The following is a 247,677-nucleotide window of genomic DNA, read 5'->3' as shown; positions in this document are numbered from 1 at the left end:
AAGTTTTGGACAGAACCAAGGCCTTGTATGGTCCTCGGACTCAAGCCTATGGGGAAACCAACTACTTAAGAGAAAAATTACAAGTTTTGGACAGAACCAAGGCCATGTATGGTCCTCAAACTCAAGCCTATGGGGAAACCAATTACTTAAAAGAAAAATTACAAGTTTTGGACAGAACCAAGGCCTTGTATGGTCCTCGGACTCAAGCCTATGGGGAAACCAACTACTTAAAAGAAAAACTACAAGTTTTGGACAGAACCAAGGCCTTGTATGGTCCTCGGACTCAAGCCTATGGGGGAAACAAACTACTTAAGAGAAAAATTACAAGTTTTGGACAGAACCAAGGCCTTGTGTGGTCCTCGGAACTCAAGCCTATGGGGGAAACAAGTCAATAAAAAGATCATAAGTTTGGACAGAACCAAGGCCTTGCATGGTCCTCGGACTCAAGCCTATGGGGAAACCAAGTACATAAAAATCATAAGTTTTGGACAGAACCAAGGCCTTGCATGGTCCTCGGACTCAAGCCTATGGGGAAACCAAGTACATAAAAAAGATCATAAGTTTTGGACAGAACCAAGGCCTTGCATGGTCCTCGGACTCAAGCCTATGGGGAAACCAAGTACATAAAGGATCATAAGTTTTGGACAGAACCAGGCTTGCATGGTCCACGGACTCAAGCCTATGGGGAACAAGTACATAAAAAGATCCTCATACTCAAGCCTATGGGGAAACCAAGTACTAAAAGATCATAAGTTTTGGACAGAACCAAGGCCTTGCATGGTCCTCGGACTCAAGCCTATGGGGAAACCAAGTACATAAAAAGATCATAAGTTTTGGACAGAACCAAGGCCTTGCATGGTCCTCGGACTCAAGCCTATGGGGAAACCAAGTACATAAAAGATCATAAGTTTTGGACAGAACCAAGGCCTTGCATGGTCCTCGGACTCAAGCCTATGGGGAAACCAAGTACATAAAAGATCATAAGTTTTGGACAGAACCAAGGCCTTGCATGGTCCTCGGACTCAAGCCTATGGGGAAACCAAGTACATAAAAAGATCATAAGTTTTGGACAGAACCAAGGCCTTGCATGGTCCTCGGACTCAAGCCTATGGGGAAACCAAGTACATAAAAAGATCATAAGTTTTGGACAGAACCAAGGCCTTGCATGGTCCTCGGACTCAAGCCTATGGGGAAACCAAGTACATAAAAGATCATAAGTTTTGGACAGAACCAAGGCCTTGCAGGTCCACGGACTCAAGCCTATGGGGAAACCAAGTACTATGGCACGTAAACCTCAAGATCCATCCGAAGAGAACTTCTCGTTAACGGTTGGGTCAATCCCTTAATTGCACGGGTTCCCCAGTCTACCCTCGGATCCCCCGTACCAAAGGGAATGATGCGCTACGGTACAGCATATTGCCCGAAAGCACAAAGTCCTTCGCTACTCGACTATCATCTCAGACGAATTGTTTAGAGTTTATCATTCTCGGGAATTAGTCTAGCGTGCATCGCGCGGCACTCAACAACTATCTCGGTTAGTTCCATGAATTTAATCTATTGAAGATTACCATTGTTATACTTGATAATATTTGCGAGTTTAAACTAATAAGGGTTTGTGCTAAAGTGTTCTTCTGCCCAGAATACTGTTAAGGGCAGGCTTAGACTTAATATTCTGACCCAAAGTGGTCGTTGCAAAAAAAAAAAAAAAAGTATGTATAAAGAAACAAACGCATCTTTTATTAAGACAAAAGAACAGTACAGTGTACAATAAAAGCTGAAACAAGCTTACGTTAGAGTTAACTGCGTAAGCAAAAGAAAAGTACAAAAGAGTGAGGATGATGCCGAGGAGATATCTCAGAGGAGAGGTTGGCTACTGTTCCAAGATGTCGTCTAAGGAAACTATTCCTCGACGCTTCTACATGCCCATAACTCAGGCAGCCAAAGAACCTGACCTCAGGCTAACACCATCTACAGAAAAGATGCAGGGAGCCGGAAGTTGGGAAGCCCCCGCAGAAATTTGCCTGCTACAAGGCAGACGGTGCTGATGGCGGAAATTCCTTCTTCGGGCATACCAAAAATCTGGCATGACCAGAACCTGCTTCGGATTTTGACTAAAAGAGGGAGAAACATCCTTTCCCCTCTCTCGAACTGAAATATTCTCTTAAGTCTACGCCTCCTTGGCCCGTACCTCACTATCTGGAGTCTCAGGAAGACACGACGCTTTTGTGGCGGAGAGAGCTCCTTTGCCCCAATCCTCGCCTCAAACATGATGTACTAAGAGAGGAGATTGAAGAATTCGTGCGAAGGTAAAGCAACTTTCTCTCCTATTTATTTAAAAGATGAGGTGATGGCATTTAATTCACGCAGCATCCCAAGGAACGCTACAGACAAAATGTCTCCGGCTCGATTTCCAATGCCGTCTGCAACCCTGAGATTAAAGGAGCCTCGTGAAGGCGCACCTCGAATACTGGGACGCCAAAAAGTACCGCGTGACCAAAGACTACGGAAATGCCTCTAAATCTGTGGGCCTAATAAATTCGCGGCTCAGGCCCGTTCTGCATGGAAGCCCACGGACTATGGCCCACACCAAGGAATAACCTTTGCCAAGGACAACTACCTGCTCGGCAGATTATGAGACACCTGAGGAAAGAGCATAAAGTTTTGGACAGAACCAAGGCTTTGCATGGTCCTCGGACTCAAGCCTATGGGGAAACCAAGTACAAAAATTATTATTATTACGAGTTTTGGACAGAACCAAGGCCTTGCATGGTCCTCGGACTCAAGCCTATGGGGAAACCAAGTACAAAAATTATTATTATTGCAAGTTTTGGACAGAACCAAGGCCTTGCATGGTCCTCGGACTCAAGCCTATGGGGAAACCAAGTACAAAAATTATTATTATTACGAAGTTTTGGACAGAACCAAGGCCTTGTATGGTCCTCGGACTCAAGCCTGGGGAAATCAACTGCTTGGATAAGAAAAGGTTTGGATTTCATAGGGTGGGCTACTTGATAAAAATGTCAGATCACTTGACCCACGACTTAAACACCATAAAAGGTTAAGGACAACAAATTGCAAGGAAGGTGGTGGAACGCCCCAGTATTCAATGGCCTAAGAGGGCTGTTCATTTAGTGGGCGGTATGTTTTTCAAATGGTTATCCCTCACACGGCATCAAGCCTTCGTTTCTCTCCTCGGCTAGCAGGGGGTAAGTATTACTTTTTACTGGTCTGCCTTATTGTGCCAAGCACTTCTATTAAAATTATGGCAACATCTTTTTATTATTAAGTATTTTGGTCTTAGTCGTCATTGATTTAGATGCGGTATTATTGAGCCGAGCAGCACTTGCAAATTTATAAAAACAAAGAGACAGAACATGCAAAGTGAAATAGAAACAACTTTTATTAATATGAAAAATTATTACAATGTACAAAAAGAGGCTTCAACAAGCCTATACAAAAGAGGGGCTGCCGAAGCAGTACTAACATCCACAGTACAGATAAGCAAACGGTCAAGCGCCTTTTAAACTTGTCTTCAAAGTCTCTCCAATCCCTGCCTCACTGTTGCTCATACTAAGAGAAGAACTCACTTCAAAAAAAAAAGAGAACGAAGAAGAAGGAAATAGTAAGGAAGAAATCAATGAAGAAGATGGAAGACATGAGTAAGGAAGGAGGAGAAGAAGAGAGAAGAGATAAAAAGAAAGAAAAGGAGCAAAAGAGGGAAAAGCAGAAGCACTTAGCCCCTGCCTCAGCCCTGACTCCTAACACGCTGGTGCCATATTAGGTACGCTCGCGAGGAGCCAGGTGGTGCTGGTCTTGGTTGTTCTCGACTCAGTCACGCCGAGAAGTCGACATGACGAGCCCCTGCTTCGGATTTTGACTAAAAGAGAGGCGAGACAGATCTTAAGTCTGCGCCACCCTTGCCCTGACCGAGCCATTTCAAGTTTTGTCAGAATATGGTGTTTTGAGGAGGAGCGTGTTTCCTTCATCATTCGTTATGGAGGGCGTATGCAGATATGATGTATAACAAACGGGCTAAGTGGACGCTAAAGGGGGATACGGATTTCAGATTTCAGAAGGAAGGAGAGGAGTCTGTACGAAAGTCACTGCCACCTGCTTGCCTTCTTATAGGAAGGGCAAAACGGATGGAATTAAATGCGTTCAGAGTTTCCAAAAGGATCTGAAGAGAAAAGAGGCGCCCGTTCCGTTTCCCCACCTTATCAGATGAGCCGCCAGACATAAATGTGCCTCGTAAAGGGAATTCATTTAAGGGCGCGTCTGGGACATCCAAGCGGCAGGAGTAGATCACGAGCGGATTAAACGGAATCCCTTGAAAACCGGCTGACTTCCTGGGAAACCGCTCACATCAATGCGGGGTCAAACTAAATGGGCCATATTGAGGGCCCGGGTTTGCCAAAACCCTCCTTTCCAACCCGGAAGTCAGACAGAAGGGTTTTTAGGGGCTATTGTGGGGCCCAACAATTCGTGGACTAGGCCCATTTGCCCTTAGAGAGTCCGAAGGCCCAATCCGAGGAGAGCTGTGGCCCAAGCTCTACAACGCAGAGTACAAAAGAATTTTGGGAGGCAGCCGAGGACAGTGTAGTCCTCGGCAGATCCATAGTCCCACCAGAACAAAGGGGTGAAACTGGTATAGGGACGAATTCGTAAGGAGATCCAAGATACCTTGGGGAGGTTATCCTTACTACCCCTCCAGATAAGACCCAGCGCCTGACAGAGCCGCACTCTGCAGCTTTATCAAACCATCCCCAACAATTCCGGGATTGGACTGATGGGACAAATGTCAGTGTTTGTAAAGACTGACCCTACACGTGGACGAAGGATAACGAATGCAGACGAGTATAAAAGAAGAAAGTAAGTAAATCGAAAGAGGAGCCCATTCCACCTCCAAAAAAGAAATATCACGTGGGGGGAGAACATCTCAACAACACCGGACTTCACAGAAGAAAGTCCGTCGTTGGATAACGGGGGTAAGGCCTCAATGGTCCTCGGATCTACTCCGAGGAGTCCCATCCCATAGGGTGCGACGTCTAAGGGCTTAAATGTTCAAGCCCAATCCCTTTTTTCTACCTGAATTCCTCTAAAGCTAGGATCGGACATCGCCCCGTGACCAGCGGCTAGCTTTTCAAGCCCACTCTCTACAAATCATATTGTGAGGGATCTTTTGTACGCGAGCCCAACATCCTTATTGGGCCGCCAGAGAATTGTGTCCTTACAAGCTTCATTACCAAAAAGCCAAAAGTTTAGGGCATTGCACCACCCCAATCAAAGATGCCAAATTGTAATCAGCCCATCAACCTTTTTTTCAGCTAAGAATAGTAATCAAATAGTGCTAATAAAAAAATTGCAACCAAACAAACTATAATAGAAAAATATTGGAGATGGTTTGATGCATTAAAAAAAATAGTATTCCTACTATTTTTTTTGTTCTCTATTCCATTTTAAGATATACCAAAATATTGTTCTATTTCTAAAAATAAAAGTCATTAATTTACTAATGTTCTTATTATACCCCTATTAATTTACTAATTGAATTTTTTGATAAATTTTTTTAAAAGTAATTTTGGAAACTTATACATTTTTAAAAGGTAAACAAAACAAAAAATGATGTTCCCTTAAAAGTCATGGAAATTGGAAGTATGGTTTGAATTTAATAGTAATATCATCAATAGAAAATTAAGCAAAGTACCTCTCAAAAATAAAAAAATGGAGTAAAAAAGAAAAGTACAATGTAGGCTTTGTTTGTTTTGGTAGAAATTAATAGCCATATCGTTTTTTTTTTTTTTTTTTAATCAAAACCTCTTCTCTTTTTTTGCTCTGTATTATATATATATATATATATATATAAATATGTTTGAAAAGTGAGAAAATGTGAGAAAATAGTAGGTAATATGTTTTCTTTAAAAAATTTAAAAAATGCAAACAAACACTTAAAATTTGAAATTTGAAAATATTTTCTTAAGCATTGTCAAGAATGCTACAAATACTTAAAAGTATATTCTTTTCTTAACCAAAAAATATTTTCTGTCGAAAAAAATGGATTTACGCAATATAGTTAGGAATTAAAATATTTAATATTTAAATTCTATAGATCAAATATAAAATTACTTTCAACTTAAAAAGGTGTAATTTATGTTTTATTTTATTTTATTTTTTGGTGGTGCTTTTAAACTATGGATATATAAACGTATCAGAATTTTCCCGCAACTTTGAGCGCACCAAGCTTTATTAATTTATTACTATTTAATAGCGGGAGATGTTATAATATATGATCTTGGCATTTATACACGCTTCCTAGATTCTAGCGAACCTGGTAACAGTCTTTGTCAGTGCCCATTTCCAACAGTCCCAAACCCCAAATCAATCGAAACACGAACACACTCAACTGTAAACAACTTTTTGAGAATAAAAATCCTAAATAGTTAAACCATATCCCTTCCTTCACAGCTTTACTCTCTCTCTCTCTCTCTGGATCCTAACACTTCCAATTCCATAGTACTATAACAAACAAAAACTGTTTACTCTCTCTCTCTCTAATAACTAAAGAAAAAGTGTAGGTTGATACATGGCTGTGTACAAACCTGAGGATGAGTATGACTACCTGTTCAAACTGGTTTTGATTGGTGATTCTGGTGTGGGAAAATCCAATTTGCTCTCGAGGTTCACGAGGAACGAGTTTAATTTGGAGTCCAAATCTACTATTGGGGTAGAGTTTGCTACCAAGAGTATGAAAATTGATGGCAAGGTCATCAAGGCTCAGATTTGGGACACTGCTGGCCAAGAAAGGTGTGCCCTTTTTTTTTCTAATTTAAAATTATAGGATTCTGTCATGTGGGATTTGATTATATTATCAGGGAATTCATGGGTCTGTGAGTATTCCTAGGAAATTTTGATACTTGTGTCTTGGGGTTTGATATTTCTGCCTGAAACTTTATTTTGTTTGGTGGGGCTAAGAAAGCTGATTGTTTCTGTTAGGTTAGTTTTTTCGAGGTTTGTTTGATTGGGTTCTATGTGTCAAATATCATGGGCTTTGAGGTTAAGAAGGCTTTTGATTCTTTCCTGTCAGAATTTTCTGATTATATGACATAGGTTTTGCCTTTTATGTGCAATACAATACCATAGGTTTTGAGGCCCAGAAATTTCTTTTTAATCATATAAATGCTTTGTCCCAAAAGGGATGCCTTAGCCATAACTGGAATAAATGTATGTAAACCCGAAAGTCTCTGGTTTGACTCTTAGTTGAGGCATTTCGCAATTTACCTAACACCCAATCAATGGGGGTGTGTGGGCATCAGGGGTTTGCCCCTCAGGATGGTCCCCACTTGCGCATAACTTGAGGGCGTTCCTTGTATAATAAAATAAAAATAAAATAAAGCTTTTATTTATGTTATGGGTTTGATGTGGTTATGCGGAATCTGAAGGGCTTTTGAAGAAAGGGTAATTCTGTTTCTCAAAAACGAAAAAAGGGAAAAAGAAGAAGAAAATATATATATATATATATATATATCTTACTATCAGGATCGTCTTCGTAGTTTTGACCATTATGGACGTTTTTTCAAAGATTTATTTGGTGTGAACCTTTATGTACTGTTTGTGGAAGCTTAAGTTCTTATGTGGAATAGTAGAACTTGATGTTTGATTAGTTATATGTCGGCATGGCTTTCATCTGGCTAGCATTCATCTCATGCACTTGATCATGAAGGGAACAGTATTGAAGGCATTGCAGATGCAGAGCAGTATAACAAATGGTATTCTGTTCTTATGTTTGTCTGATATAAATTAGTTCTCCTCATCTTACAGTGGGAGCTACTTTTTTCTCCTCTTTGGATTGAACTTATAGTCTCTGAATCATTAAGAAATAAATGAGATAACGTCCATTTCTTTTTTTTCTTTTTTTTGATAAGTAGAGATAGCATCCAAGTTTCTCCTATCATTTTTTAATATAATCTCATTCCCTTTCATAATATTAAGTTTCAATTTACCTCTTCCATAAAGAAAGATTTAATCTCTTCCTGGAATTTATTTTTACAAGTTCTGTTATATGGTTAAGGTTCTTGTGTGAATGCTTGCTATGCCAATGAACTCTAGCTTAAATGGCACCTTCTGGTTTGTATGTAATCACCAATAAAAAAAAAAGTATGGTTCCTTGTGTGCTGGGCCTGCTGGCTCTAAAATTTTGGAATGAGAGGCCAAACAAATTGATTGCATATCATAAAGAAATAGACACTGAGTGATTTTAAATATGCTCGGCAGGGCCGTCCTTAAGTAGTTGTCACTATTGCAAATGAATGGCTGGATTATTAGGTGCAACTGAGTCTGTTTAGCATGTATGAGTCTAATTATCTAATTTTTTAATGTTTACTTGTGAAATTCAAGCTTGAGGAACTTAGTGTGATACCGATGATTATCTGGATTGGTATTGGTTGGAATGTGTGGGTTGCATGACCATATGTTGAATCCCACATCAAGTGTGTACTAGGCTATATAAGTGTTTATGAGGAGCTCTAATTATAACTTGACTAGTGCTTTTGGGGTATTGCGTAGATGGGACCAACACTTGTCTTCGGTCATGACACTTACTTTTAGATTATTCTTAATTTTTGTTGTTTCTTTTTTGGAGGAATTTGGACATGATGCTCTTCTGTCTATTCTGCCTTTATGGAATTTACAGTAAGCTGTTCAAAAAAAAAAGTGTAAAAGGTATTATTTTGTTACTTCTGTGAGTTAGGCATCAGAAATAGAGGTGGGGAAATTTTGTCAAATAATGATTGTTCTCTCTTTCTGGAACACTCTCCCATAAAGTTCAAATGTAGTGTGCTGTTAGGTTTTTAACTTTGCTTGATCCTTGTAGGAGCAGTTGTACAACTTGAGGTTTGGAGGTCAGTGCATGTTTGTTATTAATTGAGCTGAAGCTACAAAATTTTATGAACTGGATTTTTATTAAGTGTTTAAACTGAAATTTAGTCAGATTTGAGTTAAATAGCATCCTGGAGCCTTTTTTTTTTCTTTTTAAATTTTTATAAATGACTAACCTCCTAGAATGTGAGAGAGAGAAGAGAGGAATTTGGGTTTAATTCTTCTTGCCTTCATTGATTCATTCCTTTCCTTAAATAATCATACATGCAGGTAGTACATCAGGTAATTTCAAATACAACCGATAACAAACTAATAACAAACTAATACAAACTAATAACAATGAATTAGATAAATCTAATCCAATCTTATCATTTCTAAGGATTAGGAATCTTTATTGATAACTTCTACTAGACTAAGGAATTGTGTCACTTTCTTCTTCCAGCCTTTAATCTTCATCTTTATCTCTTACTGCTCAACTCTGTCACTTAGTACACCTGCACGCCAAGAGTCCGGTTAGGTAGGTTCTTTATCCTTTGCTGTTTGAATCATAACATTCCCCTCACCTTGAGGACAAAATATTGTCCTTAAGATTCAAGTTAGAAAACAGATGATGCAATTCTTCATAAGACTCTCATGTCACAGGCTCTTTGCTACTGCCCACCCATTGAACCAAGGCCTATTGAACTACTTCCGACCTGATTTCACCATAGAAAATTGACGATCCACTTAGGTTCCAAAATTACAATGGACTCCAAATTAAATAAAACCAAATTGAAATAGATATGTCTTTGTGCCTGCATCATCTTCCCCTGTTTGGAGAAAACATGAACCTGAGTTTTGAAGTGTAGAAGGATACGTGCTTCAATTCTGGAATCACTCTTGGGTACATTATGAACAGAAAAGTCCTGAGTTCAACATCATTAAACTCATCGGAAGTTGCAAAATTAATGTGTGGAATGAATGATGGAATTGAACCAGTCTTTTCTTAAGCCATATGAAGCACCATTTCAATCTTTATTTTCTACTTCAGTAGGCTTTTAATCAGTAGCACATTCATCAAACTCAAAATTTCACATCATATGCACCCTCTCATGTATTACTCTCTTGTAGAACCTTCTTTGATTGCTTAGGCTCAACAGTAGGTTCTTTTTATTAAATGAATTTCAAAGTAAACACTTGGTTGAAATTGGCAATTCTATTTTAGCATGAAATTTTGGTGGCTCAACAGTGTTGGCTCTCATGTGTGGAGTGTTGCCTTCAAGGTTGTTGATCTTTCTTTATATGAGCTTCATCAGTGACTCAAGTCTGGTTTTCACTTGTTTGAGCTCTACAGACAAGTCTTGAATGGCGCACACTAGATTCTTTAAGGCTTGCTCCCTAGTAGAGTGCACTAGAATGGGCTTTCTGGTGGTGGAAATCATGATGACGACAATAGATTTGGATTTTGCATTGGTAGTCGTGAGGTTCTGCACGGTGGCTAGCTGACTCACCACCAATCCCCACATGCCGCCACTGTTCAATCCTTGCTACTGTCATTCTCATCATCCACTGGACACCTCCACCCTGCAGGCCGCTGCTGCTTGGTTAGAGGGCTATTGTGAAAACCTGTTGGACTACACAGACCCATCAGAGTCGAGACACTTTGCTTTGGTGATCACTTATAAAAATAAAAATAAACCAATTTTTAGGAAGTGAAGTCCTGAGTTTATTAATTTTGTGTAATTGCACTATTCATTTGAGCTAATAGGCAAAACACATTCCTATTTTGAGTTTATTAACTTTTTTCTATTCTTGTTATGAATCTTGCTATTACAGGTTATTATTATACATTATATTTGAAAAACGTGCACTTTACTAATGGTAGAGGGATTTGGGCTTGTGGATTCGATTCAATTGTGAGACTAGTATGTGCTGCTGTACTACGGAATCTATGGACCATCTTCTCCTTCATTGTCCTGTAGCTTATTCTTTGTGGGTGCAAATGTTACAAGTTTTTGGGATTCAATGGGTCATGCCAGGTTCAGTGGAGAGTTTGGTGTTTTGTTGGAGTAATCGATTGGGGAAATTTTCTTCGGACATATGGAATATGGTTCCTGGCTATTTGATGTGGGTTGTTTGGATGGAAAGAAATCGGCGCTCTTTTGAGGCTAAAGAGAAATCGCTTGTTCAGTTACAAGCTCTCAGCCAAAGTACTCTTTTTGAATGGGCTAGGTGCTGGGGTTCCTCAAACTGTTCTTCTACTCTGGAGTTTCTTACTTCCCTTAGTATTGCCCCTTAAGTTGCTTTTTTTTTTTGGTTTCTGTTTCTTGTGTCCACCATCATGAACACCTTGTTTTTGCTGTTTTCGTTTTTTTCTACATGATTAATATAATTCTTATTACTTTTCAAAAAAAAATTGTGAGACTAGTTATAAATTTTGATATTGCATAAAACTAATAAAAATGAAGGAAACATGGAAACACCAAAATGGCATTTTAATGTTTAATAAAGTATGAGCAATCCCATAATCGCAATATGCTGTATTATTTGCTCCTTTTAGGGTAGCTTTCTTTGTTTGGAAAGCTGTGAATTACTAGTGCTTGGCAGTTGATGATTTCCTTACTAGGAAGTAGGTACTACATTGCACGGTGAATTCTGTGTTAGCTAGTAATCTTATTCTTCAATGTTTGGCATTTCTTCAGTTTTCCATTGGTAGGGGAAATTGATACCTGGTAATCACTATGTCAAATGCAGCTCTACATGAAAGCTGTGGATAAGCCAAGCACATTATGCTACTGGAAGTATGACTTAAATTATCACTGTATCTGATGCTTCAATTCTTTTATTGTTCTTGTTTTGAATACAAAATGGCTCTTTTAGATGTAAACTTCATATCAACATAGATTTCTTTGTGGGAGTTAGATGCATTGGCTAACAATGATATGTTATACTAAGTCCCATAAGCGAAAGAGTTTTAGCCACTTTCATTTTCAGTATAGCTTTATCATGGTGGGGGTATGCCACAAATGGTCAATGGACAAACCAAAATGGATTTAAATGAGAATCCTTCTATCTGATATCATTGCAATGGTTGGTGTTTATGGCCAAGTGGTCATTATTATACTTCACAAATCCTCATTATTTGAGAGCATATGATGATACAAGTTTTCTCATACCATCAGTCATGTGCTTTACCACTTCACCAATCTTCTTTCACTCCTTTTCCTTTATTATCATGTAGAGAGTCTGCTGGCATTTTCTATATTTGTCAATTTAAGCATTCCATTCGTGAGTACATTAACTGCTTGATGATTTGTTGGTATCTTCTTTTCACTTGATCAATGATCAAAGTGCTGTTCAAATATATTGTCACTATTGCAAATTGATATTCAAACTTCTCAAAAGGCGTAGGTATATTTACAGCTATATTTCATATATTGTTAGTTTGATTCCCCTTTCTATTCTTATAAGTATTATGCCATTAGAGATTTTAGCTCGATTGATTCCCCTTTCTATTTTGTAGGTACCGTGCTATTACTAGTGCTTACTACCGAGGAGCTGTTGGTGCATTGCTGGTGTATGATGTCACTCGGCACACAACATATGAGAATGTCGCAAGATGGTTGAAGGAGTTGAGGGAGCACACAGACCCCAACATTGTGGTCATGCTGATTGGCAACAAGTCAGATCTTCGACACCTTGTGGCCGTTCCAACAGAGTACGGAAAATCATTTGCAGAGAGAGAGTCCCTCTACTTCATGGAAACTTCTGCATTGGAAGCAACCAATGTGGAAAATGCTTTTACTGAAGTTCTCACTCAGATATACCGGATCGTGAGCAAGAGGGCAGTTGATGCAGGTGATAGTGGAAGTTCTTCCTCTCTTCCATCAAAAGGACAAACAATAAATGTCAAAGATGAGTCCTCAGTTCTGAAGAGAATTGGGTGCTGCTCAAGCTAGGGATGATGGTCTTATAGCATCTTTTATTTCTCTGTAAAGTGATTAACACAATCTCGCTGTAAAATAAAAGCTAGTCTGTCATACATTGTTTGGAAAATTGCCAAAAGGGCATGATGCATGAATTGATATCCATACAGCTACAGGACAGGTTTAACTGAATATATTATATGCCATAGATCTTTGTTTGCTGAAGGTTGTAATAACTGGGTTTCTTTGTTTGTAACAATATTGTGGCAAGCAAGCTACGTACAGGACAGGGCAAATGAACATTTTGTGTAATTGATCTTTCTTTGCCGAAGGTTGTAATTACCAAGCTTTCTAATTAGCTTGTAACGATAGTTTGTTAATCTTTTTACTTTTTGAACATTCAAATTCGAAACCTTGAACTGTCCTTGTAGGCAGGATGATACCTCCCAACATGCTGGGTGCGTGTGGGTTTGGGGAAATTCTAGCCTTGGGTAGACATGGCAAAACGGGTCAGAAAATTCTGACCCGACCCAAACCCAATTTTTTTGACCTGAAGCAAAAATGGGTTGATCCGTGATCTAATTCGTGTTTTTTGCGGGTCAACCCGACCCGCGACCCCAACCATTTTTTAAAAACTTTTATTTTTGGTAAAAAAAATAGTGAAATTAAGACAATATTAGTTTAATTGTTTATTGTGAGTTTTAAAGAAACAATTGATAGATTTACATGATTGCATGCAAATTAATTGAAAAATAAATGGTTAAGCATTCTGTAATGAGTAAAGATTTTTAGATATCAAATAGCAAAGTACATACCAAGATAATTTGGTTATAGTAGAGTTAAAAACAGATTTAAAATTGTAGACATGTGTGAGACACATTCACAAATGTGAAAATAGTAAAGTCAAAGTATCAAATTAGCATAAATTATGAATGCTTAGACTTATTTTTTAACAATTTATGTTCAAAATAAACAATTTTTCAAAATAAATTATGATATTTCCTAGAGTGTGTGCTGCTTAACAATAATATGATCTTCATAAAATAGACCATGTATAAATAAGTAAACAATCAAACTTTAATGTATATCTCAAATTGAAATAGAGTGCCAACCACAATTGATAATAGATTATAAAATTAATTTTCAAATTTGTAACTTTCTTATATATTTTTATTCTTTATCAAATGAGTTATCCAATAAGTTATTTGTAATTTTTTATTTATTTATTTTGGAATGTAGATATTGTGTAAAAATAAAACTTGTGTATTTGTTTTACTTATCTTTGTGTTATTTTGTTTTAGATAGCAATGTTAGAATTTGTATAATTTTAAAATTATTGAATAAGTATTAATAAGTTTAACTGAGTTCATTCATGATATAAGTATTGAATTCAAAATAATGCATTTTACATCAAGTAATATGTGGAATAACTTTCCAAATGCAAATACATATTATTTTCTTTATAAAAAGTAAAAAAAAAAAAAGAAAAAAAATTCATGTGAAAAATACGGGTCAACCCGACCTGACCTGACCCGCAACCCGATTGACCCGACCCGAACCCATTTTTAACCCGTGACCCGCTCGTTTTGCCATGTCTAGCTATGGGGTTAGTAGCAAAATTATTTCTGACCATCTCCCAAAAAAAAAAAAAAATCGAAATGCTGAATGGCTCTTTTCTTGGGAAAAAAAAAGGTAAAAGGAGAAATATTTTTGAGATGGTATATTATGATTGGTCTATGTAAAAGTGATGTTATACTAATCATAATTTGCCACCTCAAATATGAAAATAATTGTAAAAATTTTTGTCTATAACATAGTTGAAAAGAAGAAAAAAAAATAAAGATTGATATTAAAATATTTTGTTTCCATATAACAATATTTATAATATAGATTTTCACACCAAGGCTACTATGTAAATGCAACTAGACCCAGGGCCACTGGCGAAATGAGATACGATCGAGTATAGGACTATGACATTACATTATTCTTCTGGGTGAAGTTTTTTATTTTTAAAATTTAAAGGTCTAATTTGCTATACCTCCAAATTATATGGTTTAAAATGTGATTTTTTTTTTTTTTTTTAATAATCTAGCAAGTTGAGTCATGCCTTAAATGTAAGGAGAGTCAAATGGTACCTTCTCATGCCTTAAATGTAAGGAGGAAAATTAGGGCCTCAGTTTGAGCCCGGAGAGAGAACCGGTGGTGTATTTATATAGGATTCAGATCTTTTAGATTTCCTAGGGTACTCTACCAAATAGATTTCTTTAAATCTTAATCATTCTTTAATGAATTAATGGTCTAGATTCTGCCATGTCAGCATTTCACTAACAATAATCTTAATTGTTTTGTTTGCAACATTATTTTATTATTTTAAGAATATTGTAGTGGAATGCTGATATGGCAGAATCTAGACCATTAAATCATTAAAAAGTGGTTATGATTTAAGAAAATCTACTGATAGAGTTCCTTAAGAAATCTAGAGGATCTGAATCCATTTATATAGTATTTCTAATCAATAATGTGACTTTTTTTTTTGTGATGTCCGCAAAAATGTCCAAAATCCTAAGATTTTTTTTATTTTATATAAAAGCGGACTGTTCCTATTGTTCCAAATGGCCCACGGAGTAGGTACAAGAAAATTAGAGAATGAAACAAAACTCTTTTTGATCAACCTGATCATGATTTCGCTCACCCTCCTCTACATAGTAAATGGAACTACTAGTCTTCTTCTTCTTCTTCTTCTTTTGAATAGACTATTTAGTAGTATACTACCATACAAAAGATGACAAACATATATATAACCATACCAACAACAAATATATAAAACCAACTAAATTTCTCTTTTTGTTAATCCTTTTATCTTTCTAATTACTGTACATTGAAAAAAGAAAACAAATGCATGAAAACAAACAGTAAGAAACGTTTTATATTTTAATCAACTTTTTTTGGAGGGTGAGTTTCTTACGGCGCCAGATACGATACGGGATTGATTATTATAATATACAATTTTAGAAGATATCAATTAAAGAGAATAATGCAATGAGCCAGCCAATGATCCACAACTAGTGAGTGAGTCTTATTAATTTATTAATTATTATCCTGTGGTGCCGTAGCAGGGAAGCACGCTTAAACCACAACTCGTCCGGTTCGACTCAACGTTGTTGTTGTTGTTGTTGTCCGGTTCTAGTTCGACAACGCTAGATCTCCTGCTGCGGAAAACCAGGGAGCACTCGGGCAACTCGCCCAGGTCAGCGAACAAAGACTCCTCCTCTTCTCCCATAGAAAACACCATCGCCACGTCAGCCTCCGTACACATGCTTCCCGCGCTAACCGGGCTCTCTAATATTTTGGTAGTCGCCACGTCGGAGTACCACTCGAAGTGGTCGTCTAGTAGCGGCGGCGAAGACGACGACGGCTCTTCGCTAAAGACGCTGACTTCCTCTGGAGGGAAATTGGCGGGAACTTTGGTGGTGGTGTCTGACGTGGCGGCGGCGGCGGCGGCTTTGGTGGAGGAGGAGTGGTTTTTGGAGGTGGGCAAAGGGTGGTTGTGGTCAGAGGCGTAGGTGATTAAGAGCGTAGTGGGGTCCACATGGCTTCTCTCCACTTGCTTTCTCGCCGGGCACCCCTTTGAGCTACTGCATTTATAATATCCCCTGCCACAACACATAATTGATGAATTATGGATCATAAACTCTAAGTTGAACTATAAAGTTCTTAAAGAATAGATTCAATGGTTATGTAAAATGAAAAATATTGCATTTCCTGAAATTGGATAAAATCTGGCTTGTAATGTAATGTACATGCATTGCATGGTAATGAGTATGACTGGAATTTTATGCAAAATGAGTGGGAACATTTTTGTTTATACTTGATACAACCCTTAATCGTTAACCCAATATTCCATTCATATTAGCACCCCGTAATAAGCATGGAAATCTCATTCCTACTAATCAGAATTTGATGCTTGTGAGTTGTGAGTTGTGAGAATGTTGAGTTATTGAATTTTGGTTTAAACCTTGACAACAAAGTATAATATATTTCTGGAAAACTATTCTGTCAGGAATCCATAAACTCCACTCTACAGTCTACACTACACTACCTAAATTAAACGTCGTAGTTTTAGATAAGTTTTATTATTACATTTTTTTTTTTAAGAAAATGATAGAAAATTTTATTAAGATAATCAAATTTGGAGTATATCATATACCAGAACAACAATAAAATCAGAAGGCGATTCCTTCCACTTCACATGGTAGAACCTTTCCAAAGGAAGTACTATCACTAGGGGCGGAACTATGATTTTTTGTTTGGAGGAACCAAATTTTGGTATTAATATATTAGTTTTGAGTCAACATAAATCATCGTACATATGAGTAAATGTATATACACAAATATAAACATTAATATTTTGATAATAGAGTATGTCATAATTTATAAATATATTGTATATGAAATTAACAACTTCCAAATATATATATATATATATATATATTTGCAAGATAATTTTTTAGGAAAACTTATCATTTTTTGAACTCTAATGAGTATACAAAAACTGTCTAATTTGATATTAAACATGTACAAAAAATGAATTAGAGAAAACTAAAACTACATTGTCTCTATAATTACTAGACCAATTGACAAATTCTATTGGTTTTTAAGAGTATTATTAGACTAACTCAAACATTTGGGGGGGGGGGAGGGCAACTTCTATTTTTGTAGCTAAATATGTAAAGTTTTAATACTTATACATAATATAAAATAATTTTTTAAAATTCATGCCATAGCTCCGCCCTTGACTGTCACCAAAACTAATTAAACTTTATAGTTTTTGATAGTTTTATTTAAATCTTAAAATCTTAGGCATGTTTAAATCTTAAAAAATTCTTTAAATTTGAAATAAATTTCATTTCTCATATAATGCAAACAAGGTTTATATCATAATTGTGATAGAAGATTTAAATATAAAGTTTAAATGGTAATTTAGTCTAAATTTTATTATGAAAAAGATAAATTTGATGGATTTATTGCCTTGTCAAACCAATGCTACACAATCATATAGAACCACATTAGTTTGTAATTAAAAATCATCCATCTAAAATATATTATTGAAATGACTATATTTGCATTGACTTTTTTATAATTAAAAAAAAAAAATCTATTACCCAATTGAGAGTTATTTAACAATAAAACAAATCGATGGCACAAAGTTAAATTGAAAATTAAAATTACCTATTAATTTCTACTCCTAATAACTACACAACCCCACACAAAAGTCATATTCTCATTGTAGAAAATATTGAATAAAAAAAGGTTTAAAAATTAAAAGTAAAAATTTCAAATTTCATTTAAAACAGCAAGATACATAATGCAGTCAAGGATTATAACTTTTTTTTTTTTTTTTGAGAAATAAACACACACACACAGAGGAGAGTGAAAGGGATTTTAACACAAAGACACACAACAATTCCACTCAAAAACCATGGTAACTTTTAAGAGAGGGTGGAGCAACTTATACTACACACAACACACTCTTTTAAGTAATGTGGGACAATTACCAATTCTTTTTTTTTTTTTTTTTTTTGGAGAAAAAAACACACATACAAGAGAGAAGAAAAGGGGTTCTAACACAAAAATATGCCACAACTCCACTTAAAAGCTATGGTAACTCTTAAGGGAGGGTAGGGCAAGTTATAATACACACAACAGACTCTCTTAAGCAATGTGGAACAATTACTCATTCTTTTTTTTTTTTTTAGAAACAAACACACACACAGAGGGGAGAGGGAAGGGGTTTTAACACAAAAACACATCACAGCTTCACTCAAAAGTCATGTTAACTTTTAAGGGAGGGTGAAGCAAGTTATATTACATACAACACATTCTCTTAAGCAATGTGGAACAATTACACTTTTTTTTTTTTTGAGAAACAAACACACACACTGGGAAAATGGAAAGATGTTCTAACACAAAGGTACACCACAACTCTACTCAAAAATCATGATAACTTTTAAGGGAGGTGGGGCAAGTTATACAACACACAACATACTCTGTGTACACACAACATACTCTCTTAAGCAATGTGGGACAATTACCCATTCTTTTCTTTTCTTTTTTGATAAACAAACACACACACAGAGGGGAGAGGGAAATGAGTTCTAACACAAAAGTACACCACAACTCTACCAAAAAGCTGTGGTAACTTTTAAAGGAGAGTGTGATAAGTTATACTACACAAAACACACTCTCTTTAGCAATGTAGGACAATTACCCATTCTTTTTTTTCTTTTTTCTTTTTTGAGAAATAAACACACACACACAAGAGAGAATGAATGGGGTTTTAATACAAATGTACTCTACAATAATAATTGTAATAAAAGATTTAAATATAAAAATAATAATTTACACTAAATTTTATTATGAAAAGGATAGATGGGATGGATTTGTTGCCTTGTCACAACACATGATCCTATGCTACACAATCATATAGAATCACATCAGTTTGTAAGTTTGTCCTTTGTAATACATATATATTTTTCCAAACCATAACTAAAAATCCTCCATCTAAAATATATTATAGAAATGACTACTTTTGCATTGATTTTTTTTTAATTTAAAAAAAAAAATTCTATTACCTGATTGAGAGTTATTTAACAATAAAACAAATCAATGGCACAAAGTTAAATTGAAAATTAAAATTACCTATTAATTTCTACTCCAACTAATAACTACACAAAAGTCACATTCTCAATACAAAAAAGATTGAATAAAAAAAGGTTTAAAAAGTAAAATTTTCAAATTTCATTAAATTAGGACACGTTTTTTATTCGTGATTATAATTTAAAAATATGGCATTTTTATTTAAAAAAGTGAAAATGTTTACTTTATTTTATAAGAGTAACACTTTTATATCCTTCTCCCTATAATTAGATATAACCAATTTCAAACATCCTCAATTCATGCAATTATATCATTACATTTCTCCCTATTAGATCAATTGTTGTTACAAACGAATTGCTATGGTGATACAATAACACTGAAATACAAAACTGATGACAATACATATGTTATTTAGAGAATCGAATTTTTAAAAATTAAGTGCATAAAATATGAAATTTTGAATTACAAAAATACATACTGATTCTAGGGAAGAATTTAAAAAGTAAGTGCCAAACTAAGATCACTTTTTTGGGGGGACTAAGCAAAGAAATAGGGCAACTAATTCAAGGTAATTGTGCCCATTTGGTTTTGGATAGTGATTACTCAATATTGAAAAATTCTATGGTATTTTGAAATGAATTATAAACACATATTTTTAATTGTTTTAATCTTTTTCATTTATTCATGACTAAAAATAAAAATAGATAAAAAAGTTAAGAGTAAAACACTGACAAATGATTTTCATTATAGTAATTCAGAGTTCAGAGTCACCCTAGAAAAACCTTTGAAATATTAAATTGATAAATCAAGGTATCTGCCATAATTTTGAATTGGATTAGTCAAACCTATGGTAAAAAAAAGAAAGAAGGTTTATCAAGTAAAATAGTCATGATATCATTGGCTAGGAGATTTTTTTTTTTTTTTTTTTGGAGAAGAAATTGGTTAGGAGGTTAGGTGTTGAAGAAAGTCTATAAATACAATTTTTGTGTCAATTTTTTTTATAACTCCAATTTATTCAAAATAATAGACAATTAATCATATTTTACCATTTAAAAATTATGAAAATAGTTGTGAGACAAAAAATATTGACATTTTCTCATTAAAAAAAAAAATTTTGTTTATTACACATAAACTATTTTACATATTTTTACACCCTCTAAAACCAATTTAAATTGTCACAATTTTTAACTAATTTTAGTTAGTTTTTTTTTAGGTGTGTGAAATGTGTAAAAAAATACGTGCACAACAAGTTTAACACCAAAAAAAAAAATAATAAATATATAGATGTTGGCGCAAATAGAATTGGCACTGGAATCTTATCGGACTGGATCCTGCCTGAAAAGGAGCACACACAAAACAAAAGGCTGCAAATTATTAGAGCGTGTTTACCACGCTAGTCCCTCATTGGATCGTGGATGGCATACATTACAAATTTACAATTCTCAGTCTCTCAACAACTACTATGCCCATGCGCATTTTAGTATAGCCGCCTCCAGGCTAAAATACGCCGGAGTGCAACAACAACTAACAATGACCCAGATCACACAACACATATGCTCCCCCCGACAAAAATACATTCTCGCCGGCAGAGGCAGTCACAACCCAACAAATTTCGCACTAACCATCAATTTTGTGCAATTTCCTCAATTGCAACGACTTCGTTTTATTTGCACTTACCAAAAGAATACAGCTTTAATTTCATTTTTGTTAAATTGGATTTTGTTAATTGCAAAAAATTGAAACCTAAGCAAGCAATTAGCACAAAATTAAGCACTCATTCATCAATTACTCAAATGGCATGCAAGTTAGGAAGTTGTTTGTTATGGAGTATTTTACCTAGGATAAGGAGACCCTTTGATGGGCTTTTGGCCATACTTCCTCCAGGCCCACGAATCCGACGGTGGGTATGCCTCCCCTTTGCTCTTAGATCCCTCCACGTCACCGATCGGCACTGACACCACCCTCTTCTTCAAATCCCTCTTACTGTACAGTACAATACATTAACAAAACCTCACCTTAACGGTCACTTTTCCAAAAAACCCCAACAACAACAAAAAAAACCCTAAAAGAGAAAAAGAGCTAACCTTTTTTTGGGTGATGGTGCACTAGAAATCTTGGTGTCATCACCAGAGGAGGGTGAGTCCGGCCCATTTTCTGCTTCTGGCTCATCTGGGTCGGTGACAAAAGTGTTGGTGTGAAATCTACGGTTCATGATGGTAAGGTAGGGGGTGAATCTGGGACGTTGATTATGTGATCATAGGGTTGTGGGGTGGCGAAGGAACAAGAGTTATGGTTGGCCGGAGATGTGGGAGTGAGTGAGTGAGAAAGAAAGGTGAGAGAAAAGGGGTAAAGGGGTTTAATATGGACCGTCATGGTGACAGATTGGCAGGAGTGTAGTTTATTGGGGACGTGCAGGCAAATAAGCACTAAACTAATGTGAAACAATGGATTATTTATATTATATGGAGGAGAAGGTGATAATAACGTATAGCTGAATTTATTGTATAGAGTTATGAACTCATTTGGAATAATCTAATGGTACTAGAATAAACTAACAAAGCCAAGAAACAGTCCAACCTAGCTAGAACCAACGTAGTGAGGATATATATAAATATATAATTTTTTTTTTTTGAAGATGTGTATCCAATTGTCTTTCTTTGATTGAAGTTGGTAGGGTAGCAAATGAAAAGTTTGATCGGTAAATCAATAATTTATCTTTATAGACCAATGATAATTATGTTCCATATAAGTGCAACCTAAGGTGTTAATTATTACATATAATATATTCGATTAAGGTGACATAGGGAAAGACTTGACCACATATATTAATAGTGGATAAAGGTTTATCAGAAAACAAATGCGGAATATTTGATTGGAAAACTTTTTATCAAAAGATGATAACGGTAACATAACGGAGGTCTCTTTTTTCCAGTTCGAAACCACTCCACTTTTTATATCATATATAGAAAAGATAAGACTTTTATATAGGGAATTGTTTTACATCAATGGTGACTTGATTATCAACAAAATACATCAATGGTGACTTGGTGTACCAAAAACAAATCTAGTACATCTTTTCCAATTAAGCATAAACATTTCCTACATATTGAACATGCATGTGTTCCCACTCTTAATTAGCTAGATATACATGAGATGATAGAATGAGATACCTCCCATGTCCCATCTTCTAAGTTCTATACCCTTCGAGTTTGAGAATTATATGCCCCACTTCGGACTTTCTGCGTTTATTTGTAGGTCCTCGGTGATATAGAAGTCACTTTGGCCTTGAGTGCTTTTGTTGCGTTGCGTGTTTTTTAATTTGTGTTGCGTAGAAACTCATATGATGTCGGCTGAGAGATATGCTTGGTTAAATCAACAAGTATAATCTAAGTAAAAACAGAAGTCTTGAGATGTCACTTAATTTGGGATTCAAAAATGTTGTTCAACACTACTAATTAATCATTCATGGATGTCATTAGCATGACTAAGCCCCACTTTATTCACAGAGGTAGGGTTGTAAATAAATAAAGTGGTTCATAAATAGTTAGCCTCTGCTAGATTAAAAAGAGTTCATTCATGTTGATTTATTTATCAACACACCAAATTTGAGCTTTAGTTTTAAGTTTATTTAATAAATGAGCTGAGCTCAAGAAAATAAAATGTTCTTTAAGAGGCTTGTGAATAATAATAAAAAAAGGCTCAATAAAAAACAAGTCAAACCTAGGCTAATTTATGAGCTTGGTGATAATTTTGATATAAGCTTGAAAAATAAAACCAATATCTTACTAAGTCTTCGTTTAATTAAGATTTATGACCACTCATCCAAATCAAATAGACATAATAATAATCCTGTACATATATTGCTGGTAGGCTTAATTCCAACTCTAGTCAAGTTTAAACATTTTACTTTTATTATCAAGTTAAGCTCAAATATTCAATACTCAACAAAACTCTGCTCGTTTACAAGCCAAGATAAAAAGATTAATAACTCAACTCAAAAGCAAAATACACTTGCAAATTATTTTCTAAATCAAAACACAATCTTTATTCTCCCTTCTCATTTTTTTAATTGATATATAAAAGCAAATAAAATTCATGGGAAACTTTCAACCCAAAACACAACTTACAATATAGTCTTTGTATCTCCCAATATACAGATATCTAGGTTGTAACAATTGCTAAGAAGACTCAAAATCATTTTGAACAAATAATAATGGCAAGTTAAAGACACATAAACAGATAAACTAAATAACGTATTCTGTGTATAACTGTATATGGCTGTCTCATAAATTGACACTAAGCTCCTGCATCATTTTCCCCCATTTTAAAAGGAATTTTGATGTTATCCTCCTAGAGCATTTGATCCATTTATTTAGGTCTTCACTTGAAATCCATGCATATTCAAATTTTGATATTTCTTACCATTACACTAAATATTGAGTATACTTTTCACATCGAGTTGTGATAGAATTTTCATGCAACGCATCAATTAATTCTCGTAGTGAAGTGAAAAGATCACATTGTATGTCTATTTCCTCCAAATTAATCTTTTTTCATCTCCATGATAATGATAGAGATTACTCATATTAAAAGTTGTGCTAATTAAATGAAAATCCTTCTAGCTAGGAGCTTTATGCAATATACATTTTGTTCCAACTTTTTCAGTATTCAATATGGATTAAATTTCTCCAAAAGTTTTGTACTTCAACTAACTTCTCTTAGAGTTTTCAATAGAAATGTTCATAGATCAAATCCTCTATCTTATTGTAACTAAAATAAAAAATAAAAAACCACACACATGGATCAAACTTCCTTTGCCTGAACTTGTTACAAGTATAAACAAGAAATTTTTTTTTTCTTCAACAAATAACCCAAATCCATATATTTACGTTTTTTGAACTTCAAACTTTTTATTTAGCGGCGTTTATAAACCGCCACCAAAGAGTTTATATTTAGCGACGTTTGTTGAAGCACCGCAATAGCTTATTGTGACGGTCTAGTAGCAACGGTTTTTACCGCTGCCACCATAAAAAACATCACAAGAGACCATTTTTGGTCTATAACAAACTCTTATACTTTTTTTTACGGTGTTTTTAAAACGCCAAAGAAAACCTGCTTTTTGTAGTGTTTGAGCATCAACTTAAGACTAATAAATCAAGACACAAACATCTACTACCATTGGATTAATCAAGGTGAAGAGTGAATTGGTTTTTGAAAAGGCAGTGACAAAGGAGAATTAAGGTAATGGAGGATCAAAAAGAACAAAGGATGACTCCATTAGCAGAGTTTTAGGTGGTAGGCGTGTGCAAGTAAGAAATTTTTTAGTAGTTTCACTATTAAATTATGGTTAATTTAAAATTTTGCTAATCTTGTGAATTGATTATTTGTAACATGTTTTAGGATGAATTCATTAATTTTTTTTAAATTAAAGGAATTATATAAATGAATGGTTTGACTTAATTAAGAATAGGGATTTGTAATCACATACAATAATCGTTCTACATTCAATTAAGTTTTTTGTAATCGTTTCTCAGAATTTGATTTTTTTTATTAATCTCTTTTTTATTTTCTTTTTATAAGTTGATAGTATTATTTATTTAAATTTCTTATTTGATATATTCATGCATTTTATAGAAAAGTTATAGATCCATTAAAAATTCAAAAACCTTCACATAAATTAACTTTTTTTCATTTAAGACTCTGGTTTCCAGCTTTAGCTTTCAAGACATTGTATCACCAAAAATTATGGAAATATGGAAAGAAAAATTGGTTCTCATGTATAAACATGTTTCTTACACTATGTAGAATAACATCATGCATACACCGCATATGAAATAATGAAAAGGTCACATGAAACCATGGATTTTATCATGAAAAGTGACAAAATCAACACAGAAGCAAAATGGGTACTATGAAATAATGTACTTAAAATGTTTACGCATGAGAATTTTCCATTAAAGTGACTTACATTCAATATTTCCATTTAACATGTATAATTAACATTTAGTTTTGCATTTCTAGTACTTTCACATAATCAAAAACATTTCGAGTACTAAAAACATTAGTTTTGATGTGTGTATTAAAAACGTAAAGAACATGCAATTCAACGATTAAATTTTCAAGATATATAGTAGTATTTATTTTATTAAATAAATTTATAATATTAAATTACAATCAATTTTATAACTAAATTTTATCCTAATAATAACATTGCGTTCATTTCTTGAAAACTCTTATGGATGTTTGTAAGTGACTGTAGTATATTCCCCGAACAAAAATTAAGGGGCAGGCTCAGGAAGGCAATGATTGGACTTGGACCACCAACAGTTAACAACATTAATCAACACTATTTAAAAATTTTGAATTTAAAGAAAAGTGAAGTCGAGTACTACCAGTATTTTTTTTTATAATTAATACCACTTCCATAATATGAGCAACATATTAGGGTCAATAAGGAAATTGCCATGCAACCCACCAATAAATTTTTTTTTTTTTCCTTCATGTATTCATTGTGTTGCAACTTGCAACCCCTTCTTTATCTACAAAGATATCTAACTTATATTCCTCATCACATATTCACATTGTCAAAAGTACATAATTTTCTTTCCCAAAGAAAATGGATGCTGAAGAAGTTTTAAAGCTCTTCGATTCCCATTGGCTTGAGAGCACAATTTTCTCCCAGAAACCACTATCACTACCCCATAAAACAACAAACCCGACTCATCACCAAATGCAAGAACCAAACTTTTCACGCTTGCCAACTCTCCATGTAAGATCACTAAGCGATCAATTATTGATGAGCTCCAAAGCAAGCAGCTTTTCCTCTGAATCCCTCTCCCCAAACTCAGTCATGACCACACGGTCCACACCAAAGCTACAAACAATTATTTCTGGAAAAGACGTCTCTGAATTCTCCAATGAGGAACAACAACAGTATGAGATGCCTATTAAGAAGAAAGTCCATGGAAGAAAAAGGAGGACAAAGCTGAGTAGTGCTAAGAGCTTGTCAGACCTTGAGTTTGAGGAGCTAAAAGGGTTTATGGATCTGGGCTTTAGGTTCTCTGAGGAAGACAAGGATTCAAATTTGGTTTCTATCATTCCTGGATTGCAAAGGTTGGGAAGAAAAGGTGGGGAAGAAGATGTTGATGAAGAAGAGAGAAAGACTGATGAAACCGTGGTTTCAAGGCCTTATTTGTCTGAGGCTTGGGATGTTTTGGAACAACAAAAGCACCCGTTGATGAATTGGAAAATTTCAGCTTTAGGTGACGAAATGGAAATGAAAGATCAGCTCAAGTTCTGGGCTCATACAGTTGCTTCCACTATGAAATAGATAACACTTCTTTTTTCCCTCTTATTTTTTTATTTTTTTTTTTTGGTGATAAATAGATTTTTTAAGGTGCAATTTTGATGGAAAATTTTGGAACTGTAAATAAAGATATGAAGATACTATTTCTTTTTTCTTTTTTTAGAAAAATCAATTTTCTTTCCCTTCTTATTCTATACACATGTTGGTACTAAAAAGGTCTTTGTTCATTTTGTTTTTTTGTTTTTTTTTTTAATTTTATATGGTTTGATTCGTTTGAATGTCTAAACTTTTAGCTGCAGTTAAGTTATTTCTTTGCAGATTTATGTATTTCTTCAGTCCAAGGAACATACAGTCCTATTTGATCATATATTATACATTATTACATTTTAAGGAAATACTATTAAATAATATTAATCGATATATTGATTGTAACATTTTTAATATTATAATTTTATTAAGGAAAAAAAATAAAAGAATCAAAATTTAAAATTAAATTCGATTTTGGAACTAAATTTAAATAAAAGATGATATGTATTTTGATTTTTGGACACATACACACAATATATGGGAGCTAGCTAGGGAATAATGACCGTAAGTAATACAATGCATTTGGTATTTTTGGTCATTTGCTCAGGTTTTGTTTAATTTACATTTTTTGACTTTAAATTTGCAACTTGGAATGGTCGACAATATTATCTTCTTTTTCTTTATTTCTTGTGCTTGTTGTGATTGTTTTTTAATTTTTGTGACGACCAACTTGAGCTCATTTTATTCATCCAAAAAAAAAAAAAACTTGACCTCATTTTATTAAAATATTCTACATAGATAAAGACGAAAAAAAAAAATGAAAAAAAGGACCCACTAGCAATTATATCCACTCGAAGAATGCTCCATCTTAAAGCAAAGAGATAGCAATAGGCAAGAAAAGTCAAGTACATCCAACGTGATTCGCACTAGATCTACAGTAGAGATGAAAGAGAATGAAGGGATGATGAGATCATACCACTTTCCCACATCTTCTTTCTTCTCACTTCTCGCTCTCAGAAACAGAAAGGAACTGGTAGTGGCATACGCCGTCCTTGTTAGGTTACTTTACACTTGCAATTTCCACTACCATACTATTTATAGAATGTTAAGCACACGTCATATTTCACTTTTTTTTTTCTCACAATTTATTAAAATAATAAATTATAATTGGTGGGAATGTAAACCAATCAACAAATTATGAAAAAAAAAAATTATATATATATAATAAGTTGTATATATAGAATTTTTTTTTATCATATTATAGTTGAATTTCTAAACCCATAACATTCACGCATTTGAGAAAAGTCATGCATCAAAAAAAAAAAAAAAAAAAATTGATCTGTATACAACATTTTTACCATATTTTCACATGAAATTTTAAATGATAAGTGGTTATTGGTTATTATTAATAGGCAAAAAGGTAATTCAAGTGATGAGTTCAAATTAGAATCAATAACAACTTACCACCTATAATTTGTTATATAAATATCATAAACATAGCACTTCTTTAAAGAAAATTCATGAAAAAAATAGTCATTTTCCAATCAAATTTTCAACAATAAAGATTATTTGAAATGATTCAAGTGATAGTTCAATAATAATTGTTAGAGATATATTAGCTCTAACTATAGTTAATAAACTTTTTATCAAGTATAAGACTTGAATTGCACACTAAGGAGGATTGGACCCTTTTCTTTTTTTTTTTTTGAAAAGCATATAGGATTGGACATAGATCTATACTACTTGCTTAATATATCTCTAATAATTATTATTTCCTTTGTAGTATTTGATATAAAATAATAAATAATAAAATTGGTTACTTGCCCTATATATTTATAGAACAACGAATAACTTTTTTTCTCAATTTTTTTTACTAAACAAGGTCAACACTTATCATCTCAAATCAACCATAAGCCAATTATGTTGGCCACTTCCAATACAAAATTTGAGAGTCTTCATAAATTAAAGGTTTGGCTTGAGCCTCAAGCATCTACCATTCCGTTTTTCTTTCTCGCCTACCATTCTCGTCTACCATAAATATATTCTTGAAACTTGGCCAAGAGTGATTGACACAACCCTCGCATCCAAAACTAAAACAGTATCTTTTATGTATCAAACAATAGTGGGCCCTACTCAACTCACTATTATTTGTCACAAACAACTATTTATTGGTATAATAGTTTGTATTCGTGCTATATTGTTATAATAATTGAAGTAACGTAGGTGAAACAATTATCCAAATTGTAATTTGGACCCCATTTAATCCACAAGATTTTATGATTTTTTTTTTTTTTTATTGTAGAGCAACAAATATCTTTCAATGTACTGACAGTAACCATTGGTGTATGAGATGGGACCTATTTGTTTATATATATATATAATTTGTTGCATATAACATCTCTAGGTACCCTACTTAGGATCTACCCTATGTGAGAAAGATGTATGCAATCTTTCACAAGATATCACCTACTAGAGATGACCTTGTGTCCGATTGTTACTGCTTACCCAACTTAATTAAGAAAGAAAACCGATCTTTCTCAAGTTTAAAATAAACATAAAATTTAAAAGGTTACCCATTGTAGTAAACAGTTAAGATAATTATCATGAGTAACATGTTTTGTGTGTGTCACTTTTTTCACTTCATAACAGGATTGGGCCTAATGCACATCTACTTAAAATACAATTAGAAGAAAATAAAAAATCCTGATATGGAACTCATGCATGAGTTTCACGAATTACAAAACACCTTGCCTTAACAAATCAATATATAAACAAGAATATTTGGTCAAAGAAAAAATGGATTTTTTTTTTTTTTTTTTTTTTGGTTATAGGCCTACAGTTGTTGTCACAGATACGAAAATAACTGAAAACTCAAGACTACCCTTTAAGTTTTGACATCTTGCCACAAACCAAAAGTCTCACCTTTTAAACCAACCTTGAATATAGAGCTCAATGTAATGGAACAAATAATAAGCTACCATAAAGTTCTATAAGATCTTTCTTTTTTTTCGTTTATTGATTTCATTGTATTTACAGCCACGTTAATTACACTATTACAAGATCAATATGAATTTGGCATTGATTAAATGCGAAATGGTAAATTAGTTACATTTGACTAAATATAAATGGGGTATTGGAATTTACTGGTTAATTTTCCTCGTCGGAGATTGCCTCTGGGAGTTTATATGTTGGAGGTTTATCGACACCCTTCCTTGAGTACTCCCTCCATCTCCGAGCCGCTGCAGCAGCTCTCTTTGCTCTCTCTTTCGCTCCTTCCTCTGCAAAGATCATATGTCAACTTTGACTTACATTTAGGAGCAGAGATTGAAAAACACTCAAATAAATAGTGGAGGCTACACAACCGATAATGTGTAGTCATGCATTTCATACATATATGCATTATATACAGCCATAAACTACCAAGCAATTAACTTTAATATAACTGTCATAACTATTATAATGGCAGATATAACAACCAAACCCCCTCATTCCCATGTCTCTATTATAGAAGTTTTACTACACAACACAAAGCATTCTGACTTTTTCCTTGTTCAATCCTACATGTTGTACATTGTTAACTTCATTGGGACTATGATCATATATCATCATAATGTAGAATCTGATTAAAATTTTGCAGGTACTTTTTCCAAGGACTTCAAAAAACGAGGGCAGACAACTATAAACACTTCTAGGCTAAACAAAGAACAAATTGCAATGACGATGAAGATTTGTAGTCAACAAACTAATTAACATTCCAAATTCAGTTTAAATCCTTTTTTATTGCCTCTTTATATACTATCAGTTTACAAAAAAATTTACAAGTATTTTAAGATCATTGCCTCGCTTCTTTTTTTGGTGCACACCCTTAGATCATGACTGCCACAACTCTCAAACAAGTGTCATCCAGATTCCAGAGACTGATAGGGCATTACCTATGTCCCAAAGAATGGTTGGGACACCTTTGCGATATGCCAAAATAGAATTTAGTAGATTTCTCTCACATGCAATTCGACCTCTATGTCTATGAAATTTTCAGCAAGTCTTAAACAGCATCAGATTGCATTGCAGGGGAAATATGCTTGCTTTCAACATATTAAACTGCTGGAAACAGGGAGTGACGAGCATGAAAACATTTGAGATATTCATTTTAACAGATAAAGTTGAAGAAAACAAGATTTTGTCTAGTAGCAAATAGTCATCCCGTGAAAAAGAAGGGGCTGCTAGTCTTACTAAACCCAAGGAAATCATCAAGGAAACAGACTGGTTACTACCTATTTAATCTCTATGGAGATACTTTATCATAATATAGGAATTCAAATTGAACTACATTCTCTTTGGACATACTTTATCATAAAATGTATAGAACAGCCTAATCTCTAGAAGTTACTCAGAAAGTGGCAATAAAAACTCAAATGAAAAGAAGTAAATCAATGAACAAAGATATAAAAATGCTATTAAAAAATAAAAACTTAGCGAGAATGGTTTCTAATATGTCAATCAACAAACATAGACATTTCTTTTCACAGAATCTCTCATACCAGAATTTTGGGAGTCTCTGGGCTTGTTCCATAGGTTACTCCAGTATGATTCACTTTTATCAGAATTTTTCTGCTTCCTCATTCTCCGTTTAGCTTGTGCCTGCAATAAATTTGAGATTAATATTTGTTATACTTATTAAATAACTAAAATTTCAAAGTGCCCATTTATATACCTACAAAGTCTAAATGAAAATACAGAAGAGAGTGTTTTAATTAGATGTTCAAACCACCCAAATTTCAAAATTTTACTTCCGAGAAAAAAGAGCAGTGAAGATGCCAATCCATACAGAGTTTTCCAAACAGAAAATATCAGTGGAAACCATTGCTTCTTCTTTTTTTCTTTTTCTTTTTTAAAATTATGGATCTTTATCTCAAAAAACTGTAGGCCAAGTCTTAGTACCTAATGTTTAGGGGACAGTCCCCTGTAATCTTGGCCTACATTTATCCTTCCCCTTTTAGTGTTCATAGTAAGTCCAACTTATTTAAAAGGAACTTTTAATTGTTAAGTATCAAAAGCCTTTGGCTATATCTTTTTTTCTAATTTATTTAAAAGGAACTTTTAATTGTTAAGTATCAAAAGCCTTTGGCTATATCTTTTTTTCTAATAAGTAAAAATAATTTTATTCAAAATAGGAAATGGTTTGCATACACAGAATGTACATCAAAACATCCCTAAAGAATTACAATGTCGTGTTCAAAAACTCTAGAAATCAAGAAAAGATAATGGGGGACTGCTGCCAAGGCAGACATTCAATAAGGACCTCAACAAAGATTGTTTGATAACATGATTATTACTCTCAAATTCATCAAACGTTCTCCTACACCTCTCTTAGCAAATTGACCAAGACACACAAAGGATGGCTTTCCAAATTTTCAAAATTCTATGGCAGTGAAATTTTCCTTGCAAACACTCCAACATATCAAGCATAGTCTTGGGCATCACCCAAGATATCTCAAACAACACAAACACAAAGGGCCATACATCTGTAGCCACTAGACAATGGAATCACAGGTGCTCAACAGATTATCCACTACTCTTGCACAGGCAACACCAATCAATAATCATGATATTGTTTTTGAAAATTATCCAGCATTGATATTTTCCACAATGCAGTTGTCCACAAAAGAAATAGGGAAGAAAGAATTTGGATATAATTTGGGGTGGTATAACTAAACTATTGGAGATTTCTGTTCTTTTTTTTTTTAACCTTGAATTCATGTAGAAAATCCCAAGGCCATAGGAGTTTTCTAATAAAGTACTTTAGGTGCTTAGAGTGATTTGTAGGTCATTTAAAGTAGTACATTGGGTTGGAAGTTTTCTAACTCATTTTTTCAAGGAAGATTTTTTTTTTTTTTTATTAAAAAAAAAAAAAAAAAAAAAAAGGCTTTAATTCAGTTATGTTTGGCAAAACAACAGTAGAAACTATTAGGTTGCTTTAGATCAATTTAACAAATTATATCTTCTCCACATTAGCTTTTCTTCTAATAGATACATGATAAGATACATGATAAAGTAATCATGCATGATACTGTAAATGCATCTGCATAGAATTGTGAGTGCCATATGCAACACAATCATTTTAAAAAGCAAGTTTCTGGCATTTTGACAAATGAAGAGAATGCATTCAAATGGACATAGGGAAATCTATCCCATGTAGCCCAACAAAACATGATTCATGAAAGTTAAATTAGATGACAACTGCACAGAACATACTATAAGAAAAACTAAGCACATACACATAAAAAGATAATGCTTCATAAAACATTAGTTTAAAATAGATGAAGATTTCCTTTCAAGAAGAAAGAAAGAGGAAAATATAAAAAGAAATTTAAGAGTTCATACCAAAACTTTTGCTTGCCGCTTTTCCCACCGACTATTTGCCTGCCACATTAGCAAGTGTAAATAAAGTAAAACAAACAAGGCCCATAACAAAGACAGTTAAATAAGGCAGCAGCTGAACCTTTGTCAACTCAAAGATCTTTTAAGAAGCAGAAGATCAAAATGAGAGTTAACTGGGGAAAAAAGTACAAAAATATAAGATAAAAACTAATTCTAATCCCGCCATAGTTTCATCACCTCTTGAATATAACATTACCGTATCAAAATACCCTTTCTCTTGCATAACTCTTGTATACTCCCCATGTACTAAGGCTAAGTCCTTTCCTTCTTTTAATGTTCTTACTTGAAATTGAAAAACACATGTGCACACACAAAATAAAACAAAATTGTTCCAAGATAACAACAAGTGATGAGTTAGTTTCTTGAATTCAACTGGCTAGATCAAACCAATCATGGTATAACCCACTACGGATTTTTAATATCCCAGGCCATATTATGGGGTATGATCCAGTTTATATTCTTTCCTAATGAGAAGGTTATGTTGGTCCTTTTATGGTTATTGAAGGTAGAGAATCCCTAGTGTCAGAAAAAGAGAGTTCCAGGAGTAATCAGGGCTAGGGTTTTGATAGCGGAAGGCAGCTCTTGTAACATGCTATGAATTGGTTTATTAGTGAAATTTGAGCACTGTCTGCAGCAACAAATGCTATTCACAAAATCAGTTTAAACGAAGCAAATTTAATCATTAGTAAAGCAGTCAATGAGGGTGTTACTATGAAAAAATTTAAACCTCGAGCTCAAGGGTGTATTTGATCTGCGACCTAGCCCTGCAGCTGAACTGGCAAACTACCTAAATCAGAGGGTGTTTCAAGTTTCCCTGTGGTTTCCAATTATATATCTCTTCAATGAAATCTAAGTCTAGGGTTTTTGACAAAAAGGATGAAGAAACAAATCTAACTAACACAGCTAAGCTTTATGTCCAAATAAATTGGGAAAGAATTAGAAGAAAATATTTCTTGTTTGAAAAACTCTTAAAATTTTCTGAATAACATTAGTGGCATTATCACTCCGCTGTAGCACATTGGTTAAAAACTTAAAGGTTAGCTTATCAAAAAATAAGTAGCATTCTCACCATTCTGAAAACATCCATGGATGCTGTTCCCATTCCTGAAAGCATAAATGCGACCTGATAATCAATCAGAGAACCACAAGTTCTTTAACTATTGAAATGACAATATAAAAAAACAGTTACAAATGCAGCTCATTGGCATTCTTAATTCATTCGAGAAATGAACAAAATATTCCTACATATAACAAAAGCAAAGTTGTTCACACAAAACATCCTATCAATTGGATATCCGGGTCAAGATTTTGAATTTTAATGTAAAAAAATGGACGAGGGAAGAATTATATCAAATATAAAAAGATACACTCATGAAATAGATGATTTCAAATCAAGCAACCAAAAGGTTTGACTAATATGGTTAATGTTATCTTATTGTGAAGCAAGGAAGAAATGGGAAATGGATTTCCATTGGCACACCAAGTGACAGGAGAATTACTATCTTTGCAGCACCTCTTAGCAAGTTTTATTCCTTGAAATCCATTTTCTATAACAAGATGAATAACAATAAGAACCAACAGAAAACATTGCTACTTCATAGCAGGCGGCAAAAAATTCCTCAACCATCAATGGCCAAAAAAGTTCACTTCAATGCCAAAATTAAATCTCTACATTGCATTGCTAACTGCTGTACTAACTATTAAGTATGTACCGCAAATCTGAGTGTCTTTATCCAGTATGGTAAGCACCATAAACTCGGGAAAAGAAGAATTCAAACGACTAAAGTTGGATAAAGTGGGACCACATTTCAAATCATAGTTATATAAAGCGAGACTCAAGTGATAGTAAACATAATGAAATTTACCTAAGAGGTATGTAAAATATTCTAGGATAGAAACTATAAATCACAAGATATACTTGTTAATAAACACAAAGATCAATAACCATCAAACTGAAACAAGTAACAAAGGTTATACTCAAGTTAAGCAGTTCAGCATATTCACATTAAACTATGAAGCTAAAGAGAGCTTTAAAACATGGAAAACAGAAACTAGATAATTATTTTGGGTCTTACATTTACTCTTTCAACTCTGCGCATTTCATCTTCAAGCAAGGATAGTTGTGCAGCAGATGTCCAATGGATGCAATCAACTGGGCTGAAATACAGAACGCTTATTATTTGACTTAACATGTTTAGCATAGCAATTCCTCAACATGAAGTAGACACCAAGTTCATGAACTATTTTCATAACTTCAAAATTTTAGAGCTTTAACTTTCTATCACCAGCACCACAAGCATGAGAACTTAACATTGTGGAGGTTTTTCCAAATACTCTTCCAACTTTAACTTGTAGAGTAGTTGGCCACTAGTTATATCTTATATATATATATATATATATATATTTGGCTAAAGTTAGTTATATCTTTATCTAGTCACTCTGTATTCAGTGTCACAAAACAGCCAAGAACACATTGATAGATTAATACTAATGGTTTCAACTTTCATGGACATTGGTTAAAGCATCATCAAAGTTTATGCTTTACATTTGTCCTAGATTCTAATAGAAGATCCATACCTGATTTTAAAATATTGTAACTGTAATTTTAAGATCGTACAATTTCATACTATAGATGAGAATTATTATTTGGCTTAAACCTACAGGCTACAGATATAAAGGCCATCACCAACAAATTTCAGCAATAACAAGAAGCTGGATACAGTGTAACTGCATCTATGGCATAAGATAGAAATAGTTTAGAGCCTTGGACAGACTGGTAATGATGCTAATGATCGCTAACAGGATAAGTTTTGTAGCAGCCTGAAGAGGCAACTGGTAAGAATAAAAGTTTTATTTAATTAATATGCTCATAAATGAACTAAACCAGAGCACAAAAAGAATCATTACATTGTACAGAAATATCCATGAACAGTAGAACATACCAAGTATCAATTGCTTGTTGAACTAATTCAGGGTTCCCACACTGGCTGTAGACTCTGGCTCTCCCAAAGTCCTCCTCAATTCCAAAGACATCCGGGGCCACGTTGGCACAATTTTTGCACCCTGTGGATAAATTAATAATATGGAGATTCCAATGTCATCAAAACTTAATGGTTTCTAGGAAATGCGTCTATAATTGCTACTGGACGATGGTAAGTCACATTTTAGTTCTCCTGTGAAACTTTAAAAGGAAAAAAAGAAACTAAAATAAACTTTGTGGTCCTTTATATAATTGCTGGAAAAGAAAATAGCATTTTCATTATATTCTTGCTAAAGAAATTACGAAAACATGCTAGTTCTCTATGTAGAGCTTAAAATCAAAATAACATTTTGCTAAAATAGAATGTGTTACAGTAGAACTGGAGCTCGCATATTAAAATCTTAAAATGCACATAAATGGTAGAATACTGTATCAGAATTTATGTAAAGTGAATTTCCTTAATATCTATGAAGCATCACCATATTACTCGCTTTAGATATCAGCATCAAAACCTAGACATGGTTTTTCCATTTGTAGTAGATATGAAGACCATTATTGCTATGCTATACAGATAATTGAAAATTTCTCAAAATATTTAAATGAGAGGTCGGGCCTTGGTGCAACAGCAAGTGCCTTCCACCAAAAGTGATAGGTCATCGGTTCGGATTCAAGAATTAGCCTCTCCAACAAAATTTGGGGGTAAGGCTACCTATCAATCACCTCCACAATACCCAGTAAAAGTGGGAGCTTTGTGCATTGGGTAATGGGTAAAACCTTTTTTCTCTCAAAATTTTTAAATGAATGCAATGAGGTAGAAAATGCCAACATCAATAATAAAGGGGAGGTATGGTTACTTAGCACCCCAAGGGGAGGTATCTGATAAGCTATAAAATGTCAATTTTACCAGGCATTCCCAAGAACTAATATTTATTTCACATTAAAAACTAAAATTTCACTGTCCAGACATACCTATACAACTAAACTCATCAACAAATGCATGATCCTTTGGGCTGGAATCATCAACGAAAGGATTGACTGCAGTCAAAGCATACCCATGAATTTCATCATAAACCATTCGCTGCACAGGGTCGCTGAGCACCTGCACTGCAATAGTCCATTTATAGTACAGCCACAGCAATAGATTTAAGTCACATTCTCTTTCAATCTTAAAGCATTTTATGTCAAATGGGAACCCACCGCATAGACCTCATTTATGAACATGCAGAAGTTTGTGGTCTCTGGATTGTCACCACTTAGGTCTGGATGGCAAGCTTTCATGCAATTGTAGTATGCTTTCTTGATTTGCCCCGGTGTGGCATCGGGAAGCTAGTCGTATTGTGCCAAAAATGATAAGAAATTTTAAAGGGAAAAAAAAAAATCCAGCAGTGGTAAATAATTACTAAGGGAAGAACTAGACAAAAGTATCTTTAGGAAGTGAATGTGACCTTGGATAAAGAATTTAATTTGCAATCTAGACATGCACAAATGAGGATTGACCATGACTATCTCAATAAATTACTTCCCCTTGACAAAATCTGATAGAACAAGTCTATTATTCGCACTGCTTTAGTATTAGAAATGTGTTAGCTAATCCTCTTGCATAGTTCAATGATACACAAAACATCCACATATATCAGAATACTAAATACTACTTTACAAATCATTCACCAGATTCTCATTTAATTTTGAATAAGGGCATCTTGAAATCCTTCTGACCTTGTACTTCCCATAGTGTCAAGAATAAGAAGTCAAAAATTATCATTATATATATATATATATATATATATATATATTCAATGGTAATCCAGCCTCCTGCATTAGAATTCTGGTAAAGATTGTACTACAACCTACTCTTTGATACGTGAATCATTCCGCCCAGAATTAGCATAGCTCAGACCCACAATCAAAATTAATTTTAACTACGAACTAGAAAACTAAGATGATTTATTAAAATAAGACTATGGTTATATAATGGTCTACTATAAATGAACACAAACTCTAAAATGAACATATGAGCTTGATAGATTGGAAGTGCAAAGACCCCAACAGTCATGGCATACTTCCTGAGTGCTGTATGAGTGGTCTTGTACTCTTGGAAACAGTGAAGAGCATCTGTTTTTAGATTTATAGGCCCTCTTTCTTTTAGATCCTAATTTTTTTTCTTTTGTAATTTTTTAGGAAAACTAGCATTTACATGAAATCTCCAGAATAAGATTAGGAATAGTTGCTAATCACTTCAGGAGAAACTGTTCGAGCAGGCTAACAATTTTCTCTTTTGTTGTTTTGATTAGGACAACATATTAGCTAGCAATTTTCTTTTGTAGTTTTGATCAGGGTGATTCCTATTCAAATGTGTAACTACTCCTCTCCCTCAACTATTGCACCATATTGTGTCATTGATTTTGCATTCAAAAACAAAGTGAAAGACTGCTAACTCATATTTATTTTTCTACTCTTAATAAATTAAAATGAATATGCTTATAAGGGCATTGATCATTTCCTTCGTAGTTTCTAGTTTCTACTTCCCAGAAACTTCACAAATAATAAATCAAAAGTTATTACTTTCATTACAGATACATGTGCTGTGTATGTGTAAGAATTCAGGAATAGGAAGTCAAGCAACCTATTGATCTACCTTGATTAGTATTCATATAATCCTTTGACCACAAGCAATTAACCATATGTTGTGTGTGCCCAGTGGCTATTGAGAAGTCATAAGGCACCCATATGCACCTACCAACGGCCAAATCCTAGTTACTTTACACGTATGTTGGATCAAAACTGATCAATATAAGATAAAGTTGAGTGGAGACAGCAGAGGCGGTTCAAACTTAGGAACACCTCATCTTGTAAAGTTTAAATTTTTTTTTTTCGAAATGGTGATTTAATTATTTAACCATTATTCTAACAAGAATAAATAAAATACTACTGACCCAATTTTTTTTTTTTTTTTTCATTATTTTAACTGATCTAACTTCAATGAAATATAATTTTCACTCAAGAAACAAAATCTTAAAACATAAAATATCGATTTTCTTTCTGCTTTCCAAATTTTCTCGTCAACCGAACATGATCAAAATTCAGGTTTTGGAAGAATTACCAGGCCCAAAACCTCATAGTAGTCATCAGCAACTGAGTTAGTTGAAGCAGAGTTATCAGTTGCAACCCTGACTCTACCACAGCCTCTTCTTCTCTTGGCAGCACCACCCACCACAGTCCAAGGAGTCCTGATCTTTTCCAAGATACTCCATGAGCTTCTTGAGCAAGTAGTATTCAGTAATAATGGGTTTTGGAATTTGAGAGCTTCTGTGCACACAGGAGAGAGTAACTTAGCCATTAGACCATACAAAACAAATGTGAAAAATGGAAGCAGGAGAGAAAAAATGGGAATTGAAAAGAGAGAGAAAGAGAGAGTGAGATATTTGCTTACTATATAGTAGTAATAAGTGGGTGATGAATATTTGAAAATTTTGAGGAGGAAGAAATTCAGGCGTGAAAGGGTGTTATTTCTGACATGGCAGTTTCAGAGCCAAAGGTTGTCCTTGCAATCTGGACGAACCCTGTTGGGAAAGATCCAAAAGTATGTCTTGCAGATTAGAGGCACGTGTCACCTCGTGGATAATTGTTGCCTCACGTTCCAAGCAACCTTTTTTGTCTTCACCCTTTTTTTATGCCGTCAAGAAAAAAGCAACCATGAGTATGACTCATGAGAGACCCCCGCTAAACATGGTGAAATTTTGATGATTTCTGATTACAATTTTAGAGACAATTTTTTCAATAAATAATTTTGATAATTATAATCTTTGGTTTTTTTTTTTTTACTTGATCTTATTAGATGCACATTCGCCATGTAATTTAAAATATTTTAGTTTAAATAAATATTGATTAAGTTGAACATATTGCTAGTGTTTGAATGAAAGAAAAAAAAAATCAGTATCACTTTCCATCTTTTTCAACTTTTTAGTGGCGAATTTCCTCTTTCATAAAACATCCACGAATACATTTTTACTTAAATAAATAAATACTATTTATAAGGATCTGTTTCATAGTCCAAGTTCAAGTTGTAGGATCTTGGTCCAGTAAGCCCAGTACAATAAATTAGTAAAGAGTGGATCAAAGAACTAAGCCTTAGTGAGTTAGACAACAACTAATACTGAATTAAATGACAATCAAACACCAATAAGAGATCTTGATATCAATAGACTTATAGTTCGAGGAGGTCTCCCTTTTATAAGTTGATCACAATTGGGTACAAATATAATTTAGATTGCTACAGTACTTTCTCTGATGAATTTTCTGATCCCCTTCTCATGGAGGGTCTCTCATATTATATAACTCCCCTTTGTCCATCTTGATCCTACACTTGTTGATCATCTGAGCTCTTACTTGAGTACTTGTCTTATCGGACACCCTCTTTGGCTTTCTGTGAGTTGTGGTGGTCAAGATAGTACTATTCAGAGGTCTTCTCCATATAAATGCGGCCAGAAAAGTAGCTACAGTGCATTTAATGCGATGGTGGTAGCTTTCCCTTAAATATTTTTGGGTTTCTTTCTTTCTTGTATGTTCATGAGACACGTTCCTATCAGTGGAGCTTCTTGGTGGGTCACTCTAATTGTTGGAATACGTATTTGAGCTGCATTCACCATATTTGAGGAGGAGTTCTTCCTTGAACCACCTTCCATTTGTTCCTTACTCATGAGACTTTAAATTGGAATTCCTAGTAACTATTTGTCCTTTCTCAGACCATTCGACATCCTCGAACCAAACTCAAGGCCCAATATATGATTTTGGACCCTTATCCCTACACTATTATAATCAATCAATGAAATAAAATTTTAGTCATAATTTCTTGGATTTATAGCTTATATTCTCTAACTATTTAAATAGTGTGAAATGGGAGGTGGGGTTTGAATTTTGAACAATAAACACAAAACATAAATAAAAAATAAAAAATGTCATCAACATTGGATTATTACTTGAAAAACATCACCAATGCATTTTTTTTTTTTTTTTTTTTAATGATCACCATTTCATTTATGATTAAATTTACTTGCTTGGTTACAACTTTAAATGTCATTTGATTAAATTTAATTAAAAATTTTAAAATAAAAGTGTACTTAAATTTTGTCCTAATGGATAAATAAAAGATGAAAAAAAAAAAAAACAAACAAAATATTTTTCCTCCCATATTTTGTTAACCAAAATGCAAAAACACACCTTGGGATTTGGAACCAATGACAAGAATCAATTAGCAAGTCTTTTTAATGTAGTCATCTCATATTTCCATCCATAAAAGCTAACATCAATTACTTGAAACCACATGAGATGTTTTTGCAACTAACTTAGGGGTGTCCAAACAAAACCGTGAACTAACTCACCCGCTCAACCCGTCTAATCCAACTCGAGAACCGGCTGACCTGACATCAATGACGGTCGGCGATGGGTCTCCGCCCCCAAAACCTAAAAACGGTGGGTTGGTTGGCAAATCTGAGATTAAGAAACCGATTTTCAACCAACCCAACCGTCTACAAATCGAAAAGTTGCCGTCCGTTCACCACTGATAATAGTGGTTCGTCAATGTTTTCTATTTGATATGTTGAGATATTGTCGAGATTCAGCCTGATCTCTTCGAGATATGCCGAAATCCGGCTAGATCTGGTGTCTTTTGGCAAAATCCAACATAATTTCTCACAACCTAAAAACCGATTAAGGGCCGATCGATACTCGATAAAAATCTAACCACTCGAACCAACTCCTTTCATCGGTCGGTGGCAAGTCCAAGTATAGGAAACCCGAAGTGATCAGGTCGGTTTTAGGTTGGGCACAAACCCAATCCAGACCTACTCGTGGACAGTCCTAAACTAACCTAAGGCTAATTTTTCTTCTTAAAAAAAACCTAAGGCTAAATTTTGGGTTTTTAAAATTTTTAAGAAAAACCTGAATTTAATTAAAGATTTAAAAAACGCGTGTACACACCGCGCGTAAACTTGTACTAAAATTCAAAGACTGTTATAAAAATTAAACCCAAACTTCAAACGTTAACCACAAGCTCTGTCCGAAACCCTTAAAAGCTAAAACCCTCGGCGCGAAACGATCGATGTCAAACCCACGCGCCGCCGCTGGCGACGGTGACGGAGAATCCAAGGACAACACGATCACCAAGGCTGCAGGGGTCTTGGTATTCTCAGGCATCGCACTGAGCATTCTCAAAGCAATAATCCCTCTCAAAAAACCCAGAATTACCGAAACTCAATCAGCTAACGAGTCACCACTCAGTGAGTCAACTCAGCTAATTCAATTTCAACCACCACGGCCTCTCCCTCCCCATGAACCCTTTGTCAAGGTATGTATCAGCATGAACTTATTTGCATTTTTCTTTTAAATTTTGGAGAGATTTATCACTTTACTTATTGATTATTTTAGCATTTTAGAGAGGCTCATTGTTTGAACTTCTGATTTTGTTTGATATTTTGGGGGGACCCCAATACTTGTGTTTGTGTTTTGAGAGATTTATTGTTTATACTTTTGTTTTGTTTGGTATTTATTTTATTGAGACACATTGAGATTACTTGTATTGTTGATTTGTTTTGTGAATTTGGAGAGACTTCTAGTTTGAATTATTTTATTGCTTTTGTGTGTTTGAGAGAGACCCATTACCTATTATTTTGAATTTTTATGGGGTACTTTTGAATTTCATCGGTTGCATTAGTTATTCTTTGTTATTTCAGGGGGACCTATTGATTGTATTTTCATTTTTTTTAAAGTTTGTAGAAAACCTTAACTTCTTGTTTAGAATTTGTTTCTAATATTGTAGATCATCATTGCTTTTAAGTTTTATCTGCCTTTTTTGTATTTTTTTCACTTAGTTTGAGACTTGGAAGAGACCCTATAACTTTGTAATTCATTTTTTTTTTTTTATTACTATTATTTTTTGGTATTTTGAAAAGACTAATTACATTCATTTTGTTGAAGAAATCATTGTAACTTTGATTTGTTTTATGATGCTGTTGTAGAAACCCATTACCTACATGGACCACAACTTGCCAGAAGTCCCTGAATTGTCACACAAAACAATAGAGATTGCTAAAGGAGATACTCTTTGGGGTCTCTCTAGAAAGTTTGGGGTATATTTTCTCCTCTCATTTACTTTCATAGTACACTCTTGTTTGTTTATGGTTTTCAGATAAAATTTTCTCAGAAAAATTAGGAACACTATTGACTGTGCATTTACAAAAGCTATGCCTTGAGAAAAATTTATGAAAAACAACTGATATCTGAATCTTCTAATGTTTATGAAAAGTTTTCTCTAACTGACCCAAGTTCCCATTTTTTTGAATTACTAAAACAACATAAACATGAGGTTTTAAATTAGATTTTGCTTACTTTTCTCAGAATTAAAAAGAGAATAGTGTTTTGGTTACAATGGACAATCAATTAGCAATCCTAAGAATCTTGTTTTACACCCATGGTTTATCATTTTTCTCTGGAAACACTGATCAAAAGGGAAACAAAGTTTCCCCAAATAATGTTTATAACTAAATGAGCAGATATATAATTAATTATTATCATTTTTACTGTCTGACTTTGAATTGATTTTTCTTCAACACTGATAGGTTTCTGTCAATGCAATAAAAGAGGCGAATGGGCTTAAAGGGGATACCATCTATGCAGGCAAGAAACTTATCATTCCTTGATGTCATCTCGTGTTCTCTATATCAAGGATGTTTGGTGTCTGCTAAGCAAGATTTGGTGCTGCAATTGTCTGTCTTGCTCATTCCCTATTTCAAATGATGTGGCCGACTGGTTTGAGATTAGTGGTAGATTAACGGCTTCCTAGTGTAAAATATAAGTGAAAACTAAAAAGTAATGACCTCCCATTTGACATGGGATTTTGTGTTGTACTTTATATCTCAGATGATCTTTTTTTCTAAATTATAAATAAACAACATCTACCTTGTAATTTTGATGCCAGATGCTTAAAAAGAGAAATGAAGATGGTTCTTGCCAAGCCTTTGACTCTACAGAGCTGCCTTAGTGACCCTGTAATTTGAATTATCATTTAAATGTTTTCTTTGTTTATGTATCCTTCTATGAGTCATTGAGACTCATACAGGTTTGTAGGATAGGCCTAGTTTCTGAGTATTATTTAGCAGTCTTTTTTGGAACTCTGATGCATTTCAGTATTGAATCTTCTGCTTCCATCTGTTTACCTTTGCCTTGTTATGAGAGCCTTACAGTCATCCTCTGCCTTTTGTGAGTATCTTGGCCTAGGATGCGTAAGTGATCTCAATTATTTAATGCCAAAGAATGAGCAATTTGTGTGGTCTTATTTACATCTTAAGAACAATTGCTGCCGAAATTACTTTACTTATCTTCTGGATAGTAAATCTTATATCTGAGCATGGTGACATGGCTATATGCTTATAATCAAATGCATAAATAAACATTCACTGGCATGCTGAATTGCAAATTAGTATTTTCATTGAGGGAGTAAAACCATCTTAGTTAGACACAAGATTTGAGTGTATCATGGCATAATCGTATGCGGTTGTTTCTTTTTGATGACATAAAAATTAGTTGCACATTCTCCCATGCTGACTGCATGATACTAGGTGTCAAGTCTTCCATGCTGTAGCAAACAAATTAGCTGCATATTCTCCCAAATATGCATCATATATTTATTTTACCATTTCAAGTTGTCTATAATACACTTGAGCATGCACAAACACAAGTATGTACCGATGGACAAACAAACAGGCATACACATACGTTCAGTCATGCACAACTACTGGCGGAATAAGTAAACCAAAAGGGAAACATAGCGAATTAGCAAAACTACTGGCATGATAATTTTTACAATACAGTGGCAATGAAGACTTCGCTTTATAATCTATGGAAGCTGGTGAAGAGGATGCAATTGAAAGACCTTAGAGAAAACCGATTCCTGCCTAAGTTCAATGATCCTCTTGATAATGAATTGATACTACTAAAGTAACTAAACAGTTCATGGACTTTTGAGAAGCACAATGAAAGGATGCAGGATTATGATAAGGAGGCATGATCATCGTCAATTCATATGAGTAAGCATCATTCTGGATACAAGTCCAAGATGAACCTTTGAAAGGGATGACAGCAAATATCACAAATTAATGGATTGGATCATCCATAAGTACACTTGAAGAAGTGAATATTCCCAAAGATGGAACAGGTTGGGGTCATTTCTTCAGATGAGGGTGAAGATTGAGGTCACGAAACCATTGCAACAAGACCAAGAAAATACTGACTAGGCAGGCTAATCTTATCTGGCATGAGTGTAATTCATGAAAGACTACCTACTTTTCCTACTTCTCTAGGGGGATTGGGCTGGAAGTTCTCCAGCAACCCAACTTTAGTCACCATTCAACAAAAACATAAATTATCAGCAGGAGCAAGGCAATAAAGACACTACAAAACTAGAACCAAAGAGACAAAACAGGGCAGACTTCATGCAAAGTGAGGAGCTTTTCTCACTTTGCATGATTGGCAATTTGTAAGAACAGGATGGGGAATCGTAATTTAGGTGGTTGCAACTCAAGTTGCATTAGCAAGGGTACAGAATTATGCTCTATCAGGATAGTTCTGGTCACTTTAATGAGAAAAGGATGCACCAACATGTGATACTAACAAGCAATGACGTAGTTTGTGCCTCTACTTAACCATCTCTGAGTGAATCGGCAAGAATCTGCAGTTTATGGGGATATATAGCAAAATTGGTTGGAAGGGAAGTGCAGATTTCCACTAGTAGAATTTCTCCACTGGTACTAAAGGTTGTTACAGCATTAGCATTGAAGAATGCTATTCTACTCTATTTTACCATCTCAAAAAGTCACTTTATCATTTATACCATACCATTTTACAATGCCTCTAACATCCCAAACTTTTATTTTTCTATTCTACTCATTAAAATAATATATATCAAAACCCAAATCTGCAACCACCTGCTACCACCACCACCACAAACAACATACCCAAACCGAAACCCATGGCCATGCCACCACCCCACGGCAAAAATCCAAACAAATGAAACCCACCTTTGCCACCATAACCAGAGACACCACCATGGCAACAACACACCCACCACCACCATGCAAAGAAACCCACAAAAAATCAAAGAAAAATCCATTCAGAACCCCCATCAAAACCCATCGGAAGCTGATCTCCATGCCTCCACCGGCGTTGTCTCCATAACCACGGCCCCACGCAAGATCAATACCCAGCCACAACCACGGCCCCATGCCGCCATTGCACCACTACGACCTAAAACCCACTCCCACAAATCAAAACCCCACACCCACACCACCAGACCCATTACAAATCACAGAGAGAGGCCACAGATGACCGGAAGGTACCCATCGACATCGGCAGCATTGCCAACCTCCTTGGCAATGGTCTTCACGGCCTCGAAATCGTCGTTGGAGGCGGCGGGGAAGCCAGCCTCGATTATGTCGACGCCGAGCTTGGCGAGCTGTCGGGCTATTAGGGATGTAATTGGGGCAGCGGCAGGGGGAAGGTGTGGGTGTGGGAGTGGAGTTTGATGGGGAGAAACAGGGAGTGGGAGACGGAGATACAGAGTGGGAGTGAGGGAGAGTGGAGTGAAACGAGAGACAGAGATGAGAGAGTGAGAGATAAACTATTAATTTTTTTTTTTTACAATACTGCTATAATGCAATTCTATCTTTAGAATTGCACTGTAACAGTATTGTAAAAAAATTTGCAATACTTGCCTTTACAATTCTTTGATGCAGATGATTTTAAGGCTGCAAATGCCAAATTTCTCTTAGATACGGCATTAGCATTCTTCAATCCTAATGCTCTTATATCCCTAGCAAATGAAGCCTCAAAGTCCTACATGCATCTTTCCCAGCCTCAAGCATGCATGTGCTTTTACTACAGATCTGTCTCCTAGGTTTGTTTTCTGTTTCATGGGTTCTATATGTAAGTGTACTTTTCACTTGCTTTTGTAATGGTTTTAAATAATAATAATAATAATAATAATAATAAAGACCTTTTATTAAAACGTTAATGTTTGTTGCACACATCCGTATACATAGCCTTGGAAACACAATTTCAATTATAATTTTTAAATCGTGTTTCAACACACATTCCATGTACACCGGTGATAATCATCGCTCTTACTAAAAGAAAAAAATAAACAAGGTAGGCAAATCTACATACATAAAAAGCAGAAATCATTTACCCCTATTCATTACTCCAATAAATGTTTGATAATAGCTTGTGGGTAAAACTAGAAGCACCATATAAACGCTTCAATGTTTTGTAAAAATAAAGAGAGATGCTACGTTTATAACATTTTTACAACAAATCATAAGTGGTTAGTTGTTATTGGTTCAAATTTGAAACTAATACTAAAATTACTTTTTTGCCCTAACAATAACAACCAGTAACAACCTGCCACTTAGGATTTGTTGTAAAAATGTTATATACATATCATTTCTAAAAAAAAAATAAATTACCTTATTCAGCTAATCTCCATAGACTCCATTACAGATAAACCAAAGGCTCTCAATTAGACACAAAAAGTGAGTGCCTTATTAGAGTCACCAGAAGGGAAGTAGATTTTAATGCACACTCCTCACCTCTGAGTCCTTAGATCTTTTTTTTTTTTTTTTTTTTTTTTTTTTGAGAAAGCTGACTCCTTAGACTCGTTTCCGTATTTAGTACTAAATGCGATCCGTTTCCGTTTATAAATTTCACAGTATCCTTTTTGTAAACTACAAAAGATTTATAGGCAGATCTTGGATCTTAAATGTTGGCACAAGAGAAAGTTTTGGTTCATAATTATCCACAAGAACCCAAACCTGACGATTCCAAAGCTATCACCTTAGTAGAGACTAAAATAAAAATTGAGATCACTTTCAATTTCGTTCTTGGCTTATTTTTATTTTTATTGGTTGATTCCACGTTCTAGTATTCTATGGTACTTCAATTCTTTTGCGATGCATTTCTTATTGCTTTTGGAAACAAAACCAATTTTAGAGTAACAAAGCAAACATGTGGTTTTATTCATAAAAATAAAAGGATAAAAAAGTAATTTTAAGAATCTCAAATGGTCTTATTTTAACGGAGACTAATAGAAGGCCTGAATTAAAAAAGTTTGAAAATTAAAGAACTCATGTGGTGGCTATACCTCCAAAAACCTTTGGGCCTTTAGAGATTTGGGCTCCTAGTATGTTCTAAATTGGGTATAACCTACAATGGGAGGCCTCTGGATTGGTATTTTTAATGGTAGATCGTGTTTAAGCTTAAACTATAGTTGAAACGTGACTGATTTGACTCGGCCAAGAAAGATCCCAAGCTGCCAACCCCTTTTTAGTTTTTTCAAGACCTGAGAAGGACCCCTGCAAACCCCAAACATTGCTCTCACTTCTACTCTCGTGTCTTTCTCCCCTGAATTATGGTCCAAAAAACCCCCATTTCCCTCCCCTTAGTTTCGTTTTATAAGCTTGCCTTAGTGGGCGTGTCATGATGAGAAAATATTATGCATGTCCAGGGGTCCCTCAATTCTTAGGATTTGAGTGGTTTCATGGGTTTGGGTTACTGTTTGCGTGTGTCTAATCATGCATTAAGTAAGAGGCTCACTTCCTACTGTTGAGGTGACTTCTTGGTAACTTACGCCTGAAGCTAAAATCGTATGTTTGACACACGGATTCTCCTAAGGCACTATCCTGAGCTCTTGGCTCATATAAGTTCTTGTAAGAATCTCATCGAGGTGAAGTTCCACTCCCCGAGATGTTTCCCTGTACTCTTGGTTGAGGTGGGCCTGCCTTGGGCCAAAGCCACGGCCAAAAAGGGGGCCCTAAATTGTCTCAGAGATGGGCTTGTCCCTCTCAGTCTTCAAGGTAATGGGTCCACCCTTCTCGAACCACCCACAACTCAAATGGACAATTTTTTTTTTTTTTTTTTTTTTGGAGAAAGAAATTGACGAAAGTATAAATTTAGAAACTTGAATTGAATTTTAGTCAAAGTTAAAATATGTAATTTACATTTTAGCCATTATTTATCTACCTGTACAGTTACATAAAATTCAATAATACAAATTATAATTAGAAAGAAGAGAAAAAAAAAAAAAAAAACTTTTAAATTAAGAGCAGAGTCCCTGTGCCCTATGCTTGACTTAAGTATTAGAAAAAGTTAAAAAAAAAAAATGGTGAAGTTTCTCTTACGCCGCCATAAATCAATCACTAAATGCTTTGTTAATTTATTTGACAACATCTTGAAGCAAGTAATAAACACTATCAGTTTGCTCAGTGAGAGAAAGTGAGGAAGAATGGAAGCCGAGTATTGCAATGACCCACCACGATTGAGTGAGGAAGAAGATGAGCTAGGACGTAGTGTTAAGAAGTTTAAAAAGAGCAGTGGAGTTAATCAGTCTACACCACAAAAGAACTTTGTAAGCTACAAAGATAGACTTGTAGGAGACATTCCTGGAGCTTATGAACAAGCCTTCAAGCTGGATAATGTCTGGGATGATGGTGAGGAATCAGACACAGAAGTTGAACCTCTCATTGAGGGAATGACAGAAGTGAAGCTGTCTAAGGAAACCAAGGATCGTATCAAAGCCCCATGGTCAAAGGCTTTGATAGTGAAAGTGTTCGGTAGAACTGTTGGTTATAGCTATCTCACTTTCAAGCTCAATGCCTTGTGGAAACCTGCAACTAGGATGGATTGTGTTAACCTTGGGAAAGATTATTTCTTAATTAAGTTTTATTGTGCAGATGATTATGATAAAGTATTACGTGGAGGCCCATGGTTTATTGGTGAGCATTTTTTGGCCATCAAGCCTTGGGAACCTTATTTCAGAGCCTCAGGAGACAATCTAACTTCAATAGCAGTTTGGGTGAGGTTCCCTGAATTGCCAATTGAGTTTTATGATATGGAAGTGCTGAAAGAAATAGGCAACGTTATTGGGCCGGTTCTTCGTATTGATTCCTACACGGCCATAGGATCACGGGGAAGCTACGCAAGGCTATGTATACAAATTGATCTGGTGAAGCCCTTGATAAAATCCATCAGGATAGGTGGGTTGGTGCAACAAGTTAAATATGAAGGTATCTCGTCTCTTTGTTTTTGCTGTGGACAACTTGGGCACAAACAAGAAAATTGTTGCTACCAGATTAAGGAAAAAGATAGGAATGACAGTGAAACAGAGAAAAGTCCGAACCAGGCCAGTGAGGAAGACAAACAATTGGATCCAAATTTTGGTCCGTGGATGTTAGTTACAAGGAAAAAGAGTTCAGTTAGGAATGGACGGTCAAGATTTCCCTTGAGGAGCGATCATAAGGGTGAAGTCAACCAGAAGGGCAATTTTGTCCATGGAAAGGAAAAAGATGAGGGTGATTCAGTCAAGTCTAATAAAGGGAAGGTGTTGTCTAATCTTTCTAACCAAGCACGTGATGAGAGGGACATTTATGCTCAAGGAGTTTCACATAATGAAGATTTGAGAAATCTTGTAGGAGCCTCCAGTGTGGTGAGCCCGATACAAGGAGAAGACGTGATGCGGACTGATGGGAAGTTTCAGTTCGGTTCCTCAGGCACGATTACAGGAGGCAGCAGATCTAGTGGAGTGAAAGGATCAAAATCCTTGAAAAGACAACACGCATCTTCTTCATAGAGAGCTTCCTCTTCCAAGAGTGTGCAGATAAGGGAGAATGGAGGAAAACCAAGTGAATCGGTGCAGTTCAACAAGGAGTGGTTGGGCGATTTGGCACCGAAACAGTTTGATAGAGGTGCCAAAAGCGATAATACGTCAGATCAGTTCAATGCCGACGCAGGAGCTGGAGTGGTGCAAGGCCGAGATGGGTCAGGCAGGGCGGGGCATCTTTCCGTTAACCATAGGGAGTGGCAGATCGAGGACAATATTATCGGATCATCCGGCCTGGGGTCAGACGCCCAATCCCTGGTGGCAGTTCATAACGAACACTCCGTTAATTTCACGGGAAGAAGCCGAAGCCTTGAACAAGCTGAGAAGGCCATTAGTGGTGCCCCACTTCGACAAGTTCGGATGGGTGATACAGGAAAGAAGACTAGTGGACCAGAGGGGAATGGCAACAGCTTTGATGGGGAACCACCCGATGCTCAAGCTTATCCAAATACTTGCTCCGATAGAGAAGAGCGATGTGTTGATATATTGCTGGGAAGACATAGTGGGAATATTGAAGCACATGATGATATGGAAACCGGAGTGGAATCACTCGATGGAGTTGTTAAGGAGGCTGGGATGGAGTATGATTGAAGCTGCAACAATGAATCCTAGTCAATCTGAATTTCCCTTGGATCAGTGTGTGAAGATGAATGTTCTTATGTGGAATTGTAGGGGTGCACTAAACCCGGATTTTAAGAGGAGGGTGTTTAAGATGGCTGTGAATCATCTTCCATCGATAATGGTTATCACAGAGACCAGGGTGGGTGGAAGTAGAGCAGAAAAGATCATTGAAGGACTCCCCTTTGATGGTTTCATTATAACAGAGACTATTGGGTATGCTGGAGGCTTATGGATTTTGTGGAAAAAAGAGGATGTGGATATTAAACTTCTTTCAACTAAGGAGCAGGAGATTCATGCTACTGTGAAGGTATGTGCTTCAAACTTTTCTTGGTTAATTTCTGCAATTTATGCTAGCCCTCGATTAGCTGAACGAAGAATTCTTTGGTCCAACATAGAAGAAGTAGGGCAATTACATAATCTTCCTTGGTTGATGATCGGAGATTTCAATGAAGTGCTTAGTGGGGAGGATAAATTTGGGGGGAATCATAAGGCAGCTTTCGGATTTGATTTTGGAACGTTTAGACAAGTGTTTTGCTAATCCTAGGTGGAGAATTTTATACCCAGAAGCAGTAGTTACCCATCTCCCTATGACATTTTCTGATCATCATCCTGTTTTGATTGAATTATGGAAACCCAATGCGAATAGGCTGGTGAGGCCTTTTTGTTTCCAAACGATGTGGCTTCTTCATCCGGATTTTTATAGAATTGTTAAGGAAGCTTGGCCCAATGAAGCTCAGTTACAAATGGCCATTCCAGATTTTACTAAGAAGGCTAGGAAGTGGAATTTTGAGGTTTTTGGAAATCTTTTTGGGAAGAAAAAGAGAGTTTTAGCCAGATTACAGGGGACTCATAAGGCATTGGCTGAAAACCCGAATGAGTCTCTTATGAGACTTGAAAACCAACTCATTGAGGAGTATTCTTCTATTTTGCTCCAGGAAGAGGAGTTTTGGGCCCTCAAGTCGAGGATTAATGTGGCTGCCTTTGGGGATAGAAACACTTCTTTCTTTCATTTAAATACTGTTGTTCGAAGGCAAAGAAATAAGATAAGGTGTTTGAAGGATAACATGGGGGAATGGATTGTAGAGGAAGGAGCGGTGCAGGAGCATATTTTGAATGGGTTTAAGAAACTCTACTCCACAGATTTTGAGATGTCTTATAGGTTCTCTCATGTGGCTAATTTCTCAGGCAGCTTTCTCACAGAAGTCAATAGAGATTGGATGGGGAGGGAAGTTACTGATGAAGATGTGAGGAATGGGTTGTGGGCTTTGAAACCGTTTAAAGCCCCAGGGCCGGATGGTCTCCATGTGGGGTTTTTTCAGCATTTTTGGCATGAAGTGGGGAATCCAATCTGTAAGGAGGTAAAGAATATTTTCAAGGATGGTGTAGTCCCAGATTATCTCAATGATACTCTTGTGACTCTCATTCTGAAGTGTAAAAGCCCTGAATCCCTAAACAATTATAGGCCGATTAGTCTGTGTAATTCGGTTTATAAAATTGTTTCAAAGATTTTAGTGGAAAGGATTAGACCTCACCTAAACAAGCTTGTGTCTCCTGTCCAAGCTGCCTTTGTACCCGGAAGGAAGGAAATAGATAATATCTTAATTGCTCAAGAGCTCTTCTATGCTTTGGATGGGAAGAAAGGCAAAGAATGGTATATGGCTATTAAGATAGATTTGGAGAAGGCGTATGATAGGTTGGAATGGTGCTTTATTCACAAGGTTCTTCAGGCCTATCATTTTCCCCAAAATATTGTTAAGGTGATAATGAGTTGTGTCTCTTCTACTAAGATATCAATTTTGTTTAATGGAGGGGCCTTGGAGTCGTTTAATCCTTCAAGAGGGATTCGGCAAGGTGATCTTTTATCACCATACCTTTTTATTCTATGCATGGAATATTTAGGACATTTAATAGAAAAGAAATGTATGGAAGGAGCTTGGAAACCTTTAAAAGCCTCCAGGGATAATATAGGAATCTCCCATTTATTTTTTGCGGATGACTTAATTCTCTTTGCCAAAGTAGATGATGATGCATGTGAAGCCATTTTGGAAGTATTAGATGAGTTTTGTGAAGAGTCGGGTCAAAAAGTAAGTGTAGAGAAGTCAAGAATTTATTTTTCCCCCAATATGCAAGCTGAAATAAAAAGAGAAGTCTGTTCAAAACTGGGAATACAAGCTACGACCAATATTGGGAATTACCTGGGGTTTCCGATAAAGCATAAAGGGGTCCCAAGGAATAGGCTAAACTTTATAATTGAGAGGGTAATGAATAAACTGGCTGGTTGGAAGGCAAGGTTCTTATCCTTTGCAGGAAGGTCTGTTTTGTTGAAGTCGGTCATGTCATCCATTCCTAACTATGTAATGCAGGCTGCCACCCTCCCTTCTCATCTTTGTGAAAAATTAGACAAAATTAATCGAGATTTTTTATGGGGTTCAACCAGTGAAAAGCGAAGGCTACATTTGGTGGGTTGAAGCAAGATTATTAGGCCAAAGGATGAGGGAGGTCTTGGGATTCAATCTTCTAGAGCTAAGAATTTGGCTCTATTAGCTAAGCTAAACTGGAGAATGTATCAGAAAAAAGAAAGCTTATGGGCTAAAGTGATCTTAAGGAAGTATTGTTCGGTTGAGAGAAGGAGAGCTAGAGACCCGGATAAGCTACAAGCTTCTCCAAATTGGAGAGCTATTAAGGCTGGTTTTCAAACATTTAATGATGGAATTTGTTGGGGGATTGGAAATGGTGAAAGAATAAAAATCTGGTCTAATAGTTGGATAAGGGGGTGTTCTTTGAGAGAGTTGATTGAAGGCCCTTTAACTCAGAGGGAGTTTGATATGAAGTTTTCTGAATTACTCCTTGATCATATGCAGGAGTGGAAGTGGGAAGCTTTGTCTTTTGAGATACCTCCTTGTATCAAGGATAGGATTAAGGCTATCCCAAGGCGGCAGGTTGACAGTGGGGAAGATGTCATTATGTGGAAGTTTTCTAAGGATGGAGAGTTCACCACCAAGTCTGCCTATGCTTTGCTAAATGGTACTCAACAAAATTCCGTGCCTTTCCAAGGTCAATGGGTTTGGAAAATAGACACTTTGCCAAGAATTGTCAGCTTTCTTTGGCTATGTATGCATAATAGCTTACCTATGAGGGCTGAGTTAACTAGGAGAGGTATAATTACTAACAGTTACTGCCCTTTGTGCAATAATTTCCCAAAAACCATAAGCCATCTGTTGAGAGATTGTGTGGTGGCAAAAAATTTTTGGTTTAATCTTAAGATTCCCCCCGCAATGGTTAGCTCCTTTTTTGATTTAGACTTGAATTGTTGGTTGGAAACTAACTGTCAAAGTAAGGTGCCTCATCCCTCTTTAGTGCAGTGGAGCTATATTTTTACCTTTGCCATTTGGAATTTATGGAAACAAAGGAATGGAATGGTTTTCAATAATACTACCTTTAATGCTAACTTACACAGATTTAGTAAGAACCAAGCTTTGGAGTTTTACTACTGTGTGGGGAAGCTCAATTGTCACAGGAACAAGGTGGTGTGTACTGTTAGCTGGAAAAAACCTCCTTTAGATTGGTGCAAATTAAATACTGATGGGGCCTCTCTTGGTAATCCGGGCAGGGCAGGAGGAGGAGGAATTATTAGAGATAGTGAGGGGAGATGGGTGAAAGGGTTTGCTAGAGCTATTGGGTTCACTACTAGCATTATAGCTGAGTTTTGGGCACTAAGAGATGGGTTGTTGCTGGCGGATCAGATTGGAGTGCAGAACCTGGTGATTGAACTAGATGCTAAGGTTGTGGTGGAGTTAGTCCAGTCCAAAACCACCTCTAATGCTTTCTACTCCTCTCTGCTAGCTGATTGCAGGTCTCTGTTGGGCAGGTTTCAACATTTCAAGGTGCAGCACGTGTTCTGTGAAGTTAATAGAGTTGCAGACGCACTGGCTAAGATAGGATGTAATATGCAGGAAAATTTTGTTGTTATGGATAACTCCCCATCTGATGTTGTTGCTAACTTTGTGTATTCAGATGCCATAGGGGAAAACTTTTGTAGGCTTACTGCCAACAGTTTAGCCATTTTGGCTTAGTTGAATGATACTTTCCTATTAACCAAAAAAAAAAAAAAAAAAAAATTTATTTGACAACGAGTTTCAACAAAAAAAAAAAAAAAATTATTTGACTATGAGATTGATTAAGCTCATCCCAACACTCCTTGATTTCAAAACCCACAAAGGACAGTGAGACTGAATGCCAGATTCTCTTACATCAAGAGTCAAATCATTGAAAATTGAACATGATTATTATTTTTTTTTAAAGTAAATATTCAGCTTCTACGTAATTAGTCACCATTTAGGGCTATGCGGTTATAAATTTTTAGTCCTGGTGTTCATGTGATGTGAAAATATGTGTGGATTAAAAAGTGTTATAGAAATATGTGTTTCAGTATTTAAATATTGAAAATTGTTGTTTAAACAACTATATCAAACACCTCCTTAGTCATTTCGGTATGTATGTGTATAATAGTAAAATATGTAAAATTTACATAATTTTATTTAAAAGTGACTTACATTTGTCCAGTGGCAGCTCTAGGAATTTTTTCCAAGGTGTTCCTTAATAGGGATAATTTTTTTCAATGGTGGCTCTAGGAATTTTTCCCAAATGTATTGTTGTTAGTTGTTTCATTAATTTGTTTGTTTTTTTATAAACTATAATTTGTTATATTATTATTTCATTAATTATAAAATTATTAATTGTTGTTTAACCTAACATAATTTAATTTATTTGTCTTTTATAATGTATTGGTTAATTATACTACTTTAATTATTGTTGTTTAGCCTAACAATAAACTATATTGCTTTAATTTGTTTGTCATTAATTATACTACTTTAATTTATTATATTGTTGTTTCTTAAAATAAATAAAAAATTGTTATATTGTTTAGCCTAGCCATGTGCACATTATACAAAGAGCCAACCACACATCCAATGTGCAGCACAATAATTAAAGCAGTGTAATGTGCTGCACATTACACTGCTTTAATTAATGTGTTGTCTGGCCCTATGTGCCCATCTACCCCCACCCCACTCAACAAACAAGCACAAGCCTTAATGCCTCATGTCTGGTGCCCCCAATCACAAGAGTCAACTGCCAATCAGAAAATTTCACAATCACAAATCACAATACACAAAACTAGGGGTGTTCGCGATGCGGTGCGGTGCGGTATGGTTTTGGGTCATTTTTAGCACCGCACTTTGCAGTGTGGTTTAGCTAAAACTATAACTGCACTGCACCTTGTTTTTGCGGTCACATGTGTGGTGCGGTGCAGTGTGATGCGGTTTAGAGTTTAGCCAAATCCATAATTGCATCGCACCTCATTTTTGCAGTCACATGTGCATACTATGTATAAGATGCGGTTTGAAATCAGTATATTTTTCAAATTTTGGACTTTTCCTACTCAACCCAAAACTAATTTTTCCCCTTTTTTTGGACCAAGTTTTAAATTATTGAGCTAGTTTTTCTTTATTTTGAGTTGGCTTTTCTAGTCAACACTTGCTAGGGTTATTAAACCTTTTTTTAACTAGGGTTATTAAACTATTAATAATATATTTAATATTAAAAATATATAAATATATTAATATATAGAGAGGGTGCGGTGCAGTTTGTGTGGTTTTCTTATTATAAAACTGCAAACCGCACTGCACCATGTGGTGCGGTGCACTATTGCTTGCGGTGCGGTGCGGTTATGCCATTTTGCGAGCGGTTTTGGTGCGATTTTTGTGGTTTGTGCAGTTTGGTGAACACCCCTACACATAACACTAAAAGACAGTTAATATCTCACCAACACAAGTTACATAACACCAACACCAACGGATAAGATAAAGCCAAATTCAAAAAGACGACAAAAGGCAAAAAGCAAAATATTAATAAAGCTAAAGAGTAAAGATTCGGGCAGGCTATAGCCAATCATAGACTCACAATTCAAAAGAGAGAGAGTTAGACTCTTAAAGGATAAAGAGAGAGAAACTCTCATTCATTAATTTCATTTCATAGTTTTCATTTGTGGATTCAGATAAAGAGAGAGAGAGAGAGAGAGACTGAGAGACTGAGAGAGAGTCAGAGAGAAAAAGAGAGAGAAATACCTTGAAGGAAGGAGCACCGAAGCAGCTGAGCAGGGAGGCCTAAAGGCTGAGGCCATTGAGGTAGTGATGAGCGATCTCCGATGAGTGGCGAGCGACGACGAGCGAGGGATCTCCGACAACGACGACGTGCTTTGGACTAGACCAATCTCCGACGACGAGCGAGCTACAAGGAAGCTGAGGCGTAGCTCTAACTCCTCTAAGGTGTTGGCGCATTGCTCTGTCTTTACTCTTTAGATTTGCTTTAGGCCTTTAGTGATTTTTGATTTAGAAGTGATTTCTGATTTAGGATTTGCTCTGCATTGGGGTTTGGTTTTTTTTTTTTTTTTTTGAGAATCTGTGGGTTGGTACGTCTGTAATCTATTGGGCTTGCCATGGGCTTGGTTCTATTTTTTTTTTTTTTTTTGATTGAAAGTAAAACAAATAATTTTTTTTTTAATTTGAGGGTGTTCCTAATTTTGTGATTGAGGGTGTTTCTAATACAGATCAAATATAAAAAATTTTAATTACTATATATATATATATATATATTTTCAGGTCAAGGTGTTCCTGGGAACACCCTAAGCTTCACGTGGCGCCGCCACTACATCTGTCTGTGTATAATTGTATAAATTTACAAGTTTGTTATAGTAACCGTGTAAATTTACACTGACACTATTCATTTTGTATTTAATTTATTATTCTTTCCTTACGTATCTCGAGATAAAAAAATACTGGATAATGGTTATTGTGTGTGAAAAAAGAACAATTTTAAAAAATCATGAAAAATGATATTTTAAGGAAATGTAGCATAAATTAGATAAACTAATGGGGGATGTTTTGAAAGGTAAGTATGTAAAATAGACAAAGTAAGTTCTTATGCTAATAGATATAAATTTTTGTACGAACTGATGCGATTACTCTTAGCTATTTCAATTGATAGATTATCAGACAGCAGCTAAGTTTCAACGTGTAAGATAAAAATAGCAACTAAAAAATTGCATAGGATAAATCTTACAAAAAATACAAGGTACAATCAATGGACAAAAAAATAATTCAAGATAAAAATTAGTGACATTAAATTCAAGGTCCATTTGGATACAATTTATTTTGCTGAAAACTGAAAATATTGTAGCAAAATAATTTTTAAATGTATGAAAAATTACTGTTCACTATGTTTTGTATTGTTCATAAGCCTAAAATCACTGTTCATGGACAATGAACAGTGCCAGACGCGCGTCCAAAAAAAAAAAAAGCTGAAAACGCGCAAAGAAGCAAAACATGGCCGTGGAAGTGAATCCAAACTCACACTCAATTACATGAAATATGAATTTAAAGCAAAAGAAGTATATCCATACGAACATAAGTATGAATAGATAATAGTGACAAATTACTGTTCACTCTATTTTTTATTGTTCATAAGCCTAAAATCACTGTTCATGGACAATGAACAGTGCCAGACGCACGTCCAAAAAAAAAAAACTGAAAACGTGCAAAGAAGCAAAACGTGGCCGTGGACGTGAATCCAACCCCACACTCAATTACATGAAATATGAATGTAAAGCAAAAGAAGTATATCCATACGAACATAAGTATGAATAGATGATAGTGACAAAAGAAGCAAGAAATTGATATTGAATTCATACGAACACAAGCATAAATAGATTGATGATAGTGACAAATGAAGCAAGAAATTAATGATACTGAATTCAATGGACCCATATTACACCCTTTAGTTGAGAAATAAATAAAAGGGTTATGTTAAGAAATGTTCTTAGGATAATTGTTAATAAACCATGCATATTAATTAGGAAAATTTTAACATCACTTTTTTATGAAAAATATAAAAAGGTGTTAGAAAAATTAATTGTTTTATCATTTTCCAATAAAATATTTCTAAAAATAATTACTAAACCAATGCTCTTAAGTCATTTGTTAACATTTCCCCAAATAGAAATATAGGTCGACAAGCCATAAAACCTTCTGCACAAACTATTATCAATGAATCCAACTTGCAAACTGATTATGTCAATTACAGCTTCAGGTTTAAGCAAGTGAGACAGCAACACAGAACAATTTAGCATTCACAAAATAAACTAGAAATCTTTTGCAACAATAGAGCATATGCAGAGGAATAGGTCTTATTTTCTTATATACTTGGAAAACCAACCAATGTACATCATATACTTTGAAAAGCTGTTAACCAAAATGTACGTAATTAGTGTTGTAAAGAGGAACATCGGCCTTAACAGTGGTAGTGGAGGTGTCATTCTAGATGCAGATAGTAGTCGTATCAGTTAATTATGTTTGGTAAGGCATTGGCTGCATGAAGGTTGAGGATGATGTGTCCAATGCCCAATCCCAACCCACTGGGAATGATGTATCTTCTGATGGTTCTGATAGGAGAGCCTCCAATTCTTCCACAGTGAGGACGGCATTAGTGTCAACCTGATCAGTCTCCATCTCAGTCATGCCATCTTGTAGTTGCTCATTTGTTTCGAAAGATTGCTCTATGTTTTGAATGCCCTCATTTTTGAGGCTGTCTTCTTTTTGCTCAAGTCTATCCCAACTTAATGGGAATGATGTACCTTCTTATGGTTCTGATAGGAGAGCCTCCAATTCTTCGACAGTGAGGACGACATTAGGGTCAAGCTCAGTCTCAATCTCAGTCATGCCATCTTGTAGTTGCGCAGTTGTTTCGAAAGATTGCTCTATGTTTTGAATGCCCTCATTTTTGAGGCCGTCTTCTTTTTGTTCAAGTCTATCCCAGCCTAGGAGAGCCTCCAAGTCTTCGACAGTGAGGACAACATTAGGGTCAAGCTCTGTCTCAATCTCAGTCATGCAATCTTGTAGTTGCTCAGTTGTTTCGAAAGATTGCTCATTTATGAAGCTGTCTTCTTTTTGCTCAAGTCTATCCTGTTGATGTCGTCCAAGCTGAGTCTCAGTCTCAATCTCAGTATTAGTCACGCCATCTTTGTGTTGCTCAAATGACTTGACAAACTGCTCGATGTTTTGAGTGTCCTCATTCAAGTTGTTGTCTTCTTGTTGCTTGAGTCTTTCGATCCTACAAATGACATAATCCTCGTACTGCAAGGAAAAATATGTTAGTTTATCGATCAAATCAATAAGGCTACAAAGGAAAATAAAAAACAATAAACTGAACACATTTATATAGCAATAACTAAGAAACAATTTTTTAAGACACTTGATAAAAATACAGATCATACGTGTCAATCAATCAGTAAATACACGAGAGAGATTCGGAACATATCATCTAAGCTCTCATACCATCAAAAACAAATAGGAAAGCAAGCCAACAATGTATTTATGGATTCTATGCATTTACTTAAAAGCAAACAAACGCAACAAAGCACAATCCTTATAATGTAAACACCAAGGCAGTAAGATATTCATATCCGAGATAATGAAAAGAAAAACCCAATAATCTATTCAACCAATAGACCGAAAACTATTATATGTGGCATGATAAAAAGATGGAATCGGGGGAGAAATGACAATTTGAAATTAGAATAATGCAAATAAATGACACAGGTTTGACAATGTTAAAGAAGAATGAATCAAACCAAAATAATTAAAGATTATACATCGATGCAAATTTCATGAAGATATTAATAAACCATATAATAAAAACTACAACCCAATAATTTTAACCAACCAATCAATCTAAAAATCACAACCCAATTGATGTAAGACAGCTCCAAATTAGTTTATGTAATTTACTATTTTTTTGTAATTTATTTGTAATTTTTTTTAATTTCATATTTTTGGATTAAAGTTTTTATTTCGTCTTTAACATTGTTTAGTCAAATTAGATTGCTATTTGTTTTCTTAGCTGCCCTAGAATTAGGGTTTTTTTTGGCATTTTCCTTGTCTCCCTAGGATTCAAAGACCCTCATTTTTCATAAACAAACGTGCTTTGTTTTTTATTTCTATTTTCTATAAATAGTAACTTCTACATTAGTTGGTATCAAAGCCTTGGCCTTACTCTAGACTGATGGCTACAAAATATGATGGGATGCAGAAGTAACAAGAAATTAAAAATGTCTACTTCTAGAAAATAAGAAATTAGAAAATAGGAAATAAAACATGTTTGCTTCTGATAAATAACTTTAAATCCAAGAGATTTCTTTGAATCCATGAAAATTTTCTAAAATCCACCATAATTATAAATAAATAAATAAAAACCTAATGTGACTAGGAAAATTCTTAGAAAACCTCAATTCTAATTAACAAAATAATAACTCTAATCCTAAAAATCTAAAAATTATATGAAATTACCAAAACTAAGAAATTACATAAATTTACCAATAGACCATAACTCCTCTAAAAAAAATCAATAGACCATAAAATATCCTTCAAAGATAGAATCTTGAAATTAAAGATAGCAAGAATGCAACAAAGAAACTTTCTTTTTTTCAAAATGTTCTAAGATAGTTACCTCTTTATTGTATAAGCGCCCTTTGAGTTTAAACTCATGCATAACCCACCGACCAACGGATTTGGACCCTTTCTTGGTCACCAAGGTAAGACTTCTCACAGAACCAATTTGATCCTTCTTAGCTTGATCTCGATATATGGGCTTCTCGTTATTAGACTTCCATGTGCCATAGGTTGTGTTCCTTTGTATTCTTGAACCATTACCAACCCTCTTCAATTTTGTGAAGAAGTAAAGACTAGTCTCATCCGTGTTCTCAAAGTGTTTCTTCCAAAATTCTTCGTAGATATCACACTCAATCAAAACGTCTGCACTCAAGGGCTTGCCATAAACCTTGTTGTAGAGATAATGCTCTACTATCTCAACATAGTTTGGTCGAAACCTAATCCCAGGAAGATCACCATAGTCATCATAAAAATCCATCAGAGCCATTATGTTACTCTCCGTGTGAGAGTAAGAGATCGCCATGGTCTTGACAACGAGTGTTTCGAAAAGCAAAGCAGTAGTAGTAACATAGTAAATTTAAGTTAATATGTTTACTTTTATATGAGTTTATAGTCGGCTTCAGATTAAAAAAAAAAAAAGAGTTTATAGTTGGTTAATATGATTTCCTCGTAAAACTCGGTTAGTATGCTTTCCTAGTAAAACTCGGTTAATATGTTTTCCTAGTAAAACTCGGAAAATTTCACTGCTTACACGGTTCCTTTTTAAAACAAATTTATAGCCTTAAGCCGCATAGTGCTGGGATATATACCGGCGGGAAAACAATTATAAGCCAGCAAAGAATTTGAAAAAAAAAAAAAAAAAAAAGAGAGAGGAGAAATCAAGAAAAAAAAAAAAAAAAAAAAGAGTGAGCCACGTCACCACCTCCCATTTTCTTCTTCTCCTATAGAAAACGCCACTATAGAAAAATTAATTTTTTGTGGTGAATACTCATATTTCCTTAGATCCGTTTCTTGTACCCACCTTCTTCTTCCTCTTCTTTCAGCTCATTTTCTCCTTTTCTTTTTTTCCAGCTTCTTGAAGCTGTTTTTGACTTCTTCTTTATGCCCTTTAGAGCATCCTCAATAAGGCTTAGCAATCAATACCATAAAAATGTATTCTATAGTGTTGATGCCCATTTTTGACAAAGGGCTCAACAGAAGAAGAAGCCCAACGATATAGAGAAGGTGAGAAGGGAAAAACGGTGAGGAATGAGAAAACAAGCCTAGCAAGCTGAAATGGCAAGATTGATGGCTAGCAAGCCCACAAAAATAAAAGAGGTAAAGAAAAAGTAAATGGGCCAAGAAAGCTCAAAGAATGAAGTAGTAAACCCATGAGAATAAAAAGAGGTAAATGGGTCAGGGAAGCCTGGGAAATGAATAAGTAAACTCAATGGGTCGACTTAAAGGCCAATAAGACTGAAAAGTAATAAGAGGTAAAGATGTGGTAATTGGGCCGAAGAAACCCAAAGGATCTAACAAAAAGCCCATGGAAGTAAAAGTGGTAAAGAAAAAAGTAAACGGGTTGAGGAAGCCCAAAGAATGAAGTAATGAAATGGGTAGGTACAGCAGGAATGAAGTAATGAAATGGGTAGGTACAGCAGGAATGTTGGCCAACAAAACCCAAAAAAGGTAAAGATGTGAAAAGTGGGCCTAGGAAACCCTGAACAAAAGATTGATGAAAAAGTGGGCTAGCACGGCGAGAACATCAACCCAAGTCCACAGGGTAACAAGAAGTAAAAGGAGAGGTAAAGTTATAGCAGACACAATGAAGTGATGTGAAAAGATTAATAGCCAAAAGGCTCACGGACACAAAAAAGGGAAAACATGGGCTTGGCAGGAAGATGAGGGCTTTTGCCCAAGCAACGCCCAGTCGAAGAAGGGGTAAAAGGTAGAGAATATGAGCCCAAAATCCCACACACCCTTCATGCCACAAAAGATATACACCAACCAACACATACAGCAGAATCAAACAAACACGGAGGCAACAGAAATGGTGTGAAGGCCAGAAAGAAAACAAAATTCAAACGGAGTGGAGTATGCACAAAGGACATGGGCACCACCTACTTGTACCCAGCCAATATATGGAAGGTGGGCCACAGATTAAGGCTTTCAAAGGGTGTGGTTTGGCGGTGGGGAGAAAATGAGGTCTATTCTGGGGTTCCCACTTAAGCTTCTTTAGGGAGAGATGTCCTGCTGGGATGACATCTCACCCAAAAGAGATAAGTATGGGCTGGGACCATCTAATGCATGTCATAAAGGTAGGTGATGAGAGGGAGCTGGATCCTTATCCAGAGGAGTGAAATAAAAGGGGAGAGAGGTAAAAATGAGATAAGCAATTTTGTCTGGGATTGGAGAGTGATGCAACCAACACACTCTTAGTAGGGGTAGTGGCTGAGCAGCTAGTGGGCAGTCCTTGAAGGACACCCATAAGGAGCCAAAAGCAATTAAGGGGTAAAAATGGCAAATCCCACCACAGCATATGGTATAAAAAGGGGTAGCTATGAATAGTGAAGAGAGGTGGGGGGGGAACGGAAGGGAAGTGAGGTAGGGGAAAAAAAAAAAAACAGAGAAAGAGAAAGAATACACAGAAAAACTAGAGAGATAAGTGGTAGAAATAAAGGCATGCATCAATGGACCATCTTTTCCTCACCCTCTTAACAAACCCACTCTCTGAAGAATTGAAATTTAAAGCTTAAACCATTTAGGCCATTTTTCCAAAGTGTGTAGCTTCTGCAGCAAAAGCCTTTTCCTTGAGGTTACCAACATTAGAGATGGACTCCCTTCTTGAGTCCGCCTATGCTGAAAGGCTAAGCCTACTTCAATGGCAAACATGTTTCCTTTTTACTATTCATGCTTATCGGGTGATTAGTTTACCGTTCAATTAGTAAACTGTTTGCTGTAAAGTTATTTTCATTTGTTGTATTATTCTGCCATAACCTTATTAGCTACCTTCCTTCTCAGTGTTAGTCTCATTTATTTCGTTTAGTGTTACAGTTATCCTACCGTATTGTATTTCTGCTATAACATCTGTAACAATTGTTCCTGCTGTGGCCACATCATACACTTAGCTCGTGATGTCTCTGCCAGAACACGTCTATATTGGGACGGCCCAACTTGTGCACAAATTTGGTCTAAAGTGTAGCCGCATTTAGGCCAGTCTCAACTCTCTTACCTTAGACTCATGAGTCACAGTACAGAAGGAGGGATCGAAGCCCAACAACACAAAAAGGCCCACCACATATAGCAAAGAAGGCAAACTTAAAAAAATTTGAGTTTGAGCTACAATGAGCTGCTATAGCTACTAGAGATAGCAGCTCATTGTTGCTTAAACTCAAAATAAAAACTAATTTTTTAATGTGGGGTGTTAAAAAAATAGTATTTTAATTTGTTAATGGTTGTGGTTGTTGTTTATTGTGTTGGATATATTATTTTATTATGTTGTTTATATTATTTTTAATGTATTGAATGTTAAAATAAAACCTTTGATGTTGTGTGTATTATTAGAAATATAAGCTTGAGATTTGATTTCTCTTACAAAGTCTTGAGCCCACCTTGAGAAATTATTTGGTCCTCCCGAGTAGATGAGTGATGTGGTCCTCCTAAGTGATGTTCACCAATAAATAGCAACTACATATTTTTTTAAAAAAAAAAATACTTAGCCTTTGGGACCACACTTGCTGCTGCAATATGTAAATGAGCTCCAGCCTTTTAAAAACAAATGCACTTCACTTCTAATACTGATTTACTTAGTTGTGTCACTAAAATTTCTATATCCCAAAATTTTCCTAACTACCCAGCTCTCTTCTCTCTCCCTTCCTGCATCATTGAAGGAATTTTTCTTTGCATGAACAAGCTTTGAAATTTTGAATTAACTTTGTTTTTGGGCCTAACTTGTTCAGGCTTGTTTCCTTCTTTTCCCATGGATGAGTAGAAAGAACATGGTTTTAAAAACCAAACTATGGGCAAAACTGGATTTACCTTTGGTTCTCGATTTTTTACAATTTTGGGCATTTTTTACCAGACTGGACTAGTACTTGATTCCCTGTTGAACCGATTAGACGGGCCAATTCGGTTCGGTTTTTAAAACCATGTGAGGACACAATTACAAAAATTGTGGGTGTAAACTATGACTAAAGTGGTTGTCAGAATCCAAATCTCATCACTGCAACTAACCATGTTACAAAAACTCGTTCACTCTTCAAAGTATTATTTTCCTGCCATGTTTTGTCTTTATGTAGTTTATAATATAGTGCCTTCTACATGTTTGGTAAAAAGCCCAAGATAAGAAAGTATTAAAAGAATGAAATTTTTTATGATTAGAAAATATGATGGGTTTTAAAAGGCTAAGTAAATCAGTATTAGAAGTGAAGTGTATTTGTTTTTAAAAGGTTGGAGCTTATTTATGTATTGCAGCAAATGTGGTCCCAAAGGCTAAGTCATATTTTTTTAATATGTGACTGCTTTCTATTGACATTACTTAGGAGGACCACGTCACTCATCCACCCGGGAGAACCAAATAATTTCTCCATCTTCTGAGCTACCTAATCTTGAGACTTTGTGAGCTAGCTAAGCACGTGTGCCTAGTACAATCTCTATTGCTTTTCTTTATTTGTATCATCATATCATCTTCTTTTTTTTCACTTGTGCATATTGATGCATTTAACATATTTTTTCAAATGGTTATTATTATTATTGGGTAGCTTTCTTGGGCTTGAGATTGATATATTATTAGATATTAATTAAATTATGGATTTATAGTTTTATTTGTAAAAAGTGTACAATATTGTACATTTTGTTTAGTTTACAATCTAAATCTTACATTGTTAGTATATTGTAAACTAAGAATTTTCATTTTTCTCAATTTAGTTTACAAAAGAAAATGTAGAGGAAAAGCTAAAGTCCTAGATTTTTCTACTAGACCCACCAAAATTTGATCTCCTTAAAGAGAAATTGAGGAGGAGACGGAGCTTTAAAAAGTCAAATGACTTGTGTACCCTTCTTGACAATTTTTTGTTAACCAACCTAATGACAAAATGTTTCCACTTGAGTATATAAACTAAAACGAAGCATTCATCCGTCTCATCAAATAGAAGCTACCTAACCCTCCAAATACAAAATGAAATCCCATTTCAAGTATGGAAACACAAGCTTAAAATCAATTTAATTTGGGCTTGTGATCACAATTAACTTATATTGTGGGTTTGCAATAATTCATAATGGGAGATTTGAACATGAACCAAACATTTTTCTGAATAAAATAACATCAAAGATTTATTCATAAGGATTTTTTGCCAGTTCATTATAGTGTGTATCTCTCTTTTCTTTTAATTCTTAAAATCCGAATCCCCCCTTTCCTTGCTATTAGTTTCCTCTCTTTTATATTCCCCCTCCTCCTCCTTTTTCATCACTATCCTTTCTTTAATGTGCTTCGTTTTCTTCTCCAGCATGAGCTGTCTTTATTCAATTGAACAGCCTTCTGTCCCATTAGGCTCTTCTTTTCTCAATGTTATGATGAATAGAGACTTTTGGGGCTTCTTGTCTTATTCTAATTAGTTATCTAATATTAAATGCAAGTGTGTCAGGCGGGTTGTTGTAGATCTATCAAGAAGCTTTAGAAAGGCATCCTTGGATAGCCACGTACGTATTGGAATTACTCCTCAAAAGCATGGGAGTTAGGATTTAAGCTAACATTGTTAGTCTGGTAGAAACATTTCACTTCGGATGGAATCCGTGGTAAATTATGATCTGATTCATGATGGCGGGCCCTTTGGTCCGTGGTCCGAGGTATAGACCATTTGGGGAGGCCTTCACTGGATCCTTGGTAATGCATCCTTTGGTCCTTATTCCAAGGTGTGGACCCTTGGGGAGGCTTTTCATCCTAGTGGAATAAGTTTTTGGCCTGTTTTAGCCCATGGCCCAATGTTATTAGGACTTTGAAAATCTATTATTTGGGTTACATAAGTCATCTCCCTACATCAAGCATAAAACAAATAATTAATCAAAAATTAGTTTTTTAAGTTATACTCAGAAAAATAATTAAATTATCTTTATTAATTTAATAGATATTTTTTTTCTTATATAATAATAAAAAATTTATGAGTATAATAGTAAATCTCAAAAAAAAAAAAAATCATTTTTCTTCTTAATTAAACAAATATATATATATATATTTATAATTTTTTTTCTTATGTAATAATTAAAAACTTTATAGGAGTATAATAGTAAGTTCAAATAATCTTTACTATCCTCTCATTTTACTTTTTATATGTGTGTGTGTTCCACTTTTCTATCATTTGTATCAAACACGCATGGTGGACAAATTTTTTCCATCCTCAGCTCCACCCATTGAATGAAGGAAATGTATTAGAGCGTCTAGAGAGGGAGGTGGAGGGAGGTGATCACACTAGAATGGCTTGATCACCACAGAGAAGCAAGGACTAACTCCCAAGTGCCTTGGTTTCAAATCATTGTCATATGTGCTTGGATACACAAGTGTAGAGATAAGTGGATGGGACTAGAGATGGGATTTGTAAATGTGTAAGTAGATGTGGACTAGCCTTAGGAGTACTCTCAAATTCATTGTAGCTTATTTGTTTGTTAGAGAACTCTCAAATTCATTATGGCTTCTCAACCCATCATTAGAAGAACAAAATGATTTTGCAACTATAACATCAATTTTCGTATTCAAATTGATTTAAATCAGTCTTTCTCATTTTAAGAGCATTAGCATGGGGTATATTTAAATACCCAAAATGCTATTTTAGCACCTCAATGAATAAAACATACCTACATCAGTTTTGCTAAAGCTAAAAAAGTAGCATTTGTGATAGAGTGAACTGCTTAATAGTAACTCATTGTAGCACAAATGCTACTCTCTCACTTCTCTCTCTCATCCTTCTCTCTCTGAGACTTTGCCACCAATGGCTTGGAGAGATTAGTGGGTTTAGGTTGCGGTTTGTTCCAATTTGGGTCGTGGTGTTGGATGGTGGGTTTTGGGTCACAATGATTATGGTGGAGATCATGGTGGACTTCAGTGTGTTTTGGATTGTAGTAATTTTCAAGTTTGGTTACAGTGGTTGGTTGGTGGGTTTGGGTCTCAGTGTTGTGGTTGTAGTTGGTGGTGGTCGACTTGCTGTTAGTGGTTGTGTTTGGTATGGGTTTGTTGTGAGTTTATGGTGGGTATATTAGGTTTGTTTTCGTTGTATTTGCAAAGATGGTTGTTGGTTGCTTTCTCACTGATTTTGGGTTGTGGGTATGTGGCTAGGTTTACTGCTGGTTTTTTTTTATGGATTTATATTCTTTTAATGGGTTGACTGTTACATTAGGAGATAAAATGCAAAATAGATTGTGGAATAGGGTGTTCAAATAGATAAAATTGAGGTATAAATGGGTTTTTTTTTTTAGCACCAACTCCCATTTTTAACCCCCCATGTATTATTCGTAGCAGTTATTTGATTTTTAAACATCCAATGTCATATCTTAAGTCTATGCACAAAATTGTTATTCTTAGACAATATTTATCACAAACTTGTCTCTAAGATACAACCAAATTGTTGAGTTCTAGTTTCTCAAAAAAAAAAAAAAAAAAAAAAAATTGTTGAGTTCTACCAATAACAATTCTGAATAATACTCACAGGAATTCTAGTATTTCTTAACAACAGTTTTTAGTATTTTTTGAAAATACGTATTGATAAAAAAGTTATGAAAATACGTGTAATATTGCTTAAAAACTAAGAACATGTGTTTAAATTTATGTACCAAACAGGTCATAACTCTTTGAGAGAAAAAACTCTTAACACATTGAAGGACAACGAGGATTCAACCCGCATTTTTTTTTCAATTTGTCAAACCAGTGCCCAGCAGCCTTTTTTACAAGTTTTTATTCTGGATAAATAAAGCTATAACTCGGACAATGAGAACACAGCCAATTAAAAATTATTTACCAACGTAGGATTTGGCCTAATGCCCCCAAAAACAACATTTTAAAGCAATACCAGGACGAAAACGTCAGAATAGTCCAGGACTAACTGAAAGTTAGAAAGTACATACAAGAACAATAGGCTACAAGAAAAACAATGGGAAGAGGACTATGGCCAATTAAAGGGTTGCAAGTAGAGAATACACACTGGGTGATACAAGCATTTTGAGAGAATTCAGTCATCCTATATAGTCTTGTATATTTTAAGGTGCCATTGAAATTCATGAGTCTGCGATCACCAGACTTTGTGACCTTATCATCCATTGGATAGCTCAAGGTAAATGGAACATGATATAGACAAGGCAGAGGCAAAATGCTAAATGCATTGAAAGCCAAAACACAAAATACTCATTATCATAGAAAAACTAATTGTCTGAAGATAACTATCATGATAGTGATTCAGATGTCAGCTGAAACTGCTGAAAATATATAAAGGAGCAAAAAATTAACAGATTTTGTCCCAGAAAACATTATCCCAAGCTCTCCCAAAACTGGAAAAAGAAAGATAATAATAGTAAAGAACACTGGTCTACATAACAACCTAAGTCAAAATCTTCCATGCCTATTAACCTGTGATATTCTGAGACTTGTTGAGGATCACACCCTCATATTTGACCTGGAACCATTTCATGGCATCATCCTTTGTGACCCTGTGCTGGATCCCAACACGAGACTTGCACCTGCGACGACGGCCAACACGGTAACCAGGGCGCTCCAGCACAACAAAGAAGTCCATCCCGTAAATACCGGTTGAAGGATCATACCTGAATCATGGTGATAACAAATAAATAACAGGGAAGAATAAGAATAACAGACTGTGCATCCAAACCAAATAAGTATATCATTCATTTAGATTTGGGACAAGAAGCACTATTCGCAACAATGAAAGTAACTCAAAATAACCTACCAGTTTTATACACAATGACTAAAGTGGGTCAATTAAACAAGGAAATGACAATGGGAGTGAAAGACAATACATTATAGTGATACCAAACATACATGCATAGGAAACATTATGAGTTTGGGAAAACCTTTCTCAAAAACAGATTAGATCTTTTATTGGTTAGTTACCCAATAACCAATTCATTACATCTAAAAAAAAATTATTAGTTATTTGATCATCCCATCCCAAGCTGATTACATTAGCCCAACAGTGTTGAAAATTAAGTTGGTTTGTCATATACTATACAGAGAATCAGTGCAACAAGCCATTCCCTATCCTTGCCCTGCCATCCTTGTTGCCCTGCCTTTTTTATTTTTGATTCTTAAAAAAAAAAAAATCTTTGTTCTTTTATGAACCTCAACACCCTACAACTTAAACATCACAAACTGAAACAGTTACAGTGGCCAGTTGGTTAAAAAGACTCGCTCAATTTCACCTGGCAATTATTCACCTTGGTGGTTCTGGAACACCCAATAGCTATTTAAAAACAGTAAACATGCATCTCAGGTTGGGCTAGAGACTCATAAGATGACCAACAAATGAAAATAAATATTAAAACTGGAGCACAATGATGCATCAAAAAATAATACAAGGAATCACTACTTTTCTAATGAACATCTATTTTTTAACATGAAAGTTACCACAAAAACAATAATATAAGAAAATGTTTTTGGGTTTTTCCCCCAAGTTTTTAGCAAGAGTAAAATAATTATACTAGAGAGAGAGAGATAATTTACTATTAATCAAGGTTTACGTTAGGCTATTTCAAAATCAAACGGATTTGCACCAAGTTGATGCACCATTAAATGTATGGAAGCCAAATTTAGGCATAAATGAAGTTTCAAGGACAAATTAGCTTACTTGATTCCCAAATCAATGTGCTCCTGAATACCAAACCCAAAACATCCAGTATCACTAAAGTTCCTTCGCAGCAGCTCATATTCCTTCACCTTCAAACCGCTCTCCAAAAGCTGCATTGCCTTGTCACCCCTAACAGTGACATAGCATGCAATCTTTTCATTACGTCTGATACCAAAGGACCGCACAGTGTACCTTGCTGTCAATTGACAAAAAAATATGTAAGAATCAAACAGCAGAACAGCATCAAGAGAAACATGAAATTAACTGACACTGGTTACCACCAGCAAAAAGAAATTGCAAAAAAACAGTCAATTTCCGCAGATGATAACCTAGGTAATCACTTTGGCTACACTGTCAAATCTTTTTCACTAGACATGTTTTGAACCCGAGATGCACCACAATCACCACTTAACCTCCGAAGCAGAGTTCTGAGGTCTCACATGTGCCTTGAGAGTAAAAACTCAGGCTATTCCAAAATTTTAAACTAGCAAGGCTTTATCCTTTGAGGCTTTATCCAAAATTTAAGTTACCTACCTATGGTTTGAAATTTGACACTTTACCCACTTGAGGTTAGCTCAGTTAGATTTCTATAACCCACCTCTATTAAAAACAGAGCTAAATATGTAATTTTTCTCCACTTTTATGTCTCCCCCCTCCAAAAACACAAAAATACAGGATCAATTAAAATCAAAAACTATCCATCAGAACACTTGCATCATGAAATTTCAAGCCAAAAGTAGGCAATTTAAATTTTGGTCAAACCTCAAGTGGGAAAAGTGTCAAATTTTAAACCACAGGTAGGCAAAAATTTGCCCTAATATAAAATCAACAGTAAGGAGTATAGAAACCAACAGCAACCATGTTTCCTAATGAACATCAATTTTTTTATCAATACCCAAAGTAAACTACTGGCTTTTGGAAGACAAAATTGCCCTTCTGAATGCATATATATTTGGTATTCTACACTAGTAGTAGCTACTAGCTAGTTAAAGAAAAATGTAAAAATTGAAGATCTGGAAATTACTTTTTATTGCAAGATATGGTACCAACAATTCAGCATTGTGTGAAATCTTCAATATTGAAAAATGTTAAAACAGTAGTCAATCTTTTCCAACATTTTCACATAGCAAAGCCAAAAAATAAAACTCAACCAACCATTTGACTGCTGAGAAAATCAAGGAAGAGAAAACATGATGAAATAGAAACTTAGAACCCAAATCAGCGAAGGCACATGTAGTTCCATTAGGAACCCTTTCTTGGACACTACAAAAAAGCTTATCCATCTTTGCTCAGCAACCAAATAAACCAAAAAACCCATTATTTAATTACAGACGATAACTAATAAAAGAAAACAAAAAAGGCCCAACTCAATCCAACATTCCAAAACATAAATTTTATCCAACTAAGCCAGAAGACAATGTATCAAAGTAAGTCAATATAAGAATCCTTGTTGTAACTCCCAAACAATCAGAGATCTAACTCATTCTCTCTATTTTCTTAGAGTTCCAAACAAACAAAATTGTTAAAAGCCCAAAAATAAAAAGACGTAAAAAAAAAAATACCTTTTGAGAAAACTGGATTTTGGCCACTGAGCTGCTCCAACACCTAAACATAAACAAATACAAGATCCCAACCAAAAACAATCAAAACCCAGTTGGGGGTAGCACAGGATTTACATGATACCATAGGTGAGGATAGAAATGCGCGCACACACATACACACACGCATATATAATTGATAAGAAGAGGAAAAGGAAAAACCTTAGCGGCCCTGGTGAGACGATCACCACTCTCACCAACGGAGATGTTAAGGACAAGCTTTTGCACTTTGATTTCCCTCATTGGGTTACTCAGTTTCTTCTCGGAAGCCTGCATAGGTTGTTTTTATTTATTGTGTTTTAGAAAACACAGAAAAACAGAGTTAGAAAACAGTTCAAAAATACAGACAAAGAAAGTAGAAACAGTTTAGCAGAGAAAGAGAGAGAGACCATTTGTGAAGTTGAGAAGAGATTGCAGCGGCAGACGAGAGAGGAGGGCAAGGGGAGCACTTGTATAAAATATAAAGAAGAGAAAATGGGTGCTAGGGTTTTGCTTTTATGTGGGTGTGAATGACATTGATGCCCTTTTTGGAATTGAAAGTGTTGGTTTGGGCTGAGCTTACATTACGGCCTAGGGGATTTGGTTTCTGTGGCCTTTTTTGTGCTTTTGATGGGCTGCAAGATAGCCTAGAAGAAATAATGAGACCATGGTCCGGGCCTGCTTCTATCTTTTTTTAATTGAGTATTACTTGGTCTTATCTTAGCCCGCTATTAATATTACTTTTTCACTTGTTAATAATTACTCATCATATAACCTGATTTGTAAGAAAGTTTGTATTTTTAGCATTAGTCCTTTTATATTTAAAGTAACATTGCTCAAATCGCAATAATTATGAAAAATATTGTGTCACTAACATTAGATTTTTTATGAATTTCAGTTAGTTCAACTAAGAAAGGAAAATTTTTTTGAAATAAAATAAGCAACAAACGTAGAGCAAAGTACACAAAAAAAAAAAAAAAGAGTTTAATGTGGAATTTAGTTTTGGGGAGGAGGGGAAGAGGTAGATGAGTAATTTCCATCTAACCTCTTCTCCTCTCCATTTTTTTTATCTAATTTAGGGGCTGAAAAATGGTGGGTCCGAGGAGAAAACAGTCAAGTCCCATCATTTCTTTCCATAACAGCTCTAGGATTATTATTTTTTTTTTATAGGGGGTTAATAAAAATATGAATTTTGAATAGGAGATGAATCTTGTGGTCAATGAGGTTTTCTTATTACAAATTTGTTCATAGTACTAGCAAGAGACTAAAAGATAAATTATTAGTTCATTTGGCATATTGTTTCATAATACAATGAATGTACTAATTATTGTTACTAAAATGAAATCTTGAAAATCATCTATTGTTTCTAAATACAATAAACATATTAATTATTGTTGTTGAGTGAACTTTAATTATTATTGATCAGAATTATTTGATCTATTTGTATGTCTTACTCTTTACAATTTTTTTATTTAACAATTCAACTCAACCTTGATAACTATTGTTCTTTGTAATTGTATTAAGTATGTGTTTGGGTCTTGATTATAAGCCGACTTATTGTTTTTTTTTCCGCCCTACTATTCACAGGTCCCATGTGAGTTCCTACTTATTTTATTTAGTTTTTACCTTTTATCTACAATATTTTTAACAAAAAATTAGATAAGTTGTTTTCAAATGGAGATTAAGGAAAATTTTGTTGTGTTAACATTTTCTTTTGTCTTCACTCAATCACTTTCGGCATGTTCCACGCCCCCAATCCCCAATCCCTACTTAACAAAAACAAATTAAAAGCATATTCTGATTCAACAGTTAATTTTTAAGGTTTTAGATCAAATTAGTTTTTCGTTGAGCTTTTTTCTTTGTTTAAAAATACCAAGATATTGGTAAGAAGATCATACTCAAGGTTTTTTTAACTGTGCTTGAAAAAAATTAAGATCAAAGTGTTCAATTTTTGTTTTAAGGGATCAAAACAAAATAAAAATAAAATATTATATATATATATATATATATATATATATTATTTTGCCAAGTTAGGGGGTTTATTTGAACCCCCTTGGCCTTAGCTAGTGCCGCCCTTGTTTACTCTTCCCTAATATCGCTCCAATGAAATACCCTTCCCACCCAAAAGTTATCCTATTTTCTCCCCCAATTTTTTGTCTTCCCTATTTTCACTCCAACTAAATGTAACCTAAGTTTGAAACAATATCGAGTCAAAAGAAAAAGAAAGAGAGATTGTATCACACGGATAGAATGTGATCCACAAGGACCACCCTGCACACTTGGAAGGCCATTTGACTCTGCATCCTCAAGTGGGAATATGCTTCGATTGTCATTTGTTCCTTATCTAACATTTTATAAAGTAAAATAGATGTCTTGTAGGCTCATCTCCCTAAGTAGACATTTTGTCTGAACCTCCCCCTCCTAAAATCAGTTGAGAATAAACTCCAACAAGAATAAAAATAAAAACGCAAAGCAATACTAGATGCTTCTTTGATCGTTACAGTATCATTACTATTTAATTCAATCTTGATCGGTAAACTTTCTTGAAGGAAGAGTGGATAGCAGCTTTTTTTGGTAGCTCTAATGGCAGTGCCTAATTACCAAGCCAAATGTATTGATAGCCGAAACATTTTGACAATCCTTGCAGCTGAAGGGGTTCAGTTCCTTTTATCTGGCGAGGGAAAGGTAACCTTTTAATTTCTTTTTCTTCAATACTTGAAACATAGGTATTCTCACTTACGAGCATCTTTCTTGTCTATGCTGCTACAATAAATTTGAACCTATACTAAACCTTAATAGCTTCCTGATTACCAGAATTAATAAATTTGTTAGCTTGGTTTTAATATCTTAATACTAACATAGAAATTTGTGAATACTGATCATGAAATTAGGTACCCTTATCATCTTGTTATGGTAAGACAACTTGCCTTCTCTTCTCAGCAAACTGGTGTAGACCCTGTAAAACTTTTATCCCCAAACTGGTACAACTTTATGACACCCTGAGAGCAAGATGTGAAAAGATAGAGATTGTGTTTGTTTCCTTTGATCACAATGAAAATGAATTCAAGGAAGACTTCAAGTCCATGCCGTGGCTTGCAGTTCCATTTGATGTGAATTTCAATAGACGATTGCTCAATATGTGCCATGTTAAACATCTTCCATCATTAATTCCATTGACTTGGGATGAAATAACATCAATTGATCAAGAGGACTTGATTGGGTTAATTGAAGATTATGGGGTTGAAGCATTTCCCTTCACAAGGAGTAGAAGAGAGGAACTGAAGGCTATTGATGCTGCAAAGCTTGAAGGAGGAACATTAGAAGATCTTTTGGCACATGAAGGACGAAATCATGTCGAAAACAAGGATGGTAGAAAGGTGATGTACATATATTTCTGCTAACTAGAATTACTTAACATCAACAGTGTCCACAATGTCAACATTTTCTAACAATGTCCACATTTTATACACTCTGAGTACGAAGTGTAGACAGTGTTGATGTGAAGTCATAATTTTCCTTTTTTTTAAGGTGGGGGATGGCCGGATGGGGGGGCTTATGCTTTGGAATAGAGTTGACATGTTTTGACTCTTTGCAGGTATTAGTGTCTGATCTTGTTGGTAAGACAATAGGCCTCTACTTCGGAGCACATTGGTGCCCACCTTGCCATACCTTCAATTCACAACTTTTAGAAGCTTACAATGAGATCATGACTACTTCCAAAGAACAAAATTGTTTCGAAATTATTTTCATCTCAACAGATCGAGACCTCAATGAATTTGATCTGAGTCTTAAAAGCATGCCATGGTTTGCTATACCATACTTGGACAAAACACGACGTGACCTATGTAGGATTTTTGGCATCAAAGCGATTCCATCTTTAGTCCTAATTGGAGAAGATGGAAAAATCGTTGGCACAAATGGTAGGGCCATCATCTCCTTGTATGGTGCCAAGGCTTTCCCATTTACTCAATCAAAGCTAGGAGAGTTGGAAGCAGCCTTGAAAAAGGAAGGAGATTCGTTGCCTCGACATACAAAGGATACAAAGCATGAACATTTACTTAAGCTAGACATGGCCAAAGCATATGTATGTGACTCTTGCAAGCAGCGAGGACGATTCTGGGTGTTCTCTTGTGATTTATGTGATTATGACCTGCATCCAACATGTATAGAAGAAACATCTTAAAAAATAGTGGGAGATATGGACTATAGAAGTCAAATATAGATTGGCTTAAACATTGAAATATACTGCTTCTAAATTTCTAATGTACCTCACTATATGTTAATTTTGTCTATGGTAAATGGGTGATCACCATTTTATCATGACAAATATGTACTATATATAATAATGGATACGTTGCATTTAATTTGTAAAGCTCCTATAGCGCCACCTAATCAACCACGCCACTCTTTTTTTCCTAACATTTTTTCATTTTTTTTTATAATATCTATACAATATAATATTTTGGTATATACATAATTGTCAAAATCATGATATGGATCATAAGATCACACGATTTTACGATCCCACCTTACCAAAATATTTAAGATTGCACTAGAATCGTAAAAATTGTAGGATCGTGTAGGATCCTACCGATTTTATAGATTCTACCAAAACATAAATGTAAGGACTAGGTTTGATACTTAGGCCCGCCAAGAACTATGGAAGCTAGCCCAAAAAGTCCAAAACAATAAATTTGTTAGAGAGTGAGTCTAGCAAGCAAGCTATCATGCTAATTAAGTTCAGGCCTTTAACAAATTGGATCCAAGACAATAAGATTTAACACACAAAATTGATGAAAATATCGATCCTCGGTCAAGCTCGAGGATGGGATGTTCTTGTATTAATCAAGTTTATTTGTATACAGAGGTTTCTTCTATCCTTTTTTTCTCAAATTTCGTGCCCTATTTTTATTATGGTCATTTCCTTATATAGTCATGTTTCCATATATCCCAGCCTTCCACCTATTCACTTTCTAGGAAATCCCTTGGATTCTTGTCCAATCAAGGCCCTCCTGGAAGCAATGAGAGAAGCTGTGAGCTGGGATGGCACTGTTTAGATGTCATTTCTCCATAAATGCGGCCAGCTGATTTGGTGCAGTGCATTTAATGTGTTGGTGACAATCTCCTAAAATCTTTCTTCTTTCCATTGCTAATACGGCTCTGCTATTTCCCCTGAAGTTTATCCTTTCAAAATGGTTGACTCCCTAAAGCATTCCCGAGGTTCCTCTGCTCCTTGGGAATCTCAGCTGCTACATCAATCTTCTCTTTTCTCCTCGGTCTTCTGAATTAGATATGCATGGAACCTTTAACCATCCTTGGGTGTCTAATCATTCTCGTGCAAGGCCTATAACCCAAAAAAAGGTGCTTGGACAACCTGCCCTCACAATAAATTTTTGATTTTTTTTTAATGGGATAAATTTTTGGTTTTGATAAAGCTTTAAGGGTTTTTATTTTTGGTATGACTTTTTATTTTTTCTAGAAAATTATGTTAACATATGCAAATGCTTTCTAGTTTCTAGTTCACTTGTAATCAAAATGAAGGAATTCTGCATCATTTCTAAATGAAGAATTTTATATTGCCTTTGTTGCCTTTTAAGCTATAGTATTGTTAAATTTGTTTGATCAGTATGTTAATTTGTGTTCTAATATTATTAAAATATTCTTTTATATATAATTTTATCCGTTATGCTTGTATTTGTATATTGATTGATTATTTTTTTGAGCATATCCCGTAATTGTTGCTGAGTGGTATAACTTGAATAGTTGTGTGTGAAATTGTATTTTGATGTATTTTGTAGTTTTAGTATACAAATATACAATGTCTACATAGATGATGAAATGGATAATGATGATTAGGATGGTGGTTATAAGAACATCAGAATTTGAATGATTAAATATTCACTTCACCTAAATATTCATCTTACTTTTGGATTTCATTTGCTAACTTATTTTGGATTTTAAACTTGGAACTTAGAAATTGGAAAATATTTCCCATATATGTTAATAAATATTTTGGTACTTGGTTGCTAATTTAACATTTGTTGAACTTTTTAGATACATTGAGTCAAAACTTAAGTGTATTTGTTTCATTAGTATTTATGTCATGCAAATTATATCATACAATGCAAATCTTTTTTCTTTTTCTTTTTTTAATGGATGAATTCATAATTTACTTGAAAATTCAACATACAAAGTAACTACTAATGTGTTTTTTGCTTTAAATCTGAAAATAAGTAAGATCTTATGATTCACGATTCCCACTTACCTCCAACAATTATACATAAAATCTCGATCTTGACAACCTTGGGTATATAGGCTTTTCTTCCTCCCATCATTCTTCTAACTCTTAAATTAATTTAAATTGTGTGATCATGTGTAGGGGCACAATTTGTAACAACTCCAAGATAAAATTGGACTCGTAAGTAGAAAGGCCTCCCACAATATCATTTGTAGAGAGTGGGCTTCAAAGGTATGGTTTGGGCATAGGTGAGTGGTTTTAATCGTAATTCCTGCGGGGAACACTACATGGGCGAGCTTGGCTTTCCTAGCCAAAACTCCCTGGTGGCCAGCCCCCCCTCATCTTTGTTTCTTTCGCCTTTTATACTGGGGTCCTATTCCTCTTTTTTGTGTCCACGTGTTGATTTCTACTTTTGGAGTGCAGGCCTGTCCAGTCGACCCATACCTAGAGTGGTTGGGAGTTGCTGGAAAGGCGTATGGACGTAGGCATGGGTTTGTCAGACGCTGAATTCCGCGTTACTGTGTTGGCTGCTTTTTTTCCTGACCCTGCCCGCTACACTCGGCTTGTTCCTTTCTTTGGGCATTTAATGAAGTGCCGAGGAGGAGGTCGTCCTCGGCAATGGCCCTCCTCGGCTTGGGCTGTGGTCCTTAAGATAAACTGGGCCTGGGCCGGGGCTACACTTTCTTTGGCCCCACAATAGCCCCTCAAAAGCCTGCTACCCGACTTTTAGTTGGGAAGGAGGGTTTTGATAATGTTGGGCCTACATCATAGCCCGTTCTGACTCTGCACTCTATAAATATTTGCATTTTTCCATTTACTCGGGAGTCTTGTCAAAACAAGGGACGCGCCCTCATCTTCATTCGCGCGGAGTCTTATAATATTTCGATACTCGAGGCGCGCCTTCACGAGGATCTTCAGATCCTACGGTTGAGGATGGAGTTGGAAATTGAGCCCAACTGCTTTGTCTGTAGCTTTCCTTGGAAATTTGCACAAGTTAAATCTTCAGATCCTACGGTTGAGGATGGAGTTGGAAATTGAGCCCAACTGCTTTGTCTGTAGCTTTCCTTGGAAATTTGCACAAGTTAAATGCCACCGGTCTGCTCTGTGTATAAATAGGATAGGGGGTCACTCTTCTTGTGTACAAATCCTTCTGCTTTCCTCAGAAACATAATCCATCCACCATACTCAGTCTCCATTTCGGTGTCATTTAGCCTCAGGTTAATATGCTTGAGGCAAGGGTGGGGATGAAGGATCTTTACCCGCTTCAGAGGCACCGAGTCCTCAAGGTGATACGGTACGGACAAGGATGGCACAGATTCAAGCCAGTCCTTCGCTTTGACAGGGGAAGATGGTCTTCCTCTTTCTTTTAGTCAAAATCCGAAGCAGGTTCCGGTCATGCCAGACTTTTGGCATGCCAGAAGAAGGAATTTTCGCCATCAGCGCCGTTTGGCTTGTCGTAGGCAAGTTTTCGCGGGGGCTCCCCAACTTCCGGCTCCCTACACCTTTTCTTCAAGGATGCAGGCCCCAAGTTGGGTTCCCAGCGCCTTTTCTTCAGCGGCGCTGGCCCAAAGCCAGGTGCTCTCTGCACCTTTTCTTCGAAGGTGCAGGCCCCTCGTTGGGTTCTTTTGCTGCCTGAGTTATGGGCATGTAAAAGTATTGAGGAGCGGTTCCCTTACTCGACATCTCGGCACAGCAGCCAACCTCTCCTCTGTGTTTCTCCTTCGGCTTTATCTTTACTCTCTTGTACTTTTCTTTTTACTTACGTAGTTAGCTTTACTGTAAGCTTATTTCAGCTTTTCATTGTACACTATACTATTCATTTGTCTTAATAAAAGATGAGTTTATTTATTTCTATATATTTTTCTTTTCTGCAACAACTACTTTATGCATGAATATTAAATATAAGCTTGCCTCTATGATACTCGGAGCAGAAGAATGCCTTAACACAAACTCATAATAATTCAAACTTACGGACATTATCAAGTATAACAATGGTAATCCGCAATAAATTAAACTCTTGGAACTAACCGAGATAGCGGCTGAGTGCTGTGCGATGCGTGCCAGACCAAAGTCCGAGAACGATAAACTCTAAATAACTCATTCGAGGGGGTAGCCGAGCAGTGAGGGACCTCAATTGTGTTTTTTGGTAGCATACTGCCCTAAATTGCATCAATCCCTTTGGCACTGAGGGTCCGAGGGTAGGCTGGGCAATCCATTTAGTATAGGGATTAACCCAACCGTTAATGCGGGAATTCTCCTCGGCTAGATCCTAAGGCCCATGTAACGTAGTTTTTCTTTTAAGTATTGAGTTTCCCTAGAGGCTTGAGTCCGAGGACCCTACAAGGCCTTGGTTCTGTCCAAAACTTGTACTTCTTGTTTTAAGTAGTTGGTTTCCCCAAAGGCTTGAGTTCGAGGACCATACAAGGCCTTGGTTCTGTCCAAAACTTGTAATTCTTCTTTTTAAGTAGTTGGTTTCCCCAGAGGCTCGAGTCCAAGGACCATACAAGGCCTTGGTTCTGTCCAAAACTTATAATTCTTCTTTTTAAGTAGTTGGTTTCCCCAGAGGCTGGAGTCCGAGGACCATACAAGGCCTTGGTTCTGTCCAAAACTTGTAATTCTTCTTTTTAAGTAGTTGGTTTCCCCAGAGGCTCGGAGTCCGAGAACCATACAAGGCCTTGGTTCTGTCCAAAACTTGTAATTCTTCTTTTTAAGTAGTTGGTTTCCCCAGAAGGCTTGAGTCCGAGGACCATACAAGGCCTTGGTTCTGTCCAAAACTTGTAATTCTTCTTTTTAAGTAGTTGGTTTCTCCAGAGGCTTGAGTCCGAGGACCATACAAGGCCTTGGTTCTGTCCAAAACTTGTAATTCTTCTTTTTAAGTAGTTGGTTTCCCCAGAGGCTTGAGTCCGAGGACCATACAAGGCCTTGGTTCTGTCCAAAACTTGTAATTCTTCTTTTTAAGTAGTTGGTTTCTCCAGAGGCTTGAGTCCGAGGACCATACAAGGCCTTGGTTCTGTCCAAAAATTGTACTTCTTGTTTTAAGTAGTTGGTTTCCCCAGAGGCTTGAGTCCGAGGACCATACAAGGCCTTGGTTCTGTCCAAAACTTGTAATTCTTCTTTTTAAGTAGTTGGTTTCCCCAGAGGCTTGAGTCCGAGGACCATACAAGACCTTGGTTCCCAAAACTTATAATTTTTCTTTTTAAGTAGTTGGTTTCCCCAGAGGCTTGAGTCCAAGGACCATACAAGGCCTTGGTTCTGTCCAAAACTTGTACTTCTTGTTTTAAGTAGTTGATTTCCCCAGAGACTTGAGTCCGAGGACCATACAAGGCCTTGGTTCTGTCCAAAACTTGTAATTCTTCTTTTTAAGTAGTTAGTTTCCCCAGAGGCTTGAGTCCGAGGACCATACAAGACCTTGGTTCTGTCCAAAACTTGTACTTCTTGTTTTAAGTAGTTGGTTTCTCCAGAGACTTGAGTCCGAGGACCATACAAGGCCTTGGTTCTATCCAAAATTTGTAATTCTTCTTTTTAAGTAGTTGGTTTCCCTAGAAGCTTGAGTCCGAGGACCATACAAGACCTTGGTTCTGTCCAAAACTTGTAATTCTTCTTTTTAAGTAGTTGGTTTCCCCAGAGGCTTGAGTCCGGGGACCATACAAGGCCTTGGTTCTGTCCAAAACTTGTACTTCTTGTTTTAAGTAGTTGGTTTCCCCAGAGGCTTGAGTCCGAGGACCGTACAAGGTCTTGGTTCTGTCCAAAACTTGTAATTCTTCTTTTTAAGTAGTTGGTTTCCCCAGAGGCTTGAGTCCGAGGACCATACAAGGCCTTGGTTCTGTCCAAAACTTGTACTTCTTGTTTTAAGTAGTTGGTTTCCCCAGAGGCTTGAGTTCGAGGACCATACAAGGCCTTGGTTCTGTCCAAAACTTGTAATTCTTCTTTTTAAGTAGTTGGTTTCTCCAGAGGCTTGAGTCCGAGGATCATACAAGGCCTTGGTTCTGTCCAAAACTTATAATTTTCCTTCTATGGGGCTTTGGCTTAGGGGAATTGAATCCTCGGCCGAGCCCCTTGACCCATCTGCATGGCTGACGCTATAAGGTGTAGCCCCTAGTCAAGAATCATAGCCCCTAACGAAGCTCTAAGTTAGCACGCTGTAACTGGATGGTAGAAAATGACAAGGGCATTGTCTCACACCGTCGCCTATGCCAAGACACAAACCTTCCCACAGACGGCGCCAATTGTAGGGGCACAATTTGTAATAGCTCCAAGATAAAATTGGACTCGTAAGTAAAAAGGCCTCCCACAATATCATTTGTAGAGAGTGGGCTTCAAAAGTATGGTTTGGGCATAGGTGAGTGGTTTTAATCGTAATTCCTGCGGGGAACACTACATGGGCGAGCTTGGCTTTCCTAGCCAAAACTCCCTGGTGGCCAGCCCCCCCTCATCTTTGTTTCTTTCGCCTTTTATACTGGGGTCCTATTCCTCTTTTTTGTGTCCACGTGTTGATTTCTACTTTTGGGGTGCAGGCCTGTCCAGTCGACCCATACCTAGAGTGGTTGGGAGTTGCTGGAAAGGCGTATGGACGTAGGCATGGGTTTGTCAGACGCTGAATTCCGCGTTACTATGTTGGCTGCTTTTTTTCCTGACCCTGCCCGCTACACTCGGCTTGTTCCTTTCTTTGGGCATTTAATGAAGTGCCGAGGAGGAGGTCGTCCTCGACAATGGCCGTCCTCAGCTTGGGCTGTGGTCCTTAAGATAAACTGGACCTGAACCGGGGCTACACTTTCTTTGGCCCCACATCATGATTCATGAATTTGAAACCATATTTTAACCCTTTAATTAATGTAAATTGTGCTATTATGGTTTCAAAAACAATTGTGCTTGCAATTATGAATTTAAAACCAAATTTTACACCTAATTATTTTAAATTTTAATTAATAAACCTCAAATCCTTTAAATTTTATTAATAAAAATAAAATAAAATAACTCCATTTTGTGCCCTGCTTTTTATATCTTCGTAACCAAAAACTAAAACTCAAATCTTTAAACGCATTTCGATGCCACAGCAGATTTCCCAATATCAATGAATATCCACAACCATCACGTGTCACGCCCTTGAGGAATTAGTAAATGACATAACAGAATATAGGGGCATGTACGAATCATTCGCAAAAACGCATACTTGCTACTTAGCACTCTCTTGAACATTTTAAGGAATGACATACTGCATAAACGTTCTATTACGATAACAAACGTTTTTGCAACTATATGCGCTAACAAAAAAGACATGGAAATTCCCTCTCTCTTACCCTCTCTTGCCTTTTGCTAATTGCTATAAATTTTAAGTTCTACATTTCAAAGAATATATGGCAAAGAGAAACCAATATTGAAATTAAAAAAAATAAGGCGCAATGAACCCCATGTCACTCCAACTGCACGCAAGGTTATCAGCAAACATGAAATTGGAACCAACATTCTGAACCACAGAAGCTTCATTCCCAGCACTAGCATGGCTTTCTTCCAAATTCCAGACTCAACTGTACATGATTGGTCACCAACCACAGTTGATCAGGCATCAAGAATTGGAAAGCGATGGTTTGGCCACTTGGGGTATGCACGCTTGAATAGGCTCATGCACACGGTGTCATTCTGCTGAAGGACCCCATTTAAAATACACTTCATCACCCCTGAGCCAAAAATGAAGAGAATACCGTTTAATTACTCAATAAATGCAACAAAACATGACATGATTTTCAAAAACAACAGGGTATTAGAGTCCTTTAATTGACAACTTCATATAGTGGGCATGTTTGGCATTTTATACAGGACAAAGGTATCCAAATACAGTTATAATCTTCATTCAAAAAAAGGGTATACACATCCGGATCCCCCAATAGAGAAAAAGCAATAAATCACAAAAAAAAAAAAAAAAAAAAAAAACTCATAATAAAAGGATTGAAAATACTTTAGAGGATCAAATGATGCCACTTTAATTTTCCATCATCAATGTCAATGACGACCACCACTCTGTCATGGACACATTCCCCACCACAGGAATACGATTATTCTCTGGCATCCACACAATACCTTGAAAACAAGGCAATCTAACGATATTTGCATACAATGAGAAACTTTGACAGTCGTCACAACAGTTTAGAATTCATTTTTAACTGATCACAGATCACCACAAAGATTTATAGATTACGTAAACATTTCTATTTATTTTCCCCACATAGATCCCAAACAAAATTTGAACAATCCCCTTTCTAGTCTTTTGCTTTTCTTTTCATTTATAAAACACTTTAATATCATTACTGTGAGTAGTAGCACAGTAAGTCTTTATTAGATTCAACATTCAGGTCATCATCTCAGGCCCCATAGTAAACATAATAATATTCAGTTGGTCTTTCAATGTTAAATAGCTTCATAAATGCTAAACATTTATATGTTTATTTTGTTTGCCAGTCACCAAATAATCTTCCTAACGTAATGCAGGTGACAGTATTCAGATCAACATAAATGGTGATGGTAAGGAAAGGAAAAGTACTAATAGCTAAGCTAAATAATGCTTTCAGTGTTATAATTAAACGTGGGAAAAAAAAGGGAACAAATAAACATCCAATTCAACATCACATCAAAAGCATGGTAGAGAGCATCAAACAGCAGCCTTAACTCTGCATTATATCAAGCCTTATTGACATTAGGATGGAACCAATACCACATTCCTTTCTAAAAGATTTATCTTGTTACAATAAGCACCATACCATGTGTACCGACAGGTTCTTTAATGCGACCCCGACGACCACATTTGGTCCACACTTCCACAGGCTGCAATATCCAACACCCACGTAAAAAAACAAGTCGCATAAAAAACCCAATCATGATGAATGTAGAATAAGTCTCTACACATGTATATTTTATATATGCAAATAGATTCTCTTACCTTGAACCATCTCACATCCTCAGGGTTATGAAACATATATCTTACTGCAGCCTTTAATTTTGATACTCTTTGCGGATAACTGCATCAGAAAAAAGCTTGAGCTTTAGAATTATATTTCATGAAGTGCTGAAAAATGCCACATATATTTAGAAATAAAATGATGAAAAAGAAAACACACAGAAAAGAAAAATTATAGTCCTGCCCAAAATTTTAGATATTTAATGTTCACTTCATGGAAAATTTTGTCAAAACAACAGCATTTATGTAACGCGTATTGAGATCTATAGTATATCATATCAGTAAACGTGTCCACCTTGTCTAAACAAATGTCCAATCAAGGTATACATTCTATTAATCACACCCTCCAGGGAATTTATTTATCAAAAAAAAAAAAAAAAAAAATACAATGGCATTTCCTTTGTAATTGTATTAAGAAAATAATATTCATATCTAATCATGATACATGTGCAATAAAGCAGAGTCAGACCTTAATAAATTAAATTTTTTGGACAAAGTTGAAGTAAAGTTGGAGGAGCATTGAGCATAATTGCAATGGAAGTATTCTTGTCATAGCATTGAGCAACATTGAATGAAGACATACAGAATAAAGAAGTGCAAGAAATTTCTTTGAAATACATGAAAGAACTAAACAACTACAGTTTCAGTTCTATGATAAAATTTTCATTCCAACCAGTGCCTAACGATGTATACATTAATTTCAGGTAGAATCCAATATAGGGTACTCTTATGAGGATTTCAAACTATAAACCAGTTCCAATGTGGAAATATAATTATACTTCTCATGAATATATTATCAACATCACCAAGAGCTGGCCATCCCAAATCCACATCTGCAGCATTGGACCAAGATGTCTTCAGGTTGAAACAAACCAACCCAATTGTAAAGGTAGGGTTTAACGCCTCACCAGCGGAAGTCAACTTGGTATCAATTAACTACTAAATTTGTTTCCGTCTAACAGAAATTTGTTGTTGTTTTGGATGATTTAGTAATTTTACAACATTTTTTTTTTAGTAAGTATAGAATCATATAAGTATCTTTACCAAAAAAAAAAAAAAAATTGATATAACAGGTTTTCACTTTATTCTACTCATCAACAGATTTTAGGGGATATTTTTGCATTTGCAAGCTACACCCAAAATCAACCAAACCAAACAATCCACTGCTGGTTTCAGTTCTGCATCCCTTTTAGGGTCAATATCAAACACTTCATTTGTTGGATAAGTAAAAGAGAAGATTTTAATACTTTCAATAGAAATACTCTAACTCTGACACTTGGACTGGACATAAGAGTCCAGATATAGACAGATGACAGATGACAGATCAATCAATTATTTTGCTCTCTCCAGTCAATGGTAGTACATGGCCTTGGTTTCTTTGGAGGGGAAGGCATATTTCGATCACCAGAGTTAAGAATAAATCATACCCAGTTAAAATGATCTTCTTCAAGATTATCCGATCTGGGTCAACACTTTTCAATGACCCAACAGCAGCAACAGAAGGTGCAGCACCCCCTTCAGCACTCTTCAGGACTATCAAAGGAAGAGGAGGAAAAGAAATTGGGCCATAAATAGAAGCTACACAAAAACGCCCAGCATGAAGAAACCTCTCCATCTTGTGCTTGTCTGAATTAATGTTGTCACTAGAGAATATAGGCCTGCAAAGTGATGGGATATTACCATAAAACTTCAATAATATAAATAGATGCTACAGTGAAAAGCAGTATAAAACACTACCTAGCAACAAACTGGCGAAAACCAACATGGAATACAAACTCCTCTTTGGATTTAATAGGAGCGCTGTATGTGTCATGCTTCTTTATGCTGTGAAACGAAGAGAAAAATAGATAATTCATGAAATGGATATCAAAATGGACTACACAGAACCAGAGAAGTAAGAGACTGCTAAATATACCTAAAATGCAGCACAGACATTTTGGACTCATGTTGCAAAAGACCACTCACTATAACAGGCACTGTCTTTATCAGTGAGCATAATTTGCAAGCAACACTATTTGGTACTTCCTTTATATGCAACCTTACATATGAGCTAGCTGGAATACAGTTATCCCTGTTTTCGTGTTCCATATCTAAAGCTTTAGCAAGAACATGTTTCTGCGTTCTTGCAAAATTATCAAATGCAAAAATTCTGGCATATTCCGGAGGTAGAGATTCCTGATATTTATTAAAAAGAAATTTAGTGGAGTTCTTGATATTCAGAGACAGTGTAGAGCATCACAGAATCACATGAATGTTACCTTGGGGTCCCAGGAGGAAGTCCTAAAGGACTTGAGGCCTCTATACTTGGCAAAGCGTTTTCTAGCAGGAATATCTAATGGTGTATCCACTTCATCCGGATATTCTGAAAGAACAACAATCCATGAAATAAAATAAAAAAAATCATCAACTAGAAGCCTCGAAAAAGCTTATTCCCAAAAGAACTATGTTTCAATTATCAAATATACTAATATCTCATTCATCTGGAGCAAGTAGACAACCATTCTATCACAAGTTTATATGAGTGCACGTTAATCCACTCCTAGTGAGTGGTACAGGCCAGCTATTTCCCCCAACTTCCTTTCGTTTTGTATGATCTTTTTTGTTCTTTTTTGGCTGGGAATATATATCAACTAAGCCACTGATTAAAGCTCACACACCAAGGATCAGTTTGATCCAGTGGAGCAAAATAAAACAAAGAAATGGAATAGTGTCTTACTGCAACAGAAAAAATATTATCAAACAGAGTGAAATCTATATTTTGAAATGATTTGGTTTTATAAATAAAATAAAAATATAAAAATCAGTTTTCGAATGGTATTGGGCAAGTGAAAGATAATTCCTAATACTTCCTAAGAAATCAATTTTAACACGCAAAATAAAGAAAAAAAAAATAAAGAGAAAGAAAACTGAAGATAAGTAGGCCCATTTTCTTTTCAAGAGCAATTCAACTGCTTAAAGCATTCACTCCCTTGATACTGTACAGTTCGCTAGCCATAAAGCGTGACACTGATCACTAGAAATTTCAAGAAGTACTAATAAATGCTCGGGTAAAGAGATAAGTACCCTCATCTTCAGCATGTGCATTTTTAATCTTTTGAATCTCATCCTCTATCTGTTCCCGCGTTAAGGTCTCACCATCCTGCATTACAAAAGAGTATTTTGCATTCAATCCAATAAAGAGTACTTGATTTCCTTGATTCTTGTAATTTTTTTACTTGAATTGTTGACCCCTTGTACACTCCCTATGTACAAAGGTGTTCCTTTTTTGATAATAATAAAACTTATTACTTTTTTTTTTTTTGATAAGTAATAAGATATATTGATAATAATAAAACTTATTACTTATTAAAAAAAAAAAGAAGTATTTTGCATTCTGTGAATCTGGAAGGAAAAAGAAAATCATGATAGAAAAGTTCACAGTGCACCATATAAAGAAAGATAAATTCCTGCTTTACTTTCCAGGGGTCAGCTCTGATGGTCTCTTCATTCTGTCTATAGTGAAAAGGCAATTTCTTTTACTTCTTTGGCCAGAGACCAAAATAGAAAAATACATGTGGTTTGCACCTTAATTGTTTCAAATGGTTAAATGACACTAAAGAGACCCAATTGCAAATCATAAACTCACCATCATCATTGAATCGATATCGGTTTCTTCATCTGAGTCCTTCAAGTTTAAGGAACGTTGGTCATCATCAAGGTCTAGATTATTAGTGCCCTCTTGATCAGGAAAATCACTCTCCTGTTTATCCAATGCCATTCCATCATCGGCTTCATCATTACTATCTAAATCCTCATCTGTATCATCCACAATCCAAGCAGCCTGTGATATATAAATAAGGCCTGTGAGTCTACTACTAACAAATTCACGTGAAGGACATATCTGGTAAAGAGATGTTAAAGAAATGTACTTAAAACATAGAGCTTCCAAACATTGTATATGGGCATGAATTCATGCATACCTGGTATTCTGATGTGCCTCGAGGAAGAGTTCTCTTTCTCAACCTTTTTTGCTTTTGATTTTTATCAGCCTCAGCCATTTCTGCCTCTGTTGGCCATGTCTGATAAAAAAGAACCATGTCATCAATGGCAATTGTAACAAGAAAATTCCCATCACTCCCGCAAACAGAAGAAACTGACATGGATGACTAACATAATTTTTTTCCCCCTTTTTGGGTGTGGTGGTTGAAGGAGGGGGGGTGGAATTTCATTACAACTATGAAGAAAAAAAAATCAAATTAGGGATGAAGGAACTCCCTCTCTCTCACACACACATTTGGATACAAATCCTTCAAGAAAGCAACACTTGGCCTCTTTTATTTTAAATCTAAGAGATGAACTTAAAACATAATTAAGCACCCAAGGAAATATGTAGAATTACATACTTGATCCATAGATAAGTATATAGTGTTCTATGGAAGATGCATGAATACAAAGCCAATAATAACAGCATAAAATAATCATGTTGGATAAACCACAACTTCCAAATCATATGGTTAACCAAGTTTGATATACTTGATTAATAGAACAATGGTTTCATATTAATGCAAGTTACCTGTTCTCCATCAAGAGGATCAGGAATGTTTTCAACAAGTAAAGGCTCTTGTTTCTCTGGGTCAGGAGCCAAAGAACGAATAACCTGAAATAGTTCAAATAAAATAGAAAAGAAATAGGACTACATCAGCCATATGGAAAGTGAGTGCAAGTAGTCAAACATATCAAAAGTAATATGAATTACAGACAATGAAATTCATTGTGTCATCACCATCAAAATTTTAGCACGTTCAAAATAAACCTGTAGTCTGACATAACAAACTATGAAACTGAGATAAACCTTTAGCTGTCAATCTAACAAACTTAAACCATTGGAAGCTTGCTTAGATTAGAATCATTTTTTACTTTTCACTTAGAAACAAGACCAACTAAATGAAAGACTTATTTTAAGTAGATACAAAGGCATAACCAAGTAAAAATCAATCACTTAAAAAATACAAATTCAAATACATGATTAATTGAGATAACGTGAACAGATGTATTTCTAAAATACTCCATCATTCAGCCGAAACTAACAAAAAGTAGAATCAATATCATAATTTAGCTTGAATGAGTTTAACTAGTGTAAATATTTACATGTCAACTTGTACAGCTCAAAGGCACCATCAAGTAAATTGCAATGTATAATTTGCAATCAGGAAAAGGGTAGTTTAATTGAGGTAACAGAAATTTAATCCTCTGGTTAAATATGGGATAAGCAATAATAATAACTCTAAAATATGTTAATTGAATAAATTATTTTCAGAAAAGCTTAAACTTCTTGATCCTCTATTCTCTCTCAGCCCTCTCATATTCCTCTCTTCATCTCCTCCTAGGAGAAGGGGAAAATGATCAAATTTAATATGCTCCACCCATATACCCTTCTTAACCTCTAGAGAGCCATATTATATTAGAGTAACAATGAATAATGGCACAGCCCCTTCAGTAATTTAGAACACATGTCCTGGTCAATTTCACTATATTAACCTGTTCCACTAATATCCAAGTAAATGTTTACCTCCACATCATGCACTTCATCTGCATCCATCAAGTCCTGCTCTTTTCTTGGATTTAGAGGAAATGGATCCTTAAGAATTTCGATTTTAGTCAACTGGTAATCACCCGCACCAGAAACATGAACCTGAAGTGAAGGAAAATGAGACAACCAAGTAAAAAAGTCACCAGGGGCAAGTAAATGGCTGCTCTAGTTACCAGCTGATTCACTGAGAGGCTATGAGCACGCAAGTAGCCAGTGAGGAGCATGGTACATTTTTCTAAATTGCCATCATCAACCACCATATCAACCTACAATGCATCAATGAACAGAATAATAAATCAATAAAAGTATCTATATATTTTCATATAAAGTATATCACTTAAATCATTCTTCTTATCTTTTTTTGTCTTTCCTTTTCAATGAGTGTATGGTAACTCGTCTACAAAGCAACTATTTGAGATTGAGACAAAATCTATCTTGTTCCCTACTGGTGCTACCTCTAAGCGAAGTCAATGTTAGTGAAAACATAATAGAAAGAAACTAGCACCGTTTGAGCCATGATGTAAGGCCGTTGATTTCTCCAGTGAGGAACAGTGAGCCTCTGCTCCTTGCTATGCCAGATGAACTGCAAAATAACATCAATATGTAAGAAAAACTGCATATCCAGATCTAGTTCCATTTAATTTTGCATGATTAGATTTATCAAAAAAAATTATATGATTAGGACTTAGTGCTGATAACGGCAGCTCAAGATAAATAATCAAGACAATCACCTTGTGCAAATCATCCTTTGTATCTGCAGGATAAAACTTACAGTCCTTGGGAAATTCTGAAGCAAGACTAGACATACACGTGTTCTTCGAGTCTTGTCTTTTCTTCAGCTCAGTAGGTAGGTCCTAGAGGAAATAAAGAACATTTCTTTTTTCTTTCATGTCAAGTAATGGAAAAACTAATTTATATTCCCAAAATTTTCATAACTATTCAATGAACATCAACAAGAACATACACGAATCAGCACAAAAGTGCTTGGCAAACCAATAGACCTAAACACAGAAAGGCATTGACTTCCAAATGAATCGATATAGCAAGAAGGGCTCTCTTCACATGAAGAACTTGCTGAGGCCACAAAGGCAACCAGATCAGCTACCTACCATTCAAACCATTCCCATGTGTTAAAAAATAAATAAAGTAGAAGCTCCTAAAAACTGGAAAAAATAGGAAAAAGTACACAGTTCCTGGACATACCTTAACCATTTCCATACATGATAGCAAATCCCCATAAGGTGCTTTCAATACCTAGAGCATATAACTTCCATTAGATATTTACAAGTTCACAATTCAGTCTGGCATGGCAGTCATAATTTCAGAAGAATAACCCTTCATTCGGAATCATATACAAGAAAATACTAATGAAGTGTACATATATGAAAATACAAACATGCATATACGCTCTAGCCAACTTGAGTGGTAATTAACTGCTTAACATGAAACCAAAACAAAAAAAAATTCCATCGTAGCACCCTTCACACAGCAAATCTTCCTCCCACATTTTGTTGGAAAAAATTATTTACCGTAGTTCTCAGCTTATACTCAGAAGAAGCAACTGTTGAAAAAGCAGCCCCAGCACCCTGTTTAGATAACAAGGACAGAAGATCCACAGCAAGTGAATCTACATTTACAGCAGCAGAAAGCCCAAAAAGAACCTGAAATTGAAACAAGTTAGAATAGAAAGAAGAAAAAGAAGAGCAAAAATACAGTTACAACCTATAAGTTTAGACTAAAATGACAATTCACCAAACTTTTTTTTTTTTTTATGACATGGAACCCCACCAAGGCAGGGCCCTAACCCACCCCTAGGGAGTAAACCATGGATACACGACCCCACCTGCCAGAACCATGTATCATGTAGGCTACAGCTCATCCCAAGCCTCCAACTACTAGGCTGCACCCTGACGAGTGACAATTCACCAAGCTTACAGGCTACAGAGTATAAATTGATTTCTTTTTTTTTCCAAAATAATTAATAGAGGGAAGAACATACTAAAAACATGTAGAACAATGCACATAAAGGGAAAAATATTTATGATGGCATAAACTATTAATCATGCATACAACACTTAATACTCACGATAACACGGGGAGGGCTTGTTGATCCACTAGTAGCCCTTTTCTCTTTCAACAGGGCTGCCTTTTTCTGCTCCCGTACCTACCAAGACAATGTAACATTAATAAGAAATTGGGTAAACAATGTGATGAGAAAGAGCGAGAGTATTAAACTAAATACTAATTACCATTCTGTTATGCTGAAGTCGAGCAGCCCTAGCACCCTTGGCAACATTGCCCCCGGATTTGGAAATCCTGCTCTTATCTAAACCACCAATAATTTATATCAAATAAATAAACTTGGAGCCAAACAAGCAAGAGAAAATCCAAGAAATCAAGTTGGCAAGTACACACAATAACATAAAGGTTTTTCCCATTTTTTTCTTTCTATCATAACACAATAAAACAACTATTTCTCTTTCTCTCATGAGCAATCGGTTTTAGTCACTAACAAACTTAAAATGGTGACTTTTATTTTCTTAAACACTTAAAAGTGAGTGAATTTAAGTCTTATAAAATGATGACATATCAATATTTTAGTTTGAGCAAAGTCATGTAAAAAAATCACATTTTAAACTTCAAGAACTAAAATTTCTCATGTGTTACCAACAATATATTAATATTGATTAAAGCCATTTGGAAACTTAAAGAAGCAATGAAAACCAAAGAAAATTAAAAGAGCAACAATACACAAGTGGAAAAATGAAATAAATAAAATAAAATAAAATGAAAGAAGAGAGAAATATTAAACCTTTGAGGTCGGTTCTATGAAGGTTACGGGAAGATTTGGAAGAGAAGCGAGACTTGTGGGACTTGTTCACCTGAACCCTCGAGCCTCCCATGCTTGGTACCACCACCAACAACCAAACCAACCGCAATAACTGTACGTTGAAACCACGCCTATTTGCTTATGCGTCGTCGTTTTTGCGGTTAGAGGAGAAGAGAGAGCAACATAGCTGCAATGCAAGCATGGAAGAGAAGAGAAGAAACAGAGACAGAGAAGAGGGTTTCCAGGGTTTTGTTTAAATGGGTGTATAAATTGGAAATTAACTAAAAACCTAAGGGTAGCTTAGGTAATTTATCTTCATTTATTTTCTGAACCTAAAATAATAGTAGCACTGTAGCAGCAATAATAATAAAAAAAGTGCGCATATTGGGCTGAAAATGGGCTCTTTTTTTTCCTAGAAAGCCCACAACTGTGTCCAAGAAAGTCACAGACACAAAGAAGAATACAGTTCAGTGTCTCTCTGTCTCTCTCTCTCTCTCCGTCGATCTTGATTTATTAGTCGAAGGGATACGAATTAAGGTTGTGGAATCTGACTGATTTGGGGGTGAGATTCTTCCCCATTAAAGATTGAACCTTCATTACTTTTTTATTTCTTGCATTTTCAGACCATGTATAGAACTGGGTCTTGTCTTATTATGCTGTGCACATTCAATTATATTTCATGTGCCTTGTAGAGCACATTGCAGTTCACTTCTAAAATTATTATTAATATTATTATTGTCTGATGATTTATACTTTGCTTCTTTGTTATGCAGTTCCTGTTGGTCAAAATCTTTGAACAAGTACCTATGTCTGGGAAATCTGCTTTGCAGTTTTCATTTCAACTTCTGGCTTGGTACTGTTTTCATTTCTGATTGGGGAATATGCAGGTTGGTAGTGCTACTAACCATTTTACTTTTACAACTTTTACTTGTGTGTTTGTGTTTGTGAACATTATTATGATTTAAAAAAATTTAAATTTAAATTGGTTGTTTGGTAGAAAATATGCAGCTTTCATGTAAGCTGCGTTTGGTTCGATTCTGGAAATGCTTTAAAAATTTTCCCATGATTGATGCTCTTTAATTTTAGATTTTTTGTAAAATTATTATTATTATTATTACTTTTCCTTTTTTTATTTGAAGCAAACCCTTGTTGTCATCACATGTTCTCCTAGAGTTATTAGCGTCGTGAGCATAAAAGTAGCTTCTTCTTGTTTTGGGTGTGTGTGCGCGTGCAAGCTATCATGATGAATGGCCTGCTCTTCAAATGGGTAGGATTTGCTTGCAGTTCTGAGTCAAAGAAACATGCAGAATGGAACATTTGAAAGTGCTTTGGTTGATTCAGTTATATATGATTTTTTTTTTTTAAAGAAAAAGTTAGAATCCAATGAATGTATGTGTTTTTTTATTACTGACTTGTGGGGGGAAAAAATAAGAAACTAAGATTGGCGGTGGAATCCTAAATGACACTAAACACAAAGTACACCATCCGAGTCTAGATTTTTACAACTTTATACAGGGTAACCCTATGAAATGCCATATTCAAGTGTGAGCTAACAGATTAGCCTAAAATATAGATTCTTAACTTGCATATGTACTTGTAAATTTGTATATGGAATGCTTCATTGTTGATCAATCTAGTAGGCTTCAAGTGAACATTCCAGGAAAGCTACTTAAAGCAATCATTGGAGTACAATTATTTACCTTATGATGGTGGAGGATTTTCAATTCAGTAAGCACTTAACTGGAACCCTTAGTTGCCATACTTGGCCTTGTAGTTACTCCAGAGCTGATTAACAGTCTCCCCTAGCTGCCAAACAAAGTAATTTATTTTGGGGGCTTTCACAAGGCATGGTTATTAGTGGGGGGACAATGTTATTATTGATTCAGTGATTTATCCAACTGTTAATGATCGCATTATATCTATCTAATCCATTTAGTTCTCTTTGAGTAAATCAGCAATTAGCTCTCTCTGACTGCTCACAGTCCTATCACATTTTTCATAATTTCTTACTTTTATTTTATTTTACTTTTTAAAATAAAATGTGGCATTTTCAGTAGATTAGCACCATATCCCAATGGGTTACTCTCAAATACCATAACTTTAGCTTTTCCCTTCTGCCTCCCCTTGGGGCCAAAACTGACTTATCAAAAAAAAAAAACCAAAACTTTAGCTGGATTTGTAAGAAATCCTGTTATGTTTGTGGATGAATAAATGGCTTTGTATTGATTTGTATAGATTAAGGGAGGGGGGAGTTGAACCCCGGCAACTCCCTGGATATCTAATGTGGGAGATGCAAGAAGGTTTTCTTTTAAAATTATTTATGTTTGCAAGTCAATTGTATTTTTATGTTTTAGGTCCTAGTAGTTTACTAGGCTATTAGTATTTTTAATATTTGGAAGGTTATTTTTGTAATCAAGGCAATTAGGGTTTCCTACGTCAATTAGAACTAGGGTTTAGCAATCTTTTATAAGCAAACTATTGTACTCCTTTTGTGAGATAGTTGATATTTTGATGAATGAAAAAATGACATTTTAGTCTCTTTGGTTTGGTGCTGACTCTAGTTCCGCCTTAGGTGCTGACTCCTAGTGGTTTTTCCACTTGGTGCCGACTCCAAGCCAAGCTGCGGACACCTAGGTCATCTATATCTACATATACTATAAAACTGAAGACTATGACCAATATTTGACTTTTTTTTTTAATTCTTTAGAGCTTGCCACGTAGGATTTGGAGTTCCCACATTTTCAACATCAGCAAATATATATATATATATATATATATTTTAAAAAACTCTTTCTACCCAAAATAAAACCCAATTCTCTTCTAAAAACTAAAACTAAAACCTGTAACTCCTCTCTCTTCTCGAGAACCCAAAAATCAAAACCCTCTCCTTCTCCCAAAATCAAAATCCAAAACTCAGATGAGAAAGAAGTAAGCGATCAGAGGTAGAGCTGATCAGATATGTAGGGAAACTTTTGGGGCAGTGCCAAATCCAAAGAGTCCCGCACCCCCCTTCAAGCGCCTCCCCTTCTATTGCTGTGGGTACCCATTCTCTCTCTCAAATTCCTTCATTGTTATTTGAATCTCTATCTAACTTTCAGAATCTTTTATTTTGTGCTTTGCAGTCTTACATTGACACTTGTCCCTATTTATTATTTTCTGGTAATTCTCCAAATTCTTTTCATTCCAAATTTAATCCATTTAATTTAAAGTTAGGGTTTTCTAAATTTCAGTTATAGTGCCTGATAGGTGTTTGATGCTGGGTCTCAGTTAATAAATCCTTATTGTTCGTTAAAAAAAAAAAAAAAATCTACCACCGAGTGTGAGAGGGAGACAAAGACAAGTCTTTTGATGTCGTAAGAGTTGTGATCTTTATAATCTTTGACTGTAGCATCAGTAATTGGCACTAATTTGCCAAGTTACAATCCTTCCTAGAATCTTCTCCATTTTGTTTTCTCTTCAACAAAAGATTCAATGTTTGCTTTCTACTTTGCCTAGATTTGATCCTCTAAACCTTTTTTTTTGATAGGTAATTTGATCCTCTAAACTTTAGCAAAGGGATTGCTAAATAGCAGTTTGTGTGTGCATAACAGTGACATTCTAGATGATTCTCTATAGAGACAACATCTTTTATAACTATTGATATACCCTGTTGTGAATTGTTGTGAAAGATCAAAGTTGTAAAGAATTTAGCTTCAGTCATATCTAACTCTATGATCATTGTTACATAAAATTTCTTTCATTTAAATGGGTTACAATCAAATACAAAATATGTGTCTACTTTCCTGATTACTTTAAAGTTGCTGCTATAAAGGGAAAAGGTACAAGGGATTGCTTTTTCAACTTCAACTAATGTTTCTTAAATTTCGTTATGGATTGTTTTGAAGTTTTTTCTTCACTTCTGTCAATGTTCAATTGTAGCGTGCTTAATTTAGGTGCATTTTTGGGTGTTTTCATGCTATAAAACATTCTTTTCATTCCCATTTAGAATATGTACTCCACGTGTTTGACAAAAAGTCTCACTCAAAATTGAAACTTACCACTGAAAATTGAAACTTACCAAATAACACCATTTGAAATCCCAACCAAGGTAGTTGTAACTTGCACCCAGGTTGTTTTGAGGGCTATGGTTATATCATAGGAAAAGCAGTTAAAGATTCTAGAATCTTTAATTATTTTCATTTGAGTTTAGGGTGAGAAAATTTGTGTGTATATATACACACACACAAATTTGCATGCATATTTTGTAGATGGATTTTTATGTCTTAGATCCTAAGATCTTAAAAGCATACAATTTAGTTTGAATATTTATATATGTATATATGTGTGTGTCTGAGCGAGTCTTAGAGCTAGAGCTAAAGAAAGTGTATGTAGGAATTTCCATCTTCAATCAAAGGTGAAAGTGAATGGTTCAAATGGAAGCACCAAAACCAAGAGGAGAATCCAAAGAGAAATTTCAAGTTATCTACTTAGATAAAGATTCAAATGTGTGATTCTCTTTTGAAGATCATTTTTTTTCCTAATTATTTGTTTTGTGTTTTTTTTATAGGGTGAAAATTTACTATCAACTTTAGTTCAAAATGAAATACCAGCTTTCTAATTATTCGTTCATTAGAGTAAACTACAAACACAGATGTTCCAACTTTGTATTAGTTTGAACCATATTACATGTGCAAGTGTTTCAGTTATTTAATGCTTCTTACTAGCAATTTTATGGATGCTATTATACCTAGAAAAAAAAATTCTGGACTCTAAAACGTTCTATAAGCTGGAACTCACATGTTCATAGCAAAACTACTTAAAAGAAGTGATAATTCATAAACCCGTGCATCACATGGATTAGCAACTAGTATCCCTTTATTTTCCAGTCTTTCAATCCTATTGCATCATTTTTGGTATCAGAGCAAACACCAATCTGTTTGAAGGACCACTGCAGTCAATCCAGAACCAGAAGAAAAAAAAAATCTGTTGAACCACCGTCACAAAGCCACTGTTAACCAACCCATTAGAAATTCCAATCACTGTTGTCTTCTTACCACCACTAGAAAACCCCACAAAAATCCTGCCAACTCCACCATCTCGCCACCATTGACAAAAACATCCCAACCACATCTGCCACCAAAAGAAAGAAAGAAAGAGAGAATAAATAAATAAATAAAAATGACCACTGTGTTTTCCACTGCCAGAAAGACCAGCCACCACTGAATTCTGCAACACCAACATCACCATAATCAAAATCCATCCACATCCATATTTTCTACCCAAACAGAAAATCCAGACCAAAAAAACACCATAGAAACCAAGCTCCCAATTCTTCAAGCCCGGCCAGTTCAAGTTCCTCCTCTGTCTCAGAGTACCGCAGAGCCAACCCACTCCACCAGATCAGTATCACAAGAATTCATTAATGCCGATCTCACCCTTTCATCCCAGAGCTGCCGCCCACAGCCATCACAAGACCACCACTGTTGCAACAAACAGCCAGTCCATCAACCCAATATTAGAGGTAACCTGATAGTCCCATCTGAGTTCTTTCTTCCTAGCAGCACTAGCGTCCTTTATTTTCCAGTTTTTGAGAATAAGAAAAAAAGTGTGTTTCTTTTACACTGGTGCCGACTCCAGTTTTGCTTGGTGCTGACTCCTAGGGGTTTATACTTTGTTTTTCTGTTGTTTAATTTTCCCCATAATATTGTGTGGTTGTCCTACGTCAATATCGCCTTTTGAAATACTGGGATGTGGCATTTGACCTAAAACTAAAGGTTATTGGCAATTTGTAGAGAACACATATTGGCATATTTGTCCTGAATTCAGTTTTTCTAATATAAATATAGTTGGGGCAGTACTATTTGCACTTCTTCAGTTTTGCGCCAACTGCTTGTTAATGCGATAAAATCTTATGAAGTCATGGGGAAGAGGAGTATTTTGCTTAAGAATTTGGAGACTGATTTTTTTTTATTCTTTGGCTGATATATTATGAACTTAAAAATCAGATATGTAATGGAATTTCACTTATACATCTTATTTCTGATTTGCAGGTTTCAATGGTAGTTATCTGGGGTGTTGTAAATAATGGTCTGTAGATTGTCAACTAGGTTGTTGAATATTAGTATTGCTGGATTTTGTAAATCCAGGCAATTGGAAAAGGCTGAAGCGGTTATAATTGATGGTATAAGATTAGGGGTTCTCCCAGATGTGGTAACTTACAACACACTGATTGATGCGTATTGCCGTTTTGTCAGCATGGATGCAGCTTATACTATTCTTCCTAGAATGAGAGAAGCTGGTATAAGTCCAGATGTCATTACATACAATTCTTTGTTAGCTGGTGCCACCAGGAATTGCCTATTATCACAATCGTTGGATATATTTGAAGAAATGCTTCAATCAGGTATACATCCTGATGTATGGAGTTACAACACTTTGATGCATTGCTTCTTTAAATTAGGAAAACCGGATGAAGCTTATAGGGTTTTCCGGGATATCATACTTAGCAATCTTTCTCCTTGTCCAACTACATTTAACATCATGATCAATGGCCTTTGTAGAAATGGATACATGCATAATGCCCTTGGTTTATTTAGGAATTTACAACGTCATGGATTTGTCCCCAAATTAGAGACTTATAATATTCTAATTGACGGGCTTTGCAAGGCAGGCAGATTAGGGGCTGCAAGGAGTGTCCTCAAGGAACTTGGGGAATCAGGTCTTAAACCAAATTGCATAACTTATACTACAGTTATGAAACGCTGCTTTAAATCTAGGCAGTTTAAACTAGGGCTTGAGATCTTGTCAGAGATGAAGAGTGAAGGCCATACGTTTGATGGCTTTGCATACTGCACTGCCATTAGTGCTTTAGTTAAGATGGGCAAGATAAACGAGGCAAATGATTGCATGGGGCAGATGATCAAGAATGGCATCGTGCTTGATTTAGTGTCTTATAATACCCTAATTAATCTTTATTGTAAAGAAGGTAAGTTGGAAGCTGCCTTTAATTTGTTGGATGAGATAGAGAAAAGGGGTTTGGAATGTGACAGGTATACTCACACAATTATTATTGATGGATTGTGCAAGGCCGGTAATATTGAAGGGGCTCAACAACATTTGAGTTACATGAATACTATGGGCTTTGATTCAAACTTGGTTGCCCTCAACTGCATGATTGATGGGTTGTGTAAAGCTGGTCAGATTGATTGTGCAATGAAATTGTTTGAATCTATGGAGATTAAGGATTCTTTTACCTACACATCCTTGGTGCACAACCTTTGTAGGGCAAGGAGATTCCGTTCTGCATCCAAGCTTTTACTGTCTTGCTTAAAAGGTGGCATGAAAATACTCAAGTCTACCCAACGTGCTGTCCTCGACGGTCTTTGTAATTCGGGGTATACAAGTGAAGCAAGGAAGCTTAAATCAAAAATTTGGTCGGCTCGTCTGTTACATTGATGATTTGCATATGTTTTCAAGTGTTATCCTATTTGGATAAGTGCTATCCTATTTGGATCAAGGTCTAAGAAATTGCCATGTGAATCCCCTGGTTGTAAGTGTCCAGTGTTTTGGACTAATAAGCCTTATACTGAGAAGCATATTAGTACCATAGTCAATCTGATTTAATGGACAGTGACTCAGTATAGTTTTTGCTGTCCATACATTTCATATCTAACTTTCCATCTGGTGATGCATATGATTGGAAGATTTTGCCAAATAACTTTAGGCATATCCAAAGAAAACTAGGCACATCTGGGAAGCTTTTAGATGTGGCAGTTGCTTCAAGTTGATGGACTCACAGGTGAACCTCTTTTCCTATGCTTTGATGGCTGCTATACTTCCTTACGGTTATCTAGTGAAAAAAGTGCTTGAGATGTTCCTTGGTGGAACATAAGTACTTATCTTTTTTTTTTTCAAAAGAACTTTCTGTTTTATTAGTTACAGTGGAGAGCTTTATGATAAAATTGATTTTGTTCATATTCATATTATGGCCCAAAAGAAAGGACCTAGTTTAATCAGCTTAAATTGTTGAAAGGGTTTTTTATTGCATAAAAGAATAAACCTAACAAGCCTAATTGGACAGTCTTCCTAGAAAATATATCTATGCATGTGCATGTTATTAAAAAAAATTCTACATCATTGTTTCTTTATCCTATATTTGTTATCCTAATTTTTTACTCATTATTGATATTATCTTTTGACATTGTTATGGGTGAGGAGGAGAGATTCAAATTCCTATTCTATAAATTAAAATATTTTCCAAAGCTTTCAGAAAATGTGGTTGTTCCTTTCTTCTGAATTGGCACCTCTCTATGCACAAAGTGTATGGGGGTCTGGGGAGAAAGAGTTCAAGTTGTGGGATTAGTAAGGGTTTAAGTTGCGGAGTTAGCAACATATTGTAATTATCTCTAAAAAAAAAAAAAAAAACTATTGGACTCTGTACTGGGATGATCTATCGGCAAAGTCATGTAGTGATGGAGGGATACAAATTTCAAGTTTGTCTTCTTGGTGTTCTTGCCTTTGTTGTAACTTTTTGTGTTTCAAGTAGGTTAAAGGAACAATACTTTTACTTAATGATTATGGCTATTTAGGAATGAAGTAACTCATTTGTGGATGTTAGAATTATGGTTAAGCAATTAACTTTACCATTTCTTAATAGCTTAAGCTATGAGGAAAATTGGTAATATATCACGGTATTGGAGCAGGAGATCTTGAGTTCGATCCTTGTCGTCACTCCATCTCCAATTTAAAATGATAAAAATCCCACATGTTGGGCCCCATTTATAAGGGGGAGTTTAGGCCCACATGTGGAGGGGAGTGTTAGAATTATGGTTAAGTAATTAAATTCACCATTTTCTAATAGTTTAAACTTTTGGGAGAATTGGGAATATATCAGTGGAGATGGGTTATTGCCACAAAATATGGGGAGGAATGGGGTGGTTGGACTTTGGGTTTAGTTAGGGTTTGTCATGGGTGCAACTTGTGGAGTGTTAGGGCGGGTTGGAGCACTTTGCTAGTTTGTCTCTTTTGAGGTTTGAGATGACCATTGTCTGTGGTTTTGGCATGATGTGTGATGTGGGAGTCAATCTTTGAAGGAGTTGTATCCTGCTCTGCTGGTTCTCTGATCAGAATGTTACGGTTCATTTAGTCCTGGATTGCCAGGGAGGGGGATGATCAGTTCTGGAATGTGAGGTTTCATAAGATGTTTTCATGATTGGGAATTGGAGGAAGTCAGTTCTTACTTAGATCTTATTTATTCCAATCTCCCTAGGAGGTCAAGGGGTGACTGGATGTAATGGAAATTAAAAGGTAGCAGCGTCTGTGCTGTTCGCTCTTATTGAGTCAAAAAAACATGTTTTGGGTTACAGAATGCTCATCATCATGGGCTTGTGTAACCTATTTCAATAATAAATCCGACTCATTATCCAAAAAATAAAGTAAAAACTCTGCAGGCAATATGTTTGTAACTTACATGCAAGTCATAAGCTTAGTACATGAATTCTGAGTTTCATCTATGACATTCTTTTTTCTTTAGTTGTCATTTTTTTAATTTGACCTGCTATTGTGTCTAGTAGATCAATATTATCACAGTATTGAGCAAGTGCAACAACCTGCTTTATATCTAAATCCAGAAACCTTGTCCAATGGGAAAGATATAACTGTTTTGATGCTACTCTAGTTAGGTTGAGTAAATGCATTGCTGAAAATTTGTAGATAAGATATCAATGTGGGTGCCTTTAATAGGCATCTGTATGCTTTCTTGCTTGATTTTAACAATTTGAAATGAAAGCTAACGGAGAAATTTGTGGGGAATATTGAGTATTTTGTTGAGATTATCAATCTTTCTCCTACTACATTGGTGCTTAAATGACATTACTTTAGTTTAACTCATATGACCTAGTGTCATGACAAGGACTTTACAGAACACCTTTTGTTAGAATATCACAAGTAATTCTGCAGCTAATGTTATATTACTCCCTGTAAATTTATTCGGGTGCTTTGAAAAATTAAATCATAGTCTGATTAAATATAATTTGTACACACTAAAATACTTAATGGCATTGGCCTTGCTTGCAACTTTGATGGGTAATGTTTTATTCACTTTATCCTTTTTTGTTCTAGTTTTTTTTTTTTTTTGTTCAAGGTTCCATGCGATGGGGGTTGATCACAGTCCACTGGTTGTCAATTTATCATGAACCTTCTTTTGGGTCCCTTTTTTGGTGGCTTTCATTCTATTGGAAGAAACAGAGATCAACCTGTGACTCCTTGGTCCACTGAGGTTTTCATAAATGGGGTGTCTATGCAACCAACACTTTGTTTTAACTAATTAGACTCATTAGGCAATGGGCAGGGCCAGTACTATTGCTTGTTTCTTCTGCCTAGAAAAGCTGACTAGTCACAAAATTGGAAGCTAGGAACAGGCTTTGCTATTAACACCTTTAAAGTTGGGTAGTCGTGTTTGAAAAATGGGAAAGCAATAATTGGGATACATGCATTATAAACATTAGGGGCCCGTTTGGTAATATTGTTCTAGTAACGTTGTTTGTATTTTTTAAAAATAAGTGTGAGTGAAAAAGTATGTGGAAATACATGTAATGTTGTTTAAACATTAAAAACTGTTGTTTAAATACACTACCAAACAGCCCCTAGTTGTCTGAAGATGTTCCATGGAGCTTCCAAAAAAATTGCCATATAATTTATCTCATTTTCTCTCTGTACATAAATATAAGAGTAAATTATTGCATTTTCCATCCCTCAAATTTGGGTCATGCATGATTTGGTCCCTCAATTTTTCAAGTGCTTTGTTTTAGTCCCTCAAATTTCAAAAGCAAAACAAATTAGTCCTGCCATCAACTTTGCATTTAATTTTACTGATGTGGGTGCACCAAAATTTGGATGCATAGTTAATGGAATGACCAAAATTGTTACCCTTTCAAAAATTGAAGAACTAAAATAAAGCACTTGAAACTTGAGGAACCAAAATCATGCATGCCTCATTTTTGAGGGTCAAAAAATGAAATTTACCCTAACATTATGGCTGATTAATGAGGATTCTTTAACAATTTGTTCTTGGAACTAGCATGTACACTGTCAGGAATTGTGAAATAAATTTTTTGTTTGCTATGGCTAGAACTTTCCACATAGTTTTCTTCCATGAGATAGAATGAGTAATGCAGTTATTTAGTCTCTCTTGGGGTCTCTATAAACAAAGGCCAATTGATAGATTCCATTGGTTAATGTAAAATGTTGTTGTTTACAAGTTAAAATATACCCACTAGTTGTCACTGTAATTACTATTTTCTATATAGGCTGGTCTCTCTTGAGCCTTCCTATAGTATTTTAGCATTCACATGTCAAGAAAATTATAATGACGATGCTTTTATCATATTGTCTTGCATTTGGGAGTTGCCTTTTCTTTCCCCCCTTTCAACAGTATGATAAACTTATATCTTCTAGTTGAAAACCATAACATAGAATATGTCGTAAAAGTTTGTTCTGAATAACATTTTTTCCTTTATTAAGTTTATTATGGAAGGAAAGTAGGAAAAATGGTTTTGCTCTCCCCAACTACTACAGGATTGTTAATTTTCATTTGTTCCTTCTTTGACTTACAGGATCTTTTGTCTGTTAAATTGTTAGCCACCCCCTATTCATACAATATTCCCTCATGACAAGACTGAATCTACAAGAACCAAAGCAAAAAGAAAATATAATGACATAGAGATTGATGATCTGTTACCCCTTTGGTAAGAAATCGGCTTTCATTGTGTACAGGTTTGATTTGAAGGTCCATTATGTGATTGTGCAAGGACTACCAACAAAATTCTTAAATCCCATCCAATTTTGTCAAAATTTCCCCTTGATAGAAGCTACGCACATTTACTAAGAATTCTAGCTGTTGAAGTAGATCTCAATTTGATGACAGATTGCTCTGTTTTTAGGATTAGCCTTAAATTCTCTTGAATAATAATGGATACATGTGTGTGTGTGTGTGTGTGTGTGTGTGTGTGTGGTATATTTCTTAGGGTGCCAAAAGGTGGCCAACGGGCAGTATTAGCAGGCTCAATGGTTTCCTCTGGGATGTAGAGTGTGAACTAGTATAGGATTTGACACTAATACAGTTACTCATGAGTCATGACAATGTTTGTTCATCTATATGAAACAGATTGTTTGTCTATGTCTTGGTATGTGATCTTAGACAATAATTGGGCGATATTGGTGGAACACTAGTGATTAGTGAGGGAATAATGGCGGACTTTGGGACCTGCTGCCATGTGTTGGGGATTAGAAATGGAGACATGTCATTTGGACTTTCTTCTTTACTTTTTCTCCTCTTCTTTTAAGGTGTTGTTTACTATAAGCTGCTTGCTTTTTAGGTTTGCAAGTTGCAACTCATTCATGGGAGTTGGTGCTGTTGAAAACCCATATCAGTTGCAATTCAGCTGGCTCTCTCTGGTTATCCCAAATAAAATGATCTTGCTTCCAATGTTGCCAGTATAATTCCATAAATATGTTTTGGTTGACATTTAAAAAATCTATATAATATTGGACTAAGAATTATCAATTTGTTGCAGGTCTTGTGGTAGAGGTTGGGCATTGGTGCGATGGCAAGTGCCTTCCACCAAAAGCAATAGGTCTTGTGTTCGAGTCCAGGAATCAGCCTCTCCTATTCACCTCTCTCATATCTTACAAAAGTGGGAGTTTTGTGCATTGGTTACTACCTTTTTATTGCAGGTCTTATTTAGGAAGAGGAATTGCATTGGGTGACAAATTGAACGTGGCACAATGAAAAAGCTTAGTTGCATTGTTGGAGTGACATCTTAGAAGTAGCTTAGAAGTGTTACGATGACTTGGCTAACACCCAAAGAAGATATCAAGCTTAGATGCACTGTGACGCTGGTGGTAAGAAAGTCAATGCTAGCAACTTTAAGATTACTGATGATTTCGTTTATATCAAGGGAGATCTAGAGTATGTACACTACTGTTACCTAAGCTATCCAATATAGCCAACTGTAGGATAAAACATTCTATATGCGAAATCAAGGTGTTATACTGTTATTCATTTATTTTGAGAATAAAGATATGATGAAGGTCATGGATATGATGAAGGTGATTGCGGGGGGATGTTCTCAGGTTATTGGGATTTGCATACCTTGATCCTATATTCATACTGACTGGCCAAGAATGCTCTTCATTTCTATTTTCAGGCTGTCCTACTTAAAGTATTTGTACTCCTGCCTATCAAATAATCAAATTTGTGTTCTTTGTAAATCAACAAGACGTGCACATTGTTGGAACTTAAAGAAAAAGGGGTATTCAATCTGGCTCCATGAGAAGGAAAACTTATTCCTCTAGCAGAACACACAATTAAATATTCATCAAAAAAGAATACACAATTAAATTGGTATACACCATGTTCTTCAACCCATCACTCAACCAGGATCCATGCAGCTAGTTATAAGAAGAAAGAAGCTAGCTCTGTATAACTAGAAGCCACAATAAGCTTCATATTGGGATGAAAATTAGGTATTGAAGGTAGCGTTGGTCCCTATGCCATTCTTTTCTGTTCTATCAATTCCATCATATTCTTCTCTCTCTCTCTCTCTCTCTTTCTGTGTGTTTGAATCCCCAAACAGTGCTAAAGAAATCTTAAAGCTGCAGCAGTTTGTACAAGCTCCCTAGTTTTGCATCAACCATTGTCTGATTGATTTATGTCATTGACTAGAACGAACAAGGCTCAAACAAATTTCCTTAAAAGTGCATATATTTATCCCAGGAAAAAAAAAATAGAGCATATTAAACCTGTTTTAAATTTACATTTTAGAAGGCAAATTCTCCAAATGGAACTAATAAAAAAAAACATAATAAATGTAATACACAAAACGTATTCTTCAAGCAATTGATAGGCATGTACATAAGAAATTTATCCACAAAGTAGCACTACAGTAAGAAGCTGCAAGTACTGTACACAAGGATTTTAATTCACAATTCTTCAAGGCCTTTGGAATTAATACTACCCTCTTTTTTTTCTTTTTCTTTTTTCAAAAGCATAAATATCTTATTCATTTTTTTTTTCAACAATAAATTTGAAAAAAAAAAAGAAAAAAGAATGGCATGAGCCTATTAATTCCGAGAAAAGAACCATGGTAGTATAAAGGCTAGAACCAGGCAAGCCAACAGGAAATCACAGAAATGATTTCTTCTCAAACATGAGCCATCATTGTCTGAGGAATGGGAATTCCTGGCGCTAGCTATTATCCTCATCTCAGTCCACCCCACCACAACTCCTGTGTTTTCCTCAATGCCTGTTACATTTTTTGCACTCTCACCACAAATTTCACACTTTCTGCATGAAAGAGAAACATTGGTTTGATAAGAAACACATACTGGCTGAACTCTAAACATGATTTATGAGGCTCAAACTTACAAATGGTACTAGTACCACACGGTATTCCCAATAAAAACACACAGAAAGAGCAACACAACATAGCAGCATGGATCTCTTTTCCTATCACATATGTCTCAAGCATAAATGGCGTGAGACCTTCTCACTTCTCCTGAGGTTAGAGAAATTTGTTACGCCATGTCAACATATCTCTCTCTCTCTTTATTTAATTTATTTATAAAGTATGTCAACATATCTTTCATCCATACTGTTGTCACATTATAGCTGTGGCAAGAAGTTGTATAAAATTTTGTGTTCTTAGACTTTTTCGCTACTGTAAATATCACACTTTGTAGCCTATTAACTAATAATGAGGCAAATATAGTGCTGATGCCAATCGAAAATGCAAGGAATGCGCAACCAACCCATCCTTGTGAAGAAAGTGAGATGGGGATGCGATTCAAAATGATCCATTTCAGAGAACTATCTGGGATTTAAGGTGATAGAGACATCTCAAGCAGTCTTACCTAGGAGCCTAGGAAATAAATTTGACATCCATCTAAATATACAACCACACAGACTCTGCTCTCACTCTGTAACAGGAAATAATAATTTTTTCAGAATTGTGACAAACAGTCATAGGTCTACTTTTTGGGCTATAAGCGCAAGTCTGCAGATTTAATTTTCGAGTAATCTAAGTCTGTAAACTCAAATTATCCTAGAACGGGTATACTTAACATAGTGAAGCACTGAAGTTATCAAACAGGAAACTAACCTGTTTTTAACTTTACTACAAGTATGGAACTTTAAGGGCTGCAACAATCTATGAAATAGCAGAAACAAGAAGGTGGCATCAATAATGATATGCTAAACCACCCAATTGAAGTACATGTTTCAAAGTGGATGAACTTCTCTTTGCCCTATTTCCCAAAATTCACATCATAATGGAAATCACTAACATATGACATGGTCTAATATAGAAGAAAGGACATGCAAGTAGAGCTCAGAGGTGGCAATCTAAAGTGGTAGCTGTTTTCGTTAGAACCATATAAAGCTATTGTCTTTTTATACTTTTAAGCAAGAGAAACAAGGATAGAGAGCTTGGAAAAGAATAAAATAAAATCTCTTCTTCAGTGCTGCAAAGAGATTTGACTTTTTGTGGGGGGGGGGGGGGGGGGGGGGGGAACATATATACTGGAAAAAACTTAGTTCCCGAAATATCTGATAGTGGTCTGCAACATCAAAGTATATTTCGTTTTTGAAGCAAAAGCATGAACATAGAGAATTATACAGGAAACAAAGAAGAGTAGAATTTTAGTAATTTTACCTATTCCCTTTACTCCTAAACCAGGCCTCAGCACACTGAGGATGTGAAATACCAAGTTCATTTTTGCAGCCACAACCAAGCTCGATAAGAGTTGTAGTTCTAGACTGGTGTTCAGAACTCAAATGACATATTCTGCAAACCGTTTCAGCATTAACCAATTCACCACTCACTGTATCACAGGTGCTTCTAATATCGATGATGCTGGAATGGCTATCTGGTGCTACAGACTCTACTTTCTGATCATCCCCAGATACCTTACTCGTCTCCAAAGTATCGGACTTGGGATTTGAGTTCTCATCTTCTTTGCTTACATACTTGGTCTCTTCTTTTATTACAATGATAGTCTCTGACTGAACCGAATTTGATGAAGTACCGCTCATTCCTTGTGGCTGAGAATTTGGCAAATTCTCTATGACTGCCTTCTCATTACACATACCATGCTCCATTGGTGTCATTCAGTGAATCGCTAAACGGAAACAGATTGACTTACTAAGACTCCCTTTTCCAAAAAGTCCAGCCATTTCGCAAAATTTCCATTTTCGGTGTCTTTCTGGCTTTCTATGTTCTCTTTTGTCAAACTTTCATAAAACCGTAGACGGCAAAAGCAAACCACGCGCGCCCAGGTTTCATATTCAAGATTTTGACTTGTTCCTTTGCTTTAGGACCTTCCACTTGAGCCTCTAAAACCTCCTCAGCTGACTAAAATACACTATAAAGCAGCAAGGCCACTTTAACAGGTAAAATCCTTCCTGTGATCCAAAATTAACTCTGCCACTATATAAACACTGATCAAAACAAAGAGTTGATATTTCTGTGAATAAATCTAAAATTTCTAAGACGCAAGGTGAAAGCTACTCCGCCGAATGCTTAAATTCCACGTTTTGCTTCATTACCTGGCATTTGACATTGGCATTAGGCTCAACACAAAATATATAGAGTTTGAAACAAGTTGATACTATAAAAATCAGTTTGACCTGTGTAAATTTCAGCTTTTTTCAAATGGGAAAGTTAAAACTGCACCACATATGCACGGTCGAGTTGAATTAAGGATTAAAGAACAAGAGATTAGCTTCCAACCTAGTTGTTTACATAATATATAAGACTTTGTCTTAAGCATAGCACTGCTAACATGAGGGGGCCACTCTCATTCCTTGCCTGACTAGAAGAATTCTTCAACTTGAAATTTCACTCAAAACAGAATAAAGGAAATTGAACTTTTATTTGTTCCTCATTTTAATAATCGGATGCGTGCTATGCAAGTTTTGCAATGGATGGTACTTCTCCATTACCTTTTTCTTGTTGTTTTACTTCTAGGAATCAAAATTGCTGATATAAGGCGGCTGAGATGGGAGATTCGTGTGCAAAAGTTGCAAGTCATTCTTCTCACGCATTTTAAATGAAACCCAAAACTTAGGTACATTCGTTTAGGTTAACATGGTTTGATACATGCATTTAAAAACTAAAAATTATTATTTGAAAATATGTGTAGAAATACGTGTGAGTAAAAAAGTGTGTGAAAATATATGAAATATTATTTAAAAACTAAAAATTGTTGTTTGAAAACATGTACCAAACACTCCTAGGCTTTCCATTTTTTTTTTTTTTGGCTTTCTATTTAAATTCAAACACATTATTATATTAACAAATAAAGTACGAACGACGTTATCTTGTGCTTATGATTTCTTACCAGAGAATGCAGGGAATCATAACAATTTAAAAACTTGTTTAGTCTGCAATTAAGAATATTTGATTACCTAATGGCGTTTGGGATTATGCATAAGCACGACAGAAGAAAAGGATAAGGATGAATGGTGTAACACTCTTTACATTGATGCCTTAATTTGCTTCAATAGGAACTATCAAGAATATAAGTGACACGTAGCATAAGAAAACTGGTTCAGAATCATGTAGTTAATTCGTAGTTAAAGCAAGAATTAAAAATGTCCCTTCTTGGAAGTGATCCTAGTTCTTAACTTTTATTAAATGCTCATTACTATTCCCCTTCCTGATTTCTTGAGTAACTCAATTAAATTTAAAGCTCAAAAACTTAGGTACAACTTTCAAGGCCAGTGCATATCCTCTTGTATAGTTATACTTATACCTTCCAAAACTACGTTGTTGAATATAATAGGAACCTGAATTCTTTATGTACTGCACTAGGAACTCTATCTAAGTTTACCAATATATTTTTATTTCAAAATGAAAAAAAAAAAAAAAAAAAGTTTTCTCAGGCCAGATGATTTAGGAAAAGATTTTACTTTCTTTCTTTTCCTAGAGTTTACTTGCACCATAGCGAGCTTGAATCCTTTGACAATATTTTTTGGACAAAGTTTAGTTACGTAATTAGTTGTAACCTAATACTACAACCTTACTCAATAAATAAACATTACTATATATTTTGAAAATCTAACCGTTGAATTACATGTTGTTTGTGCTCTTAATACACATGTCAAATTTTGTGTCAATCGGATATTATTTATTATATGATCTATAAATTTATATTTTATGCATAATTTTAAACTACAAAAACTTGTAATTTAAACAATATATTGATGACATAACTATTGATCGTTAATTTTATAGAAATTCTAGAAGCATGGGTATATAAGAACAAGATATAATTCAATAGTGGATTTGTCCAAATGGATTTGTAATCCATATTTTTTTTTTGTTCTTTTAGTTTTTTTTTAGTTTATTACTTATGTATAGTTTTTAAAATTTTAATCTTTTTAAATACAAAATACAAAATTATATTTTAACCAATCTTCCATAAATAAGCAAATAAGTATTTCCAAACACACTACTAATAGTTGTTTCTAAGCAATATATATTTATATATATTAATAAGTAAAACCGAGAAAAAATTCAATGAGAGTCTAATTATGCACCACGTGTCCTATCTAATCTAATTTTTTAAAATTTTGTGTCAAGTGAGTTAATTCAATGTTAAAATTGGATTTCAATTAGAGTTTAATTTTATGCCACGTGCCCCATCTAATCTAAGTTTTTGTTTTTAATTTTTGTACTAAATGAGTTAATTTAGTGTAAAAAATAACGAGTCCAATATAAATAAACCATAAAAAAACATAATCATATATTCAAGTCTAATGAGAATATTTTTTATAATATTTCTATTTGGATATTTTATATGCAAAGATATTAAACATAACAAACTGTAATTGAATTAAATGATCTCATGCATCTATTCACATTCAATTTAGGAGATACTATTTGACCAATTTATTATTTTATTTTGCATCCTATTTAGTAGAATTTTATAGACAATAATTGTGAATTGATATTGTATATGTAGTATTAAATAGTAATTTTCAAAATTATATACGTAATAGCAATGTAACGAGAAACTTAGCATAATCAATATCATGAAAATTGCAAAGAAAAACTATTTTAGTACCTCCATATGTTCTGGTCAAACTATGTCCTATATGTTTAATAACCCAAATTAACATCAATAGCACCACTACAATTTATCATTCTCATGCATGAGCACAGTTTACATATTAGTCTATATATATATATATATATATATATATATATTAATAGGTAAAGTTAAGAAAAAATCCAATTAGGTTTTAAATTGGATTCTAATTGTTGTCTAATCTTGCGCCACATGTCCTATTTAAGTTTTTTTTTTTTTTTTTAAGTGAGTTAATGTTGTGCAAAAGACAAAGAGTCTAATATAAATAAACTATCAAAAACCCAATAAATAAAGAAAGAAAGAGTAAACTCATGTCTATATTAAAAAAAACTAAAATAAAAAATTTATATATATATATATATATATATAGAGAGAGAGAGAGAGAGAGAGAGAGAGAGACTCATCTATAACTTAAAAAATGTGTAACTCTTATACTAAATATAATTTGAACTCATACATGTGTGTAATTGTGATTTTTTTTTTTTTTTTTGGTACTGTGTATATACATGGGTTAACACTAGTATAAATTAGTGGGAGGGCTAGGATTTGATTTTAGGGGTGACATAATTTATAATGCAATGCACATATGCACAAACGTGCATGAGTAATTGAGACCGATCTAAATAATAAATTATTTTGAATATTTGGCAATGTTGTAATCCTAGAAAAATTACAGGAAAGTAACATATTATAATATATTATGTCTTTTTTTTAAGTCAAAATTCCACTTATAATTCACAAGTAATATGAATTTTATAAGTAGACAAACTTCCCATATAGCTAATGCGAATTCAAATATTTTGGTTATTATATACTCATGACATGATCAAATTATAGCATTTTTTAAAGTTTATTGTGAACATATATGCATTTGCAAATTTATAATTTAAATTGAAAATTATATTAAATTTTGCAATTTTAGCATTTTTCAAAGTTTATTGTGTACATATATGCATTTGAAATTTTATAATTTAAATGGAAAACTATATTAAATTTTTCCATTTATTATGTAATTATCCTCATCTTTTTTTCTTTTTTTTTTTTGGTTAAACGGAATATGCATTAAACTAGGAAGCCATAAAAGGCAAAGTTGTGGCAATGAGCCTTAAGGAATACAGACCAGCAGTGTCAGAGCTTAAAATATTACATAAAACATCATTAGGTGGCAAGGAATACATATTTTATTACTTTATACACAAATTTTCATGGAAAACAAAATATTATATTAAGAAAGTATGGATAATTACATAATATGATATGATGTTTTTTTTTTCCTTTTTCAATTAAAACACTTTCTTCTTTATTTATTTATTTTTTTCAACCCTTGTTTTTCTTTTATAGGTTTTAAACCTTTCAAAGATATCAACTTATCTATCTACTTCAGGGTTCTTGATGTAAACCAAATGCTGCGTAGGTTTAATGCATATATGCTTGGTGATATTGCTTCTAAGAACTCCGGTAACTAGATCACATATTAGGATAGCAGAACTGTGAGGCCAAATACAAATGGTAGATTGTTGATGCCCACTTTTGACAAAAGGCTCAATGGTAGAAGAAGCCCAACAATAAGAAACATGAGAGAAAATGGGGTAACAAGCCCAGTGGGCTGAGATGACAAGAATGATGGCCAATAGGCTCATGAAAGTAACAGGAGGTAATTAAAAAAAAGTAAGTGGGCCAAGGAAGCCCAATGAATGAAGTGGTAAACTCATGAGAACAACGAGAGATAAAGAAGAAGTAAATGGGCCGAAGAAGCCCAATGAATAAAGTGATAAACTTAATGGGCTGACATAGTAGGAATGATGGCCAACAAGCCCATAAGAGTGATAAGATGTAAAAATGTAGTAAATGGGCCAAGGAAGCCCAAGGAATAAGACAATGAACTCATGAGAGCAATAAGAGGTAAAAAAGAAGTAAATGGGCCAAAGAAGCCCAAAGGAGGGAGGTAATAGGATAATGGGCTGACATGGCTAGAACACCAGCCAGCAAGCCCACGGAAGTAATAAGAAGCAAAAGCAAGGCAAGGCAATCAGGGAGGCCTAAACAGAGAGGTAGCAAACACAATGAAGCAGTGTGGCAAGATTAATGGCTAAAAGGCCCACAGCCATAAAGAAGAAAGAAAAAAACGCAGGTCCAGCGAGCTATAAAGGCAAAGGCCCTTGCCTAGACAATTCCCAGCCCAAGAAGGGATAAGAGGAAGAAAACACAAGCCCAAAAGCCCATGCATCATTCATGCCACAAAGGATAAGCACAAACCAATAAATACAACAGAACCAGACAATGCAAGAGCAGTAGAAATGGCGTGAAGAGCAGAAGGAGACAAACACAGACGAAGTGGAACTTGCACAAAGGATCAGGGCACCATTTACTTGTACCCAGCCAATACATAGGAGTGGGTCATGGGTCAAGGTATTTAGAGGATATGGTTTGGTGGTAAGGAGAAAAGGGGATCTATTCTGGAGTTCCCGCCTAAGCTTCTTTGGGGGAATGTCTTGCTAGGATGGCATTTCACCCAAAAGAGGTAAGTATGGGCTAGGACTACTTGATGCATGCCATTGGAGTAGGTGTAGAGAAAATCTACAATCCTTATCCATTGAGGTAAAACAGAAACAGAGAGAGGTAAGAAACAAGACAAGTAATTTTGTTTAGAAATGGAGAGTGGTGCAACCAACACACTCTGGACAAAGGTAATGGCTGAACAACTAGTAGGGTAGTGGCAGTCCTGGAGAGATGCCCACAAGAAGCCAAAAACAGTTGAGGGACAAAAGGGGTGAATTCCATAATGGCAAACAGTATAAAAGGGGATAGCTATGAACAGTAGAGGGAGGGGGGGAAGAAAAAAAGCAAAACAAGGAGGAGAGGTAGAAAAGAATAGAGAGGAAAAAACACGGAGAGGAAAAAGAAAAGATAAAAAGACTAAGTGGTAAAAAAAGAAAACCAGAGAGAAAGTAATGCGGTAGAAATAAAGACATGCATCAATAGACCACATTTTCTCTCCCTCTCAACATTCTTACTATCTGAAGGTTGTAAATCAAAGTTCAAACCATTTAGGCCCTCTCTCCAGAATGAGTAACTTCTATAACAGAAGCCTTTGTTAATGTTATTCACGTTGGGAATTGGTTCCCTTCTTGGGTTCGTTTCTGCTAAATAACTTGACCCACAATCCAGAAAACAAGTTATTTTCATTATACTTATTGGGACGATTTCTTACTTTTTGATTAAAAGTTACCAAGTTGTTTACTTTTTCTTGTTGTAGTGTTATTTCTGCTTGCTGCATTACCTTGCTATAACTCTGTTAATTTTATTCACAGTTTTAGTTTTATTTAGCACGTTTTATTACTATTAGTTAACCTGCTATAGCATATTCTTGCCGTAATATCTATAACAGTCACTCCTGTTGTGACCACACCTTGCATCTAGCCCATAACACTCACATCAAGACGCATCTATATAGGGTAAGCCTGACTTATGCACAAACTAGCCAGAAGTGTAGTCCCAGTAAGGCCAATCCCAACCCTCTTACTCTAGACTAACGAGCCATAGTGAAGCAGAAGGAGTTAAAGCCCAACAATACAAAAAGGCCCCCACATAGATACTCAGGAAAAAAAAAAAAGTGGGTTTGGGGGGGGGGGGGGGGTGGTCTAGGCATGTGTTACTCTCTTATAGTATTGCTAGCAGTTATTATGGATGAGAAGCTGTTATATAGGACTTGGGCCTAAAGTTCTTTATTTTGATTTGCAATGGACGGTAGATAAAGTTATAATTTGAACCCAAAATAATTAAGCTTGGTCCTATCAAAAATTAAAAATTGGTCCAAAGAACCCAACAAGAAAATTAGGCATCTTGTCCATTCCTGTGATTTTGAACTATAAGTTGAGTGTGTGTGAGAGTTGTTTTTTTTACTATTAGTGAAAATCAAAGCATGTTTGTTTAATTCGAATGATCAAGTCTTGTTTAGTTGTTTGGCTTTGATTGTTTGTTAGTTGAGAACTAAAATTAAAATTTTACTATATATATATATATATATATATATATTAGTATGCACACTTTACTTGGTATTTTATTCAGTGCATTTTAAAGGAGTACTAGTATCGATTTTATGGTTGTTACCGTATATATTGTTATTACAGTCATTACCAATACAATATTGACTTTTATAATATGCATACTTTACTATGATACCTCAGTTTGAGAAGGCATGGAGTTACTCTATATTGAAATTTTCACCTTTTTTAGGCAGATATACTATTTTCATCCATACATTTTAACCGCATTCTACTTTAGTTCCTACCTTTTATTTTTATTGCTTTTAGTCCCTATTTTGAAAAACACATTCCGTTGTGATCCCTACTGTCATTTCAATAAAGAAAATATCCTATGTGGCAAACGGATGGCTATGTTGACACACTAAATAATGACGTGACCAATAAAATAATAATAAAAATTTTTGATTAACATTTAAATAATGCCACATCATCATTTTAAATATTAAAAAAAGCCATGTCAGAAAACAATTAAAACAAAATTCTAAACTAATGATTTTTAAAATAAAATAAAATTTTCTTTTCCTTCCATTATTTTCTTCAGAAGAACATATTCATGTATGTTTTTTGTGTTCTTCGCAGAACATGACTATTCATATTCATGTTCTTAGCAAATTAATTCTTAGTTTCTTTTCATTTCTTTGTCTTTCTTGTACTTTCTCTAAAGCCAAACACATCGAAACTCCAATCAATAACAGTTAAATAAAATAAGATTTAACTAAGCATTTCTTGGCAACGTCAATCTCAAGATCTGAACATTTTTCCCTCCTAATTGGTAATCTAGAAAATCCCTTTCTCACAAACCCAACAAATTCTCATTCATAAACACAAATTAAAAAACTCCCTTTCACAAATCTAGAATATCCCTACCCAACACACACAGCAAATAGTCCTTTCACAAACCCACAAACCCAAATTATCCCTTCTCAACACATACGGCAAATGAGTTTTTCAAATTTGACAAAAATCCAAAACAAATAGAACAAACCCATGATCAGCTTCAGATCCTCTTCAAATTCAATCCCAAGATTGAGAGAGTGAGATGAGAAAGTAAGGAGGAGAGGAAAACTAACCCACCACCTGTGAACCTTGCTGATCCCACCACCTGTAACATATTCTTCCTCCTCACGAAGTGGAACTACAGGGCTGACTTGTGGAACCCATTGACTAGGAGGATCTTACCAAGTTGTGGTGGCGGCAATGAAGGAAGGAGATGAACGGTGGGAGCTTTGGCCAAGGGGTACCGAGAGTGAGATCAAGAAACACCGCTAGCGGTGGTATTGATGGTGGCGATGAGCGACCATGGGAGCTATCGAGCTAGGGTGAAGAGATGTTGGAGAGTGATAGGGAAGAAGTTTGATATTAGAGGTCATCTGAAATTAGAGAGAAAGTTGCAAGAAAATATGTTCATATTTTTAAAATTGAAAATTTAAAAAAGAAAATGGTTTTGATTTTAAATTCATTTTAAATGCTGATATGGATTTTTTTAATGTTAATTAAAATTTCTTATTATTATTTTATTAACCACATCATCATTTAGTGTGTCAACACAGTAATCTGTTTGCCACGTTGGATATTTCCATTACTAAGATGACGGTAATGACCAAAACGAAACGCGTTATTTAGAATAGAGACTAAAAGCGGTAAAAATAAAAAGTAGGGACCAAAGTGGAACTGGAGTGAAAATGTAGGGACGAAAATAGTATTTTCGTCTTTTTTTTTTTTTTTTAATGAGTTCATTGCTAATAACAACTTATCTAGAAAACCCTTCTGAGAGTTGAGTAATTTTCGCAAAATTTAATTTATTTTTTTGTTAATAACTAGTATATAAAGCTACAACAATTTAACAAAAAAACAAAGATATGAGTGGACAATGGTCCACCTACACTATACAAAATTTTCCCCATTTTTTGTCTTTGATAAACAATTAAGTAATACTATATCCACAACGTTTTCACAATAATTATGAAGTGGTAACCTGTTATTGGTTCTAGTATAAACCCACCACTAACATCACTTTTTTAATTATCAATTACAAATTGCCACCTAAAATTTGTTGTGAAAATGTTGTAAACATAGTATTACTCTAAACAATTTATTTTTAGTAACACTAGGGACATACCAATTTCACAATATTCCTAAATTAGAATAGTAAAAAATTTAAGAGAAGTGTTATGTCCACAATGTTTTCATAACAAATTATAAGTGGTAAGTTCTTATTGGTTCTAATTTCATTCTACCACTAAAATTATTTTTTTGTCTACCAATAACAATCTATTACTTAAGATTTATTATAAAAGTGTTGTAAAAATATTGTAAACATAGCATTTCTCAAAATTTTAAATTAGAGATTGTTGTGAGCCTATGTGTGAGTTGGCAAACATTTTGCTGTGTCCATTGCATTACTTCTTTTTTTTTTTTTTTTAATCTATTGACTAATATTTGGGGTCTAATTAATACTTTTATAGGTATAAAAATATCTCTATTGGTTAAAATTTGGGGCCTTTGTTCCACGTAGGGGCCTTAGGTGATTGTCTAATTGGCAGTGATGGGGCCAGCCTTGTCATTATCACACCAAACTATACAACTCGCATTAGAACATTTTTACCTAGCCAAACTAGTTAAACAAATATATCCTCGCATAACAAAAATAGTTACATGAATACCTCCATTAGCTCTGTTTATAACTCTTGATACAGATGGTAGTGTTCTTTGTAATTTGGGGATAACAAGTGGATGGGGTGTTTTTGGAGACTAACACGATCATTGGTTGTTAGAATTATATGGGTAAATGATAACATTTACCATTTTCCATCAGTTTTAACTTTTGAAATAATCAGTTATTTAACACTAGGTGAGAGGGTCCTTGTTGCATATTGGTATCAAAACTAATAATATTGCATAATTATGGACACTTAGGCATTGACTAGACTTAGCTTGAAGATTATGATATAAATATATAATTTTAGAAGTGGATTCACAACTTGTGATTAATTGACCAACAAACATGTGGTGTATTGGCCCCAAATATTTCTATTTCGGTTTGTGATTACAGAAATTTGTTAGATCGCGAATGGACCGTCCATTCACATCACATATATATCGTAAAACTAACAAATATGCAGATGGCTTAGCTAAAAGTGAACAAGAGTAATCCAACAACTTAGAAGAATTTGAAAACTACCCATCTTTTATGCATCACTGTTTTGTATAAGATAATCAAGGGTGTGCACGGGTCATGTTGGGCGGGTGGAGGGCAATATTTTTAACCAACCCACCATTAGTAGGTTGAGAAAATTCCAATCCATCGTCGATCCACCAATCTATAAATCCGCCAGGTTAGCAAATTCAAATTTTTAAATGAGATTATTTCAATTAAATTGGATAATTGTTTGCTCCCTCAAATAAAAATAAAAAAAAAGGAAAGAAATTTTTTCATTTTATTAAAAATAATTACAAATACTACATTATTTCTTATTAGATTGACTAAAATTTTATCACATTACAAAGAAAAACATCTCAATTTAGACGTGTACATAGATTAAGAATAATAATAATAGGGAAGAGAAATTAGGAAAGAGAAATTTGAAAATAAAAAGAAAGAGAAATAAAGTAGGTTCGAGTTACACCTGGTGTAACATTATTTAAAGTTACACCACCCAATATTTTTAATTAGATGTGAATTTTGATAAATCCACTGCTGGATCACATTATCTTCGTATATTATCCATATTTACAAAATTTAAAGATGATCAAAGATCAATAGCCATGTCATCAATCAATTGTATAAATTCAAGTTTTTGTAGTTTAAAATAATGCATAAAAGATGAGTTTATGGATCGAATGGTAAATTACATCCAATTGGAATGAAAATTGCCATACATATTAAGAACATATAGAACTTGTAATTTAACGATTGGATTTCAAAATAAGAATTCAATAATAAGTTATTGAGTGATGTAATATTTTTTAGAGTTATATCATGTGTAACTTGAACCCATGGATGGAGCCATGGTTGGACTTGGGAAAGCCCCCCCCCCCCCCCTTCATTTAAAAAAAATATTATTATTGTAGGGCCACGGAAATCTAATGGCCCAAACTCACTTAGAATAGTGAAATTTGTGCTATCCAGCTAGGCTCAAACCAATAGATATTTGTAAAGAGAGTGGGGTAAAACAAGTTGGGCTTAGTCTGAGGATTTAGACAAAGAGGGAATGAACGAAAGTCAAAGATTAAGTATATAAATGGTTCCTTCTCAACAAAAAAAAAAAGAGAGTATATAAATGGTTCTTTACAATCTCGCCCAAGGACAATGCTCTTGCGCAAGGATCTCCCTTGTTCTCTCTCTCTCCGTCTTTCTATCACTGTTCTTGTTCTAATCTCATTTTTCTCCTTTTTTTCTCGACCCTTTCATCTGGAAGTCCTCTTTCTTTATATACTCCTAAGCTTATTGCATCCTAACCCTCCATCTACAATCCTTCAAACTCTCCTTAGGACACTTGTCCCTTTAAACTTCTGTTGAAGGTGGTAGAAGGAGTTACTTAGCTGTGAATTCTACTGTTTAGGTCATTTCCTCATCAATGCAGCTGATAAAATTGTTGCCAGTCATTTAATGCAGAGGCAGTAGGTGAGCTTTCACTGGGAACATCCTTCACCTACCTTGACTCTCTCTCTGAACACCATCATCTCCATTCAGACTTCCAGGAAGTATTTTGTCTCATCTCCTCTTATCCTCAAGTGAATCCCCACAGCAGGCTTAGAATGCTTTTATAATGATAGTCATAGCTTGTTGTATCCTTCCTTGGTCCTTGGGCCCCCACAATTATATATATATGGGTACTAATTTTAGCAATCTTGTTTTATAAAATTACACTTCTACCCCCTTAACAATATCATTAATTCTTTTAAGAGTATTGTTAAAGTCACAAATTTTTCTACAACATTTTTAGAAATTGTTAAGGTAGCAAATTCTTATTGGTTTGCATTTAGACCCACTACTTACTTTTTTTTTTTTTTTTTTTACTTACCAATAACCACTCATCACATAAACAATTTGTACAAAAGTTTGTAACTTTAGCATTTTCCTCATTTTAAAGACCATTAAAAAAATATATAGATCTAAAATTTAAAACGAAATACACAAACCCAAAAAAATTAGTTCAATAACAAAAATTACCAATAGTAAAACTTAAAAAAAATTGAGCCTAGTCAATCAATTTTACCTAAAACAAATAACCTAACCCTTTTAAAAAATTTAAAACAAAATAATTTTGTTTTCTTACCCAGCAGAGCACACATCAATGACCAAAAAAAAAAACTATAGCTAAGCAACAGCAGAATCAAGTCAAAATTATTGCACACAACAAATAGGCAAAGCTGCCCTGTAACTCTAAGTTCTAGTTCAATCCCTGCTTGAATCTAACCATTTGTGTATGTGCACGTGTGTGTGTGTGTATGTGTGTGTGTGTGTATATATATATATATATATATAGAGAGAGAGAGAGAGAGAGAGAGAGAGAGAGAGAGAGAGAGAGAGAGAGAGAGAGATGCTTGAATTCAACTGCTAAATTATTTATATAACTCGTCCAAGTGTTTAAAAAAAATGAGGCCCTATTTGGTAGAGTTGTTAAGAGGCTGTTTTGGATTTTTATTTTTCATCACTCTTCACTCCTCACTCAATTTTTGTCACTCATCACTCATCACTTAAAATACCTCCTTCACTCTACACAAAGTGTGTTTGGCACCATCACTCAAAATTTTTAACTATTTGTGGGCCCCATACCTGTAACTTGGTGCAACTTTTACTTTTTTTCCCCTTCAACCCCCAATACCCAAACTCACCTAACCCAGTAAAAAAAAAAAAAAAAAACCAGCCAACAGAGACCAGTGAAAGAAGGAGAAAAAGAAAGAAAGAAAGAACTAAGCGAAGGCCAAAAATATTACGTGATGAAGAAAAAAAAGAAGAAGGAAGAACGAACTGACAAGAGCGAAAAGGAAGAAAAAAAGAAAGAACAATGGAGAAGAAAGAAAAAAAAGGGGTCAAAAGTTACGGCTAACCCTGACTAGTGGGTTCTTCCATGTGTGTTTAATTATCAAAATGCCATTGGAAATAGAGTTATGAAAATTGAAAACACTTAAAATATGTTTTCAATTTCCATAAGTCATCATTAAAAAATCAGAGAATTGAATGATGGAAACAAAAAATGGAAACAAAGTTATGAAAATTCACACGAACTTTTCAACTATGGGTCCCATCATTTTTGAGTTATGAGTTATGGAAACAGAGTTATGAGTTATGAAAACTGAAAATCCAAATAGCCCCTAAACAACACATTTTTAATTTTTAAACAATATTGCACACTTTTTCACACACTTTTTAACTCACATGTATTTCAAAAAATTATAAATAACATTACTCAAATTTCACCCCTAAACGGCTTGTAGGTTTTTAACCTTTAAAAGGTAAAGCCTAAATACTCCCCCGTTCCGGTTCCCGTGCTGTTATACTTGTACAGTTGTAGCCCCATGTTTAGCAAAAAACAAGAGAAAAGTCAACAGATAAATTTGTTGCTCGAAAGATGTGTGCAGCGGCTACCTACAATCACGACTAACCACCCAAGTTTCTTTTTTTTTTTTTTTTTTTGGATTATTATATTTAATTTTATATGATAAGCCAAGTGACTGATGAGTGAATTTATTCTAGCGCAAAAGCAAAAGTAAAAGTAGGGCAGCCATTAGTCAATGCTGCTGTAAGATGTCAATTTTTTCTTTAAAGGGGGTGTTTGGTAAGATATTTTAAACCATAATTTTTAGTGTTTAAATAACATTATTTGTATTTTTATATATTTTTTTATTTATATATATTTTAAAAATATAAATAATATTATTAGAACAACATTACCAAACGCCTACTAAATTTTTTGAGTGCACATAAATTATGATCTTTGTTATATTTTGTACCTTAACGTTAAATTTGGTTTAAATTTAGATAGAAATTTAAAATTTAGGATACAAAGTGTAATAAGGAGGGTCTGTTTGGAATCCGTTTATTTTGCTGAAATTGAAATTTTTTTGCTGAAAGTACTGTAAATAAAGGTAAAAGTTAGCTAAAATAATATAATGAGGCCTATAAATATTACCAAAAGTACAGTGAGCCTATGAATAGTAGCAAAAATAAGCTAAATAGTAAAATAAGTTGATATTTAAATTTGGAGCCAAACGCACACGAAATATAGTTTAGAATGGTAAAGTGTAATTTTTCATTTGTTTTTAATAAATTGAGAAAAGTAGTAATTAAGTATTTTTACATATTGTCATACTTTTTCATCCAAGTTAATACCAAACTTAACGTTAAGATGTAAAGAGTAACAAAAATTATAGTTTAAGATTATTCAAAAAATTTAAAAGACAAAGTGTAACATAAAATGATAAAATATACTTTTAAGTGATAATGGTAGTTTTTTCAAAAATTACCAATCATTTTTTTATTATACAAGTATTCGAATTTTTATCACGCAATTTTAACAACGCATTCTATGATCTATCTAGGGTCCGTTTGGATTGAGCTTATTGTTGTTGAAACTGAAAATTGAAAACACTGTAGTAAAATAATTTTTAAATGTGTGAAAAGTACCGTATGACCTATTTTTGATATTTTTTAATGCGTGAACAGTATTACTACAGTACATAAACAGTACTACTACAGTTCAAAACAGTAATTTTTGTCCACCAAAATCAACTTATGCGGGCAGAAGAAAAAAAAAAAACAAAGAAAACGCAGCACCAAACGTGGATGCAGCAAAGCCGAATCGATCACATCACATCACATATCTAATCTATAAACAGACTAAGATGACGCGGCAACATTTAATTATTAATTAATTATTAGTGTAACAACCTGGAACTTTCTCACGCACTTCAATAAAAACAACTTGAATTAGGCACAAGGGCAATTTCGTAACTTCAACAAAAACCAGCCCCCGGTTCAAGTGAGAATTCGATCATCAGAATTCTCAAAATTTATAAGGTTTAAGTAGAATAGAACGAACAACATCATCACGCAATCTCATGCCATTTTTACAAACTTGAACCTGTCATTTTCTATTTCTTCCTACCACTCACCAAATTTAAAATATTAAAAAAAGAAAAAAAAGAAAGCAAAAACCCGATTCTCCTCGTCCTTCACTCTTTACTATAAAAGACTACTTAATAATAATTTCATAAAATCGCAGCTAGCTCTTTCTTAAAAACACTTCTGCTCCGTACACCTTTCTTTCACTATTTCATTTTCAGACGCAAAGTTGAGAAACGATGGCGTTTCGGGCGGTGATGTCGAGGCGGGTCACGAATCGGAGCTCCGATATTGGAGCGAGGTGGATGTCAACGTGGTGGGGGAACGTGGAGCCTGCAGCGAAGGATCCGATTCTCGGCGTTACGGAGGCTTTCTTGGCTGATCCCAGTCCCAGTAAAGTCAATGTCGGAGTTGTAAGCTCCTTCAATTTTCACTCCTAACTATCTTCTTTTTCTTCATATCTCTCTGTTTGGTTGCTCGGAAAACGGACAAGGAAAGAAACTAGCAGGAATTCTGAATGTTACTATTATGTTTACGTTGCCTTGATATATATATATATATATATATATATATTTTTAATGAATTTGAATAAAACAGTTGTTATTTTATTTGGATCAAAAGCCAAAGAGCTTAGATTTGAAATTGCATGTTTTTGATTTCTAGCGCCTTTGTTAGTTGCAAATCTGAGATCTAAGATGAAACTGCATCAACTTCTCTTTTTTTTGGGCAGCCAAACAGAGATAAATACCGAAATTCGGTTGCAGTTGTTAGTTGTTAATAGGATTTACATGTCCGTTTGGTTGCTGAGAAATCCAAAGAAATTTAAATCTTATATTTTCCATAGCTAAAAATATTGAAAACCTTAAGTTGGCGCTCTGTTGTGTGACGATGAAGATCTCGGCTTCTTCAATTCCCAAAGAACAAATTTCAAATTCAATATAGTTTTAATTTCTATCATATCTTGCATTTTATCTGCATTGAATGATTTTGATAATCAAGTTGTGTTCTTTAGTTGATTCCACTTCTAATTCTTTATTATATGTGTAAATATGAATTAAATAGGGCGCTTACCGCGATGATAATGGAAAACCCGTTGTTCTCGAATGCGTTAGAGAAGCAGAGAGGAGGATTGCTGGACACTCAAACATGTGAGTTTCTAATATATTAATTTTTATTTGAGACAGTTTATATTATTATACTCATGTGTGATTACTATTTCCGTACACTGTATTATTTAATCCACTATGTCATTCCCTTTTAATGTATTTTTAATGGTTGCATAAAAATAATCATGCTCATTTGTATTGGTTTTTTACTATTTCAAAACTTGCAACTTTTGTGGTGGTCCCATTGGCTTTACTTTTTTCCCTCCACCAACCAATTTGATTCTTCTAATCTTTTCTCATGTTTCACTCAATGGTCCATGTTTTAGATTCTGGACACTCTTGGTGTTAGAATTTTTATCTTTCTCCACTATTTGCTAGTGGGTTTGGATTTGGACCCCTTGCACTCCCTTTATTTTTTTCTTCATTTTTAAATATATTAAATCTGTTTCTTGGCAGATTTCATGCTTCTTTTCATTTAATATGTGAAATTGACAATTGTTTAAAATCGGGAAAACATGCTATTATTGTTAAAAAATTTATGGGAATTACTCTGGTAGATTTTTTGTAGTAAACTTGTAAAGAATGTGTTAGCACTTAGCAATGGGCAGCCAGAGTAGACGACATTATACTCTTGACTATTGACAGCAGATTCCACAATGAACCTGGTCATGACTCATGATAAGGGGATCTTATTGGTCTTTGTATATTAAGCTATTTATGTATCTAATTTCCTGTTGCTGCATTAGGTGGTTCATAGTCAGATCTGGCTCAAGATTTTCAAATTTGAGGGATCTAAATAATTCAATTTATACCCCACTAGACAAAAATAATCTGGATACAAAATCCCTAAAATGATTTCGTATGCTCGACAAGATTTTATCTGGGAAAGGAGTTTGGGGATCATATTTTTTACAATAAATTTTTTTAAAGGACCTGAAATTTGCTTTTTCTTTTTGCTTGTACTATATGGCTGGCTCAGTAGTTTAGTTTTAAAATGAAAGGCTTTTATCTGTTTTGGAATACAATGCCTAGAAAGTTGAAAATTCTTTAGGAGTGCGTGAAATTTGTTGAATATGAACCATATCAGGTATGCAGGGTTATACTTATATTATATACAACAAAATTAAAGAAACAGACATAGAATGATCCTTACACAGAGAACATGCAATATGTATAACTTTTCAATTTCTTGAAAAGCAATGCTATAGAAACCAAATTTGGGACAATACGTCAGAATTGTCCCTTCTAATGCATATAGATTTAAACATGTATGTGTACCATGGAGAGAGGGTTGTTGCTCATCGAAGTGTTCAAACAGTTGTAGCCACAGGCATAAAACATTTTAATTATTACACCAATACAAACGCTTTGCTCATTCAGGAAAAAAATATATATAAATGCTTTATTCATTTTGTCTCTTTCGGGGCAGGGAGTATCTTCCTATGGGAGGAAGTGTCAAGATGGTGGAAGAAACACTAAAACTGGCCTATGGGGAGAATTCTGAGTTTATCAAAGATAAAAGAATAGCAGCAGTGCAATCTCTATCTGGTACTGGTGCATGCCGACTTTTTGCAGACTTTCAAAAGCGTTTTCGTCCTGATTCCCAAATTTACATACCAGTCCCTACCTGGGCCAAGTGAGTATCATGGGACACACTGCCTACAAATCTTTGATAATTCTTTTCCCGACTCCCATTCCCCACCCAAATTTCCTTTCTTGAATTTATTTCTAAATTCAGAAGGTTTCTGTTGTATTCTGTTTCTCCCTTTATTAGTTGTGTCCTATGGGCCTCTAACATGTAATTTCACAGCCACCATAACATCTGGAGAGATGCACAAGTACCTCAAAGGACCTTCCATTACTATCACCCAGAGACTCGAGGGTTAGATTTTGCATCACTGATGGATGACATAAAGGTAAGCAAGACAAATCTTAACTCTCAACTTCCTTATTTGTACCTCATTGCTGAGACTTCCTGGTTTACTCCTGGCCGTTTTTTTCATATCTTAATTGCTGACAAACATTTCTTTTCCCTGCCCTTTAAAAATGGATATAGAATGCTCCAAATGGCTCATTTTTCCTCCTTCATGCTTGTGCTCACAATCCTACTGGAGTGGATCCTACAGAGGAACAATGGAGAGAGATGTCATACCAGTTCAAGGTAAACATTTCATGATATTATTTTTTATTATGGTCTTTTCCTTTTAAAATTTTCAGTACTCCTTTGGTATATATATTGAAAATTATTATCATTTTCAGGCAAAGGGTCATTTTGCTTTCTTTGACATGGCATATCAAGGTTTTGCTAGTGGTGATCCAGAGAGAGATGCAAAGTCTATCAGGATTTTTCTCGAGGATGGACATCTAATTGGAATTGCTCAATCATATGCAAAAAATATGGGACTGTATGGCCAGAGAGTGGGATGCCTTAGGTAATCGTCTATTTTATCCTGTGAATGAAGGTTTCTTTTCTTCGTTGGACTTCAATAGGACTCTATGGGTCAATTATTGATATTTAATGTGGTTCTGTTTTATTGCTTTATTTTGAAGCTGTGGTAATGAGTGATTTGGCATTGATTGGGGGTGGCAATATTGGTGGAAAACATTATTTTATGATCACACACTATTGCACCCTGATTGAATCAATTTAGAAATTCAAACTTATCCACAAAAGTCAGTTTAGTTGCTTATTTGCTTCTTTAGATTTTATAGGCAAACTAGATGAGTGAATCTCCATCAGCACTCTTCCAAAGCTATGAAATCGTCAAAAGATAAAAAACTAAAATCTAAGAAAACAAGAAAATAATTCAAGTGTATGAGAAATAGGAATAATGTTTGTTGAATTAATTTATTCTGCAATGTCTAGTTTCTTGTTGAGTTGTATCTTGGACATTACTTCCTAAAGCTTACTAGGTAAATGATGCAATATATGGCTTATCCACAGACTTCTCTTTTGCTTGTCAAGTAAATTCAAAAAGAAGGAACTCAATCGTTCTTTACAATTCTTTGCAGTGTGCTTTGTCAAGATGAAAAACAAGCTGTGGCTGTTAAAAGTCAATTGCAGCAGCTTGCCAGACCTATGTATAGTAACCCACCTCTTCATGGTGCACTCGTAGTTTCAACTATTCTTGGTGATCCAGATTTGAAGAATTTATGGCTTAAAGAAGTTAAGGTAAATTGCCATAGTACAATTCCTTTTTTTTTTTTAATACATAAAATCTCTTTGTAGAATAGGACACTATTCATTTTTGTACATAAATCTGAGTGCCGTGACACTCTATGCTTCAGAGGGAGATAATGGCATAAGCTAGGCTTCAGGGCTACGCTTTTATAAATGCATGAAAGGCTTGATCAAGGCTCTTGTCTGGTCAATAATTACTTAACATGCCTTCTAAAATTTAGTTTCTCTGCCTTCCAAACTTCCTTTATCATTTATAGTAATTTATGCATATTGGCTTGCAATTCCAACAAAGTTTAATGAAATATTCAGACTTATTACTACATGACTCTCATGTTTGTTTGATATTTAAGATCTTACACATTATTGTGAGGTAATTCTGCAACCTTCAAATAAGCAATCTGATTATTGTGATGTACATGTAATTTTACTTAGAAGAAAATCATTGCCATTTTTTCTCGAGACCATGTAACTTTCAGCATCATTTTGATTAAAATCTCCAAAGTTCACATTATCATGTGTTGTTAAATTTATATCAAACAATTCATAGTAATTATTGTTCTTCAAATCCCTTGATTTTAAGTGTTCAAATCCAAACATAACTTAAATGAATCTATCAATATCATCTTTTCTCCAGGTCATGGCAGATCGCATCATCGGAATGCGAACAGCTCTACGAGAAAATCTTGAAAAGTTGGGATCACCCTTATCATGGGAGCACATAACTAATCAGGTATCTTAAAATTTGTTAGAGTTACTTATAATCAATTCTGGTGCCTTACCTTTTTTTTTTAATTTTATTTTATTTTATTTTAAATCTCCAATTTGAACCATTTGCTCAAGTTGATATTCTAATCATTATGGTCCTTGTAAACAGATTGGTATGTTTTGTTATAGTGGGTTGACCCCTGAACAAGTGGATCGTTTGACGAGTGAATTTCATATTTACCTTACTAGAAATGGTCGTATCAGGTAATATGTCATACTATCTATTTTCTTTTATATAATCCCATAACAATAGGATTTTTCTGATATGTGAAAAAAATATTTGTACACAGTATGGCGGGTGTCACTACAGGTAATGTTGGATACTTAGCTAATGCCATCAACGAGGTCTCGAAATCTGCTTAGTGGCTTGTTCCAGAAGTCAAATTCTTAGAGGGTGCCTTAGATATAAAGTCGAAGACATCACAAATTTCATTGGGATTTTTGTAATCTTCCTTCCCATTCATAAATGAATTGGAAAGGATGTAATAAAAGAGACATCATTATATGCTCATCCTAATTTTTTCCACCAATAATGGTGAGGGTTTTTTTTTTTTTTTTGGGTGGGAAACCCCATCTTGTAATACATGAACCATGAAAATGGCTACACCTAAAATTTGTGTGGAAATTTATTGGTTCTAGTTAAAAAAATACATCTGAGCTGGAAGGATTTTGACATATCCAAGGCATATACATTTCTGTTCTTATCATTTGATGGAATCAAATTAAAGAATTATTGCGGTAACTAGTTGCTCTTTGACTTGTTCGGATAATTAACTTTGATATAAAACGTGCAGGCATGTGTAGACTGTAAAGTAATTATAGTCAAATATGATGATATTCCATGCCAACAGGCTACAAGTTCGATTGGCACCTACCCCCATCCCCAGTTCTCATCTGGCAGGTCGACCTGCCTCTCTCATCCCCTCCCCAAAAGGCCCAATATTTCACGTTACCTGGTGTTTATCCATATCTATCTCTCTTAATTGTTATTCAGCCAAAAAAAGGGATCCGGATCCTCTCCATTTCGCTTTGAAATGGAGAGTACCCATTTTATGGACAAGATCAATTTGAAATGAATCTAAGGTGAAGACTATGCCACCTCATTTAAAAGTATATATCTCAACCCAACAACTTAACTCTAGCTAACTTTAACGGCGGTAAGTAAATAACGTTTTAAAAAAAAAACATAGACTGTGTTAACTCTACTGCAACCAAATTTGATATCTCTCTCTTTGGGCTCCTTTCTATTGTGCAGTCCATAAGGGGTGGAGGTAATGAATGCTGAATGGCTGAGGCTAATGGTCAAGGTGGTAGGTTGTTGATGATGGTTGGGCGGCAGCCGGGTTATATCTTAGAAGGCTGTTGATGATGGTCGGGCGGCAGCCGTGGTTTGAAGCTTAGTGTATGTGTTTGTTTCCCTGAAAATGGGTTCATCTTAAGTTTTAGGAGAAAAAATGGGTTTGATTACATATAAGGTGGTTACTTCTTTTCTTATTTTGGTTCCTCTACCATTCTGAGTTTAAAATCTTCTGTTTTGTGAAATTACAAGAAACAGAGAACTACTTTCTAGTTCTAATAAACCACTATGTGATGCAAAGCGGCGATTTGGTAAAATTTTCTTTTTTAGAATTCTTAGGGACTTCATGGTTGCTCTCAAAAATGAGAACCCATTAAAGAATTCTCATTCATTATAGGAAAAGAACGAATTTTTGGATCATTGTTATCTAATAATAATAGCGCTAACAAAATAATTCAAGGTCATTTTCCCCAATAGCGGCTCTGGGATTTTTTTCTTGGGGGTCAGTATTAGCGGAGTTAGAAATTTATCTTGGGTAGGGAAGTAAAAAAAAAAAAATGACTAGATTTTTTTTTCTTTATACACCTCTTCCATACAATACAACTATATTTTACAATAGTCTAAAAAAATTATTAATAATTTAAAGATCGATAAGACAACAACTATTTAATACATAAACAAATAGAATTAAATAACTAATCATACATTTAATAAACCACAGATGTAGAAGAAAAGTGCAAGGAAAAAAAAAAACTTTATTCTGTTATCAATGCCAAAGTAAGTCATAGTCCGAGAGAGAAGGCTTTTAAAAAAAAATTTTAACGAATGATCAAAAATTTGATTTTTTATTTGATTTTATTTTTTATAAAATTAAATATTTTAAGAGTAGTGTTTTGACACAACACTTTCATAAAAATATCACAACAAAATCAAGATGGTAGGTAAAAAAGTTATGCTAGTTATAAATCCAGATAAAAGCCAATTACAACTTACTACTTAACTTTTATTGTGAAAATATTTGTACAATGATCATTGTAGGGTGTTGGTTTTGAGCGCTATTCCTATTGGACAAGAGGTTTCAAGCCCAACTGGCCCAAAACAATGAATTTTTAAAGAGTGGGCCTAAGAATTAGGTGTTGGTCTAAACCACAATCACTATACATGGTTGGGTGTGGACGGACCAATGAGGAAATGGGTTCAAGCCTGAAATGTTGTCCCCGAGTGTTTCGTCCGAGGAGCTTGATGTTCTTCTTCTTCTACTTTCAGTACTAGGTTCCCGTGGTTTTTCAAGACCATGCAGACTGTTGCTGTTTTCTCCTTTTTCTCTCTTCCTCTCCCTTTCTCGCGATCCCCCATTCTTGGGGGGTCTTTCCCATTATATACTTCTTTCCAGTTGATCCTAACCCTCCATCTGTTGATTGTGCAGGTCATTACTCGAGTGCTCGTCCCATCAGCCACCTTCCCAAACCCTCTGTGAGTTGCGGCAACCAAGGTCATATTGTTCAAGAGTCCTTTCACCATTAATGCGGCCAGGATGTTAGTTGAGCGCATTAAATGCGGAGGTAACAACTTTTCCTTAAACTGCTCCCACTCCATACCCCCGTGTGCGTCCTATTGTACTCGTCATTTCTTCGGGGAACGCTTTGGGAGGCTGCCTTTGATGGTGTGCCGTTCTTTTCCACTGGAGTCTGGAACGCCGCGGACAGAATCATCTTCGGCAACATCTCTAGACCATTTGGATTTTCAGCGCATGTCCTCGGATATTTCTCTGCTCGGCGCAGGCCTTGAGCTTAGCCTAGAGTGGGCCGGGGTCGCCAAGTTCTCTGGCCCACAATCATATTTAAGTTAATTTCAGTTGGGTTTTTTTTTAAAAAAAAAAAAAAAAAATAGAATTAAGGTGTTCAAGTTTTTATTTTAGAGGGATCAACACAAATTTTTTTTTTTTTTAAATTTTATATATAATCTTTTTATGGGGCAGGTCAGGGGTTCACTTGAACTCCCTGAGGTGTGTGTAACGCCGCCCCTGATTTTCCTGATTCGTTGTTATTTATAGTGACAACTTTCAATACGCAATAGTAGAATCAAATATTTGATTTTACTATCAAGTAGAGCTTTAATGACTCCAGCTCTAAAATAGCTTCTACTGAATTTGCCCTTGAAAAATCACTCTCAATGGTTTCATTAAAAATAAAATAAATCGGAATCTGTTTTTTGTTTAAATTAATGGTGAACCAGCGCTCATTAATCATCACCTCCAAGGCTCCGACGCTTAAACTAACACAAGTTTGTTTTTTTCTTTTTTAATTTTAAACGCTAGTTTACTTTTCACCGTTCAAGTTGCTAGAGTTAAGTTGTTGGGTTAGGTTTAAATAAGGTGGCATACTCTACACCTTTGATTTATTTCAAAACAATCCTGTCCACAAAATGGACACTCCATTCAAAAAGAATTAAGCATTTCAAAGAGAGGATCCGAGTCCAGAAAATACATGGTTGGAGAGATCCTTAGCATTTCTTTCGACAAAGAATTCAGCAAGTCAAATCGAATGACGAGAGGGGGGGGGGGGGACCACACGCAAGTAAGAATTCATTGAACCCATTTTAACCAAAAAGGTAATCTTGATTGGAGCAAACAACTTTACTCACTGACGCGACGCTGTGCGAGTACGTCCAGAAATATCAATTGCTTTTACAATTATTAAATAGTAAAGTCAGATTTTGGTGACAAATATACGTTGATCTCATCCACCACAATCCACAGCTTGACCGCATCATTCGCTTTATAAAACTATAAAATAGAAACATTTAATTCATTCTTTCATTGCAAAGTCCAAAAGGGATGGTGAGGAAAAGGTAACCTTCAATTGAGAAATTCAGTTCGCAACCAAAGACCGGCACAAGCATAAATAGAAATAACAACATGATTAAGTAATTAATAAAAGGGGGAAGAATAGAATAGCAAGCCAAACAACTACTGAGCCTCTTAAGCTTCTGCAGCCCCTACCTAGCTACTAGATATGAATAGCATCACCTTTTATACTCCTAGCTCTGGAATCTTTGCGATCAAAACAATGTACAGAAGTAGGGAAATAGTACTTTTTTTTTTATAGCTAAAATGACATATAGTAGACAGAATCACCAATTTCCAGGTTAAGCTGAAGAGCCAGTATATGTATACATCTTCACAGGCCGAGAAAAAACTGCTCATTAAGCCAGAATGCTCGGTTACATAGACCGCAAAAGAGGCCATCCTTTGTTTCACTTTCATCGCTACCAGAGTTGATTCCTTGTTACATCATGCCTTCACATTTACGTACCAGCTGGATGTGGGAAGCTAAGACCAATCTGCCGCCGTACATGCTCTGGTATTAGCCTGTTGATCAATTCAGGTGACGCTCCTTGTAACTGTAACCAAATTGGAATTAAATGGTTAATTGATCTACCAGCTAGAGATCCATCAAAACAAAACTGCATGAGGATGTAAAAAATGGAATTTTTGTATATATTTGAAAGGTCCCCTTTGCGCTAGCCAGAGCCACTATTCAACTATCCAGATTCCTCTACCATCCAAGTCATGCCATCCCAAATGTTACCTAAATAGAGCAAGTTTCATCCATTTTGTTTTCTTCATTTTCCTGACATTTAGAGGGATTTCATCCATTCCTAACATCTTTGATACTCGTTGAACTTGACAAGTGCATTAAGGGCATTTAGTCTCGTTTTCATTGTAACAAGTATGGGTATTCTCATGTGCATTTTGAGAGTACTCCCACCCCAGGAGCAATATATACCTCTCAGCTCAGCAGAATATAGTTGATCAGCATCAAGGATCAACAATAAACGTGTAAATGACAAAACCTGCCAATGCTAATGCAATATATGACAACTACTTAAAATTTTGTATTAATCTATAATATGAATTACTTACCACATCAACCATGAAAACATAATTAAAACTTGAATAGCATGGAACAAGAAGAAAACAAATAACTAATATTACAATGGCACCAAGTAACCAAAATCCACACAGCAGGTTTGCACAAGTGCATGAGTAATTGATAATTGATTAATGCATGTTTGGATGCTAAGACAAGAAGCCACAAAGCATTATATCTATGGTGTTGAGTCTTAGTTCCACTTTAACAATTGGTTTAAGGGCTAGGCTCCACTTATATGAGCTGTAGGATAACATACATGCCATGAACATAAAAATGCATGAAAAATAAAGTCAATATGAACTCACGTAATAACCCCAATAACATGATTCTCTCTCTCTCTCTCTCTCTATACACACACACACACACACACACACACACAAAAAAAAAAAAATTAAAAAGAAAGGACTACGTACTTCCTGTTTAAAGTTGAAAAGAGGGGGCAATGGGCGTCCATTTGGAAGGCGGGCATTGGGCTCACGTAGCTCATCAAAGAAAGGATGCGCACATGCTTCTAACTGCATCAGCAAAAGCCAATCAAGTAAGGAAAAAAGGTCAGTGAGAGAGAAATATAGGACAGCTGTTTATCATTTACGTCATTACAGCAAATTGTGAGGAATGGACATGATGCAACTTGAAATGGCTGCCCTTAGGTTGCAGCCCACACCACAATAGAGAATGCCATACCAAGCATGCTTGATCAGACATTCATGGACGATAATGGAATTATCTTGAGACCACAGAAATGAAGTTTCATCAAATGAAGACCAACTCACCGCAGTGCAGCGAAGACTTGGTGAATATTGAAGAAGCCGTGAAGCAAGGTCAATTGCTTCAGGAGGCATTCGTTTGTGGAAAACCTGAAGCAAGAAACATTATATTAAATGCAGAATATACAACACTGACAGAAAGCCCCTTAGTAAACAATTACAGCAGTTGATGGCATGAACAGGCCCAACTAATTAGCCCATTTCAACTTAATGTCAGGGTTTTTCATGGCCCCTCCTTCACATTACCTAAAATCTCATGATTTTGTGCTAATGTGTGAAAGATGTACATGGGTTGACATCCAGCTAGCATCACTTATTTGCATGTAACATATTATACACTTTTAGCACTAGATCCAAAACTTTGGGATCATATCATATTGCACTCTTTGTATGACTCTCCATTTAGCTAGAAGCATGCACTCTCTCTTATTTTATTCACTTCGTGATAAACCATTAAGCAATTGACATATATAGACAAAAGCATACCTTGTGCCAAGGATGAGCTTTAATTTGAGGGAACCTAAAATCTGTATAATTTGGATTCATGCACCGAATTTCTTCTCGAGTTGGGGTACCAAGAACCTACAAAGAACAATACATGATCACATGATAACTTGCATTGCTACTGCATACTTCAGAGTAGCATTAACATAGAGAATGAAGCTTCACCTTGATAATTTCTACAAGCTGGTCGACTGCATTTTCTCCTGGAAACAATGGCTATCATAACATTTGAAATTATGAGAAACAAACAAAACATAGCAGTAAATATGGCTTAAAGTACCATTGAGAAAATTATTTGACTTTGATATATAGGCTGCCACAGAAGTGACTAACCTGGCCCAGAAGAAGCTCAGCGAGGACACAGCCAGCTGACCAAATATCAATTGATGTTGTATATTCTGTTGCACCAAATATAAGTTCCGGAGCCCGATAGTAACGAGAGCATATATATGAAATATTTGCTTCGCCCTTGACCTGATGACATGGATAGAAAATCATAAACACCAAAATGTATTGTATGAGATAAGTTAATTGGAAACCTATAAACCATGTTAGAAGAAAGATTTATTGTTTGAAGAGCATGCTACTCTAAGAGCATCCATATGAACATAAACAACAATGCAGGATCAAGATCACATTTCAATCATTATCAAGTCTTGTCAAGAGATGATGCATTTGTCATTCATTCAATTATTCAACAGCAATCAAAAGCCAAGAAATAAAAGTCTATCAAATCTCATATTTGAAAATGCATTTGGATTAAGTTTATTTGCATATATAATTGTGGAGCTTATGGAGGAAAGAAATGAAGACACATACCAGGACTTTTGCACTTCCAAAGTCACAAAGCTTAACCTGGTGGGTGAGAGGATCAACCTACAGAAAATATAAATAACAAGTTAAGACCAAAAAAATAAAGTCATACTTATTTAAGAAAAAAAGACGGTAGACAGCATACCAAAAGATTTTGGGGCTTTACATCCCTATGGCACACACCAGGAACAGTATGGATATATGCCAACCCCCTAAAAATCTGAGAAATATTTTCCATTTATTATCAGAATTTAAAGAGGAAAAAAGAGAGGAGAATTTAGGAAAAAAATAAAGCTGAAAAAATATTAACAACATTAAAAATCCATACTTGATATGTATAGAGTTTAACATAGATGAGGGGCATCCTCTGGTTCATACTGCTGTAATGCTTCAGAACTCGGTACATAGTCTCAGGAACATATTCCATGACTAGATTAAGAAAAAGTTCATCTTTACTTGTTGTAGAGAAGAAACAATGCTTCAGGGAAACCACATTTGGGTGATCCATCAAGCGCATTAACTGCAGCTCACGATTTTTATACCGTCTATCCTGCAATACCTTCTTAATGGCCACCGTCTCCCCAGTTTCCAAGCATTTTGCCTGAATAAGAGTGACAACCAATACTCAATAAGGATACAAGAATAGCAAGAATTATTAGTTAATATAGTTAGGACACAAATTGGGCAGTACCTGAAAAACAATTCCAAAAGATCCAGTACCTACAACACGCTCTGCCATGTAGCTGATAGTCTGCAATCAGCAATATAATAAGCACCACAACATACAAGATGAAAAGACAGCTAAAAAATCCCTAAATCTGACCAGCAATTTAAAATTATAATTTCTAATTGAAGTACATCAAATACCTACATGGTAGAACCTCTTAGGACCCAAGCACAACAGCATTTTACATAGTGTTATTATTTCTGGAACCTATTTTAATTTTTTTTTCTCTAACCAATGAATTAACAACAGAGCATTAAATTTTTGCTATAAAAAGAAATTAGAGGCGATGGAACATAGTTTTAATCAAACCAAGGCCATAAAAAAAAAAAGTAATAAAAAAGAGAGGTCCTAACCCTTTTAGGTTCGCCATTTTTGCCTCCAATGGTGGTTGAAATGATGTGTCCAGTAACTGCATCATTCCCCTCAATTACAGCAGCAGACATTTCCTGCAATTCATAGCAACACATATCATGAGTAAAGCTACAACAATAGAAACTAACTATAGTAATCAGAAAACTCCCTATCAATGTCTAGTAATGTCGCTCACGCAACACCCTCACCCACCTACGGGCTCAATTACAAAAACCTATTTTAATTCAGTACAAAACATGCATGGGAACACATGTGCAATGAATTTATGCTCTAAGACCAATCATAATAAAAAAAAAAAAAAAAAAAATGTAAGAAGGACAACAACAAGAACAAAAAAAGACCAACCATAAAATCAATCATATCTATGTATTTAACAGCATCCAATTGCAATCAAAACACAAAAGTAGATATCTGGGGGAGTTGCCATGTTTAGCACCCCCATGATAATGACACACCCCTTGTTCAATTCAAAACATAGCAAGGTAATCTATGCAGAGGAAAATTCATAATACAATTCAACGGCATTCACAGAAACAAAATGATCGGTACATCAAATGCGCAACAATGATATAGAAGCCGCTAATCAAATTCGACTTGAACAACCAACACAACTAACCAATAGCAAATGGATGTCAATGACAACCTAGGAATGTGATAATGAAAAATAAACCAATGCGAAATGAGCTCAAGCAATATGTATAGGAGAAAGGAAAAATCAAGATGGGTATAGCTCACAAGAAAGCATCACATGCTGTAATTTGCTTGCATCCCAAACAAAGAGAGAACCAAAGGATATTCACTCCGTGAAGCAAAGTAGTACATTTTGAATAAGAATCTACCAACAGCAAAAGGGCGAAAAAAAAAAAGTTCACAACGTTCAGAACAAACTAAAAATCAAAGCCCAAAATCTCCAAAGCCCAATAAAAAGTGTACCATATAATTGAAGATCTAATATCTAAATATAACTAAGCTCAAAATTTGCCTAGATTACTTGGAAGAGTAAAGAAGTTTCAAAATTAATGAAAATGAGAAAACTAGAAGAAGAAAAAAAAATCTGTTTGGTTACTGAGAAATATTAGGTTACGGAAAGGGAAAGAAATTTAAAGTCCCCGGAAAATCAGCCTAATATAACTATTGCTCCTTTTCTTTTTCTTACGAAATAAGCAATTTCAAAAAACACTTTCATAATTCGTTTTTTTTTGGCTCACAAAATTTTATCAGTAAGCTCAAGCTGAAGCTCAAGAGATCAAGATCTCAGCTAGAAAAATCAAACTACAAAAGGATGGAAAAAAAAAAAAAGCAAATAATTCAAAAGCAAATAGTAAAGATAATTAAAGTGAGAAGGAGGAGAAAACCGGTCCGATCAGAGAGCGTCGGAAAATTCGGCCGGAGAAAACTCCCGGCGACCTCAAACAAAGTAAGGAAACACAGAAAAAGTACCAGATCGCTCGCAATTCAAGCAAAAGCAAAGGTCCGGAGGTGGATCAAACACGATCCAACCACAAACACACACAGAGACAACGAACAAAACGGCGTCGTACAATGAGCTAGCCAGAACAAAATAGAAGGGTAAAATGGTAATAATAATAAAAAAATGGAAGAAAGAGTAAAAGAAAAAGCAAACCTTATCAGAGTCCATTTCAGATGTGCGGCGAGGCGCTAGCTTCTGTGGCTCATTAATCTCTGCCTGTGGCTGTGTCTGTGGCTGAAGTTGTAGTTGTTGATGGTTTAGCCCCAAGGGCATAGAGGCCATGTGAGAGACAGACAGACTAGACTCACTCTCTCTCTCTTCTTTATTTTTTATTATATTTTTCTTTCTTCTTCTTCTAGCTTAGAAGAACTACTAGTTTTTTTTTTTTTTTTTTCAATTTTGTTTTGTTTCTCAGTTTCTTTCTTTCTCTCTCTCTCCGTGGCAATAGTGTGTTGGGACCGGGCATGTTAGATAAAGCAGGAAAAACCGAAGACCCACGCGAGTTTTAAAACGCGTGGAACCACTCTCCAATTAGATTCTTGCATTTGGTGGGGTTGTCTTATCTATGTCTGGAAATTGAACAATATTAGTTTTATTGGTACTGCAAGGAGGTGATGATCTGGTGAGACTGAGACCATGTTATAGTGGTTTTTTTTCTTTTGCATGAAAATAAAAACACAAATAGACAGGAGTCACAGGGAACTTGGATTATAAAAAGAATTGCATACACAAAACCAAACACCCTCTATCTTAAATTAGTTTTATTTTATAGTTGATAAATAAAAATAATAAACTTAATTTGTACCTCATTCCAATAATTTGGATAATATTTATCCTTTGTGAATAGGGAGGGGTTCACATCATTTTGGATTAAAATATAAATTTAATTTATACACACATAGGCACATAGCTCATTTGCAATTCAAATGAGACCTCTATAACGTTCACTATAATATTCAACGACCGTTGGGAATTACTCAAGTTAAAAAAAATGAATTTTACCACCAAGTCAGAACAGTTGTTATGATGATTATTTATTGAATTTTTTTCTAAGAGTCTATAAGACTTTGAAATTCTTTCAATTGAATCATATTAAGCATTTTTTTTTTTGAATTTTTTTTTGTGCCTATTAAAGAAGTTAAAACATTGCATCCTAATCCTATATGAAAATAATTGAAGGGTACGAATTAATATAATAGCTACAAAACAAAACCGTTTTTATCATGTTCGCCACTACCACCCAAACCCATCTACCTTTTTTGAGTGTTCATAGTTTGCAAAATCATTATTTCTTGTACCTAGTACTTCTTTATGCCCACAGAGTTGTTAAATATTCTTAAAGGTATTTTAGTATAGTTGATTTGGCCTGTATATGTTTTAGGACGTTACTTCAAAATATTGGAAAACCAAGACTAAGCCAATTTGAAGTTTCAATCATGGGAAGCTGACACAATAAATTTTATTTTAATTTATTGAATTATGGGAAGCTGACATGAAATTTCTTCTTCTGCTAAAAAAAAAAAAAAAAAAAAACTATTTATTTAATATATAAAAAAAGCATGAAATATTTGTTCTATGAGGACGTAAATACTAAATATATAATATGTCAATTCTCTTACACCATTTTAAAAGAAAAAAAACTTGTTATCTTTTTTAAGATGTGTACTCATTAATGAAACATGATGCCATTTTTGAGATTACTTGTAACAAAAGATTATGCCAACTAACACGCTTTTGGAATCCTAATTAATCATCCTTCTCTCTTCTAATTGTCCCAACAAGTAACATCCTTTTCAACGAAAAGTGGAGTTCATGCTTCGTCTTTCAAACTTGGAAAAATTGCATTATAGTGCTAAGCATGCAGTTGTCGGGTCTATTATATATATTTTTACTAGAAAGGAAAATTCATATACATATAATAAAGTGATCTTAGGGTATTATAAGTTTCTCAAAACAAAACAAAAATAAATAAAAATTGTAAATCTTACTACCATTCAATCATATTATTTATAATGATTTTTTCTTTTTTAAAAATAGGAGGGAAAGTGAGAAGGCAAGTCAATTACGTGATATGGGATAATGAATAATTTATAAATCTTTTTCTTGGTAGAAGAATAATTTATTTATAGACTAACTCTTTTTATAGTAAATTTATGATACCCAACTATTTCTCAATAAATAACGGCTAACAATTGAATTTTCTCATTAATGGATTTAGATTCTTGTTAGCAAAAAGGGGATTTAAAGTTTAAAATAACTTCTAATTAAGGAACTTACCAAAATTTAAGGATTCTTCATAGGTGGAAGGGATTTAAAGTAGTCCAAACAAATAATTGTAACAAAAAAAAAAAAAAAAAAAAAAAAAAAACCATACCAAGTTCTTCAAAACGTTCTAGATTAGACTTTTATAATTGCTTAAAAATTATCTAAGAAGCAAAATGCTTTCAAAGAGGAGGTAGCAATGAAATGGAGAGTTGTCAATCTACTTAATAGGGGACTAGTTATTTGTTGTTATTGGCAACTTATTGCTAAAATTTAGGGATACTTTGTAGGTGTAAGAAATTTGAAATGGATACATTTCATAATTCATATTAAATTTTACACAACGTGTACACGGTTAGATTTATAAAATAAAATCTTCATCTTGAAAAAGATGAAATAAGGAGCACTTAAAATATAAATGACAAATGACTTCCCTAAAACATATATACAAATGGCTTGAAATGGGGAAGATCTTATCCCGTTGCAAAGATGTTATGTCACTAAATTGTCACATTTTTATGATTTGGGTTTGATCCAGAACTATCATAGACCTCATTTCTACCGATAATTAATTTCATTTCCTTGTTGTCATATTTCTGATAATTAACGACTTTTGAAAACTAAAATTGGCGATTGTGTCATCTAACAAGGGAGAGGTGTCTTATGCAAAAATAAATATGTTATTGAATTAAGACAAACAGCAATCTTCTAAGAGAAAAATGATGCTTGCACATGCCTATGTACCACACTTTAAAGACTTAATTACACATAGGATCTTTTTTTGGTTGAATAGATCCAAACATGAAAATAATTCTAAGATCTCGTCAACTTTTTGACCAGGATCTTTTGTGTCCACCGCAAGATCACTTATTTATCATGACTAATTAATTGGTAATGCTAAAAACATAACTTTTTTATAACAAAATTCATAATATTGAATTGAATGACCATGAGTAGCGAACATAATTAACAATCATGAACTCATAACTTTTTCTTCACCACTCATAATCGATTACTTCAACAATTACGAAATTTATTATGAAAAACGATGTGTCTCAGCAATATTGCTAATTAATTACATTAGCATCATTAAGCTTATAATGAAAGGTCCAGTTAATGTATGCCTTTTTTTGGGAAAATTTTTATAGAAAATTGAAAAAACTGAAGTGAATTACTTTTTCACTTTCCCATAAAAAGTTTTCTAAGATGATTTACTAATGGTTTACTAATATATGTCCTAAGGGCACACGTTAGTAAATCCCTATAATGAATAGCATTAATTCACCACCCTGCAATTCCTTCTAATCTCCCCATTTGTCCCGGTGAGTGGGCTAAGATTGCCCATCTTCACCATGGCTGCAGCAAAATCGCTAGCAAAAGCTGCATTGTTATTACTATAGGTCCTAACCACTGCATCTTGGGAGCCACTATTGAACAGCTGTTGGTCCGAATGAAGAAGCCCACGCCGAGCCACAAGGTCCTTGTAGTAGTTGTTATCAAACCGGGTTGAGGTCAGTGAGTCAAGCGGGGCCAAATTGCTGTCACCACCTGAAGCCGGGCAATTGGCCTTTCGAGTAGTGGCAAAGTTGGAGTCAATGTTGGTCTCGTTGTAAATGCGGGTTCTGAATAAGCTACAACGAGCTTGGCCTATTGTGTGGCCACCGGAGAGCGCGGTCATTTCCCGGGCATTTAGACCTTTGGCAGAGAACATGGAGATGAGGGTTGCAAGATCAGATAACGGAGAGGGGAGGTTGCTGTTGGCTGCGCTTTGACTGGCTGTCCTTGCATCTCTCCGGCCTAGTGGTACTATCCATGAGGGTCCTCCTAGCTAAAAGCAAAATGGAAAACACATATTAGTGAACAAAAAGTGTAAATAAGTGAAAGACAAGCTTTAAAAATTAAAAATCAAACAAACAAACACTCGAGAGTGTCATGACACTAATATAATTTAATATTAATGGATATTTTTATAGCCATCGTTAAAAATATAAAACAGGTCATGCCTACTTTAAAAGCAATTAACAAAAGTATTAAATTATTAAAAATGACTCAACTGCATGTGCCTTAAATTGAGTGGTTCGATTGTATTAAAAAATTCTACTTTAATGAATTTTCTGAAGGCACTCAATAACATAACACTTTTGTTCCGTAACCCTTACAAAATTTAACCATGAAACAAATCTTATTCAAACAAAGAAAAAGAACTATATTAATACTAACCAAGACCACTCCTTCTCGTGCTGCAAGTGCTAAAATATCTGCACAAGACACAGTAGCATTGCAACTAGCTTCCACGCGGGTTTTAATATTATCAATCACTTCGAAACCCCTTGCAGAATTTAGATTTGGTCCCGCGTTCTTTTCACCTGTGAAGGTGGCAGTGTCGTCCAGTAGTATTGATGCATCGCAGCCCTACAAAACCCAAAAAAAAGCCATAAAAGAACGTCCAAAAAAAAAAAAAAAAAGAACTTATCCACTTAAAAAATAAAAATAAAAACGTCATATATTTTGTCAAATTTATATGCATGTTTTCCATTTTTGGTCTAAATTAAAGCAAGTAATATTCCTTTCTAACATATATAATCGAACTTTGTATGAAACATAAAGGAACACAAAATGCATGCGTGTCTCTGCGTCTCACATTTACAAAGCAGTCATGGAAGAACAAGCGAAGAATAGAGGCACCCATGCGTGCCTCCCTAGTGACAGCTTGCCTCATGGCATTTTGCACGAGGGTTCGTAGATTAGGGCAAGTGGTGGCGTAGAAGTTAGGAGAAAGTTGTGCATATACTGAGTTATAGGCTAGCAGAGAAAGGATAGACAGTAGTGTCACAAGGATAATGTGTGTCTTGGACGCCATGGGTTTAACAAAGCTTTAGATAAAAGCTGAATTGAAAGGACTAGTGAGAAGTGACAGTGTTAATGGGGAGCTTGTTTTGTGGTGTGAGAATAGCTTTGATTGAACAACCCTATATATAAATAGAAAGAGCTATAGTGCGCGCTATAGTGCGCACTATAGTTCTTCTCTGTCACTGTGTGTATGCGAAACAGTTTCAAACTTGGCTGCTGAAACGCGGCTTTCGAATGGGGTTGAGTTGTTTTAACTCTGGAATCTCCAAAAGAAAGTCTGCCATTGAGCTCAAGTCAACTTATATGCCCTCTCATCAAATGCATGCAAGAATTCAAAAATATGATTATCGGTGTGGGACTGATTGCAAGATTAATAAACAAAGAGAATAACTCGCACCGAATTCTGAAATTATAATTAATCACCCAAGGCCCAAAACGGTGCTGTGCATATATCATTAGCCTAAAATTCTTTTATTGACTTTTCTTTTCTTTTCTTTTTTTTTTGGTTTTTTGGATGATGGTGAGTGTAATTTTGATCTGTACTTCACCGACCATCATTGTTTTATTATATTTTTCTAGAAAAAAAAAAAAAAAAAATTGCTTTCAATAGATCAAGGAAGAGCTTTGCATTAATGATTCCGGTGAATTGGTAAAGAAACATGGTTCCATGAAAATGCAAGAATAACGTTTGATTAATAAAAGAGATTAAACTCAATGAACATTCAATGAAAAAATTATGTTTACATCTTCTAATAATATGATGCCACTTCATATTAGTTCAAATAAAAGAACATGGATTACGTCGCGATTATAATCCCATCAAAACCACTTTTAATCAATATATTCTAAAATTAACAAAATAAAATTATCTGGAACCTCAATACAAGAAAAGAGAAATTTTTGGAATCTCACCACATGTTCAACATATCTTTGATTGATTGAAAATCGTAGATTCAGTTTTTAATCTAATGCATTTTACACATAACCGGCTATAAAAGTGAGTTTTTATAACCCTGATTAGAGTGTCTATATAAAAGCCTACTAAGCATGACTTTCATAATTGAGATGTAGAGGCAAGAAAACATGTACTATTCAAAAAGAAATCCCTAGTCTCCACTTGTTTAACCTCTGAGTTCAAAAGCAAATAGAAAAGAATCAATATGGTGTTGTACATGTTGCCGCCATGCATAGTGCACATCAAGGTTGAAGCCATAGAGTCACCCTAGCGCTTGCTACAAAGATCAATTCTTTAAGAGGTTGTTGGAGTTATAAGCAAGAAGTTCATGCGATTGAATTCAGAATAGAAAAGTCCAGGAAGTTAGAGCTATGTGTGGTTATGTGAGTAAGTCACTACTGGAATAGCTCAAGATTCAGGAACATGGATATGTTCAATTGTAAGAACTTCAGTTCAATTTTTGAATTTCTTGGGGTACAGGATGCCTCGTAGTAACTTTTTCTCATGTATTGTTGTCTTTGAGTTTTTCATTTTGTCACGAGATAATTGTACTTTAACATCCCAAACTATACCATCGTTTACATTTATCATTTTTGAACTTTTAAAATGCATGATTACGACCCTAAACTATAACATGTGTTTCACTTTGCACCCTACCATCAATTGGATTGTTACCTTGGATGGAAAAGCATTTTACTTGCAACTTACATGACCTCTGCATACGTGGCATCATATGAAAAAACTAAATTGACCCTCTTCAATCCCTTAAAAAAAAGGTTGCGTGGCATTGCAATGGTTAAATTTGTTAAATGTTTTTGTTTTAATATGTTATGATATGATATGGATGACAAGGAATCAACATTATAAGACAAAATGAAAGGGAAGTGATTGATACTTTGTTCTTAAGCACGAAAACTAATAAAATATACACTAATCATTTAGTGTCTTAGGACTATGCAAGTAATGAGACTAGTAGGAGCAACCTTGGAACCCTCCCATCCCCCTTTTATGAAAGTGAGCTTTAATGCGACCATAAGTGAGAATAGATCATGCATAGTAGTAGTTGCTAGAAATCATAAAATAGAAGTAATCTACAGATGTGCTGAGTTGATTTTAGACCAGAATCCCCTAAGAGCAAAAGCTATAGCAGCCAAGTTAGCGGTAGCAAAAGCAGCAGAATTGGGTTTCAAACATGTAATTTGTGAAGGCAATATTTTGAACGTGATTCTTCCACTATAAAATCTTTATTCCAATCTTTATTGGGCAATTAGTCATATTAAAGAAGAAACTTATTCTTATCTTATTTTGTTTCAACTTTCATATTCTTATCTTATAAAGGTGTTTGAATATATTATTCCATTACCAAATGAACACGAGACATTTCTTTAAGAGATATTGTAGGCATGTGTGTGTGAAAGATTTCTTGGTTAAAAAGGCAATGCGTCGTCATTTAGCAAACAAAAAAAAAAAGGTATTGCGTCCATTGCACAATTACTAGTTATAAATTGCTTATGCTAATTAAAGTACATCATTATTTTCTCTGCTTTTTAACTCCGTTGAGTTTGTTTTTTCCTGTAGAAGTTTTTTGGTAATTTGCTCTTCACAATATTTTTAGCTTTCTTTTCCTTTTCCCCCCCTTAAGTTAAGTGGAATGCTATTAGATTTCATGTCGTATTCATAAGAAGAAAGGTTCATTTTTCTTATCTTTTTTTTGGGATCATCCAAAAAAAGAAGAAAAGAAAATGATGAGATTATAAAAACGCTTCAATCATAACCTTGCATTATTAACCTTCCGGAATCCGAAAGTCCTAGACAGTAGACACTATGATAATTTTGACAATCTCTCATAATGAACTTCGATGAAGGAGGTCCTTGTTTTCCCTTTTCGCTTTAGCTTAGGTCCCACTTGAAATGACCCAGTTGGTCATACACATACACCAAGATAAAACTAAAGTGCAATGCCACTTTCCTCCTCCTGGATGCACTTGAAAAAAGAAAACAAAGAATCAGTCTTTCCTTCTATTAATATATGCATTAGAGGCAACGAGGTTTATCATACATACCTATCAATCTTGTAAATTATATTTTTAGTGGATATGAATTTGGTCCCACGGTGAAGATTGGACTTAATTAGGAGCTCCAACTGGTATGGTTCACATGTTCTAACCTCCAACCACTTCCAGGCAGAGCTGGGGCCATGGGCCATTACATTTTATTTGTCTTTTCAATAATTTGGCGTGATATGAAAAGAATATAAATTAATCTTAAAATGGTTTGCAACATTTAAAAGTTGTTAGAATATATATATTCTAATATTATATGTAAATTTTTGGTTCTAAAATTTAATATTCGATCCCAATAGGCAAACATTTATTAATGTGGAAATTAAATGAAAACTTTTTTTTTTTAATTCTCTAGAAATGCAAAAGAATCATCATATAATACGAGTTTTTAGCCAGCAATAACATGCAAAATGGATTTCAATTACATTTCATGAATATTTCAAGTGTTCTCTGGCACTAAATATTTTAAATCGATTTTTTTTTTCTTTGTAAGTAGCTGTATAAGAAGGAAATAACAAAACAAAGCACATGGGCTGCTGGGCAGACCTTTGACCACAGACAAGCCCATTCGGGTTTCAAAAGGGAGAACGATATAATAAGCCCCATGCATGGTGGAGAAAGCATTGACTACATTTATCAACTAATGAAGGCTTGCAATAAAAATAAGAAAATTCAAAGTTCAAAATTTTCAACCCTAATTAAAGATATCACATGAGATTGTCATGATCTTGGGAGCTAGAGAGTAGAGAGTAGAGATTATTGTTGATTTCGTTGACTTTCCTCAATGAGTTCAACTTACCCCTTGTTCAAAGATAGACGTGGTTAAGTAACACAAATCTTACTCAATAGTTAACGCACAGAATCTTTGCTTTCTCTCCTTCCATATGTAACACACAGCTGAGCTAGCAATAAAAAACATATAATTTTTATTCATGAGTTTGAGGATCTTTATTGAGGTTAATTTAAACATCCATTGAATAGTAGTATCACTCCAATCTCTAGTCACGCATGGCAAGTTGCATTTCTTACATAAGTTCTCCATAGATTTTCAGAGTAATTAGAGCAATTAAAGAGTAGGTGTTTGTAAATTGTAATCTTCTGCAGTAAAAACAACTACTAGTAATAAAATCTTCATCAAAAGTCCAAAGCTTATCATACGTGCTCAACCAATTTTGAATAGCATGGCCAAAGAATAAAAGAGTTTTTAGATATGCCTCTTCATCTAAAAGACTAAATCGTTTCCAACCTCTTAGTCCTTACATTTTATTTTCCTTCTGGTGCACCACTCCACCAAATTCTATCTTTTCTATGAACTGTTGTTAGCCTAAAGCTCGATGGACTGTTTTGTTAGACCATATAGACAAGCTATGTTTACTGCAAAGATTGCACATATATATTCTTAAACATTGTGGCCTTGTTCCATTCCTCCATTCTCTTTATACACAAACCATCCTTAGTCCTGGGAAGGCACACCATACGTTCTCCCAAGGAACCTTAGCTCTAGATGTCTAGGACCTAGCCACAAGATTATTACAAGAATGCTCTCAACACTCACTCAACTTGGTTCACAACTTTCCCAGGAATGGTGAAAATGATGGACCAATGCATTTGAATAGAGCACAACACACTTTTGAACCTTAGCCAGCTCTAGCCATCTAGATGCCTTAAACTAAGGACCTTGTCACAAGATTACAAGAATGCTCTCAACACTTGTTCAACTTGTACTTCACAACTTTCCTAGGAATGGTAAAAATGATGGACCAATGCATTTGAATAGAGCACAACACACTTTTGATAATTAAGTTGCAACTTGCAACCTCCATGTCATGCTATGACAACACCCTATTTGTTCACTTTTCTACTTTTTATATATAATACAAGAGTTTTTGAAAAAACAAAATTCACTGACCTCAAATTGCAACCTCCATGTAAATGAGATCTGACAACACCCTGTTTGTCTACTTTTCTACTTTCTTAAACTGAACAATTTTGAAAAAATAAAATGGCATTGAACCTTAGCTAGCTCTAGCCCTCTAGATGCCTTAAACTAATGACCTTGTCACAAGATTACAAGAATGCTCTCAACACTTGTTCAACTTGTGGTTCACAACTTTCCGAGGAATGGAAAAAATGATGACCAATGCACTTGAATAAAGCACAACACACGTGATAATTAAGTTGCAACCTGCAACCTCCATTGCAAGCTATATTGCTACGACAAGTTGACAACATCCTATGTATATGTTCACTCTTTTACTTTCTATATATTACAACAATTTTTATTTAAAAAAAAAAAAATCAATGAGCTCAAATTGCAACCTCCACTCATATGAGATCCTGTTTGTCTACTTTTCTAGTTTCTTAAATTGAGAAGTATTGAAAAAATGAGATATGTTTGAAAAATTAGCTTAAAACAAATCATTTATGCACCAGCCGGGAATCGAACCCGGGTCTGTACCGTGGCAGGGTACTATTCTACCACTAGACCACTGGTGCCTGTTGGTCGAGTTGGGCTTACGAATAATATTTGTTCGTTGCAAGAAGTTTCTATTATTTCCCATCACTTCTATATTTTGCCTCCTCGAACAATCCTAGATTTTGTGTCAGAGATAGAACAAACCCAAGCCTAGTGCAGCCAGTAAATCGACTACTTGAAAAGGAAAAATAGAAACTTTTTAAATGCCGATAAAATATGTCAAGTCAAATTGCAAAAAGTCTAGTTCTACAAAAAAAAAAAAATTATACAATTTTTGCCACAACATGACCGACTGTAATTGATAGGAAAAAAAAGTAGTGAGTCCATATAAAAATAACAGATTATAACAAATTGTAACAAAGTGTAAGTTTATTTGTGATATTAAAAGAACTCACCAAATTGTAACAACCAGCACCAGTGGTCTAGTGGTAGAATAGTACCCTGCCACGGTACAGACCCGGGTTCGATTCCCGGCTGGTGCATTTTGATAGAGTTATGACTATCAAGCTGTTTTTTTTTTTTTTTTTGGATGTAAACTACAAATTAAATTTAACATGTAATTTCAAATAAGCCCATCAGATAATATGCAGCTTCAATCTACATTTCCAAGGGGCAGGTACGATGAGAAAATTTCTGTTTGGGCCAAGTTTTTTCTTAACATGTAAGCCTGGTTATCTTTTTTGGGCAGCCATTTCTAAAATGGTTTGCTCTTTGTTCCCAGATTGATATGGTATTTATTGGGCTATGGATGCTCGTTTATGGAACAGGTTTTGGCCATAGAAGGACGCTGGGTTTTGGAGGGCAGTGTCTTTCGATTGATGGGTAGGCATATTCTATGTCTTTAGCTCGATGGAGAAGGGAACATGTAAATCCATTGAGACTATTAGAAGATTGGAAGTTCCTTTCAATTGATATTACCATCTTTCTTGCCTTTTCACATATAATGTAGCCACTCATTCTGTTCGTACTCTGCATCCTTAACAATTGGACTTACACTCTAAATGGTTATATGGGGTTTATTTAGAATTTTTAGTGTACAACAGTGTCATGTCACAGAAGGATCGACATGATAGATATCATAGCCAGAAGTGACAAAAAATATTCCTCATGGACTTGCACTTTCCTTATAGTCACTCAAGAGCGGAGTAGAAAATGCTATTTACTCCCAACTTGGATTGATGCTACAAAATTAAGAATGTTACATGGCAGAAAGGCAAGCATAAGCCTTTCAAGCTAAACATGCAAAGCGTCAGATTTTGAGTTAAATGGCAGAATTACAATGTGTAATTGAATATCTCAGCGGAATTACCCAGTCAATGACCATAAAAATGAATCAATCCTTGTCCTTGAGCTTCAAGAACACTTCGGCCCATCTTTTCAATAGAAATCATTTAATTTAACCACTATTTTTAGAGTAGAATCTTAAATAGGTGCAGCTTATTAGTTCAAAACAGGATAACTATCTCACTACATGCACTACAGATTTCATTACAACAAAGTTTTTCTCTAACAGCCAGGGATTACAAGGCGCACAAAAATGGGAGTCGGCTAAGGAAGAACATGGACCTAATTATACCTCACTCTAGTTAGTTTCACACACTTGCTTTACCAAATTCATGTGCTGTGGGCGACTTAGTGACTTGGAAACTAGAGCAGCTGCCTACCTTTGAAGTTGACCTGTGAGTCTTCACCAGTGGAACCAGTGATTGCACAACATCTGCCATCAGAGGTCTGTAATCTGCCTCAGGCTGCACACACATTGCAGCAATTGCTGCTACCTGAATAACCTCTTTCATTGAGTACTGACCCTCCAGAGCAGGATCCATAATCTCTACAACCTTATCTCTATCTGTCAACCGTGGCAAAGCCTTTGCAAAAGAAAGAAGAAAGGGATGAAAGGCCAATCATCTAAAAAGACTTTCATATTATGTTATGAAGCATCATTTTATTGAATTAACTAAAGAAGAGAATAGAAACCCACCCAAGATACTAGAACACCTTCCCCAGAAGGTCTCTTCATATCAACAGGAACTCTGCCAGTGAGCAATTCCAAAAGCACAACCCCATAACTATAGACATCTGATTTTGTTGTCAGATGCCCTGTTAAGGCATACCTGCATAATAAATCAAACCCAAAATTAAAACTTAAAACAGATTACAGTTTTTATATATGATGTCAAATACTTGAAAGTGAAAGGGAAATTAGATACATATAATAATAAAAAGAATAATAGTATGGAAAGAAAAATCCATGTGTTAATGTATCGTTGCAGCTAGGAGATTACTGGTGGTTCTTACTCAGGGGCAACATATCCTTGGGTGCCTAACACTCGGGTGGAAACATGTCCACCCACCTTTTCAGATCCAAGCTTGGCCAATCCAAAATCAGAAACTTTAGCATGAAAATTTATGTCTAATAGGATGTTGCTGCTCTTAAAATCTCTGTGAATCACTGGGGGACTGACATGTTCGTGTAGATATTCTAAACCCTTTGCAGCTTCAAGAGCTATTCCCAATCGAGTTTCCCAGTCCAATTTTAAGGAGATTGGATTATCACCTGCACATGTGACTTGATGAGTAAAATCCAACAGCGAAACCACCAAGATTAACACATACTCTAGCATTAAGCATGAAAAATTGTAATGACCACTGGCAGCAGGATAACCACAGGTACGCACAGCAAGGCAGTGCAACTACATCATAATCATATTATTCATCTAAAATCTTTCATGCTGAATAGAGGTCTTAATAAGAAAATTTCAATTATCTTCTCATTTACTTGGTGTTGAGGCAAACCTCCATTAATTGATCAAACAAGTTTGACACATACCATCTAAAACAACTTAAGTAGCAATAAAACATAATAGCATATTGTACATGACAAACAGACAGATGCAAAATGTCAGACTTTCCACGTTTTGGTTTAACTTGCAACCTGTTCTAACTTTTCTAATACTTAGTTCATGTCATACAATTCAATAAAATTGATTAGCTGGTTGAAATAGAAATCTAGCCTGGTCCTGGAGGAATAGAAGAATTTAACTAGTTGAGATCAAGACCCGTATCAAACACAATATAAATAGAATAGTCTAGTCCCCTTTCATTCTTTGTTCTTGTTTTGCTTATTTTTTTCGACTGTGACTAATTAGTTTGGGATACAGCACATATATGATCAAGTCTTCACCAGTTCCTCACAAGCCTCAATACATTTAAATGCCTCAAGTCATGAAAATTGAGAAAAAAAATGCTTCATTTATTCTGTAATGTAGAAAAGCATCAAGATGTTAAAAGAAATTACTACTTACTGCTGGCAGGATACAAATGCACCTGTAGACCACCATTTGCCATGAACTCATACACAAGCAATTTATGATTATTATCTGAGCAATACCCAATCAATGCCAACAGATAAGGAGAACGCAGCCGACTTAGCAATTCCACCTATGGTAACATACAATGAACCAATAAAAATCAACTCAACGCAACCCCCAAATTTAAAAGCCAAAGGAATTCATATCATTCTCGAATTAGTTGTTGATAGTTTAAACGAATAAAACTAAAAACTTAAATGGGAAAAAACTAGCAGAAATGTATATCTTTCACATCCAATTCCCTATTCCCTTTGTTACTTCAGGAACCAAACATGGCTTAAAAGAGAACAAAATGTATAACAAAAACATCAAACCTCCACTTTAAACTCCTCTTCTCCTTGCTTTCCTGCCTGATCCATAAACTTAACAGCAACTTTCCTGCCATCATTGAGCACCCCACGATAGACTAACCCGAACCCACCATGGCCAACCACATTAGACTTGCTGAAACCACCTGTTGCCGAATGTAGCTGCTTGAAAGTGAACACCTGAAGTCCCTTCTCAGCCGCTACTTGCAGGTTTTGAAAGCCCCCTTTGTCCTCATTATCAGCCCCTTCAAACAGAATTTAGTCAACCACAAGATATTAAGTAATGCACCATTGGGTTGTTCATAAAAAGTAGAAAAGGAAAAAAAAAATATAGAAATTAAATGATTGAACTCAGGCTCTTCATCATTTTTCAGACTAGAGAAAGCTACTTAGATTGGGATTCTTAAAAAAAAAAAAAGTTTTCTCTTTTTCAGTTTTATCAGTAGACAAAACAAAAAATAATTTCCCACAAGTTTTCTCAGAAATCAAAAACACAATTTTCCCTGATCAAAACAACATAGAAACAAATGTTGGCCATTTGGGTGTCTTCAAATGCAAGAAAAGTCATACATAGAAAAGGAAGGAACTTTATATACTAATTTAACCAAATCTTGGGGTACATTTTCTAAGCAACAAAACGTAGAGTAAAGAGAAAGGAAATAGAAAGCAGTAAATGAACCCAAAAACATCCTGAAATAAAAAACTCAACTTTCTGTTTGGATACAGAGAAAATGTATGAACATGTTCCCAAAAAAAAAATACTCTTTGTGTGTGTGTGTGTGTGTGTCGGTGTCCCTCTCAGTCCCAGCTACAAAAATAGAGAGAACAAATGGAGAAAAGGGTATGAATAAAAGTGAAAAAGAAGCTAACTTTGAAGGTTGCTTCGACGCTTGGAGACCCTGTTGCGAATGTAGCAATAGTAGCTGAAGGCAACAAGCAAAGCGGCCACGGCCACTGAAGCCACTACCACTATTATCAACAGCGCTATACGCTCTTTCCTTCTGTATTCATCTTCCTCTACCTCCATTTCCCCCACCAAAAAAAAAAAGTCTCTCTCAGTTACTTCCTTGTTTACACCATTAAAAGACCCCAAAATACAACTATACAATACAAGGGCCAGTCGTCGGTGAAGAAATCAGTGAAAGCAGATTTTTTTGAAGCTTGGGAAGTGTCGCTCCCTCTCTGATTCTTTTGTTTTAAGGCGGGGAGAATAGTGTAGTGTAGTGGCCACTGGCCAGTGGGGACTCCTTGGTACTGGAGTTTTGCAGTGGAGTGCCTTCTTTGGAGTATTTTTGCTACTGCTCTCTATGAGCATGTTTAGATAGCATACTGTTTAGTTGGCTGAAAATTAAAAATTAAAAACAATAAAAATAGGAATAATAAAATTACTGCTTACTAGTAGATTAATATATATATATATATATTTTTGTGTGAAGAATCTACTATTTATTTACCTAAATATATTGTTCATTTTCTATAAACAGTGCAAGAGACGCCAATTAAAAAAAAAAAACACATTTGCTGGGAGATAATCTAAAATCCAAACCCATACTAATTCTCTTTTATTCTTTAGAAAACTAATTTTATATTTTATACCATGTCTTAGCTCTTTTAGCCTAGGTTTTGTATTTTATTAATTTAAGTTTTAACTTAAATTTATGAAGGGTGTGTTTGGCACTAACTTAAAAAATTAGCTTATTTTTACTATTATTTTCCATCGTACTTTTTAGTACTATTCATAAGTTTTACTGTATTATTTCAGCTAATTTCTATCTTTCAACAAAATTTTTTTAATTTCAACAAAATAAACAGATCTTAAACAAACTCAAAATCAGTTCAATTTAAAGCCTTTTGATTGTCTTTTGTTGCTATTATTCTATGCAATCAGCATTTACATTAGTTTATACAAAAATACAGTGATTTATTCAACAATATTTTCACAACAAAACATAAATAATAAGAATAAAAGCTATTACAGTTTCTCGTGGGTTACCATATTTTTTAGAATTTTTTTTCTAAATAAAAATAAATATTAAAAAATTTAGTTAATTGTCACGATTCAAAACAATATTGAAAACTAGCATTTCGAGTGTCTAAAACTCGAGTTCCAAGATAAAAATCGAGTTTTTAAGTCTTGATTTGTAAGTGGATTAGAGAAAAGTGGAAAAAAATTAAGCTGAAAATCGAGTTTTAAAGACTCGATTTTCATAAATTGAATAAAAACGCCGCTATAGGTCTATAAAACGTCACTATAGGGCTTAAAAACGCCACTATAGGACTCCATAAATCTGTACTTATGAAAAAAAAAATTTCCAGGAAAACGCCGTTATAAGGTTTTAAAACGTCACTGAAAGGCTTAAAAATACCACTATAGATGAAATTTTTTTCGCATGAAACTCGAGTCTTAAAGACTCGAAATCTATATGATGTTTTTGTAATATGGATCTCGAGTTTCTAAAACTCGAGATGCTACTTTCCTTTATTGTTTCAAACATTACCTAACTATATACAATTCTTTTGCATTGCTGTCTTGTACATTACCTCTCTTTTTTACCATTAACAGCTTCTCATCTAAACTTTGTTCGAAAATGTTATTCGGTGGGCCACATTATGGAGAAGCAGGAGCAATTGATGGAAAAGTAAAAGAAAAGGGCATTGGAATGCAGAACTCCTGAGAGGACGGCAGATTCGTCAGCTTTGATTGGACGAAACCGGGGGAAAAAGTACTAACGTGCTACTATTTTTCATTGATTAATAAGACAAAACTAGTCCTGTCAAAAAGTGGGCAAAAATACAAAACATAATATTTATTTTGATTTTCTCTTTTTGGCTCAAAACTATTTATAAGTATAAACATACACCGAGGATAAAAAAACAAACTTAAATATGTTGCTGGTCCTCAATGTTTAGGGATAATTTTGTAATAGTCAGATACAAAATTTTTGTTTCGTTTTAATCCCTACTCTTTTAAAATGTGTTTCATCATTATCCTTACGTTATCTTTACCCTTACCGTCACCCAGTTGATTCATTTTTTTTATATATAAATTGTTTGAAATTATAATATTCACTTCTTGATAATTACTTTTTATTATCAAATTAAAACACTTTAAACTACTCTTTATTATCAGATTAACACACCTTAAACTGGCTAAAAAATATTAACATGACAAATAGAATGTTATCTATCACTTAATTACAACAACAAAACTCAATTAGCATAAAAAATAAGACAAATTAGCAGCTTAAAAGAAACAACAAAAAAGACCCACCTCTTCCTTCCTCAATTTTCAAGAAAAAGATAAAATATGTGATTTTTTTGGGGTGTGAGGGAATACATCCTTAACTTTCGTTTCTTTCCCTTAATTTTCCTACACCCCTCTCTCTCTCTCTCTCTCTCTCTCTCTCTCTCTCTCTCTCTCTCATGTTTTTTCATCAAACTAAACTTCAATCCATGTATTTTGAATTTGACAATCCCAATTGATGATGTTGAAGGTCGTCAATTGAATTCCTCGTCAATACTGTTTGGAAGACCAAATAAAACCTACAATAGAGTAAAAGCTTGAGAGTAATAATATTGGAGTGGTGCCAGCCAAAAACCCTCCAATTATAAGATTAGACAATAGAAAGTAGAATGTAATGTATACTGAATAATTGATAGACTAGTTTTTGTACCTCCTTTTATACTTAGAGACTTTTTTTTTTCTTTTTTTTTTGAGGTTCATTTATACTTGGAGACTTGTATATATAATCTTTTGCCCTAGTTAATCATTAGGGGCTTAGCTTAATTGTAACACTCAAGGTAGTTAATACTCATTGATGACTTTATCAACTGTTATTTATCTGTTATCTTCTATCAATTGTTGAAAAGTTATTGATACTCTTAAATATTGTATTTATCTGCCATTGGAAAATGGTCAACAATTGTTACTTTATTAATCATCAATTATAAACCAAAAATCTCTTTGCGCCACCAAAACAGACAACCTTCATGCTCAAAACCAAACCCTAGCCAAAATGCAACAACTAATTCCGAACTCTTAAGCTAAAATCTGCCATACCCTAACAATAACAGCCCATAATTCAAAGCACCCAAAAAAAAAAAATGGTCGTTACCAACCGATAACCCACTGGAAATGACCCATCCCCTTAGAGCCATTCAATCGCAATCCAAACAAACCTTAGTTTCCCCAAGTGTTACACCATGGTCGAAACCACGTTAGGACCCATAGTGCAACCTCCGCAAATCCATCGAAGCCCCACATAACTAACCAAAAAAAAAAAAAAAAAAAACTAATGGAAAAAGACATTGATGTGGTGTGCTAAAATCGTTGCAATTACTTCCTTCTCAAAAAAATTTATAAAAAAATCGTTGTAATTACTGAATACCACTAAAGACGTATATATATTTCTATTATTGTAACTCATTGTCGTGGTAAATAATTTCTCTTCATTATCGCCACAAAAAAAAAAAAAAAAAAAAAAATTAACATGAGAAACGCATTATAGAATGTGTTTATAATCAATATATATATATAAAACCGAAGCTTTTGAAGCTTCCACAAATTTCCACATCAGCACAATATTAAAAAAAAAAAAACATAAAAAAAAAAACGCAATAAAAGACACCCTTTCACGATGTCTGCCTCCCGATGCTCTGTCTTTCCCTTTCACAATGCTCTGCCATCTCTTCCCTGCCTTTCTCTTCTACCAGCTCCTCCTCAATCAGACCCACGGCAAACCAACAGCAAAGCATCACATCTAAAAACCCAAAGATTCCTCAATGAAAACCCACCATACCCACAAACCAACAAACCCAAACTCTTTTTTTCCTATTCACAACATGATTCCAATCCCAGCAATTGCTATGCCTCCCTTAATCCCATCAAGCCCAACTCTATATATCATCGTAGAACCCGCTCCCCTACTAAAACTTTTCCCAAGATTGATAAATACTCCTGCGGACAAATCAACAAGAGAAAGGGTGAGCTAAAAGACAAAATCTTGAACACTTACCAGTTATCTCTACAAACCAGCCCCACAACCGCAGTGAACAATAATTCTAAGGAAGAAGAAGATGGAGGGACTGATATATATGGGTATTGCGACCACAGTATAGAGAAAGAGAAGAAAATATTTTTTGAGAAGCAAGAGAGGAAAATATAAAAGAGCAAGGGAAAGGACAAATAAATAACTTACGGTAATGTTTAGCAAAAAAAAAAAAAAACTTACGGTAATCAGACCCCTTTACAAAAATTAGCGGATTAGCCCAACTCTATATTTAAAAATAAAAAATAAAAAGATGGGCTAACCAGCCACTTTTTTTTTTTTTTAGAAAAACCAGCCACTTTAATATATATATATATATATATATATCAGAAGTTTTTGAAACTCTCACAATATTTAAATAGAATTATCATTTTATTTAAATAAAATTATTTTTGTTTAGTTCAAACTTAACAGGGAGTGAAACTCTATCTCTCTAATAAGTCCAACTTAAACTCAAACTCATCATTTTTTATTAAACAAAATTATTTTTGTTTAATCCAAACTTAATAAGGAGTGAAACTTTATCTCTATGACAAGTCTAACTTAAACTCAAACTCAAACATTGATATTATTATTATTATTATTATTATCTCTCTACTTCACTAATGTGATATTTTATGATAGGGTGCAAACCTATAGCCATGGATTATTCTTTTGAATGTAACCCAATCTTTTTCTTATATTTTTCTATTTTTTAGTCATATATATTTTGTTTTGTTTCAATAATTTCTAAGCAGTGAATTATTTGATTCTTTAATATTTTTTGATCTTTGAAAAGTTTTAATATTTAAATTTTTGAGTTATTTTTTGCTGTATCTGAAATTATCTGACAAATTTTTTATAAGCCATTACACGTTCAAGTAATGGTTTCTTCATCAAATTGTAACACAAATTGAAGTTATACAAAAACGAATCATGTAATGGTGTAGTTTTTTAATCAATTTAAGATTTTATAAAATTATTTTAGCCTACCTTACAAATAGGTAGGTTCCCGTGCATAGCACGGGTTAGCGACTAGTTTTCATTAGTTTTGCTTACTATATTTAAAAAATAAGCCAACCAAATATGCACATAAGCCATAACACCAGATTTTTTGTTAGCAGTATTTCTACTTCACTTTCAGCAAATGAAGGTAAAATAAATAAAAATATTCTTCTCCAAAAAATATATATATATATATACATATATAATGTGAAATATAGAGAATATTGCAAATTTTATTAAAACAAGTATAAATTAAGGCATTTGTTTATTACATATGTAAAAAAAATGTATATTATTATTTTTTATGAAAAAGAAATATATTCTTAAGTATATATCTAAAGTTACATTTAAGAATATATTATAGAAAAAAAATTTATAGGCAACAAGAAAATTTTAACAATATATATTATAATTATATTAGACTTGAAAATGAATGGATCCATTCATTAAGAACATGAAAATGAATGTATCCAAAATTATGGCCATATAACTTTATAACTTGTTTATTAGAATTTGGATACATTCATTTTCATGGGTAAAACATGACATGACTCATGTCACAAAACTTTCAGTCTTACATTACTAAAAATGTTATAGCCATAATTTTGTTGCTGCACCATACTGAGATCCATCTTTATTAACCATGGGACCCAATTGCACTCACAGTGGAACCCAACTATACTGGTCGGAGGGATATTATGCCACCCATTTAACAGATGGCTGGGATTTCACCAACTTGTGTCAATTTTTCCTGCCTATTTTTTTTTTGCTAAACAATTTTTCCTGCCTATAAACAAAGGAAAATTGAAATCTATATATGTTTCTCTCCCCAAATGGGGCCAAAACACTGTACTATAGTCTATAATTGATAGTATCAATAAATTGAATCAAACCCTCAGTGATGATGATAATGTGCACGGTGTACCCAATGAACCAATAGTACACAATTTATAGCAAAATGCATTATGAAAAGTAACCAATATTAATATAGTTGGACTCTGCTCTTTAACAATCTTCTGATTCCCTGGCCTACCCTTCTCTTTTCCTTCGAAAAGTTGAAACCCGCGATGAAATAGAGGGGGCCAATTATTTAAACAAACAAACCTATGGCTATCAGTCCTATAGTTCCCATAATTTACTACTCTTTTAAATTGAACTTCGGTTGGCTTCATTTTGAATGTTGTTAAAATATAATCCAAAAGGTATTAAATTTGTCTGTTACTTTTATTAAATTTGGTGGTTCACGAGCAATAAATGAGTATGACACAGTATTGTTGATACTGTTGCAAATGACTAAGAGGGATCTTTTTGGTAAGATTTAGGTCATATAAATTTATATTTGAGAGCTCAAACTTCCCAACAATAGAACCCACACAAATTTCTTAATGGAAATAGTCCAGTGTATTATGAGATTGGTGTTCCTATATTTATTTCAAACCTAAATTCCTTTTCTCGATGATTTACAAGTAATAGTTCAATGATATTGATCAAATGGGGGTAAGCTACAACAAGAGAGTGCCGTTCAGAGGGCACTGGGGGCGGAAGCATAAATAGGTTACAAATGTAGTTCTAGTACAAGTGTAAACTAGGGGGGAGAAGAAGAAAAGAGCCATTCTGTTTACAAGTGAGAGGGCTCTGAGGTAATTCTGAAACTAAGCCTAGAATTGAGCTTATAGAATTGAGCCTTCTCTGTGGATACCTTCAATCTGTATCGTACCCAGAGGGATACCCATCGTACGGATCAAACTCAGGAGGACCATCATCATGATTATGCTCATGGTACCTGTCAAACAGATTACAAAACCCACAATAGAGGAGAGGTTCATAGTCTGCTTTCTGAGCTGTGTACAGAGAAGGATCAGTATAGTCAAGCCTTTGGGTAGTGAAGGCTTCTGAGTATGGCCTAGTGGTAAATACTGTAATTCTTCCAGTATTGCCAACAAAATGGTAGTTTTCCCATAGTTCTCCTATGACATCTTGGAGTTCATTGTTGAAGTAGTTTTTCCAACATTCTACGAGGGCCAAAGGATCAGTGTAGGAAAGGTAGGAATCACCTTCATACCAGGGGCCATTGTGCGTGTACCCGTTGATGAGTACAAGGTGGTGAGCAGGTTGAACAGTCATCCAGTTGTTACCGTCCCATTGTGGGAGAGTGCTCCAGCATCTGATGGATACAAAAGGACTTTTGATCTTTGCTACGACCTCTTGGATTATTTGAGGGAATTGGCTGATTTGAATATGGTTCGTTAGTTTTATGAGTCTAAGGAAACCATTTTCAAACATTCTTGAAAGCCAGCTTGGGTTTTTGTCTTCATCGTCTGCCCCGTCTTCATAGTTGACTATTAGACCAGGAAAAGGATGTTGTTTTTCATAAACCCTGTGACTGCTTCCAAAGTATTGGTTCCAGGTCTCTTGGACGAATGCAGTTTTTGTGACATCTACTTCTTCACCTAAGACCGGGAAATGAGTGGTGACCATAATTTCAAAATGCGTGAACCATTGGTCACATGATTCAGACATAGCCTTGCTTCTAAATATACGTGCTTGTATATCAGAAGGCAAGTTGGCAATAGCACTTCTAAGCTGGTTTTGAGTCTTAAGACTTAACCTAGCGTAGTCAGTACCCATGATAGTCATTTTATCCATGGAATGGATATCCTCTTTGTCAAAGAGTTGACTAGTGAGAATTGCATTTCCTGCCTCAAGCTCGACTGGGTGTAATTCTAGTGCTTTAAGGGTTTTTTGGAAAAGGTTATAGTGGTTTTGGGTAAATGCTCTCTGAAGGTTATCAAGGATGAATTTAGTAGCGGGAGGGAGATCTGTATACACTCCGTTGCTAAATTGCAAGGCCTTGTTCTTAACTTCTTGAAGAGTGATAGCCATATAACCACTGGAATATGTAACCACTGTGGCGTACATAGGTTGAAGGGATATTGCTTTTCTGGGTTCTTGACCAGAAGAAGCGCCTTCATGCATTTTCTGAGAAAATCCCTGCATAGGTGCCTTTCCTTTTTTCTTTGAATTTGAAGAGGACATTCCTGTATTAACAAAATGGTTGTTTTTAAAAGCATTTTTGTTAAAATCATGAGATGTCATGGGACAAATTCTTTTATATGTAATGTGATGAGATGATAATTTATGAGATTGAAGAAGACTCAAAGAATTATCAAATATGATGGATGGTGTATTTTGATCAAGGTTCTTGGCTTGATTTGGACCATGTGAAAGATTTTTGGCACTGGTGAGGTTAAGGTTATTAGAAACAGAAACTTTTTGGAGACTTTCAATCTCTTTAGGTTCTAGGTTCCTAAGAAACTTAAACTTGACTGGTTGGCCAAAAGGATGGGTAGTGATTCCTTCACTATCCGTGGTGAAAGGATATAACAGACACATGAATGGGTTCCCTAAGATGACCCTATCTGTCATATTTTTGACAAGAACAAAGGTGGTTTTAAAACACGCATTGTCTTGGCAAACCTGTGCATCTGGGATTTTGAATTCAATCTACATTTTCCCACCACTTGCAGAAGTTAACATTTCTTTGGTTTTCTGGAAGTATTTAGAGGGGATAATACCTTCTTGAATACAATTGAGATCAGCACCCGAATCTATTAGGGCAACAACCTCGAATTCAAAATCTTTGCTTATGACAATCCTGACTTTGGAGTGCCATTTTTGGGAGTTAATTCTACTGATGGTTTGTAAGAACGATCCTTTGGATGATTCTGGTTCCATATCTGCAGTAGGATTAATGGTTTCATCAACTTCATCATCAGAAGGGTTTTTTAATGAGATTCTGTCCTCATTGCCTTGATGGGAAGTATACTCAAGGTTTTTGATTCTTTGGTCCATAAGACCGTGATTAACCTTAAAGATGATTAGTTCTTGCCTAAGGGTTCTTGCCTCAGACTTGGTATCCTTGATCTCTTTCTGAAGATCTTGGACAGTTATCTCTTTCTTGGATTTGGTAAACCTATTGTAGATTTTTCCCAAGTCAACCTTTGGTTCCTGGATCTTAGGGTTGGATGTACTAGCATCCTTAACTAAGGTTTTATGGAACTCACTAAGTCTTCGAGATTTCTCCTCTGGGTCCTTGATCTGTTCTATGAGCTCTAGGAGTAGTTCTTCTTGTTTAGAAAGAACTTTAACAGTGTTGTTTCTGCAACAACTGTTTGTACATGAAATGGCTTCATCTGAGTTACTAGAGGTGCTATCTGGAACTCTAGGGGAAGATGAATCTTGGTAAATCTGGCAGATTTCTTGGTCAATAGAACTATTGGGTGACTCACTTTCTGGATGGTCTAGTTCTAGGACTTTGGAGATATCTTCAGATACTAAGGAGTGGGTGGGGGATTTGCCTGGACATTCTTTCTTGAAATGTCCTTTCTTTCCACACTTAAAGCATTTTCCTTTTGCTTTAGGTTTGAGGTTCTCTATGGTGTTGGGGTTTCCTTTCTTATAGAAGCCATTGTTTATCAACTTCTGTCTTCTATATTCTTTGGAAACTATCTTCTTCCTATGGAAATCTTTGAAGGTTGGGTTTCCCCTGTATTTGGATATCCATTTCTTAGGAGGAAGTGGAGGTGTATCACCGAGCTGGTCATCTAGTGGTTCCTTTTCACTTTCTGAAGAGGGTTCATTAGAACTGCTAGAGGATATGTGGGCTTCTAAGACATTTACTTCTGGTGAAGGAGAGACTGGGTTCTCTACTTTTTTTGTTGAATGTCTAGCCTTTGCTGGTGGAATGGGTTTTGCAGGAAGTTTGGTTTTGACACAATTCTTTTTATGCCAATTGAAATGTTTCTCAAAGTATTCAAAGAAAGGATAATCAGCTTTTACCTCTTTCATGAATAACTTCCATTTCTCCAAAACTTCAACCTTTTGTTCTCTAGTATGGTTTGCTCGATAGGCTTCTCTCTTAACTCTGTTCTTTTCAGAATTAAAATCCTTTTCGAGTGCGTCCATATTAGGGATGAACTCTTTTGTCAGCACAAGGAGCTGATGGTCATATTCAGGTTCTTGCTGAATAGGATTTCTAAAGTCAAATCCTGATGGTGAGGGAGGTCTAAGACTGTCCTGACTGTTGCTATCTTCTTCCTAATCAACAACTGAGTCTTGTTTGGCTGTGTAACAAGGGGTACTAACCTGAGAGTGGTCTTTGACACCTTGAAACTGTGGACCTAAGTCTCTTCTAGATGTAGGAGTTCGTGTTCTAGACGAACTATACTGGGATGCAGGTCTATCTTTCAAGAGGATAGTTGGCTGCCTAAAGGGTTGGCGTAGATCAACTGACCTAGACCTTGGTTCTTGGTATGTATCCTAGTGCAGATCTAGGGAGGATCTGGACAAGGGTTCATCATACTCTAAGGGTGATCTAAACCTAGACTGGTCAAAGCTAAGCCTAACCGTTCCATCGGCTAGCTGCTGGACATAATCTAGATCTGGATTCCTAACAGAATTCTGGATCTGTAGAGGATAATTTTCATTCTCTAAAGACCATTGTGCTGGGAATGTTATTTCAGACCATTTCAAGGTTCTTGGTACCTGAACGGTGGATCTAACATCTGAAGTTTGGATAAGGGTGGTTTCACCTGCCTTTCTCTTATCGAAAGCTTGGATGGACATATTCGTCCTCATGCACTTATAATACACTCGGTATATAAGAGCAAGTTGTTTGGTGCCATGTAATACAAAGATTCCATGGGTTCTGATATTGAGCGTGAGGACCTTCAAGATATGAGGGTCGTCAAGTGCAACTGTAAGGTTTGGAAAACAGTCGAAATGAATTGGACCGTTACTCAAACTGGATTCTATGGTTCCTAGGAGACTGTCTCTAAATCTGATAAGACGAGTATCTCGGAGGGCCATGAGGACCGAGTTATTCAAACCTTCTCTGATCAATGGTTTAACTCCGACTTGGACAAGTCCTATGTGGAGGTATTTATGACCATTGTCCTTGTGAGCTTTTATGGCTACAGGGGATAACAAGTAGCATGTTTCATACTCCTTGTTGATGCTGTAGACTTGTTCTATAGTCCTAACATGGTAGTCCGTTCTGAAAGACTTTTTTATGGACCATGACGAAGACTTATAGACCTGGGTTGTGGGAACTTTGGTATGTTCCAATCTCCTAACTTCTGATCTAGATCTAAAAGCTGGTACGACTCTGAGTTGATTGTTCCATCTTCTTGTGGAATCTCAGGAGGGTTTGTACTGCTGGATCTAATGGAAGTGGAAGAGTCACTCCTTCTAAACATCCTATTTATCATTCTGGATTAAAAGCCTAAGAAATCAATTACAACCTAGACTACCTTTATCTTTCAATTTCTGGATCTAACCTTAGATCTGAAACAGGGAGTGTATGGACGCCTACTGTATCCTGTTACCAACTTACCGTCGCTTAGATACCTTTCTGTGAATCTTGCTTCTACTAACAGCCGCTTTTCCCTAATACTGAGTGTATACGATCCCTATCCTCTCCGACCCTCAACGCCTAACGCTCTCCTGGCTAACGGCTACAACGGGCATTACAGATTGACTCGGGTTCACACTCAACCTCGGTACTCTAGACTTACTGGGTAGCAAACGAACACAGAACAGGAATTACTCCTAGACTTACTGGATAACTTTCTGACACAGTACCTGGCATAGTACACATCTACAACAAATTGTGGGGAAAGAAACAAAGAATGGAAAAAGAAGATAACTGGGAAGCAAAGGTAATCAATATTGTGGTTAAACAGTCATATTCATTATCAATATACAGTCTTACTGTATATTGATAAATAGGATGATAAATAGGATGTCCTAAACATCCTATTTATCAAAATTTACAGTCCTGACTGTTGCTATGGCGGTTGTGTCTTCTAAACATCCTATTTATCATAGACCTCCCTGCTGGATCTACTGTTGCTTTCCACACTTACAGCAACAGTCAGGACAGTCTTAGACCTCCCTCACCATCAGGATCTGATTTTAGAAATCCTATTCAGCAAGAACCTGAATATGACCATCAGCTCCTTGTGCTGACAAAAGAGTTCATCCCTAATATGGACGCACTCGAAAAGGATTTTAATTCTGAAAAGAACAGAGTTAAGAGAGAAGCCTATCGAGCAAACCATACTAGAGAACAAAAGGTTGAAGTTTTGGAGAAATGGAAGTTATTCATGAAAGAGGTAAAAGCTGATTATCCTTTCTTTGAATACTTTGAGAAACATTTCAATTGGCATAAAAAGAATTGTGTCAAAACCAAACTTCCTGCAAAACCCATTCCACCAGCAAAGGCTAGACATTCAACAAAAAAAGTAGAGAACCCAGTCTCTCCTTCACCAGAAGTAAATGTCTTAGAAGCCCACATATCCTCTAGCAGTTCTAATGAACCCTCTTCAGAAAGTGAAAAGGAACCACTAGATGACCAGCTCGGTGATACACCTCCACTTCCTTCTAAGAAATGGATATCCAAATACAGGGGAAACCCAGCCTTCAAAGATTTCCATAGGAAGAAGATAGTTTCCAAAGAATATAGAAGACAGAAGTTGATAAACAATGGCTTCTATAAGAAAGGAAACCCCAACACCATAGAGAACCTCAAACCTAAAGCAAAAGGAAAATGCTTTAAGTGTGGAAAGAAAGGACATTTCAAGAAAGAATGTCCAGGCAAATCCCCCACCCACTCTTTAGTATCTGAAGATATCTCCAAAGTCCTAGAACTAGACCATCCAGAAAGTGAGTCACCCAATAGTTCTATTGACCAAGAAATCTGCCAGATTTACCAAGATTCATCTTCCCCTAGAGTTCCAGATAGCACCTCTAGTAACTCAGATGAAGCCATTTCATGTACAAACAGTTGTTGCAGAAACAACACTGTTAAAGTTCTTTCTAAACAAGAAGAACTACTCCTAGAGCTCATAGAACAGATCAAGGACCCAGAGGAGAAATCTCGAAGACTTAGTGAGTTCCATAAAACCTTAGTTAAGGATGCTAGTACATCCAACCCTAAGATCCAGGAACCAAAGGTTGACTTGGGAAAAATCTACAATAGGTTTACCAAATCCAAGAAAGAGATAACCATCCAAGATCTCCAAAAAGAGATTAAGGAAAACAAAGCAGAAATGAGAAACCTTAAGCAGGAATTAACCATCCTTAGGGTTGATCATGGTCTGATGGACCTTAGAGTCAAAAATCTGGAATTTACTTCACAGCAAGGCAATGAGGACAGAATCTCATTACAGAACCCTTCTGATAACGAAGTAGATGAAAGAGTTAACCCTACTGTAGAAATGGAGCCAGAACCTGGAACGTTCTTGCACACCATCAGTAGAATTAACTTCCAGAAATGGCATTCCAAAGTCAGGATTGCCATAAGCAAAGATTTTGAATTTGAGGTTATTGCCCTAATAGATTCGGGTGCTGATCTCAATTGTATTCAAGAAGGTATTATCCCCTCTAAATACTTCCAGAAAACCAAAGAAAGGTTAACTTCTACAAGTGGTGGGAAAATGCAGATTGAATTCAAAATCCCAGATGCACAGGTTTACTAAGACAATGTGTGTTTTAAAACCACCTTTGTTCTTGTCAAAAATATGACAGATAGGGTCATCTTAGGGAACCCATTCATGTGTCTGTTATATCCTTTCACCACGGATAGTGAAGGAATCACTACCCATCCTTTTGGCCAACCAGTCAAGTTTAAGTTTCTTAGGAACCCAGAACCTAAAGAAATTGAAAGTCTCCAAAAAGTTTCTGTTTCTAATAACCTTAACCTCACCAATGCCAAAAATCTTTCACATGGTCCAAATCAAGCCAAGAACCTTAATCAAAATACACCATCCATCATATTTGATAATTCTTTGAGTCTTCTTCAATCTCATAAATTATCATCTCATCACATTACATATAAAAGAATTTGTCCCATGACATCTCATGATTTTAACAAAAATGCTTTTAAAAACAACCATTTTGTTAATACAGGAATGTCCTTTTCAAATTCAAAGAAAAAAGGAAAGGCACCTATGCAGGGATTTCCTCAGAAAATGCATGAAGGCGCTTCTTCTGGTCAAGAACCCAGAAAAGCAATATCCCTTCAACCTATGTACCCCACAGTGGTTACATATTCCAGTGGTTATATGGCTATCACTTTTCAAGAAGTTAAGAACAAGGCCTTGCAATTTAGCAACGGAGTGTATACAGATCTCCCTCCCGCTACTAAATTCATCCTTGATAACCTTCAGAGAGCATTTACCCAAAACCACTATAACCTTTTCCAAAAAACCCTTAAAGCACTAGAATTACACCCAGTCGAGCTTGAGGCAGGAAATGCAATTCTCACTAGTCAACTCTTTGGCAAAGAGGATATCCATTCCATGGATAAAATGACTATCATGGGTACTGACTACGCTAGGTTAAGTCTTAAGACTCAAAACCAGCTTAGAAGTGCTATTGCCAACTTGCCTTCTGATATACAAGCACGTATATTTAGAAGCAAGGCTATGTCTGAATCATGTGACCAATGGTTCACGCATTTTGAAATTATGGTCACCACTCATTTCCCGGTCTTAGGTGAAGAAGCAGATGTCACAGAAACTGCATTCGTCCAAGAGACCTGGAACCAATACTTTGGAAGCAGTCACAGGGTTTATGAAAAACAACATCCTTTTCCTGGTCTAATAGTCAACTATGAAGACGGGGCAGACAATGAAGACAGAAACCCAAGCTGGCTTTCAAGAATGTTTGAAAATGGTTTCCTTAGACTCATAAAACTAACGAACCATATTCAGATCAGCCAATTCCCTCAAATAATCCAACAGGTCGTAGCAAAGATCAAAAGTCCTTTTGTATCCATCAGATGCTGGAGCACTCTCCCACAATGGGACGGTAACAACTGGATGACTGTTCAACCTGCTCACCACCTTGTACTCATCAACGGGTACACGCACAATGGCCCCTGGTATGAAGGTGATTCCTACCTTTCCTACACTGATCCTTTGGCCCTCGTAGAATGTTGGAAAAACTACTTCAACAATGAGCTCCGAGATGTCACAGGAGAACTATGGGAAAACTACCATTTTGTTGGCAATACTGGAAGAATTACAGTATTTACCACTAGGCCATACTCAGAAGCCTTCACTACCCAAAGGCTTGACTATACTGATCCTCCTCTGTACACAGCTCAGAAAGCAGACTATGAACCTCTCCTCTATTGTGGGTTTTGTAATCTGTTTGACAGGTACCATGAGCATAATCATGATGATGGTCCTCCTGAGTTTGATCCGTACGATGGGTATCCCTCTGGGTACGATACAGATTGAAGGTATCCACAGAGAAGGCTCCCGGATGCTCCAGAACAGCTCCAAAAGCCCATAAATGCTCAAAGAACCACCTTTGCAAATCCGGTTACTATTCAGAACAGTACCCGCACTGCAGAGTTGACAGACAGAGCACTATTCACTGCACAGTCCAGAACACTATGCAGAGTTACTATTTGGAAAAGCAAGGGGACAAGATACTGTTCATAAACAGTGACCAGTTACTGTTCACTCAACAGTACCCCAACAGAATCATTGAAGTTACTGTTGCTTTCGGCTGAAAAGATATTCACCTGAAAGTAAAAGCATTTCACCTTCCGTGATTCAAGCAGTCTCCTGAATGGATCCAAGGCTCACTCAACAGTACCCCAGCAGAATCATTGAAGTTACTGTTGCTTTTGGCTGAAAAGATATTCACCTGAAAGTAAAAGCATTTCACCTTCCATGATTCAAGCAGTCTCCTGAATGGATCCAAGGCTCCCTCCATCTATATAAGGCATCCTTGGCCTCAGTCTTCAGCAGGCTCAATTCTATAAGCTCAATTCTAGGCTTAGTTTCAGAATTACCTCAGAGCCCTCTCACTTGTAAACAGAATGGCTCTTTTCTTCTTCTCCCCCCTAGTTTACACTTGTACTAGAACTACATTTGTAACCTATTTATGTATTTATATATATTTTTGTATTAATCTATATTTGTGATTCAAACTTTAAACCCCACTTTTCCCTCCTCTATTATTTATTCGTGCATGTGTATGTGTGTCTATATATATATATATATATATAGGAACCTCTGGCCGCATTTATGTGAAGAAGACCCCTGAACAGTGCTGCCTTGACCATCCCAACTCACAGAGGACCTGTGAGGGTGTCCAATGAGGCAAGCACTCAAGCAGTGGCTTGGACGACTGACAAGTGGAGGGCCAGAATCATTCAAAGGGAGGTATATAATGTATGAGACCCCTAATGAGGAGGAGGTTGGAAAATTTAAAGAAAAACACTGTAGCAATCAAGAACTGCATTTGTAATCACATTTGAGAATCAAGATATAATAGTTGATCTCCTTAGACTAAGCCGAGGACAATTTTCTTTAATTTGAACTTGTCTCTTTTCATTTTCTTGTCATCAAACCTATTTTACTTGTTGTCTGATTGATTATAACCTAGTTTTTCCAATCCACTCTCTACAAATTCATTGTATTGGCCTCTTGGGCCAAAGTCCATCCCCCCTTTGGGCTAGGGACTCAAATCTAGTCCATACAATTGGCGCCGTCTGTGGGAATTTTGGTGTTATAGTGGGTCTAACGTTCAACTATGGTAGGTTCAGGCCCACACCAGACAGAATCTATGAGGTCCCAACGAGAAGACCATTTTGTCAACCTTAAGCGAAAAAGGGACCGGGAGGTTAGTGTGCAAACCACCCACACTGGCAAGAGCCAATCCCGAAATGGGAGCCACCTCTCTCATGAATAAGATACCAGGGCCCTGCAACTGGAAATTGATCATTTGAAGAGAAAGTTGCGCCATGAACTGCAAAAGCAAACTCCCTCCAATTCTGACTCCTCCATTGACGGTGAAGAGAATCGTAGTTACAAATGCAGATCAAGGACTCCTCTTAGTGAGTCCTTCTCATATGATGAGGATGTCCATCATGAGCGCAGAAATAGAAATTCATCCTCCAAAGGCTTGAGAAATGATACGATGAGTAGTGCTTTCAACCAAATTTCCAAATCACCCTTCACACGTAGAATTGAGGGAGGGAGGCTCCCTCGGCGGTTCACTCAGCCCATGTTCACCATGTACAACGGTCGAACAGACCCTGTGGAGCATGTGAGCCACTTTAACTAGAAAATGGTTGTGCACTCCAAGAATAAGACCTTGATGTGCAAGGGTTTCCCTCCAGTTTAGGACTCGTGGCCATGAGTTGGTTTGATGGCTTAAAAGCAAGCTCCATTGATTCCTTTAAGGAACTCACTCAGGCGTTTAGATTTCACTTTATTATGTGCAGCAGGGTTCCTCGACCCTTAGATTCCTTGTTGTCTTTGTCCATAAGAGAAGGGGAGACCCTGAAAACGTACTTGACAGATACTGGGAGATGTTCAATGAGATAGATGATGACTTTGGCGATGTAGCCATCAGGACTTTCAAGGTCAGCCTACTTGCCGAGCATGGCTTGAGCAAGTCTCTAACAGGGAAACCCTCTACCAGTGTATGCCAGCTCATGAACCGGATTGATAAATATAAGCGAGTCGAGGAGGACCAGCAGCAAGGCAAGGGAAAGGGTAAGGTTATTCCTCAAGAGAAGAGGGATTTCAGATCGGACCTCTACAATAATAACATACCCCGAAAGGATTTTATTGGGCAACCTAGGCCTACAGCTCCTCAAATGGCTAACACGGTGTTCCGAGAACCAGTGCATCAAGTTTTAGAAAAAATCAAGAATGAGTCATACTTCAAATAGCCAAACAAAATAGGAGGGGACCTCATGAGATGCAACTAAAGTCTTCATTGCCAGTACCACCAAGAACGAGGACTGTAGAACTCTGTAGAACCATTTGGAGCAATTGGTCAGAGATAGAAGGCTACAATAGTTTCTGTATCGGCCTAATAGGCAAGGAGACCAAGCAGGGTCGAGGTCCCAGGGGAACGCCTCTTCAAAGCCCCCTTTGGGCACAATTAATGTCATCTACTGAGGACTCAAAACCTGAGCCAAAGAGGGCTAGAGTGGAGAACCAGCCATTGATAAGTTTCTTTAAGGAGGACAAGGTGGGAACTATACAGCCGCATAATGATGCCCTGGTGGTCACCCTTAGAATATGGAGATATGATGTTAAAAGGGTGATAGTGGATCAAGGTAGTAGGGTAAAGATTATGTACCCCGATTTGTACAACAGGTTGGATTTGAAGCCTGAGAACTTAACAGCTTATGATTTGCCTCTGGTAAGCTTCCACAGGAAAGTTGTTATTCCTAAGGGTCAGATTCAATTACTTGTACAAGCAAGATCAGAGGTGATGGAGGTAAATTTCATTATGTTGGATGCCTCTTCCCCTTACACGGCCATTGTGGCAAGGCCCTGGCTTCACGCCCTGGGGGCCGTTTCCTCTACTCTGCATTTGAAAGTAAAATACTCGTCTAAGGACTGAATTGAAGAGCTAGTTGGGAGCCAATCTGTGGCAAGGTAGTGCTTGATCGCTGCAATAACGCATTAGCCAGGAGTGGAAACCTGGACCTTTGTTGAAAGAAACTTATAGCAGTCAAAGACTCCGGTGTTGCCCATGGAAGAGACAGTCGAGGGGGCAAAATGTGAGGATTTAGAGAAAATTACTATAGGTGATGATCCGGAGAAGTTTTTTCAGGTCGGGGCTTGGCTGTCTCCTCAAGGGAAGGAAAAGTTGATAGAGTTTCTCAGAAGGAACCTCGATGTGTTTGCATGGAGTGCTTACGAAACTCCTGGGGTAGATCTGAGCTTCATCTGTCACCATTTGAACGTCAATCTATCCGTCACCTCCAAAAATTAATCACCTTGGCACTCATCTAAGGACCACTCTGTTGTTTTCAAAGACGAGATAATGAAACTTAAGTAAGCCGGGGCTATCAAGAAGGTGTTTTACCCTGAGTGGTTGGCCAATACAATAGTAGTGAGAAAGAAGAATGGGAAGTGGTAAGTGTGTGTGGACTTCACCGATTTAAATAAGGCATATTCAAATGATCCGTTCCCTATGTCTCGAATAGACCAGCTAGTATATGCAATTGTAGGCCATCCTCGGATGAGCTTTTTGGACACCTTTCAAGGTACCATCAAATACTACTGGTCTTGGGTGATAAGGAGAAGACTGCTTTGTCACCCCAACTGGAAATTACCACTACAAGGTGATACCTTTTGGTTTGAAGAATGTAGGATCCACCTATCAGAGGATGATAACTAGAATGTTTGAGTCATGATTGGGCAAGAACATTGAAGTCTACATAGACGATATGGTCATAAAGAGTAAGGCGATGTCCAAGCATGTGGGAGACCTCGGGGATATTTTTGAAATATTAAGAAAACACAAGCTGCGCCTTAATGCTTCCAAGTGCTCTTTTGGTGTGGGATCAGACAAGTTTCTAAGCTATATGGTCACTCACCATGGAATTGTGGTTAATCCTGATCAAATTAAGGCAATTAACAGTCTACAACCACCTCGAAATCCCAAAGAGGTCCAGAAGCTAACAGGGATAACTATTGCCCTGAATCAGTTTATCTCTCGGTCAGCGGACTGATGTAGATCCTTCTTCCAGTTGCTAAATAATTGGAAGGGATTTGAGTGAACCGAAGAGTGCGCCACGGCCTTTCAGCAGCTTAAGGAGTACATTTCTCGGCCACCTGTCATGTTCAGGCCTGAGGTGGACGAGATCTTGTTTGCCTACATTGCTGTGGCATCTCATGCCGTAAGTTTAGTGCTGATCCGAGTTGATAATGGTGTGCAGAGGCTAGTTTACTACGTGAGCAAGTCATGAGGTAGAGGTTCGTTATCTACCATTAGAAAATGCTATTTTAGTAGTGGTACATGTTACATGTAAACTCCCCACTACTTCCATTCTTCCAATCCCACACAATTGTTGTTTTAACCCAACTTCCACTTCGATCACTACTTCGAAGTGCTGACTTCACAGGGAGGATTTCCAAATGGGGTACAATCCTAGGGGTTTTTGACATCAAGTACATACCATGCACCTCCGTTAAGGTTCAAGTCCTCACAGATTTGGCGGCCAAGTTCGCTGAATCCCCAATGGAAGAAGAGGTGAAGAAGTAGGGCATGGATGAAAAATTAGTTTGCATGGTCTCCTCGCTGGAGCCTTTATCCTGGAAGGTATACGTTGATAGTGCAGCAAATCAAAGGGGTTAGGGCTAGTTCTAGTATCTCCTAAGAATGTCACTATTGAGAAATCCTTAAGATTAGGCTTCTCAACCACAAACAATGAGGCTAAGTATAAGGCTCTATTGGCAGGGATAACCATGGTTCAAAAAATAAGCGGAAAGGCAGTAGAAATATTCTCGGATTCAAGATTGGTTGTGGGCCACGTGATGGGGGAGTTAAAGGCTAGGGACGTGAGAATGCAAGAATATTTGAACAAAGTTAGGCGCTTGCAGTTAGGGTTTGAGTCTTTCAGTTTGCTGCATATCCTTAGGAATAGAAACACACATGCTGACTACATAGCCACTCTTGCAACCTCCTCGGCATATGGTTTACCTCGGGTCATCCTTGTTGAAGACTTATGCAAACCTATTGAGGGGAAGAGGGAAATGGTCCACGTCCATCAGATCAGGGTGGGGCCTAGCTGAATGGACCCTATAGTGCAATTCCTTAAGGAGGATATCTTGCCCGAGGATAAGTCAAAAGCTGAAAAGGTGCGAAGGAAGGCTCCTCGGTTTTGGCTATCTGAGGACCAAAAGTTGTACAAACGCTCTTTCTCTAGGCCATACTTGCTGTGCATACACCCTGAGGCATCAGAACTACTTCTGGAGGAGTTACATGAAGGGATTTGTGGAAGCCACACAGGAGGCAGATCCTTATCTTACAAAGCCCTCACACAAGGATACTGGTGGCTGAACATGTAGAAGGAAGCACAAGAATATGTAAGGAACTGTGACCAGTGCCAAAGATTTGTCCCAAACATCCATCAACCAAAAGAAGTCCTTAATTCTCTATCCAGCCCTTGGCCCTTTGCTCAATGAGACTTGGATATTGTTGGACCTTTCCCTAAGGCAGCAGGGAACAAGAGATATTTACTAGTCGACATGGATTACTTCACTAAGTAGGTTGAAGCTGAACCATTGGCAAATATCAGAGATGTGGATGTCAAGAGATTTGTTTAGAAGAATATTGTCACTCGGTTTGGGATCCCTCATACACTCATCTCAGACAATGGACTTCAGTTTGATAGCAAGGTCTTTAGGAGGTATTGTGGTGACCTGGGAATTACGAATAGGTATTCCACCCTAGCTTACCCATAGGGGAATGGACAGGCCGAGACTATAAATAAGGTCGTAGTGGGTGAACTCAAGAGGAGGTTGGATGATGCGAAGGGAAAATGGGTAGAAGAACTGCCACACGTCCTTTGGACATATTAGACCACACCTCGCAGATCAACAGGAGAGACATCCTTTTCAATGACTTATAGAGTCGAAACTGTTATTCCTCTGGAGAATGGATTCCCCACACTGAGAATGAGTTCTTTCATTCCGAGCATCAATGAAAGGCTATTGGAGAAGAGTTTAGACTTAATTGAAGAACGAAGAGAAAATGTCATGATCCAATTGGCCTATTATCAACATAAGCTCAAGCAAGGGTATGATGCCAACGTGAAGCTAAGGCCACTAGCACCTGGAGACTTAGTGTTAAGAAAGGTTTTGGGTACTACAAAGAACCCAACACGGGGAAAGTTGGGGCCTAACTGGGAAGGGCCATATCGTATCACATCCGTGACCAGAATAGGTGCATATCATTTTGAAGATCTAGAAGAAAAGGTTGTACCACACCCCTAGAATGTAAACAACCTGAGAATGTATTAATATTAATGAAAACTTTGTTTACCACATTTGGGTTTATGATATTGCATGTCATGTGTTCTACTATTTGTTTGAGTATCAAACAGAACCTTGATTATGCCTAGTCCCCCGAACCACATACCTTGGGTAAATTGATACTTAAGTTATCTTTTTAAGTATTAAACAGAATCTTAGTCATGCCTGGTCTCTCGAACCACATATTTTGGGTAAATTAATACTTCAGACCATTTTACTAAGTATTAAACAAAATCTTAGTTATGCTTGGTTTCTCGAACCACATACTTTGAGTAAATTAATACTTCAAACCATTTTACTAAGTATTAAACAGAACCTTAATCATGTCTGGTCTCTCGGACCATATACTTTGGGTAAATTAATACCTCATTCCATTTTACTAAGTATTAAACAGAACCTTAGTCATGCCTGGTCTCTCGAACCACATACTTTGGGTAAATTATTACTTCAGTCCATTTTACTAAGTATTAAACAGAACCTTAATCATGCCTGGTCTCTCAAACCATATATTTTGAGTAAATTAATACTTCAGACCATTTTACCAAGTGTTAAACGGAACCTTTGTTATGTCTGGTCCCTCGGACCTCCTACTTTGAGTTGACTAATATCCTTGATTATTTACATAAGTACTATGCTTGTTCCCTTGGAACTTTTTCTACTAATTGTTTTGTCCATCTCCATGAGATTTAGCCCTCCCTATTAAAGGCATGGTTCTCAGTATGAATTTATGATCATTTTCTTTACTATTTACATGTGTTTAGTTTATCTGAATTAGCAAGCAACATCATTAACCCTAAGCCTCATCAAAAGGCAACACAACAACTACACCAATCAAAGGATAAATTGTGCAGGGGAAAGAAAGATTCATGTAGTAAAAGTGAAGTCGTTTCATTGAGTAAAAAGAAGGTACATTGTATACAATGACAAATTGCCATTACAAAAAAGACAATACGAAACAAAAACTACAAAAAGAAAAGAAAAATAATAGAAAGGAAATAAAATCCTAAGGGTCTAGGCCTTGGTAGGAGGAGAAGGGTCTTCTTTCTTGCTTGGCTGAGGGGCAGGAGCATTTGTGGCCTTAGGATCAGCCTCCTTGGATCTTGCCTCAGCTTCTTTCGCTTTAACTGCAGTGTCCTTGGCCTCAGCGACATCCTTGACTTTGGTAGCATCTTTAGCCTCTAAGGGGGGCTTAACCTTCTTACCCTTGCCTTTGTCCTTGGCCACCTCAGCTCCTTGGCCTTGATCACCAGCTTGGCCGGATCCTTTGGAGGCCTCAGAGGGGGGAAGAATGGCCTGAACAGTCAAGGACTGCTCAGAGGACTCTAGGGCAAGGGTAGAGGGAGATGGGAGGGCGGCTGGTGCTTCACGGATATCAGGATGATAGTATACCTTTCCAGGCTACCTCCACTCCGAGGCAACAGGGACCCCTGCAAGGTTAAAAGCCTCTTTCTAGGTCTCTTTGCAGTAATCCCTGCATATCTCGACCAGCTCCTTAGCAAGCCGGATCTTGGTTTCTTCTACCCCGAGATTGTAAGATGCTTGCCTCGAGGCCTCAGCAGCTTCCTCGGCTGCCCGAGCGGCTGCTTTGGCCTTCTCCACTAAGGTCCAAGACCAGCTGCCTCTGTGTAGCGAGCTTTATCTCAGTGAGGTAAAGCTTTTTGCGCTGGTCTTCAACCTAGTCCTGGGCGCTCTTCAGCCCAACCTTAGCACTCCTTCTTGCCCTCTCCTCAGCAGTCAACTTGGCAGCCAACTCCAGTTGCTCTTGCTTCAAGGCTCCCAAGGACTTCTTAGCCTCAACGCGGGAGTGGGCCTCAGCCCTAGTCTCATTACGGGCATCCTTGACCCACTCCTCGGCCACAAAAACCTGCTAGGTGACCTGCACAAAGACAACAAAGGAATCCCACGTTATAAAATAAAAAAATAAAAAAAAATAAAAAAGAAGAAGAAGAAGGAGAAAAGAGATTGAAAAGGGCAATTTAGCATTTATCTAAAAGATTTGATGGTGAACTTACCATGGCGAGATCCCTCTTCAAGGACATGAAGATATCTGGCTACCTTATATGTCTTAGAGCCTCCATATCTTTAGGCAAGAGAAGGGGTTGCTCCAAGGCTTTGGCAATATAGACTGAATGTCCCCTCTAGAACTCCCAGACAGAGACGTCCCATTGTGAGAGACCGCGCCTTCGGCCCGTTTTTATAGGATGTTAGGCTAAACCCACGTGAATGGGTGGAGTCGTGTTATTGCCACTCAAAATGGAGGTTCGACTAATTACATTTTTCCCTTTAGATTAAGAGTTTTACAATGAAGTCGCCACTTATTTAATTATTGGGATAAATAAGAAAACCAAAATTAAAAAATTCTTCATTTTATTAATTTTCAATTGAATTTACATTAATCATAGGAAATTACATGGTTTTGGTCCTAGATACAATCTAAGATAAAGCACATAGCTTTGTTTCCTAGTTACAATCTAGAAATCGAAAATTACATGGATAAGCATTTACTCTACTAACCTTTGATCTAAATTCAGAGGCTATGTTACAAAGTGGAAAGGTGTTAGGCACCCACCTTACCTGGTGAAACCGATCTTCTAGACTATGGTGGCTAACATTCATATCACATCATTTAATATGTTATCAATTAATTTGCATGTTGAATTTAATGTGTGTACATGTGATAAACCCTAATTCAATTTATTAAGTATTGCATTTGGATTGAAAAATAAACTCTAGTGAATGTGTGTGGATGGTGATATCCTAAATTTAAGAATTTAAAAGAATTATTAAACAAACATCTTTTTCATGTTTTTTTATGTGGATTTAAGATCGAAACTAGTGTTATGCATGAACATGTGATGAATAACCAAGAACATATGAAGAACACATAAGAACATTTAAGAACATTTAAACATATTCAAAAGAATTTAAATAGTTACTATTATACTTTAATCCTAAATTCTCATCATGACAATACAAAAAACAAGTTAGGGAAAATGATTATACCTTCATGCAAGATCCATATGATGAAGGAGGAAACTCTTGGTAGAGGTTTTAAGGGTGGAGGAAAAGAAGAATCAGGAGAGGAAGAGTGAGTCTCACTCAATACCTTGAGTCTTAGGAAAACAAAGATATGACAAGACTACTCAACTTCATTAAAACTCAAGAGAGGGGAAGAGAGGGGTTTTTTTTTTTTTTTTTTTTGTCTTTAGGAATGAAGGAGATGAGGAGTTTATATAGTAGTGGTGGAGGAAATATGAATGGAAGGTCATTTAATGAAGGTTGACAAAGAATCATTAACCTAGACCTCATTTTAGCCTTAGGGAAAATCTGGTGCATTAAATGAAAAGATTAGTGGGAGTGAGGAGCAAACCAAAATTTGGTTTTCCCAAAGCTGTTGTAACATCCTGTAGAGCCAATTTCGAATAATCATATCTGACTCAATTCTAATCGGAATTGTCTCATTCTTGTACTCAAATTGAAGCCCCGGATGTCTAGTTTATGAGAAAATTAATCTCATTCACTGATTTAAAATATTCTGAGAGATATCGATGAAATGGTGAGCAGAGGACATTTGTTAGAAAATGATTTCAGCACAATTAACATTAATAGATCCCAAATTAGCTCCCAATTAACATTAAATGGCTCCAATCACTCTCATTTCAGATTTAATTGGTTACAAGTTTATCCTAATTAAAAGATAATTGCACAAATTACTCATTGAATAATTAATATTTAACTATCTAGTTAATTAGGTGTGTGTAACCCTACCATAAAATGTAGTCCTAAACAATCAAATTATGACACATTATCATTCTCCAATTTATTGTACTTATAACTAATTGAAATCAATTGTTCATAATCATATATAGTTGGACTCAATTTGTGATAGTGCATCTCAGCCATTAGAACTTGATTTGATGATAACTTTCAATCTGATGGTCTGATTAGGACTTATGACCAGTCGATTTGATCGTTACAACATCAAGATCATTTTGGTGAAATGAGATTAATGATCTAGTGACCAGAATAAAGATGCATATTTTCAATGTAAAATTACCCTTTTACTCTTCATGTGAGATTAAATGCGGATTGCAAAATGGGATATCAACACCCATGGGATGGCAGCGCCATCCTGCTCTAACCGAGGAGCCCAAGTGTGCTGTTGTCAGTGCACCTCAGCCCCACTTGGGTCCTCCCTACTTTCCACAGAGGAAGCTCGTTTGTCCTTAGCAATCTTTTGCTGTTTGGCCCCCTTCTGAGGGACCATCGCCCCTTCCTCCAGTTCTTGCTCCTTTCTCTTCTTCTTTAGGTTAGGAATGAGAAGTAGGTCGAGCGTGGTTATGGGAGGAGAAGGGGGAGGGGGGAGATTTGTAGGATCCTGGGATTTGGGGATCTCCTTGGACGACGACCCCTTGTTCCGTCCAGCCATTAGATCCCTTAAACCTTTTCTTGGATTCAAAGACATCAAGTCTTCCTCCTTGGAACTGCTATCAATCTCAGCGATTATCAATTGGGGGGAGCGAGCCACTGAGGCTTTGTTGAGCTCACCCTCGGAATCTGGGATCTCAACGAGTTCCTCTCGCACCTCTTCTTCTTCCTCGAGTCAGATTGATCAATTCCCCACTCAAGGGATAAGCGCGAGGAAGTAGTCTCTTCCCTTGGGGCTGCTGCTTCGGGGAGAGAACGATGGAAGGGCAACTTGACGGGTGGAAGATCTCTTCGGGCCAGAAAGCCGGGAACCGAGACATCGATCCTCTGTAGCCGAGGGTCACCTGCCTTGATGGCGTCGGCAATGTCCTGGAAAGCGTCTAATAGCGGCTCAAAATCAAGGATGAGGTGGACTGCTCTCAACTGCCCGTCCTCACTCATGAACACCTCGGACCTTAGGATTTTGTTGAGGCCTACGATGTTAACCAAACTAAGGCAAATTTATCATCAAAGGGAAACGAAATGCAAAAAGGAAGAATAGCAAAGTTGAAAGAACTAAATCCCGTTTCATGGGACCTAACCCTAAGGTACCCACCTGGCTCTCCCTCCCAAGTTGGGTAGTGAAGACCATTGTGCCATTCCCTAGAGGAAATTAGGTAGTTGTCCTTCAGGCCCTTGTTGGACATGGGAAGACACAATATAAGCCTAACAATAGAGGACCTAAACTTGAAGTAATACCCCGAGTCGGCAAGTGAGTGTCACTCATACATATGGACGACATCGTGCCAGGTGAGTGCCAAACCCATTTGCTCATTGAGAGCATCAACACTACCCAAGACTCTAAATAGGTTGGGCGCACATTGGTGAGGACACAACCTATGGTAATGCAAGTAATCTCGGGTCACCCTACCTATAGGAAGCATCATTCCTCCTTTTATGAAAGCGATCATAGGAATGACGACCTCCCCTTCTCTCCTATCTGTGACTATCCGGTCTGGAGCACAATACCACAGGGCTACCCCTTGCAGAATGTGGAACTTAGCCTTGAAGCCCTCCATACCGACGGGAGAATCTACGAGATGCTTGAATCTACCCATTTAGTTAAGCTAATAGGAAATGGGCGAAGTTTTCAAGGAAAGGAAATAAAGAAGGGAAGGCTGAGAAGACTGGCCGAGGAGAAAAGATTCTAAAAAAGAAGAAACTTACGAGAATGAGCACGTGTTGCTTCTGATACTTCTTAAAAGTTTAAACTTTTTAAAGAAAAAGACTTGGAGATTTTAGAAGCTTGGGAAGCTTTTGAGGTTTGAGAGTTACGAACTTCTGGAAAGCTTGAGAGTTTGTAAAATGAGGGGAAATAACTCCCCCCAGGCGCCTTATATAGGAGGCAAAATTGGGTGGGAGTTATCCCGCTCAAAATTCAAGGAGAAATGCTAGCCATAGGATCCACATCTCACCATTGAACACCGGGAACATAGCGTCGCCTGGAGCATTTAATGAGACTTCGCGGGCTTCGAAGCGTCAAGAACAGTTATAGGATTCGCAAAACGACGTTCTCACGTGTGAAAATCAAAGGAACATGAGGATTTTACTTTTCAAAACATCAAAACCCCACTTTTCTCCTCAAATAGGAAGAGAAAACCGGAGTTTTGAGAGGTTATTGTGGGGATGCAAGCCCAAGTATATATTGGGCCTTAGGCATTGTCCGAGGAGGCATAGTGATCCGAGAACAAATCAACAATGAGGAGGGAGTAAGACTTTGAACTTCACAAGTAAACTATGACTGTAAAGGCTGGGAAAGATAGGCCAAAGAGGAGTATCTCCTCAGCTAAGCGAAGGAGGGGTCAGGAGGAGAGTTCTATTATCCAGAGTGACGTTCCAAGAAGTTCTGTTGATAAGGATATGTACTGTGAACGTACAGGACAAGATGGAAACTGAGAAATATCTAAGGAAAAACTGCTACCACCGCATTGAACGCTCTGTAGCTAACCCTTTGACCGCATTTATGTGGAAAAGATTCCTGAACAGTGCTGCCTTAGCCATCTTAGCTCACAGAGGACTTGTGAGGGTGTTCGATAGGATAGGCACTCAAGTAGTGGCTTGGACAACTGACAAGTGGAAGGCCAGGATCATTCAAAGAGAGGTATATAATGTATGAGATCCCTAATGAGGAGGAGGTAGGGAAATTTAGAGAAAAACACTATAACAATCAAGAACTACACTTGTAATCACATTTGAGAATCAAGATATAAGAGCTGATCTCCTTGGACTGAGCCGATGACGATTTTCTTTAGTTTGAACTTGTCTATTTTCATTTTCTTGTCATCAAGCCTATTTTACTTATTTTCTGATTCATTAAAGCCCAGTTCAAACTCATTCTCTACAAATTTATTGTATTGGACCTTTTGGACCAAAGTCCATCCACCCTTTGGGCTAGGGACTCAAATCCGGTCCATACAGTATTTTATCTTAAATCATACTCTTTATTATTTATTTTTTTTAATATAGAAAAATCACACTATTACTTTCTTAATTGACATTCAAGTCATGCTTTCTTATCGGTGCATTAGTCGCTTTCCTCTAAGCATTACGAAATCATCTTTAAGAACTCTCCTACATCCTTTCATCAATAGGGCTATAAGAGAATTTCATCATTAGAATCCTACTGATATTTTTAATCCCAAAATAATAATAGTAACATGAACCAACAGTGCCCAGCTAACGTGTAGACTATGTTGTAGGGGAATTAACCCGAAATTCCCAACCTATGAGAAACAAAAATAGAGAAAACACACGTTAAAGAAAAATAATCACACGCACAAGACAGTATTTATATGGTTCGAGAATTTGCCTATGTCCACGGAGTTACAGGGATTTCACTATCATCTGGATCAAACACAATTAGGCTCCACAAAGCCCAACATATATGTTATGCCAAATATTGATTTTGTCCCACCTGATTTCATATCATTCAACATTAACCAACCATCCCAAAATAAAATGTATACACTGCATGATATCCCAAGTATTTTTGTAGTCAAATGAAATTTTTTGGTATTTTCAATGGAATTTTTTGGTGTTGTCAATGAAAATGTTCAGGATTCTAATCCCATTCTCCTACTTAAAATTTATCAAAAATATAAAATAAAATTCATTTTGTTCCCCATGTTTTCATGCCAACATTCATCAAAGTTCATCCCACATGCTAATGCTAATTACGCCATTCATGCTAAAATGTAGGCACAACAGCCCAGGGCGGCTCAACAGTAGAAGCAACTGATGCCATTGCCTAAGGCCCCCAAGTGCTAGAAGGCCCCCCAAAAAAAAATCATATCAACAAATTAAATTTAAAAACATAATCTCAAATATCAATTAATACTTTTCCAATACTGTATTTAAAAACCCAAAAAAAAAAAAAAGGACCCATAGAAGAAAATTTTGGATTATTAATTATCTTGGAGAGTTTTAATTAAGCCCCAAAATTTAGCCAATACATGTAAATTTCAATCTCAATATGCGGGTATTTTGTTTGACTCTCTCTTTCAAACGGTCAAAGTTCTTTAGAATTTTGATTAATTTGAGTCTCCTAGACACACTAAAAGGTAAAAAATAGACCAATCTCTTTCTCTATCTCTCCAAAACTCCAAAACTAAAATTGATTACCTGAAAAGGCTCCCAAAGAATCAAAAATTGCCGCTAGGTCTTCCATCTCTACCTGAAATGATAGTCAATTACAAGTTGCTCTTTAGGCAATTGATTGTCCCTTGAAGAGGTAAAATAAAGTCTCTCCTTTTCCAAATTTTTTCTATCTTTTTTGTGGCATAGCTTTCTTATTTTACTTACTCTAGACTCCTCTAGTGATTGTATTACAGTGACTACACTCTTCTAGATCTATCGTTTTGTTCTTTTTATCTTTCTTTTTTAATTCATAAATTCCCATTTTAAATTATAAAGAAAAGTCTAACCCTAAACTATGTAGCCACTTGATTCGTTGTTTCTTGGTCCAATTAGGCGCTCTTTATTAGTTTATGCATTCATTTAGTTTTTGTTTTTCATATTTTATTTTTTGAAAAGTGTTTATTCTATCTGATTTTATTAGATAAATCTGTGAATTTGGATACAAAACTTTTAAATTGTTTTAAAAACCAAATCTCAAAAAGATCTCTAGATTAATTTGTCACTAGATATTAAAAAAAATATATAACTAAAAATTCAGGTCAAAGTCTTATAAATGAACAACAAATTTATAAAAGAGTTAAAAGATAATGAAATAAAACAATAAAAAGATAACAATGATATAATTTCACTTATTATCAATTAAAAAGAAGATTTAAAAAAAAAAAATTGAATACAAAAACTTAATTAATAATTTTACACCATAAAAAGTAAGAAAAATAAAATTTTAAATAAATATATTATATATAAACTAGATATTTAAACAATAAAAAAATAAAAATAAAAACCCAATTTAAAAGTTTCGCCTAAGTCTCAAAATACCTTAAGCCAACCCTGTAGCAGCCTTAAAACAAGATTTGTCCGCTATATTTTGTCGCAACTATTTCTTTTGTTCCACATGTTTTCATGCAGACATCAAACCATGTTCATCCACGTGCAAATGTTAATTATGCCATTCGTGCTAAAATTAAAGTGTATAAGAGCATTCACACTGGCACTACCATATGCCATATGTTGGCAAATTTTACCATCAAAACACAAAAACCAAGCTCCATCTAGTATGCTAATTGTAAATTTTTTTACAATACTGCTATAGTACCATCTTATATGTAAGATGGTAATGAAGCAGCTTGTATTTATTTTTTGCTAATTTATTCTCTCTCCTCTAGCTGTCTCCCACTTTGTCTCTCCGTCTCCCACATCTCTCTCTCATTTCTCTGCCTCTTCATCATTCTCTCTTCAGTCTTCAGGCAATCAGGCTTCATCACTTCATCACTGCACTCTTCATCGCTTCGGTCTTCACTCTTCACCATTTTCTTTATTTTTTCTCTTGTTGCCTACCAATCTTCGCCAACCCATCTTCGATCTTCGCCAACCCCTCGGTGGTTATGAGTTGTTTGTGGGTTTGGCTGGGTTTTGGGTTTGATGGGTTCGGGTCTAATGGGTTTCAAGATTGGTTTGTTTTGGATTGATCGGTGGTTATGATTTGTTGATGGGTTGATATGTGGTTAATGGTTGTTAAAGGTTTTGGTTGCGAAATCGGCATGGGTCCAGTGGTTGCAAGATTAGCGTGGATTAGCGTGGGTGGTGTTGGTCGTGGGTGATGGATTTTGGCCATGGGTATGGGTGGTGTTGGGTTTGCTTGCTAATGGGTTGGGTTTGCTTGCCGTGGGTGGTGTTGGGTTTGCTTCTTTTTCTGGTGGTGGTGGGTTTGATGAGTGTGGGTGTGGTTGGGTTTGTGATTGATGGTGGTGGTTTTAATCTGTGGTGGTTTGCTTGTGGCAGTGGTGGTGGTGGTGGGAGCAAGTGGTTGCAGTGAATGGTGATGGATTTGGAATATCTTATTTTAATGTGTTGTATGGGAAAATAAAAGTTGGGAAGTTGAGTGAATTATAAAATGGTATGGTATAAAAGATAAAGTAGATTTTGAGATGATAAAATAAAATAGTTCGTAAATAGCGGATGCGAATGCTCTAAGGAAAGCCATATCGATTGGACTATCAAGAAATAAATGCAAGAGATACAGAGATTTAAGTATTTGGTATTATGGATTCCGGTGTGATCTATTCCTCATTTTCCAATCCTCTTTTATATAATGGACTTGACATCGTATAATTGTCATCTGATTGTATCATTCCATTTTCCAAACTCTTGGATTCTTGTACTTTTCCTAATTCCCTAAATTTCTAATATGTAAACTTGAAAAAATGAGAAAAAAGTGATGAGTTGTGCATGCAGAAGAACAAAATAGGAAGGCCTTCAAAAACGTATTTCAATTAGTTTTGCAAGGCCCAATCCCTCTAATACTTTAACTAGAGTATATCAATCACACCAAAAAAAAAAAAAAAAAGGACGAGTATTTGAGGGGGGGAAAACAACTAGATAAAAAAGGCCATAAGGCTTGCATGCCAGAGAAGACATGATTATGTATATGAAAATGATAACCAAGATGTTTTCTACATACGTAAAATCATTAATGAAAATGAAATATGACAGTGGAAGTAGTAGAAGTATGAAATCTAATGACACATCAATATCAGTGATACGAAGAGTCGAAGAGCCAAAGATGAACAAAGCCTCTCGATACTCTGGACCCAGGAACAAATAGCTGGGATGACAAAAAATTTGGGTTTTTTATTATTATTATTATTATCCAGAATCTACAAAAGCAACACTCAAAAATCCCATCCCAACCCTAGTTGTCAAGACGGGTATTTTTTTTTTCAGTAACCTGCAGTTTTCTTACCCCCTCCCCCCAAACGGTTCTTATTTTTCCTTTTTTCCTTCCATTTGTTGGTAGTAGCCAAAGGAGAACTTTTCCCTTCCATTTGTTGACATTAGCCAAAGGACATTGAAACTCCGTGCATACATATGATTAGAATAGGCACCCCATCATACATATTATCAAGAAACAACTAATAAATTTGTTAGTTATCAAGAAACAAACTTCGTAATATAGAATCAGATAATCAGAAGAACTAGAACTTTCTGATTGAAATTTTCCCTGATGCAGTAAGTGAAAATCTTGGAAAATTGCGTTATAAAAGGAAATAATGCAACTTCGATTGAGCTCAGTAAGACAATTGAAGAATGATAATGATAACTATAATCACAAAATTGAATAATTCTAATGATACTGCCCAAAACCATATCTAAAATTGGTCAAATAACCAGCAGATTACACCCAAGGAAAAAAAAGTACTAGTATTCCTAGCCAACAATAAACTATTCTTACATAATTTTATGTAAAAACCTTGCTCTGTAAGAGAGGGAGGGAAACCTCACTTTGTGAAAGGGAAAAACTTTAACGGATGCTGGTACCATCACTCGATCAGTTAATGTTGACTTTGTGGAAATGGTCTGCAGCTTTGGATAATGACTGTATTGAAATAGGGAATCCCGGACCCATCTATATATAACCAACAGAAAGTATTACTTCAAAAACCGTGTACAAACAAAAGTATTAGTATAAATTACCTTTAAACTGTATATTCAAGGGAGATTTTACATTAAACCTCATAATTTCAAAAGTTTACAAATTACATATTTTATTTATATTTTTTATAGGAAAATAGGGGGAGGCGTTGGTAAGGCTCAAACCCCAGTACCTAGGCATCACAAGAGGTGTTGGAACCACTGAGATATCCCTCGAATCCCACAAATTACACCTTATATTTTTGCTATTTTCAAATTGAGCCCAAGTTATTAAAATTAATTTAAAATTTTGAACTTTTTGGGTTTGATTGAGGTTTCAAATTAATGCAATTTTTAAAAGTTAGGGGTTTGGTTTGAAAGTAAAGAAACTGTGATGTTCAATTCGTTGTATGATAGATGACTATAGGGTTTAAGTTATAACACTCAAGTTCTAAGTTTAATCTGAAAAAATAGGGTTTGATCTAAAACTAACCCTCAACTTTTTTTTACTGGTTAGATAAATACCCACCTAGTAGGTCTTAAACCCATGACCTCACCCTCAAACCAATTATTATGAGAGAAGGAAATGCCGGTTAAGTTATAGCTCATTGGCAAAACTAGTCCTAAACAATAGGGTTAACAATGTAATTTGCCAGAAGTATTTAAATAGCAAGCATGACAACAACCATCCAAAAATCAGATACCATATGCATCTAGGAAGCATCTATCTCTCTCTCTCTCTCTCTCTCTCTCTCTTATAAATTACACATACATCTAGTGGATTTTGAACTCACAACCTCACCCTTCACTAATTTTTGTGGAAGGAAGTGTCATCTAGGCCTGAGCTTATTGACAAAGTAAATGGAGCAAATTGTATGAGTATTTACTATTATTAAGCCAACCTTCTAGCTTATTTTATATTCATAGTTATGTTAGGTGATGAGAGATTTGAACCCTGGATGTCTTCATTGGGAACACCAGGTGGTACCAATTGAACTACAAGGCTTTTGGCAGTTTATTTTATATTTCTTATATGTAAGCCAACCCTCTAATTTAAAAGTCAAGACATCTACAGCTCCGATTTTCTACAAACTTCAGCCTACAAGAGCAAGAAAGTAAAATAAAACAGGAGAGATGATAACTTTAATGGAGATCATAGTTTATTCGACTTAGAGTTAATTTCAGCTATCAGCTATCTACCCTCATTATAGAATCACTTCAATGTCTACACTAAACTAGAAGAATTTTCAATTAATACCCTAATTTGAGACTAGTTTGCAATGTCTGCCTCATCATCCAAAATTAGTATTAGAATTTTCAAATTCATGGGTTTGTTGGGTGGTGGATTGCACTAACATGTCAAAATTAATAGATTAACATCTAATTGCATGCCTCTTTTTAAAAATAGAAATGGAGAGAGAAGAAAACTAGGATAAACTTTAAGGCAAATATCCAGCAAAAGAAGTTTTAGTGTTTCAAAACAAATTTTCTCTTCTTTCCTTTGTTATAATCTTACTGGAAGTGGAATATATGAAAGGCGTTTCAACGTATGCATCATGAAAAGGAAAGCCATCATCAACAGCAAATTAACTAAGAAAAAGGATTATGAGCTTACAGTGCTGCATATATGGAAGGAGTTCACATATCCAGCATACTTCGAAGCTGTCAAAAAAGGAGGGTAAATATTTAATACGAACATGAAAATACAAAGTTCAGGCCATCTCACCCAAAATCTATACACCAAATTCACTCTCCACTTAAAAGAAAAGATCTCCAAACAACTACATCGACCTTCTGTAACTAAAAAGCCTCTTTATTTTTTGGCGGTCCAAGACTTCAGTAGCCCTTCCCTATCACCTTGAAAAATGTTACTTTTTTTTTTACTGGATAAACTGTTGCTAATAGCAAATCATGCCAGAAGCATTTTAGTGTCTTTAAAACAAACTAATGCCAGCCAACAAAAAACTAAATTCTCTTTAGCAAATGAAAACTTGCTGACTCATTTGTGAATTTGTGTCATAGGTTCACACATTCATTTAAATTGTTACTGAACTTCTACAAGATCAAATAATTACCACTTAGAGTGGACTAGGGAGCACACACATCAAGCCTAAACATGCTTGGTCTTGGGGGTTTGTTTGTTAATTGAGCCAGAACATCAGTATCACATTTCCTTTATTTATTTAACAAGCAAAGCACTGCTTGCAGAGCTGAGCCTGAATAGGTTAAGAGCCTTAGCCCTTAGGCAGATGGAATGCACAAATATGTGAGACAAAATAAGCTACTATGTGAAATTAATGTCACCTTTATTCACTCTTGCCCACAAGAAACAATTATCAAGCATATACAATAATGTAAGATACCTACCCTTTTTTAAGCTTGCAGGTTTTGCAATCAAGAGAGCATTCATAAATGCACCAATATTTTCACGTAAAGACTCTTCTGCAAAACTTGCCTGTAGGCAACATTGTAATCGAATAAGAATGATGAAGTCTTATAAAATAGCATTCCTGTTAAAATGAACCTTTGTATTCTAAATCAAGAAAATAAGGCACCTTCCCAAGTCCCACATGCACGATTGATGTTTTGTCCATTTTAAAATGAATACGACCAAGCCTTGCTGCCTTTATTGCCCCAGAAACATCACTAGTCACAGTACCAGACTATACAACATATTAGTACAACCAAGAAATATTCAATACAAGTCATTTACAGATCTATGCATTGAATTAGAAAACAAAAAAAATGAAATACTCACTTTACGGTCTGGCAATAGATGCCGTTCTTTGAGAAAACTTGCTATCTGCAAAACAGTAAAAGTATCCATTTGAATCAAAGATCCATTAATTTGACAAATCACAGCCTACAAACCAAACAATCTTTAATAACCTTATTCAGACGCAGCACCAATTGAGGCGTTGCGAAACACTTGTCGACATTAAACTTATTACTACCTGCGTAATACAAGGTAGGATTATGAACCCAAATCAGAGATTGTCTACAGGTTAAAACATACATCTTGAATAAAAAATAATGTACCAAACAAGGGTTGAGAGAGGGTATTTATTTTTTCTTTTGCACATGTGGTACTCTTGGAGCATAGTTATGTAAGAACAGTAATATTTAATAAACACAAGGTAGGATTATGAACCCAAATCAGAGATTGTCTACAGGTTAGAACATACATCTTGAACAAAAAATAATGTACCAAACAAGGGTTGAGAGAGGTTATTTAATTTTTCTTTTGCACATGTGGTGCTCCGGGAGCATAGCTATGTAAGAACAGTAATATTTAATAAACACAACCAGTGCAGAAAAAAATGGGGGGGGGGGGGGGGGGAGGAGGAAGAGGAGGGAGGGAGGGTAAGAAGCACAAAAGGAATGTCAGCTTGGAGAATGAACAACATAAGGAATGCATTTGAAATATAACCAAGAACTAATAAGCTTGAAGGGATGATGTAAAATTTTATTTTACATCATAGTAGTGAAACAGATCAACATAGTACTAACGAGATTAGTTCATTACTTGCAATTTCCTCAATAAGTTCAACACCACCAACAATATCAGCTCCTGCAGCTCTAGCTTCATCTGCATCTGCCCCTTCAGCAAAGAAAGCCACCCTGACAACCTGAAAAATGAAAATGATTATGCAACAAACCAACCACAACAAAGCATATAAAATAGCACCTTATTGATCTAGGATAAGTTTGGATTATACCTTTGCAACACCATGAGGCAGAATCAAACTACCATGTACTATCTGCACTTCAATTCAGATAGCAGTTAGTTGAATCTTCAAGGAGTAGATTGAAAATTGAATACAATAATGCCATAGGAAAATTTAAGCATCCGAAATCAAGAAGATAAACAATGACAAGTCTTTCAGGTTTGGTTTGAGGATCCCCTTTCTGAAATTTTAAAATTGACATGATGAACAGAAGAGAAAAGATCAGAAGCCAGAAGAATTGGTAAAAGGAGAGAATTAGATAAATCTACAGTCTCCTAGACAAGCCTAGTGTGTCTAGTAGCATATCCTGAATATATAAAATAGGTTGAGATAATATCAACCACTCCAAAGTTAACAACTGAGTCTCAGCAATCTACAGACATTGGTGTGGACAGAATTATAACATTGTTAGGACCATGTTAGAAGCTCAATTGGGTCACTAATGGCTCAAAAAACTCAAGACTTGAAATCACTGATCCTAAGTGTCAAACAGCACTTTAGGAAAGAAGCCTAGCTGCTGATCGGCAGTCAAAGCTTCATAATTGGCACTTACTTCTGGCATCATGTGCCAATTGGCACTTAATGATCGAATCGATCCCCTTTTTGCATGGCTGCTTAATATCACTCTCATGCACATGGCTAAGTAGTACCTATCAAAAGAGAGATTCCCTAGTAGCAATCTTATTATTGGAGAAGGTGACTCTCTCAAATAAGTCACAACCCATTCAATCCACATCATTCTCATGCAAGTACTGAATCCGAATCTCATCTCCATCCAACCCTAGCATTCCCTAAACACCGACTTTTATGCATCCATCTTCAAGAACCTTAGAAACCTTTTCATATCCGAAACTCCCAGCCCTTGACACCAAATTCCAGCCACTCAATCATCAAGAACCAGAAGCCCTCATCAATGAACACTAACCCCAAGTATGTTTCTAACAAATATCTTGGAAAAAAGTTTTCCTCCAAATTAGTTTGGAGGAACTTCCTCAAAGCCACTAAGTAGCATTCTCTAAAACTGCACACGTCCTTGGGTCATGTGGATGTTACGAGTTTCTAATGGACTTAACCCAATGATCTCTAATAAACTACCTTATTCTTTTCCTTTTCCTTCCTCAACCATAAAAGCATCCCCAGCTTGCCACTATGCCATACAATTACAGCCTTTGATCTCATACCTCTGTCCTACATTGCCAGACTCCCAACCAGCCAGCTCAATTCTAAAGCCATTACAGTAAGTCCTTGATGCTATGCAAGCCTTCTACCTAACTATTAAGGGCACTATTGATTCTGGCTGGGATTCCATGGTTCTTTTTAGGCAACCATTCTTTTATAATAAAATTTGTTATTTTCCATTTAAATCTAGGAAGCACAGACAGTTCATATTAGCAGTCACATCCCTATTGGACATGTATCTAATATGGATACTCTTGGATACCACATGATACTTCTTTCACTTATTTATTTCTCTCTGAAATTAACAGCTTCTTCAGCTGAGTTTGGTACAACTATTTGACAATGGATTGTTTGAAAAATACTATAGTTTAAATAATTGCTAAATCAAAATGGGTTGGGTTGTTTGAAAATGTCAAGAGCGTTTGATAATAATTTGGGAAAAAGTGTTGTTCCTATAATCTATGTGTTTTGCTCACCGGTCTAATAGTGTTGTTAAAGGATCAAATTACCAAAAACAAACACACTACTATCTAATAAGTTCCTTTTTCTTTTCTTTCTTTCTTTTTTTTTGGGGGGGGGGGGGGGGTGTTGGGGGGTTGCCTTCATTTTTATACCGACAAGAATGATTATTATGTATTAACTATTAAAATAATAGAATACAAACCAAAAGAAAAACAAAGTATTTGATACAGAAAAGACAGTACCACAAATACTGGCGACTATATAAGATAGGAATTAATAGATGCACTAGAAATTTCTTTTTCTCTGCATTGGCCCCCACTACGCTCATTGCCTGAAATCCTCACCCCACCTTCTCAAAGCAATTCCACCCCACACACACACAAAACGGCCCTAATCTTCTTGACCCTGCAATGCAAGATGGACCTAATCGACGAGGCTGACAAGTCCTTTAACTCCCCAACTTAAACCTACATGCACAACGCCAAGGCCATATTAGCCACTCCCGCTGACTTGTGGTGTCTCATCAAACCATAAAGAAGGGTAGGATTATGTTTCTAAGCCTTTTATGCGGATATTTAGTGTAATACAGTTAAAGATTTTGGTGAAATGTGTAAAAAAATATTGAGAATCGTGAGGTGGGTTTAAAGCCTAAAGGGTGAGGATGTTTTCTTCATACAGAAATTCCATTAGTTGTTGCTGTTGCACACCAGCAGAAATTTGGTGTTTAAGACATCTTAACAGTTTTAGAGAATGAGACCTGTTAGTTTAGAGGAAAACATGGGATTAATACAACATCCCACTGTTATATTCGAACCACTTCAGAGCCAAATATATTATCAACCATTCCAACAATTTGGCATCAACCATTCAGAATTACTTCAACAAGACACAAAATTTAGTCAAGTCTCAGACAAAACCAGCACAGACCTGATCAGTTCGCTCTTTCTTAATAGCCAATCTTACATGTGCTTCAATAGTTTCATCGAAATTCTTTGTGGCACTAGCCTGAAAAATAACTAGAAACATCACAAAGATTTTAGCAATAACGTTTTTTTTTTTTTTTTTTGGTGACTAATTGTATCATTTATCAAATATCTTAACAAACATTTCCTACATTTCTGAAATGAAAAAAGATTAGAAGCTTATTGTGGTTGTACGCTGACCTTGACAAGTCGAATAGCCTCCACCAAATCAAGAGGAGCAGGCTTTTCCTTGCTCTCCTTCTTCTTGATGAGCATTGGAAAGGGGACAGCCACGTTCTCTTCCTCTGAAACCCTAAAAACCCTTCTCCTCATTATTCCTTCCGCTTCGATTCTCCTTCTCTCCCTCTTCATCTCTTCGTTGCTCTCCAATCTCTGCTCCTTATTCGCTCCTTCTCCATCGGCTGAGATCTTATCCTCGGGAAGTGGAGCCACGCGAGAGGGGTACGAGACCGGGGATATGTTGGGCACGTCCTTGACGTACCGGACGTCCTCGCGGGTCCATAACGACGGCGTTTCTTGCTGCTGCGGGTTGCGAGGTTGTTGACGAGGCGGGAATGGTGGTGGCGGTGATGGCGTTGGGGATTGGTCGGGAGTGGAGGGGTCTTTGGGTTTTACGGTGTAGGAGACTGGTTGGATGGGTACGGTTTGCGAGGGTTTAGCTGGAGATTCGGAGTTAAGGTTAGGATTTGAGGAGGAGGAGGAAGAACAGAGGGACCGGTGGGGGAATGAGGGTTTGGAGAGGCAATGGCGGCGAGCTTGGGAGAGAAGAAGCTTGAGGGCTGCCATTATTGAAAGTGTGAGTGAGAGGAAGTTGGGTTTTTGGAAATGGGGTTTAGTGACTGAGCATATAGGTTTTGGGTTATGGGTTTTTCCAAGTCCAAACTATGGATTATAGAAATGCTTTTCTTTTTCTTTTCTTTTTTTCCGGGAAATATTACAATTTTCCATTTTCACTAATGGTAGAGGTGTATGTGTTTTTCCTTTTTTCTTTTTTGACTTTTCTCCCTCTCGGTAATAATTTTATAAAAAAAAAAAAAATACATTGAAAATTCTAATAATTTAGACATGTAACTTGATATTTAAAAAAATAACAAACTAAACACTAAACCATTTAAATGTCCATTTGAAGATCCTGTAATTTTGAATACTTTATATGCATAGTATTTATCAAAATATATCATTTTTGGTAATTTTTATGCTAAATGTGTGAGTTTTGGCCTTTTGGTAGCTTATTTGCATGCGCTTTTCTTCTTCTTCTTTTTTGTTTTTTTTGTCTTTTCCCCCCTTTATCTCTTTCTCTCCTAATAATACCTTCTTCTTTTTTATTGAAAAAAAAACATACATTTGAAATCCTAATAACGTAGAGGTGTAACAAATTAAACCTAAGATTTCAAAAGTATCGTAATAAGCCTCAAATTATTTAAGTGGAACCACATTGTATTTGGATTTAAAAATAAATTAAGGGTTTAATTTGTTACCTTTGAAACTAAAACATTTAATTTGTTATATCTCTTAAATTATAAGGTTTAAAATATAATTTTTACTTTTTTTTTTAATCCAAAAGTGGTTTCAAAGTTTTTTGTAAGACAATTATTTAATCGAATATTAGATAGTCTATAGCATGGTGGATATTTTGTATATCCAAGTAGGTTATAATACAAGTTTGATCTCATTTTGGTAGCTGAAGAATGTTGTTTGATCCCACTTTAGAAATGGACAAGTGTTATTAGCTCTTAGAAAAGATAGAGGAAAAAAAACAATAAAAAAGGCATTTGTGTGACTATGTCAAATTTTAGCCTGATATTAGGTTGAAAGAATGTTGAGCGGAAGTTTCTATATTTTTTTTTCGCTGAAAACTAGGTTCACCGAATTTCAAGTAACATTGTGTTGAAAGTAGAATAATGGTTTATGCAAAATTTGTAACCAAGAGTTGCACCGCTTGACATTTAAACGTTTATGAAGGTTGGGAGATTGTTTCTAACTATTTTCTAACAATTATAACACTTTATTTGTGACTTTTCATGATATATATATATATATATATATATATATATATATATATATTGTTTATACTCTTAATATTCCAATCTAATAAATGAATAATTTTCTCTTAGAAACATAAAAAATTCCGTGGGTCTTCTCCAAGTTGTTATTTGTAGTACACAATAAGTTTGGTTGTTTCCTAGAAACAATTTTGCAATAATCCTATAGCAACACTTGTGGGGAGGCAAATAATGTCTAAAGATAACGTTAATTTGTTCCTCTAAGGCATTATTTATTATTCATTTCATTGTTTACCTCTTATTCTTTTGTTCCTCTAAGGCATTATTTATTATTCATTTCATTGTTTACCTCTTATTCTCCAACATAACATATGTTTGCCTTTAAAGTTCTCCAATTCTCTAATTCAAACAAATTGTACCTAACTACCTAAGAACAAAAACACATTTATAAAACCTAACAACTACACATTTTCTCATAACAAATACATACATCAAACAAGCTGACTCTATCTCATGGAAGGTGCAATTTTAGAAACGCCTGAACTTGGCTTTAAACCTACTACCAACAGTTGAATAATTTATTTGAAGTTATATCAGTGAAATGAGAATTTACAGTCATTCATTGAGAGGTGCACTTGCATTGTCTAGAGCACTTGAAACTCATTGATCATACATAGGTGGTCAAGAGGAAGCTCAGGGCCATTAATATGAACTAGTTGAAGTCTCAGTTTCCTGGTAAAAATTTGAAATCACAGGATCTTCTGCAAGTCGTTGCAAAATCTGTGGGATTGGAGGCATGCCTACTTCCATAATTCCTTCCAGAATTTGTACTGCCTGCCCCATGGTTGGTCTATCCTTCTCATCATCTTGAATGCACCAACAAGCAACTTTGCAAGCTCTAGTTAGCTCTTCTATGCTGTCACTATTCTCCAATTTGTAATCTAGCAGCATCATAACTTCTTCCCTTTTGTTTATTGCATTTGCAACACTAGTCATAAAGTAGTTAGATAAATCATCATTTAGCATGTCTGTATATCTTCAACCTGATATAATCTCGAAAAGAAGCTTTCCAAAGCTGAAAACATCAACTTTTGGAGTGATAGCCTCACTTGAAAGCCATTCTGGTGTGAGGTAACCTCTGGTTCCCCTCATGGTAGTAAAAACCCGACTAAAGTCCCGACCAACAAGCTTTGCAAGGCCAAAATCAGCCACTTTTGGATTATAATCAGCATCCAACAAAATGTTTTCAGGCTTGATGTCACAATGTATGATACAGTCTCTGCACTCCTCATGAAGGTAAGCCAATCCTCTAGCAGTCCCTAATGCAATATTATATCTTACCTTCCAATCCAAAATTTGGGAACCCTCTCGAAACAAATGTGACTCTAGAGAACCTTTTGGCATGTAATCATAGACTATAAACCATTTTGAAGCTTTTGCACAAAATCCTCAAAGGCGGATAAGATTAGCATGATGAATTGTTCCAACTATGCTCACTTCTGCATGAAACTGCTTCTCATCTTGCTTTACACTTCTTAGTTTTTTCACTGCTATGGCAGTTGAATTGGGTAAAGTCCCCTTGAAAACAGAACCAAAACCAGCCTCACCAAGTTTTTGCGAGAAGTTCTCTGTAGCTTTTTTTATAATTCATGGTAGTTGAACAGCATCAAGGAATCATCCATTGCCTCAAATGTGCGAGCAGATTGTCTCCTCCATATTATTGTTAATACCATACCATAGAGGAGAAAAATTGTTGCAATTGCTCCAACAACAATCCAAATAGTTTTTCCATCTGTCTTCGCTTTACTTCCCAAAAGCTCAGATGCTGCAACATGGACATGGATTTCTCTTCCAATCTTATTTTCAGATGAAAATTGTTGTAGATTGACCAGTTCTCCTATCCAAATAAAACATTTGTTATCATAAGCATAAGCAGTGCATGAACAGTTGCTCAAGCATGCTGATTGCATTCTTTGATGTTGTTGACTCTTAATGCCACTGAATTCACTGGAAACAGCATATTGGGAATTAACAAAAATGCATCATTTCCACTGTGATCACATTGTAATGGGGCTCTCCTCACACAGCCACCTGATTGATCTTTCAAATTTCATTCATCTAATTTGCTTGGTTCAAATCCTTGTATACAAGCACAATCAGTGGAATTTTGCTCATTGCAGCTACTAAAAGCACCACAGGTAGCATAAACCTAACACTGGTTCTTTGGTTTTATCCAAACCAAATTCCATTGCTGGAGCTCCTTCCACCATACAGATAACGTGAGCTGCCCAGTTACATCCAGCACAGATCTAGTAAGTGCAAAATCGGATGCAGCAGAATATATAAAATAGCTCTCATTTTCATTTGAAACAAAGGTAAGATTTTTAACATAACGGTTCAGGTCTATTTCAGGCAGAAGGCTGAAAATCTTCCCTGACCATTCCCCACTAGTCCAATACAAATTAGACCTTCCATTTTAACAAGTAACTTGTACCTTTTGGTTCTAGTTCAGCAGAGAAGAGCCCAGGTGTTGGATTTTCACAACTTCTCCACGAAGTTAGAATTTGACTATCATTAGTAACTTTATTATATCCAAACTTGGCACCAGGCAGCCATGTATCAGTTGGGTGATCAAAACTCTGCCACATTATGCTAGAGGAATCTGAATTTTTTCTTAAGATGAAATTTCCATTGTCAAGAAGCACACCTTAGTAGGCAAGCTAGAGGTTGAATTTGTAGACCAAACTCTAATCTTGTTTGATGTGAGTAGGACTAAGTTACCATCCTGAAACAGCTGTAATGTTGAAGAGAATGGGTCAGAGACAGGTTGATTCCTGTTGGCCACCCAAACCACTGTTTTTTTTTTGGTATTGGTAATCCTTTATACCATATGCCTATGTAATAGTTGTGAGAGTTACCTGGTGTGAAGAAACCCAGTTCAAAAACTCCACCTTTGGATATTATGGTTTGGTTCCCAGAGATAGACTCGCCTGAGAAGATGGTATCAGAGCCAGTGGAAAGATTGCCACTAGTGACTGGCATAAAGAAAAGTAGAACAATATGAATCAGCCATGGCTTCTTGCTTCTGGATTCTTGTTAGTGCCATTGTTGATTTTTGTTGTACAAAAGCCGAATTTTGTTGAAGTAAGCTCAGATTTTTCTTTTCTATATATATTTTTCAAAATTGTTGTTTCAAATTTTTATTAATGTAGTCAATACTTTTTTTTTGGCTGAATTTTTAATGTAGTCAATCACTTGCACAAACTAATAGATATCCAGACTAGTTTGATAAATATGGTCGGTGCCATTGTCTGGTGGGATACGAGTTTTGCTTGTCCACAAATTAGTGGTGGTTCTCTTAGCTAGCTAGTGCTAGATATCTAATTTGATTTGTTAACCTGAAGAAGACACTTAAGTCTGAACACAGGTTGGAATTCTATAATAACTCACAAGTTAGTCATTGTACATTTCTGATCTTGACAATATTGATTACATGTCTGATCTTGGAGTCGACAATATTGATCACATGTCTGATCTTGGAGTTGGTCGGATTAGTTAAAAGAGTTTGAATTGGACAAGTAAGTTGGGGAGATGACAGTGAAAGAGTTTGCTCTTTTTTTTTTGGCTGTGTCATTTTTCAGTTAGTGACAGAAAAGAGAGGGGAATGGAAATAATAAATGTGGCAGAAATCTATGGGAATTGGTGGATGTTATGAAATATAGATGGTAAAGGCATTTGATCTACTACAGTTTTGCAGTTGGAACAAAAGATAGGTTACGAAGGGGGATTTGAACTTTGAATGTGGAGTTGTGAACAGTTCATAGCCTTTCCTAAGATGTCATTATCTTATAAAACAAAATTTCAAAGGCAAATCTTATATATTCTTGGTCTAGCAGAAGAGCCAAACTGAGTATAAAACATCAAATTTTATTTATTTACTAATAGAATATTTCAAATTTCAAAGTAGTTTGATGATCTAGCAAAAAATTTATTGTATAGATATTTGGTGTTGCATCTAGGAGAAGTATATATACGTATATATGTTGGTTGAGAGAGTATTTAGAATTTGAGTAAGGTGGAACATTTGGGATTTATTTTGGCTCACTTGCTGTCCAGTTGCCTTACAGTAGATTTGAAGATTTCAGCCAAGCTTACAAGCACATTCAATGGACGCAACCAGGCCTATGCAAGAGAGAAGTTTAAAAAGTGAAAAAGATCAAAGGTAAAAAGTTAAAAATATTTTGATTTAATGACTGGGATTAAAATCAAATTTTTTTAACTTTCAATATTAATCATTAAAAAAAGCGTAGCTCAGTGCACCGAATCTCAACCAAGAAGGGGAGACTAGAGGCTTTAATTGAGATTTACCCTTCTCATTATTATCATTTGGATAACTTCTCAATATCTTTATTAGAAATACCATAAGGTGCTAACTAGCTGAGCTATGAGGTTTTTAGCAGATATACTCTTATTATTAATGTTGTTATTATTATTATTATTATATTCATCATCTTACAACAAGTGAAAAAAGAATAATTCCAACCCAATTTTATATCCCATTGAACCTTTTGTAGTACATTACATGTTGCTCTATTTGTCTACATGAAATTTTATTCATCTTTACCATGCAATTGACAGGATGCCATGTCTTTAAAATTAATCCCAAATGTTGTGTATTTCCAACGGGAAACAATCAACATGCCTGTCCGCGTTATGAAGTGCAAGTGCAACAATTTACAAAAGTAATAATAAATGAAGATGCAAGCAAAGGTGCTAAAAAAGAAAGAAAGATAATACATTATTTTCATCCTCATCCACACGCAAATGCAGAAAGAGAGTATACACGATACTTCATACCAGGAGCTATGTGTGATATTTTCCTTCCCATTTTAAGGGAGCCAATTCAACTATAAAATAAACTAAATTTGAATTGCTCAAAACAAATAGCAGATGAACTGTTAGCAAACAGCATTTCAGATTCATTTTATATTTTTTCTCTCTCTATCTTTTACCAATTAAGGGATTGAAGTAACTGGAGTCCCCCATTAGTAAATCAAGCATATCATAAGGAGTTAAAAAAGTTGTTCCACCAAGAAGCAATTCGATTTCAGGCCTTCCACTCTCAGATAAAGCCTCCTGAGCTTCACGTACCTTGTGACACAAAAAGAGGACAATGTCATGTTTCTTCTTAAGGTAATGAGGTTTCATGTTTTTAATAAGTAGACAAGAATCGTTTCAAAAATACATTAAAGATCTTTTCAAGGGCAAAGGCTAACATAACCTCCATTCCAGATGAGCCTCATTTGGGAAGGAAGTAAAAAATTATTTGTAATTAGATTGTTATTCAAATGCTTTAAGTATAGCAATAAATTGTTGGGAAAGGCAGAAGAAAAATAAAGTTAACGAGCTCAAGAAATTCAGACCTCGAGACCATTGATGCCCCCAATAACAAAAACCAGAATGACGTTTTGGTCAGCAAGACTTGGTTTTGCCTGCAGAACTCAAAAAAGGCAATCTTAGCTTATTTGAACTATTGAAGCAAAATTCACATAATGAGTCACGGGGACCAAAACTTACCTGCCCAAGGCCAAATCTTCCAAACCCACTTTTGAAAAGTCGTCCAACAGTAGAGGAATGGTACTCCAATCCAGGTACATCATACTTGCCCAACACCCTTGTTAGAAGTTTATGAAGTAATCCTTTACTTGTATAGGGATCTCCACTAAAATTACTTTCTAAAGACAACGTCCCATCCCTCAATGGTAAGTTCCTCCTCTTCAAGCTAGATAATTTATGAAGAAATTTGAAAAGGTTATCCACCCTATCACGCAACTCCAACTTCAGCTGCATGTCGCCATACACTTGCTCTTTGTTATTATAATTATCAGCATCTTCATCACCCCAGCTAGCCCATTGATCATCGTCAAAATCATCAATTTCTAATTGATTTGAAGACACTTCTTTGGTTTTCTCTAATCTCATCCTGTTTAGGTTGGCTTCAAGGTCTTCCCTTAGACCATGCAAAAATTCTAGTTTTGCTATTGATGGGTTTTCAAGAATAGCATCCACAATTGCCTCTTTCAACAGATGCTCCTCTTGCCAAGAAAAAGGACCATCTGACCCAGATGTTGGGAAATTCTCACCGGCCAATATATATCCAGTAATTGTAAGCAGTAAAGCATCTTGAAAAGAAAGTACTCCATGTGAAGGCTCTGTTTTGCCATTCTTCTGTCCATGTGATCCCACCAAAGCACTCTTATTGACAAGATCACCAATTTGAGCAGCAAGATTCTGGGTTGTGTCTCCAGCGCTAGCAGTCAATATTTTCTCCGCACTGATAAATGCATCCCATGTGGCACAATGTGATTCATCAAGGGCAACTAATGTAGCTGCAGCTAACTGAATGATTCCTTTGTTTCTCATCAGAGATGGCTGACTATTAGCCAGTGCTTTGATCATAGGTTGCAACTCAGACTTTGTAACATAGCCACGACGAGATTTCACATTCACAGTTATATTTTCCCGATGCAGAGTTTCTTGGAGCCACTTCTTTACCAGAATGCCCCCATCCTTGGTCCTCCTATCCATTATAGCTTCCAAGTATGGTGTTCCACGAAAATTTTCAGTGGAGACAAAGGACCCACTAGATAGCTCAATCACAGAGTGAAGGGGCCTTTTATCATTAACTTTGTTGCTGAGATTAGTTAAATCTACAATTTGAGAAGCAGAGTTAGTAGAATCCCATGCACATAGAAAAGCTTCGATGCTTTCTAGAAGCCGAAAATTATCTATTTTACAATCTTCTTCGCTTAAAATCTTTTGAAGTGGGATCTGAACATCAAGAGGAGTGCGTTGCAGTTTAGAAGGACCATGTTTGAGTTGGGTTTGAGAGCCTTTAGTTTGGGTAGATGATGTTGCTCGTTCCTTATGAGGCAAAGAGGAGAACATGCGATCAACAAGTGAGTCCCCATGGCAGCAAGGGGTTAGAAGATCAAGTGTGCGGTCAATGAGTAATAGACCTGCTGATCGTCTACGACGGCCTACATCATAAAGACTTGACATGTCTGTCAATATCTTCCCAACGGTTTTTGACAAATCACCAATGGAAAATATCTCCATTTTCAACTCCATCTACAAGATTAAGAAAAATAGACCATGGTCATAAAGGGAACAACCTAAACTTACCACAGGGGGAACATTTACCTGTCAACTCCTAAAGGGACCAACATATGCTTTCAATGGGGAAAACATCATTTCTACTCTTACTTGATAAGCTATATATCATGGAAAGGACCGTAGGGGTATTTAGGTAAAGAGTTAAGCACTCACGCACCCATATGGGATTGGACCCTTGATCTTATCCTCAATCCCTTGTTTATCTGGCAACAAGATGCCATTTGTTCCAAAGACCATTGGAAGTATTTTTGGCATTTTGACCTTTAGATATAAAAGCTAATATTAGAAACAAGGGCTTTGGTAATTTCACTTCCATAGCAACTTATTGTTCATAAATTTGGACATGGGTAAGATATAGAGTACCTAGACTTAAAGGATAGGCATATCTGTTAAAAACATAGGAAAATTGTAGGAACTCTAGAGCTCAGCATAGCAATAAAAGGCAACAAACAAAAGGTTATAGCGCACACAGAGCTTATTACCTTGGCGGCCAGATGGTAAAGAAAATGTGCTGTAAGAGTTGCCCCAGGAGGAACATCATCACCATCAGAAGGTAATCCAGTACTTAAGGGAGGCAATCCAGGACTAAGGGAATCCTCATGTTCAGCTGATACGTATGCTTCGGCAATTGATCCCTCTGAAGGTAAAACAAAGACTCTTGGTGAAAAAGGACACAAAAGCATGGGGAAGTGATGCACAGAAACAACCAATTTTTGCCCTACATCTTCTACGTGACCTATTAGATTATTATTGTATATATCTCTTCCACTTGAACTAGCTTCAATGCGAGGAAAACCCTCTTCACTGGACGTGAGTCGTGACCATCCTTCATCTTCAAAGGGTAAATTATCCTGTAAGCTTTTATCTTCTGGCTGTTTAGACTTTGTCTCAGCTTTCTTAACAAGTTCCTCATAATCTTGGACAAGCAAGGATTCATATTCATGAAATGCATCTGGTCCCAGAGGTGAATCAGGATATGCAGAGTGAGATATCTGCATTTTGGTATGGCATTTGATAAGATTCAGCAGCAACAGCCAAAACAGATGGAAAATAAATAATTTATTTAATGACCTCTCAGATCCTGTAACATGGATATCATATTTCTAATTTAAACTATTAGGTACGAAATAAATTTCCAGTCACACAGAGTGAATTATCTGGTGCAGTCTGCAGGTAAAAATCTTGAAAGTGGTCACTTTATGCATAAAATGTAGAAGAAAGAACCGTGTTCAAACTACCCCACCCAGGAACCCACTCAGATGGGACTTATACTGGATAATAACCCTTTTTAACTACTACAACAAAATAATTGTACAAAGATAAAAAGAGGTATGTGGATATGGTATGTAGTAATGAAATTTTATGGTTTTCACTTTCCATAATTTCAATAAGGTTAGAACCATGTAGCTTCAAATTATGGAAGGGTTTGGGGCATGAAAGACATTTTGCAAAATGTATACTGCTAGAGTTCAAATTAAGTGGTTCACCATTCAAACTCTCAGCGGCAGAAACCTTATATGTTTGGTTTTAAAAGGTAAATATATTCACGCAGGAATATCTACTGGTGGCAACCCAAAACAATTGACAGAAACTGGGAATAAAATCTTTACCCAGGATGACATTTTTCTTTTCCTTATATAGATAACCAGGGACTATTTCTATGATTTTTTTTTTTTTTAATTATGATTCCTCTTTGAGACATTATCAGTAGAAATGGGTCTCAAATGCATACATCTCAGAAGCATAAGCAGTAATGCCCAGGACATTAATATGAAGTAGCAAAGAAATTTCATGGGTGAAAACAAGCAAAAGTACTCAAGCTAAGAACATTTGTGAGAGGAACTTTTCTCCTTTCTACAGATCTCCCAGTCCTGGGTCTTGCAAAAACACAGGAGAAAAAACTTCGATTTCAGTTTTGGTACAGCAGTCAAGAAGTCCACATATAATTTTATATTTTTTTATAGGCAGATAGTGGGGGAGGGGGAAGGTGGGGCTTGAACCACAAACATGGGGCACCACAAAGGATTTTATTACCACTAGACTGTCACTTGAACCCCCATGCAAATTAAATGATATTGTCCCCCTGAGTACCCTTTTAAATATAAATTTATTTGATAAAATCAACTGTGGTTCTTATTCTTCTCATTCGGATCAAACAGTCCAAGTGTTCAACTAGTTTTTAATCAAATCAATGAATTCACAAAATATAGGGCCTTGAAAAGTAAAAGCAAGAATTATATTTAATATGATTGTCAACAATTAAAACGAGGAAAAATTAATTTATTTTACGTGCAAATGAAAATTATACACAACATTCAGAAAAATAATGGCAAGTGCAGAAATGATAAAAAGAAAAAAAAAATGAATAAACTGCAGAGAAAAGCACTAATTAGCACCTCTGAGATTGATGTAAATATAATACAACGACGAACACCTTGATGTGTGCTTAGGCAACGTAAAATATACCGATGCGCGTCACTTAGTAGACGGGATGTGATGACCACTATTTTCCTTGCAGCATCAGATTTTGAGTTCCAATCAACCACCTAGAGTCAAAGCAAATACAAATTACAACATGTTTGAGATGAGAGCAATAAATGGTGTCTTATCTACAATGGTTGGCTATCATAGCTAGCGCGCGCACACACACATATTGATACAGACACTTTCTGTTTATGAGGTAGGTTCAAATGTGAAGCCATTCAAACTTGTTCATATCAGGTTGAAAGAAGCAATAAAAGACAATTTAGGAGACACATGACCCTTTTAGTTTACCACATCGAGAGAACACATGTTCTCCAAACTGCAAACTGCACGTACTCCAAGGTCCAGCAACACAGGAAATGCCCCGATAAATTGGAAACTTTCTGTAGATCCAGCATCAAGGTAAAGAGTTGCATCTTCAATGTGCTCTGATATCTAAAGACAAAGGTGAATATGGAATATTAGAATAGATCAACTCAATGTTGGACTGAGATAATCACATGTCGAGTTAATACTATCAATAAAATTTCAAAACTCAAAAATTCATGCAGCACAAGTTACAGAACTGCTACTGAGAATTTGTGATGGCTACAGATAATACCATAAAAACCTTTGTTTGTCTTATCATGTACACCAAATTTTATATCAATTAGTGTATAACACATGCATGTGCATGGTACAAGTAAAAAAAATTACAATTACACACATATATAGATTCAAATTATACTCTCTCTCTCTCTCTCTCTCTCTTTTATTTTTTTATTTTAATTTCTTTTTGATATACACGAGTTTACTCTTTCTTTTTTTTCTTTTTATTGAGGTTTTGATGATTTATTTATATTAGACATTTTCTCTTTTGCACCTCACTAACTCACCTAGAAAAAAAATAAAAATAAAAAAACTTAAATAGGACACGTGGCACAAAATTAGACAACAATTGGAATCCAATTTAAAACCTAATTAGATTTTCTTTCAGCTTTACCTATTAATATATATATATATGTGTGTGTGTGTGTGTGTGTGTGTGTATAGATTGGATGTCATTTATTAAGGTTATAAACCCATTTACCAAGAAAGCCACATAGAATTCCTTAGGACTTTAAATGTTTGATTCTTAGACTCATTTATTACTTAGGCAGCACACAATGATTTACTTATTTCTACTTTTGACTGACTCTTGACCTGCCAAGGGCTGGTTTCTCAGTTCCAGCAACAATGCAGTGCTTGCTGCGTCAGAAAGCTTATACAAGAAGATTTCAGCTTGCTTACTACCCATTATTCATCACACTTCTTTAACCACCTACCATTGTATATAAGCCCAATCATCTAGAAACTAACAGCCCAATTGGTCACTTTCTACCAGAGAAAATAAAGAAGTGAAAAGAAAAGCAAAGAAAGTTACATGGTTTTCTCAGAACTGAAAGGAAAATAAAAAGAAGATATCTTTTACACCTTTTGTTCTCGCATCAATTTTCTCCCAAAGCTACCTATTTTGAAAACCAATTTTGGTGGGCCTCTAAGGAAAATTTTAAATTATTTTCTTCCCTCATTCTTTCCTTTTCACTTCTATTTACTTACCAAACAATTGAAAATAAGACAAATTTGAAACTTTTATCTTCTTTTCCTTTCTCTAGTAGTAAACCATAAGCAGTGTAAAACATCAATCATGGTGTTCAAACTCTAGTATTAATATGATTTTTAGGTAATTAAGAGTGTGTTTGGATGAGCATATTAATTGGTTTATTTTGTTTTAAAAAATAAATAAATAATCTGTGTCAAAAGTACAATTGTACTTAGAAAATGTCAGGTTCTAAATAATTGATGGTGAAAATAAGTTGGGTTCTTAAGCTAAAACAAACGGACAATAAGAAAAATAAATTAAGAATACAGATAGCTGATTGACAAGAGCAAAGACTTTGGCAACTGAAAGGAATGAACACTGCTGCAGAGAAATACCCTGACATATTCAGGTACTGAACAATAACTGTGCCACCTGTGCCAATCCATGACACTTGTAAACAAATACATATAACAAACCGTGCACATAACATTCAAGGATTAATGTTGGAAAGTGTCAGTAGTCTATATAAATTTGTGGAGTGTGGAGAGGGGATGGAGTGGATAAGTTGTGTTGGAAACCTTCTTCTCGAGGGGGTTTTGATGTTCAATCTTACTATAAGGTCTTACAATCCCCTTCTCATATGTCTTTTCCCTAGAAGTCTGTGTGGAGACCAAAAGTGCCAACAAAGATTCATTTACTTTTACATAGCCAGAGAATTGTGAAGCAAGGGTTTACGCTTTTTGGGGTATCTTGGGTTACGCCTAGTGGTGTTGTGGAGCTTCTAGCTACTTGGCCAGGCAGTAGGCATAGAAATGGTGTGATTTGGAACATCATCCCTCATTGACTAATGTGGGGTATTTGGCGGGAGAGGAATTCTCAGATTTTTGAAGGAACCAAAAGATTGATTCATGACTTCAAGCTGTCTTTCTTCCAGACATTGCTTGGGTGGATGAATGCATCAGGTGTTTTCAACTTTGCTTCTTTGTCTAATTTTCTTGATAGTTGTACTTTTTATGCTTCTTAGTTAAAATTTGTTTTCACGTATTCCTCGGCACACTTCCTGCGTGCTCTGTCTTTTTGTAGTAGTTTCTTTTCTTTCAATGAAGTTTTATTATTTATCAAAAAAAAAAAAATTGTTGAGGCCAACAGAAAGCTCAAATTGTGTGTGTGTGTGTGTGTGTGTGTGTGTGTGTGTGTGTTTTAATTCAATAGTTGAGGGTGGGGGATTTAAAACTTGGACGTCTTTGTTGGAAACACCAAGAGGTGCCAGTTGAGTTACAAGACTCTTCACAATAGAAAATTCAAACTATTGAATTGCATGCAAAATGAAACATTCAAATTTGAACTGAAATAGTCTAATATGATATAACTTGAAGGATACACGAAATTTGTTCCTTTAGTTAAGTAGTGTAGGGTGTAGGAGTAACCAGAGACAAGTTTTACAATTCATGCAGTTTCTGTTTTCCTTTTAAAAACTCTCTCTTTCACTTCAGATTATGAATGTCAAAGAATTACTCAAACCCAATGGATGCATTGGTCTTTCTATTCAATATCATTTGCATTCAAAAGCGCCCCCCCCAAAAAAAAACCTCCAGATATCAGCCAATGACTAAGGAATATACTGCACTAGTAGTAGACACAAATATTGCATACGATACTTATATGGAAAAATTCAATATATTCTCAAGCAAATGAATAGATAATGAAGTAACTTTCAAAAAGCATGGCCTTTAGACTGCAGCAATTCAACATTCATCACCAAAAAAAAAAAAAGACGTACCTGGCGAATGGAATCAATGCAAGATTTTGTCACATCAACCAAAGCCATGTTTCAAGGTAATAGCCTTCACTCTTCAGTAAAAGATGCAAGGGCAAACCCAGTAAAATAACAAAGAAACTCTTAGATCATTCAATAAAAATTCCAATCTTTATGAGTTGATAGGCCAATCATCCGCATGCGATCAAATTCGTCTTTCAACTCAATTTCAACTGATAAGCAACGTACACATTTAACCCCGTATTAAAACAGTGTCAAAGTTATAAAGAGATCATATAAGAGGAAATGGCAAATCAGCTCTATACCTTCAAATAAATTTAAAAGTTCAAGCAAAGACAAACACATAGTTAATTATGAAAATTCAGCTATTAAGATTTGGAGTAAATAAGCCAAATGAATCACATTTTCACATATACACAGCCGTAAAAACCACACTTTTCAAGAGCTTAATTCTCTGTTTGGTTGCCAATAAAACTTACGAACAGGAATTCTATTTTTTTTTTTTTTTTCCTTTTAGATTAATCTAACATTTTGCTTCATGCATTTTTTAGGCATTTAGTCTGAGCGGAAGGGTCCAAAAATCCGAATTTTCAATAAAAACCCGAGATAATGGAATTTTACTACATTTTCTGGGCAACCAAACAGGAAGCAATAATGCGATGAGAACAATTGTGGTGTTTGATAGGATTACCTTGACAATTGAGATCCCAATGGCGCTGAAGAGAAGAGAGCCCTCTCCCTCTCGTTGAGCTTCGGATCGGAGCCTCGAGGTTGTTTGTGTTTCGGACTTTGGGACTTGGGCCTTATTGTTAAGCGCGGACTTGGATTCGGTTGGGACAGGCTCACCTCCCGTTCAATACCCTCCTGTTTTCTCCATTTTTAAAATAGATGAAGGACACGTGTAAGTGATGCAATCCAAAGGCCAAAAAAAAAAAAAATCCACAAAGCAACTTTTCTTTCATTCTCTCTCCATTTTTCTCTCTTCGTCTCTCTATCTCTCAACTCTCTCTAGAACTCCAGAACTGAGCATCAAAGGTGTTTCTCTTTCTCATTAAGTGGTGAGGTTTGGGTTCAATTTCCTTTCCCTGATCTTGTTGGAGATCCCATGGAATATTTCATCCAATGTCCCAATTTCGCCCTTTCTTCTCTGGCAAGCGCCGATCTTCTCAAGTAAGGTCTGATCTTGGAGCGTCTGATGCTCAGCTCTGAATAGAGCTAGACGGGGAGAGTAATGGAGATAGTTGATTTATTCAGTAATTGCTATAGTACTGGAGATTTGTGCACTGTTTTGTGGATTTTTACCATCTTTGTGTAGAAGATGAAGGAAGGAACAAGACAATTTACTGAGAAATACTCAGTTCTGGAGTTCTAGAGAGAGGAAGACGGAGAGAGAGTAAGTTGCTTTGTGGTAGGGGTGTGCACAAAACCCACCGATCCGTCAAACCCGACCCAATCCAACCCGATCCGTCGGGTTGGGTCGGTTTTTTAGGCTTGGTGGGTTGGGTTGGGTTATAAAAATTTTTTTAATGGTGGGTCGGGTTAGGTTTGGGTCATAAAATTACAAACCCGCCAAACCCAACCCGATCCACCCATATTTAATATATATTTTATATTTAATAATTTTTTTAAATCAATTATAGGGCACTTTTATATATATATATATATATATATATATATATATTATATTTAATAATTTAAAAAAAAAAAACTAGCTATAGAGCAGCATTTCCTCAGTTCCTCCTACTAATACTAATTTAATATATATATAATATATTATATAATTAATAAATTTTTTTAAATAGTCAATTCTTCCTATCTTATATAAAAGCCAATTAGTTCACACAAATCCTAACAAATTACTATTGTTGTTTAGTTATTAGTGTTGTTTACCTTTAAGGAGTTACATTGATACTAATCTTTAGGTTTTTTTGATATATTAATTTTTTTTTACTCAATTTAATAATAATAATAATAATAATAATAATAATAATAATAATTTGTCAAACCCATAGGTTCAACCCGACCCAACCCGACCCATGTGGGTTGGGTTGGGTTGGGTTGGACTTATGTGATGGGTTGGGTTGGGTTGAATTTTTTTTGACCCACCATGGTGGGTTGGGTCAAAAAATCCCCTCAACCCGACCCAACCCGACCCATGCACACCCCTACTTTGTGGGTTCTTTTTTAGCCTTTGGATTGCTTTACTTACACGTGTCCTTCATCTATTTAAAAAATGGAGAAAACAGGAGGGTATTGAACGGGAAGTGAGCCTATCCCGATTCGGGGGTTTTAACCTTACCACTTTTTTTTCTTTATTTTCTTAAAATGAAAATTACATTTTAAAATTTTTTTTTTTACTTTATATGATATTTCATATTTTGTGTCGGATTTTTTATTTTGTTAATTTTTTTTTTTTTAAAGTCTTGGTTTATATGATGTTTAATATAAAATTGAAATTGTTGATAAAATTTTGTATTTGGTCACTAATTTAAATTTTCTTACAAATACCATTGTCACTCTAGTTTTAAGTAATAGTTTATCGAATATTTATCTCTCTATTATCTTTATTTAATAACTACCAAATTGATTTTATGACCAAGTGTTAGTCACTAGTTTCTCATTTTTTTTCAATTATTGTTTAAAATAACAAAAATAAATACCATAGATGGATGGAAGTTTTAAATTGAAATTAATCCATTAATTTGAGACTTTAATTAACAAAATAAGAATCTTTATCTAATATGAAATCTTATAAAATATGGGTCTTTTTACTATAATTTCTCTCTTTGTCCTCCTTTAAATTAGCTAGGGATTCAAATCCCCCAACTATCAAATTATAGAAATAAATAAATAAGTAAAGCCCACATTGGTTGAATTTTTAATTAATGTATTAAAATATCTTAAAAGATAGCTCACCAAATGATGTTCCCTTACAAATTTGGATTTTCAAAATAAGACCAACAATTGGGACCAAAAGAGTAATTCATTATAACTAGAGGGTGTACATAGATGATAAAGCCTAATAATTCAATAAATTGTTCATATGAGAAACCAATCCAACTTGAAAGCAATTTGGTTTTGGTTTTGGTTTTGGATTTAGGTTTGCATTGTTCTCAATTGCTAAACTCAAACAAAACTAATATATTGCTTATACATCATCATAAAAATTAAAATAAAAAAAAGTACTACTTATATATTTTATATAAGCTAATTTGTTAATAAGTGCTTTGAAACACGAGTTTAGGTGTGGCTAATTGTCACATAGATAGAGTCAAGTTGAACATATCCTATCCTATCATTATCAATATCAATATTACAAAAGAACGCTAACACAAAAAAGCATGTTTAGGTGTTTTCAAAAAAAAAAAAAAAAGAAGCATGTATAGGTGTATTTAATATTTTATGAAATAATATTTTTGTATATTTAAAAAAATCAATTCGTGTACAGATATCAAGGAAAGCACACGTAATGATAGTGAAATTATTCATGCAACCCATAAAAAAAAAAATAAAAAATAAAAAATATTCATGCAAACTAATGAATTATAAATGGCTAGTGTGTAACTCTAAAGAGTTACACATTTTTTAAATAATTGGATTTAAGTAGATTCAACGATATAAAAAATAAAAAAATAAAAAAAATAACTCTCATTAATGCTAATATTCTAATTAAGATCTCATTTGATGATGCTGAAAATCGTCAGTAAGCGACACGATACTCTCGTGCTCGAGATGATACCTGCGAGACAAAAACAAAAACAAAAACAAAAACAAAAAAAACCCTAGGAGAGTACCGATGTGGTACCGGCCAAAGACCCTCAATGGTCAAGTTAGACAACTTTTCACAATTCTAGAGTGCTAGGGTTGGGGTGAATTATGCATACCTTGATTTGTGAGAATCTTAGGGTTTTTATAGTAGCATAGAGCTGATATTCGTTCCTTGGCTTAGAAGACCTTTCCTTGTAGGAGAGATTTTCTTTTATTTGCATATCTTACGAGATCCTTTCTTTTTGGGACTCTCCAAATTTGAGGTAAACGTGTGGCGCAAGATATTTCCTTTTTAAGTTTCTTGAGGATTACTTAAATTGCATGGAGGTTACGTGACCTTGTCACCATCCGCATTTCATCTGTCACCTTGAGGATCGTCCTATATCGTGCAAATGTCATGTGACCTTGTCACCGTCATTTATTGCTTTCTAGGTAACTTTTGATTATATAGTTTCTGTCAAGCCCAAAGGGTAGGTTTTTTTAAGATTTCTGTACGCATAATTCACTCCAACTCTGACACTCTAGAGTTATGAAAAGTTGTCTAACTTGACCTTGGGAGGGTCTTTGGTCAGTACCACACCGGTACTCTCCTAGGGTTTTTCTTTGTTTTTGTCTCGTAGGTATCATCTCGAATACATGAGTATCGTGTGGCTTACTGACATTTTTGGCATCATCAATTGGCGCCGTCTGTGGAGAGTTAGGAGATAAGCCATATTCATCGCTTCTCGGACAAAAAGTTGCATGGTACTTACTCGTTCAATGGCAACAACCACCAACAATCAGGGTGATGAACTGCGCACCACTGCCCTGGAGAGACAAGTCCAAACCCTCGCAGCAGCAGTGGAACGTCTCACTAAGTAAAATCATGACCTGGAGGAATAGCTGCGCTAGAAGAACGCAACGCTGAACACCTTAGAGGAAGACCAAGAAGGAACTAAGACAGGGGCGGAACTACAGTGGGGCAGGGGGGGGCCATTCCCCCCCCCCCCCCCAACCCCACCAAAAAAAAAAAAAAAAAGCTAGTGTATATATATATATATGTTGAAATTTTAAATTTTGGTCCTAATAGACCCCCCAGTTAAAAAAAAAAAAAAAAAAAAAACTGGTATACATATGTAATTTGAAAAATTAAGATTTGCCCTTAAATATATATATTTTTGGATCTCCTCTGAAATAGTGCCGAGTTCCATTTTGATAAATGTGTTGAAATGTTTAAGAAACACTTATTTTATATGTAGTATTTTGTTGAATATGAAATAGATGTTAGTTTTTATTTTCATAAAAAAAAAATAAAAAAATAAAAAAAAAAAAATTGTTTTAAGCTTTGCCCCCCTCAAGTTCGAATCTTGGTTCCGTCCCTGAACTAAGAAGGGCCAGAAGGCAGCAATGCCCTGAGCAAACAAGATCGACAGGATACTAGCCGTCCATTTGGCATAAATACGGCTCCCCCTCAAATAGTCGCAAAGATACAGATGATGAAGGAACGGATGGACTAGATGATGAATGCCCTCAGAGGACGGGTGTCCAGTGACCTTGACAACTTAGTCCATCGAACTAATTCACCATTCACCGCATCCATCTTGTCATTCCCTCTACCACTAAAATTCCAGATGCCTCAGGTAAAAAGCTACGATGGATCAAAGGACCCCCTAGATCACCTGAAGTCTTTCAAGACTTTGATGCACCTACAAGGAGTGGTAGACGAGATTATGTGTAGGGCCTTCCCTACGACATTGAAGGGTCCCACGAGAATTTGGTTTAGCAAGCTGACACCAAATTCCATAGGTACCTTTAAGGAGTTAAGCGCCCAGTTTACCTCAAACTTTATCGGGGGGCACAGGTATAAGAAATCCACCGCATGCCTAATGAACATCAAGCAACGAGAGGATGAGACGTTGAGGTCATACATAACCCGCTTTAACAAAGAGGCACTATCAATCAATGAAGTTGATGATAAAATACTTATTGTTGCATTCATGAACGGGCTACGAAAGGGTAAGTTTCTATTTTCCTTATATAAGAATTACCAGAAAACCATGTCGGATGTGCTTTACAGAGCTACTAAATACATGAACGAGGAAGATGCGCTACTGGCCTGCGAAGAGAGACCCCAAAAGAGGGAAAGGCAGGAAGAATCCAAACAAGACAAGGGGCGAAAGATAGTAAGATCAAGAGACAGAAGGGATGATAGGCGCTCTAAGCCTCCCATAGGGAAATTCGCAAGCTTCACCCCACTGAACACTCCGATTGATCAAGTCCTGATGCAGATCAAGGACAAAGGATCCCTGACATTCCCTAGAAAACTAAAGGGAGACCCTAGCAAGAGGTCCAGAGACAAATACTGTCGTTTCCACCGCAACCACGGTCATGACACATCCGAATGCTATGACTTGAAGTAGTAGATAGAAGCTCTCATCAGGCAAGGGAAGTTGTAAAGGTTCGTCGGTAAGGAAAAAACAGACCAACCCTAGGAGACACCTGAACAGAAAGAAAACGAGCATCCCAGACTCCCACTCAGAGACATAAGGATGACCGTGGGAGGGACTGCGGCATCTGGCTCAACTAAAAAGGCGTAAAAAACGTACCTATGGATGGTCTAAAATGTCCAGTTGACGAGATTCGTCCCGAAGATGGCGCAGATCGACAACCTTATCATCGGGTTCACGGAGGAAGATGCCAGGTGTCTCTACCACCCTCACGACGACGTGCTTGTGGTTAGCATTCGGATAGGGGATTACAACACCCACCGGGTCCTTGTGGATAATGGGAGCTCCACCGACATCTTCTATTACCCTGCATTCCAGCAGATGAGGCTAGATAGAGAACGGCTAGTTCCTGTTAACGCGCCACTCGTCGGGTTTGGAGGAACAAGGGTACACCCACTAGGAGCCGTCACTTTATTCGTAATGGTCGGAGATTACCCTCAGCAGATCGCCAAGGATGTCACTTTCCTAGTTGTTGATTGTTCATCTGTGTACAACACCATATTAGGTCGTCCTACTTTGAATTCATGGAAGGCCGTAACCTCAACCTACCATCTCATGATTAAGTTTCCTACTGAGTGCAGGGTGGGAGAAGTAAGAGGAGATCAAGTGGTAGCATGCGAACGCTACATTGCTATGTTGGAGATGGACGACCATTTGCAGACCATGTGCATAGAAGAACAGCGGACAGAAGCAAAACTGGTGGAAGAGCTAAAAGAAGTACTCCTTGATGATGCTAGGCCAGAACGAACAATGAGGATAGGAACCTTGGCCAGCCGGCTTGTGTGACAACCACTCACGGCATTCTTGAAGGCAAACCAAGATGTGTTCGCCTGGAGTCATGAGGACATGCCAGAAATTGATCCGTCAATCATAGTCCACAAGTTGAATGTCTCACCCTCATTCTCTCTTATCCATAAAAAAAAAAAAAAAAAAAAAAAAAAAAAAAAAGAGTGTTCGCACAAGAGTGAGACAAAGCCATAGTTGAGGAAGTTCACAAGCTACAGGAAGCCAACTTTATATGAGAAGTGTACTACCTTGACTGGCTGGCGAACATGATGATGGTCAAGAAAGCCAATGGAAAGTGGAGGATGTGCATGGATTTCACTGACTTAAATAGGGACTGCCCCAAGGATAGCTATCCTCTCCCACAGATTAACACCTTGGTAGACTTAACCGCAAGACACCAACTGCTAAGCTTCATGGACGCATTCTCTGGTTACAACCAAATCAAACTGAATGAGGCCGATCAGGAAAAGACTTCGTTTATCATCAGTCAGGGACTCTTCGCACGTGAGTAAGCCACACGATACTCACGTGCTCGAGATGATACTTGCAAGACAAAAACAAAGTAAAACCCTAGGAGAGTACCAGCGTGGTACCGGCCAAAAACCTTCTGAATGTCAAGTTAGACAACTTTTCACAACTCTAGAGTGCTAGAGTTGGGGTGAATTATGTGTGCAGAAATCTTAAAAAAACTTGCTCTTTGGGCTTGATAGAAACTAAATAATAATAAATTAACTAGAAAGAAATAAACTAGAAATGAGGTGTTATATTCAAGAACTATTTCAAAGCCAAATTAGACTTTGTTAGAGAACTAATTCTAGAGACAGGACTTAAGGGACTCTGGCAAAAAGCAGGTGATAAAAATGCAGCAAAGCATTTTGACTGGATTAGGAAGCTTTACAACTACATGACTCCTTATGTTTCATCGTTTCCAAGGCAAGCTTATGTGAATTATAGAGATCTTGATTTAGGGATAAACAACCACACAAACTTTGTACAAGCAAGTTCTTGGGGGAACAGATATTTCAAGGACAACTTCAACAGATTGGTAAAAGTGAAGAGAAACGTAGAGAGAAAGTCAAGAATAACACTTTTTTTGGGTTTAGAGATAGATATAAAATATAATAAATGAGGAATAATTAATGAGATTCTAATCAGAGTATTAGCATTAATGAGGGTTTTTTTTTTTTTACCATTGAATCTACTTAAATCCAATGGTTTAAAAAGGTGTAACTCTTCGAGCCCCCGCACCCGCATAAACAATTACCTAGCAAAAAAAAAAAAGATGTTACTCTTTAGAGTTATACCAAGTGTAACTTGAACTCATCTTATCACAATTATAAATTCTTTTTAGAAGAGTTTCAAATTATACATAGTATTAGCTTATATTTTTTTTTAAACCATACATTTTTAAAATATGTAATGGTTTCTCATTTTATATATATATATATATATATATATATATTTGTTTTTTCACCTAATAAGTAACTTACCACAAATATTTAAAAATAATAATAATAAATGAACACATGATGAAAAATTGGACTCCAATTGAAATCTAGTTTAGAATCTGGACTCTTTGATTTTTACACTCAAAAATTCACTTGGAACGAATTTGAAAATTAAATGGGACACGTGTCTCATATAAGTTTTTGAATTTTTGTGCTAAGTGAGTTATTGTATCAAGATTCACGAAACCAATTCCTAGGGAAAAAAAATCAATAAAATATATGATAGTAAAACCAATAGGAAAATCCAAATAAAATTTTGAATTAAATTGTAACAATCTGAATCAAAAGTTCTAGTAGAAAGACAAGATGGGGTGATCCGATCCACTCCAAGAAGGCGACCAAACTTGTGTAAATATAGAATAATAAATCTCTCTTTAAAAAATTTACATTGTTCGTAACCTTAACCTTCATTGAAAATTTTAAAAACATAGTGACTCACATCTGCCGTCCAGATATCTATAGTCGGGTCCTCTCCAATTCACATGAGATTCCATTGATCACTAAGTTCCTTTGTAGCCTGCAAAAAGTATCGTCCATCGGTCCACAGCAGTACTTTCTTCATTGTTATAAGTGCCAAACCTTAACAAAAAGTCAAATATAAGGGTAGTGAATTTTAGGCATAATGTGCATCTAATCACATATTAGCAATTTATAACAATTGTAAAGATGCAAACTTTGTAAGTGAATAGTAAGCTAAACTCAGTGCCAGAACCAAGAAGAAAGCGCTTTAATCTGAAACTCAGTGCAAATGTAAAGATGCACTTTGTAAGCAATTTAAAACAAAGATGCAAACTCTAGCTCTGCTATCTTTTTAGAAATTCCTTGCATTCACCTTTTTTTTTTTTATTGAATAGTAAACTCAATGCATTTCATCCCTATAAAAATAGTCACGTGTTGCCATCCTAATGGTTGGATGCAGTGTACCCAAATCAAGTTCTTATTGTAATCTCTTTGGTTTGTACGTTTAGCAGCAAAATTAAAAAAACTTAATTAATACAATAACTCACTTAGTACAAAAATTCAAAACTTATATGAGACACGTGACATAAAATTGAAATTCTAATTTAGAATTCTAATTTGATTTTCTCTCGACTTCACCTATTATTATATACTATCTTGTAACCCCATGCATATGCATGGATACACTTAAAGATATACAACAGAACGTATAATATAATTCCTATGTATAATTTAAATACTACTGATAGTTATTTTTATATTTTGTTAACTCTTTAAAAAAATTTGTAAGGATATTATTAGGTATAAAATGTAAATTGTCCATGTTATTTTTTATTATTATTTTGAAGCACTTTTTTGTTTATGATTCATTTATTCTAGACTCTTTGATTTTTGTACTTAATAACTCACTTAGATGAATATTTATGATGTGATCTCACATTTGATTCTAAAATTAAGAAATAAAACTCTTTAAGAATAAACAATTTAGGACACATGACACAAAATTGGAACTCTAATTTGGAATTCTAATATGAGTTTCTCTCGACTTCACCTATTATTATTATTATTATTATATAAATATATATATATAAATGACTTATAAATTTGAATTTTTTTTAGTTATATGAGTATGTCTTTTATGGTTTATTATAATGGATTCCTCGTTTTTTACTTTAAATTAACTAATTTGGCATAAAAATTTAAAAATTTAGATTAGATGAGACACGTGATGCAAAATTAAACTTTAATTGAAATTCAAATTTTACACTAAATTAACTCACTTTGCACAAAATTCTAAAATTTAGATTAGATGAGACATATGGTACAAAATTAAACTCTAATTGAATTCAAATTTGAAATTTAATTGAATTTTCTCTCTACTTTACATATTATTATTATATATATATATATATATATATATAGATATAGACTAGTCGCAGACCCTGCGCGTTGTGCGTGATAATTTTTTTAGGGTGATCTCATTAAATTTATTTATTATTTCATTTTGAACTAATTTAATAAATAGTAATGTAATTTATAATCATATTTTAATTTATTATAAGGACAATCACAAATGTAATATATATATATATATATATAATTTTGTCGTACCAAATCAAAACAATACAATTTTTCTCAAGAATTCCAAAGCTATGTTAGTGTAAATATTAACTTTTTAATCAAAGTTATTTATAATATTTTGCGTATCATTTAAAATTATAAAAAAAATCTGAAAAATCTTTCTTTTAGTTTTAAACAAACTTTCTCAAATCAAAAATTTTCTACCATACAATTAAAAACACCGAGAAACTTATCTTAAAAATTAATAAAACTCAACAAAACTACAATTCAATAAATAAATAAAAGATTGCAACTCTTTTTCCTTAAAATAAATAAATAAAACCAAGAGTTCAATTCCAAAGGGAAAAAAGTAGAGAAGTTTTTTTAAAATAAATAAATAAATAAGTACTGTGTTAATGTTGTCATAATCTAATCTAATATCTAATCCAACATATGAAAAATGAATAGATAAATAAATAATTTTAAACACAAAATAGAATTTGTTATCTTAAAAATCTCAAAGAAAACACTTGTAAGGGTGCAATTTGAGTCTTAAGCCCAAAAGTTAAAAGGATCTAGACTCAAAGAGCCCAATACAATGAATTTGTAAAGAGTGGGTTATAAAATTAGGCTCTAATGAGTTGGGTAGCAATTATAGTGGATCCAAATGACAATAAAATAAAAATAGACTGGTTTTATCTAAAGAAAATCGTCATCGGCACAGTCCAAGGAGATCAGTTCTTGTATATAATTCTTGAAATTGATTACAAGTACAATTCTTATTGCTACAGTCTCTCTCTCAATTCTCCGATCCCCCCCTCTTAGGATCTTCTCTCTATTTTGTATTCTTTTTTTTCTTTCATCTCCACTTTCCACGTGTACATTAGATTACTAGTGTTGATCCTTACTCCATCAAAACCTTCCTGAAGTCTTTGGGAAGTAGCTGTAAAGCTGAAAACTACTGTTTAGATATCACTTTCTCATTAATGCGGCCAAAGAGTTAGTTACAAAGCATTTAATGCGGTAGTAGCAGCTTTCTCTTAGATATTTCATAGCTCCCATTTGTCTTGTATGTTTATGATGCATATCCTTATCAATAGAATTTCCTGGAATGTTACTCTAGATGACAGAATATACCTTCTGACCTTTGCTTCGTTTAGCCGAGGAGATACTCCTCCTCGGCCTACCTTCCCCACCCTTCTCATTCGTAGCTTGCTCATGGAGTTCTGAGTCTTACATCTTCATTACTATTTATGTGTCCTCGGACCACTAAGCGTCCTCAGACAAGGCCTAGGCCCAACATATATTCTTGGGCCCCTTATCCCTACAACACTAATGAAATAAAGAAGATGAAAAACAATATAAAATATTCATAAATACTTAGGGTACGTTTGGTACGCTGTAATAACTCTTGTAATGGAATAGTTATTCATGTGTAATATTAATTCGGTCATTTGACTATACCTTTATTACATAGATTAGTTATTACTTTGTAATAACTATTCTTTAAATTGAAGAATAGCTATTCCTCTTTAAAATGGATGTCATAGCTATTTCTTAGTGTATATAATAGGTTTTGAAATTAATATATTTCCAAAAATATAAAGTTTTCTTATATATCATCTTTTACAAGTTTTTTATATGTAACAACCAAACTTATGAATAGTAATAATTATTCTATTACAATGTCTTTTATTCCCAGTAATAAAGATTACTATTCCTAATGTAATCTACATTCAATGTACCAAACGTACCCTTAAGCATTTAAGAACATCATATAATAAAGACAAAACAATTTGCCGCAAATATATTAAACATAATATTTACAATCAGTGAAAAGAAATTGCATAAAGACCATTGTCTTCAACTACACTTACTGTTCTTCATTAACATGTCCAGATTATCTTGTATTTTTCCAAATGAACTAAAATCTGACAACAACACAAAATATGACATATTATAATATGATTTTTTCCCAATTCAGAACAGCATCAAACATCATTCATTAAAAGTATTTAGTTTGTAAATAAAAATACTTGCATCAAGGAACACGTATGAGTTAGTTAATAATAGGACAATAAGTGAACGAACCTATAGTAGGAGATCCTCCTATGGGTAGTGAATATTTTTTTATAGAAAATTTTTAAAAAGTAGAATTCTGAAAAACAAATATTCATCAATCTAAGGTAGAGATACAGGGAAAATTTTATAAAAAAATCCAACAAAAAATGAAAAAAAAAAAATTGAGAGAGAGAGAGAGAAATAACCTTTTTGTATGGGAAAAATATGCATAAATGGGAGAGATCGGTAAATTTATAGTAAAATGATGGGAATAAGAAGAATCAAAATAAAGGAAGATGAAGTGGAAAATTAATATGTAAAGTTAAATCCGACCAAGATGAATATATATAAATAATACTATTGTTTGATTTTTCATTGATTTATTATATAGATTATAACATAAAAATTAAATTAGATGAATGTGTAAAGTTAAAACCGCCTAAGATAAATTTGTAAAGCCAATATATTTATATATTTAATATTGTAAAAAAATTAAAGGTAAAAAATAAATATGAAAAAGATTAATTATGTGGCTAATGACGTGGTGGTGAAGTGGCTCAACAGGAGCTAGGAATGGCAACGGGTTGGGTTCGGGTCAGATTTCTTATGCCCAGACCCGACCCGCGGGTCTGTACCCATTACCCGAACCTGGCTTGTTTAAACGGGTTTTTTTATTACACCCAAACCCGACATGTCGGGCTCCGCGGGGCCCGGCCCAAAATCATACACCTAGAAATCAGAACAATCCCAAAATCACAAATCATAGAATAATAGAATATACATGTAATTTTCTTGACAATCATAGCATTTTCTTGGCAATTTTCTTGCCATCCAAACGGATGCCTCTAACAAACCAATCTGTATAAAAAAATCCAGCAAATCCCAGAAATTTCGCAAACCCATAAATAAACTTAGCAAATCTGAAAATCTCAGCAACGAAACACCAAAAAAAACCCAACAAATTTGGCTCACAAAAAAAAAAAAAAAAAACCCAAACCCTGATTGCTCACAAAAACACAAAAAGAAAAAAACTCTAACCCAGATTTTGCTTTGCTCACAAAAAACACGAAAAGAACCTTCGAATCAGGTCCTCCAATTCCCCCAATCACATAAAACTTCTCATCCATGAACACACCAGAACACATCTTCCTCGTCTTCTTCATCGGTGGCAGAGTCTCCCAAGACTTCGTCTCCGAATTGTACAACTCCACCGAATCCAATATGTTTGATCGCTTGAGGGAGTGCTTGAGGTAGGGCAGTGATAGCGTCAGTGGTGAGATTGAGAGTGAGTGAGAGTGGGAGAGGAGGTGGCGGCTAGTGTGTGTTGTGTTAAATGAGAGGATTTGTTTTAGGGTTTATAAGTGTAAGTGTGTGTGTGTGTGTGTGTGTGTGTAGGAGAGTTTTTTTTTGGTAATTTTCTTAACTTGTAACCAGGTCGGGTCGAGTTCGGGCTGAGTTTTAACAAAAACCCAGACTTGACCTGGACCCGCTTTGGGTTTTTTTTTTTAAACCCAAACCCGACCCTATTATTTATCAAGTCGGGTAAAATCCGACCAATTAGGGTCGAGCCGGGCCAAGTATCTGCAAGTCGGGCCACAATTGCCATCCTTAACAGGAGCATAACAATAATAAATAGTACGTTTCAGCTTTTAGATATATATAGATATAGATTTTGATGTCCTTTTTGAAAATTATGCATTGAAACTCATAATTTGAGTGTATATTACCTAATAACATATGCTCTTAATTCCATACAAGTATCTAGTTTTAATTGATGTTTCCATTTCACTCTATATACCATACTCATACAGTCTTACTTGACAACAATTTTCTTGCCAATAATCCCAATTGTTACTCTCTCTCTCTCTCTCTCATCAAGCCCATACAATCATTTATTTATTTATTTAGGAATCATCCATAGAATCATAGTTACTAGATATACGATATGTAGCATACTGAGTGAAAAAAAAAAAAAAAAAAAAGGTACAGTATCATAGATACATATTGATTATGTTCATAAATCATGCAATACAAATATATGTATCATATGAATTGTATTGTATTTTAAAATCACATGTATCATACAATACATACATACACACACAATCATATATATATATATATATGGTTTTAAATCGAGTTTTTTTTTTTTTTTGGGTGAAATTTACAATCTGATTTAAGTCCAATACATTGTTAGACTTGTTTCTAACATAAAATCATTAGGCTACTTGATTAAGCCCAAGAGAATAACATGTCCATGAGTTTTTCCCCTCTCTCTCTCTCTCTCTCTCTCTCTCTCTCTCTCTCTCACACACACACACACACACAAAATTTGGATTACACACTTAATGCTTCACTTTCATATTTGCAAATTTATTTTCTATACTATGATTAGGTATTAAACAACAATGTAACTACCTTTGTATTATTGTTATAAGTCAAAGAAGCAAGAATACGAATAACAAACTTGTATATTAAAAAAAAAAAAAAGATTAAAAAAAAGAATAAGAAAATACTGTAAATGTTGTAGATAAGTAAGAAAATGACAATAAAGAAATAATTTTGCAAGATGGTGAACATGATGATAACATTGACTTAGACGAATTTGATTATTTATTTATTTATTTAGAATTTGGCTAGGAGGCCTATTTATTTAAATTGCTAAATTGTCAGATACCAAAAAAAAAAAAAAACTTATAAATGTCTGGAGGAACATACTCCATCCAAACTACAACAGGAGGAAAAGAAAATCTCGCTCCCCTGGCTAAAGCATGTGTCAAAAGCGTTGCCTTGTCGTCATATATGAGAGAAAGAAAAGTTATGAAAAGAACCTGCTGAAGACATAATGTCTCTAATCAATAACCACAGGATGGATGATGAAAGGTTTGATTTTTGATAGCTGAGATGGAAATTTTTGAATCACCTTTAAAAATTGAACCCCGAAAGTCTAGTTCTTGAACAAAATAGAATGCCCGTCTAGTTGCAAGAGTTTCAAACACAACTATTGATGAAGGCATAGGGATTATCTCAAATAGGACTGCCATAATTTCTCCACGAGAATTGTGAACCACAACACCGATACCTAATACATCCAGATCTTCAAAAACGACACCATCAAAGTTTTTTTTTTCAAGGTAGTCAAGTCAGGTGGCTTCCAGATTGCTTTCTTTGGAGGCTGCTTTGTGCTGGGCCTCTAATGCTGCTGTTGAAACTCCTGGAGATGCTGTTTAGCCGTGGCTGAAATCTTTCCCAAAGGGGCTACAGTTTCTTTTAACCTGTATTTGTTACACCTATTCCAATGAAAGGGAATTTGTTATTTTGGCTCAAATGTCATATATTAAACTTTTAGGTTTAATTAATTTTAAAGTGGATGTTATAAACACATGTTAATTACTTAATTTGAATTGTTTAGATACCTTTGGGAACTATTTAGCAAAAAAAAGATAGCTTTGGGAACTTACTTATTAATTTAATGTTTTTTAATATATATATATATATATATATATATGGTTGGGTTCAAATTACATCTGGTGTAACTCTAAGTAATGTTACACCACCTAATAACTTGTTATTGAATTAATATTTTGAAAATCCAACCGTTGAATTACATGTCCTATATGTTCTTAACATACATGCCAATTTTCATATCAATCGGATGTTATTTAACATTTGATCCATAAACTCATCTTTTATACATTATTTTAAACTACAAAAATTTGAATTTTAATAATTGATTGATGACATGACTATTAATTTTTGATCACCTTGAAATTTTGCAAGCATGGAGAATATATGAAGATAATGTAATTTAACGTTGGATTTGTCAATATTTGCAACCAATTAAAAAATATTGGGTGGTGTAATATTACTTAGAGTTACATCAGGTGTAACTTGAACCCAACCCTCTCCCACACACACACACATATATATATATGTGTGTGTGTGTGTGTATACTGATGGATGTATTTATTTTATAATATTAATATTGATGGACATAGGAAGTTTTTTTTGGATTAAAATAAATATTGAAATATAACTATATTAAGGTCTGTTTGAAATCCACTTATTTTGTTGAATCTGAAAACTTTTTTGCTGAAAGTTCTGTAAATAAAAGTAAAAGTTAGCTGAAAAATAGATACTGGAACTCATGAATAGTACCAGAAAGTGTAGTGAGACCCATAAATAATATAAAAATAAGCTGAATAGTAAAATAAATTGGTAAAATTAATCATGCCAAACAGACACTAAGTGTGGGCATTTGGATGTTTTGAGCGCAAATGTGAAAAATGTGGGCCTTTGGATGTTTGAGCCTAAAAGTAAAAATATGTCATATTAAAGTGGGCCTTTGGATGTTTGAGCCTAAAAGTAAAAATATGCCATATTAAAGTGGGCTTTTGTATGTTTGAGCCTCAATACTGATGCAAAAGTATGAATACTATTGGAAATAAATGGCCCAATAGACCTTACAAAATAAGCCCAAATCAAACATCCCATACCAATTCAAAATAATGACTTGTAGATTAGGTTTTTTTTTTTTTAAGAAAAGACTTGTAGATTAGTTTGGAACTTTGGATTGATTATTATTATTTTTTATTTTTTATTCGTTGGATTGATTATTTTGGGACCTATTGATTGGTGGTTTCTCGACTTGATTAGATCACTTTTGGTTGAAAACCCTCCAAAATTATTCCATACCAATCAATGCACCCCCCTCGATTAAAAAAGTTTATATGATGCTAGGCGGTCCATTCACTGAACTTATCACATTGGAAGTTGGGTGCCCTGATTTTATTATTTGTTTATTCACTTTAGTGACAATCTAAGTAGGTATGTGTTTTTCTTAAAAAATAAAATAAAAAATGAGTAGATTAAAGTGGAACGATATTTGTACTCAGGGCATATTCTTAACCTTGAGAGGAGGAAGAGAGTAGGCCCCAAAGCTTATGATAGAAAGCTAAGTGAAGTATTTCAAATTGGCATAACAATCAATCACTTTCTCACCTTTTGTATAAAAAATTTTAAAAAAAAATTTCTCACCTTTAGAGTCTATTTGAGATCCGCTTATTTTACTGAAATTGAAAACTTTTTACTAAAAGTACTGTAAATAAAGATAAAAATTAGCTGAAATAGTACAATTGAACCCATGAATAGTACCAAAAAGTGCAATGGGACCCATGAATAGTAACAAAAATAAGTTAAATAGTAAAATAAGTTGGCAAAAAATAAGCTATCCAAACGCAATCTCAGTATATATATATATATATATATATTTTTTTTTTTTGGAGAAAATTCTCACCTTTAGTACGACTCAAAGAATAAATGACACTACAAATGGAATAAAAACTAATAAAGTAATAAATGAATCACGTTTCGCCAAGCAAACCTATAGAGACCATCTTATCTAAAAAAAAACTCTTATAGAGCACACTAAATTAGGAGTGATATTGGGTTGGGTCGGGTTCGGTTTATTGTGACTTGAAACCCGACCCGATAGAAGTCGGGTTTGGCTGCCTGAAACTCGACCCTACCCGAAAAATCAGGTCAGTTTTCTAGGTCTCGGGTCGGGTCTTGGGTTGGACCTCTTTTCTTTTCTTTTTTTTTTAATGTGAAAAATCAATAGCACTTGAATGGTTGTATCTCTCATTATTAATGAGAAATGAATTTCCAATCAGTTGCAACATCAAAAGAAGTGGTCACAGTACTCATATACTATCAACTTAATTAAACTAGGCCCTATCGCCTAATCGTTCAAAATTTGAACTTCGTCTAGATACATGAATGAGATTTATTGGAACACCAGCAATCCATTATGTCAAACACTGAGTCGTGTGGTACAGAATACTTCTTGTCCTACCAACTAGTTGAGCTCAACATTTTCCATGTGAGAGCAATGAACTTGTAACTTATGAATACTTATCACTAACAATAACATATGTTCGTGGCCCATATATGGACAAGCTCCACAAGTCATCAAGCAATAAAACAAAGAATAGAAGCTAACAACCAACGGGGGCTTGGTTGAGTGGGTAAGGCTCGGGCACTTCGTGCAACCACACTTAGGTTTGAGTCCCGCTGCCCACAGGTTTCCGTTGGTGGGCATACTTGGTGAGGGGTGTACTCAAATGAGGTGACTCTCACATGGCTCGCAAGCTCCCTTCAGCTAGGCTCGTCTTGCGAACGGCTCCCTGCCCAGGGGTGAAATATAGCCATAAAGGCCCCCATTTTTTTCTTTCTAAAAAAAAAAGAATAGAAGCTAACCAATCAGTCAAACTAGTTGGCGTGCCAAATAGAGAGTACCAAAGTATATAAGTTGACAATCATCCAATATTGTAAAAAGAAAAATCAATAATAAAACAACCTGAATTCATCAACCCAAATCATCCAATATTGTCAAGAAAATCAATAATAGAAACCTGGATTCTAAGAAGCAAAAGAAAAACCCAAATCATTACAAAGTATATAAGTTATGGCTCCATCCACAAGCATAAAAACCCAAATCATTACAAAGTATATAAGTTTTTGCATTAGTAGATTTATTTAATAAGATTTCTTTATAATAGTCCAGCAAATCAGGCAAGAATGACCCTTTGCCATTCTCCAAAAAACAATAATTAGCACATCACGACCTTCTACTTAGGACCCAACCTCTTTTGCAATCTCATCTACACACCCAACAGATTGGTTTCCTTGCCTAAAGGCCTTGTATTGAGAGGTAATAAATCTGTCTAGATCATCATCATCATCATCATCATCATCATCATCAACATCAACACCTTCCATTCTTGATATCTCACTCGCACTTTGTATAGACACATATGATGAATGAGTTGAATTATAATGCTCATACAAGCGTTCCAATACACCTTTCACAAGGTCAGTGATATCCTTAGCAACATTCTCCCTATACAAATTTGATAAACAATAATTCAAATAATCCAACTTCTTTCGAGGATCAAGCACCACAGTTCCCTTTTTTGATAAATCCTCCCCGCTCCCCCAATACTTGTCTAACTTCTCTTTCATTATTTTTGCCATTGAGTACAAAAAATGGTCCTCACTCCTAGAAAATAGATCTATCTTTCTTTTAATCATATATATCTCATCAAAGAAAGCATTTGATGTCACAAACAAGGAAAACCCAAAGCAACTTCTTTTCAATAAGGTTCTTGAAAACCATGAGACCCACTTATTGAAACAATTCAATATGCAAAACCCTGACCTAAACAAAGCCTATTATCTACAAAATCATTTCTTTTCACTTCAGTTTTCAGTCCAATCATCCTCACACAAAAGAGAAAAAAAAAAAATATATATATATATATATATATGTATAAAAGCGTAATCATTTGTTTATAGTTCTATTAGAGCAGTAGCAACTATTACAACCAAAGAAAAAAAAAAACCCCAAAAAAAAAATATATCCAAGAAGATCACATTTGCAATCCACAACCAAAGAAAAAAAAAACCCAAAAAAAAAAAAATATCCAAGAAAATCACATTTGCAATCCACAACAATTTCATAAACAAATTACAAAAACATCAAACCGTAGATCAATTTTCATTATCAGCAAAAATAAAGAATACCCAATTCATATAATCAAACACAAACCAAAATGTACAAAAATCCCAAAAGAGAATAGAAGAAAAAACAATTAAACAGAGCAAAAAAAAAAAAGAAGAGTATTAGCATGAAATACATAACAACAACCAGAAAATAAAACCCTAAGGATATTGGATATTCACATCAAAAAAATAATTATACCTTAGAATCTAATCTGTTAAACATTTTGCTGAAACCAAATTGCTTTCCTCTCTGAGATAAATAAACCAATGAAAAAAAAAACTCTCAAAATCATAGACTAAGACAAGGAAATTAAGAAGAAGAAAAAAAAACCCCACAAAGAAAAGGATGAGTGGATACTTACACTGTTACACACGTAGAGAGAACTCAGTGAGAGAGGTAGAGGAGCAAAACTCTTTAGTTAAAAACCTGAAAGAAAGAAAAAATGAAAATGGGTCCTTAAAAAAATGATTCAAGCCAAACCCACATCACAAAACACAAGAAAATCAAACCCAAACAGGATATCCACATAGAAAAAAACCCCAAAATCTAAAAGTATTAAAAACTCAACTAAATTAACAAAGAGAAGGATGACTTACATAGAGATAAAGCTTTAAACTGAGCGAATGACCAAAAATATAAATGGATGTTGAGGGAGGTGGAGAGATAGAGCAAAAGACCAAACAATGTTCACCCTTCTTTCTTACACTAAGCTTGTAAGGATGAGGTTTGAGGAATAAAGAGAAAGCTGAGGGAGGCGGAGAGAGACCAACAAAGATTAGGGTTTTTTCAAAAAAAAAAAAAAAAATCAGGTTCAAAAGTACAATATTTATATGACCCGACGCCAAAGCCGACACCGACCCGAACCCGAAAATAACCTGAAATTAAGACCCGAAACCCAACCTGAATATTCTCAGACCTGCCCAGAACCTGTCGAGTCGGTCGAGTTTTCGAGTGGGTTAAGTCCATTGCTCAGTCCTACACTAAATTATAGTCATTTTTATTTATTTATTTTGGATAGATAGGATAATATTTCAACCTATAACATTTGCTCTATAATGATTTTTTTTTATCATCAAGTCAAGACACCAATTAATTTTTTGTATTGGCATGGTTCGAACCCATATATCTTTTTCAACAATTAAATATTTTACAAGTTAAGATGATTGGAACCCACTTCTTTTCATTTTTATTCTTTTATAAGACTTTTAACTTTTATGGATACCAATAAAGTTTGAGGATGTATTAAAATAATTTTGAAAATAGTTTATATGACAATTTTTGTTGTAAACAATTAAAAAAAAAAAAAAAAAAAAAAAAAAAAAAAAAAAAAAAAAAAAAAACATGATCCCTATTGAGGGCGTTTTTCATCACGCGCATGATGTTAGGGGAGTCAAAACCAAGACTCAAATTTAGGCTTAGAATATGGCTCCAAGGCTATCAGTGAAGTGTGAAAGGCCCATTTTACTCAAAGTTTAGGTTGCATCCAACAAAGATTATAATAAGACCCCAAAAATACCTCCTGAAAAGATAAGCTAGCACAAAGGATGACCCATCACAACAAGTGCTTAAATAATAGTCTAGCGGTAAGCAAGAGAAACGTCTAATGGTTGATGTTTGGAAAATCAATCAATGTATTTGCATAGTAAAAATTATGCATTTCCTCCATAGTTGGTTAATATAGAAATTCACCCATTATATCAAGTACACAAGAGGAAAAATGGTCTAGCAGTGAATATGACAGACCTCTAGTGGCAACGTCTAATTAGTCAATAAATGTGTTTACAAGATAAAAATCATATAGTTTCTTTATTATTATCAAGTTATCATGAGGGAAAACTTCCATAGTATCAAAAACATTATGGCTTTCATCATAATAACAATACATAAGGATTAAAGGCTTCATAATTACAAGTAAAAGAGGAAAAATTAGGATGGAATGAAAGGAGAGAGAGATTCCAGCTCAGTGTAGCACATATTGAACTAAGATTTTTGGAATATTTATATGTGGGCCATGAATGGTGTAGTGTAGGCTATTTTTGAGTGAGTCGATATTTAAGCTTGTGGTGGTGTGATGGAGTTAATGTTGAGGCTAAAGCTTTTATGGGTAAAGAGTTGTTTGTGACTAATTAGGAAACATTTATGGGCTGTGAATATGCAAAAAAATAAAGGGAATGTTTGAAGCTAAGTGAGTGTGGGTTAAGGGGAGTGATTTATGAGCTTGGGGAGAGTTAAACCACAAGCAAAGTGACAAGAAAATCAAAAATTTCAGAGTGGTTGGTTGGTGTCTATTTTAAGGTGCTGGGATTGTCTGAGAAAATGGAATGTGATGTTTATAGGTAAGTGTATATGAGCATTTATGGACTAAAGGCTAGTTTCTGAAGGGACTGACTTATGGGCTGAAAATAGCATGATGAGTGAGGAATTTTATGATAAGATTTGTTGTCCTCCATGAGTTAATGGTAGTTCCCTTTTGTTAGGGTACTTTTTTTTTTTTTTTACACCTAATTTTATTTGGGTACCACCTATTTATTTTCAAATACCACTAATAAGTTATTAGGTTTTCCCAAATATTTTTTGCTCTATTATTATGTTAATCACAAATGTTTCATATCTCATTATCTAAATTGGGTTATGATATAAACTATCACAAAAAGCCCCAAAACTCATATTTTATCCAATTTTATTATCATATTCTATTTAAAACCCAAGAATACTTATGCTTGGCAATATTTAAGAAGCCCATGATTCAAGTCCATGGCAAAACAATTTTATCAATGGAATTCAAATTCATGATCAAAGCCTATGATTTAAACACATAGCAATTTATTTATCCAAAACCCAATTTTCATTGGCAACATCAAAACCAAATTCTCATTGGCAATATCAAAAGGCCAACTTACGTTGGCACTATTTAAAACCCAATTTTCATTGGCAATATCAAAACCCAATTCTCATTGGTAACATCAAAAGGCCAACTTACGTTGGCACTATTTAAAACCCAATTCTCATTGGCAATATCAAAGCACAATTCTCATTGGTAATATCAAAAGTCCAACTTGCATTGGCACTATTAAAAGCCCAAGCTAACTACTTGGCACTATTCTATCAAAAGCCCAAGGTTATTAAATACTCGGCAAAATACTATATCATAATTATTCTTAAACATATTATTACAATATTACAAGTTCATGGAATTTACGAATTATCTATTCTCAAAATCCATGGTAATCATCTTGTAAAAGCCCATGGAAAGTTATGATTATTAGACCCATGACATATATTTATTGTAATAAACCCATGAAATACATGAACATCATTTGCATCGCGACATCCATAATATACGCCTTTGACACTCATGGTAAACATTCAAACCCACAAGCTCATCATTTAAGTTATGATGCGATTATTAGAAACCATGAACATTATTGCAACATGGAATTCATCAAAGTAAATAGTATTTCTAAAAGTATTTTGAAACTTGTCCTATTGTTTCAAACGTTACAACTAATTGCTCAAAGGCCCATTGTAAGTATTTATGAAAAACCCAAAAATATTTACTAATAAAATTCATGAGGAATGAAAGCCCATGGCAACATGTGCACACAACCCAGCCCATGTGAGCAAGCCCAAGCAAAAAACACAAGCAACTAACCAAAAGGCAACTAGAGACTCATACAAGGGAACCAAGCCTTTGAGAATGGACTAAGGGTTATCCCATCAATTTTCTACCACCCTCTGCCTAACGTGAACAGTGCCCAAAGGCTGTCATATCAGCTAAAGTCAAAAGGATGAAGACACTCCATGATCTTCCTTAAGACTACACCTCCAGCGGAAGGGGAGCTGAAACCAAATTATCCAAACTTCAACAAATTAATACTATAAATATTAAAAACGATCAAGACATGATTTATGTACCAAGCCCATGAATCCTAAAGGGGAAAATTTGGGAACATGACCTGGCTTAGGGTGTTGAAATCTTACTTCTTAGGGGACCAAATCTCAGTTTGCAGCATTAGGATTCACTCTTGATACACAATAATTAAGCTCAGCCTCGAAAATCTTAGCACTTAATGCAAAAAGCTCTAAAATCTCATCATTACCCAAAGAAGTAAGGCAGCCCCTAAAGTGAATCTCTTACTGCTGACCAAAAATTCTCAAGAAGCTTAACCTTGATTCGTCACCCTTGATGAGTCATGCATTTTTGGATTCTTGTCAATCAATGCTTCTCTCAAGTTCCATTATATAAAGACACACACCTCAGCCCATTGAGGAGGGAGAAGCCTCTCTAGAGAATTTCTGTCATTGACTACACTCTGCAGAAATTCAATCCCTATTTGCTTTCTTTAAGCTTCCCTAAGCTCTCTTGAGCTCACTCACGACCTTTCTCAGCCCATAGTCACCATAACACCAACATTCTCACCTTGCTTACACCTTCCTACTCCATAAATGTCCCATAACTGACCAGGCCAGCCACTCCCTCTAAAACCCTTAGTTTGTTTACTACTTTGCTCGTGGTTTAGCTTTCCTTAAGCTCGCCACTCATCATCTTCAGCCTACACTCGTCTAATTTCAGATATTCTCCTCACCCCTTTCACACAATCACTACCCATAAATGTCTCTCAACTAGTCACAAACAGACCACTACCCACAAAAAGCCTTAACCTCAGTGTTAATCCCATCTCACTCACTCAAAATAACCCACATTCACATCATTCATGCCTTATAATTATACACTCACCAAAATCTTAGTTTAATACTTGCTGCACTGAGCTGGGGATCTTTCTCTCCCTTCATTCCATCCTATTTTTCCTCTTTTATTTGTAATTATGGAGACTTTAATCATTGTTTATTATTATTATTATTATGAAGGATATAATGTATTTGTAACAATTGAATTTTTCCCTCACAATTGATGTAATGATGGCTGAAAGTATTATAAATTCCCTTGACCAAGACACATAAGGACCCCCAGGAGTGAACATTTTCCTAAATTTATTTAATCATTGACTACTGGACTCTAAGTATAATTTCACCCCTACCGCTGGAGATAATACCGTACCGCTAGAGGACTGATTTGAACTATGACACCGTAAAAAGACTAATAATATAACAAACTAACAATACTGACGTGTTTATTGGGTTTTATTGTTGTCTTCTTGTTAGGGTGCAGCCTCTATCCCTTGCTTTGGCGGACTTATACCACACCGATAGCCTTTGGGCTTTATTTCAAGGGCCTATAATTGAGTTTCGACTTGGTTACCCCATATTCTATTTGAGAACATCAAAAATTTTCCCTTCAACACCTTTTATAGTGTAACTTAAGGGATTGATTAGCAAAAGTCCAGAAATGTAAGACTGATTAGGGGTAGGATAACAAACTAAATTATTCTAGGATTTGGCCTAAAATGGGAGATTTGCTTTTAGGGCTATTTTGCTTCTTTGGGCAATGTCACACATGGGTAAAAATCAGCATAATCTTACATTAAATGCTAAGAATTTTGAGATTGTGTTCAGCCAATGGGATTAAGGCAGGTATTAAGGAGAAATCCTAGTGCTGCAATTGAGATTTGGACCTTAGGAAGTAGGATTCAACACCTTAAGCCAGGTGTCAAAGTTTAAGTCCATTTCAGAGGGTTTCGCTGGAGAGTCCTTTATGCCCTCCAAACTACATGTTTCCAAATTTTCCTCATTAGGATTCATGGGCTTGGTTTATAAACCAATTACATACATTTTTAGTAATAAAATAAACTATTTGGTTGAGAATTTCATGAGCTTTGAGGTCTTGGTTATGGCTTCCTTGAGTTGTGACCAAAACTTGGGAAAGAAGGGCATTTATTGCCCATTAGCCTTTAGGTGTCAGCCTCTGGTACTGTTCACGTCAGAGTTGGCAGTGGGATAGGTGGCCAGCTCCGAATTTGGTTTGGGAGCTTGATTGCTTCTAGAGGTGAATCAGAAGGCAAAATTGAATGGAGTTCTCCAGCAGGTCAGTTTGCACACATGGGCTATTTTGGCTAAGATTTCATGTTGGCCTTGACCATGAGGGCTGAGTATTTTGGTGGGCCTCTAACTTGATGGTTCTCTCCACTTAGGCCTATCTTTTTGCTTTCTCATTGTGAGCCCTCCAAAATGGACAAAAATATCATATATTATCATGGATTTTTATTCCACATGGGCTTTAGTTGTTAGTAGAAAAAAAAAATGAATTCATGAGTTTTAATAAATATTTATGATAGGTTTTGGGTATTAATTTCCATGGGTTTTAAATAACAACTAGTATAGTTTCTCATAATTTTTGCTATGGATTATTTTGTAAATGATATTTTCTTTGAGGCTTTTTAAATAATGACCTCCAATATTTTCTTGAGAATAATATTTACCATTGATTTTAAATAAAAGCAATATTTGGGTTTTAAATAAATATGGTAACAACTACTATAATGGAATAATGTGATATTCTCATGAGTTTTTCTATAGATAATCATAATGGGCATGTAGGATGAATAATTACCATGAGTTTTGGAAATAAATATTATGAATGTTGTGATATAAGATAGATAGTGAATATGAGTTTATAATATGATATGAAATAAATAAATGTCATGGGTCTAAGATAAATATTCATAACTTTCCATGGGCTTTTATAAGATGATTGTCATAGGTTTTGAGAATAGATAATTCATAAACTCCATGAGCTTGTAATATTATAGTAATAGGTTTAAGAATCTAAAGTATTGTTCATTATTGGACTTTTTAAGTGAAATAATTATGATATAGTATTTTGCCAAGTATTAATAACTTTGGGCTTTTTGATAAAATAGTGTCAATTTGTTAGCTTGGGCTTACAATAGTGCCAACGTAAGTTGAGTTTTTGATATTGTTAATAAGAATTAGACTTTGATGTTGCCAATGAGAATTGAATTTTAAATATTACTAGTGAGAACTAGGCTTTGATATTGCCAGTGAGAATTAGGCTTTAATGTTGCCAATGAAAATTAGGTTTTAAATATTGCCAGCGAGAACTGGGCTTTGATATTACCAATGAGAATTTGGCTTTGATGTTACCAATGAAAATTAGATTTTGATGTTGCTAATGAGAATTGAGTTTTGATATTGCCAATGTGAATTGGGTTCTAGATAAATAAATTGCCATGAGTTTAAACCATGAGTTTTGATTATGGATTTGAATTCTTTGATAAAATTGTCATGGGTTTAAATCATGGACTTTAATTATAGATTTGAATTCCATTGATAAAATTATTTTGCCATGGACTTAAATCATGGCCTTTTCAAATATTGTTGAATATAAGTATTCTTAGGTTTTAAATAGAATATGATGTGTGTATTGGGTTCATAGGGCTGGTTTTGGGCTTAGCTAAATAATGATAATAAAATTGGATAAAATATGAGTTTTTGGGCTTTTTGTAATAGTTTATATAATGACCCAATTTAGATAATGAGATATGAAATATTTGTGATTAACATAATAATAGAGCAACAAATATTTGGGAAAACCCAATAACTTATTAGTGGCATTTGAAAATAAATAAGTGGTACTCAAATAAAATTAGGTGTAAAAAAAAAGTACCCTAACAATCCCTAACCCACCTTAAAAAAATATTTTATATAAATAACTAAATATATAATATAGAGTGAGTTTTAGTTAGTTCAACTATTACTAAAGTCTATTGTAGTTGAATAAGAGCCATAGGGTTCAAATCTCACCTACACTAAAAACAATTAAGGTATGTTTGGTAGCTGTTTTTTCCCTTTATTTTCTGTTTTTGAAAACAATTTTCTATTTTTGAGACTTAAAAACTTGTTTAGAAACCCAAAATAGATAGAAAACAAAAATTGTTCTCAAAACTCAGTTTATGAAACTGAAAACATGCAAAATGCTGTTTTTAGTTTCTAATTTTCAAAAGTTAATAGAAACACACATTTAATTTAATGAGTCTATCACATTTAATGAGTTAGCATTAGAGTTCAAATTCTAATAACAACATATTATAGTATTTTCTATTTTTTTTTCAAAAAACTATTTTTTTAATTTCAACTAACCTAACATTTTTTTATTTCAAAAATAGAAGAATTTTTTTTTTAATATTCCCAAAAACAAGTGTTTGAAAATAGAAAATAAAAATTGTTACCAAACATAACCTTAGTGTGCATTTGTTTGGACTTTTTGAAGCCCAAAACGCGCATAAATAAAAAGTGGACAAGAAAATGTGTTTGGCTAAGTCCAAAACGCGACTTTTTAAAAAAAGTTGCGTTTTGGGCTCAGGCAAAATGCAAGTCCGAAACGCGCTGAATTTATGGACCTCTGAGGTCCATAAATCAAAACGCGCTACTGGCGTTTTGGACATTATTACCGTTGGACGTTGCATTTACGAAAATGCCCCTAATATCTCACGCAAACTCACACAAACTCATCAGTTCTCTCACACTCACCCATCTCATCTCTCTGCTCTTCACTCTGCACACCCTCACCCTCACGCCTCCCAGCCTCGCTTGTATTTCTGCGCTCTGCTCCGTGGTAAGCTTCTTCCTCTTCTTCTTCTTTCTTTCTTCGTCTTCTTCAACGCGATTCTGATCTTGGTTTTTTTTTTTTTTTTTAAATTTTATTTCTGTCTAATCCGATCTGAGAAATACGTTTTGAAGGTAGAGATTTGCTACCTAAACACCAAGCAACACTGATCTGCTACCAAAAACCACCAGGTACCAACTAATTCAGAAGCGTTTTTTTTTTTTTTTTTTTTTTTTTTTTTTTTTTTTACCGAGTGTGGGAAAAAAAATTTCAAATCTTGCATGCTTTTGTTTTCTTCAGCTTCAGCTCTCTTTGATTTGTTTTCTCGCAACCCAGAAATAGATTAATGGGTATTATTTTTGTTGATTGGAATTTTAGTTGATTGGAATTAGTTTTTTTGTTTTCTCGGCAACCCAGAAATAGATTAATGGGTATTGTTTAAGTTTAAGCCTTGGAGAACGGATTCAGTGTTTATACTATCTGTAACAATGTTTTTATTTCTTAAATCTTGAATCAAAAAAGTTCAATCCAATTAAGCTTTGCGTTTTGTTCTATTCTTAATCTAGAAAAGAAAAAAAAATTGCAATTATGACACTAAAAAAGAAAAATTGCCAAAAAAAAAAAAGTTTGACATAAATTCCCTTATATATACATGGTTCTTTTTGGTCATTTACCCCTCAAAAAGCCACTTTTATAAGTGCTAGCCAAACACTCAACTTTTTCATTATGCACTTTTTAACAGCTTTTACCAAACACTCAGTTTTTTGAAACTCCACTTTTTCATTATGTACTTTTTCAAAAAGTTGAACCAAACTCACCCTTAGTGTCTTAGCATGCTAATAAAGATAAAAAGTAGTGAATATGGACATTATACATTTGATTTGATTTGATTTTTTTTTTTTTTAAGTTGTAAGAGGAATTTATCCACAATATTCTTGGAATATCCAGAATGTTTATGGGAAAAAATTAATTATTTTCATCAAAATATTGAATATGAATATTATACATTTGTCTTTTTTTTGTTTATTTATTTTTTATACAAGATAGAATTATACTCTAGTCTAATCTAAGTGTATATGTGTGTGAAGCTCCCTCCTGGAGACTTGAGCCCCGGTTCTTACCTCCTACACCCCACAAGCATAAGATGACCATCGCATCAAAGGTAAGTGGTGGTTTTTTTTTTTTGTTAAGTCATAAAAGGATTTTATCCACAATATTCTTGGAATATCCAAAATGTTTATGGAAAGAAATTAATTATCTTTATAATTGTTTTTCTTTTTGTTAAGTTGTAAGAGAATTTTATCCGCAATATTCTAGGAATATCCAAAATGTTTATGAGAAGAAATTTATCATTGCCAGTTGTATTTACCATTAAAGTTTTTTTTTTCTTGAATTGTGGGACTTTTTACTTGGAATACCAAAAATGTTTACGGATTGAAATTAATTGCCGTCATAATTAGACAAAATGTTTATAGGAAGAAAATAATGAAATGACTTACAGGAGTTTTAACAATTGTTATTGATTTTTTTTTTTTTTTTTTTTTTGAGATGTAGGTATTATTGATCTATATTTTAACATAAAAACATGTGTCATTGGATCCAATTTTTATACCATATACAATTTAGATTTAGATAAGTTAATGTTAGCGCTACGTTGACATCCTTGTACGTTGTACAATGTCTTTATTTATTTATTTATTTTTTTGGATAAGGTACAATGTCTTTTTTTTTATTTTTTATCTGTATGTGCTTCGAGGAATGTCATTGTGCCTTGGTTTTCACTAAATTGTGCAGGTTAGCATCGTGGATTGTGCAACTTGACCTAGGCTATTATGATGTATTAGCTGAAGTTAAAGTACTTTTCTTTTAAGAAGAAAAGTTAAAGCACATTCTGTGCTGTTTTTGTATTGATTTCTATCTGTATTTTTTTTTTGGTAAACAATTTCTATCTGTATGTTCTTCAGGGAATATCCTTGTGCTTTGGTTTTTATATACTTACTGTGGGCCTGTGGGCCCGAGAGGTCTGCAACCCAGCCCAAACTCTACCTGGGCCCAGAACCCGTGCTGAGGGGGTATCTTGCCGAAGACGAATGGTCAGTGGCCGACATGGCGAAGGGAACGGCCAAGGACTTACCCTGTCCTCGGCATTCCGGAGCTGTAATAGAAAGGCCCACACTGCGGTGTAGGCAATCCCTAAACAGCCCCCTCCAGGGGATGTGAACGAAATGGGGCCCATAGGGAAGCAGGGTGTGAAAGTCGGACTAAAGAAAACGCGTCCTTTCTTCAGTAAATGCACCTGCCAATACCCAGAGACGGTTGAAAAGAACAGACGTTTGGACAGTGTGAACCTTGATCCATGCAACTAATAGAAAGTTAGATGGGACGGCTGACGGGACGGGTACAGGGATAAGCTCCCGCCTGACCTACAAGTGGAGGGTCAGGATCAACCGGGCCGGACTATATAATAAAAAGGAAGGTGCGCCAAAAAGGGGGTGGGGGAAAAATGGCCAGAAACCTGAGCCTCCCAGCCCACCTCCAAGAGAAAGACTCCAGGGGTGTAGGAAAACTTAAACTGGTACGAACACCGTGAAAAACCCACCGCCTATCGATCAAGGCCTAGCCTTTCAAACCCACGCTCTACAAATGATATTGTTAGGGCCGTTTTACGTGCGAACCCGACGCTGTTACGGTCCGCCACGAATCGTGTCCCTACATATACTTTCGTGTCATTTTCGGATTTTGCATGAAATCTATGTGCGTTTGATTAGGCCTTTTAAAATGGCACTTATATAAGAAATTTGGATCCAGTCCAATGCACGCGTACGATGCACTTAAGCCTCTTCCTTTAAAATCTCACCTTTATTTTAGTACATTTTTTTTTAGACCTTTCATCTTTTAAAAAATATATATATATTTGAAAAAAAAAAATTATATTAAATGGAAACTTGCTCCAAATCATCAATATTGTTGAGTTATTTCTTATTTATTTAAACTTTTTCTGATGCGTAAAGCCAAATATGAAAACAAACACGGTCGGCTGTATCACCGTAATGGGATATTGAAACATACTCAGGAGATCACAATTTGGATGGGCTGTGTTTAAACGTTTTATGTTGGCATCAATTGACATTATATTTGCATATTGTCTCATTTCCCATTCAGGTTTTAAAATTTTTAATGCAGTTATTTCACTAAAAATTTCTCAAGTAAAACCATGCATGATACAGAAGATGCCCTTTGTGTTGCACTAAAACCATGGGCTGTTAACTTATGCTATTTAAATAAGTTAATAACGGAAGAGGGAGAGGTGAGATTCGAACTAAGGAAATGAAACGCTACAAAAAGTGTTATTACTAATGGGCTATCAATTGAACTAGTAAAATCAGCTAATTCCACGTCTCCATGTACTATATTTATCTACTTTAAAGCACCAATTGCTTTAAGCGACTTCGTGAACAATTTGAAGTGCCTAGAAATCTTCCATGATTATCACTTTATTAGCATGCAAATTACATATAACACATAAGTAGTGTTCATCCGATTAAGGATAAATAGAAAACCCAAAAGTACAAAATGATTCACGTAACATTAAACGTTTCAAGCAAAGAATTCTAAGCAGTAAGTTTTTTTTTTTTTTTTTGGCCTAAATGAATAATAGGAATATCCATAATCTTTTATTTCACTTGGTAGATTTGAAATTCTTTTTGTGATACTTACATAACATAATCCTCTGTTTGCACCTTCACAATCTGTAATAGCAAGGTGAAACTGCAGAGTGCACAAGCATGATGTAATTACTAACAAAGAGAAGTAAACTTCTTCATCCATACCCTAATTTTATGTTCTGCTAATTGAGGAAGATACCTGCAATCCCAATGAGCTATGGCGTAGAAGAGTATTGCTATGGCTAGTATCATGGAAGCCATGGCATAAACCCTACAGAATCTTTCTACTCTTGGCCTGCGTTGGATTAATAGTGCACTAAACGCTCCCGTAAATGAGAACATGATGGAGATTAGGAAGGCATGAAATGCTTTTGGCTGGTCTTTAAAGACCAAAATTGGAACTGGACTTCCATCTACTTGTTCATGAGGAAGAAGCATAAACATGGTACCCAGAGTGCAAGAAGCATAGATGATAAACATGATGGGAAAAGATGGAAGTATTTTTGAGACCGAATATCTCATTTCAACAGCATGTACATTAAACTCCTTCAGGATGTATTCAAGGAAGTCTGTAACTGAAAATCTCTTCTGAAGAATATCATCAACAAAAGCAGACTCCATTTATTTTCAGAATGGGAACTAATATCAAACATTTTGACACCGCTGGGGTATATAAATAATCCTAACATTAGGTACTTCCTTAGAAAATTTCATACAAAAGCTATATGCATAGTATATATGAAACCATTGACCCAGCATTGACCCATGACTCCAATTCTATCTATAAATCAAATCTATGAATGGTATATTGAAATCAATTGCAAGGAAGCGAAGAAGGAACTTGCACGATACTTTCCTGCGCATGATATATCTAAGGATGAATTTCTAGCTAGATGGTGAAGACTTGGAAGGGCAACCTTACTTGCAAAGAAATTTACATTTCCTGTCGTGTTTCTTACGTACTGTATCATATTTCTCTAGATTTCACATTACATTAATCCCACGAAACCACGGCAAAAGCTCACCTTAAATATTAAATTAATATATGAGGGCATGGAAAATGTTATTTGAACATTCTTTGTGCACTTTCGGTATGCACACCTCTTAATTGTACGGGTGATTTTATATTAAAACTTGTCATGAGTCATGACCATGCCATTTGAGATATACATGAAAGCTTAAGCAAAATATATTTGTATTAATATACATATTTAGCTAATAAATTATAAATTGTCGTTATCAACTAGTAAAGTTTATTATCTTCACATAAGACCGGCCTAAATTCAAATCCCACCTTACTAAAAACTAATTATATCATACATAATTTAATTAAAGAAAATTGAAAATAATTTAATTAGAACTGGTTTAGTGTTGAGTTATTGACTTTTTCTTTTTCTTTTTTTTTATATAGAAAATCAGATATAATGTAACTAAGATTTCATTAAAAGTTGTGAATTTAAATTTGCTTTAAACGTACAAAACCAAATTACTAAAATGGTCTCAAAGATATGACTATATATCCAGCACCATTTTTACGATTTTTTTTGTTTTAAATTTCATTATTTTTCCAAAACCTCAACATTAACGATGAAGATAAAACAGGTACAAAAAACATATGCATGCAACACCAGCCCTAATGCATGCAAAGGGTTTGCTCTTCCTTTAGCCCTAACATTAGGTAATTCCTTAGAAAATTCCATACAAAAGCTATATGTCTATTATATTTGTAAAGACTGACCTAGCATTGACCCTTGACTCCATCTCTATCAATAAATCAAATCTATGGTATTTTGAAATCAATTGCAAGGAAACTAAACAGAAACTTGCATGATATTTGCCTGAGCATGATCCAGAGAAGAATTTCTAACTAGATGGTGAAGACTTGGAAGGGCAACCTTTCTTGTGAAGAAATTTACGTTTTGCGTCATGTTCTTAGCATACGTCTCCAGTTTCACATTATATTAAAGTATCAAGAAACTACTGCAAAACCTCACCTAAAATTAATATATGAGGTTATTCCGCGTGGAGATTGTAAAACATTTGAGATGGAAATTGTTGTTTGAACGCTTTTCACGCACGTATCTTATGGATACCTCTCGTTGTACTGTTGATCATAAATTAGTAGTCATAACCTGTCCAATTTGCGAATAATATGGATTAACAAAATATATTAGTATTATGATACTTTAATTAACCAATATTATTAAATAATGGAATTTAGTTAATTAGTTCAATCAGTAGAGTTTTTTGCCTCAAACAAAGGACTAAGTACAAATCTCTTCTACTCCAACGACCAATTATATCATTCATAATTTAATTAAAAAAAATTGTGGTAGTTTAATCACAATGTTATTAATGTTGAGTTGTTGAGTTGTTGACATTATACTGTTTATAGAATATCAAACATGATTTAATTAAAATTTATTTAGTGTTGGATTTGTTTAGTTCAATAGAATTGTGAACTTTAAATACTGGTTTCAACAAATCTAAACTCATAAATTGGTGTCTTGAATCTTGATGAAGATTCGACTTTAAAAGAGGACGAGATTCCCAAATTATTTAAAACCTGCACCAAAACCTCATTAACGATGAAGAGAAAATATGTGCAAAAGAAATATATATATATATATATATATATATATATAAAACAGTATAACACCATGCAGGGGTTTGTTCTTCCTTTAGCCTTAATTTGCATATTGATTATTGACCCTCATTATATAATTCATAAATCCTCTGATACAAAGTTTCTAGATTAGTGAAAACGCGTAGCAAAAGACATGCTTAATTTGCAAAGAAATTGCCCTATGCTATCCTCCTGGTTCTTTCACTTGCAGTTTCTTCGTTGCCGAATAACAATTCTGAGGTTGTTGACTACATATATATATGTTCACTCTTGCTCGCTGATTCTGAGATATGAATACACATCTCCTTCTTTCATATATCCAATATGGGTCGGTTCAACATAGCCCTTCATATTTTCCTTCTTTTTTGTGTTGTGAGCCCTTCCTTCTCTGATCATCCGCAAAAAAACCCACAGCTTATCCCGGAGGAACAACTTGTTTCTCTGACTTATTCAAGTCATAGTGAGGCGAACAATCCAGTGTGTTTAGAGCTCTCCCCACCATTGCTTGTGGGTGGCAAGGGTGATGAAGGTGCAGGCTTAGGCTTCTTGGAACAGATTTTATCACCATGGAAAGCAACATCGGCTAATGTTGGTGCTGTGGGAAGTGGCAGCGGTGGATGGAGAGGCAAGACTGAAGGCAGGAACTTGGGACCAAAGAACCTTCTTCTCGGCCTGGTAATCATGCTGATATTGCTGAAAATGGTCCAAGAACCTAGTTTTCTCCCATTCAAAGAAGGAACACATATTGCAGTTACATGGGCATCCGTGAGTTCCTACCCGTTGAGCTTCAACGAGTGTGATATATTGCAGTGTGATCTAGAAGGAAGCCTTGAGCTGCACTCAAGAGCTGTTGTACTTGGCAGTATTGATAAAAGTGCATGTCGAGATGAAAGCGTTTCATTAGAACGACAAAAGGGGAGCTCACAGGACTCGGTGAGAGTTGAAGGCAAAGGGGAAGGCAATCACAGAGGTGGAAAAGGATCCGAAAGATACAATGAGTCATGCTTCAAGTTACTCTCAATGATCTTCACTGAACTACTTATTTACCTACATCCACAACCCTTGTCATCTGATTCTAAAGATAGACTTATAGAAGCTACTAATTGCCATGTTGAAGAAAGAGGGGAGAGTGCTGGTGTAAAGGAAGGGGAAAGTGGAAGCGGAAGTGCAAGTGTAGGGAGAGATGAAAGCGGAGGAGGTGAAGGAGAAGGCGAAGGTGGAGTAGGTGGAGAGGCAGGCAGAGGAGTGGGTGGAAGGAGAGGCGGAGGTGGAGGTGGAGGTGGAGACGGAGACGGAAATGGAGGAGGAGGAGGAGGCGGAGGTGGAGGTGGAGGTGAAGGTGACTTGGAAATCAGAGATGGAGGTAGGAACGATAGACCAATTGTGGATATAACCAAACTAGCCAAGATTTCCATCACAGTTGCAGCCCAAACATCTACTTCTGTTATT

General features: G+C 35.3%; 18 protein-coding genes, 2 non-coding genes and 1 pseudogene across 26 annotated transcripts; 7 read left to right on the top strand and 14 right to left on the bottom strand.

Annotated features, from left to right (window-relative positions):
* The first annotated feature begins 6,300 nt into the window (after nt 1-6,300).
* On the top strand, nt 6,301-13,173 carry LOC115955347 (ras-related protein Rab11D). The gene is made up of 2 exons (XM_031073452.1): nt 6,301-6,801; nt 12,374-13,173. The coding sequence occupies exons 1-2, from the start codon at nt 6,581-6,583 to the stop codon at nt 12,807-12,809; spliced, it is 657 nt and encodes a 218-aa protein (XP_030929312.1). The 5' UTR covers nt 6,301-6,580; the 3' UTR covers nt 12,810-13,173.
* A 2,503-nt stretch (nt 13,174-15,676) lies between these two features.
* LOC115957886 (probable WRKY transcription factor 65) lies at nt 15,677-21,880 on the bottom strand. Its single transcript, XM_031076229.1, has 3 exons — nt 21,518-21,880; nt 21,270-21,416; nt 15,677-16,429 (listed from the first exon to the last, which is right to left on the bottom strand). The coding sequence occupies exons 1-3, from the start codon at nt 21,643-21,645 to the stop codon at nt 15,871-15,873; spliced, it is 834 nt and encodes a 277-aa protein (XP_030932089.1). The 5' UTR covers nt 21,646-21,880; the 3' UTR covers nt 15,677-15,870.
* A 4,084-nt stretch (nt 21,881-25,964) lies between these two features.
* On the top strand, nt 25,965-26,787 carry LOC115957759. Its single transcript, XM_031076081.1, has one exon. It carries the CDS (start codon nt 26,050-26,052, stop codon nt 26,761-26,763), a length of 714 nt encoding a protein of 237 aa, XP_030931941.1. The 5' UTR covers nt 25,965-26,049; the 3' UTR covers nt 26,764-26,787.
* Nucleotides 26,788-29,684: 2,897 nt separating this feature from the next.
* LOC115955732 (chaperone protein dnaJ C76, chloroplastic) lies at nt 29,685-39,728 on the bottom strand. Its single transcript, XM_031074024.1, has 9 exons — nt 39,285-39,728; nt 37,382-37,510; nt 37,154-37,283; nt 36,147-36,267; nt 35,280-35,361; nt 34,274-34,327; nt 33,148-33,186; nt 31,305-31,404; nt 29,685-30,044 (listed from the first exon to the last, which is right to left on the bottom strand). The coding sequence occupies exons 1-9, from the start codon at nt 39,519-39,521 to the stop codon at nt 29,914-29,916; spliced, it is 1,023 nt and encodes a 340-aa protein (XP_030929884.1). The 5' UTR covers nt 39,522-39,728; the 3' UTR covers nt 29,685-29,913.
* Nucleotides 39,729-42,208: 2,480 nt separating this feature from the next.
* Nucleotides 42,209-44,203, top strand: LOC115957347 (probable endopeptidase p60). The gene is made up of 3 exons (XM_031075568.1): nt 42,209-42,527; nt 43,198-43,308; nt 43,798-44,203. The coding sequence occupies exons 1-3, from the start codon at nt 42,282-42,284 to the stop codon at nt 43,876-43,878; spliced, it is 438 nt and encodes a 145-aa protein (XP_030931428.1). The 5' UTR covers nt 42,209-42,281; the 3' UTR covers nt 43,879-44,203.
* Nucleotides 44,204-59,871: 15,668 nt separating this feature from the next.
* On the bottom strand, nt 59,872-62,531 carry LOC115956897 (NAC domain containing protein 52-like). Its single transcript, XM_031075165.1, has 2 exons — nt 62,067-62,531; nt 59,872-60,694 (listed from the first exon to the last, which is right to left on the bottom strand). The coding sequence occupies exons 1-2, from the start codon at nt 62,529-62,531 to the stop codon at nt 60,200-60,202; spliced, it is 960 nt and encodes a 319-aa protein (XP_030931025.1). The 3' UTR covers nt 59,872-60,199.
* A 7,819-nt stretch (nt 62,532-70,350) lies between these two features.
* On the bottom strand, nt 70,351-73,927 carry LOC115957283 (60S ribosomal protein L11). 2 transcript variants are annotated; one of them, XM_031075496.1, is made up of 5 exons: nt 73,817-73,927; nt 73,590-73,697; nt 73,392-73,434; nt 71,830-72,025; nt 70,351-70,789 (listed from the first exon to the last, which is right to left on the bottom strand). In XM_031075496.1, the coding sequence occupies exons 1-5, from the start codon at nt 73,817-73,819 to the stop codon at nt 70,591-70,593; spliced, it is 549 nt and encodes a 182-aa protein (XP_030931356.1). In that variant the 5' UTR covers nt 73,820-73,927; the 3' UTR covers nt 70,351-70,590. The 2 variants fall into 2 exon arrangements, with proteins under 2 accessions (XP_030931356.1, XP_030931355.1); XM_031075495.1 differs by lacking the exon at nt 73,817-73,927 and having other exon boundaries at nt 73,590-73,703.
* Nucleotides 73,928-75,760: 1,833 nt separating this feature from the next.
* Nucleotides 75,761-77,770, top strand: LOC115957655 (probable nucleoredoxin 3). The gene is made up of 3 exons (XM_031075950.1): nt 75,761-76,091; nt 76,298-76,783; nt 77,002-77,770. Exons 1-3 carry the CDS (start codon nt 75,990-75,992, stop codon nt 77,587-77,589), a joined length of 1,176 nt encoding a protein of 391 aa, XP_030931810.1. The 5' UTR covers nt 75,761-75,989; the 3' UTR covers nt 77,590-77,770.
* Nucleotides 77,771-84,794: 7,024 nt separating this feature from the next.
* LOC115955806 (pre-rRNA-processing protein TSR1 homolog) lies at nt 84,795-95,253 on the bottom strand. The gene is made up of 21 exons (XM_031074158.1): nt 94,975-95,253; nt 94,412-94,488; nt 94,249-94,326; nt 93,692-93,823; nt 93,366-93,416; nt 93,127-93,267; nt 92,894-93,016; nt 92,668-92,745; nt 92,336-92,428; nt 92,142-92,264; nt 91,146-91,229; nt 90,553-90,651; nt 90,219-90,413; nt 89,657-89,732; nt 88,852-88,955; nt 88,509-88,768; nt 88,331-88,417; nt 88,021-88,251; nt 86,576-86,654; nt 86,397-86,460; nt 84,795-85,319 (listed from the first exon to the last, which is right to left on the bottom strand). The coding sequence occupies exons 1-21, from the start codon at nt 95,063-95,065 to the stop codon at nt 85,201-85,203; spliced, it is 2,385 nt and encodes a 794-aa protein (XP_030930018.1). The 5' UTR covers nt 95,066-95,253; the 3' UTR covers nt 84,795-85,200.
* A 195-nt stretch (nt 95,254-95,448) lies between these two features.
* Nucleotides 95,449-108,240, top strand: LOC115955528 (putative pentatricopeptide repeat-containing protein At4g17915). 4 transcript variants are annotated; one of them, XM_031073667.1, is made up of 5 exons: nt 95,449-95,554; nt 95,766-95,879; nt 101,022-102,769; nt 106,584-106,715; nt 107,544-108,240. In XM_031073667.1, the coding sequence occupies exon 3, from the start codon at nt 101,056-101,058 to the stop codon at nt 102,424-102,426; it is 1,371 nt and encodes a 456-aa protein (XP_030929527.1). In that variant the 5' UTR covers nt 95,449-95,554; nt 95,766-95,879; nt 101,022-101,055; the 3' UTR covers nt 102,427-102,769; nt 106,584-106,715; nt 107,544-108,240. The 4 variants fall into 4 exon arrangements, with proteins under 4 accessions (XP_030929527.1, XP_030929528.1, XP_030929529.1 ...); XM_031073668.1 differs by having other exon boundaries at nt 107,346-108,240; XM_031073669.1 differs by lacking the exon at nt 106,584-106,715.
* A 704-nt stretch (nt 108,241-108,944) lies between these two features.
* LOC115955529 (E3 ubiquitin-protein ligase MARCH8-like) lies at nt 108,945-112,036 on the bottom strand. 2 transcript variants are annotated; one of them, XM_031073670.1, is made up of 3 exons: nt 111,656-112,036; nt 110,682-111,574; nt 108,945-109,315 (listed from the first exon to the last, which is right to left on the bottom strand). In XM_031073670.1, the coding sequence occupies exons 2-3, from the start codon at nt 111,134-111,136 to the stop codon at nt 109,093-109,095; spliced, it is 678 nt and encodes a 225-aa protein (XP_030929530.1). In that variant the 5' UTR covers nt 111,137-111,574; nt 111,656-112,036; the 3' UTR covers nt 108,945-109,092. The 2 variants fall into 2 exon arrangements, with proteins under 2 accessions (XP_030929530.1, XP_030929531.1); XM_031073671.1 differs by having other exon boundaries at nt 111,759-111,971.
* Nucleotides 112,037-126,232: 14,196 nt separating this feature from the next.
* On the top strand, nt 126,233-131,963 carry LOC115958618 (aspartate aminotransferase, mitochondrial). Its single transcript, XM_031077044.1, has 10 exons — nt 126,233-126,647; nt 127,297-127,382; nt 128,770-128,976; nt 129,151-129,256; nt 129,397-129,501; nt 129,600-129,772; nt 130,353-130,512; nt 131,156-131,251; nt 131,396-131,490; nt 131,577-131,963. The coding sequence occupies exons 1-10, from the start codon at nt 126,474-126,476 to the stop codon at nt 131,647-131,649; spliced, it is 1,275 nt and encodes a 424-aa protein (XP_030932904.1). The 5' UTR covers nt 126,233-126,473; the 3' UTR covers nt 131,650-131,963.
* Nucleotides 131,964-135,420: 3,457 nt separating this feature from the next.
* LOC115955678 (shaggy-related protein kinase eta-like) lies at nt 135,421-141,536 on the bottom strand. Its single transcript, XM_031073916.1, has 12 exons — nt 141,326-141,536; nt 139,683-139,775; nt 139,294-139,353; nt 138,931-139,203; nt 138,748-138,822; nt 138,609-138,665; nt 138,123-138,263; nt 137,955-138,005; nt 137,772-137,867; nt 137,292-137,375; nt 136,932-137,033; nt 135,421-135,985 (listed from the first exon to the last, which is right to left on the bottom strand). Exons 1-12 carry the CDS (start codon nt 141,452-141,454, stop codon nt 135,890-135,892), a joined length of 1,257 nt encoding a protein of 418 aa, XP_030929776.1. The 5' UTR covers nt 141,455-141,536; the 3' UTR covers nt 135,421-135,889.
* Nucleotides 141,537-144,446: 2,910 nt separating this feature from the next.
* Nucleotides 144,447-146,554, bottom strand: LOC115957678 (peroxidase P7-like). The gene is made up of 3 exons (XM_031075985.1): nt 146,076-146,554; nt 145,655-145,846; nt 144,447-145,262 (listed from the first exon to the last, which is right to left on the bottom strand). The coding sequence occupies exons 1-3, from the start codon at nt 146,292-146,294 to the stop codon at nt 144,711-144,713; spliced, it is 963 nt and encodes a 320-aa protein (XP_030931845.1). The 5' UTR covers nt 146,295-146,554; the 3' UTR covers nt 144,447-144,710.
* A 5,173-nt stretch (nt 146,555-151,727) lies between these two features.
* TRNAG-GCC lies at nt 151,728-151,798 on the bottom strand. Its single transcript has one exon. It is a non-coding gene; the product is annotated as a tRNA-Gly (tRNA).
* Nucleotides 151,799-152,189: 391 nt separating this feature from the next.
* On the top strand, nt 152,190-152,260 carry TRNAG-GCC. Its single transcript has one exon. It is a non-coding gene; the product is annotated as a tRNA-Gly (tRNA).
* Nucleotides 152,261-153,107: 847 nt separating this feature from the next.
* LOC115958182 (probable serine/threonine-protein kinase PBL7) lies at nt 153,108-156,760 on the bottom strand. Its single transcript, XM_031076572.1, has 6 exons — nt 156,328-156,760; nt 155,464-155,702; nt 155,084-155,219; nt 154,077-154,335; nt 153,760-153,892; nt 153,108-153,646 (listed from the first exon to the last, which is right to left on the bottom strand). The coding sequence occupies exons 1-6, from the start codon at nt 156,482-156,484 to the stop codon at nt 153,371-153,373; spliced, it is 1,200 nt and encodes a 399-aa protein (XP_030932432.1). The 5' UTR covers nt 156,485-156,760; the 3' UTR covers nt 153,108-153,370.
* A 22,605-nt stretch (nt 156,761-179,365) lies between these two features.
* Nucleotides 179,366-183,223, bottom strand: LOC115956896 (MAP7 domain-containing protein 1-like). Its single transcript, XM_031075164.1, has 4 exons — nt 182,940-183,223; nt 182,529-182,838; nt 180,057-180,218; nt 179,366-179,647 (listed from the first exon to the last, which is right to left on the bottom strand). The coding sequence occupies exons 1-4, from the start codon at nt 183,221-183,223 to the stop codon at nt 179,366-179,368; spliced, it is 1,038 nt and encodes a 345-aa protein (XP_030931024.1).
* A 6,296-nt stretch (nt 183,224-189,519) lies between these two features.
* On the bottom strand, nt 189,520-197,085 carry LOC115957777 (50S ribosomal protein L1). Its single transcript, XM_031076099.1, has 10 exons — nt 196,401-197,085; nt 196,165-196,242; nt 193,588-193,629; nt 193,395-193,497; nt 192,758-192,822; nt 192,627-192,671; nt 192,424-192,531; nt 192,236-192,323; nt 191,484-191,530; nt 189,520-189,863 (listed from the first exon to the last, which is right to left on the bottom strand). Exons 1-10 carry the CDS (start codon nt 197,004-197,006, stop codon nt 189,786-189,788), a joined length of 1,260 nt encoding a protein of 419 aa, XP_030931959.1. The 5' UTR covers nt 197,007-197,085; the 3' UTR covers nt 189,520-189,785.
* Nucleotides 197,086-198,925: 1,840 nt separating this feature from the next.
* On the bottom strand, nt 198,926-201,265 carry LOC115956895 (annotated as a pseudogene).
* A 1,729-nt stretch (nt 201,266-202,994) lies between these two features.
* LOC115955620 (sec1 family domain-containing protein MIP3) lies at nt 202,995-212,620 on the bottom strand. Of its 2 annotated transcripts, none has more exons than XM_031073820.1 (8): nt 211,913-212,620; nt 211,225-211,433; nt 208,175-208,318; nt 207,796-207,945; nt 205,882-206,391; nt 203,801-205,354; nt 203,647-203,715; nt 202,995-203,374 (listed from the first exon to the last, which is right to left on the bottom strand). In XM_031073820.1, exons 2-8 carry the CDS (start codon nt 211,270-211,272, stop codon nt 203,225-203,227), a joined length of 2,625 nt encoding a protein of 874 aa, XP_030929680.1. In that variant the 5' UTR covers nt 211,273-211,433; nt 211,913-212,620; the 3' UTR covers nt 202,995-203,224. The 2 variants fall into 2 exon arrangements, with proteins under 2 accessions (XP_030929680.1, XP_030929681.1); XM_031073821.1 differs by having other exon boundaries at nt 211,225-211,295.
* Between the last annotated feature and the right edge of the window lie 35,057 nt (nt 212,621-247,677).

The sequence above is a fragment of the Quercus lobata genome, chromosome 8, assembly GCF_001633185.2.
Source record: "Quercus lobata isolate SW786 chromosome 8, ValleyOak3.0 Primary Assembly, whole genome shotgun sequence".
Lineage (NCBI taxonomy): Eukaryota > Viridiplantae > Streptophyta > Magnoliopsida > Fagales > Fagaceae > Quercus > Quercus lobata.
Note: the sequence above shows the minus strand (reverse complement) of the source record. Positions and strands in the feature narration are given on the sequence as shown.

Excerpts from the sequence above, each read along its gene's own strand:
- LOC115957759 (XM_031076081.1), top strand. The coding sequence starts at position 26,050 with ATGGATGCTGAAGAAGTTTTAAAGCTCTTCGATTCCCATTGGCTTGAG.
- LOC115958182 (XM_031076572.1), bottom strand. The coding sequence starts at position 156,484 with ATGGAGGTAGAGGAAGATGAATACAGAAGGAAAGAGCGTATAGCGCTG. Across the intron at positions 153,893-154,076 it reads CAAGGATATGTTGCCCCTGA|GTATGCCTTAACAGGGCATC; the intron begins GTAAGAACCACC and ends TTTATTATGCAG. Across the intron at positions 153,647-153,759 it reads AAGGTGTTCTAGTATCTTGG|GCTTTGCCACGGTTGACAGA; the intron begins GTGGGTTTCTAT and ends TCTTTTGCAAAG.
- LOC115957886 (XM_031076229.1), bottom strand. The coding sequence starts at position 21,645 with ATGAACCGTAGATTTCACACCAACACTTTTGTCACCGACCCAGATGAG. Across the intron at positions 21,417-21,517 it reads GCACCATCACCCAAAAAAAG|TAAGAGGGATTTGAAGAAGA; the intron begins GTTAGCTCTTTT and ends TGTACTGTACAG. Across the intron at positions 16,430-21,269 it reads AAAGGGTCTCCTTATCCTAG|GGGATATTATAAATGCAGTA; the intron begins GTAAAATACTCC and ends GTGTTGTGGCAG.
- LOC115957777 (XM_031076099.1), bottom strand. The coding sequence starts at position 197,006 with ATGGCAGCCCTCAAGCTTCTTCTCTCCCAAGCTCGCCGCCATTGCCTC. Across the intron at positions 192,672-192,757 it reads TGGTGCTGCGTCTGAATAAG|ATAGCAAGTTTTCTCAAAGA; the intron begins GTTATTAAAGAT and ends ACTGTTTTGCAG. Across the intron at positions 189,864-191,483 it reads CCTTCCATATATGCAGCACT|ATGGGTCCGGGATTCCCTAT; the intron begins GTAAGCTCATAA and ends GGTTATATATAG.
- LOC115955347 (XM_031073452.1), top strand. The coding sequence starts at position 6,581 with ATGGCTGTGTACAAACCTGAGGATGAGTATGACTACCTGTTCAAACTG. Across the intron at positions 6,802-12,373 it reads GACACTGCTGGCCAAGAAAG|GTACCGTGCTATTACTAGTG; the intron begins GTGTGCCCTTTT and ends TCTATTTTGTAG.
- LOC115955806 (XM_031074158.1), bottom strand. The coding sequence starts at position 95,065 with ATGGGAGGCTCGAGGGTTCAGGTGAACAAGTCCCACAAGTCTCGCTTC. Across the intron at positions 93,268-93,365 it reads CATGTATGGAAATGGTTAAG|GTAGCTGATCTGGTTGCCTT; the intron begins GTATGTCCAGGA and ends TTTGAATGGTAG. Across the intron at positions 86,655-88,020 it reads AAGAAGATCATTTTAACTGG|TTATCCGCAAAGAGTATCAA; the intron begins GTATGATTTATT and ends TTTCTGATGCAG.
- LOC115957678 (XM_031075985.1), bottom strand. The coding sequence starts at position 146,294 with ATGGCGTCCAAGACACACATTATCCTTGTGACACTACTGTCTATCCTT. Across the intron at positions 145,847-146,075 it reads TCCATGACTGCTTTGTAAAT|GGCTGCGATGCATCAATACT; the intron begins GTGAGACGCAGA and ends TGGGTTTTGTAG. Across the intron at positions 145,263-145,654 it reads CACGAGAAGGAGTGGTCTTG|CTAGGAGGACCCTCATGGAT; the intron begins GTTAGTATTAAT and ends TTTTGCTTTTAG.
- LOC115955529 (XM_031073670.1), bottom strand. The coding sequence starts at position 111,136 with ATGACACCAATGGAGCATGGTATGTGTAATGAGAAGGCAGTCATAGAG. Across the intron at positions 109,316-110,681 it reads TTTAGGAGTAAAGGGAATAG|AAAGTGTGAAATTTGTGGTG; the intron begins GTAAAATTACTA and ends TCTTTCATGCAG.
- LOC115955620 (XM_031073820.1), bottom strand. The coding sequence starts at position 211,272 with ATGGCTTTGGTTGATGTGACAAAATCTTGCATTGATTCCATTCGCCAG. Across the intron at positions 205,355-205,881 it reads TTTACCATCTGGCCGCCAAG|ATGGAGTTGAAAATGGAGAT; the intron begins GTAATAAGCTCT and ends TTAATCTTGTAG. Across the intron at positions 203,375-203,646 it reads GGGGCATCAATGGTCTCGAG|GTACGTGAAGCTCAGGAGGC; the intron begins GTCTGAATTTCT and ends TTGTGTCACAAG.
- LOC115955678 (XM_031073916.1), bottom strand. The coding sequence starts at position 141,454 with ATGGCCTCTATGCCCTTGGGGCTAAACCATCAACAACTACAACTTCAG. Across the intron at positions 139,354-139,682 it reads AAAATGGCGAACCTAAAAGG|ACTATCAGCTACATGGCAGA; the intron begins GTTAGGACCTCT and ends TGCTGATTGCAG. Across the intron at positions 137,376-137,771 it reads AAGCTCATCCTTGGCACAAG|GTTTTCCACAAACGAATGCC; the intron begins GTATGCTTTTGT and ends TTCTTGCTTCAG.
- LOC115958618 (XM_031077044.1), top strand. The coding sequence starts at position 126,474 with ATGGCGTTTCGGGCGGTGATGTCGAGGCGGGTCACGAATCGGAGCTCC. Across the intron at positions 128,977-129,150 it reads CCAGTCCCTACCTGGGCCAA|CCACCATAACATCTGGAGAG; the intron begins GTGAGTATCATG and ends GTAATTTCACAG. Across the intron at positions 130,513-131,155 it reads TATGGCTTAAAGAAGTTAAG|GTCATGGCAGATCGCATCAT; the intron begins GTAAATTGCCAT and ends TCTTTTCTCCAG.
- LOC115956896 (XM_031075164.1), bottom strand. The coding sequence starts at position 183,223 with ATGAGTGAGGACGGGCAGTTGAGAGCAGTCCACCTCATCCTTGATTTT. Across the intron at positions 180,219-182,528 it reads AGGACCCAAGTGGGGCTGAG|GTTTTTGTGGCCGAGGAGTG; the intron begins GTGCACTGACAA and ends GTCACCTAGCAG. Across the intron at positions 179,648-180,056 it reads GGGCAAGAAGGAGTGCTAAG|GCCATTCTTCCCCCCTCTGA; the intron begins GTTGGGCTGAAG and ends TTGACTGTTCAG.
- LOC115957655 (XM_031075950.1), top strand. The coding sequence starts at position 75,990 with ATGGCAGTGCCTAATTACCAAGCCAAATGTATTGATAGCCGAAACATT. Across the intron at positions 76,092-76,297 it reads TTTTATCTGGCGAGGGAAAG|GTACCCTTATCATCTTGTTA; the intron begins GTAACCTTTTAA and ends TCATGAAATTAG. Across the intron at positions 76,784-77,001 it reads AAAACAAGGATGGTAGAAAG|GTATTAGTGTCTGATCTTGT; the intron begins GTGATGTACATA and ends GACTCTTTGCAG.
- LOC115955732 (XM_031074024.1), bottom strand. The coding sequence starts at position 39,521 with ATGGCTAAGTTACTCTCTCCTGTGTGCACAGAAGCTCTCAAATTCCAA. Across the intron at positions 37,511-39,284 it reads ACTATGAGGTTTTGGGCCTG|CTTCCCGATGCCACACCGGG; the intron begins GTAATTCTTCCA and ends CAATACGACTAG. Across the intron at positions 34,328-35,279 it reads GCAGAGTTGAAAGAGTAAAT|GTCGCATTTATGCTTTCAGG; the intron begins GTAAGACCCAAA and ends ATTGATTATCAG.
- LOC115956897 (XM_031075165.1), bottom strand. The coding sequence starts at position 62,531 with ATGGCGATCTCTTACTCTCACACGGAGAGTAACATAATGGCTCTGATG. Across the intron at positions 60,695-62,066 it reads GGCGCTTATACAATAAAGAG|TACGAGGATTATGTCATTTG; the intron begins GTAACTATCTTA and ends TTTTCCTTGCAG.
- LOC115955528 (XM_031073669.1), top strand. The coding sequence starts at position 101,056 with ATGGTCTGTAGATTGTCAACTAGGTTGTTGAATATTAGTATTGCTGGA.
- LOC115957283 (XM_031075495.1), bottom strand. The coding sequence starts at position 73,703 with ATGCAGGCTTCCGAGAAGAAACTGAGTAACCCAATGAGGGAAATCAAA. Across the intron at positions 73,435-73,589 it reads GTCTCACCAGGGCCGCTAAG|GTGTTGGAGCAGCTCAGTGG; the intron begins GTTTTTCCTTTT and ends GTTTATGTTTAG. Across the intron at positions 70,790-71,829 it reads CACATTGATTTGGGAATCAA|GTATGATCCTTCAACCGGTA; the intron begins GTAAGCTAATTT and ends ACCATGATTCAG.
- LOC115957347 (XM_031075568.1), top strand. The coding sequence starts at position 42,282 with ATGTCAAACCCACGCGCCGCCGCTGGCGACGGTGACGGAGAATCCAAG. Across the intron at positions 42,528-43,197 it reads CCCATGAACCCTTTGTCAAG|AAACCCATTACCTACATGGA; the intron begins GTATGTATCAGC and ends ATGCTGTTGTAG. Across the intron at positions 43,309-43,797 it reads GTCTCTCTAGAAAGTTTGGG|GTTTCTGTCAATGCAATAAA; the intron begins GTATATTTTCTC and ends CAACACTGATAG.